We start from the raw sequence: 286972 nt of genomic DNA, 5'->3' as shown, positions 1-286972 counted from the left end.
TGGCCTACATTCCCCCCTCCTCTCCAAACCCCCGCCTCTGCTTCTCCGACACCAACACTCCCTGTCAGCACAGCGACGTTTAAGAGGCTGCATACCAAAAAAACAACAAAGGATGGAAACATTTGGAGCACATGGTCCTGATTTACTGGCATTTTCTTAAGGCGGGGGGGAGCGTGTGTGACAGGGATGCAGTTTATAAAAAAACAAAAAACACACACACACATGGCAATGAGACACTGTTTGCTCTGCAGGTTTGAAAGTGCTGCTATGCAATCATCACAGGAGGGAGGAATGGGTTAAGTCTACTGCAGAGAGAGAAGGGAGAGGAGTGTATGGCAGAGGGGGGGAGAAGGGGGTCAGCGCTGCATTCAGATGAAATTAAATGGAGGCTAAAGTGCTGACTCATTGCGTTCGGGCCCTTTATTACCTGCTCCGTCACCCAGGCTTTATGGGGTGGGCTGCCAGAGGAAGGCTTTGGGGCTGGGGGGGTGGGGTGGTAGCTACAGCGGCAGGCAGCCCTCATTTACAGGAACCCTTCTGGAGACAATAACACTGCAGTCAGTCAGTCAGTCAGTCAGCCAGCCAGCCAGCCCCACGGCTCACCTGAACTCTGCAGAAGTACACTTTAGGACAACCCTATCCAAAAATGCACACACACACACATATCCCTTCGCATTTTTGGCTAAACAGGAGGAAGCCTGCTTTTGCTGCTAATGAGACATCAAGGGGAGCTGGGGAATCTGGGCTCTGGGTCTGGTAGGCCGGTCTGTCGTGCCAGAGAAAGCGAGAGAGTAAAAATCCATTGTTTGCCTTTCTGTGCTTTTCTCTCTCTCGTGATGGAGTAGTACTGTGTGGTTTACACCACCAGGAATGCGAGAAATAATACGCTGAAGCTGCATTCATCTCGTAGGTCGAGCAAAAACGCTGGGTTCGAACAGAGAAGTTGGCTGCAGCCAAGCTCGCGTGCGTCATCGCTCACGGCATCCGATCACGTTCTCACACCGTTAGATGTGTCAGCTATCACGATGGCGTCATTTGCATAGCAGCTAGCAGGGGGATGGAGTTGTTAGCAGTGTTAAAACAGAGGTGGGGGTGTGTGTGTGTGCTGACAGAAGTTGCCTGTTGCCCCATGTTTCCATTCCCCAGAAAACGTTGTTGCATCCTTCCAAAAGACTTCAATTAGAATCTGATATTTGAGGGTCAAGACTGTCACGTACGAAAGCCAATGTGTGCACGCTTGCAGTCACAATGCATCATTGATGTTGATACTAGAGAAACAAACATAATTTGAGTGGTTAGACAATGTGCATGATGTATGGCTGCGGCAGGCCTGGAGCACTCACTGGCTGTGGAAAGCGCTTATTGCTGCTGATCAGACGAAATGGACTCCAGCACTGTGTCAGGCTCCAGTTTGTCTCAAATGGTCTGGGCAATCAGAGCATACAGCCAATAAATGGATGCATTCTCTCTGTCCTGGCTCTGCTTCTCCATCTCCCTCATTACTCTCATTACTCTGCAGCTTGTGGGTTATCTAATGCTCTCCCCATGGCTTACGGTTTGGCTGGGGATTAGACTCATTTTTCCAAGGGCATTTTATAAACAACCCTGTGTGCCTCCCGTTCCCGTGGGCTGAGCTGATGTAGCAGCAGAATTTACGACCTCGGAGGCCTTGTGGCCTCTCTCCCATTGCAATACATTATTCAAATTCATTCTCTCTCTCACACCGAGCGGAGGGCAATTATTTGAATATCCGCAGGAGTGCAGCCGGAGTGCCGCGGCTCATCTTCAACAGCAAAGACGGTGAAATTGCCTCACTCCGGCGGATCAAGGTTGTCGGCAATGAAACACTATAATTTATGACACAGTTTGATATTTCAGTGAAGTCATTGATTCCCTTGTGTCAGACCCTGGCAAGGACGGCTACAGAATTCACAGAATGTAATTCCAATTCTGCCTCAATGAGGAAAAAAATGTTTTTCTTACAGCATTAATTGGACACTTGGCTGGCTGCACATGCTGTAAAATGGATTTTCCCCTGAATCAACAGAAACAGCCCTCAGAAATTCAACATCGTGCTCCTGCCCTGCAAATTACTTTCAAGGCCTCTGTACGTAGTGTGGCAAACGAGAAGTTTGTGCTCCGAAAAAACAAAAATTTGTGCGGCGCCCGAGGAGGAAAAACGCGGCCCGATATCGTGCGTGCACAAAGTTATTGAAGCTGTCCCAGTTTGAGAGCAGCGAGCAGATGCAGTGTCCTCATTTCTTCCATAGCAAAGCTCCTCTCTGTCACACACCTACATCATGATGTAAGTGTTGTTCGCGCCACGACAACACATGCGTTCGTACCATTCACAGATTCCATTACAGCGCCTCACACAGACAGACTATAAGTCACACTGGATTACACACTTCCTCCCACCTGAGGACTTACAAATACTGTACACTGTAATTATGATTAACAAAAAAGGAAGGAGGTGCTGCCATCTTTTCCTTTTGAAAATTGGCCTCACCCTCCAAACCTCATTCCAGTTTCATCTCGCAGCTCCAGCCAAGTAGATGAATTCCTACTTATTCATAATCAACTGTCTGTTACAACACAGTCTGACTCTTTTTTATTTAAAATCTAGTTGCTGTTTTGCATATTTCTTTTTGTTGTTCCTGTGCGTGCTCAGGGTAAAAAATCCACCAAAAGACAAAACTTGAAGCTGCATGGCCACTTGGGGGGACAAATAAATGGCTTATTATCACCTTTTAAAGTTGTTTTAGCAAACAGTTGACCCATTTACACATCCAGCAGACATGGAGCAACATTACTAATTATTTAGATTTGTGCTCCTTTAGCTGTGAAAAGGTGAAAGTGGTGAATCCAAAACAAAACGCTGCAGGCTGTAAAAACCAAAACAAAGGGCTAAAAGATGCAGAAACACACTGCTGAGCTGAGGGGAACTGCACAGTCATCACCACATTACACATTACATAAATACTTTCATTTGTTGTTTTTATAAAAACAAATATTGATTAGTGCAGCTTTAAAAAAACAGCCATGCAGCTGGTGATAGCGGGTGATAAACAGGTTCTGAAAATAGACCAGAAAAAAGAAAGATTTGTGATATCAGTAAACATTTCACAACACTTGTAGTCTTTTATCTCGCCAGTGCAGGGCAATGGGGTCATGTGGCAGAAATCTTATGAAAGCATGTCACAGTGACACAGGGTCTAATTGCTCCTTTATTCTTTTCCCCCTTTTTCCACCACACCTGTCAGAAGTATCACTACACACCAGGTTCAAAGGTCAAGTTTAGCACAGGAAGTGATATACTGTCTCACTGTTGAGTCTTTTTTTCATTGTGTGTGTGTGTGTGAGTGTGTGTGTATCTTTGTATGTGCCGGAGACGGGGATAATATTTCCAGTAGCACATCTGCCTCAGAAAATCTCATGTGGCTGTATCCAGTTCCCGTCACTGATACCATGAAAGCAATCGCGGAGATAACAAAACCTCATTCAAACACTATAAACAGGACAAGGACAGGTAAGAGCCCGTTCTGTCTTTCCCACAAGTGCAGTTTTTATGCCCCTTTGGGTGTGCCTTTGGTGTTAACTGATGAAAACCACTATGATGCAACTGCGTCTTTATTCATGACAGCACACGGTGGGAGGGTTTAAGCTGCGAACGCCTGCGGCTTCGTAAATAAATCATCTAAACTCACTGAAGAGAAAAGCTCCAACAATAAAAGATTTCTCTTCCCCCGACGGGTGAGTCACCGTTCAAAGGAAGAAAAAAAAAGGAGGCCCAGATTCTCCGCCGTCGAGTGTTCAGGCATCAATTTCACTAGTGTGGAAAGCCAGCTGACAATAGAGCTAATTGATGAGGATTATCTAGCAGAAAAGGAGGAAGCCTTGTGACATGACTCATCGTGGCCATCTGTGCGAGTGTACTGTATTTTCACAACCATGCCTTCGAGAGCAGAATAACTTCCTCTTTGGCACAAAGCCCCAACAAACATCATCCTACCCTGACTGGCTCTGCTGCTGCTGCTGCTGCTTCTGGATAATACTTTCACTCGCACCTGTGCTTTAAACCGCCCTCACTGTCTGACTAGTTGTTGCTGAGGGAAGGCAAGCAAGCGCACCCACTGAGTGCAATATACTGAGGGAAATGTGAGTCATACCGAGCATCAAAACACTTCCCTCAAATTGCCGAGACCTGAAGTCAAACAATCTCTCCCTCACACACAGACGCACACACACACTCTCCGTGAAATTCCCAGTGAGTCGACTGGTTAATGACATTTCTTCATTACCAGATAATCCAGACACAAAGGCACAACAGAGCGTTCTCATAAACCTTTTTTTAATTATTAGAAAGTGTCTCGCTATTAAAACTTCACAAGTTTACAATCATCTCACAGTGCGGAGAACTTAGACATCTTAAATATCGGTGACATATCAGTGGAGAGGGCAAAGCTGAGCACTGCCTTCTGCTAGACGGTGCTAATGAAAGTCAGATTGACCACCGGGTGTGTGGTCAAGATACGTGGCCGAGCTTTAAACTCAATCACGCCTTTTGTCTCGGCGAGTTAATGCTCTTGTTCATACATGCTCGGATTTGCTTTCTTGCTTTTTCTTTCTTTTTTCCTTTCGTTCTCTCTCTCTTTCTCGGGGCTGTACATTCGATCTCTATCATGATGCATTACCACAAACTGGTAACGTCTGTGTCACTGTGGTTAGATCACTTGGCTTGTGAGAGTGATGCATCTCAGTTTCAGAAACATAAGATCATCAGGCCGTTAAGATTTGTGTGTGTGTGTGTCTGAACGCAGTCGCCCTGGCTCGGAGTGAGAAGACATGTAGTGACACAGCTGGCTTTCCTCACAGAGGGGAAATTACAGTGTTCAGTGGGTGATTTTCTGATCCAGTCAAAGCGAAAATACCCTTTAACTTCAAAGTTACCTTACAGGAAGATCAAATTGAAATACTGGAGGAGGACTTCATGTGTCTGAGCACTTATAAACAAAAATACACACACGCACTTGCATCTTATCTGTCTATGTGAATAAGGGAGAGTGATGAAATAAGAAGCAGAAAACTGCTCTGGCCTTCCCCTCCCTACCACCACACACACACACACGAATGCAAACACACACATCCCCTCCCCCAAGCCGGTTCCCTTCTGACTCATGGGGGATTACTTGTCTGATCACTTTGATCTGCTTGACGGTGCCAAAGCTATTTTCTCCACCCGGTGAACAGCGTGCAGGCTACATTAGCCCACAGGCAGGAGACACACACACACACACACACATTCAGGTTAGAATCTCATCTGCCCACTGACACCCAGACTGCACCTACTAAACCCACGCTGCACGGTTGTTCACAGCTAAACAGGAGGAGGAGGTTCAGAGCCAATTTCAGTTAGGATTGCCAAGAACAGTATCTGGTTATTCGAGGATGTTGCACAACATGTGATGAATAACAGTCACTTCTAACCACAAACAGTTTGCTCCTGATGCAACAGGATCTCTCACACACGATAGGCGTGCTGATATGAAAAGGAGGGTCGAAAAGCTGATGCAGAGACTCACAGTGGAAAGTATGGGTTGTGTTGCTGCTGCCAGGTGATTGTAGAGCAAGTGGCACAATGGAGGGGAGAATACCTGACGCTTTGGTGCGTTTCTGTTTGAAGAAGTGGATAAAAGAGAGCAGTAGATGGTGGCGTATGAACCCCTCTTGAAACATTTCTCTTACCCTTGCAGCCAAGGCACAAAAATCTGATGACACTTTTTTTATGACACATGAATCAACATGAGGCATGTGAATTATGCCAGCCCTGATGTGGCTGAGAAGCATCTCTGCTACGCCTCATCTGGTTCATGGTGTTCCTGTCGCTGTCTGCTTTGGTGCCAGGTAAACCGCCCCAGCTGGGAAAGAGAGGCGAGCTGCTCTGCGGTTACGTGACTCAGTTTCTGCAAGAAATAATTGTCTTTCGCTTTCCCTTTCTCCCATAATTTCTCTCTGCACATCCTCAGCACCACTGCCACCCGCCCACTAACACATCCATCCTCCCTCTCGGAGACTCGGAGGAGCCGGCGTTATCAGCGGGTGTCATTTCATGAGAGCCATCATCAAAGGCAGCTGCCTGGTTTCTATGGAAACAGCCCACTTCAGGGGAGGTAGATCGGAGGAGGCATGTGTTAGAATGCTGCGGGTTACTATGGAGACTGGAGCGACAGCTTACATAAGTATTCACTGTGTGCGTCCGTTGCACCACGGCACATTCCACCATATAATTAATGCTCAGAGTGTTTGCTCGCTGCTGTCGAAAATTACAACAATGTCGTTTCAAGTGGCAGGCGGGCTCGTCGGCCGCGCCGCCGCAGTCAAGGTCAGGCTAATTTCCCCGCCAATTAAACCCAGCTTGTGCATGGAACAGCTGTCAACTGCCATCTCCAAGGTGACACATCAAATTATTCTTTTTTTTCACCATACAAAAGCCGCTCACAAACACTTTACCACCGCTCCCAGATGTGGTTCATGTTCGCTTTTTAAGATTACCAAAACCCCCACAGAAGACACCCCTCGTCAGTTATTCGGAAATAAGATGAATTCCCTGAAATGTAATCGGGGAGTATGAACCATCAAAGGGCTCGGACAGGAAAGGAAATAGGATCCAAAGGTGGAAGCCAATGTGTTTTATTGGCCCTGAGCTATTCTGCCAATAACTAATGGATGCCCTCTGAAGAGAAACACTGCAGTCAAATTGCCTTGAGTGCCTGGACTCCAAATGGAAGTAGACAAATGATGTCCATCTTATCTGAACTGAGCATAATGCATTTTCTCTATCTCTGATTTATGCACCCATCACATCATATATTCCGCCATCTCCGCCTGAGCTGCAGCCTTTTAAGTCCTGATTGCAATTAGGTTCTGTGTATATGCTTCACTTTCATCTCTGACGCATGTAGCTAACCGATGTTCTGTTGCAGATGTCGTGACAGACCAACAAAACAGGGACTGCAACGTAAATAAAAATAGCACCTTGTCTTTGTTCGAGGAATTAAATTAAGCCTTAAGTGATTTCATGTGAACTGGTATTTACATTGCATGTTGGAAATGTAATGACATAGGTTCTGGGGAGCTTGTAGGACACGAAATTAAAGAGCATATATTTAGATTAGTTTCAGTTTCAGTCAGCTGTTATCATCCTGACATGCTGTACTCGGAAAATAATGATTCTGTGATAATTAAAGCTCTTAGCACTACATCTCACCCTTTACCCACTTCCTCTGACTCACACAGCCGTGGTCACATGAGAAGCCACGCTGCCAAACATAACCAATCATTTGCAAATACATGGAAACAGCAGCCATGTGACCTCCATGTGTAAAATGTGGAGGATTTTCATACCTTTCTCCCTGCTTATTCTCACGGTTTGGCCTTGAAGAAGCCGCACATGCTGCTTCTCCTGGAACTAGGGTACAGCACTGTCGTAACTGAAACCATGTGCTGCGTGCAGCGCACCATGTGGTGCCTTCTTCTCAACAGCTTCTGAGACTGTTGGTAGGGCGGGGGTGTGGGGGGTTGAGGGGGTTGAAACACACTGGCTGGGAAACCGCGACATAACAAATGTTGTACTAATAACACTGTCACAAAAGCCAGTGCCAGGCAGGGAATACTGGGTTAGTGTGAGGTAGCTGTTTGACACAAACCTCTATAAAAGGACTTCCTCTTTGTGCCCTCTGGTGCTTTAGCTGGAGGCTATGATAAGAGACCAGACTTACTGTTAGCTCAATGCTAACAACAAAATATATCATCCTTTTGAGAGTGACTGAAACGGACTGTTATTGTGCAGATTGTTATGAAGTCGGCGGTTGCAGATCATCAAGAGCTGGAGCTTGTTTGTGTTTCTTATTATGACTTCCAGCTGGCATTTTTCATCATAACCACATTCAGGATGTTTAGTGGATTCAGTTGAAACCAAAGATATTTTGGACACATGTCCACCTCCGCCCCAAACAATAATCTGGTCAAACACGTTTGATATTAAAAAGAGGATTACTCTTGTTTCTGTGGCATCAGCATAACGCAGTAAAGCATGCAGGCACCTCGGAGAAAAGCTTGAACCTGGGTGACTTGAATAACTATCGCATGCGACTATAATACCAGCGACAGATGGCAGGAGGGGAATGCCGTCTGACTATGGCAACCCGGAGTGTGACAGGGACATGCTCTACTAAGTGAGAAGAATGCGTTGTGACACTCCTCCCGGGCACCTTGTGAACAGCGTGACAGTGGCATGAAAGCGTCAACATGCCAGTTTTCACAGTGCACCCCTCTCTGCGCGGGGCCTGCCAAGACTACCGACACTTCCACACCACAGGAAAGACTCGTATTGATGCTGCTGGAAGTGTTGCTGCAACATTTTACCATCAGGGTGTGGATTTGTTTTGCCCAGTCTTGAAAAAAAAAAAAATGCCTCTGTGGGCCGGTGAACGGTAGATAAGCTCATTATTTGCCTGAGGTTGTTATTGTCATTGAAGGCTGTAAATGAAATGCTTTATTTTTTAATAATTCAATCAACTCCACCTTGGCTGAGTCAACTCTCTGCCCTCCACAAACTATGTCAGAGCAGCTGTTGCACCAGATCACATTCTGATGTTTCGCAAAGGCCGCGGCAATAATGTGACTAGCATACAATGGTATTTTTATGTTGTGCACCAACAAAACAAAGATGACTGTGTCGGGCTGGGCCAAAACCACCCCGCCAGCACGGTTCCATGAAGCGTGTTTGTGCACCGATCGTTTTCCAAGCTCAGCCCTCGGGAGTTCAAGGCTGCTTGTTTTGGCAGAAAGACAGTATTTTGGCAGACGCCGACAAACCAGCTCACCTGTAATCAAACCAGAAATGCCAACACCCTTCTTTCAAGTATCAGAGTATCAGGTCTCTGTCTGTTTGTTACATAAGCGTGTGGATAGTGCAAAACATCTCCAGCTTTACCCGGTAATCAGTCCAGCGCTGCCTATTTTAAGCAGGGAAACAAAATGACCATCAATGTCATTCACAAAATAATGAGACTAGTAATTTCCTTGTCTTGGCTTCCAGGGGAGTGGCTCATGAAATGGGCTGCATTCTCTCAACAAGAATTATTGCCATTCATTTTGATGCCCTGCAGGCGGTTTACACATCACAGAGGCCCATATTTCTTGGCAGCAAAAATATTGTAGCAACAACTGTATAAAAATACTATTCTGCAACCTTACTGATACCCTGTAACCACCTCCAGTCATAATCAGAATGTCAGACCGGTGCAGGGGGGGAGGGGGTGAATAATTAATGCTGCGTCTTTTGGGTTTGCTTATTTCACTAAGCAAAAAAGAAGTTTCTTGCCTTCGCTGCCTGCGGCCAAATACTTAGCTTGCCTGGCACTGCATTCAGCTTCTAAAGGGATGATGCATTGCTCAGAGAGCCTTTTTTTGCCAAACCATCACATAAGATTCGACACAGGAAAAACAAACTTGTGCAGGGATGAAACTCTAGATGAACTTCTATCACGCTGAAAACAGGGGGCGGCGGGAGAAAGGGGTGAAGACATCAAAGTGATTTTTCATGACGTTCGACAACGCTAATATCTGCAAGGCTGAATCACGTCATTAGCATGTGAGGTGACATATTCTTGTCAGAAGAACACACAGTTTAAGGAGGTGGAGGTGGCTGTGAGGCTGAAGGGTGTTGGCAGAGTCTTCCAATGCCGTGACACGTTTATCCAGGGCACTAGACATACAGACAGCAGATAGTGGCTCGGAGATGAGAAGAGCGGGGGTGCCCTGCTGTTTCCACGCTGCCAGGAAACTCTGGAGTCCTTGTCACAATGTCCTGCTGTCTATCTGCTTCCACTTTGGAAAACAAAACACTATTCTCTCACACACACACACCATCTCAGGGTGGCAAGATAAAGAGGGGGCATTATCCATGACCTCAACCTCCCAGATGATGGAAATATTACCATCCATTCCCCTGGTTACTGTTGCTATGACTGTTCAGCCATGGCACAAGATAACGGTGACTGAGTTATCGGTAATCGCTTCTCATTTTCTAACCACCGATTTTGTCGGCCGAGGTGACAACTGTTGCTGGCAGATTTCATCAGCTGTAGCTAACTTGCTAATTAAGTTGACATAAGCCCCGTGAGCTGGTTAAAAATGGTGCCTCTGGCTGACTTTTTAACATTTCTGGCACAGTCATTTAATACATGTATGCTATTGTGCCAAAAGACTGAAGCAAAAACCCATCCTTACCAGCTGATTATCTACATTGAAGACCAGGAAATAGCAGTGGTTAGTCCTAGAGATGCTAATGTTAGCTTAAACTTTGATAACATCCAGTATAAACTTTAACAAGGTGGAAAAATACTACACAGTGGATGTGGTGGATGAGGCAACCTGTAACCCCATAAACTACTGTTAATGATGTACTCACTGGCCTTGGAAGTAAGGCCCCGTTAATACTCTAGGCAGTGAGCTAGTTAGCTGGATATGCTAACATTTGCAGCCTATGACAGAGCAGACAAACACACACTTCTGTTTTTATTCTGTTCCTTGCACTTTTTATTCTACTTTTTGGTTTTGGAAAGGCATTAACCTCCAAACTCCAGCACACCTTTTTGCTAAGCTATGATGGGACAATTGCTTTTAGAAGGAGGCGGGTCAAACAATATGTTTTCCTGACTTTAGAGCTGACATACTGTACATCCAGAGGAGATAACTCTCGAAAATCACCTCAATCTCTGCAGCCAATGTTCCAGAGCAGCAGCAATCGCAGCTTTCCTTTCCTCATGTCAGATGCTAAAGTTAGCCTCTGTTGGCCTTATCTACAAACAGCACCACACCTGACTGTCTTTAGCTGGCCCTATCTCCCTGGCTACGTAATATACAACACCTGCTGCCTGTCACAGATACACTTTAGCTCATACTAAATCCAGCCAGGCTGTCCACATTAACGCAAACACACCACAGGGTTCAGCAGCATTACATGTAGTGGCAGGGAAATTGATGATAAATCTCTGTTTTCACGAGGAAGTATTTACTGCAGAGCAATAACACTGAGGATGCGTTATTGTATTTTCTCTATTGATCCTGCAGATTTATGCACCCACACTTGGATTTGTTGTCTGTTGCCTAAAACAAATAAAATATGTCTGGTGTAGTGAGTGAGATATCTACACAAAGTCCTCTTTAGTTCTCACTGGGTTTTGTATTAGCTCTTAAAATGAAAAATAAATGCACACACGTCATCGTTCTGTCACTGTCCATCACACAGGCAGAGCCGTGTGTTTATCAGTGTTTGCCTCACAGTCACTAGTCAACATGAAAAACACAGCCTCAGCATTAATTTGTCAGCTTGTCTGGATGGTGTCATTATCACAGCAGGCGGAAATCCCCTCCCAGATTGCCTGGGGGGAGGAGGGGGGTGCACTGCTTTACCTAAGGCCACCCAGTGACTTCCAAAAGCCATAAACTTGTTACAAAACACTCAACAGGTTCAGACTGTGCTGCATCCGCACATCAGTTAGATTGCTTAGGGGACGAGCTGCTGCTTGTGCTGACCAGGAACCATTTGAGCGAAGGTCAACAAGTTATTTCCAAATCGGTCACAGCCCAGTGACACAGAGTTTGTGTGTAGCTGCAGTCATATGACCTGGTGTAGTTCATGCTTTTAACCTACATGTTGAATCAACAGAATTAGCTATTTAAGTAACTGGTTTGAAGGATTTTTAAAAGCTGCAACTTAGCCCAGAGGAAAAAAAAAAAAATTATAATGGTGAAATGTTTTATGGCCTCTCTGATTTGCTGTCACGGAGATAAGAAAATACGGCTCAGCTGTATCCTCCAGAGCGTCACTAGTCCAGTAGCAACAGACAATTTATGACAGTCTAAGCTCTCGTACTCACTACTCTGGGAAAACACAACTGAGTTATTGGAAAACTTTGCTTCATTATGTAATTTCTCCTGTTACATGACCAGCTACGTTGGAGTCAGCTCTGTGTCACGTGACCGGTCATCTGCTGCGACTTGTTCAAAACAGAAAATGAGTCATGAGACCAAATATCTACGCCCAAAACACATCCTTAACTCTAACACTTAGTTTCACATCCTGATTGAACACTTGTGAAAATGATAAAGCTTTGTTTAGAGCCGCAAAAATAGAAAAGGGCCGAGTCAGCCTAAAGGCAAGTTCGCGAAATAGTCATGACATTTAATGTACAGGAAATGTCCCCTTTGTGTGACTACAGAAATATAACATTTATTTATGGGTATGTTATACGCACACATAACACTTGGTTAAGGTTAATAAAAGGTCATAGTCTAGTTTAATACAGAAAAAAGTTGCAGTGACGTCAGGCACAATGTGCTGATTGAAAACCAAAACCACGTTGTTTCACTAACCTTAAAGGTGCTATATGTACGTTTTTGCTATCGCTACGTAGCTAATGTTAGCATTAACAACTGTTCACTACAAGTGTAGAAGCAACATTGTGAGCTCAGCATCAAATTTCATTCCTTTACTCGCCAAGAGCTGTCCTCAGCGGTGGAAAGCAACGCCAATGCTAACTCTTAACTTATTTTCCTCTACTGAAGTTAGCATGCTAACCAGCTAGCCCCTAGCCTGTTCGTCTTGTAACACCAGTTTGCCCTCAGTCAAACATGAGAGGAGGAAGTAGCACTGCGTGGAGGCCATATTCTAGCCTCTTGTTTTGTAAACACAACAATGGCTGACGTGCTTGGTAAGTAAACAGCTGTTAGCGCTAACGTTAGCTATGTAGCAATAGCAAAAAACTCACATATAGCACCTTTAACCAACAGATACGACTCTGGATGCAAACCCCAGACTCTCGTGCGATGGTCATGCTGTTAATGAACGTAATGCTTCATTCAAAAAGCATGTTTCCGATTGAAAAACACAAGAAAAATGGCAAATTTATGTTCATGTACACAAAATCAATTATATTTGATGGCGTGAGAGCAGGTTGGACGGACAGGGTTGTGTTTATGTTGGATACTTCTCAGGTTACAGCCACTATCAATACCTGGACATTATTTAGCCAACAGAATAATTCACAGTGAACAACAGTAAATAATATAAAAACATATTTGAAAATAAATAATGTTGAGGCTTATAGTTGGGAAGTAAACTGAAAATATTTGTTTACCACAGAACTCCGTTCAACAAACTATTATTTTCTTATGAGTTCCAAAATAAAAGTTCACTTTAATGAACCGCTGCTTTTGCATTTTGAAAACATGAATTTGTAAAATTCCTCCGCACGGCACACACCTCATTATGTGTGTTTTTGACTCATCTCCAGCAAAGCATGCCTGCATTTCTGGAGGGCACTGTACGGTTCAAGACGAGGGTAGTGTGGGTAGCTTTGGTCTGTGTGTGGGTGGCTGGTTTTGTGTCTGAATGAAACAGCATGGGAGAAAAGGAAAGGGGGGGTGGGGGGGATGAATAACGTGTCAGGCTTTTTAGTTGAGAGACTTCTTGTGTTGATGAATAATTGAGCTGTAGTCAGGCGGAGAGCTGTTTCATGAGCCCCTCTGTCTCCAAGTTAAAATTAGACCCTTCTCTCTATGCAGACAGTCTCTTTGAACTGCTGCTGTCTCAGAGCATCACTCAGCTCTCTCTACAGCCCACTTGTGCCTTTCACTGCAATATGCCTCAGTAGATATGAGGAGAGACATTAACATGCTTGGCGGACAAGGGGAAAATCTGCGTTATACAAGCCAGGGAACAGCACTATCAATGCGATGCGGGAAAGTCTGGATTATACTGGGGCTTTGTTGTATCTGAATTCAGGGTTTTTCTACGTATTGACATGAAAGCAGAAACGTTTTTTTCTCACGTTGATTGGGGACGCTAATTTGATATTCAAACTCTTCCCCTCTGCGGCACTTATAATGAAGTTCTGTCTCTCCTCTGTCTACCTGTCATGCCGAGATCCCCCAGGCTTTGCTGTCTTCGCCTGGCCTCTGAGTACCAGCAGCCCATCTTAATCTGTCACTCCTGTCAGGAGCCGCAACGCCACCAAAAGAACCCCAGAAAGTAGGACACCGAGACGAGAACTCATCGCACACACATGCACACACACTCAGAAAAATTCTTTAGGAATTGTGGCAAAATGTGGCGACAGAGGCCTTAGAGTCCGTCAATGTAATATCTGCTGTTATCTATGGGCAGCCGGCGATAAATGGGGCATTCAGTGACTCTTCAAAGACCCCGTTTCTGCGGGGCAACTCAGGCTGCATTGTTACTGTTTTAATTAGAACTGCTTCTTGCCTGCTCCCTGAGATCCACCCAGCCTCAACATCAAAGAGCTGCTTTGAATAATGATGTACCCCTCCATGCCTCAGGTACAGCCTGAATCTCCCTCTCTCCCTCCACACCTCTTTGTACCTCTCTGCTTCCCAATTTACTGCTATTTCTCTGCGCGCTGACATAACACTATTTTGTTGTGTTCGGGGCAGGAAAGATGAGGGTGAGCTCTCTGTGTTTGTGCTCCATGTGGCTGCACTAGCCTGGTGGTCACAAGTTTCTTTTCATGTTGTCCTGCATGTACGCCCTGTAGTCTATTATCCCATTTTAACAACTGCTGACTCTACACGTTTAGAGTACACATAATCCTACGTTTTAATGCGAGAGCAAACAATATTGCAAAAGGGAAGTGTCATAAATTCATAGGTGCGGACAAGAATTAACAAACAAATAAATAATGTGTAAAATGTTTACATTTTCAGTAGTAAGGAGTCATAATAAATCACATTTGCCCCCAATTTGAAGTATGAGCTCCCACAACTCTCGATTGTCAAGATTTTGAGAAAACAATGCCAACTAAAGGTCTGCTTGCTAGCTTTATCCACGGCTTTCGTCCATGTGAAATGGCCTTCATCAGTGAGCAGGGTTTGCCCAGTTGTTGGAGACAGATAATTTGGCACTTTCGCTCTTTGTTTTTGATCTATATTTGACATGATTATTAGCGGCGACTGGAGCATGTCCGTCAATCCGCAAACTGATGAAGTCCATGTGACGTGGCTGAAAGCTCTGGAGCAACCACTGCTGCTTGATTTTGATCTGCCTCATCGTAGCATTACATCCAACCCATTTATGGGTGCATAATAAAGGACTTATTGGGATGTAACCAGACTCTTTTACTGCCTATTAACATATAAAACATATTATTTCTTACCTGCATACAATTTATTAGCAGCGCACACGGTCAAATTTAGCAAATCAGCACAGCTACCTTCATGACAGGAGGACAAAGCTATGTGATAAAAGTTAACAGGCCCTGTGAAAAGTTTCAGCCGCACTGAGAACTGAGTTGCGTTATCCTTCGGGAATTTATCAGCACATGCCGGACCGATGACGTTAACTCTTTCTCTGGAACATCACCTTGTACAATCCGACCTCTGTCTCATCCTGACTGCTGACTCACAGCTGCATTCCTCATACACTCCTTCTTCTGTAAACACACACAAGAATGAGGCAACACCAAAGACGTCTCATGAAATATAGAGGTTATGCAATCTCTTGAATCACGGTGTGCTCAGCTGATTATGCACCAGACCTGGCACCCATTACAGCAAATCACATTTTAATGAGTTCAAAGCAAAGTGCGAACCTAGGAAACAATCCGCAATTATGTAATGTCTAACCCACCCTTGCATTGCATTGTATTCAAAGCAGGTCATGGACTGTCCTCCAGTCAGACGGCAGCTCATTGTGAGAGCTAATTTAAAAATCTGATTTACATAAAACTGGAAGGGTTACTTTAAATGGCATAGCCCTACTTCAATAAATGTGACTTTTCTCAAAGTCATGCAATCCTTTGGCTGACGTGACTCCGCTTTGCCAGACACACACACTGAAGTAAAGATATATTTTAGGACATGTCAGATACAGCTGCCACTGTCATCCATAAAGGTCTGGCTCTTTGGCCACAGTCCCTGGTCAGCAGGAATAGTGGCTGAAGTAGTGTCAGGTAGAAATTTTTACCAAATTTCTTTCCTTTTCCCTCAGATGTTCAGTGAGCTAAGCTTGCTAGCTGACTATCTAGAGAGATATCTTACGAATGTAGTTGTTCTCTAAATATTTTGGAAAATACACTTGATTCTGCTCTTAAATCTATATATACATATAAAGCTGGGGTTAGCTTAGCTTAGCTTGGCCTAGCATAACAACTGAAAGCAAGGGGGAACGGCTAGCCTGGCCCCTGTCCAGACATGAAAAGATCCTCCAAAAAATTACTGCGCCCACCCAAACAATAAACATAACACACATTGAAATTGTCAAATTGTCATTTTACACTTCAATAAGTTAATTATTGAGTTGATTAATGAGCTCTAGAGTTGCTGGTAGCCTTTTTTTTAGCTATAGACAGAGCCAAGCTAGCTGTTTACCCTCGCTATTAGCTTTTGTGCTAAGCTAAGCTAACTGTCTCCTGATTGTAGCTTCATATTTAACATATAAACATGAGAGTGTGCTACAAGAAGCATATATTTAAACTGTGTGACCATTCCTTTAAGAAAAAGGAGGTCAGTTTTATACAGTGAATATTCAGGTAGTTGTGTCTTGTAAATGAAAACTGACTGCCGTGGTAATAAGGTCAACTACAAAACATCTTTTCCTGAATAAATCACATTAAGAAGCATTGAAGAAGTGGGTGAATATACATATTTTCCCCAGTGTTCATAATCCACCTTCCTTTGTTGCAGCAAGCTTAGCAGAGTAATCCTACTTTGATCACACTGCATTTGAATTTTTAATCTCAGGTAAAGGCGGTGTGCAACCTCACTTATTGGGATAATAACTGCAGAGGTACAGCCAAATTAACATTTGGCCCCCGCCGTCGCCATCGGCCCGTAAAGCATCCGGGTTCCTGTCGTTTGGATAACTTGCTACAAGGCCAAGATTAATTGCAGCGGTTGAGGTGATCTGGAGCGTTGCTTGGTTGTGTATATTGATGGGGTCTGCTTTGGCCCGTTTAGCCTGCTAGGCCTTAAGGGAGTAGAACATTCAGAGCAAGCCCAAGGCCAAAGCCTGATGCATCTATCATGAGGATTACATCTCTTACATCATCAAAGGTCGGCTGCATCAGGAGTCCACGGATCCCTGTGTGAACGAGCTGTTGCGGCGTTCAGGCCTGCTGCGATTTAAAGAGTTAACCGTAAAATGTCAAAGAACTTTGTTGCAATATAATCAGTTTTATGTCTCTCAGATTCTCAGATAATGATGGCACTCAGACAATACACCACACATCGTGGGGTTTTTGTGCAGCTCCAGCAAGCAGAGAGTCCATGTAGCGCAGCTTCCCACTGGGGAACAAAGACCAGATTCAGAGCGTGGTAAACTCCCGGATCTATTTTTGTGATATTAGATGAATACGTGCATGTTTGTGTTTGCGCGCTGCGATAAAGCTATTTGAGAATCATCGACCCAGAGGTCGCAGAGAGGATGAACCATGACGATGACATCACAGCCCAGAGCACAACAACAAACACGGTCTTATTTTGCGGGGGGAAACAAAGGATGTTTGTTTGCAGCCCCCCCTCCTTTTTTTTCTCTCTTTCAAGACTCATCCTGTGAGTTGAAAATGTGACGACACAGTACACTGACCTTTGTTTCTCTGGTAACAGACTCTCTCTGTGTTGGTCTGCAGAGGACTGGAGGGGGTGTAGGGAGGAGGGGTGAGACCGAGAGTGGCCCTTTGGTGTTGAGCGCTGATCACATGAGCGGCTAAAATAACAAACCAGCCTGATTCGGGGCCATTGTCCTCACGCAGTCACATGATCCAGATCTCCAGCGAATCAAACCAATGTTTACACACAATATAATAAGCGATATTGTCACCAAAGCTTTATCATGTGATTGGAAAAAAAAATCACAATGCATAATGTGCACACACACATTTATAGGTCCTGTTCTACTCAAACAGAAACCCTAACCCAGGCCTGCTGCGGAAATAATGTCAAGTGACTCTCTGGGATTTAGTCGGAGGTAGAAACCTGCATCGTGACTTTCATTTTCAATTCGGCATAACTGCCTCTTTAAAGTCCCTGATGTCGGTGGGGGAGAGGGAGAATAACACTAGTGAGTCAGCACAGTTATCCATCCCTCTAAGGTTATTGTCAAACTCCTTTAATGATAACACGACAATGAAGCCTTCATGAGTCTCCCGCCTTTTTTAACTGTTATGAGAGGAACAAGATGCAAATTGCAATGTTAGGCCAAGCATGAAAACGTGGGCGCAAAATGATTTATGGAGCAATCTGTGAGCATCCCTCTTAATTAATATGGTGTCATACTGTACATGGATGAGGCTTTTCTGATGAAGAACACAGCGAGAGGACGCGGGTGAATCCTGGACGATTTTCAGCGAGTGGCAACTGAATAAATCAAGTAGTTTTCAAGGTGTGAGCTGGGGGGGGGGGGGGTAATTAAGTAAATGACATGGCATCTTTCTCTCACACACCAAAGCTGAAGGGAGCTGTAATATCACCACCACGTGTAAGGTGAATGGAAATGGGAGCGTAACGTCTGCGCAAAGATCTATAGTAACATTTACAGCCGGCAGAGAGCAGTTAATGTTCGGTATGATGTTCAACATGAGCATTTCAGCACATGTAAGCAGCTGCTGCTAACAGATGCAGAGTGAGTTCGGATCGAGCAGAATGAGTTAAGATTCATGTATCAGCAGCATTACAAGACGGTTACAGTAACAACTCTGCCCGAGAAAAGCATTTCTGTGTTCGTCAGATATTTGTATCAGTCACTGGGAAATGCAAGGAGAGGACAAGGTGAGAGTTCTTAAATTTTGATTTTTATTGGCAGGAACAAGTTGAGGAACAAGCAGAGGAAGGACAGAGGTGGTGCTCCCGCTAAAAAAAAAGCAACAGGTCAAAGTACAAACACAGGTTTAGTTTAGAGTGAGAGAAAACACTGATAAGAGAAAAGTGACCCAATTACAGACCTGAAGAAATATATACTGTAATACTGTCATACTAATCCCAGTGTTTGCTGCACAGTGGAAAAGTCAACTTATCTTCTAACTAAAGGAACAAACCAGATCCGTGGAGGCCCCCCCACCCCACAAACCCCCAGGACCCAGAGGGACCTGCTGCCACTGTCCTGGTGCCAGGACACCCCCAGAGGTCCTGTGTCCATGAGGAAGACTGATCGGTGGTGTTCTGGCTTAGACATTTTGTATTTTTATATTGTTGTTTTGTGTATTTTGGTACTTTAATATTGTTATTTTCACATCTCTGAATGACTCAGCATACAGCATACCATAACAACAACCATATTATTTCAAATACTAGTATAAAATTGCAGTAATATTGATAGCAGTGGTTGTAAACTATTACAAGGCTGTATAAGATTCTACTGCTCCTCCACCTACAACTATAACATGATATAGATATACTATCTAAGACACAGAGTTTCAAGATGAAATAATCTCACCTAAAGGTCCATTTAGTAGCTGTTTGGAGCTTTCAATCATATCTGTCCTAAATGGATTCGCAAATTGACTCTGAGGTGAAATACTTTTTGTTTTAAATGTCAAGAATGAGTTTTGAAACTCAAGATAAAATGTAGCTTGGATCAACCAATGGGTAAAACGTACCCTCCCCAGCATGACAGGCCATCAGCAGCCCTTCACCGTCAAGCACAAAAGACAGCCAGAAATACCACCGAACATCAGAGACAGAGCGGCACGTCCAATCTTTGTGCTCATGTCTGTGCCCTGGTACTGTCAGCAATTCCACACCCCCTCAGGATTCCCACAGCGCCATGTGGCGATGAGGGTCACATTGCATTCTGGGAGGAACTCTCGGCTAAGATCCCCCTCTGGGCACCGGCCCCACCCCCCCACCACCAACCCCAACAATCTTGCCTGGTCTCCTCCAAAAATTCCTTGCCCCCCCTCAGGGCACCACACAACCCAAAATAACAGGACACATCAGCACTTTCATCTGCATCCCCGAGCAAGCTCAGACACTGCAGCAGCAGCTGTTAGACCACTCACAGGCACGGATAGAGTTCTGAAAAGTACTAAGGTGCTATAGTTGGCACACCCCCTTTCCCCTCCAGTGATACGAGCACAGACGGAGCCAGACTTGGATAAGAGTGCCAGGCTAGGTGTGGCTGACAGTTGTCCTTTAGCTGTCCTTCTGCTACACAGAAATATTAACCCGAATGAAAGGGACACTGGAATATGTACGCATTAGACTAAATTTATTCTCAATTCATTCATTTATTTGTTAATAAAGAGCCGAAATACAGATAAAAAAACAGAAAGTAGCTTTGATCAAGGTCAAAGTCTTGAGACAAACTGATGAGGTTGCTGTGTCACTTTGTGGCTCGACGGAGTACAAACACATGACTTATGTTGCAAGTAGTGACTTTGCAACAGAGCCACCGCGCCGTCTGATGTATCCGAGGTCATTCTTTCACAACTCTTGATGGAGGAGCAAAGACCTGCCAGTAATAACTCACAGCTGAGCTGGGTTTTTTTTGTTGTTGTTGCAGGGTTACAATCACCAAGCTGATATCGTGTTCAGTGAGGACACGGAAATTCACGCCCTGTGAAGGACACACTTCGATCGTAAAAAGAGTTGTGTTTAAAATAGGATGGGTGTTAATGGGTGGGAAGCCAGTGAGGGATCACGCCCGTGCCGTTGCACTGCTAACGACTCCTACTGGTTGGCTGGGGTGTTGCTCCTCCATTTTGTGTCGTGCCCTCCTGATGACACTCCTCGCCGGACAGGGAGAGGAATGCAATTTATATAGAGCATTTTAAATTCAAAAGAAGAAAAAAAAAGGTGTAACGATAAGGTTCTCCACGGGCTGTGTTTCTGTGTGTGCTCTCCCTGTTTCCCTGGCAACGGACATATTGACATGCTGCAGTGCTGCTGCTGCTGCTGGAAGTTGGCGGGCAGCCAGGAAGCACCCTGCCTGCACACAATCTCACATTCTGTCTTTTGCCAGCACTATCACTCCAGCTCCGCGCAATTCCCATCTCATTTTCTTGTTCTCCATCTTGGTGGGTTTCTGAGACCAGCTGAACGCCAATCTGAGGACTAATGACTTGGGTGGATTGTGTAGCGTAGTGCACTGTGTGTGTTTGTTTGTCAGGGAGGAAGGGAAGGGAAGGGAAGGGGGAATTGTTGGGCAGAGAAAGAGAGGGAGAGAGGGGGGAGAAGGAGTAAGAGCCAAAGAGAAAAACATGGAGGAGGGAGGGGCGATGCCTGTGCCATGCAGTGCTCGCATGTTAAGATGAATAGAGGGAAAGGCAAGCCTTGTGTTATGTTACAAGAACATAGTAGCGGCTGGGGGTGGTGGAGGGGGGAGAGGTGGAAGGGGGAGGTTGGGCTCTACATCAACAGATGGATAAACCCGGGAGAAGAATGCGTGCCAAGCGCCAAATGTATCAGCGGCTTGCTGGGGCATGAAAATGTCAGGTGTCAGCGGCGAGCCACGCGGTCGCTGCTATTTATACAATCCACCATGTGCTGGATGTACACATAAGGCCTTGTGAACGAGGATGACGGGGGTTAAGGCTAAGAGTATTGCCAGGCAGAAGAGAAAGAGAGCGGGATAGATGAGCGGGTGACTCACCGCTTTATCAGCCATGGATACAGACAGCCTGAGAGGAGCCTCCATGGCCCTATGTGTTCAGACAGGTTGGGCAGGGAAATGTCAACACCAGGGAGGGCTGTGCATGGCTAACAACCTCATGGATGGATAAGGGCTAGCATTATCTCATCTGCAGAGCAAAACACACACACACACACAGACACACTGCTGGTAAGGCTGTACTTAGACCTGTGCGCAAGTGTTGACTTATCGTGTTAGAGGCACAGCAACACATATCAGCTAGTACATGCCTTTTCAAGTGCCCGCTTTGTTTTTTTTGCCCTCGCACGGGGGCAAAAATGACGCATGCAGCTCGGGAAAGGAAATTTGCAAGAGCACCACGCTGACTGAAAGCAATTTAGTGGGTTCTTACTGTCCAATTAGTGACTGGCTGGTGAACAAGTAACCCCATCAAAACACATCAGTTGGCATTTTGTTACACAGCCTTTTCCAAAGCCCTCAGGGTCTGTGTCAACTGCGTCCTTGTCCAGACAAAGCCTCCTAAACCCAGGATTTCATTTCCACATTGTGCCCCGGTGTCCCCTTCATTGTTGACTTTTCCACTATGTGCAAGACCAGGGCATTTGTACCAGTCTGTTAGGCCCACGTCAAAAGAAAAAGTATCCCCCGTTGACGGCTAGGCCATTCTTGTTATTCATGTCATGCCTGGTGGTTTAGTAGGGCAGGGTGCAGAATTTTCCAGAAGCAGCTGTGTGCTAGTGAAGCTGACAGTGCGCCAGCCCAAAAGGGTTTCTATCTCTCTTCTTTCTCTCTCTCCAAAAAGCCTCCCGCCCCTCCCTTCCCTTCCATCGGCATGCTTGGCTTGGTGCCCGGACTTACTCAAACTCACACTCAACCAGAAATATCCGCTCTCCCTCCCTCTCCTCTCCTCTCCCTCTCCCTCCCCCCTGAACATATCCCTCTGGCTCAACAGAGAAGCTTCCATCACTCCGGATGACATTGGATCATTTTTCTCCCCCTGCACATTCCAGCCAAAGAGGAGGACGAGGGAGGGGAGCGGCTGCTGTTTCTGCTCTGTGATTATATCATTACAGAGCAGCAGACATGTATACAGTATATCAAGCACAACCTGTCATTAGCATACTTTATTTGATGATGGCTAAATACAAGTGTGCTTTTGTTGGATCCAAAGAACTGGATCGTCTTTGTGCCAGGACCGCAGAATTAAATTCGGGAATGTTTTCTCCAAGCTCTCCAAATTCGCGATCAACCTTGAGCTATAAAAACCCTTCTCTTATTTACTGTACCATCACCCCCCCCCGACACCTGTTGTGACATGCTCTGCCTGAGTTATCAGATACTCCGAAAGCCCTGCTAGCGGTCTAAATAAACCTGTCCGAACGACACAGTTGTGTAATACACTCGAAGTCACCGGCTCCAATAATAGCACACACCTGTCAAACACAGTCCCTGCTTGTTCTCTCCGCAGTGACCTGACCTCTTCTAGCTCCTTAACTCCCAACTCAAATGTTCCATGGCTGGGAGACAACGTAAACACTTCTCGAGAAAATTGTTTCCAAAAAAGCGCAGACAGAGAGAGAGAGGGAGGAAGAAGAGGTGGAGGTAAAAGCCAGAGAATAGAACATTTTTGACTGGCAAGGGAGAGTGAACAAAGGCGATAAAAGCTTTATTCTGCCTCTGTAGAGACTGTGCAGCGGCTGCCACTATAAAGCCTTGATTGACAACAACATTAGCACTCAGAGGAGAAATAGCTCCCACTCACAGTTATGTAACATACAAAGAAACTACAGCGAGTTTGTGGATGGGTATTAGTGTGCATGTGTATGTGTGTGTATGTATGTAATGAAGGGAGCATGTACACACAACGTATTCCCAGATAAAAACAAAAATGACAGAATATCTAAGTGTTGTTCTTATCTTGTGACAACTGTATGCCTTCAAGGAGATGAAAGACGATGTACAACACAATGAGGATCTCTGCAGATTCTCTCCTGGATTCAAACAGCACATAAAAGTTGTCTCAGACATTTTTTTTTTTTTTTTTGTGGTGCTTTGTTGTTTGGCAACGCGACGGTGAAAGTTTAATTATGCGGTTGCGGCGGAGGCAGCTGATTTTCGTTGCATGCAGACACTGGGCGCTGTGTCCCAGCTTGAACTGACGATAATTGTCCGTGGCTGAGGCCCCTACGGGCGGAGGAGCGGAGCGAAGAACAGACAGGGACAGGAGGAAATGAGCACCCCATAATACATCACCGCAGATTTGCTGACACACCCCAGAAACCGAGCCATTCATCAGCCCACCAGCCCGTCCCCTCATCAGGCCCTTCGCAGACCGGCACAGCAAGGACGGTTTGCATTCAGATGGTCAGCTAAAACATTTTTACTGCATCATATCACTGTGGCTGTTTTGTTTCCTTTTTATGTTTACTTGAATCTCTGCATCAGCCCATTCCTTTTAAATGATCTGCTTAACCTCTGTAGCGTGACTTCAGGCACATTCTGCATTTGCCTGCACAGGCTTTGTGTCGTTATTCAGCTTTAGAGGCTGTGCACAGATGGCCCTCGCGAGCCATCACATCCATTTGAATCCGGGCTCTCAGCTGACTAAACAAGCACCTCGGGGTAGAGGCAGGGGGAGGTGGGGGGTCAGAGGGACAGACAGTCACCTGCTACCCCCACACCTCCTCCCCATGCCTTTACACACAGATGCTACACACACCACAAAGCCCATTCACCAGCCATACAGAGGAAGACAGCATTTCTGAGCCACACACCAGCAGACAGTCAATCACCAGGATTGCATCAGGGTTTCTGAGAAGCTCTGGCTCGCTGTCTTACAGAATACACACTGCATGTTGATGAACTGTAGCTGGTTTGTGATTTGCCAAAGTGCTGAAAGTCTACAGCAGAGCAGCTGGCTGAGGATCCCTCCAGAGCAGAGCTGTGCTAGCTGCTCACATGTTTACTTTTAGCACGGCTCATATTGACAGCTACGTCTAACTTTAGCGCGGCGTGTCAGAGGTGGCAACAAGCATCTTACTACTGTGACGGGCACGCCCCTCCCAGAGACCCAAAATATACGTCTGTGAGGTAGAGTTGAGCCAGAGAGAAAGGGGAAGTCATGACTGTTATTTAACACAATTGAATCTTGATATATTTTTACATTACAAATTTCACTAACAGAGTACATTCAGAGCCCCTCATGGACTTCATTCTGCAGCCCTACTGTTGTTTACTGAATATTCTCGATGGCAGGGAGATAACACTCCCCTCTCTCACCTCCTATTTTTCCATTTAGCCTAGTAGCAGCACGCCATCTTATCAGCTGATCCCGAGCCAGAAGCTAGGAGTAGTTGCTCAGCAGAAAAAGGAGGGATTGTGCTGGGCTCGGCTATAATATGGAAAAAAAGCCCAAATGCTCTTGGATCAGTCCCATGCTTTGTCCTCATCTCTCACGTTGCCTCTTTCCCTCGTTCATTTTTCATCCCTTCTCCTTTCATCTTTTTGTCCTGCGCCCCCACTCCTTCCTCTGCATTCTCCTCACTCTCTTCCTCCATCTCTCTCTCTCTCTCTCTCTCTCTGCTCCACTTATAAGATTTGGCAGCACTCCAAGATCTGAGAAAAACATTGGAGGCATAGCCTCGTTTTGATGTCTGGAAAGAGAGGGAGGCTGAGAGTGAGAGAGAGAGAGAGTCCTCATTTCCATTTCACAGACTTGATTCACAGCAACACCACAGCAGAGAGGAGGAATACAGGAATATCGAGAGGTTGAGCGTAACCGCCAGTCAGAGAGAGAAGGAAGGATGGGGAGATAAGGCAGACACACATCCTCCATCACAAAGTATATAAAGAAATGCAGAGCCAAACATTAGGAACCGAGTGAAAAAGGGAAAAAAAAGTCACAAAATATCTTTTTAAAAAGCAGTAAATATATTCATTGTGTTTGTGTGACCTCTTAAAGACACTGTTTTTGTTTCTGTTCAGTGCTCTACATTGAAAACAGATAAACTGCGATGCAAAAAAGGTTCAACCTCACTGAACTCCGAAAACAGTTCATGGGCCCTCTGCAGTAATTGGGTCTCATACCAGTCTGAGAGAAAGCAAATTTGGCACTGAGCATTGTAATCATCCTAACTTTGCAGGCCTTCATGGTAAACAGGCCAGACCAGTCAGATGTAAACCCCCCTCCCCCTCGCTCTGGACCGAGCCAAGAATCAGAAGGGAAATTTTACACATCCTGCGGATTCGGCCGTGCTCCTCCTAATTGCCGGGTTGGAGCTCCAGCTTCTCCCCCGGCGCTGAGAAGAGAAACCGTCATTACTAGTCTCGCAGGAGCCCGAGCCCAACTCCAAAGGGAAACTTTGATTGATGAAAAGAAAAAGAGGCAGATCCGCAGCATGTCCTCGATACAACATTTGCTGTGACCTTGTTTTCCCTGACAGGTCTAAAATTAACCGAGCGGATCAGTTATACTGGGAGCGGAGAAATGTGGACCAGATTCTCCTTTTGGCGCGTCCCTGTCTCCGCTTGCTTTCAGGGGATTACAGCAGCACGAGCATGCCTTTTGATTTATTGTGCTAAACATAGATTCATTAGCGAAACAGCTGGCTACACCGAGAGCTTCACTTGTCTCCCACACAGGCCTTCCCTCCCTCCACCCACCCACTGGACCATATTCAACGATTTAATGTAAAATAAAAGCCTAAGGATTAGAATTCAGAGCGCTCTTCGATGTACTGTAGACGCTGTCAGCATTAGTGTTACGGTTAGCTGCTCTTCCTGGCAAAATTAACGTCTGTAAATGCGATTATCGTCTATATACAGGAGTATTTCTTCATACTATCAACATTAAGGCAGCGTAACTGAACTGGAAACATCAAACACGTGCTTACAGAGCAGGCAAAATGCACCTCAAGCTCCAAAGACAACAAATATGAACTCTGACCAACCAAGTTATAGCTCCACTATCACATCCACATCTTTGTGCAACGCTGCATACCAGCCGACGGTTATCCATTAAAAGGAGAGACAGGAAGGCTACAGACTCTTCTCCACCTATTTGTTATTGCCTTTCACTTAGCTTGATTAACAGGACTGTGTCAAGTAAATCAATCAAACACTCAATGGGGGATTTTATGACCATTGATTGGGTGGTGTGTTGCAGCAGCCTGATAAAGAACGTCTGGGCTGGAGCATCAAATACTTGGATTTAATCCTGCTCAGCTACATGACTGTAAGCTACGTGTTCTGTAGCTTTAGACAAAAAGCTAGAATCATAAACCAGCGGAAGAAGGAGCAGGAATCTAAATTAATCTTTGCCCGAGGTGCTATCAGTTTCACCTGGACTTCGCCTGGCTGAGCTGCAGACGACATGTCTTACAAGGTTTTCTGTAAAATAGTGTCAAGGTAACAGCACATCAAAGTCAGACAGTGTTTGCCTCATAAGCAGGAGCTTAAACATTAAAAATCCCTGAAGGTTCTTATAAGTAAACAAAATGAAACCCTGTGAGTCATTAACCACAAATGACTCTCGCATGAAAAACAAGGAGATGTTTCACCGAAGTAGTAGCATAAACAGAAAATGTATAATCAGAAAAAATTAAAGCTGAACTTTCCCTCATCGACTCTGCGTGACCTTGTCTTCACATGCAGCTTGTTTACAGAAACCTCTCCATATAATGTTCCCTCCTGCATATGAATGGACAGGCTGCACCCGGAGCATCTGCCGTGCACCGATTTCTCGCCGGTAACTATGCAACACCAGAGCGTTGTGTTATGACAGAGCCACTTCCAGGGACACATTATCACTGTATTAGATACGGCGCAGGCTATTTTAGTCAGCACTGAACAAACAGGTATTGGCTGTGCTGCGATAAATCTTCACGAGGAGAGAAAGAGAGGGAGAGAAAAGGGAGGAGGGAGAGAAATGTTCTTTTGTGTCTAAGTGCATCATACTTCACACCAGGTTACGAAAACCTGTCTCTGATACTCTCAGATGTGGCAATTTCAATTTGGCTCCCAGCACCTCGTCATAAGGAACAAGTAGGTCAAAGTGCCGACTAATAAAAAAACAACCTCTGAGAACAGAGTGTAAAATGGATTATGTAGTGGGTGTGTTGTAGATGTGTTACCCTTTATCAAACTGGGTTGCGTTTCTGGTTTTAAAGTCCAACTGATAAGATAACCGTCCAAAGAACGGAAAAGGACCATAAACAAACAGCTGCGCACAAAATGCGCACTCATGAAAAACAGGTTTCTGTAAAAGGCTATCGAGGCTCAAATCACACTGCAAAAAGCCGCTGTGTTTTTGCTGAGAGTTAATTTTGTCCATGACTCTCCCTCTTTAGTCGTCTCAATTAGGAGGGGGGACAATAATTATCCATGCCCCTGTGAGTTGGCTAAACAGTAGGGTGCAAAGGCTGTGTTTTCATTCAACATTATGAATCAATCAGTTAATCAGGACACCACAGAGCTTATTAAAGAGTGGGTAATCCCTGTTCAGGCTTTGAGGTGGCTGCAAAAATGCATGTAAAACACATCTGTGAGTGCAGCAAGTTCAATAAATCCCCAGTCGATGCACAGATTCAGTGACTCGACACACACATTTTTGGATGCTGGATTTCGGGAGCTGCACTCACAACTCGATAAAACACAAGCAGGAAGCGAGATAATGCCTCCAATAATTACGCAACTGCCTACTACACCAAGTCCCCCTCCTTCTTTACTAGATATTATCCTCCACTTGGTGCAGTGTCAGCCACATACAGGGGGAGTGAGAGCTCTTTGTCTGAAGAGGAGTAAAAACAAGTCTCAAGATTGCTTCTCCTCTCGCAGACAGTTTGTCACTTAACGACCCCACGAGCCCCCCGCTCTCTGCTCTGCTCGAGATGAGCCTGGCTGCCTACCGGCCATTACAGAGGCAGAATTGCTGTTTTTATGGCCGCGCCGCCATGAATCTGCAACAATTAAAATTTGCATCTGAAGAGATGCAGAGCGAGGTTGGTATTTAAAGCAGCAACAGCGTTACTGTTTACCCCGGAGGAGGGCACACGTTGCAATGCTGAGGCAGGGATCTGATCTCGAGCATGTGGAAGAATGTTGTAGTATCAGCGATGGTGTGTACACAAACTGAAAGTAAAGGGGTGTTGCTGCAACGCTAACGTACCTAATTCATGCCTGGAGATAGTTTGCAATGCTGATTTTTATTTGTCAACTGCTTAGTGAATCAAACGTGCGATTATTTAAAATAAAAAGCTTCAGAACACAATTTGCAGGAAAAACAAACAAACTAAAGAGTGTTAATTTCAGCAAAAGTCCTAATTTGTGGTTACACAACACGGTTACACGATGGTATCATGTTGACAATCATGCACTTTCTCACATTACTGACTCAACAGATTCCAGCTGACTGAACATGACTTGGCACCTATTTCCATACGCTGCAATCAGTTACAGTGATGCACAAACTGGAGCAAATTTGGAACAATGTGTTTGCTCCCCCTCTTCCCCAACCACCACCAACCATGCTTTGCTTTTTTTTCCACAAATCATGAAAAAGGCTTGTGCGCAGAAAAAAAAAAAAGAGGAGGTGGGGGTGCTGCCGTCCTGCAGCTTGAAAAACAGTAGCCTACTTTAATGTTGTTGTTGTTGTTGCAGCGTAAATCAAGTCTCCTGAGCCGTCACAACAAGCCTGCGTGTCAAGGAGGCGAGAGAGGGAGGGAGTACAGAGAGAGAAAGAGAGAGACCTATATCTCATCATCTGTCCACAGTCCTGTGTAACTTAATCACTCAAATGAAGCAAGCTCAGACAATAAGTTCATACAAGATCAGAAATTGTATTTGGCAATTTTTAAACAAGTGCATACAAGTACAGCTAAAAGCATTTCAGTTTTGCCAAGTGCTCGTAGAGTAGCATTAGTCACATTCTACGTTAAACAGGAACTGCCACCAGACCTAGAAGTACATCAAGAGTTTGTTAAACATCAACAAAGAGGAACGTAGTCCATTATAATGAGTACATACCTTTATCTTCAAAAATATAGAAACACAATGTATTCAAAAATCAAAAATTATACAACCATGTTTACGAAGTATACTCTTCCCTTGGGTCCAATATGTACAAGTCCGTTAGTTTGTTTGAATGGTATGTATGTGATATTTATATATTTATACTCATATTTTTTGCTTCCCCTCCCCAAAGAAGTGTTCAAACAAAATCAAGGGTCCCTCTCCTTTTTTACTTTGACGTCTCCTGCGAGGATGGTGGCGATTTCTCCTTGCATGAAAGCCCACGGTACGTTCGAGCCAACCAGGGGACATTTCTCTCCGCTCGGACAGTACACTTCACCCGTGGCGCCTTGCTGCTTTATGCTTTCCCTCGAGCACGGGAAGCAGAACTTGTGAGAGGGCACAGACGGGCACTGAACAAAGTGTGTGTCCTCCAAACGCTCGTGGCACAGCGTGCAACACAGGGGTATGCTGCCGGGTACAGAGGAGTCCGGAATGCTTTGGGGGTGCACTTGGTCCATGCCTGGCACGTGGGGGGTACCTGCGCCGGATGCATCTCTCTGCGCCAGCCTCCTCTGATTCATGGAGGACGGCGACAGGGGGCTGCTGCTGTTCCTCCGGGTGGTGGAGTGGACTTGGTTGGCGTCCTTGGGAGAGCTGTTCCCACCTGCATTGTCTGCCGCCATGATTAGCGCCGCCATGGGAGACTGGCCATTCTGGGCCGCCTCAGGTGGGGTGGTGCGGGAGTGGGGGGATATTGTGGAGGGGGGAGAGGCGAAGCTTGGCGGGGGAACCGGAGGCATTTTCAGTCCGTCAGCAGGCGGTGGTAACCACTGCTGTCCTTCTCCATTGAGCTTGGCAGCTGTCCCCTCTCCCTCTGGTTCAGGCGACGCTTTTCTCTTCATGCTCCGGGGGTGTTTTCCTCTGTCTGGAGGTGGGAAAGGGTTAAACAGAATAGTTGAGTTGCACAGCTCAGACTAGGATCAACAATTACACTAGAGGGGAGACATGCATTTTTGCTGCTCCCTGCTGCACCACAGGCTACAAAACAATAATAACAACCACAAAGAGCGAGCAAAAATTTCACTTTTACAACCTGAACTTTGCAGATGTGACACTATATTTATCATTTGTACATTATTAACTCATTCCTGAGCTTGAGTTGGCCGATGAGGATAATTAAAAAATGAAAACATGCACAAAGTACACATGAATTTAAACGCTACTGGACGCTTACCTGACTTGGAAACCGTGGCGCTGGCCTCATAGCTCATAACCCTTTGTTGCATGGCCGCATGGTCCTTCTTGAACCTGTTGTCGAAATTGTGCAGAGCCATCAGGTCCCTCACCGTTTTGCCCTTGCCCATCCAGTCCGGTTCTGCCCTGTTTTTGTGGCTCTCGGAGATCTCCGGCGTGAGACTGTCCGGTCTGTGCTTCTCCTTCACCTCTCTGTCGTGCTCGGTGCTGGAGACCGAGGCGGGTCTCTTGCCCAGGTCGGCGGGACTACCGCCCGCCAGTGTGGAGGTAAGCCCCAGCTGGCCCGGTCTGCCGTTGACGGCGTGCACCGGGGGCATGTTCCCGTTAACCAAAGGCACTAGATTCGGTGGGACCGTGCTATTCCTGCGCGGGTTGGGGCTCTGGCGGTTCAGCTCCGGCGGCTCGTCAGGCTTAGGAAATCCATTGGGGACGGGAATGCCGTTCGCCTGCCTGCCAGACTGGTACTCAGGACCCAGCCTGGGCGGGCGGTCGGAGGAGAGCGGGTAGCGGTCCAGCGGCTGCGGCGGCCGGGAGCCGGGGTCTCCCGCTGCCGCCGCGTGGTTGATCGCCTGGATCTCCTTCCCGGAGAGCTGCGACTTCCCCGGCCCGGGAGACCTGCCCTCCTGAAACCCGTGAGCCCTCTTGAGCTGCCGGGCCGTCTCGATGACAAACTCAATGCGGTCTGCTCCTTCGTAGTTGACACATCCCCTGCAGACGGGCTCGGTAAAATCCCAGATCATGGCCCACGGCATGCGGGGCAAGTCGCACAAATAACACGACTGCCTCCTGGAAGAGGCAGCGACCGCCGCGGACGACATAGCGCTAGCGTCGTCGACGACCCCCCAGAAAAGAAAACCCAAAATGTGGTGTCTTCCTTCCTTCCTTGCCTCCCCCCCTCTCTGGTTAATATTATTCTTTTTTTGTTGTTGTTATTGTTGTTATTGCTGCTTTTCCTCTCCGGGCTCCGGTTAAAATTAAAAAAAAAAATAAAAAATAAAGCGCGTAAAGAGCAAGTTCCGTGCGTCGGAGGAAGAAAAAGGATACAAAGTCGTCCTCTCCCGACTTTTTTTAGAGCAACAATGTTGAAGTTTTACGGGGAGAAGTTCATGTCGGTGTGTACTTTACTACGGCTCTCCTCTATCTATCTCTACTGAGTCTCTACTACTGGCTCAATGTGGAGCAGTGACGTCACCACGGAGCTCTAAACGCCTGCTTCCACTTCAGTTTCTATTGACTTGATTTCTTCGACAGACACCCCCCCCTCCTCCTCCTCCTCCTCTGTCCACCGTCACCCTCCCCTCCTTCCCCTCCCCTCCCCTCCCTCCACCACCAGTTTACTGCAGCCTCTGTCACTCACTTCTTTTTTATTTTTATTTTAATTTAATCACTTGAACCTTTGCCAAAAAAAAAAAAAAAAAAAAAATGCACCCAGATCAGCCCTCAGCTTTCACCGCCGCCTTCCGACCGACAGAAGGGGAATAACCCACAACGTGCTCGCACCATTATTATTATTATTATTATTACTATTGTTATCATATAACATATGACTACCAGGTGCGTCGACACAAGAGCAACCAGCTCCACTGCTGCTGCTTTGTCCTAAATTCAGAGCGTTATCCGGTTCAGGCTGCAGCTTGTTTTTCTCAATGCACAGCGCCTCGACGCCATGAGCTGCTACTACTACTGCTGCTGCTGTGCAATGAATGAGGTGGGTAGAAATAACAACCAGGCTGCTGTACTAATAATAATAATGCCAATTTGTGGGAGTATATTCTTTAAAAAAAAGTGCAGCATGATTAGGTAACATGTGAAGGGGGTGTTTTAAGGTTTTCTGCTGCTAAGCCAGCATGAAATCAACATTTTTTTTTCAAAGCACCGGTTAGATAATGTTTTCCCCTGCAGTGTGTTAATGTAAAAAAGAAAGAAGAAGAAAAAGGGCGCCTCCATTAGCCAGTAACCAGGAAGCTCTGTCATGAGGTGGGGATTTCCAGCCAGTGTGTTGTAAACTTGAATGGATTTCGGGAGGGAGGGGTGTGGGGTGGTGGTGGTGGTGGGGGGGTTACAGCATGAATATAGCTCTGCCCACATTTTATTCTAGTGCACAGTGAACAGTCAAGTCATCCAAATCTGCCACCACTAAATGAAATTACACTGGAATGAATCAGCCATTCGGACTCCTTTTCTTTTTAAAAAAAAAAAGTACAATCAAACAGCACCCACAAAAAAGAGAGAGGTATTAGTGTGAGAGGCGTAGTAAGATTAATGACTGCACTATCATGTTTTGTGTCTTACACGATGGGAAAAAAAAGTTACTAGAAACAGGTCATATAGCAAAACCCCAGCCAAAATCCCCTGAAGTAAAAGTGTAGGGTTTGAGGAGGAGGAGTGTCCCAGTAGTTCAGATTCCTCCCTCTCATCTGGTCTCATTCCAACCCATTGCAGCTTTAGCCTGAGGCTTTTTCTTTTCTTTTCTTTTTTTTTAAAGAGGGGGGGGTTGTGAGGTGAGGCAATGCGTCTGAAAAACCTGCAGACACACAAAGCAGGATATGTTTGTGCAAGTCCATGTGACGTTTGGAAAGAGGAAGCAAGATGTTTAGTCACGTACCCTCATCCGCCTCACCCATCTAAAAGGGACATCAGGCCGCTTGGCTCCCCGCCCCGCGGGCTGTGATCACGCACTGTGGCATGAGGGTTTTTTTTTTTTTTCTTAAAGCAAAATAAAGCAGTTACGTTACTCATCTAATTGTAGTGCAGCTGACTTTTGATTGTTGTTGTTGTTGTTGTGGAGAGCTGCCCGCATGTGAAGGAGCACGCCTAACAATGCAACACAATACTATTCCCTGTAGAATATTTACAGACTTCACAAGGTTTCGCTGCAGCTCGGTGTTGCACCTGACTGTAAACTACTGTATTAACACACTGCTTCCCATCTCCAGCCTCCATCCTTCGGATTGGGAGGGCGAACAACACTAGGAAAGGCTTTATGACACAGTTAGGAAATGACTGTTGCAAGGGGGCTAAATAAACAAATTCTTTCCTTGAGCTCGGTGGGAAACAGTCGCCCCTGTAATGCTTTGATCCTCTGGTTTCCACTCAAGTCGATTATTTGTGCAAGCGAAATAGCTGCACGCTATTATGCAAGACGGAGGCATGCTGAGATTCAATTAAATCCTAAATGACCTGATTCTATAAAAGGAAGATCCACTGATTTAGAAAAATAAAATAAAGTCAAAATAAAAGCAGCAGCAGTGGCTTCGAAGCAGAGGTCTGAGAGGAAGCCAGACATGAACAGATGGCTCCTGATTGGCAATATGAAGCATGTATACAGTAAAATCACCACAGTGTGACCCCCCGGCTCACGGCCATCTCATTTGAGTCTAGCCACTAACCCAGATGGAGTAGCTGTATAATGCTGATCTGAACTTTTCTTTCTTTTCTTTTCTTTTCTCTTTTTTTTCCGAGCGGTATGTAAATTGAGACATGAAGTAGCTAAAAAAAGAGTGAGAGGTAGGTGACGGCCAGGGGAATACCCAGCATGTGACAGCATCACAGGCCCTGATGAGATGACGTTATTTTTGTTCTGCTGCTTTTCTGTGCCTCTTAAATTTTTATACCAGCCATCTTTTATTCATGCTTTAGCAAACCATTACGAATTCTCTCTGAAGTTTTTTTTTGCCTAAACGGAAAATAAAATTTAAAAAAAAAGAAAGAAAGAAAAGAAAAAAAAAACATGGTGCTGGCTGGATGTTTTCTGAGACTCTTCTCCACCAACATTTTATGTTATATAACCAGCTTTTCTAGAGCAAGTGCTGAGGCGAGTGACCGAGCTAAACTGTAACATGTTGCACCGACATAAAAGGAGGTTACAACAGGACAGTGTGAGGACGTATAAGTGAAGTTAAGCATCTGCTGTAGTGACCTAGTTTGGAGATTAACAGCTGAACAAAGTGACAGAGTGAATGTGAGGACTAATGTGTATGCTTTACACAGTTCCTGTATATGTAACAGGGGGGAGCAGTAACCATGGAGATTATCACGGTACCCCGACGACCATATATATCCTGTTTACGGTGCTATTTGTAGCCACAGATTTGCACTGGAAGGATTAGAGCACAGATAAAATTTGGGGAGCTCTGACAGATCATGTCAAATCTTCCATCTGTCATATTAGCTACTTTCTCTGATTATTGATTTTCTGAATGGATTAATTCTGTATTCTTGAGAAATTATGTGCAAAAAAAGAAAAGAAAAAAGGACAAAATTAGCACCGTGAAGGAGTCAACTTTGATGTAGGTATAAAATGGTGGAATTCAAATAAAATGGAGGGTCGTCGACGACGACGGCGAAAGGGAAAAATGTGCTGGGCGGCTGGAATCTGGGGGCTGGAGGCTGCAGAGGTGATGTCATTGGGCCAGAGCAAGAGGCGAGTGAAAAACAAGTCTCTCTCTTTATTCTGATCCTCTTTGCAGTCCCAGCGGGGGGGTGGGACGGGGAAGGGGAAGAGGGGAGGAGGGGGGGGGGTTGGTTGGCAGTCGGCCAAGGCAAGGGCTGCTGGGAAATGGCAAAGGATGCCAAGCAGGCCCCACCGCCAACATTAGAAGCTCACATCTTTGTTCTCAGAAACCTGGTGTGCTGCCAAAGGCCTCATTTCGGCTCCATGGCATGATTACACTGGATGTAGGCCAACTACTGAGAGCTTGCTCGCTCTCCCTCCCTCCCTCCCTCTCGCTCTCCCTTTATGTTCCCTCCCTTGGCTCTCTCACTCTCTCTCTTTTTCCACTGCCTTCAAAAGCTTTCTGCCAAACATGCAGCAGTTGCCATGGCTGCAGAGAATGGAACATAAAAAAGTGAGTAATGAGTCAGGGCTTGGACCCAGATGTGCCACATGTGTATCCATTTAGAAAAAAAACAAGATGGTAACATATCCCCCTTAATCTGACGGGGTTGTCATGGGTTGGGGTTGGAGGTTGGAGCAGACAACTTAAGAAAATAGCAGAGGGCAGAGAAGGGAAAGTGTAAGAGAGAGAAATAAAAAAATCCCAGGAGAAAAAAAAAATGTAAATGAATGCAAGTGTTTTCACATCCATTTTTAAACAGAAGGTAGTTTCAGTGGCTTGCAGTGCACATTCCGTTTTGGTAACCAGGAACAGAAAGGCCTGAACTTTGCCTGTGTAATGTCAGTGAGCTTGCACGCATGGTGAGCCGTTGACATCACTTCCTGTCCACTGGAAACCCCCGTGTGTTTATATATGTATGGGCTATATATACACATGTATACAGTCACAATCAGACACTGATGTAAACAACCTTTCCTTGGCCTTTTTGTTGTAGTAAGATCAGCCCATACGTTAGTTTGAGCAAGAATTCGACTTTGAGCGTTTGTTTATTTGATGTTAGGTGGTCCAATTCATAGGCTGCTATTAGAATGAGTAACATTACCTGCTTGTATAAACGCCTTTCTTATTTATTGCCCATAAAAGGCCGTTTCACGCCTGACTCATAGTTGTTATGTTTAGTGTGCTGAACTGAACCGTGCAGTCATTCCAGCTTTGTGACCGACTCAGATAAAATTTCCTAAATGTCACTCTGCTGCATTCTCACACACTCACATACACATGTGTAAAATTCCCAGGACTATGTTGTCGCCGACGTCTGCGGCCGCTCCTACAGCTGCACTGCACGAGTTTCTGTACAGCTGGTTCCTTCTCACAACCTTGAGTGATCCTCGCACAAACTCCCGAGGGAGTTGACACATCTTAAGGCTCTTTGTAGTGCATTACAGTATGAATATGTATGTGCAGCAACTGTGGATTTCTATTTCATTTTTTCCCAGAATCTCTGCTCGACAAAGGTTATATTTTCTCTAGCTGAACCAAAAAGCGAATGGGGAGAATTTCATGTGTTGTGTCATTAAACCCTCTCCCTCTGAGCCAAAATAAAACCCTCCCCAAAGTGAGGGTTATTTATCACCAGAGCTCTGGTTTATTTTTGAGCTGCCTCGCTAGAAAATGGACTCTGACGTCGTCCTCTGCGTTTGCACAGCACTCAGGGCTCAGTTCGCAGGTGCAGGAGGATGCCATGCACTCAAGGGCGGGCATCATTTTCACATTCCTGCTGTCCTTTTCTGTCGCTAGCTGGAGCACACAAGTTATTTGTATTTACTCCTCTGCATATATTAATTCCTTCAGCCAAACAGTTGCATAAAACCCTGCTAAATAATACATACAAATATGTGTGAACATGCATATTTATTACTCCTTTATTTAGCGAGATATTGCAGGGTTGCAACTGGAGGAAGATCAAAGCTTCTCCCTTTCTAGTAACATCTGCCTTGAAAAGCTGTGATGTATGGAATACAAACTAACATGGCTGTGAGAGGAAGGAGAACCAAGAATAGCAAACAGTGGCCTAATTGGAAAACCTAATTTTGGGAGAAACTGTTCATAGATAGCATGTGGCTTACTCAGATGAGGAAAATATGGAGGATCACGGGTAAAAGCAGCTATGATGCATCAGTTACAGATGTTGTGGTTACATTTTGGAAAGTGACATTTCTGCAGTTTTCCCACAATTAAGCAACAAAACAGTTTACTTGGAAACGGCCCCCGTTTTTGGTAGCGGCCATAAATCAGCCGAGGTTCCCGTCACAGATTCCACACATGCTTCGCTGCCCTCTCTTTGATTGTCTGGTTTATGGAGGATGTTTTGTCGTACACTGCGAGCGTCTGTGCCAGAAGATATCCTTCCTCCTCCTTTCCATAAAAGTGCAAGTTGTCACGATGGTGTGGCATTCATTATCCGCCTGTGGTTTTTGCAGGCCTGGCCCCCGGGAGCAGCTGGGGAGCACTGGTTGTCACACTCAGCCTCCCCGCCGCGGTGAAAGATGGGAAGGCAGGAGATGAGTGCTGTCTCTCTCCCCCCTCTCACCCCCCAATCTGTGTGATGATAAAGTCCCCTTAACCACAGCGTCTGCGCATCTGGGCCTCAACTCCCTCATCCACTTCAAAGCCTCCTGTCAGAAAACAGCTCGACGCGAAGAGCAGAAATAGAAAATAGGGCTGGACTCACAAGGACAACTCGGTGTATGTGAATCTGAGCACAGTCTGGAGAAGTTAAAGGACAATGTGGGTCTTATTTTCATAGCTCTGGCCCTTAAAAATCTATTTTTATAAAAGGGATTGCTTAACGCTGGAAAATGGTGACATTAAATTACAACAGTCAGATTATCTGTATGACTGTTTGAATGTGAAATCAAAAGTGGGTGAGATGATTTGTTTGGCAAGTACATTAGGTCAAAGTTGAACCAAGAAGTTGGTTGAGATGTTCCCAAGCAACAGTTTGAGCAATGGTGTTTTTAGTTTGTTTTTTGTTTTGTTGAACTTTTTAAATCTCAGCAGTACAATCTTGTTTGCTCCTTTAGAGTATAATGTTTTGGGATTGTGTTATTGGTACAAATAAATAAACAAAACTAAATGAATTTTCTCTCCAAATATGTTCGGCTCTGTCCATTTGACCCATTACATTCCTTGTTGCCCTATTAGGAAACTAGGCTATTGTTGTCTTTGCTGACGCAAAATGGAGAGTGAGCTGTGCTGAGCGTACAATCATGACAACAAACCCTCTGAGAAGTAGTGGATAAATCGTGGTAAAGTTAGTAAAACTGTAAAAAAAAAGAAACAACCTGCTTCACAGGAACATTAATGCCGAGACACGACGAATGAAGAGAACAACATTAAATCTGCAACTTACTTTATCAAGAGTAGGCTGTGTTTGGAAAGTGACAGCTCTTGTGAGCAAGATGTTATAATTAGCTACTGATAAGAACGATGGCCGCAGCTACAGAAAGAAAACCCAAGCTGATATAAACTGAAGTTATCCTTCAGTATCCAAGCTCTTATTTATTTATTTTCTTTTACAGAAATGAAAGTGATGACAGCCTTTATTTAGGAACTGAAGATCATGTTACCTCACACTGGTTTTGCAACAAAGCGAATGATAGATGTTGTCATATATGCAGTCATTATGCCTAACAGGCACATCGTGGATAGTTTAGTCACAGTCACCACAACAAGCCCTGCTGAAGTGGTACAGTAATACTGTGGGAAGTACATGGGATGAATAGGACGGCCTTGACGCAACAGTAGAGTCCCAAAGGGATACAAAAGGACAGAGCGGAGGGAGCGCTGTGGGAAAGTTCAGCGCCCTTGAAGGAGCCTGATAAGCCCGAGGTGATATCAACCGGCGTTTGTATTGTGCAAATTTGTAACGACTACGACCGCGGCGCTGATTAAAAAAAAAAAAAAAAAAACATGTGTTTGCAGAAAACCTGTCTGACCAAAGGCCACGTCGTGCTGGGTGTGGTGAATGTTATCTGTGTGATTTCAGTTTGTGATGTTAATGTGACACACAGGTCTGGGCAGAGGCAGTTCTCAAGTTGTTTTAACATATGAAAGGTTGTGATTACTTCTCCCCTCCCTCCCTCTGATAGGTGATGGAACCCACATTGTTCAGCAGACACACAGATGTGTAACTTAACCTCCCTCTTTGCTCATTTGAATGATCTTTGTCTCAACAAAAAGGGATAAAGTTCACCTACACCGTGTTGCCACACAATGGGAGGGAGGAGCCAGACAGTCTTGAAACGGAAATGGTTTCACTGTGACTGACAACTCAGGCTACACCCAGGGTTGCCCTGAGCACACAACAACCATACCCTATTTCCACACTTTTCTTTTCACAAGTACAATTATCTACTTTGCTCATCAAGAAACATCTTTGCAGAGAGCTTGTGTCTGACCTTCTTCCTGCCCTGCATTCTCTGTTTCACTCCTCACATTATGAAATAGCTCTGATCAAAAATGCCGTTGCCTAACAACAAGAGGAACAAAGTTCACCTCCCATGTAACTGCAAGAAAGAAAGGGAAAAAAAAAACTCCAGCTCTCACATGATCCTTGCCAAGTTAACCATTTACAGCAAGGAGGAGGAAGAGAAGAGGAGAGGCTTACTCTGGGTAAACAAGGTGCTGTGTTTACTGTTTAAAGTTGTTAACCCGGCTATTCACCACCTCACCTCTCCCCGCTCATTGACACACAACGTGCAGGAACACGAAACTCGTCAGGCTACGAGTCATCCTACACCGACAACAAAGCTCCTGCCACAAAACAATGCATGCGGGCAGTCGGAGCAGTGCTCCCATTATGAAACTGCTCTGTCACAAGACGAGCGCCTCGCAGGAATGCTGTTGTGACACATGCGAGCTGTTGACACAAGGGTTAAACATTGAACCACACACACACACACGCAATCACACACACACACTTCAGCTGCCAAAAGGGCGGGAGCTTTAACCGCTCCAGCACCGGTTGATTGCCAGTTTGTATTTATCTTTCCACTTTGGCTGCGGCTGCGTCCTCCGCCGCCTCCCAACAGTCGTCGGGTTTATCAAAGAAGAAGTCCTCTCCCTCCCTCTCTCTCACTCTTTAACTGCAGCCAGGTGCAGTACAGTGTAATGATTCACACCGCAGACACAATACTCCGCAGCAGATTGCCTCGCGTGTTTGGAGCTTTTGCAGAGGTCACTGGGTGCTTGTGTGTGTGTTGGATGTCATGTGGTGCTGATCTCTGGCTCGGTGCTGGTGCAGAGGGTTCAGCAGGAGTTCAGCACAGATTCATTATTCATGCATTTCTGTGCTTCAAATGATGGCACCGGGGAGCCTCTTCTCTCTGAAAGGGTCCAAGTGCTTTGGAGTTTTCCTCCACTATTTTCACTCTAGTACATTTTCTTCTTTTCCAATTGTGGAGTAACATGATTTAAGAGGAGGTTTATTTTTTTATTTATGTGCTGAGTGCTCAGTATTTGTTTCTTGGATTTAGACGTTGCCATGTGTGGTAAGAACAGGAAACATCTCTGTGTAATTCTTTACAGAAGGGTGTCTTCAGTTTAATGTGAGTTGGCAACGCTTTGAAAAATCCCTGCTTAACAATTCTAGGAAAGCCAAGCCACCTGGAAATCTCATGACTTCCTGAATCTAATTCCAGGCCCGGGCTATCAGACTGTCTGACTAGCAGCTTTCATTGAGGGGTGTAAACACTGAATGTCAGGCATGTTTGCCAGAGCCAGTGTTGAATCAGGCATTAGTACTCATGTAATGCCTGCAATGAACTCAAATGCCCCGGCAAAGCCCTGATTATATTTTCTCCCTGTCTAACAGATTTATAGTGCTCTGTGAACTCAGAGAAAACTGGCACTGGCTGGGCTCACGAACAGGCCTCTGCATGCTTTACATAGTCTATTCCTGTTGTTTTCAGACGCAGTCTACACTACGCTGCAACCATATAATAACAGACGCGAGCCAAGGCTGGCAGTTTTGATAACCTGCAATTGTAATCTGAAATGCGCACACACACGGGGAGCAAACAAGGCAACAGAAAAGCAGAGCAAAGGTATGACACCACAGAGGGAGAATCCAGAACAAAATCCCCTCTCATGTCACGGCGTGCTGTGTCGGCGGACCGTGACCTCATCCAAAGTTTACACGCCGCCGCCTCATGCTGCTTTGTTATCTTCAGAACTTGCAAACCAGCACATTCCAGCCCTCAGCGGTAACTGAAAAAAAAAAATGTGTCAGCGTGCAGATCCTGCTGCGCTGCGAGAAACAGCCATAAGCAAATAAATGAATACTTCGCCAAGGGAGCAGCAGCAGCAGCACACTTCAGAAAGTAAAGAAAAACACACACACACACTCAGAAAAGAAGGAAGATATACACACACTTTCATAAACAGGGGAGTAGAGATGTATATAGGTCAGTTGTGGACGCTGATTGGCGCTTTGTGTGTCTGCTTACTCAGCAGCCTGCACCAAGCTTAGCTCGCTTTCAGTCTTTTTTTAAAACAGACCACAGGGTAGTAAATAGCTACGAGGAGGATCACAGCCTTCACAGCTGATTGGCTTGATGCTCGCCTGACATAAACAGGAAGCCGGCCGTGCAAGTCAGAGAGGGGAGAGCGAACAAAGACGGAAGGACCAGAGACAAGCAGAATGTGGTGGCAAGACAAAGAGAGAATGTGTAAAAGCCTGAGGGATTTAGATTTGAGAGAGAGGGAGGGAAAAAAAAGGTCTCTCTGTTTGTAGCGTGCCATGTGACTCACTGAGGCATTCAGCTTGTGATTCAGTCCTCTGCATTGTCAGCAGGCAGCGTGTGCAATGATAATGGTGATGTGATGTGTAAACTATGGTGTGTTCTCTGGGGCAGGAGACCACAAAATTATGCCACTCATAAACTATAATCATACCATCCTGCGTCTGCAGCAGTTTCACATCTTTATACGACGACATACGACTTTTTATTTTCGTATTTCCATGTGAAATAGTGTGAATGAGATTCGGTGACTGAGCTGTGAGGTTTTAGAAACCAGGCTCCTGCATTTATTTACACCTTTCAGCTGAATCAGTCTGTTTAAAGCGTAATAAGACATGAGACTTCAGTTAAAGTGATTTAAATTAATTCCTGTTTTTATTTTTACATCGGGTTGTGCAACTTACGTAAGCGAAACGTACGGTGACTAAAATGATTTCACTTCCTGCAATTCACCATTTTGGGTAAATACTATACAAGTTCCCTTTTTATATCTGCTTCTGTATTTGTGTTTTTTTTTGATAATGTCAAGAAGATATGCATATTTAGAACACTCTGAATCAGCTGTTAGTTTATAGCCACAAAGCCAGGAGTTCAGAGTAAAAGTTGATGACGATAGCCTTTGTTAAATTTTCTTATCTCTGATGATAGCTAAGCATTGTGAGGCCTCTGCTAGCTCTGCGTGCAAGGCGCTGGGTTGTTGCATGCTTCTCAGGAGGCCATGACGGGGCAAAAGCACAGGGTGGAACTAATGAGTGACATATCAGCCCTGCTACCCGTAGAGCTTTTAGTAAAAACATCCCTCCTCCCTCCCTCCTCTGTCAACCTACTGTCCCCATATCTGCCTTTGAAGGTCAGATGAGAAACAAGAGAGCGTGCACCGCCACCGCCACCTCCGACTGACTAGTTCAGACAGGCCCTGGGAGGAAGGGGGCAGCGGTGTTGGTGTTGGTGGTGGTGATGTGTGGGGCGTGGCCCACTGAGCATGCCCAGTGAAGAGGAATGCTGTGTGATGGCAAAACAGTGGGCTCTCCCATCTGCTGATGCAGTGTGCACTTCTCGCCCCGGGCCCTTTTCCATCCAGTCTAGTGAGCAGCCAGATCAATTTACTGTGGAATGAACACAAAGTCAGCGGCTGACGCACACACACATTCACACATTCTTTATGTACAACGGCAACGCACTGCAGCAGGCGGCCACACAGGCACGCATAGGAATTTACTCATGCATGCTAAAAAATAGTAAGACAGAGGTTGAATCAAAGGGCTGATATATTATTCAGGGAAACTCCCTCTTAGTAAAACTGAAGTTTACAAATCCTCATCTTCTAACCTCGCTGCACGCAACACTTAAACACAGAGGAGCTGATGTTCTGGCTACTCTCCTCCATCCAAATTCCTGCAACATAGTGCTGACTCATCAGATCTGCACAGGCTGAGGTGCCGTAATATATCCTGATGGCTGCTGATAGCATTTTTATTTAATCGCCCCTGTTTCGCTTTAAAAAAAAAAAAAGCCAAAACAAGACGCATCAATTTCTGGGTTAGTGATATCATCCGTTTCCAGACAGAGTGAGACCACGTGTGTGTGTGTGTTTTTCCCCGTCCTGTGAATAATTGAGGAGCCCTTCCTTGTGTAGTTGAGCAGGCGCTGACTAGGCACCCAGGGTGGCACACTTAACTACTGTGACAAAATGGTGTAAGCGTGAAAAGTGACATTTAAGGCATATTGACGGTGAGGCATGTTGTCAGGCTACTTAATCGCCTGTGCGCCACGAAGCTGCCGAACACACTTGCACCGCCGGCATCGAGTTAAAACTTCCAAAATGTGCTGGAGTGAGAGCTCAGAAAATGTTAATTTCCTTGGCTGAATGCAAATCAAGGTGTGACTCGGTTCTATCTGCTCGCTCTTACATTATATGAATAATTGAAACATATTGTTAAGGGATGGAGGGGGGGGGTCTAATGTGTTCTTTTATTTGCAGAGTCACGCCTGTGCTTTCTGATATGCTAATGAGTCTACCCTTGAGTAATTGAGCTGTGCTTTAGAAAATCAGCCCGGGCCTAATGGCGCATTGTCTGGAGGATGATCAAAAAGCAGCCGAGATGAGGATGAGATGTTCTCCAACGATCCCACAGATGACACTGATAATGAGGCACTCGACTGAGTTTTCAGCCGTGACGGACACCGCGGCCGCCTCAGTCACGAACCCGCCGAGAAAGCCAATCGAATTTTGTCTCCAGATTCGTCTCTCGACCCCTCAATCAGATGCAGATTTTATTATATTCAGAGAGTGAGGTGTCCTTGTCGCAAGCTTTGCCCTTCATCTCCCTCTCCCTCTTTGACCCTCAACCCCAAACCATTATAGCCCACTCCAGACTGAGCGCTGCAGCCTCTTTGCCACCCCACCCCACCCCACCCCTTCCTCATCTCTGCCTCTTGCTCGAGGGTGTCTAAATCAGGAACATTGGGACATGGCTTGCCACCTACTCATGTGTCTCTCTGTGACGCCCCATGACCTCGATTCACCCTCTCACATTTGAATACTGTACACACTAATCTTCCTGTAATACTTTATAGCATCCCCGTGTTCAAACACAACTCGCGACCACATGTACACACAAATAATGCCAACAAAAGACAGACAGCTGCAGTTCAAAGCTTAGCAACAGCTGTGTCCCATTGTCTAACCGGGAGCTGACTGACATTTGAAGCCGGCGATGGCTGCCTTTAAACGCTTCTATTCTTTCTCTTGCCTTCCCTCTTATTTGCTCCCTCCATCCGTCCCTCTTTGTCCTCCACCGCCAAACACTTCTCATTCCTGTGATGTTTTGGGTATCGCTGAGGTCTGCCTGGATACCGCAGTGTCTCGGATTCTCACACAGTAACCGGAGTAGCGCAGAATATGCTCCTTATTTGCCTCCCACAGAAGGCAGGCACTCAATCCAACCTCTTCACTGTCAAAAAGGCAGCAGAGATATACTTGGCAAGCTGTGTTTTGCACCCCCCCTACCCTTCCCTCGCCCTCCCTTACCCCACCACGTCTCCCTTCCCAGTGTGTGTATGTATGTATCTTTCAAGCCCTTCATTTCCCAGAAAGGAGCCCAGGATTTATGAGTGCATGAGCCGCCGCGAGCGACATCTCCAGAGAAGGATGAGTGTTTCCTGCAAACAGTTGGGAGGGGAGGGAAAGGAGGCGCTGCTGTGTGTGTGTGTGTGTGTGTGTGTGTGGGTGGACAGCTTCCATAGAAACACTATCCAGTAACACTTGAAGAGCGTCATCAAGGGAAGGTGTGTGTGTATGTGCATGGAGGGGGCGTCGTTCTGAGAAAAAGCCCATGAGGCTTGCAGACCTGTGATTGACAGTTACCCCTGCTGATTACTGCCCCTCAGGGACAGACTTTCGACGACAGCTGCTGCTTCAAACTCACCCTGAACTGTTGCTAACTTCGGCTTCACTAAATTTATATCCAAACCTGAGTTGTCAGCTTAAGCACAGCGTCCAAATCCCTCTTTTCTGTCTTTGTTTTCAGGAACGTTTGCTGAAATCTGACGCAAGCGGAGGACCACGCGTTGCCCAACAATCCTGCTGAGCTGACATGTATTTGCAAAGTAACCGAGCCCTTCGTTATCATCCCCATCATCACTCTTTCTCTCTTTAGCAGCCGCCATCGGGTGCGGACGTGAGGAGTAACAGTGACTTCATGGTGAGTTGTGTAAGAGCATGGGGTGAGGCTTGAAAACCAAGCCATGTGAGACAAGCAAAAGTGCTGATGCGCCGAAAAGAGAGCCAGTGTTTCTGGAGGCATGCAGATACAAAAAAACTCCCCGGCAAGAAGTCAGATGTCAGAGAGGACAGACAGGGTCTGGACTCATCAGGGGCTGGGTGGACAGTGCGTGGTAAAGGGCCAGATATTGGGGAGGGGGTAGGTTTAGGGGGGGGATCTATTCCAGTGGAGAGAGAAAGGTCACAGTGTAAGCTGATAAAGGCAAGAGGCAGAGCTTGGGGCTGCTTCCAGGCCAGCTAGTCAGCTGACGCCTGCAGCTGTGTTTGGAACATCAATATGAGCCTTGTTCAAGCCTCCCCCCACCCCCCCACCACCGCCACCACCACCCATCCACCCCTCCTTCCCTCGAAAAATCTCTCTCTCCCTCCCTTTCCTGCTCGCTCGGCATCCCCTCTCACCCCTCCTCCTCCTCCTCCTCTCCCCTCACACTGTTTCCTTTTTTTTTTCCAGCTCTGATTTATGAAAGTAGGGCATGTGCCCATAACTGCTGCATCAAGGCACATGGCTGAGCCTCCAGAGGCACTAAGGCTCTGTTTACATCAGCCCAGACAACTGCACCGCATTGCACAATCGCCACAGGCAAGCTCTGTTATATAAAGCACGGGGCCACGTTGGCTCCACTGTTTTTGTTTTTCTGGTTCGCCCTGTCTCCACCTGTAATTCCTGAACTGCACAGATCTGGAAGGACACAATGTCTTCTGATCTTTGACATGTCACTTAACGCACCCTTTGGCTGAGGACTGAATGTGTCAGTCACGCACCGAGCATCAAGTTTCACATTTCCCAGGCTGATGCGGTGGAAAAATTCATCAGGCATATTTGAAGCGAGCGGCTAGGGAACAGTTCCAGGAACTTCAATAGCTGTTTTGTTTGGTGGGGTTTGTTGTTTTCAGCTATTTCACTCCACTCTTGTGCAGGATTTTCTGGGGGCTTTGTGGCGGAGGTTTATTGTTGGGAAGTACTGGAGCATGAGAATATTATAACAAAGAGAGCGACAAATGCTGTGATTTCGGTGGCGAGTGCGAGACTGAGAGCATGCATGTTTGTTTGGGGGATGACAATTAGTCCCAAATGAAGCACAGAGGCACTTCACCATCAGTTTCCATGACAACCAATCAGACTGCTCAGCCGGTGGAGGACGGAAAAATGTGTTTTTAATGAGCACGAACAAAATAATTTCCAGCCAGGAGCCTGAGACAACACTGATATGACAGTAAAAGTGCACAATCATGTTGTGAGCCACGAGGAGGGAGTGGATTTAAGGTTGGGTCAGAGATGATTCATGAGAGTATCTGGGTGAACGAGCAGGTCAGAGGGGTAGACGGATAGTAAGAGCATACCGTCATCATTTCGTTTTAATCATCTGACTCACACAGATGGGGTTTCGTGGGTGTAACCTGTCATGGCAGCTGAAAAACACGACCAGCTGCTGTTATCGCAAACCATTAACCGTTCATATAACTTAACAGATTACAGGCCGCGTTTCTGCACAAGCATGAAACTGAGCTGGGGAGTGAGTTCAGCGTAACCTTCCCCGTCTGTAGGTATGCTAAACCAGTGCTGACTCAACAACAGGCCGGTCGCTGCAGCCCCAACGCCTGAGCCTCCCCGGACTACAAGGACACACGATCATTTACAGCCGAGGGCTTCGGAGCTGGACTGTTTCCGATACTTCTGCCTGCCTCTGAGTCATTACAGGCTTTGTGCCCTCTGTGCAGTCATGTTAGAGGCAGGGTCAGGCCTCACATGTGCTCCACTCATTACTCCAATTTTGTGTTCATGGAAGGAATTCGCAGAGATGCCCTGCTGTTGTTTAGCGATGGGGGCACAGCGCTTACGATGCTGGCACGACTTAATTCGTCTGCATGCTTTTTCCAAAGACTAGAGATGCTTTGCGATGCACCCGAGTATTAATATTCTCTGGCAGGGAGGCACAGAGAGAGAAATGAAAAACATCTTATTTTTCAATCCAGAGCTCTAACCTAAATAAACACTCCCTCCCACCCCCCATCTTTACCCTCAGAGATGTTTTCCCCCCTTCATGCTCCCAGTCTTTGTTGCTCACTGTTGTCTTTGTAGAAGTCCTCGTATCCTCCCTTGCGCCTCCTCCTCCTCCTCCTCCTTAACAATGCCCACGCTCCTCTCCTCCTCTCTCATAACTCAGCTGTTACTTGGCAACGTGGTCCCAGCTGGACCCCAGCATCAGCCGCGTTGCCACGGCAACAGAACGCACACACGCAGACACAGTAAACATGTTGGTTTCTTTTTTTTTTTTTTTAAAGCCAGCAATACAGTATATGCACAATAAAACCCACATGTGTATTCAGCTCTGACTCGGTGCTAAGACATCCATCAAAGGAGGAACGCCCCGATTAATCAGCGAGGGAGCGATTGCCAATATAATCTCATGCACCTGCGGCATCTTTACTTCTGTGTTCAAAAAATAGATTCGGATTTGTACACCACAATGTGATGGATTGATGATTCTGCACAGTAATTCCTCATTGGAGAATATCCATCTGGCTGCATTAATCCACATCTTAATATTTTCTGTTTTCACCTCCTTTATTAGTCACATCCTGCCTCCTCGCCACCACCACCATTTAATGCCAAGATCATCCACTCACAGTGCTTGAGTGCACGGTTCTGGGAAACAAACCACTTCTCCGCGCTCCGGGTAACAGTGCATCTGTCGTCATAGCAACCCGATCCATCATCTGCAGGGGGATCAATTGATTCATTATTGAGTGAGGCGCAGCCCCCCTTCTCTGCTTCCAGTTCACGTCTACTTACTCTGCCTTCAAGCATCCATTATTGAAGTCTAAGCCTGCCCACTCACTGGGCTGAAGAATAGAGAGCTGTCAGGTCTCCCTCGTAGAAATATAATTCAGATTCTACATTTTCTCTGAGAAACGGCACGTTTGTTGACCGGTGCGAAAGGCTGTGGCGTGCAGGCAGGTAGAAAATGCAATTTGTACAAGGTGTTCTCTTCATTCTCTCACACATCTTAACACAGTTAAAATCAGATGGGATCACCCTACAACTACAAATAGCTGGCCTAAAATCACCCAGAGGCCATTCCCACATGTAGTAGGAATTGCAAAAGAGGTGGAGGAATGAGTATTACAGGGCATGAGGGTCTTTGTTGTACCAGACAAGATGAATTAGCATCAGCTGGAGCTTTAAAAAAAGGGAGGGATAAATGTAACGCGACACACATAGCCTGCTCAAAACATTGTTTTCTGGAGCAGGGCATTTATAGCTGCGGGGGAAGACACGGTTTGATGATACCCCCCCCCCCCCTCCTTTTTCCAGTCTGTCCTCCATCGTGTGGCTGCACACCTAAGTAGAGCCTGGAGGCAGTGGGATGGGTGGGGAGCTCCAGTTTCTAGGAAGGAAAGCTGAGGGAAGGAAAAAACGGAAGACAAATGTATATTATTGGAAAATGTGTGCTAAATGGATGATGTCAGCTGCGGCACTTTTGACATTTTAATGTCATCTCTCAGGGAATTACATCATTAGCCCTCTTTCCTGGCCTGGCTCAATGCTGGGAAACCTCCTAATGGATGTCAACAACCCGTCCCACTGGAAGAATGGAGCGAGGAGGGGGAGTGATGGAGGGTGTGGATGGTAGTGATGGTGGTGGTGGTGGAGGGTGTGCTTTCACTGAGCTATATGAGAGAGAGAGAGAGAGAGAGGCCTCACACTGAGCGTCATCTGGACTAAAAGCCTACAGTGCATTTGTCGCTACAAGATTAACTCAATCTGTGTTGCCGTCCTTATCAGACAAAGTGCAATCATCTGTGAGCTCTCCGCTCTCCACCAGTCCCTCGCAGCAGACCTTAAATGACCTGACGTGTAACGACCTCGCAGCGGAGTTGTTTGTTAATTATTTCATGCATTTATAATTACAGGAGCACATTGAGTTGGCAGCGGGCGACTCTCCACAACGATTATGCTTCTTTCAATTTGAAAAGCTGTCAGCGTCTCCGCTGCAAACGCCCAGAGATCAGATGCTGTATCCAATAATTGATTCATTAATCATCTACAAGTCCATTAAATTCAAATTAAGTCCAGGAATGTAAGCATTCTGGGTGAAACTAAATGGTAAAAAACGTATGTGTCTGATTGACTCCCCTACCCTGTGAAATAATATATGGAGAGAAACACCTCAAACTAGATAAGAATATCAAAAAAGCCTTTTATATGCTAATGAAAGTAGTACTGTGGTTTGAAAACAAACATAACAAGTTGCTCATATTTTAGGCAGCAATATCAAATCATCACAGGAGCTGCAAATAGACTCCAAACAAACATGGAGGAAGATCAAGGCTTTAGTGTAAAATAGGTCAGATGGAGGATATTTGATGTAGCTGAGTTGAATCTCTAAGCAAACTAGGGATCTGGTACTGTGAGCTCATGAAGCTGAAATAAATCGACGATATGTGGGGGAGAGAATCAGAGCTAAAAATGTGGAAAATGAAACAGGGGAAAATTGTGAGAACAGTCCAGTCAATTACGTGTAAGGTGATGAGAAAGGGAGAGTAGAATAACGCCTGGTTTCTTGCTCTCATCTTACATTGATAGTGAATTGAGCTGCACGGAGGATCAGCTCAGCCTTGGAAGAGGATTTTCTGACAGGGCTGAAGAATAGGACAGAGTGGCGTGGCTCGGCAGCTTAGGTTCACCGAACAATTGCAAGGCCGACCGGTACTTCAAAATGGATTTGGGGCAGAAGAAAATCATATTTCCAGACGGACAGAGACGTGCCTCTAGTCTCAGCATCATCCTCTTGAGGACTTTCATTTAAGAGTCAAACCCTGACTCGCCGCTATTATCTCACTGACTATGAGTCTGTAATCTCTGTCCCCGGTTCATTGAGAAAAGCAGATTTGATGTGACAAATCCAGGGCCCCAGATGACAAATAAGTCAGGAATTTGCTGTGATAAGTACCACTCACTTTGACTGGTGTGACTCGAAATGGGGGGAGGATATCGGTTTCACTCTATTTTCTGCATTCAGCTCTCCCTCATGTCTAACCGTGAATTAACATCAAAGCATGACCCAGAAAGACCCACAACTGGCCAGACTCGTGATCAGATATTTTTTTCCCCACTCTGTCTATAACAGCTTTTAACTTTCATGCAGAACTGGTTGCAGCAAAAGGAACGCCTCACTTTTCATGCTTCCTACAAAAGCAACCAGTGCTTTCTCATCTCTCATGTGAAGTTAGGAAGTTACAGTACCGTCTCTTAAGCATTCACACACACACACAAACATCCATACGCAGACTGATGGTTACATAAACAACAAGAAATGTAAAATAGTTCTGCGTGCACAGCCTGTCATAAAAATAGTGTGCATGAATGAATAACATTAAACGAGTGGGGCAGATAAGCTACCCCCTTATGTGCTCGCCTCAGATTCAAATTTAGCTTTGCGTAGGGAATTGATGAGACACACAGCTCAAAGCCAAAGTCTTCAAAGACCATGGTTACACAAGATGCAAGGCGTCAAACCCACTTTGTAGTTCTCGGGTGAACGAGTGGGTTGTAGCTGCCGAGCTGCACAGGGTGATACAGCAACAGAGTTTTCCGAGCCCAAGAAAAGACGATAAAATACAAAAGTTACACCAAGGTTACATTGTGTGTAAAGGAGAGCAGAAGTGATTTTTTTTTTTTTTAGATGATTGTAGTTGTGGGAGTTGGGGCTGCTCTATCATGTTTCAAGGTTGAGGTCCCCTTTATCGTTGCCATAAAACATAGCAGGTGTTGGAGAAAGAAAAGAGCTGGAACACCAAGGGAGAGGGAGAAGAGAGCAACACTGAGACATAAGGAAAGAGATAAAGAGATGATGGCATAATAGTGTAAGTGAGCGGTTTCATCACGTTCAAACTGAGGCATGCTGGGGGAGGGGAGCCTTAAAGAGATAGTTTGCCATTTCGGGAAATTTGATTATTTGCTTTCTTGCCAATAGTTTGACAAGAAGATTGTACAACTTTCATGTCTGTATTAAAAATATCAAGCTACAGCCTGCTGCTTATCATCTTAGCCTGGCATAAAGATCAGAAACAGCTAGCCTGGATCAGTCCAAAGCTAGCAACGTCTGCCTACAGGCGCCAAGGGTTAGAGTTTTGGATTTAAATTCAGAGTGAGGCAAAGGGAATCACAACAGGCAAAAAAAGTCCAGCACACATCCCCCATTAACACTGAAAATTTTCATGCTACATTTTTTGTAAACAAACCAGACATAACGTTAATTAGTGATCTTAACTGCAAGTTCAGACTAAACACAAAGAAAACTGTAGAAAGTCAATGGAACGACACAAGTAGATGCAAGTTGGCCTGGGGCCCCACAAACTGACGTGTCCTCAGATGTTGAAAACGTTTCAGCAAAAATATTATGCATTGTGAATCAGCTTCATAAACACACAAAGACTAACGGTACAAAGAGAGATTGGAGGAGAAAACAGTAAGAAAGAGTTAAGTCAGGAGCTGAGCTGCACGCAAACAAACTGCCATAAACATAGTTGGTGTGTGTGAGTGTGTGTGTGTTGCTAGCTAGCTTACATAGCCGGGGTTCATGAGTGTCCCTCTGCGTTGCTTTTCGGTGTCAATACTCTTTACTGGCACATCCTGTTAGATATTCACAAGACACAACAAGTAAGCAAATAATTAAAATAACAGTTAACCCACGCCCTTTGAATGACACTATGTATGTCAGTTGTTACAACTAACTCACTTGAATTATGAGTTAACCAAAAATAAAGAGGCCCCAACAGTCCCCAAACTGCCCATAATATAATATACACTAACACATAGAGTACTTATCTGTTATTTACCTGTTAGACACAAAGACACAAAAACCGTGGGCTCTGAGTGTGTGACCTCGGGTCCAAAGCCAGCTCCCTTAACAACAAATTTCAGAAAATAAGGATTTTCAGTACATAACGGCAGAAAAACACGACGAACTTTAAGCTAGCATAACGGCTACAGGAAAATATTAGCCGCAGGTGTATACGAGTGAATATAGTGCAATTAAACCCTCACCAAACACTTACTGAATCAAGAAGAGTTAATGTGAGACAAAACATCATCATTACAGAGCATTCATATGAAGAAACGATTTTGTAAAACATTTTTCGCGGAGACGCACTACTTACTTCCGGCTTAACCAGCGACGGATTTGATCTGCGCATGTGTGAACGCGCCTACGTCGCTACGGTGACTACATCAACGCATAATCAGACGTGCGCGCATGAACGTACCTTGGTCAAAATACATAGGTTGAAATAAAGGTAAATTGACATTAACGTGTCTAATTTGGTGGAATTCAGTAACATAAACAGATTAACATGTTACACTTTTAGTAAATGTGCTGGTAGGCGGATTTTGTTATCTCGGAGGAGCTAGGCCACCCTTTGTTTCCAGTCTTTATGCTAAGCTAACCTAGAGCCACATGCAGCTTCACATTTGTTGTACAGACATGAAAGTGGTATTGATCTTCTCATCTAATCATCTACAAAAAATTACTTATTGTTCATCCCAAAATGTCAAAATTATTTGTTTAAAAATAACATTTCAGCCCAGATTGTCAGCCTGAGAACTGGTTTCTGGTTTGCTTTGCTCATCCTAAGAAACCCTGTGAATCCCCACCGGCTCCAGGATTGTTGTTGTGAAATAGCATTTGCCATTATTATTTATAGTGCGTTTTTAATGGCAATCTGCAACAGGAAACTACTTGTCTTAAAAAACTCAGAGAGCAGAGCAGAAGTAGAGGATTGCTTCATTCTTGCGGAGGCTTCACATTCCCCAAAGCACCACAGCAGCAGGGTTGTTGTAGTGCAGTACAGTTCCTCCTCTGCTCCCCCGCACACCCCCTTCCAGCCCCCAGTTTCCTGTGCAGCAGCATGGCCGCTCAACCCTTCCCTTCCCTTCCTTGCTCTGAGCTCGGTCAAGCTCCAGCTCCCTCTACCCGGCCGCTCCAAATACATTATTTACACTCCTCTCCCCTCCCCTCAGCTCAGCTCAAAAGAATCAGGGCAGAGGGAAATAACACCACTGTCTAACACCCCACCTCACCCCTCCCCCTCCACCCTCCCCTTCTCCTGAACTGACACACACAAGCTGAACCCCCCCCTTCCATCTCCACCACCACCACCACCCCACCTGCTCGCTCTTTTCTCACTCTGTGGGATGGAAATACAGTGCAGGGCTGGGCTGCGACAATGGGAAACTCTGTGAGGCCCCGGCCCTCCCATTAATCCCCTCTGACATGCCTCCCGAGGGCAGGGATTTGCTACAAGTCAATGCAGGAGACCTACAGTATGCAAAACAAGCCTGTCTGACTCTCTCATGATTTTCAAAGCCACTGCACAGCCTGTGAGACAGGAAGGCAGATCAGAGAGAGAGAGGGGAAAATAACTGTGCACACAGTCTGCTTAGTTAACCCTTTCCTCCCCCTCCTCTTCTAGTTTCACTTCTAGCCCAGATTGCACAGATAATGCTGATGACAGATGACAGGATGAGAGATGATGCTGAGTGATATATTTTTTTCTGTCTCTCAGCTCTGCTGGTATTATTCCCCCCCACCTCAAGACAGGCTTGTTACCAGACCAAAATATGAAAACCACCCAACGTAAACAGGAATTTACAGGTCATGTGATGCACTTACTTCTCTCAGGCCGAGAGGTATTGAATTTCAGCCTAATCAGAGATCTAGTGATGAGGAGATAGGTGGAGGCTGGAGGTTAGGTTGGTGGTGGTGGGTTGGGAGGGGGTGGCAGGATTGCATTGGAGAGAAGCAGTCAGGGTGGGTGGGTGGATGGGTGTCTGTCGACATCCTGCAGCTCACACACACGGGGAATGTAAACAACAGGGCTGCGTAGCTTAGCAACAGGCTAGGCTACACATGGGGGAGGGAAGGAACCTGCATGGAGGAAGGGCAGCAATACAAGTTCAGGAGAGCAACAGAGAAATGGAAAAACAGATGACAGTAAGGCATTGCCCCACAGAGGAAGAGAAATCCGCTAGGATGTGTAGCCTGCTTTAAATTCACGTGATTGGCTCCACTGCTGCCTCCCCTTCTGCTTCAACACCCCCCTCCACCCCACCCCCTCTTTTTTTTCCACCCATCCTCAGACCCTTTGAGATGGAAAAATGGGTCATCTGTGTGGAAGTTAATACTCTGAGCACGTACAGTGCTGCTTTATTTTTAGGACGTGCCTTGGAAATTTTTCTCCTTCTTTCCCTCACTGGTGAATGACACGGAGAAGGCGCTGGGTAATTAATATACCGTGTTGCTGCTGTGCACACAAGTGGCAGTGCAGAGGAGAGCAGCAGTCTTTATTATAGCTGCCTGGCACAGCCCTGGACGTGTCTCATATTTCTCCCCGGCCTGCCCTCGCCATGACAACGTACAGTAGGCTGCAGACTCTAGCACCACAGCCATGACATCAGCAGCAGGGCACAGACAGTGTGACTCTGAGCATCATCAGGCGGTGGGAAAACATGTTCCAAAACACACACAGAGGCGCGGGAGGACTCGTGGTACCTGACAGTCGGCGATCAGGAGGCTGCGGGCAGCAAATGCCTCCCTGCGAGGTTACTGCTCAGAGGTAACACTCAGAGGACCTCAAATGTAGACCGGTGCAGCCGAGAGTCTGCCGCTTTGCAGAGCTACGTGAAGCTTCCATAGCAACCACATACAACAGAGTTATTTCTGGCTGCCTTAAACTCCCAAACACAGCTGCTCCTACATAACCAGACATCTCCACCGGTCAGATATCCAATCTGTGTATGTATGGCACTCGTTGTACAGAGCAGCAATCAAGCTTTGACATTCAAACGCACAGAGTGGAATAACACAGCAAAGGTAATTACTGCTGTGGATCATTTGTTGACAGGATTTCCAGTAATGAGTTGTGAGGCTCAGCTGATTATAAAATACAATACACAATTTGACATATGATCAGAATCCATGCAAACAAATTACAGTCAGACTGCTTTGGTTTTTGCCTCTCCTCTGCCTTAATCCTGGGGTTTTAATGCTGCCTTCAATCACAGGTTATTTCCTGCACCTGTAATGAATGAACAGGGTTCATCTGTCTTCATGAGCACGTTAGAAAAAAAGGATTACAAACTGTTAAAAAAAATCACCCCTCCCAAGCACATGGTCTCTGTGCTGCAGGCACAGCCATTGTTATTGCTGTCAACTGGAACTGTTGTGCTCTCTCCATTCAGTTGTCCTTCAGTGGGAGACGATACAAGTCTGCAGATACTGCCTGGAGCAACAGTGCCCCCTACTGCACAAGAGGAGGGAGTTTCTTTATTTCCCCCCTTTTTTTCCCCCTCGCCTGCTTCATCAGATATGAAGAGCTGACTCATAATCCATTCATACAGACTCAAATAGAGCAGGAATGCAATTAAAAGAATGACGTTAAGTCAAGAGAAATGGGACAAACACTTAATTCAGTGCTTTAATGTGACACTGAGCACTGAGGACACAGAGCAGGCTGGATGAGAACAAAATATTTGCTGTGTCATGCTGAAATCATGGCCTCATGTCAAAGACTGTTACACTTGATTTACTTTATGATGGCGTGCTCTCAGGGCAGGCAGAGCTGATCTGGTATCCTCCAGTGACCCCTCAGCTCTCTCCAGTTTGCAGGGGACAGAGTACACGTCCAGCAGCTGAGTGTTTATTTACAGGAGAGGCAGACCAGTGGTATGCTCTGTGGAGGGGGTCTGAACCTGTTCCTACCCCCAGTGCCAGCAGCAGACCACAGCTCCGGCCTGACCTCCAACACAGTCGGTTATTTTTCTCCCCTGCCTCCCCCAAAGGACAGATTAACAACGAGCCACTTCTTCTGCACACACACTCCAGGCCAGACAACTCTGCAGACCTCTTGACAGGCTTCTCCTTTTCCACCAAATGGCAAAATAGCAGGAGTGCTGAAGAAAAGACTGCAGGGTGAGCGCATGAGTTCATGGAAAATGGAACACTGTCTACCATTTAGTCTTCACTCGACATTTCTGGGCCGCCGTTCAATTTTCATTTTTCATTCCAAATGCAGAAAAACTATTTTCCCCTGCTCTCGTTTCCTGGCAACCTCAAGGCCCGGGCTGCTCTGGCCAGAGCCCTTAGAAAAACAGCTGCAGACAGGGATAAAAATAATTACAGCTCTATTTGTCTTCCAAGAGACACACTTTCAACCAGAACCTACTCCCTTCCCTTACAAGCTGCTCCACTTTCGCTTCTCCTGCAAAACACAATAAAGCCATTCACAATAAAGACATCGTGGCTCCATGCATTCATACGCATGTTTCAGCAGCTGGAGTCTCGGCCTTGCTCTGTCACTCTGTATTTCATTAACCAGTGTCAAAGACTCATTAACATGTTGAAGGTCAAGATTCAAGGTTTTTCCCTCCCTAACTTAATTAATGTAAAGATCCTAGCAATAAATTCTTATGACAATGGCTGACATTACCTTCCTCCGTGTTCTTTAACATCTTTTATCTGTGGTATTCTTTTCATTAAAAAACCCTGAGTAATATTTAGCCTTGAATTACGCACATAACACTTTCCATTCAGCAAAATAACTCCAGCTCTCTGAGCAGATAAAAACTGCCCACACTCCATATTTCAAAACTGTAAATGCTTGTGTTTTTTTTTCCTGTGCATTGCTACTGCCATCTACTGGAAACTCAGAGCCTCAAAGTGTGTTTTTATATTTTATTGTAGGATTTTAAAACACACACACACACACACTCACAAAAGTCCAGATAAGAAAGACTGGAATATAAAAATAACATTGAAAGAATAATCTCAGAAAACATCATAATATTCGACAAACAAGTGTTCTGTTCAGCGCAGACACTCTTTCACATGTATATCAACTGCGCAGTAATATGTAACAAATGGTCTACATACTTTTAATTTTTGATTTTTTACATGAATTTCAGCAACCCCCCCAAAAAAGACATAATTACTTCTGAGGGAAATAAACAGAAGGCTAGAAAACATGAGATCTGGTGGGAAGAAGGTACGAAAGATGGAATGTGTTTAACATTTCCCAGAAATCTTGGCAAAGTGCTATGATAACAGGAGGAGGAGGGGGGGTGTTATTGTCTGATATCCAAAGATCAAACTCTCACACACACCTGCAGTCACACGTACCAAACAGTGCACAAATATCAGTGTCTGAAATCCCTTCATGGAGCAGTAGGAGCGTTCATGCACATTCATTCGACGTCATCTTCTGTTAGAGACTGAGAGCTGATGATTCGCTGGAAAACACAAGAAAAAAAAATCTTTCAGAGGTTTGTGCCCAAAAAAAGGTGAATTACAGAACAGCAAAACATTTGCATTTGCTTCTTAAATGCCAGGCAGTTGTTATTAATGGTTGTATTTTTGTTTTAGAGGTGAAATAACCAAGAGCTACGGACACATGGCTCTCAGCTTTGGATGATTCTAAGCTTGATCTTGCACCCTTTCTTGTCCCAGAGGCCACAAATGGCAACTGGGGGGTTTATTAAGGATGCTCCATCACACTGAAACTTTAAAGCAGGATATATCCTCCTCACCTGGCTGATGCTGGGCAGTTTGGTGAGCAGCATTTGGAAGACTGGAGGCGGCAGCGTCTGCTGTAGCACCTGTAGCAGCTGCTGGGGCTGACCGCATACTGCAATCGCGTTGGTCAGGTGGTCCACACCTTTCTCAAATTCACCTGGGTTAGGAAAGAATTTTGAAAACAATCTTTAAATGAGAAAGGGAACGGAAGTTGTGGGAAGAACTGCAGGTCGGTTGCATGTTTCTAACCTTGTGACAGGAGCTCCTCTCCCAGCTGGATTTCTTCCAGAAAGAATTTCTGAACAGCTTCCGCGTCCTTCAAGTCAGGCAGCTTCAAAGTCAACAAAAAATCAGAAATGCACATTTAGGCCTCAGTATGAAACAAATATGACCTGAAATTAACTGTTTGATGTTTATCTTACCTTTGCAAGTCCAGACTTTACACTGGAAGACTTTTGCTTTCTTCTACCTGTGTGAAAAAAGTGGTTTTTGACTGAGCTGATATGTTTAGTTTGCATTTTGTTCCAAGTTAAGTTGTTAGCTAAAGCATGTTTTATCCACGAGTTACTTATCCTGCGACACAGGTGAGGAAAATTAAGTTGAAGTACATATTAATTCTCGCTGTGCTTAGATAGTTTGAAAAAGGAGAGATTACTCCGTAAAGTTTTAAGATAAAAAGTCCCGGTTAGCCACATGGAGGAAGCTAACACGCTCCCGCTGCTGTGACCGGACTCCTGAGCTAACACTTCCCCCATGCTCCCTCCAGGTCCGGCACTTACGTTCGCGTAACTTTTCCTTGAAGCGAGGGTCGCTCCGTCGCTTTCTGTCGAAATAAATACAGTATGCGATGACGAGGGCCCCGCACACCCCGGCGATGATCGCGCTCGTCCTGCCGCTCATCATATCTGGAAACTATTCATGCGGGCACGGCACGCAGCGGGGCAGGCTAGCCGGCTAGCAGCTAGCTCGCTGCTAAGGAAGTGCGTAGGTCGTGACGCAAGACGTAAAGTCGACGTTAGAAGACTCATATCCGCATGTAGAAGGAATAATATTTTCACGGGGAAATATCACAAAACACAGAGTTTTAAATCATTATTGATTGCTTTTTTATCACTTTTTCTTCTTGGTATTTATTTTATTTTATGTCATGTCATCATTATATTATTTTATTGTTGTTCATTTTATTCTTGCATGATCTTTTTTGTGTGTTGTTTTCGCTCCCGTATGTTTTATTTGTATAAACTACTTCATTTTCCTGCTGTAAAAAGTACAAATATTCCCTCTAAAATGGAGTACTAGTATAATATACTTGGAAAATTAAAATAAAGTAGTAGTAGTAAAAGTTACTTTCTCCGACTGATGGCAGCAGACACACAGAGTACTTCACAAACTATGGCATTTATTTCAAACAGAGGCTTCTGCTTTGCTTACATTTTTACAATAAATTACACAATGACCATCATCAGATGAGCCTAATAAATACTATTGAGCATTTTTCAATAAGCTCCATTACTTTCTCTTTATCTATGATCCACACCATTTTCCATATACAGGTTCATACAGCTTTAGCTTCAGGCCATGTACAGGTCGGAAAACAGTCCATCCAAAAAAAAAACCCCCATCATTCTCCTCTTACAAGCAACAAGCTATAGAAAAACAAAAACAGAATACAAACTAAAGCGAAACAGGAAACTAAAAAAAGAGGAAGAAAGAAAAAAGAGACTACTGAAACTGATGAAAGAGGGCAGAACAGAACATAAAGTGAAATAAATCTGTTCCTACAGGAGAACAAGAATGAGGACAAAGGGGGAGGGGAGAACAAACATGCTGTAACCCTCAGTATTTACACTCAAAACTACAGTTAAAACCGTAAAACTGTCTGTACAGAAAAGTACATGTTATTAACAGTGCAAGATATTAAATAGCTTGACTTAAAACACTTCTCAATATACAAATGTATAACAAAAGCATACAATTACATACAAGTGCCAAACAAAACGCAACTTCAGGTTATCATACAGTGGGGGTCTATACAAAGGAAACACTGGAGATGTCTTCAGAAATGTATACACATACGTCACTTTATGATATAAATGCACATTTACAATATCTTTACCTTTAATCTGGTCATAGTACAGGAAACGGAACCAAACATTTTTTGGTAGGGGATGAGCATGAGAGGAAGCTGGCGCGTCGTTACTGATGAGTAAAAATTAGATGCTTTATTTGATGGAGCAAAAAGGAAAAAAACAAATGTACTTAGTTGAATAACTTTATGTTAGGTGAAACACTGCAAATGTGGAATTTCAGCTTCATTCGTGTGCACTGAGAACATGCTGTTAATACCTCCTTCAAGCTGCAAGATCCAGTTGCAAATGAGCACCATCGAATCTTCGGTGAAGATGATGGGACTAAGGGCGGAGGAAGGGGGTGTTATGTGTTATGTGATGAAAAACATAATAACGTGAAGTTGACAAACTGAAGTAATGGGACTGTCATTGCACATTTTTTTCACTGCCATACTCAATTAGTTTGTACCCAAATGGATGAGTATTCAGTAGTCGATTACAGGTGATCCAGTTTCTAAATATCGCTGATAAAAACCATCATTATCGGTCAGACTCAGCCCTTCGATGCCTCCTCACTCACACAGCATTCTTCAGTCTTTCGTAAGGGACACATTTTTCCAGTCGACCCTCTGATTTGAGAAGAGGATCAGGAACAAAAAAACAAAAAAGCACTGTCCTTTCTCAAAGTGCCCCATGGAAAAGAACAAAAAAAGGCACTACAGTATCATTCCATATTCACCCACTGAGGCTTGTCAGTGGAGCTATGATGGTCTGAAACCCTCTCTCTATATCGCCACCTTTATATTATATTATATATATATATAATATAAAGGTGGCGTATATATATATATATATATATATATATATATATATATATATATATATATGACTCAATGGAAACACGTACAGGACCGAGTGGCCTGTGCATGAGGAGAGCAACGTCAACCGCTCGAGGTTTAAACCACACAAAGGCCTTTTTATTTTTAAATAATGAGGGTGGACAGAGAAACGTGGCAAAGTTACATTTCATATGCCCTTTAATGCCAATGTGGCAGTGTTCCTCTGAATTCCCCATAATAACAACAACATGGCTGCACCACACTGAGCTATGAGGACAGAGCACAGAGGGGTCTTCACTGGAAATCATCCCTTACCAATACGACTTTATCAAATGGAAACAATTATTGCTTGCAAAAACAATTCTTATAAATGTTCAATTAAGGAGAGCGCAAAAGACAATTTTGTTTTTTGTTGTTTTGGTTTTTTTTTTTGACAAATTTCTTCCCCCTACACAATCTTCATAAAAGTGCACTTAAGTGCCATTAGCTTGCCAAGGAAACAGTTGTCAATAGAAAATAGTGCTTGTTTCTTGTTATTTTTTGTCTCTGGTCTGGTTTTTGTGCCCCAGTAGTTACAGTATGTAGGTTGAGTTGTCCGTCCTGTTGGAAGGAAACGGGGGCGGTGACCCCAGGGTGCTGGTTAAGTGCTTAGTGCGGTGGCTCCTTGCTGGTTTTGTCCTGTCACCTGCACTCCACTGATACCCCAGAGTTCTGAGAGGAGGAGGAGGAGGAGGACACCGGAGGGTCGGCCAGGGTCAGCATGACCGCCGCGGTCAGCGAGCTGGAGGACGGCGAGGAGGAGGAGGAGGAGGAAGAGGAAGCAGCCACTGTGCCTGGGGAACAGAAACACAGGTTTGGTTATGGTCCGTTTTAAAGGATGTGGATGGAAACAACATACAGTAGACTCCTAGAATGTATGAGAACAGACTTGATGCATGTATTTCTAAATTCAGTGTGACTTCCACTTCCTGAGGAGATCATTAAATCCAATGTCCACCACAAATAAACAGCCACAAAACTCTCAGAAGCTGTTCAGAACTCACCTGAGAATTATCACATTAAGTTTTCTTCAGTATCACGGTGATGCAGTGACAGCTGTCTGTACACTCAGGGCTACACTGCAAACAGGAGCTGCTAACAGCTAATTCAACTTAACTTTAACTGTGCCAATCTCCCAAAATGTAAAAAAATATGGGGCTAAAGTTGTAGCCTACAATGAACAGAGTTACTTTTGCAGGACTGGAGTTAATTAGTTGGGAGATGGAAACTTTCTGTTTACATCCCCCAAAGCATTATGGGAACTATAGCATCATTATCCTCCAAACAGAAACAATAGCTGTTTCAAACCATTAATAATAATAATAATAATAAGCCACAACAAAAACATCATGTATTTTTTTCCAATTATTAAGGCTTAAAATGTCCAATAAACATGGTTCTTATCGCCCTCCTAATACCACATACACCTACAGTCCCCATTCTCACTTCACAAATGAGCTATACAAGCTAATTTAACTGAAGCAGCATACATTTATGTATAAGTTTGGTTTCAATAAGTCATTTGATGCTATAAAAAGCAAGAGAAACGTCAAACTTAGCAAGGACTTAACACACAAGCGTCAGAATAGCGAGTACAACCCAGGCCTGAGACAAAGAGCTGACTCACTTTCCCGTTCCTTCTTCTTCATGCGTTTTCGTCGTCTGTCGATAGAGGCCACCTCAGACTTGAGGGAGAGGTAGTGGTTCCTGATGTCCTGCAGCTTCTCTTGAAGAAACGAAATCCTCTCCAAACTGCTCATCTTCTCCAGGTCAGCTAGGGTGGAACACAAATAAAGCTTTGTTTTGAGGAGAATGGTACGCTGAAGGGAGCAAGTTCACCCAAATGACAACACAATTAGAGTAATAGATTACTTGGCCGTGCAACACTTACACATCTGGAAGCTCCACTTGTACACACGTGGCGATCTTCCGTGGTTGTCTCGGTGCTGGCCGTGGTCGGCGTCACCCTGCTTGTGGTACTTATGGCTCGAGGGTGGAGATCGTCCGTGACACTTGGGCGAAGTGGCAGCCTTCACATCTGATGCGTTGTTCTTAGAGGCAGTTGATTTGGCAGTGCCCTCAACAACAGACTGGTCCTCACTGTCACTGCTGTTGGCTGGAGGAGAGAGTAAAAAACATAGATGAGGGGCGAAAAGAAATGGACAATGATCAGGCAAAATCTCATTTCCTTTCCCACGTGAAATCTGTAATATGATATCAGGAAATCAGTAAATGTGAAACAGAAATGCTGATAAAAGTACTGCTGGTGTTGGAGATGAGGAGGCTAGCAGGGTGCCAGCAAGTCTATCTACAGCTCTCCTTACCTGTTTTCCTATTCTTTTTGGGAGGCACACCTAGGCTCTTGCGGTTTGGCTTGTGTTTCTTTGAGGCTCCACCTGTCTGCGACTCTTTCTGCCGCTTCTGACTCACAGATGCTACAAAGGAAAAAGAAAAAGTGGTGAGGGAACAGGCAGAATGTGAAATGAGTTGTCAGCGTGCATTTCTTTAGTATTCCACCCAGAAGACAAATAATGAATTCTGTCACTGAGAAAAATACACGATACAGTACATATGCTCTTATTTGTACCTTTGGACTTCTGTTCGCTCTCCTGTTGGCTGCTGCTGCTCAGCTCTAGGCTGCAGCTGCTGCTGCTGTTGCAGGAGAGGCTGACGTCAAACACCTTTGAGGGGGAACCTGCCCCTTCGTCCTGAGGGAGGTCTTGCAGCTCCCCGCCCAGACTCTCCACCTCCACCGTGCTGCTGTCCGTCTCGCTGCGCCCGCCTGCCACCTCCTCCTGGATGGGTCCTGGGGGGAGAGCGTCAGAAACCGGCTCTGAAGGCAAGGCCGCGGGTACGGACGGTGGTGGGGAGGAAGGCTGCGCTTGACCGGAGTCCTCCACGGCGCTGCCTCCTCCCGACGGGGACTCGGGCGTTGTTGGTGGTGTGTTGAGTACAGAGTTGCTCCCGCTGCTCGGAAACTCCTGTAGTTTGTCGTTCTCCATCGGCTCCTCTGAGGCCTCGTCCTCAGGTCCGGCGTCCTGTTCGGCACTCGGCTCCTCCAGGCATGAGGGGACAGGCGGGGGAGGAGAATTTGCGGCCTCCGTGTCCGAGTCGGAGAACAACTCTTTGAGAGTTTTCTTCGGCCACTGGGCCTGGATGCTAGACCACACATCCTTTTGTCCTTTAGAGCGGACGGCAGGCCTCTCCTCTGCATTCCCAGATGTTTTGGCCCTCTTTTCAGGAATCTCCCAGAATCCACCTTGTCTGCCAGCTTTGTTCTTCTCCTTTATCCCGTTGTACTTCTTAGAAGGGGAACCTTTGGTTTTAGGGCGGCTTCGCTGACTTTCCTCGGCCTGGGACTCGGTCAGCGCTGCACCCTCGTCATCCGAACTGCTGTTAGACGACGCCCCCCTCTCCTCCCCGGGACCGGCCGCTCTCTCCTCCAGCTTCCTGGGAGAGCCTCCAGGTAACCAGTCAGCACTCCTGGTGTTCCTCGTCTTAGCTTTGGACTGGCCTTTCGGGGGCCTCTCTGCCGCAGCGCCGTCAGATTTCCTCTTCCTGGTGCTCGCCTCTCCCTCCAGCTCAGGCTGACTCTTGCGCTTCCCAGCGTCTGCACTCTCTGCACCGACTGAATCCTGGTTCTTCCCTGAGACTGGAGGAGAAGGTTTGGATGCCTCAGGTGGAGTCCCGCCCTCCCAACGCTCTGATGTTTGCGGCGTCTCTGGCGGGGCCTTTCTGAGGCTGCCTCTGCAACCCGGGCGATCCTCCTCGTTCTGCTCTCCCTCCTCATCCTCGTGCTCACTCTCGTCTGTAGACATCTCAGAGGCTGAGGCAAAGAAGACAGAGCTTCTGTTAGTTTCAGCAGAATATAAACAGACATAAACAATAAACCACTTCAGAGTCAAACAGTCCTAATCTGCTGTAAGCGTGCATTAAGGCTACAGGCTAACGAGTGTTGCTACCTTGCAGGCCATTGAGGATAGAGGTAATTTCTATAGACTTGACTGGAGACTGCTGAGTCCCTTTGTCCTCACCCTCGTCCATCTTGGAAAAGACATCCTGACTCAGGCCACATTTGGAGCGTGGAACGCGGTTAGTGTTGGGCGAAGGGCCGAGGACTTCTCTGTCGTTGAGCCTCTCCAGTCGGTCTCGCTCCCTCTCGGCTTTGTTCTGCCAGAATTGAACACAGTCAGTGATTCACGCCATGACACCGAAACCAGGTTGAAAAGATGCAACTCCTCAAACTTGGTACCTTTATTTTTTTGCGGTGCTTTATTTTTGGTACGTTCTTATTGGCGGGGCGGACAATCTTGTCTGCTTTGATCCATTCATCATATCTAAAGAGAAATAAAAGAAATCAAGTACAAAAACAAGAGACAATTTCATCATTCAGGTCTTTAAAATGAGCTTCAAATCTCTCACACCACCCACCACACAGACACCTCTACTGTCTGACCCCAACATGTTGCTGTGACACAATAAGCCTCAACAGCAAAGGAAGAGATCCCATGGTGTTATGTGGAAAAAGACAAACCCTTACGATGAAGAAAGAAACAATATTAACACCGACCACCACACAAATCATATTCAACAGAGTTCCGACAGTACCAAGGGTGCTACTTGTGTCGTATGAGGAAAAAATGAAAAGTTTCACAACATCACACACGACAGACACAATGCAGAGAACATCCCACTGTCTTTAATAGAGTGCTAGAGGACCACACAACGACATTGAGACAATGAAATGCTGATTGCACTAGTTAACCTCTGTGTCATGGTTCCCTAACACTCTACTTAACACTGCATTAACCCTGACCCACTGGGGAGGGGGGAGAGGGTTGAGAGGTAGAGGTGAGTGTAGCAGCACTTTGGTTGGCCTTTTCAGAGAATTCAAGAGAAGGGAAGCTTCACATTGAAAAAATATCACACTGGTTAAAAATTGGTCAAAGTTTCAGCCTGTCTGTGGATTTAGTTGAGAGACAGACAGCTGGGGGACAGACAGACAGGGGATTCAGTTAAAACTGAGTGAGGGAAGCTGAGGAGTGTCCACATCAACCCAGAACTCAATTCTGTTTCTGCCACTAGATGGCCCAGTGTTCTCCATAATCAGAGTACTGACCATGGGACTGGATTAGATGAAGCAGAATTGTGAGGAAGGGATGTGTTACTGCTGCGGGGATACCCACGTAGAGGTGATCCCGTGAGCTGAATTTAAAGTTAAGAGATGTCTTTTTTTTCTTTTTTTACTTTTTTAGGGTGAATATAGACGTTAGGTGATTTCTCCCCAGGTCCTGTCTTACCTGACGTTCCAGCCACAGTAGTGCACCAGGTAGAGCACCTCTCCCCCCTCCACGTCTGCCTCTTTCACAGTGGCCTCGTACGTCTTCAGATTGCGGCCTCGCCCATACCTCACCTGCACCTTCATCCCCGGGGGGTAACACTCAAACTCCTCCCCCTCCTCCCCCTCCTGACTGCTGTCATCCCTGCAAGAAAAACAGTTCAGCACTTCCTGGCCCTAGGCTGCCCCATATTGAACACCACAGAGCCCCGCCCACAGCCAGCCCACCCAACTCACACTGCCTGCTGCTTGAAAGCCTGTTTTCTAGTTAAATTGCTCCACCCTTGCCTGCCATGTCCCGTTACAACACTAGGCCCTTATCTATACAGAAACATAAACTTTCCATTTTTGTCCTAGTCCAGTGTAACCTACAGCAAACTGCAGGATAAACACCTGAATCATTTACAGTAAGCCAGTCAAAGAATAGTACATGGAGTGTTTCAGCAAATAAAACATCATTCTTTCATGGCAAAAATCAATCATCTTGCATGGGGAAACATCACTACGGTTAGGCTGTCTATCCCTATATCCACACAACAACATACTTGGGATTCTCACTCACACACACACACTGTAAGAAACAAAGCAGCCACAAGGAGGAGCTAGTGGGAAACAGTCAGGAGATGTCGAAGCTGGAGGGTGCAGGAGTGCCAGTTAAGTGGTTTAGGCGCAGGGGGGGCCACGAAGGAGGAGGAGGGGGAGGGGGAGGGGGTGAGGGTGGGAGGGGGCAGGTTATAGCACGGCAAAGCACAACTTGGCAGGTGAGGCGGCGGCGGCAACTTAAAGCGAGAGTACAGAGAGGAAGCACGGCTGCGAGATCCAATTTGGTCCGCCGCCACGAAGAACAGCAAACGACCACAGGGCTCCATCACAACCCCTCTCAGACCTCGCACTGCTCAGAGCGCGTGCTTTTTTTTCCTGCTGACAGCTCATTTTCAACGTGGGCGACACGGTGAAGAAGACGTGCAGCGGCGACTGTGACCACCCTACAACTCAGGGGACGTACTAGATTGTAAATGGCATCTGCACGTGATCAGATTCACAGATTATTTCCACTCCTCAGTGATAATATAAGGTCATGACACACAAATAAGCACAGGTAGGTTATGACACACACACAGAGCTGCAATAATTAGTCAATTTGCAGTTTTTTCAACCAAACATTTGTTGGTTCCAGGTTCTCAAATGTGCCAAAATGTTGTTTTTCTTGGTCTTACATCACAGTAAATTAAATATTTCAGGGGTATGGACTGTTGGTTGGACAAAACAAGACGTCTAGTGAAGTCACCTCAGGCTCTTGAAGCTTAAACATTTTTTTTTAACCTTTTTCTGGTGTTTTACAGACAAAACGATAAATCTATTAATCAATAATGAAAGGAATCTTTAGTTGCAGCCCTTAAGAAATGATCCTAGATCATCACTAATATTAAGACTTCTACATTCTACAAAACCAGAGCGATGAAACTTTCATTATTAGGCGCTGAAAATGGCCGGAGTGTCAGTCTTTTCATCAGAGCTGGAGCTGAATATGCTTCATCAGGAGAAAAAGGTAAAAAGGTAAATAGCACTCAGGCAGTAACATAATTACTGCAGAACAAGAGTTTCTCTCTATATAATTAATTACCACCATTAATATAAATCAAAACATAATTTTCTTCATTTAAGCTCACTGTAAACCAGCTGAGCACACACAGTGTCAGCTGAATGAAAAATGCAATCCAGATTACAGGCTATAAAACATCACACAGGTTTGATACTATCAGGAAAAGCTCAGATCAGATCACACCGGCTGGCGGGGGGTTTGTCCGCAACGTGAGTCTGTAAACCACCACTCGCACGACCAGGACCACTGATCTCGACGAAGCCAAAGGATCAGAAACTCCACATATGATCATACTGTAGCCACCGGTAATAGAAACTACACAGAGAGGGGATACGAAGAGCAACAGCGTGTGATCAGGACATCCTTCAAGTTGGTGAACTTGAACAGGATCCAAGAAAACTGCAGTAAACGCTGTAAGTTTCTAGTTGGTCCCCAGCAGCCCAGCCAAACAACCTTAACACAAATGTCAAACTGGAGGGTGAACAGACACAGGTCTAAACTAGACAGAGAGCACTGACCTAGATGCTCCGAACAGGAAGCAGCAGCAGGGGAAAAGACATCAAACTGAGACCAAACAAGTCCACTACCCAGAACAAACATTTATCAGCACTGAAAAGTCCCCCCCCCCCCCTCGACTTTCTAAAAGGTTACTGCCTCTGAAGCGCTATCTTGCATCTAGTGTGCTAATGCATCAGTGACAACACTCACACACATGGAACATTTAATAAAGCTGAACATCAAAAAAGCCAAAAAAAGAATGAGAGGAAAGAAGACAGGAAGAGACAGAGACAAGAGATAAAGAGTTTAGGAAAAGAGGGGGGGGTCAAGAAGAGCACAGCCATGTTGTGTGCACTGAGGAGAGAGTTGAGCCTGGCCACGGTCAAACAACCCCAGCCAGAGAGACAGAGAGACAGAGAGACAGATAGATAGAGAGAGAGAGCACAGCATGACATGCCAGGTGAAAGGTAGCAGTCAGGCTTTGGTGCTCTAAGATGTCTCTGCCAGCTGATGCCGACTAAAGCCACAAGAAATAACAACAGCATGGAGGGCAGTGGGTAAGAGCTTAGTTAGAACAGAGAGAGAGGGCAGAGCTTTCCTCTCTCTGGTTAGCAGCTAGAGGTGGATTGTGGGTATGCTGCGTATTAGTATCATTAAGGTTGGAAGGGTCACTGCTTCTCATCTGCTAATGGTTTTTACTGCCACCAAGGAAAGTGAATGCCTCAGGTGTTTTTTTTTTTGTGTGTGGAAAAACTTTTTAGAGTCTTAAACAGTGAAGGTCAGACTGAACATCAACACACTCTGACTCCATGCAGGGCTCCTGCTGCACGGGGGCGCTGCATGGAGCTCGTGTTTGTGCCATGAGGATCTTTTTTTTATTTTATTTTTATTTTTAAAGCGCCCTGGTGGAGGGACCATCCCCAGTCAGACCACCTACCCAGAGTTGTCCTTGCTCTCCTGCTCCTCGTCGTGCTCCTGTTTCACGATCTCGGCTCCGAGATGAGCAGTCGACGAGCCCTCGTCTGCGTCTCCCTTGCGGGCGGCCTCTTCTTCGTCATCGTCGTCGTTTGCGCCGTCCTTTCCCTCCGTTTTTGGCGGTTCGGACTCTGTTTTGGTCCGGGTCGAATCGGGTTTCTCCTCCTGAGGGAGAGGGATGCTTTTAATACCAACACATCCATCCATGACCTGCGGTAATTACTGTAAAGTAGATGCTTGGATAAATGGCTTTTTAATCGAACAGTATTTAGGAGACTGCACCTTGCTGACTACAGACTGTGCACTGGAAGGTTCTTCATCCACCTGGGCTTTCTGCTCCTCCGAGCTGGAGGATGTGGGAGCTGCACCTCCCGCTTCCCCCTCAGACTTCACCTCCCCCTTGGGACCCTGCTTCAAAGGGAGGTCCATCCTGAAGGTGATGGCGGTGGAAGTGCAGTATTCCTCAAATCCGTACAGGTACCTGCATGATAACACAGTCAGCATCAACGTGGGCAGAAGATCCTCGTGTAATTTTACTGCTCTTCACAGGAAAAAATATATAAATGAGTAAAACACAGGGTACAAACTGTATGTCAGTCTTGGTGAAAAACTACAGAAACAAAAGCTGCATCTGCCCAACTGAGTTAAAAGCTTTGAGGAGCTCTGGAGGCAGCGCTTGTACGTACTTGCGGTAAGCACATTTGACATTGTAGCCAGCGGCTGAGTTAAGCACAGGGATTCCCAGATCCTGATAGACTTGCTTCCAAACGGAGCCGCTTTCAATCTGCTCAAACGTGGACACAGAAGAAGACATTTTTTTTCCCCCACAGTCAGTTGACATCAGACGAGACAAGTGTGACTGAAGTCAAACGACACTAAAGAGGAAATCGCCTCTCGAAATCGAGGCGGCACTCACGTTGTCAAAGCCTCCCAGTTTGTGCACCAGCCTGTAGAGCTTGAACAGGTTCAGGTTCCTGTAGCCCAGAACAGGCCGCTTGTTGATGGGCGTTCCTGAGGAGAAAACACATGGTAAAACTAAACAGCAGTGAGGCTGCGCTGCATATTTGGTTTAATGGAAAACTTTTTATAAAGCTGTCTGGGACTGATTTTACTCAGACTCTTCACTTAAGGGAACAAAACTGTGAAATAACTACTCAGAAAAGAAGAAAATATCACTGAGTAAAAGTCTGCAGGTGTTATAAGCCAAATGTATTAAAAGTATTGAAAGTAAAAGTACTCTTAATGCAGATTAGATTGTTGCACTTCTGCATTAATTTGTAAGTAGCATTTTACTGGTGTAGTTAACAGAGGTGGGTTAATGTCAACTATTTCATATACTTTTGAGTTGTTTATATCAACAGTTTAAAACTAGTAGATTGTATTTTATAATCTGATCATAAACTCTAAAAACTGAACAGTTATCAAATAAATGTAGTGGAGAGAAAACTACAATATTTCCCTCCATGTATGAAGCAACATAAAAAGAAAACAAGGAGTCTGTATTTTCCATCATTGTTCTTCAGCACATTTTAATGACCAATGTAAGTGGAAAAGCAGCTTATAAAGCTTGTAGAGAGACTACAACTAAACCATCTTAGACTAAAAAATCCAGAAAATTAAATATTTAGGGTGCACACTTAGGACTGTGAGAGGGAGACAACATAAAAGGCAGAAAATAAAGAAACTGTTACTTGTTTTATTATAGTGTTTTTTAACTCTCAATTGACCTAATCTAACATAGCGTGAAGAATCTGTCACGGCTTGCATTTAATTTTAAAGCTACACCTAAAACTGCAGAATTTAAAAGACATGTTTTAGAGAAATGAAATGTTTCTGTAAACACTAGACTTTGGGACTCACCCCTGTCCTCCATGAACTTGTAGAGCTGCTGCAGAAAGTTCTCCCTCTCCTCTGGGAACGGCTCCACTTCCTCCTGCAGACAGGAAACAACAGTTTTGAGGGTTTTTCACTCTGAGGTTGTAACTAACGAGAGTTTGTGCAGGATTCATGTCGCTACCTCCTCCTCTTCGCCGCTGGCATCTTCCTCCTGCTCCTCCTCGTCATCCTCGTCGTCCTCCTCGCTGCTGGAACTCTCCTCTTTCACCTCCGTCTTCCAGGTGCCGGGCACGACCAGCTGCTGCTGGAACTCAAAGGCTGCGTCCAGCGCTGCCGAACACGCACAGAAACACACGTTATAATGTGTTAACCACACCCAGTGAGCGCTGCCTATCATTCCCTGCTGCTGTTATTTTTCTAACTGAGCTTGTAAAACTTGAGGTGGATTTTTTTTTTTTTCAGGGAGAGAACATTTTCCAGGCTAAATAAACAGAGATAAGACACGAGCAGGTGTTTGAATCAGCTCTTCGCATCTTGCACATGAAGTGTTAACGACGTGATGTTTTCAAGTGAAATAAACATCATAACTCCACAAAACAAGGCTAATACTCTGAATTTAAGGCTTTCCTTGTTTTATTTAAACCCCATAACATCTGCCACTCGGTATGCATGTATATGTGCATGTGTGATCCCAGTAGTGAACCAGTCAAACAGTGGATTATACTGAATGAAACCAGAGCATCCTCAGGCAAAATGCCTAAACTGACAACCAGTGCTGGTCTACTTTGCTAAAAAAAATACTAATACAAATGTTATTGCTACCTTATCCCTGGTAATAATAGATGTGTATACAAAAATAGGGCAGTATAAAAAGACATTTTGACATAAACATGAAGAGAAGGCATAGAGGAAAAGCAGCATGAAAATCTGTCAGGAGTATTTTCACTGATGCAGAGCAGCAGAGGCATTCAGCCACAATGTCACAGGTGGGTTTAAGTAGCATCTAACCACCTTGGCAGATGCTTGTTTTACGCTTTTGTAATGCGGAAAATATCACAGTTGTGAGTCAACCACCTGTGAATACCAAGAACGGGATAATACAAAGCTGTTTCCTAAGTGTAATTATGAGAGAGTAAGAGCTCTGCAGCAGAAAAACGGGGGCACTATATAAAAAGCCTGGTGAGGACTTCAAATAAAAATAGACTCGACAGTGACAGGAGCTCTCCACCGCTGCATTCCCCGGAACAAAAACAAAACTTCTCTTTCTTCAGTCTGCCTCACCGCAAAACCCACTCTGTGAGCATTTTCTGCCAAGTGTGTCAACACACACAGGCCAGCCCACAGATGTCAGGGATTGGGTATGTGCTATGCACCAGTTCTGTTAAGATTTCACCCCTTAAAGCTTTACTTTAAACTCACCTGGTTTGAGCCCTGCGTCGGCTTTTGGAGGACAGTCGCTGTTCATCTCGCGGACGTCCTTTCGCAGCACCATGTAACTGCAAAACACAGCAGCTCTGATTAAAATGTCCACAGAAATGATTCAGTGTTTACAGTACTGAATGTTACTACACCAAGGTTCAGCTCTGTGGTATGACTGAGTTAAAGTGAGAAGAATTTTGTTTTCCTGAAACAAAAGTGGCACTGTAAAAATAAAATGTGAAGCAGCGAAGAGTTAACGCCCTAAATTTTTGTTAATTGAAACGCTGGCAGAGAGGAAAGAGCCCTTCAAGTTTCCAACCTTACAACCAATAACGGCCTCAAAACGTGAGCCGACATGAACGGTCATGACTGCAGCCTATTTTCTTAGAACGTCTCTGCAGCAGCTGGGCAGAGTGTCGGTGATTTGGCAGATAAATGGATCGGTGGAGCTTGTAAGCTGAAAGCAGTCAGAGGCTCGGCTGCTGTGCCAGAGAGACGAGTTACTGTGGAATCTGTAGGCAGCTGAGCCGATCCACTGACTAGAATTGCCAGAGTGAATTTTAACAAATAAAAAAAAAAAATAGAGTTTACTGCAGCTAAACGAGCTCACAGAAAACAGACAGCTGGTTTAATGCCATTTCCTACAGATAATCATCCTAAAAATTGTGCTGGGTGTCTTGTTAGAGCTCCAATGGTTGCAAAGAGTAACTGAAAAAGATCAACAAGACTGAGTGTACAGCAACGCAAGCAGCTCTGGAGCTAAATGCTAATAAATGCATGTTAACATTAGCCAATTGGCATTAAAACAGCTAGAGCTCATTAACCAAAGTATGGGACACACCTGACCTGACCTAGTGATAGTGCTAAATGGAAAAACCAGAGTTTTATGTAACTGTAATTAGAATTCATCCTCTTGTGACTTTGAATCTATGTAGAATATATACAAGATAATTCACTCTGAGCCACCAAGAGATCACCAAGAGATTCATCCTCTGGGGACCATGAGTGTCTCGACAGAGTTTCATGGGAGTTCATGCTGCTGCGATATTTCAGTCTGGACCAAAGTGACAGACGAATCCAGCTTTTCCCCTGAAGCCATGCCCCTAGTACCGCTTACTGTTTTATTACTTATTATTATTTTCCGTCATTCGGCTAATGAATGAATCAAAAGAATCATTCTGGTTTGAAGCCTGGTTTTGTTGAACTGATGCAGACTTTCTGTTTCCAGTTCAGTGACTGGGCTGTCTTTTTCTGTGCATGTCAACAGCACAGACATGTTTGCGAGCCAGCCAAAAAAAAAAAAAAAAAGAAAAAAAAAAGAGAAAAAAATAGAAGCAGCTTCTGTTTCCATTGTTACTATGGAAACCAGATCTGACTAAATAAGAACAACCGCTTCCTGACAACTCCCCTTCTCCCCTCTGGATGTGACCTTGCTTTCCCCTTTATTTAAAAAAAAAAAAAAAAAAAAAAAAAAAAAAAAAAAGTTTTCCAGAGCCATTGTTTTTGAAGAGGCACGCTGCTGAACAGTTATCACTAACAATACCAAACTCTCCAGAGGAAAGTGAACACACTGACCCCCTGGCCCCGGCGCTGCACAGGGAGAGGTCACATGGCTTATGGATGTGACCCCCCCTTCAAAAAACAAATCACACGGGGCAGCAGCAAGTTAGAATAACTCGGTAATAATAGGCAAGAAGGGGCTGACATAAATGATAAAAAGTATAATAAACAGTGACGAGTGGAGTGTGTGTGTTGGAAAAGAATTTGAAAACAGTGTGTGCATAAAAAGGGCTAGAGGAAATAGACTGTGTGAGTATAGAGAGTCTGAAGCTGGTGTTGATGCATGCTGTCATTTATCAATCAGAAAATGGGGTAAAAGCTTTGTTCAGTCTTAAATACGTTAACATATCTCTGCAGTGGCCACTCGCAAAAACTGTGATAACACAAAGAGACGTGCCTGATGAATCAGTAATAATATGCCTTTTTCCATCTTTGTTACTCCATCCACATAAAAGCAAACAGACTGGATGAAAACAAACTTGAAAATCTCATTAACAGTGATATAGATTTTCCGACATCTTGCATTATTATTCCTCTTCTCACACCCACCCTCGGATGCTCGGCGCTGATTTCGATGAGTGAAAATCAAATTGCTACAAAACAGAGAGGAGGACTGCTTACTGAGCGATTTAATTTGCAACAAAAACCATGACAGAGGCGCTGCGCTCAGAGAGGAAATACTTATGACTTCCACATCTTTGATTTATCATCCCTTATCTTATCCCTCTCATCAACTCTACCCTTCACCTGACTATTAACTAAAATACAAGCGATAAGACTTCCCTGCTACGAATATCTCCTCAGCTGCAGATTAATGGTCATGCTGATGAGTTACGCGCAGTATCTATATAAAGCTACGCAGACTCAAGGCTGTTTTATCATCAGTGGAATTCGAACAGACAGTGCAAGGTAACCTAGTCGTTTGGCGCGGCGGGGCAAGCACCAGATTAATTTGAGTGTGGTTCTCCAGCATCTTTCTACCCACATGCAGAGAGGCTGCAGCAACAAATGACCAGCTGAATGCTAACTCCTGACAGGACTTATTCCTCTCTTTGCCACAGACAAAACAATCTGGCTGTGTGGTTCCACGCCGTGGGCAGGCTGCAGGGAAGCTACACTACCTTCGCTCACCAGTAACTCACAGCCTTAGGATACATAAAACAACAAAACCAAGCACTGCCAGGGAAGAAAACAGGACCTGAACTCTTGGTGGGAGAAGGAAAATCTGAGCTTATATTCTTCTAAAGCTACAAACAATGAATCATGGGTATTTTTATTCATTTATTAAACATGCACAACTAATTATCAGGTTAATTATGTTGGTCAAAATAGTGATGATATGGAGATTTGTCAATTATTTGACACTGTATTTGCAAATATGTACCTTTAATGTATTTTTTTGTGCATGTGCACTGGTTCTAAATGATTAGTTGATTAATAGACGTAAGGGAAATTTATCAGGAACAACTGAGATAGTTCATCAAGTGAGAATGGTTTGTAAATATGTGATATGTGAACTGAATCTCCCTTACTTTTTTTTGGAAAATCACAAATCAGTAAAAAAATTGAAGGCCTAACTTTGTGCTATGCTAACATCTTAATTTACGTGTTAATCGATGGAGAAAATGTCAAATAATCTTCCAGATAATCCTCAGTGCAGCTCTGCTTCACACATAGGACAAGTGTGGTTTTTAGCACATCAGTAGTGACTCACAATTTTCCATCCTTGAAGGAGCGGACGAAGATGTTGTCCTTCTTCATAGTCACGTCTTCGTGGCAGTCCGGGGAGATGACCTTGTTGCACAGAAACAAGAGACAGTTAAGAGGTCGAATGAGGTGGCACTGTGTGAGAGAAGGGGTGGGGTGGTGGAGGGTGTCAGAGTATGAGTCAATGACTAAAGTAGTTTCAGCAAAAGGCCACGCTGATGGATTAGAAAATATGCTGTGTGAGGTAGTCAAACAGACGGGAGAGATGAACGTGTGAGGGGGTCGTGCCCACTCGCACCATGTGCCTCTGCTGTTTGGAGATCTGATTTCCACCAGGACGTCACCTGCCCACTCCCACTCTCGGTGTATATACAGCGCACACATGCTTGCAGGGTGGATGCTTTTACTTGACCGTTATGACTCACGTTTGCTCTGTGATATCATTTCCCTTTTTGACGCATGTGCTGTGCTGCAAATAAAAGCACCACACTTGCACATACAGACCTGTTTCTTTTTTTTCTTTTATTTATCCAGGCTGTTTCAGAGCGCACTGTTTGTTACAGACATCTACCAGTGCACTACTCCACCCCTTTGCCATACGGTAACAGTGTAAACAATGACAGGCTGCTGTGTAGTGTACTTCTCCAGGCTGGCACAAGGAGGCAGCATGGAGCTCAGTCAACAGCCAGCCAAGAACAACAAACCCTGGAGGTGGGGCCCTGCTGACTACACTGTTAAAGGGACAGCTTTCCCCACCCTGTCCCATTCGCCCAGTTATACTTGTAACACTTACATAAACAAACATGCCTGTCACCATTTCATTGTGCACAAACGGTGGCTGAGAGTTAAGGTTGGGTGGAGAGAAATGGATTGGAAAAGAATGAAAACATCAAATCAAATGTTTGTGCTGGGTTGTTGCACACGTCAGGGAAAACAAGTCATATCTTTTCTTTCCTCCAAAATAAGAGTCAAGCTCTCAAACTACAGAAGTGAGGCAGTGACAGAAAGTTTGTCTTATTTATAGAACTCAGCTACTGAACTGCAACAACATGCATTTTATTTCATGGTGGGTAAAACGCAATACCATAATCCTGCGGAGCGCTTAGGTTATATAAGCGGGTGCTGAGATGAAATGGCACAATGCTGTGAGTGCACCAGAAGACCAGCAGCAGTGGTCTGTTTCTTCACAATGATGGAGCAGGGAGCAGTGAGGGAAGGGGAGACTATGAGCTCACCAGAGCAGGGTACCACGTGGTCTTCTTTTTGTCCCCCGTGGCGACCCCCTCCACACAGACCACTTTGCCGAACAGATCCTCATTCTGCCGTTGATCGCTCTCCTCCTCTTCGCTGGAGGATGAAGACAGCTCCTCTTCTTGACTGCGGGAGAAAAGGCGACTGTTTACTCACCGGACGGCACTTTCAGGGAGGTACAGTGAGCATGCAGATGTCATAAATACACACTTCATCACATCTATACACAGTTTGGTGCAATAAGTGAGGATTTGCTGCTTTTCTTTGTCTTATGTGATTTTAAACTTTTTATTTTAAAAGTTCTGGTCTGTATCAGACAAAACAAGCAATGCAATGACATCTTTACAAACCAGTGGTGGGCATTTTTTTTACTATTGATCACTTAATCCAGACTATAATCATTAGTTGCAGCCTAGTAAAAATATTCACAACTCTGCTATTTCAGAATAATCCATGAAATTGCCTCAATTCATAGTATCTGTATGCAGAAAGCTGTGCCAGTCTCTGGTTGCAATTGCAAAACATAATCAGATTTAATGCGGAGAGTGTTGACATTTGACTGAGAAAACTGCTGTCAACATGTCTCCATTTTCCACAGGAGTGGAGTATAAAAGAAAGACAAACATTCGGGTTGCTCATGGAACTGCAAAGATATTGGCATTTCATATTAAATCCAGACTATATATAAACAGGTTAGGAAAATAAAATCTCTCAATACAGAAAGGCAGAGGATTTCTGCTAACCAATCATCTTTTCATTTAACTGCTGCTCAGCTAGGAAACATCAGAAAGTCTCTGACTAACAATCCACAGCACAACAAAACCCATCCGCAGACTTTCCGGTCTTATCATTACGTGGCCCACCAAAACACGCGGCCTGCTCCACTGACGAGCTCGCTCGTTAGGATCAGCGTACTGACGAGCCGGCTCGTCCTCTGCTGTCTGACAGTCATCCTGATGCTCAGGCAGAGCCCCTGACTGTGGCCGGCAGACAGGCAGCCAGTGATCATGCAAGAGGCACCAGCAGGCAAACAGATCCTCCGTTCCTTTTTTATGCCTCACTAGGCCTGTTCTGAGAACAGCTCTATGTGCATATACACACACACACGCGCTGTCTGGCACGACTCAAGAGCAGTAAATCAGCCAGGCTGCTACTACTACTACAACAACGACGACGACGAAGCTGTGAATCAAAGTCTACTACAACTCATTTAGGAGTTTGGCCCACATATAATGACTATTGTAGCAGATAATGTTTAAATTACTGTCTTAAAAGTGAGGGTAACTGTTAAAGGAATAGTCTGACAGTTTGAGTAATATGCTTATTCCCTTTCTTGCTGCAAGTTCAGATGAAAAGATGGATGTCTGTATGCTAAATATGAAGCTACAGCCAGCAGCTAGTTAGCTTAGCTTAGCACAAAGACTGGAAACAAGAGGAAACAGCTAGCCTGACTCAAGATCCACCCACCAGCACCTCTAACATGTATTAACTGACATGTTATATGGTATCTGTTTAGTATGTGCAAAAAGTGAGGTTTTACAGGGGTTCTTGATCAGGAGTACTGACTTCTTGGTGTCTCTGCTGGTTGCTTGGCAACCTCATGGCTAAACAAACACAATATAATACGTTACCTTCTGGCAGAAGCATGCTACCTTTCCCCCCTTTTCTTTTCTAGTCTTCGTGGTACAAACATGAGCATTAACCTTCTCTAACTCTGCAAAATTAGCATGGTCCCCAAAATGAACTATTCCTTTAAACAGAAGAGAAAAAACGAGGTGTGTAGCTGTTTTAATCTTAATCTGTGCTGCATTGTCAGCCCTTGTTATTCAACAGTTAAGACTATTAGTGCACAGGAAGACAACTGGTCCAAGGTGGTAATGTGCAGCGGGGACCGCTCCAAGTCAATATTGCATCAATGTTTAGAGTAATATTGACTTTTCCCTCAGTGCCATTAGCAAGGGGTGTCAGAAAATGAGATTATGTAGCAGTGTCCTCTTTATAACAGAGTGGAGCCACAATTATATCCAGCATCCCCAAAAAAATCCTTCAGCAGTTCCTATTCCCTGATGAAAACTCTGCAGTCTAGCAGGAGTAGGCACATCAGAGCATAAAACACCCACTGGAACAAACATTTGAGTCAAAGGACGGGGGGTAAAAGAGAGAAAACATTTTAGCAGGACCATGCCGCACTCACACATTACTCTCCTGCATCCACACACACGTACACACACACACAAACAGGAGCCCGGCATGATTAAGGAACTGGAGGAGGCGAGTGGGCTGTCCTCTCCCGGGCCTCAGGGGCTGTTTATGAGGGGATGGAGATGAGAGTAAATCTTTCAGTCCAACTGCTGTCAGCACACTTAGAAGTAGGGGAGCCTGTTACTGATGGCTGTGGATCAGCAGGGAAAATCCCTCCCCACCAGCACCACAGACCTCTGATATATTAACGTTTGAGATCAGGATGCGCGGAGGGTGGAGGACGATACTCACATTGGGTTCGATCGTCGGCCGCGGTTGCCCTTCTTGCCGATGACGGGCGTGCCAAAGTGCTCGGGGTTGGTGAGAGGGAGTCTGTCAAGTGTCTGCAGAGGAGACAAACAACAGCAAAGAGCCACAGCGCCACCTTGTCAGACACTAAAATGGAAGACAAACGATCCATCCTGTGTACCTTAAAGAAATTCTCTTCATGGGATTTCACTGGTAACAAATAGAAGGATTCACCAAGCACTTTGCTGTCATATCGGTTTACATTTCCTGGAAATATCTCACATCTAAATGCCAATATGGGCCCATTCATAAGTGGTGTTTTAATCTGAGCACTGTGAGTAGAGATGTGAGACTGTTAGCGACTAAATAGAAAATATAAAATGAGCAGTTTCCCTAGAAAGCTGCGAAAAACTGCAGGACAGAACAATACTTGCCTCGCTCTCTGCAAAGTGACGCGCTCCTTTCAGGCAGAGAGAGGAACGCCTCAGGGTCTTCTCATCGCCATCGTCAAACACTGCAGAGAGATGAGAGGCAAACTATGAGGCTGCTGTATGTAGGCCAGGAGTCCACCAACACACACTTACACACGCGGTTATAAAATGTCTGCTTGCTCTATGATATGTTAAAAAACAAATTATGCTCGTCTTTTAAGGCTCAGATAGATCCTCCAGCCGGCAGTGACAGAGTCGCTTTCAGCTCACGGCTTCGTTAGAGCATCAAGGACCCTCTGCGAGACAGAGTGGTGAAATAAAAGAGACGTAGGCAAGTGTCGGATGCATTAACTGATATTAAATCTCCATAGACTGTTACAGTAAGCACCCACATAAAATCAAACTAAGCATAATAATAATACTATACATCATATTAAAGAACTTTCACTTTCAACAGCTACATCTCTCCCAGATGTGTAAATCCTCATTTTCCATTATTCATTGCTCAAATTGGCAACAAAAGCAAGGGGAAAACACTTGAGGTAACTTCAGCAGTGACTTATGATTTTGGTTTTTTTTTGTTTTTTGTTTTTTTGATGTTGTTGTTGTTTTCCCACTGATGAATGAAAAGATGAGTGTTTTCAAGACAGGGGAAACTCCCATGGGCGCTCTTAAGCGTTGAACAGCTGCTGAGACACTCTGCAGATCTGAGCAGCAGCCTCTGCACTGTATGCTTTGGATTACCCAACACTGTAACTTGTGTGCGCTTGACAGACTTGCAGTTACAAACTGCCATGAAACTAGAGCAACAGTTTTAACACTCAATTTCATTTCTCATGGAAAGAAAAATTCCCAAACTCTGGTGGTTCCAGCTTTTCAAATATAAGAATTTGCTGGGTTTTTTTCCTTACGTAACAGCAAACTGAATATTTGTGAAGGTTCTTTGGACTAAACAGTTAATTTGAGGATGTCACCTTGGGTTGTGAGCCTTCTTATAGTTAAAAATATATATTTTAGGGAACAAACATTCTCTCTTTTAGAACAATTCCTGGCAGATGTAGACAGGAAGCATAATGTTGCCATGGAGTCACTTATTGTGTGTAGTTTGTTGTGGGCTCCAAATTGAACTCCATTATTTTAATTTTAACCTACATTTATTTACATTTCGGCTATTTATCACCATTAAAAGTATGCCGAATTAACAGTTAGCAGTTCATGGTTACAATGTGACCATGGATGAAGAAAAATTAAAAGTGTGATGATTCGTGGGCAAGTTGCAGTAATGAGGAGTTTTATTCTGGGATTCCTGAGCAAATTTATTTCCATTTATTCATGATGGACATCAGAGATAATGATATCCTAAGGAAGAGTGAGTCACATTGAATCTAAGAATATGTGCATCATGTCTGCGTGTTGACGTATGACTTCAACAATGACGCAAATTGTGATTCAGTCTTAAACCTTCTGGGATAGAAACCATCATTTGTTCTTTTTATTAAACAGTTTTATGAGTCTGTCTTGTCTATTATCTCATGAGTTGCTTTGGACTGGACAATATATTGGAGTGTATTTAAATAGCAACATAATGTATATACATCATATATGTTTGAGAGAGGAGGAAAAGCAGGCGGTTTTGTTATTGACTTACCAACAGTATATATACTAGCATCAGTCAGCTTGTTGATTGTGGCCTCTTGATAAACTCCATCCTGATTCTTCACCTCCACTACAGCACCCACCTGTTGGACAGATTCACTGCTGTTATTTGACACGCCACTGTGTTAATTATTATTAGTTTCTAATGATGTTTTTTTTGTCAAGTAATGAGGCGACCATATTTCTGCAACTAGAGCCCTAACTGACTGAGATTAAATTGCAAAGTGAATGCTTCACTGGTGGATGCTCGTGTTTTTTCTATATTAGATAAATACAAATTAAAAAAAAAAAAAAAAAAACGTTTAGACAAAAGGATCAATGACGAATAACAATATAATTAAAAGGTAATTAATGTCAATGTGTGGGTTTCGGCGATGTTGTGTCTGGCTGTGGCACAACATCAATCTCCTCCATCTTTCCTGCCTTACCTTTAGCGGTCCTTTGATGTTTTCATCATGAACCTCAGCTGTGGACAGATCTGGTTTAAAGGTCACCTGGGGAAGCAGGGGTGGGTGGTGGTGGTGGGGGGGCAACAGAGGAAGAGAATCAGTAACAAGAATAAACAAACAATTCCCCAAAGCCCTGACCGGGGCCACATCAATCTCCCACTTCAGAGGGGACGCACATCCCTGCTAGACTTTGTAACGGCCACACACTGATTACAATGGAGTGTTCCTGCTGTACAGGTGTGTTGTAGGTTACAGGTGTGAGCTAACATGCTAGTAAAGTGTCACCAGGCGGCAGTACGTGTGTATATTAAATACTACGGCTCATTTCTGGCAGCACTAAGCGAGTGACCACGGATTGGCAACTGTGCCGTGACTGCTGGCGCCAACTGTGGCGGATTTCTGTTGACCACCCACCCCACCCCACCCCCCTCCTCCCCCGTCTCCCTCTACATCTGCAGCCTCCACTAAGTGAGCCATGGTAGATCATAATCTGATCACGCTGTGGTAATCTTGTATCTGCATGGCGACCTGGCAACACTGAGTGACAGAAAAGACCACAAAGAAGGCAGGAAGGCAGGCAGACACACACACAAACACTTGCAGCCATTTACTGTCACAGATTTTCCAAGGAGTTTGTGTGAAAAGTGTCAAAGCAGCCAGGAGCAAAGAAAGCTGTTTAGTATTACAAATGCCCCTCCCTACTTTATATATCAAAATCCTCATGTGCTTCTTTTTCGGTTTCCTGGGGGAAATTAAAGTAATTTTTGAGAGCATGAGCTAGTAAAATAGTAACATAATTATAATGGAGAACCAGCTTCACTTTTATTGACTGTGATTTAGTTTAGAATCAGCCGCCATCAGGTGCAGAAAAAGAGACATTAAGCACCCCATCTCAGAAGACAAGCCTGCAGGTAATGAATTCAGACAACGCTCGCTCTCTCTCTCGAGTCAGTTTCAAATATAACAACAAGCAGAAACAGCAATCAAAGTGAAGGCAGGATCAAGACAATGAATGAAAGAAATACGTATTGTAAGATGCTGCTGAATTGTCAGGTCATAAAATAAGAGGGGAAGGGAAGAGAGGGGAATTTAAAATAAAAAAAAAAAAGCTTCCCGAGGCTGCATTTCGTCAGTTGTGGAGATAATGACATTCCTGCCTGGTGGAATAAAGGAATCCCTTTCCTCACAGGAGGCTTCGCTCTCCGCAGACGGGGAGGTGGAGGTGGAGGGGGGTGACTCTAGCCGTCCAGAGACCCAGCTAGAAAGCGTCAATAACACATAACCTCTGACAACCTCCCCACTGTGAGCTGGGTTCTTGCAGAGGTCTGTGACTGTACAACCACTTTGACTTAACAGCAAATATTGGAATAAGATATGAAGCCATTTTTCAGATAAAAAAAAAAAAAAACAGCTAGTTAGTTCAGCAAATGTATGTGATGTGTTTATCAGGAGCTCACATTTAGGCGTACAAATTTGTTACTGAGCTGCAGGATGATTCACTACTAAATGCAAGACCGTTATGTTTCTGTTTACTTGATATAGCGAACCAAAGTGAACTTTGATCGTGATTTATTCGAGCAAATTTGACTGCGGAGGTTTATTCTGTGTCTTTTGGCCATGAGCAGCCAAAAGGACTTGATCCCTGGCTAACAACAAGCAGCGGCTGTATTTGTGACAGCTCTGACAAAAATAAACTCCACTTATTTTCCTCCAGACCCACTCTGTCTCCTCTTTGCTCTTCACATAGTAAAACCTCCTCCTGCTCTGATTTTACATGTTGTCTCGCTGAAGATTCAAAACAAAAAAATAGGAGTATTTGTTTTGTACTGATCTAACTGAATTCTAAAATTCACATCATGCAAAATGAGAATGAACATGTGGGAAGCATTTCAGATTCAACACCACAGATGTTAAAACTCGTGGATAAAGGTGCAGCTGTTTACTGCCTTTTTGAAAACACAACATTACCACAACAACAAATCTGAAGTCACCTGGTGAGGCAGCAGAGGCACCACCAATGAAAAGGAATTTTTAGTCTTATTTAGATAGATTTCACTGTAAAATTAAAAAGAAAAACTACTAAAACACCTTGAGCTTGTCATGCAGCACTCATTTTTTGACACATTGCTTCCTGACTGATCATATGTCCCACACCTTTCACAGTAAGTGATACCGGCATGGTGCTAATTGACTTTTTACAGGTCCTCTAGTACAGATCATCATCATAAATAACAATGTCACACAGATCTTTTCACTGAGTCTTTAAATCGCTCAAAAGACGCCAGCACCATATGCCGCAACCGTCGACTTTGTTAAACAAGCAGACAGAGATTAATGAAGCAAAGAACTAAAGAGGAATTCATTACAGTGAAATATTCAGATCCACAACAACCACTGAATAATTGCCATGTTTCAACGTTTGTGTAACAGAGCTCACATCCACATTTACAGCTTCTCAAAAACAAACCCCACACTCAGGCAATTAGTATGGTAATTAATTTATGAGCTGAGACTGTCCTATTAGCTTCTTTTTAGCCCATAATATTGAAACTAAGAACATCACATGGTCTGCTCTGTCATGTTGTTTGTCCGTGAGACAAAAAAGACGACACCATCATTTGATGATTTCAGCCGGTGTGTGTTAGAATGGCAGAACATTGCTACTCTTTTGTTTCTACAGGGGGGAACTATAGTGCACTGACACAGTGAAAAAGCCAGCATCCAATCTTTGTTCCTCCCACACACTCTAGCAGAATGAGAGACAAGCGATCTGTCTCTATTGTATTATCCAGATGCTCCAGCCCCACTGGGAAATGAGATACTGTACTACGTGCATCATGCGATGCGTTCATCAGCAAGGCTTAAAAACCAACGGGGAAAGGTGGAAGTGGTGGGTGAGGTGGGGGGACGCCTGAGGATGAGATGGGTACCTGGTGGGCTAGGCCAGACCCTGCATCTGTCACAGCTGGGCCCCCCCACCACCACCTCCTGATTGGTGTTTCGGCTGTATGAGCAGTACTAACAACTTAAACCAGGTGGTAGTGCTCCAGCTTGTGAGCAGCCCAGCTGGATTTTCGGCAACATCAGGGACGAGAGAGTAATTTGAAGGCACAGTCTCGGAATAAAGTCCAATATCAACACCTTTTATTCATCCCAACAATCCCCGGTCTCTACAGGAATGCTTTGGACAATGACTTTTAAATGTGGCCATCTCCTATCTCAACCACTCCGGATGTATAATAAAGCTGAGCTGTGTGATCAAACAGAGACAAGAGCCCCCAGCCCTGCTGCGCTCCACTTCACACATAACACAGACAGACAATACATTTTTAATTTTGGATCATGAGCACTTTGAAATGTGACTTACCTTGGCCTTGACTAGCCTCTTGGCAGTCTTAATCTTGGCCTCACAGAAAGCCCCTCGGTATTTGGCACTCACATCCGTCCCTACTGTCAAGTAGGGGGGCTCCTCCAGAGTCTGAGGAAAAAAAAAAAAAACACAACAGAGTGAGTGAGTTCAAAGCATTTTTTATATATATGGCTTACTGACACAGGTGTATTCTCACAGCTACGGCAGGAGGACACACACGTACAAGCTTCACATAGTCTAGGCCAGCTACGCAAAACCCACCCGGCTCTGTGATTCATCTGTGGAAAACACATACCATCTGCTCTGGGTATTGGAAAACAAACCTCTGAGGGAGCAAACAAAAAGGCCACTTCACTACTGCTTTGATGACTACAAAGAAGCAGCTATCTGAAACACATAGCACCATCTTGTGTCATCATTGGATGTTTATCAAACCTTCCTCTTCCCCCAACCCCCCCCCCCCCCCCCCAACAGATTTGCAGAGGGTAGGGTACACCAGGAAAACAGACTTTGTGTGTGTGGATGAGGGCAGACAGTGTTTGTGGTTCATGTAGTGCGGAGATGAATTTACTGAGGGTTTTTCACAAAGGCTCAAGAAAAGAAAAAAAGAAAAAAAAGGCCTAACCTAAGAGTGGTATATTTAGACATCTTTCTAGAATAAGGCCCAAAGTGGGCCACACTTCCTGCTGACAGGACACATCAAGACCAGTCGCAATAGGTCATGTGTGCACTTGGCCAATATGTCTGACTGCAGGTTTTAACTTAAGTGTTACTTGGGGGAAAAGACCAGCTCCTTCTCTAATGTGCTAAACTATAAATGCACCTTCTTTTTTTAGCAAAGCACTGAACACATTGTCTTATTTTCTGAACGAATTAAGCTTTCGTACAACAAGTTTGTTACTCGTTAGCCTCGGTAAGATATGTCCTCTTCTTAAAAAAATAAATAAACCAGACATAAATCTTTGGGGCCATGTCTACGTTCAGAACAGCTGTTCATTGTTCCCACAACCAGGGCAAAGAGTGTACAGGTTGCCATTCCAACTAAAAACTACACCAGCGTTTAGCAGCACTCAAACCAGTGAGGAGGAACTAATCACTGACACCAGCTGCTGTAGGCCTCCGTGGCACATACTTATGCCGTGAGCAAACCACTTAAAGGACTGAAAAGCCCACATCTGTGAATATGAAACCTTTGACACGTTATAAGTGTTAGCAGGTTAACATTTTTGTTTGCCCAAAGCAATCTGCTCCTGTAGCTGGTTTTTCCCAACTTTAGAAATCCTCATCCAAGTCAGATCCTTTATTTATTGTAACCCGGGGGGGTGCACCAGCTGTCAAAAATGACCTACTGCCTCCGTGTAAACACTTGAATCTGTTCCTTGCATGTTGCACGTGAGCAAACCCTTGAGTGGCAGGGAAAAATAAAAATAAAACAATAAACTGGATTTTATAGAGGAGTTCCACGATGATGGAGTGCATCGGTAGAAGTGAACAATCTAGCTTAGGGGGAGGGAAAAAAGAAAGAAACAGCCTCTATTTGCGCAGCATTTTGCAGGTGCAACACATCTTGAATACTGCATTTGAACTTGAAGACACAGGCTGTTCACACTAACACCTCTCTCTCTCCGTAAATGTAACATTAAGGACATTAAATTCACAGCACATGCACAAGCAAAAAGTGTTGCCCTTACCGATAAATGGGAGTGACAGTTGAAACAGGAATATGATTAAAAAGATGCGGTCCAATTATCCAAATGAACATAAGGGTTTCATATCCCTCATTAATCTTATCTGACAGACAAAGCATGTAGCTGTATTCTGGGCCACACACTCAAACCACAAAAACCAGGAAGATAATCTGATAATACTGAGTTAGGAGACACCAGCAGAGGTGAAGATTATCTGGATACTCAGGCAGACTCCTACTACTACATTAACTGTCTGCCAAACTATGATGCAGGACAACCAGAGTTTGGCTGGCATGCAACAAGGATCTTCTGATTGATCAAAAAGAAGTAGTAGATACAGTACTGTGTACTAAAAATAAGAATGGTTGCTTGCCAACTGTAAGCCCGTCCAGCCCTGTGAAAAAAAGAACTGTTAGGATGCTCTGTTTACTTTAAAGTAGTGTTTCACATTGTTGTTTTTATCTTGTACTGTGAAAAGTCTTACTGATGGGGAGTTCTGTGCACCATGGTTAAAAATAGTTAGGATCGCAGCAGAGTAAAATCAAACACTCACCAGTGGAAACCTGATTCAAACTGGCTGCAAATGCAAATACAAAAAAAAACAAAAAAAACAAAAAAAAACAATAAATACAGAAACATGTTTGTTAACAGGTCGACAAATTGCACCTTCAGTGTCGAGGCCGTGAACTTGTCACAGTCGAACCAAGATGCCGGGATGCCTCATCTCCAGTGTCCCTGGGATTCTGACAGATGGGATTCAGGGGCAGAGTCCAGCGCACTCCAGCCTCCCTACCTCTCAGATAAACACCTCATTAGTCTTTAGTGCGGTCTGGCCTCGGCACTGGGCTGCCCTCGCCAGCACCAGGTTTACATGACGCAGCAGCCATTTCCACTGGCTAACCAGCTCTCCTGTCAGTCATGGCTGCAACAAAGACGCTGGACTGCCACCGCTCCAGCTCCCTCTTTCATACTAATACTCATCTTTTCCTTTTTGCTTCCCCTTGCTCTAAAGCCTGTTCAATTTCTTCTACTTAAAAAAAAAGAAGAGTCATACTAGTGAGTCAGAGAGGGCAGCTTGGGTTATCTTCACAGCTGTGGCTGCCAAACCTCTCCAACTTAACAAGGCAGGGGTGATAACACACTACTGAGGCTGGATTTACATTTGTCATGCTCACATGCCAACACAATTAGAGGCTGGTTTGTTGTCTCCACTGATATCGCCCCGCCTTTCTGCATTCAGCTAAAACTATGAAAGAAAATTCCATTCCTTGGATTGGATTGCCATTTAGCCTACAGCTGTCTGGAGAGGGAAAAAAAAAAAACACACTGTCTAATTTTTTTATTTTCAATGCTCCTGCCAGCCCTGAACAATATTTCCCCTGCTCGCAAAATCAACTAATCAAGATGACTAAGCTCAGAGAGGCGGGATTCCTGCGCCTTCGGGGGCGTGCAACATCCCCTCGCCAAACTCGAAATAACAGAGACCCGCTCTAACCTGAGACTCAGTCAGGAAAAGAGCAGAGAAGTATTTATCAGAGGCCTCGAGCGCTCGCCACTTCAGCTACGGCACGCACAAGTCGACAAAATGGTAATAGCAGTAGTGTGATCGGGACCAGCTTTCTGGCTATTCACCTAGTGTCAGTGATGCAGAAAATGCTCTCCAGGCACACGTGCTTGATTAAACACATACAAATGTGACTTGGCGTGAGGTGACAAAATGCACCTGCGGCTGGCATGGGAGGAAACAAACCTGAACTGTTAGAAAATCTGTAGCTTGACTTGGCTGAAACGCATCACATCTGAGAGGGAGGGGGGAAAGGTACATGTAGTAATTAAAGGCCAATCACATTAGATAACAGCAAAATTTATTCATGCTATAAAAGCTCTTTTCCCCCCACAACAAAGGAACCAGCTAAAATAAATGCCAGCGCTGACGGCACACCGGGTTTGTTGGCCATAAAGTACCTCTGTCTTGGCCGGTGAATCACACAGACAATTTAAACAGTACTAGCACCTCACTGATTACTAGCGATCCGAAGCCTGCTCAGTATTTAAGCCTTTCTAGTCAGAGGAACAAAACAGGCAACGCTGCTACATTCAGTCAGGGGCTTTGAAATCATTCCAGCTTTACCAAAACAAAATATACTGGAGTGACACTGGCAGCAGCAGAATGAGATCTGTTTCTGTTCAATAAAGACTCTCAGGTCATGAAAAATTTAACAGCCAACTCCACAGAGCGCTAGTTGAAAATAAGCCACTGCTTATAGTGCAGTTCTTGGACAGCCTGAGTGACTATAGCATTTTTATTCCACAGCTCAGTTTGAAAAAAAAAATTCCTGGCAGCTATCAAAAGGTTAAAGCTGCAGGAAAAAAGAAAAAACACTGATGGTAGAGTTGTGGCATGCTATGTGTAAACTGTGGATTGTAACTCAGTCTTATTTTACATCAGTCATCAGGGGAGGGAGGGCCTCGAGGAATCCCGGGTCATTTGCTCAACAGACCACAGGCCGTTTCTGGCCCTGGCTGTTCCACCGAGGCACGCAGATTAAGACACACTTGCTCTAGTCTCTGCAAATATTTCTTCTGCCTCTCACTCACCAGTGTGACTGTCACATTCAATAATGTGTTTCCTGTGCGACTGACTCCCGCAGATTCACAAGTCACAAGTTCACCCTCGCTGAACTCTCGCCTACAAATTTGCATGGTCATCCAATCACAAAGATGTTGTCGTGATGAATCTTGTGTTTGTGGAGGAGTCGCTTATTTCAAGACTGTTTACAGCCTGTGATTTGTTATTTCCAGATTAGGTTCATCAGACATTAAATCAGGTGTATGGTAGGTGTAGCTGTGCAGGGGAATTACATGGTTTCATCAAACAATGTGCTAATAAAATTATGACGGGGTGAGTTGTCCCGCCCTGACAGGAGCAACAAAATGAAAATAAGGGTTAGGGAGATGTCAATCAAACATGTCTTGTACACCTGAGAGGAGGTCTAATTAGGTACCATAAGTGAAAACACCTGTGTGGGTGATTTAAGATTTTATGATACATCATTTTTTAATAAACTAGAGCATAGTAAACTAGTTACACCAGCTAAAACATGTACTTAAAATGCTGCTTATATTCTAATGCATCGGTAATAACAAATCAATAATATATGAAGATACAACACTGACAGGCCTGCCTCTACACAATGAGTTCTTTAAGTACATCTTTTTGATAGTACTTGCAAAGTAAAAGTCCTGTATTCAAAATATGTAACTGCATTTTTCCCTGTTGTACTGACTACTTCTTCCACCTCTGCTAATAAGTAATAATTAGCATAACTCAGAGCTGATGCAGATATGATGTAAAAGCAGATTAACAGCACAACACACAATTGAAATTACAGGAAAAGCTCGCTACTATCTTCACCTTGCTGTGTCTTATTTTCACACCAGCTATTCACTTCACACTCTCCACATTCTTAATTTTAAAGAAAATCAGGGTGCATTGTTTTACTGTTGCCACTGCCAACACTTTAATCCAGGCCAGTCAAGTGTACTAGATTTCCATGTTACAGATCTATTATTTTCACAGTGAGAATTACAATGTATTGATGTCTGCACAAGCCTACAAAGTGTTTCAGACACCAGGCAGCATTACTGAAATATTACAAACAATAGTTTTTGACCCATTATATTGTGCTATAATGAATAGGCTTGTAGGCTGAACAAAGGAACATGCAAGAGGCATGCAGGAAAGAATTAAGCTCCCTCCCAGCCTAGCTCACACGTACAATAATCCTGCTGTGAATCACCTCTTTGTCCAAACCAGAGTCACCACAATTCCGGTGACTGGTGCTTCAGCAGGAGTTGCCTTGGCAATGCCATGGCAGCTTTAAACTAGAGGGGGGAAAAAAAAAGCAAACTTAATAGCTTTTGTTTACGCACTTATTGACCAAAATTTGAAGCAGTTCAACAAATCCGCTGCTCCTGCACTGCAGCGCAGAGCTTTTAAGACTGTAATTTGAATTTTGGATGATGATGACAACTTTTAGACAAGTTCTTATTGATTACAGATGCTTCTGGTTTTAAAGAAACTAGCATCCTACCATGTACCAAACACATGGCCTCAATCATGCAGATAACTATGATGCAAATACACCTTTTGAATGTGGCCTCAGGGTTTTTTTTTTTTTTTTACATTTAAACATCATTGTTTTATATTTGAGGGCTTCAACACCCAACAACAACAATACACCTACAATTAAAAACAGCACGTTTGGAGAGGCGGCCGCTTAAATGAGCACTACGGCAATTTAGTATTGCACTTCCTTCAAAGTCAGGGGAGCTAACAACACACATATTATAAATTCAACGGTTGAAATCGAAGCAGCAGAAGCCAAGAAAGTTTGGATTTTAGTCTTTAGCATGGGTCAAATGGAACTCCTAACAATTCCCATAATGCAACTCTTTCATTAGACCTCCAGTGCTTCCTAATTCGTACAGATCTTGCAGGTGCAGTTTCTAACTCATGCTTTATGTTTTAAATTTCAAGTCTCAAGCCCAAGCAGAAGATGTTATACAACTGTTTTTACAGGCTGAGTAGCACACCTCCTGATAAGTAAACTAAATTTCATGTGTAAAATCTGTGAAGTGCCCCTTTAATTTAACTACAAATCTACAGAATGACATATATGGTAAATTAACATTCTGGTGGTTGTTGTGTAAGGTTATGTTTGGGGCATTTATTAGAAGTGCCATTGTCTTAGCACACAACATCATGCATGCAGACTACACCATTATGTTACTAATGAATGGATGGAGTGGATGGACATCATGAGACTGTGCTTGAATAAGAAATTGTGGAATATTTAGTATGGGGGGCTTGGGCTGCTTGTCTTGAGGCTTGAGAGGTTTTGATTAAATCTTGTCTAGGTTACCAAGGTCATGGACACAGTGCAACAGCTGAGCGCATCAGATTACTTCTGCTCAAGTAAGGATTTTTATTCCAGCAATGGGCATTTACATGATATTTTCAGATTAAGTTATTAGATGGATTAGCCTGAAGAATTCAAACAATGATCCGACACATTAGTCTACTTTTATGATGTCTTAAGTGTTTTATCCAGCACACCGTGTTAAAATAGTGTGAAGAAAGGCTGTGGACTTCAAGAAAAAGAGACATGAATGAATATCATAAAAAGCTGTCCTAGTTACAGAACAATTTACAGCAGAGACATCGAGTGGATGAGTCTGTACAGAGCAGTAAAATAAGTGAGAACTCCTCAAGCATCAATAGAGCCAGACGACTCAGAGCTGTATGAAAACAACAAATGCCACAACATTTAAAAAAAATAAATGTCAATGTGTATGCTTCACTCCTGTCAGCAGTGATATGGATAAGCAAATGTGAGTATTATAATCATCTAATATAAGGTTACTGCCATCCAGCTGGAGAGAATAATAACTGCAAAATGGTCATGGGGCACTAACTGCAACTGTTTAATGAATTTTCATATATTAAGCTTTACTCAAGTAGACACTTGTAGGAAATTAAGCAGCAAAGCTAGCCTCAGGTGTGAATTAGGAGGTATCTGCTAACCCCATGTGTTTCTATATCTTCTGTGCCTAGATGCTCTGTTCATTGAAATGCATTTCCAGTCACAGCATTCAGAATTCCATTGCCTTCCTGCTTGTGAAACAAACACTTCATTATATAACCACAAATCATCCTGCACTTCAAGTCAGCATTACTAGGAGGACAAATATGAATGCAGGCCAACAGAAAAGTAAAGCTTTGTGTCACTTTTCCTCATCTTACATGTTGTAATGCAGCAAAATAAACAAATCAAATTTTGAGGTGCAGTTTTGCACCATTTAATTAGATACATTGGTAGACTGCTATTAGTGAGCCGTGGTATAGTTTGATTAACCACAGTAAGCATAACTAGCGACACACTACAAATCACTACCAGAGCAGTTTTTAATTTGTCCAACACTAACTCTCACATCACAAAGTGCTTCTACTTGCTTTATTCATTTCCTCATGATCCTGTTAACCTGTATGAGACAGATGCCAAATACAAATCAGACTAAAAATACACGCTCTCATCTCTGTTTCTGTATGTCACACCAATTAAGTAAAAAGTGAAAACGACTTTGCATAGTTATGACTCTACATGTGGCGTACATGACAAGTTAAGACACAACAGCCTGCAGGCACGACAAGTCACAACTGTGATCCACTGAAACTATAAGAGAAGATTAAAAAGCGTGCATCACAGCCTTTTTCCCCAAACAATGACAGCTGTGACTTTTTCAAATTGAATAAGGCTGAGGGAAACAATGCCCGAGCTTTTGAATATTTTGTGAATTTCACAGCTTATTCACTCTATTATTCAAATATTATCATGCACCACACCTTTAACATGGATTAAGATTAGACACAATGTATGAAAGCAGTTTTTTAAAGATGAAATTCACATGTAAGCTCCCATCTCAGCGTATAATTCAATACCATAGCATAACAAAGAAATTACAGCTCCCAAATTGTGTTTGCAAATACAGCTGAAGTGGAAGTGGAAACTCAATATCATGCTTATCAAATGCATTTATTACTTTGGCCTATGTCCAGAGACACTTGCCTCCCTGTGTTTGAACAATCCCAAAATTGACTTTTAGCACAAGTTCACACACTAGCATTATTCATGAGAACAAAAGCAAATAAAATATTGATATTAAATTTAACATTTAATGTTTGATTTGCCGAGTAAAGGCATGCTTACACAGGAGTTAAAAGAAAATGAGCTAAGACTGGGAGTATGAGTTTCCCCGTGGCAGTAAACGAATGCAAGGAAAAAATATAAAGATAAATGAACTTACCTTCATCTCTCAATGAGTCCTCTAGGTGACCAGTGTAACGAATCTGAGGCTGAAAACAGAGGTTGAGGAAGCTGTTAGGCATCACAGATTAAGTGCCAACTTCAGTCTGCCACAACAAGACACGGTTATATTATGATGACATCACTTCTTCTGCTGCTTCACTGCTGGATGCCATTAAAAAAAAAGAGCTGGGCGGTAGATGCACACTTTACATCGCATGGAAAAAAGAACAACACATCGTCCGCACATCCTGAATGGAAGCTGTAGCTGATTTAAAGAAAAGTTTAAAAGACAATTTGCTTAAATAATCCTAACGAATGCATGCGAGTTCTCCCGAGCCACATTCCCAACAATATCCGTGTTGCAAAGTAAACCGTAGGCAGGCTGATCACTCTCATTCGCAGAGCCCTTAAAGCCGTTTATGTAATGCCCAGTGTACAGTCAGTCAGTCAGTCAGTCAGCAGTCAGACTTGGCTTGTGGCTACACGAAGGGCGAGCAAACACAAAGTAACTAGTCGCTGGGGCTCGAGAGAGACGACTTCCCCTTTTTTTCCTGCACACAAATGCACGGATAAATGTGGCAGGGCAGGATGCAGCGATGAGATACTGTAAACGCCGCACGGCACGGTTCGCTCGGTTCTCTGCGAAAGAGTACGGCAGCGTGGTGTGTGCCTTGCTGTCTGCACTGCACTGACTATACCAGCGCTACAGCAGAGGATGACGCCATTTCTGTAGCTGACAGTCGGCTAAAAGGGGAGAAGGAGAGAGCTCCACTTCAGCGCACACAAACACTTGGAAATTGCGGGAACGGTGGTCGCAATTCACCTGCCCCTGTCAGAGCCATTTCTCTCTCGGAGACGAATCTTTTGTGTGCGTGTGTGTTAACAGGAAAACTGCCCTGTTCATTTTCGTTTTCGCTTCTCTCTCCCCCTTGTCTCGCTGCTGCTTGCTCGCTTGCTGCTGCCTCTCTCTGCGGAGAGTACACTCGACAGCAAAAATAGAGCGATAATAACACTGCTTATGGGGCAGACAACACAGCAACCAAACCAGACCTTTAGAGAAATGACATATTAAAAGCTGTGTCGTGGTAGCAGCGTTAAGTTGAGAGCCAGTCGTGCAGCAGCAGCAGCCCCCCTCTCCCGTCATTGAAAGTCACTTTCTTTCTTCACAAAATGTTCTCTTTATCGACTGGTCTGGCATTTCGCTGACTGTTCACTGAGTAACGTTGAGTGGTGGGTTGCTTCTGACAAAGAAACAAGTCGACGGAGCGGTTCGTAACAAGGTCAAGCTCGAGGAAGACTTGCAACGCGGCGACACCGCGTTAATACCCAACAACATTTCTTTTGTATTATTGTTATAAGAGAAGCCAAGGTCGCAGCCCTCATTTGCGGTGCTCTTGGTCGCGGAGGATACAATGTCATCCGCCCCAGACAATTTGCTAGACCAGCCGCTGCAAGTGAGTGACTGACCACCGCCACAATCACCAACAATAATGCACACAAACAGCACCGAGCCTCGACCTCGTCTTTCCCCCGGTCCTAAAACCTGGTACCGCGGCTAAACTATCAAAACCATCGAGCCAATTTAAACCTCCTCAGTAATGATTCATGCCCAGTCAGTTTATCAGCGGTGATGTTGCCTGTTACGGAGCTGTGGGGAAAAAAAAATAATACTGGTCACGCACGCACAACACTGAGAATAACACAAGTCCTATCTCCAGCAGAGGGGAAAAATAGTCCACCTCGCATCTGGTTATAATGCCACAACTGATCAAACAGGGTGAGTTCCTTGACACAAGGTAGCCCATCTGCTCCAACCCTACACCGGACAAGTCAATCGTGAGAAGCTAACGATACTGGTGGCACAAAAGAACAGCCTGACAATGCAATTTACCTGCGAAAACTACCACCGTTTAGTCGCCGCTCGACAAATCACATCCCGCAGCGATGCCAGGCTTACACAGGTCGCAATCGGTTTTCGTGTAATATCACTTTTGACGGCTATTAGGGAACACCATGACAGGCGCTGCTCGACGACAACCTCTCGGAGGATTCCTCCGCTCAACAACACAACACCCCGGTGCTCGTCCAGCAGGGCTTCAAACTATTCAGCCCCGGAGTAGCATAACCTTTCACTGTGCTCATCAAGCTTAATTTGGTTGGCTACCGCATAACTTTGTTATCGAGCTGACCCAAGTTTTCTCTGTATTCTCGATCGTCAGCTTTTTGATGCCCGGTCGCCTAATTCATTCATTCCCTTAAATCCCCCTAAACACATCACAGCATTAGTTAACAAGTTAGCTAACGTCAAGGTTGGCTTGGTAGCAGCAGGGAAGCAAGCTAGTAAAAAATGTTCAAAATAGCGATGGCTTTGCCGAACAAAAGCAGGCTTACCTATGCTGTCAAGTTGAGAAACACTTCTGTTTTTCGACGAAAGTGTATTAGTAATCCATAGGAACATTTATGTGAGAAATCTGACAGGTTTTAACGTCGTCCGTTGGCTCCCGGTTGATGTTGGATGCGGATGGGTAAAAGTCGTTTTCGCAGAGCGCTGCTGTTTGTCTTGTTGAGTAGCTCCTCTAGCCTAGCTCTTTCTGTGATCCTCTCTCCGCCTCCTGAGAATGATTGACGGCCATGTTGGCCCCGCCTCGTCCAAAGATACGCTCGCCCATTCGATGACACGGTGGACAGACCCGCCTTAAGCAGCACACGATTGGCTGATCTGTAAGAAAAATATCCATGGTGAAGTGTACGAAGTAATCTACTGGGTGGTTGTCACAATACACAGAGAAAAAATGCTGAAAAACTACAACCCCTAGCTTTGGAACACAAGGATGTGTTCGATATGAGTTACGGGCTGGCCCGGCAACACGGAGGGGCGTATTTCCCCGATTCCAGAACAGGTCGGGAGATTTCACCGGGCGATGTAGAAATATAACTGCAACACATATTGTCCGAGGCACCCATGTTACATTCCCCACCTACTCTGCGCCTGCTCTGTAACGAAGCCGAAGCATATATATGTACCTCATCAAAACTAGCTTGTGTTGAAAAGTATCTATACAGCAGCAGTAACGGTCGTAGCCTAGCATAGCATCCGGTGAGTTGGCCAGTGACACGAGGACCTAAAAATGATATGAAAGAGTGTATGTGACAGTTAGATCGCGTCTTGGTCGGCTAAGCGTTGAGGTGGAAGTTTTTATTTTGAAAAAGAAAGAAAGAAATGCTCATCGGTGGCGTACCGGCGCATTTATGTTAGCCTGCTAACGCTAGCTAACTAGCAGTCTGGCTAACGAGGAGTACAGGACCGGCTAGTCAGCAGACCGACACACCGCAGCAAAGGTGGGTGGAGTTAAGGACCCTGGAGGAAATTGGCTGGATGTCACAGAAGCATTTTAATTTAAAATCTTTGTTATGCATGTGTAATTACACTATTTACTATATAATAACTATAACTTAATTTGTTGTTCCTTAAGTTCTTACTTTTAAAGGATGCACATGGTCAACATGATGGCAAAACATGCTGCAAAAACTTTGTGTTTCTTTTCATAAATTAAATTAATAAATTGATAAAATGTGTATATATTTGTTTTCCACTTTTAAACAACTAAAGTTAAGTGTGGTGGAAATATAATGTACACTGAATAATCAGTGTATTAAGTTAATTGTAGGGTTGTGTTGGATTCACATGTACTTATTAAACTAGTAACACCATATCTACATGCGAGGGAATCAGCTTTTCAAAAGCAATGATGACTCAGTAAATAATAATACCCAACAAGGGATCAGGTCCTCTCTAATATAGTGCCGCGCTGTGTCTGTATTGTAACTTGGCGGAAATTGAATGCAGCACTGTGTTATTTTATAGAGAATGTCATGGCAGCCTGATAATTTAATGATGAGAAGTAGCGGTGTGTGAGTATTTGATCACAAGCACAGCTGCAGCAAATGTTTATCTATGTGAACTGAATTAATTACTTAATATTGTCTTTTTAATGAAGGCAGTATCACACTTTTAGTTTGATGGGCTTATAGATCTGATGTGACTGGATATAAACTGCCTTCCTGTGTAGAGACACAGGCAGCCACTGCTGCATTACTCATCACCATTTTCATGTGATTCATTAGTAATGTGATTGTTTTACGTTATCCAGTTGTATGACTAGTGTGTCACCATGGGCAAGGGGATTGCATGGCTCTATACACCCAGTTCATTACACCACATAAGTATTTCATCAGATTTGTCAAAACCTTTTTTTTCCTTATTTTCTTGTTTGGTTTGGATGAGTTAGCGCATTTTTATTTAACTTTAATTACTAACAGCACATGAGTTTACATCTCTCATTCATTTCCTGTGTCTCAGTAATGTGCTTATTTAAAGGAAAAGTGCAGCAAGTGGGTTAAAGTATCACTTGCAAATGATACCCACACAGTACTGGTGCGCTCTGCAGCTAATATAACTGTGTAGCAGCATTTTGCAAGTATAGATCTGTCACTGGCCTTCGAGTCTGACATTGTTCTTGTCATGTTCACACACTCTCTTCTGTAATTTCTTGTTACAATTCTGTCTACTTAGCACTGCTTCCCTAAACTGTCGTTTAAGGGTCAGCTTTAAGTTTGATGTTGTGAAATACCCCAACATGAACACGCCACAGGCACCACTAATTACACCTATACACTTTTTTACTGCTTCTGTTTTCTCTCATGTGATGGTGTACTTCTGCCAAGCCTTTTTACATCCAAAGCACAACAACATTACCATTATATCAACAGGTTAGAGGGATGAATAACTGCTACACCTGTTCAGAAAATCACCTGTCATCTCTTACCTTATCTTGATTTTTACTTATGAATGACTTGATGGCTCATATTTTTGGAAAGTAACCGTTTTGTGTTATGAGAATATACACAAACACAGCTTGAAGATTTAAAAGTGTAAATTGATTTTTTTTTACCCTTACACCTGTATTGCTCTTTGTTGCCAGTTTGTGCTTTAATAGTTTTTCAGATTTCTTTCCCACAAGCTAGACTAAATGCAAAACAGAACAAACGTGGCCTCATGCAGTGTTTGTGTGTGTGTGTAATATTCATCTAGCTCTGAAATGAAAATTCACATCTAAGTGTTAAAAGATTGACACTAAAAACTAGGAAAATTATTGTTTTCCATTTTGAAGCACTAGACAGGTGAAACTGAAATACCATTAATTTCTTTCATGTTTCATGAACCAGTTTGTAGGCACACAAAAAAAAGCCTTACCTGCCCGAGGCGCTGTCAAGGAATCATGGATCCAAAGAACTGTGTTTTGTAGTTTTATTGCAGGTAAAAACACAGTGCTGCAGAAGCGTCCAAGGCGTGTAACATGTTTCACAAGCATAAAAACAGCATCCAAACAGGAGCAGTCAGCTAAAGTAAAGCTTCCCCTCTCACCCTCTCTCCAGTCACAAAAAACCCCAACAGGTGAAGGTGATATGCTCGTTAATACACCCACACCAGGTGACCCAGATTACCACGTGACCAAAAAAAGGAGCGTTCAACAACAACATTTTAAAAACAAAATAAAAAGGGCTTTTTAACTCCCAGATCTTTTTATTTTGACCCTGTTGTTAAAGGTTTATGAGGCTGCAAACAACCTTACATTGCAGTACATTAAAGGGTGTTCATTTATCTTAAAAAACAAGGAAGTCTTTTGTTTTCCTTACTTTTTCTGTTCTCTGTCCTTCGATAGATTTGTGTAAATTTGAGGCAATGGATGGTGACGCAGAAGCAGCCTCCGAGCGAATTCTGCTGGAGCCGTACAAGTACTTGTTGCAGCTGCCAGGTGAGTCTTTTCCACTGTCAGTGTGTGACTGCAGGGGTTGGTGGAGGAGGTGGAGACACACAGCCAAGTAGCTGAAAGGTCATTAAACAGCTATGTAGGCTGCTGATGAGTCCTAGAGCTCACTTCCTGTTAGTCACACCAGATCATGGTGTTGACATAAAGCCTAAAATGATGAAAGGCTGTAGTGCACACACACCTGATGTAATCACAGAAAACATGAACTTACACTTAAATGGCATTAAATTCATCCACTGTAACACATTTAGCTCAGTTTTTAACTAAACTACATTTTGTCTTATGTCGTGAATTTGAAGTACAGTCATGACAACTGACTAATGTTGCATTTAGATCTCAAATCTGTATTCTGGCTGCAGCATATGGTATTACCATGTTAAAGACATTATGTTGTCAAGTCCTAAACTGTATAGTTTTCATTTTAACATCTCACTATATAAATTGTAGGTGATAATTTGAACATCATTACATCCAAATGGCAATAAAATGAAGCCGTTTAACATCCTATTGTTGCTGACTAATTTCTCCACTGCCGACTCGTCTGCTGCTGTTAAGGAGACATTTGTTATTTGTTTTCCTTCAGCTCTGATTGGTCATTTTTTGTCAGTGGAGAAGTGACTGACCTAATGCCACAGCTTTATTTGGGTAAATAGGATGAGTCCTTGGAGTCTCTCTGTTGGTTAGGATGTTTCTGTTGCAGTGTCACTGTGTCATTCAGACTTATTAAATAAGATTATTTGTATGTCTTGCAACAGATTTTTTTTCATTCTTCAGTGTTAATTCTCACTTTAGATCTGCTTTCAATAAGTGGAATTAAAACTTTCTAACTGTGTGAGGCTAATATTTGGTCTGCTTTCGATGTAAGACACTAACATCAGCAAACATGAAAGGGGCTTATGATTTGCAGCAATAGTCCTTGTGGAGGATGCAATTGAAGGTTATCCTTTCCCCTTTCCTGTGCATACTACAGTCTATATGTCAGTGACTGTTAAAATGATTGAACTCACACTTTCTGGTCTTTCTTCAGGGAAGCAGGTGAGGACAAAACTCGCCCAGGCGTTCAACCACTGGCTCAATGTTCCAGAGGACAAACTGCAGGTGAGAAATCGGCCATTTTGAGCCTCTTAACATTCAGAGTCGCCTGATGTTTATTGTTGCAGACGGGGTCCAGGAAGGTGAAATGATGCTGCGCTCATCCCGAACAGGCAATTTATTTTTGTAATGCAACTGGTCTTGTCAGCTGAGATGTTCCTAACTGAATGTAAATGTAAAGCTTGGGTGTACACGGCGTTGAGCATCCATGATTCATCACAGGAGGTTGTTAATGTTAATGCAGCTGAGGATCAAGTGGAATAAGATGAAAAAGGTGGAGCAACGCTTTCAAAAACAGTTTCCTTTTTTATATTTACTTGATCTGTAGGTTGCTGATTTCATGACTTTTGAGGTTGGATGTGTTTTGTTTGCCCGTGTAGATGCAGTGCTGGGTGACACAGTAATTTGTTGTGGGTTTGTCGCCGCTGGCAAACCTACCAACATTACACGTAGTCGACAGATTAACTGTTTTTAAGAGATGATTGTGAGGTTTGACCGCTTAAAGGCAGAGTCCATTAGCCTGTTTCCACACCACTGAATCGACGCCCACATCACATCATCATTTTGTGGAGAGATTCAAAAAAGGTCTCTGGTGGATGAAAGAAGTTGTGAGCCCATCAGAGGGTTTGTGGATTAGGGCTTAAGTTGACGCGACTTAACGATACCGAGCTGTGTCAGATCAGGGCATCTTGTGTTTACCATCACAACAGCACAAGGAGCTCCCAATAAACTTAAATAAAGGATAACGATCAATTTGCATTAAAAATCTGCCTCAAAATTAATTAAAAATGTCAAAATGCCGAGTCAAAAAGTCGCTGTTTGTGCCGTGAATGTATCTTGCAAATTCCAACACTGATGAAGCCCTCCCCGCTGTGGGTATACTCCTAACACTTACACTACTTGCTCTCTATTGTTCATTTTGAAAAGGCTCTTTCTGACAAGGTAGCTGTTACATCTACTGTTTCATTTCAAGGTACTCAGCGCTTTCAAGTTGCTCAGTGGTAGCACATTAATAATTACTTTATTTAATAATATCATTAAGAGCACCACTCAAAATTATGCTGAGAGAAAGTAAAACAAAAGGAAAATAAAACGGTGCCAATTATTGGCTACAATACAAACAGAATTAAGCTCAGAATAAGATTTCATTAATCTAAGAAAATGGATCTGCCTATTTTAATGTAAAACAGGATGTTAGTTGTTTCCACACTCCACTTCCAAAGTTGCATGGTGGTTTTTATGTGGACTGTAGCTTTGCTTTGCAACGCAACAAAAAAAGTGCAGAGAATGTGTTAAAGATGAAAGAAAAATCAGTTTATGTTAATCAGAGTTTATCAGTTTCCATTTCCTGTTTAGGTTTTCACATTCTGGTCTTGGAGTAACGTGCTAGTCATGTGACATCCAACCCCACCCATCCTATTACTACTACCACTCAAACAACTGGCTGAACTAGATTGACTTCTGAATATTCACCCATCCCAAGTCAGATTTTTCTGTCATCTGCCGTCCTCCCTTCTCAACTTAATATTCCTCTACATCATCTGAAAAGGATGGAAAAAAATATTTTAATAGACTGGCATGAATCCCATCAGTGTTCTGTCAAACTAAGCTTCTTATGAGAAAGTATGGAAGCTCATATCCACCAATGTTTTTTTTTTTTTAAAAAGGGGGGATCCTGTAAGTCAAAATAACGAGTTAGTCTCTGAGTTTATTTTGAGATACTAAGTCATTATTTTGGGAAAGTTGAGAAAGCTAGACTTTCCTGTGAGTTGAGGTGTCATTAAATAATAATAACTAAATATTTTAAATTACTACATGTGAGCTGCTTTTGAGCTAATTGCTGAAAAACTGGTTTGATTTTTTGTTTTGGTGGGATGTGGGGATGTCTATCTTTAAATACAGCCTGTTTTACTTGATGCATTTTGAATGAAAATGGGTGGGTGATGGTAGGTAGTTATTTTGCTATACAATATATTCCAGATGGGACAGTATATAGTAGCAATGAGCAAGTATTTGGAACCATTTAGGTATTTTTTTGTTGTGTATTTAAGCTGTACTGCACCCACATTAATCTCCAGTGAGGGGCCACTGCTTTTTCAGCTTCTTGTGTTCCTGATCACCTCTGTGTGCTAAGGATTAGCATGAATCACATCACAGACAGCTTCCCAGGCAAACACACACCTCCACTCATCCATTACCGTGTTGTAACATATTCCTGGATGATGCTGCCTGAATATATTGCAACAGACATATTGAGGCACATATACAGATACCAGGCTGGACTGGCATTCCTGCTTTTCCTCAGTCATATTAATTTCAAATTAGCCTTTTAGGATTTATTGGTTTTATTGAGCCACTGTCCCCTCAGGGAAATCAGGCCAGTGACCTTATTATACTGATAGCATTAGCATTGTAGTGGCCAAACACTGGTCCCTCATCCAGTGGTAAAGATACAGAGACTTAATCTGTGTTTTCTGATTTCCATGTTGCAGCATGCTAAGTGCTGAGCCTGTCAGGTCTCATTAGGTTTGCAGTTCAACAGGTCTCCCTTTGTCCTGAATGTTTTATAAACCCTCCCCAAAGAGAGGAATTCTAGTCCTGCAAGCGGAGCTCGGAGGTCGCACTGTTATCTCCCTTCGGTCATTCCTTTCAGTGTGCAATAAAAGCCCCACCGCCCACGCTGTGATGACTTGTTTCAGGCTTCAGTAATAAAAAAATAAATAAGTGCATGAGTGTGAAAGAGTAATAAAGTTGTCAGTCTCCTTCTGAGGAATTATTGAATATTATAGATCAATCCTGTCACGTCAGCCCCTCCTCCTGCTACAACATCCATCCCACACTTTATTATTACAGTGGCTCGTACGTCTTCGAATGAGTGAATTCAGTTTGCAAAATTAAAAAGGAGCGACTCGACATTCGAAGTGGCGTTTTGTATTATTTTCACATTACATGCGGCTCTGCGTCTTGACTGAAGTGCTGACATTTTCAATTCAGGAGCTGATGTGCTCCTTGAGGCTACGACGACATGTTACCTCAGAGCTTTGAGTTTGACTGATCAGGTTTTGATGGAGATTTGCTGCCGACATTCATATGCAGATTGTGTCCAAATCTACTTCTGTTCTCCTGATAATTCCACTTTTAGTCTGAATTTCCTTGTTATTGTACAGCAGGTAGTTGAGGTTTAATCTACCTCACATATCAAAGAACTACACCCCCCTCCCCCCTTTCTGTGTAGCAGCTCTGTAAACTCCTGCTGAACCCATCATGCAGACTGAGAGCACTCCTCTCATCACCATTAGCACACTGCTGCCAAGAAGTCGCCGCCATGGAAACAACTGTGCCTTCAGATAGATGGAGGCAGTGACAGTGGCACACTGTCTCATTCACTCGGCAGTGCATTTTTCATCAAACCCCATATGTGCTCCTGTGCTGTGTGTAGTACAGCACAGGTTGCCGAGGGTTGGGAAATTCCCCCCTCTACGCATCAATTGCCGTGCAACCTTTAGCTGACTGGCTTCCTCTTGTTCTCTGTGACAATGCAGAAAGGTTAGCTTTTATATACTGTCTTCTGTCTTTGACTTTGACAACATGTGCCATTCATGGGAACGTCTGCCACCTCGGGTTCAGAGCGTTTTAATGACTATAACATAGCTGCCTCTGTGAGAAAAAATTAAGGATCCGTGTGGCAGGTGTGTAGCAACTGATAACTGCAACGACTTTATAATAAAGTTTGTAACAGCGTAGAACTTGTAATGTGGAGGGTTATCATCAGATGGAGCAGATAAGTTGTGACAACAGCAGATTGTACTGCAGTAAAGGCTAGATCAGGCTAGACAGTACATTTGTTATACATTTATATTACAGGGTTTTTCCCAGGAAATAGTTTAGCTGTAGTAGTTTGCCTGACAGATCCTGACACATCTCATCTTGTGATCAGTTTCATTTAGTCGATGACGGCCTAAACAACACTTTAAATAGAAGCTCCGCTGCTCTTTTTCTTAAATCTTTTAATTAGTAGAGGTGTTTTTTTATGATGAAACTACAAAACACTGCAGGATATTGTCAATTAGTTAATTAATTAGTTAGTTAAAGCCACAGTTTTCCACACAGTGTCAGAAGCAATACAAGACAATTGATAAGGACAAACAGCAGGGATACGGCATCAACAAACAGCTTGATTTAAAGAAAATATATGAAACATAAATCTCAGATCAAGATTAAACTGTGGCTTCTTAAGCACGCCACAGAAATCAGCAGGACATCTGCCATGTTTTGTTAGATTTTCTCACTACAGCTGCTGTTCTTCATGAATGAGACAGCAATTTTTGAATGACACAATCCAGTAGGCGTGGTGTCTAATCACGTGGGACCATCTTAAACCCTTGGCCAGACGTCAGCAGTCCTGCTGTCTGACTCGGCCGTACTCGTGGTGGTTTGCGCCTACTGTAGTTCCTCTAATTGAGAGGTTTATGCGTGCACATAACAGACTTGTCTGTCTCAGAGTTATTTCCCTTCAGCATATTGGACTCAGTGCACTCATTTGTTGTGAGGGAGTCTCTGCATTCTTAATGGATCACTGATTGTAGCTTCGGCAAACAGAGCGAGTTTCTGCGTCAATAACCTCTGGTGATAATCAATGAAGTCTTGCGGAGCAGTGAAGGCACTTAAACAGCAGCATTATACAGCGACAGGCAGACTAATTGGATTCCTTGGAGAAGCCAGGCACTCCAAAGTCCAAAACCTGAAAATTGTGGTGTGCTTGTGTTTGGGCTTGATAGCTGCTGTTGTTGATGTGAATATCAAATCTTGTCTTGATTGTGCCCTTGTTCCCTCATCCTGGCAGGGGATTGTAATTCACAAAAAACACGGTCTGTTTGTAATGAAACCTTTGAATCCTCCAGTGTGTTTTTGTCTACAATATTCCACTTCCTCATTCATGTTTGCATTCATTGTAGCTTTACCAGCAACCCCCCGCCTCCCTGCGTCTTGTGAGTGGCTCACTGAGGTTGCAGGGTGAGCGAGTGTCGGGACCCTGCCGAGGGAAAGGTTGTGTTTGGCGGATAAACTGCTCAACTGGCCCCAGCTTTGGCCATCTGCCTGACCCACTGAGCCTCTCTTTGTGCTCCACAGCCCCATACAAACAGCTTTCATTACCAGGCCACACCACTTGTCTTTTAAATCAGCAGAGCACTCCAGCAGGCTGCACTGCCAGCTCAGGACAGCAGACACCTGATGGCAACCTTGGCTGCTTTGTGTCGATTGTGGACCTGAAACAAAGCCATTTTTGGCTTAGTATGGCTGTGTGCTCCACTGATAAATGACTACAGCAATGATCTGACGTTAGTTCAGCAAGAAAAGAGTCTGTGTGTGTCCGTAAAATACCCTTGACTCATCACAGCAGTGTTGATACAGGGTCATACAGTATTAAAACTGTTGGAGTTTGTCAATATAGCTCTAAGTTTAAGTCCTCCAGCGCTCGTCTCTCTCTCATTAGAGGGGGTGAAGGTGCACTAAGCCCTGCAGTGTCACCTCTAATTGCTTAACCATGTCACATTTGCTCTAAACTCACTGAGCCACAGTCGCTCTCTCGCGGGCAGACCAGATAAAAATGTCAAAATCTGAATCTGATTTTGACGGGACTGGCATATGTCTTTGCCTGAACTCTTCAATCTCTCCCACTGGCTGCCTGGCTTGTTTCAACGACAACTGTTTTGTCTGCTGATGAAGACTCACTAGTGGAGCAGGGCAGAAGAGTGTAGACATGGCTCCCTCTGCTGTATACAAGTTGTAATGCATAATTTACCCAGGGCTCTGGAGAACCTGTTACTATCTCTGTAGGTCAAGAGCAGAGAAAGTAAGTTTCTTTGCTTTAAAAGCTCTGATATTTTTTATTCATTGATTTCTTTGTGTGATGTTCAGGTGATCATCGAGGTGACTGAGATGCTGCACAACGCCAGCTTGCTCATAGACGACATCGAGGACAGCTCCAAGCTGCGGCGAGGCTTCCCCGTGGCCCACAGCATCTACGGCATTCCCTCCGTTATCAACTCCGCCAACTACGTCTACTTCCTGGGTCTGGAAAAGGTGCTGACCCTGGAGCATCCCGAGGCTGTCCAAGTGTTCACCCGGCAGCTGCTGGAGCTGCACCGTGGCCAGGGCCTGGACATCCACTGGAGGGACACCTACACGTGTCCCACCGAGCAGGAGTACCGCAACATGGTGCTGCAGAAAACTGGAGGGCTCTTTGGCTTGGCCGTGGGCCTGATGCAGCTCTTCTCAGACTGGAAACAGGACCTGAAGCCACTTCTGGACACGCTGGGCCTCTTCTTTCAGATCCGCGATGACTACGCCAACCTGAGCTCCCGCGAGTACAGCGAGAACAAAAGCTTCTGCGAGGACCTGACGGAGGGGAAGTTCTCCTTCCCCACCATTCATGCTATATGGTCGCGTCCGGAGAGCACCCAGGTGCAGAACATCCTCCGGCAGCGCACGGAGAACATGGACATCAAACGATACTGTGTGGACTACCTGGAGAAGGTAGGCTCATTCGCCTACACCCGTCAGACTCTGCGGGACCTGGAGGTAGAAGCCTACCGTCTGATCGGGGAGTTTGGGGGAAACCCTGAGCTGGAGAGTTTGGTCAAACACCTCAGCAAAATGCATCATGAAGCTGAGGCAGAGCCCAGTACTGAGCCACACTCCAGCCAAAACCACTGACCTCATCCACTGTTCACTGCTGCATTACCCTCATACTAACTTCCCTGCACACTCCACTAACACAGACGCTTTGCTAATTACAGTGATTCACATTCCTGAAAAGCACAACACACACACCGCTACGTTACATTCACAATCAGTGAGTCACAATCAGTCATTAAACTTGAACACTTCAGCAGTGGTGATGCAGCAGAGCAGCCCCAAATGTTGCCTTTATCTGTAGTGTGCTACGCGGCATCCTTCAAGTGTTGCTTAACAAAGTACACATCACCACTTTGTATCTGTGCAGTCAGTGGAGGAGATGAATTAAAATAGAAAAGAACTTCCTACGGTTTTAGGTTTGCTTTTCTGAAAATGCAGAATAATAAGACGGCAAGCTTAAAAGCCTTCCTTTTGATGTGATACGGTGCATATAAATGTATTTTTTTAAGTGTTTTGCCAGCAAACTGAAAACTGTTTATCTAGGGCCGAGCAAATGCTGGATGTTACTTCCAAAGTCCCTGTTTAAAATAAGATGCGGAGTGTATGATGGGTGATTCGGGGGATCCTCAATCATTAAGCCGCCTCAGTGCCAATCCCTCAGAAAGACCTCCGCAACTCACTCGTCTGCTCATTATGTAACACACTGGCATTATATGCAAAGTAGCACTCGTGCTGTTTATGCTCGGCTGTACATGAGTGCTGTGTTGATGCTTTGGTGTATTACAGACTGTGTGTTTCTGTCTGGTTCAGCTCTTCACATCTCTAATGTTTTTATTTGGCTTGATTCACTTATGATATTTGAAGGTTGACACTGTGCTGCCGTTATGAACTCATTTGCATTTACTGAATAAAAACCCCTTTAAGGATAACCTGCGGGCTTGTCTGTACCTCTAAAACAAAATCCCACATCTGTGTGTGGCATCGGGGCTGGTTTGGTTGTCATTCGAGATCAACTGCGGCTGACTTGATGGTCGACGTGAACTGCTGCCGACTCCTGGGAAATTACTGCAGTCAAGTCGGACACAAAGGCGTTTGCCTTTTACCAGCTGTTCTCGCAATTTATCAAATATATCGATCTAATTGTGGAAAACCTGCACAGGTGTTCTGTGCTTTTTTTAAAATTTAAAAATATGACTGTTCCACTTTTTTTTAAACCTGTATACACACTGTTTACTCAAAGATATGTTGATCTCAACATTTCAGGCCAGAAAAGTATGAAGAAAGATGAAAGTATGAAACATCCAGGGCGATGTGTTCAGGTGTTGAATAAAAATCTACTACACGTCAGTGCAGCTGGAGAAAAGCAACTGCAGAAAACTGCAGGTGCCTTACTCCTGCAAGGCTTTAAGGTCATGTGACATGGTGATGTTGTGACAAAATTTCTAACCGGCATAAAGTCGAACACAGCTATTGTTTTTGTTTAAGGTGAAAGAGGAAGAGAGGGACTCTCCAGAGATGAGCAGCACCATCTACTGAGCAGATGTGTGTAACTGAAGCTGAAGATGTTACAAACATAAAGTTGTCTGTACGTGCGTCTCTCTGCATTTTATTGTAGTTACAAGCTTCCTCCTACACTGGGGCATCCTCCCAAACATTTACCACGCACCTCACACTCACTACAAAACACTGAGCCATCTTTATCCAGAGAATATCTAATCGTAAGCCTTCACCTGTTGCACCAGATTAATGGCAGCTGACGCAAGTTATCACAGAACTGCCTGCCGCGTGTTTTGTTTTCAGCAGCCTTGACTGAATTACTCACACAGGGTGGTTGCTATGGATGTGGCTGGTGTTTTTTGTCGCCTGTTTGGTCTGAAATACAGGGCGCACCAGTCGTCTAAAATCCTGTATCATCTGCTGCCTCTGTTAATACCATTGTGAGTTTTTCCTCAGCTGCGGAAAAGAAGCCCCGGCCCCGTGGACAGAGGCTATCTGTCCCAGACAGCTCTGTTGACTCACTGAAGCTCTTGCTCTTGACAGCTGCAATTCAATTAATTGTGCGTCTTTTGGATTGGATTGTGGCTCCTCTGAAAATACATCTATTCATCAAAATGTCAAATTCTTGAAAATCTAGGGGACCAGTTCCTTTACTGTTTTTTTTTTTCATCTAAGCAGCCACAAGTGCGGGAAAATAGGATGCAAATGCATTTCTGATTTGATAAACAGCGGAGACGTATGAAGTGGCTTTGGCAGAGCTGACTTAAGTCCATCACAATAATCAAAGCCTCTCACGGTTCTCATTTCTTCTTCTCCCACTCTCTAGGTCGACTAGATTGATTTTCTCCACCCACAGTGTCTGAGTTCTGTTTGAGAGCAAAACAGAATAGCTTTTGTGTGAAGAGCGACATGGCTCACTCACTGTCTCCCTCATCCTCTGCAAGCTTTGGATTATTTATCACTGGGCTGTGCTTTACACATTTGTGTTGCTTGGTAGCACTCCAGTGGATATTTCATAAATATTCTTGTGGCAGTAACAGAATTGTGAAAACCTCATTGCTGCGATTAGACGTAGACACAGCTGTGTTTGGACACCTTCACTGATTTCAGTCTTTTTCATGATTCTGCTTCTGCTCTTTCTTTTGTGAACTACTTTTTAAAAAAGTTTTTAGAGGCTGATGGGGTTTTTTTCTGCTGCACAGATATTTGACAGATGTACAGTTTGCACCTCAGAGCTGCTAGAACAAATGCAGTCCTTCACTGTGGGGCTGCTGAGCTGCTCCACTGGAGCAACTGGCAGGACATTTTATTCCCTCTACAAGAGCCTCAGAAGAAAACCACCAACAAATCTCCTCAGTGTGACTTAAACTGGTCTACATATCGAACCATGTTTCATGAGAGACGCTTTAAAGGTCAGAAACATTCATCTGTGCTCAGCTACTTTTAAGGATAAGACTCGAACAACAGTGTGTGGGTCAAAAATGGGTCAAAAATATATAATTTAATTCCTAAAAAAGGTGAAGTAATGTCTAAAACAGCTGAGTGACCAGTGACAGCAGGATCAATCCACTGATGTGTTTAAAAATCTAAATATATCAACAGAATTACCCTTTAATATCATTTGATGCACAGGCTTTCTTCACTTTACAACATTGATGGCAGAGTGGTTATCATATTCATGTCACTGTTCCCAGAACAACACATGTTCTCATGCATAATTCTGCCAGCACAGAGTTATTTGTGAAAACCACACTGCGCCCTCATGTCCCATCGGGGATAAAGAGGAAAAACAAAGCACTCACTTGTTTCCACCTGCAATCATCGTAGCTTACACAAAACTGTCTTCTGTGAGTTTAAACTGACTGTTTACACTGATTAAAGGGACACTTTTATATGATCAGTTTATCTATCATGAGGGGTAGAGCACAGCTTGTGGATAACAGGGGAGCTGAGAACTGAGCTGCATTGTGGGAAATGTAGTGTTTCTAGAGCTTGACCCATAAGTCTCATCTTCTGCTGCATCAATTCTTTTTTTTTCCTGTCTCTTGCAAGTCTTGCAAGAGCAATAATAAATTGCTGGAGTGCCCCTTTCATGCTGAACTGAGGGCAGCTAGATTCACTTCGCTGACATCATGACATTTCCTCCCTATGTAGTGTTGCATCAGGTTACATCAAATGATTGAGTGGTTTCCAAGAATCTCATCATCAGACCGATGAGCTAATTCATGATCCTCTTAAGACAGAATAATTGTCAGTAATGGTTCAGTAATGACTGAGCTAATTATCTCCCGCAAACACTATCATAGTAAATCTGCCATGTTGCTGCAGCAGGGGTCAAGTGGGCTTATGAAACTCCATGATTCACTCAGTATTTGCATCACTTTGTCAAAGACGTGTGTAATTATGTGCGCTGTCTAATAGCCAACCTTCCACCGAATGTATCATCTAACCGATCCGCAGTGTCACACATTTCACAGCTGTGTTCTGCAAATGTTTGCAAAAAGTGACAGCTATAACCTTAGCAACCTGAGACAGCGTAGCTGCATGGAAATGAGAAAGAGAGAGCGAGCGAGCTGTGGGTGCGATTTCAAATTGGGAATGAAAATGTTGCCCCATTAGGGCATAGTTGTGTGTCTAATAATATCTCCTCATTGCTGTGAATCAGAATCAGACAGAAATACTGGTTTTGGATGCCGGGTGTCATGAATAAATGATTTCCTCCTCGATTTAGTGCACACAGAGGACGAGGAGGAGGAGGAGGGGTGCTGGAGAAGAGGAGGCTGATTGACAGCAATGTGTAATGCTCTGCGAGGAAAGTCTAAGAATCTGGAGTTGTTTGAATGAGTATGCAGATGCACACCACTCAGCAGACTGTAAGCTCCTCTTTCTAAGATCTGGGACAGCTGTGCCTGATCTGAATCATGCCATCTTTACTTTGACACCACAGGTAAGTTTTAATTTTATCTGTAATGTACTGTGTTTGCACAGTGAGCTAAAATAAGACATACAGGTATAAAATGCACCCTCAGTACTGGCACATGATCTATCTATCTATCTATCTATCTATCTCTCTCTCTATATATATATATATATGATCATCAAACATGTATATCTACATATCTTTGTGAAAATATTATATATATATAATATATAAATTGTCACCATGCGTTTCAACAGAGAGTACAGACTAGTTACCATGCAAGACAACCAGCTAAACCAGCTCATGGATAAATAATTGGAAAAGCTAAATTACAGATAAACATTTGAAATGGTTAGCTAATGCTAAAAGTCATGGATAAATATCTAAAGATCATCAGTTGAAATAGCTAAATTATAGATAAACGTGAAATGGTTAAGCTAATGCCGTAAGTAACAGTTTAAATGGATGAAGTCATGGATATATAATCAACTTAATTATAGGTAAACATTTGAAACTGTTAAGCTAATGTTAAAATAAATTAACTGTTGAAATAGCTAAAAGTGACCGATATATAGTTAGCTATATTGGATATTAACATTTGGAGTGGTTAAGCTAGTGCTAAAAATAATACGGTTGAAAGAGCTAAAAGTGATGGATACAGTTCCCTAAATTATAGAAAAATATTTGAAATTGTTATGATAATGCTAAAAGGAATTAACTGTTGAAATAGCTAAAAGTCACAGATATAGCTGAAATAGCTAAACTATAAACATTTGAAATTGTTCGCTAATGCTAAAAGTCATGGAGAAATAGTTGAAATAGCATGGAAAAGTCATATGGTTGGCTAAATTATACATATTTGAAATGGTTAAGCTCATGCTAAAAGAAATTAATAAACAGTTGAAATAGCTAAATTAGAGATAATCATTTGAAATTGTTAGGCGAACGCTAAAAGAAATGAATTGACAGTTGAAATAGCTAAACTATAAACATTCGAAATGGTTAACTGATGCTAAAAGTCATGGATAAATAGTTAAAATAGCTAAATTAGAAATAAACATTTGAGAAATAAACACCTAGAATCGTTAGCTAAAAGTAACAGATTAGAAGCTGAACAGTTTGTTAAAAGTATATAATACTTGCTAAAAGAAACAGATGAATGGTTGAAAAATCTGGCTTTCCACTACTTCAAGTGAAAGGAGTACAAATGCAAACTTAATGACAATTCACTGGTATGAAAATAAAATACTGTTTTACTAAATTGTCACAGTACTTTCTCACTATCACACAGCGAAAGTGTTAAAATAAAATCCAGTTTATAATGAATTCATAAGAACATATTGGAACTTGGTGAGAAGTGTTGATGAAGAGGCACTTAAACTCATCTGATTGGGCTGTGGGGTACATCAGACACAAAAGACTCTAAACACTCAAGTAAAATGAAGTGTCTGGCAGAGCCAGACACCACGAAAATAAGACTCAAATTTGTAACATCAACACGGTGTTGTATTCAATCTGCAGCGCAAGAAGAAGATGAGTTTTGGGGAGAGGTGAGACTCGAGATGAAAAGGATTTTATAAATACAATTAACTCGAGCGCCCAACTTCCCTCTATTTTCTCAGAGCACTGCTTGTCACGGGCTAAACGGATGATTGCACTTTCATGGCAAAATATTAATAGAGTGAAAATAAGTCAGTGGTTCAGGGAATTGTACTCTTGTCGTTGGTTAGAAAAGATTACACACACACTTAAGGGCAGAGACGATTCAAAACGTGTGGGGTCCTATTGATATCAAACATATGAATGAATCAGATATTCTGGGTCAATAAGATGAGCAGAAATATTTTTATTTTGCCCGTTTTTCCCCAGTTCTGCTTCTTTAGTCTTTAAGCATCTAGCTCTGAGAGGGACTTCATGTTCACAAATATTGATCTCTCAGAGAACAAAAGAATTTTTGAGTAGTGTTCCCCCTTGACAGAACATTATTTCACACCATCTAACTCTTACTTATGCCAATACACAAGCCTTTTTTCCCTTTAAATATGAAGCAGCTATCAGCAAAAGAGCTCTCTCTACATTATCTGAACAATCTGAATCATCTTATTTTAAAGAACATATTGGCAGGAGATAAAACATTAAGAAAAGAGCGTGAACAACTGCAATTTGTTTCCCGCTGTGACGACAGAGGTAGATTCAGTTGATTTGATTGCCTAGTTTAAATGAGTATGAGAGAACACGGCTTGAATAAAAGGAGGCAGATTTGAGGCATATCTCTGGAAATATATAAAAACAAGACAATAATTTAAACATTTTAAATCAGTGAGTGACAATATCCCTACAGCATTAATCAAAGTTTAGACAAATCCAATAACTTCATCTTCTTAAGAGGCACTAGAGCAGAAATGAGAAGTGAGCGTTTTATTTAATTTTTTTTCCATCTGCGTGTTATTTCCACGCTTCACAATGAAGGGCTTCGAGCCAAATCAGCGAGAAAGGCTGATGGGGTGTAAAATAAATAAATAAATAAATAAATAAAGCGCTGTCCTTATCTACGTAGGAGAGTGGAACAGTTGCGGATGTGACTTTGTTATCATGCAGCTCACTGAAAGAGAGAGCAGGGTGAACAGATAAGACGGAGAGGAGGAAGAGGAGGAATGTGTGGGTCCGATGTCAGGTTAATTGCAGGAATAGATTTCCTGGCAGGTAAGACAGGCCTAAACAAAATAAACGACTTGTATTATCCTCCATTAGTAAAATATTCAGCATCATCTTTCATTATTTACAAAAATACACAGCGAGGCAATCTAATTCCACTGACTTAGCATCAATAACATGGCTGTTCTTCAATAAACAAATCACTGCAGCAGCTAAAAGCATGCGCTCAGAGGACTCGTAAAAAGAAAATCCTAACCACATTTGCTGCACGTCAACGTTTTAGAAGTCTCTGCGTGTGCGAGCTCATGCCTGGATGTGTTCAGTCCTATTGATTAACATGAAGCCACTGATCAATCTGGGGGCTGAAAGCAGGTTCTCACCGCTCTGCCTCAGGAAAACAATCACTTATAGATCAAAGTGATTTCATGTGATAAGCTGAAATAAATGGGACTTCTGCAGCAGCATGAGCAAAGTCTGTTCGCTGACTGTGTGTCTGGTGACGGCGGAGCAGCGTGTGCGGCTCCAAAAATCAACAACAAAGCCATTCATCTCTCTTTAAGTGTTCTTTATTACCTGTGAGGAGGGTTTCGTAAAACCAGTGTTAAACTATACTGAGTCTGTTCCACAGTCCACTCCGACTGCTTCGTCAAGTTCCAAAAAATTTGTGTTGCAAATACACCGATTTAAATCCGTGTTAAACCTACGTAACAAGTTTGACGCCCCGACAAATACAGTAAGGCCACAGCACTATTTGCACAATGACAGTTACAGTACAAATTGTGTGTGTGTGTGTGTGTGTGTGTGTGTGTGTGTTTGTGAGAAAACTCGTCATAAATCTACAAATAGTGAAGGAGGATGAAAAGCTTGAGACAATAATTTACAAAATATAGCAATGTAAAGCAGTCGTCTTTTTTAAAATACCATCAAATATCCCTTTTAAACCAAAAGGTTTAAGTCTGTCGAATATCAGAGTACCAGTAATTTATAAGATTACAAAGTACTCAAGTCTTACAGCAAAGATTCTGTACACGGTGACCATCACATGCTGGTGTTGCACATGGTTCTTGTCATTACTAAGACATCTTTAAACCCACAACTGATTTCATGATACAAATACTGACAGTGTGCTACGGCTAAATGTGTTTGTAATGTTTTCTGAAGCTGCAAATGTTTTCTTATGTTGAGTGTTTTGTTAATATTAAGAACCTGCAATGGAACCTCAAGGTTTTAAGATTATTTTCCAACAAAAAAAAAAGTGTTTATATCATTTATAATATGAATAAAACTCTTAACGGCTCAGTTTGGGGTTTGGAGGAAACCACAGAAGCTGAGCTGACGACCAGCGGTGAGTGTGTTTTACCCACAGTGCCACGTGGTGAGTTGTGGTGTGATCCAGATTTAGCGGCCCCAGGGGCAACCGCAGGGGTCTCCACAGGCCCTCTTCCTGTCCCAGAGGATGTGCAGCTCCTCGGCCGTGTGCTGGGGGGACGACAGCATGTCCAGGTAGCACTCTTTCTCACAGAGCCAGCCGGGGTCCTGGGGGTTAGGATAGCGACTGTGTTAGCATGCACATCTGGTTATTAGCCAGGTCTTACTCTGAACTATATGTTGCCAAGAGTAAATGTGGTGATCCTGTCAAACTGTGACGGTGTTTCCACAGCCTCCACCTGAAAATTTCAGATTTCAGGAGGTCTTATTTGTCACATGTTGCACACACAATGCAAGCAGTGAAAAGGGTGGTAAGGCTGTGCTAAAAGGCGAGTGTACTATACAATTTTGCACAAAGTATAAAAAGCACAATGGTTATCAGTCCACACAATGAAACAGTGAATTACTAACAAGAGGAAAATTATAGTAATCTCAATTTTCAGTCTTAGTCGTGACGCGTTTTCCATAGAAATTCACATGTGCAGCAACAAGACTTGGGAGTGAGGGAGTGAGGACTGGTAAAGTGAGTGCAAATGATCGACTACTGTCCTATTAAACTGGATTTAATTATCTTTTATAAATATATCTGAATGTTGATGCATGCTGCATCATTGGAGCTGGCGTCACCTGATATTTCTGTGGCCCAACAGCTGCCATCCATATCCCCATGCTCACATCTTCTCCCTGTGAACGAGACATCCAGGACAGATTGCTCACATTATGTTCACGATTATCTGCCCGTTATTGTTTCCCAACAGTTGCTCTGCGGCGCAGTACTCCACCTGGTAGGCCTTCAGCTTCTCTGCATTACTGGCGAGCCACTGGACCAGGTCACGAGAGACCACGTAGCCCGAGCCACAGGCGAACGCCGGGTAGGCCGGACTAGCGTACTCCAGCTCCTGCCACTTCCCGATGCGATCCACTGCCCAGCTCTGCCTGAAACTAGGTCAGGACAGCGGATATATTATCATCACATCCTGTCTCCCTTTCACCTGACACTTCATCATTTTGACTATCCTTGTTTCTTTCCTCTAAACTTCAGCTGCACTGAAGTTAAGCTGTGAACACAAGTGGACTAAAATCACAAGCAAAATATACACAGTCAACAGGATCGGACACCAAAAAGGACTTACTTCCCCCACCAGAAATTGCTGCGCTTGAGACCTTTGTGGTCAATCTTCATTAATACCGAGTCCACGTCGATGTAACAATCATCATCCGTCTTCAGCAGCAGATTAAAGTCAGCGTTTCCCACAGACCTGCCAGAGAGGGAATTTGCAACCTTAATTAAAGCCAACCTCTGATTTTTTTGCAATATCCCAGTGTGGATTTACTTTCAAATATCACTGAGAGTGAAGGGCAAAGGGTCTTTCGACTGAATAAAACACTTGCCAAGTCAAAGCTTGAGACCACTCTGTATATTTTGCTACCTGATGACTCACAACTGTACTTTTTCCATGACTGAGTGATTGCAATCGTGACTCTAACAACCAGACATTTTGAGGCAACGACACACTTTCATTTCAGGTTGCTGATTTCCTCAGAGGGCCCAGGCAATTTGGAGACAGGGAATCGAGTCATTAGCACTTGGCATACCATTTATAGAACTGAAGCAGTTTGGAAGGCACATTCCTGTAGGTGTCTACCACGTCTACGAACACCATGTCGCCGTGCCTCAGGCTCTCCTGCTGCAAGGCGGCGTCCTCCTGCCTCAGCCTGGAGGCATGGTGCTCCATCCTGGCTGGGCGGCCCCGCAGAAGCTCCTCCAGACCGTCTCCATCTGACACACAGGTGGTGGGGGGTAATGACAAAGAAATGCAGAGAAACTGGATAAACTGGGGGGAAATGGTGGAAGTCTTTTGGTCCAAAATAAGATTTTAAAAAGTCACATTAACTTTTTATGCACCCAAAGTATGAATAAATTAAGGCACTTGAGGGATAATAACTTGGCAAAACAATATGATATTATTATAAGATTTTACAGGATGGATCATTAGTTCTGTTTTCAGAGATACTGAATGGTGAATTTAATTTTCTTTTTACCAAAATGGCCACAAATCCACTCTCAGATAAACTCAAAACGCAAACACATGCAGGAGGTAAAATCAATAATGTGACACAACAGGGTAGAGAGGGTAAAAAAATAAAAACATGTTATTTCCCATTTGACACGTATGCAAGAGCCCTGAGGCGAAAAAAGAGCTAATCTCATAAACTGCCAGAGAATTTTTACATAGGGACTCCTTTTACAGCAGTTGGCTCACAGAGCGATTTTGATCAAACTGTTTTCATAAAAAGCTCAGAATTAATTCTGTTGCTGGACCGACCGTAGATAGTAAATGTGAACCCTCCAGCCAAACCGGGGAATCCAAGAGCACTTCTATGAGGCAATATGCCCTCTGCAATCTGCAATTTCAAGAAAACAGCAAAAAAAAGTTTCATTTTTTATCTCTTGAACTTACTCCACTTCAGAACTGGAGAGAAATATTTCGTTATACATTTATTTTTTGACGCCATACGTACAGAGGAGATCTTGAGGACACCTCCTCCGTCATTGAGCTGCACAGACGAGGAGTTGACCGTCGTCAATCCAGAAGAGTCCAGACTCTCCCAAACCAGCGTCCCCTCAAAACCCTGGAGGGGAAAACAGACGTTTTATTTGCTGCACATGTAGCACAGTGTTGTTCCGTCTGTAGCTAATACAGAGGATGCTAACATCATGTCCTTGGTATTGTTTTAGCGACCTTGGAAGTAATTAATTTTCTGGTTTTAACAGAACAGCTTACTACGAAAAATCCAAATACTTTAAACACGTTAGAGACTTTCTTGTCGTCGGAGGTGTGGGTGTTGGTCGAGGGGACCTGAGTACACATGGAGAAACTGACCTTTGGCAAGATGAACTGCTCCACTGGTTTGTACCACACCCCGTTCACCATGGTCCCTGTACTGATGGCACTGAAGCGAGCAGTAACCACAGCCTCCTGCAAAAAGTTGTTACACATAAAGAATGTCTTTTTGACCTCTGTGCAAATTTACCTTCATCTACACTGAATACTTCAGTTATCTCAGTGGCAGGAATCCAACAGGAGTTTCAGTCTGTGTCTATAAGCGAGGCAGTAAACAGCAGCAGCAGCTGCCCTCAGGCTGTGTATCTACCAGGCTCCACAGAGAAACAGCATACGCTCAGAGGTCGATGTCCTGTTACCTCCTGGTCCAGCTGGAGAAGCTTCACCGTTACGTTGGTCTGAAGCTCGGGCCTGGTCCCGCTGGGAAACACCCCCAGCCTGGTGATCACCACCGGGTGGAGGACTTTGAAATCCAAGGCAATGGCCGACACGTCGGAGGGGGCGAGAACCGAGGGGTCAGACACCGTCACGATCTCAATCTCGGCGTCCTGCCCTCTCCCTGGGACAGAGGGAGGGAGAGGCAGTTAGCGCACAAGCACAGGTAAAATTTATTACGATGCCAACATGCTGACCGCCTGTTTTCAGTGATGAAGACCGGATGACTCGGGGAGAGGGAGAGCGTTCAGAGAAGAAGGCACACTCTGGTAAAGCTACACCATCAGCACTTTGAGGAGCTGGTTCTCGGGACTGCTGTCTTCAAAGCAAGCCTCTGCTCGTGAGTGTGGTTTCTTAATTACAAAAGAGCAGTTTATTACCCAGGAGATCAATGAAAAGATCAAGGCCATTAAAAGGGAAGCAGGCTTTTTACTTTATATGCGTTGTACACAAGTTCTGCTGCCCGCTCCAAAATAAAAGACAATTAGGGGCAAGGAATCACACACAAAGAGGGAGAAGGCGTTTATCAAACCAAATGTTTCTCACACTGACAGTGGAACTGAGCTGCAGGATTTTACCAGTGCAGGAGGATATATTTAATATTCCTATGCTGACTAAATATAAATGCTTAGTTTGTGCAAAGTTGTCAAAACAAACATCAGTGCTTCTCTTGGCGCTGGGCAGCACACGATTTCTAGTTTATTCAGAGGAAAAATGAATAAAACTTGGCATAAACCATAAATTATTAACAGCAAAGTCACTGTTATTTAATATTTGTTGCTGATTTTGTTAGTATTAAGCGACAACTAATCCTCTATTGTATTCCATATGTTTCCACTTCTTTTATCAGTGTATTTTCTCGATTAATTGGGTCAATAAATGTCAGAAATACTGAAAAATGATAATCACATCTTCCCCAAATCCAAGATGACGTCTTCAGATAGCCTGCTAAACCAAAATATATTCAATTTACTACCACAGAAGACCCCAGGGAGACTTAGATGATTAATTTTTTATCAGCTCTAGTCACAACGTGTCAACAAACCGATCAATCAAACTGTAAAAAAAAAAAAGTCTATATCAGCTTTCAAGTCTCAACGTCTTTTAATATTTGAATACAACTGAGAATTTGACTCGATCTCATCACTACAAGGCACCAGCAACTTATGTTAAAGTCTGAGATGCTAATAAGCATTTACCTTACTGTAGTCCCTGAGAAAAATCCCTGTGATGAGAGCAGAACAAACATATTTCAGCAACAATTAATTGTTGACGTGCTTTGACCTGAATCCTGAGTCAGGTACCCAACTGTGCTTAAAAGCGGCCATTGTCTCTTTTCTCTTCCAATCATCATCGCCGAGCACCTCGCACCAAATCCGCTCCCCACCCCTGCCTCCGATTCTGAAGCAAATCACGTCAACACTTACAACCATTAACGCGGCGGAGAGCAGAGAATGGGGCTGGAAAAATAAAACATCGCTGTGACCCCAAAGGCCGCCGCCTATTCTGATGAGCAGTAATTATGTTTTCATGAAGGCAGCAAAACACTGAAGCGACCGGGGGAAAAAGAAGTGAAAACGGCTGAATTGGACCGCCTCTCTGAAGGTGAGAAACATAACAATTTACTGCAGAGAGTTCAATCTGACAGTGAGTCTGTTCAATTATTTCATATACTGTGTGTCAGTGCGTCTATAGCTTTACTTTTCAAGCATTCGTACATGGCTCTAGTCACGGCTGCAGCAGCTGCGTTGGCTGTGAGACTTTTCTGCTTTGGCCTTGGGTACGGAGAGGAAAAAGAAAAAGGTGTCCTCGAGCTGTGGGTGAACATGAATAAAAGGTGTTTTACTTCTTTTCTGAAGATGCATTCTTTTAATTCTTTCATCTCCTGCTATTCTGCCTCAGCTACTCTAGTAACAGTTGCAAGCAACAGATTGCACACCGTTATTGCAGCTGTCCACAGAAGTCCTACTCGGTTGTTGTTGTTGTTTTTTTAATACCTGGCTCGGTGAAGTTCAGGATGGAGCAGGAGTACGGATCCTCTCTGTCCTCCTCTGGAATGGGACACCCATGTTTTCCCACGATAAACTTCACCCCCACTCTGAAAAAGACAAAAAAAGGGAAGCAAAAAAAAAGCCACAAAAACTATTCAACCATTCATCTTTTTTGTGCAACATTAGGGCAACAAGATTTCTAAAGCTTGTCCATCTATCTACCCTCCGTTGCCGTGGTTACCGAGGGTTGCTTAAAGGCCGTCACACCTTTATCTGTGCTTAGATCGCTGAAAGGAAAAAAGGACAAAAAAAAAACAACAAAAAACAGGAGGAATGAATGAAAAAGAGAGAAGAACAGCACTGGCCACGAGGCAGGTAAAGATGAAAAAAAAAGGAGATTGTTATTTGCCGTCGTCTGCTGCAGGGCTTTATTTCCACTATACGATGAAGAAGAAGGGAGGAAAAGCAAGTTGGAGATGCAACCCTACTCTCACAGACCTGTGCTGGAAGTGGGGGTGGTCTCGGAGGTAGCCCAGCCAGGTCTCCCTTATCGCTTGTCGCAGTTCATAATGGTGTCTCGCTGACAGCACTCCCACCAAAACTTCATAGAAAGGTAATGCTTCATCTGCATTAAAGAAATAACAGGAATCAGCTGAAATATTCTAATAAAATATGCTGCAGCTGTAAAACAGTGCTAAGGTGTAACATATAAGATATGACCTACAGTTGGTAGCAATGATAAAAAGATAAATAATAAAAGAAAATCACACTTGCTTTGATTTATGCCTCGCATTCCTGCTCCTGACAGCAGTTTCCTCTGATATTTAGTTTGCACTGACTTGCTGTGATGCATCCCATCATAGAAATTAATGTCTTCATGCATCAGAGGATGGTTAAACTATATTATTCAGATAAAAAACAGCGGGTTCACCCTCCAGTACAGAACTGATAATAAGTGTTAATCCGTTTAAAGGCAGCATAGCGCACAGTAGTTGCACTGTAACAAGGCACAGCTCGCTTCTCTGTCTCCAGACTATCCCAGCAACGCCCAACACAACTGAACAGTGACATTCACGTTATTTTTTCCCACTCAAACACACACACACATATGTGAAGGCTCACTCTTTAGCGCGAACGAGTACGCATTAACTACCTGTTCCCGCACAAACTAACAACCACAACAGACACACCGGGGCGGTAAAAGCAAAGTTAGCCGCCCGCTCGGATGTGGAAAAGTTGGCTTCACTTGGAGGTGAAATCCCGCCGGTTGAAGCTCAATAAAAATAGAATAAAAAAAAAAAAGAAAGTACCCGAGTGTGTGTTGTTGTCCAGCGGGGTGGAGGAGGGTCGTTGTGCCAACCACAAGTGCACCAGGACGGCAACGGCACAGGGCAGCAGAGTGAGCGCTAGCCTCCGCATGGACGGAGCCCTTCCTTCATTCAGCCCGGGAGCAGCCTTCAGCTTTCAGCGGCGCGGAGCCTTCCCTTCCTGAGCCGCACTGAGCCGCCGCACGGTCTGAGCCGCTCCGTGTGTGCGCTTCATTTCAGCTCCGCAGCTCTCCGCCGGGCTCTCACCACTGCCTCATGTCTGCCTCCGCTGCTCGGAGAGCTGGGCCAATGAGAGACGAGCAGCCCCTGTCGCTGTGCACTCTGGGAGATGGAGTTCAGCACCCGCTAGCCAAACAAAAACACCGTGAGCCTGAAAAATATGTATTATTGTATTGTAATATGGTAGGCATACAAAAATATACACATTATTATTATTATTACTGTTATTATTGTTATAATAATTATCATTATAACCGCCCTACTAGTATTACTTAGAATATAATAATAATATAATACAACTAAACTCAAATTTTTCCACTAAACTAAGTATATATATATGTTTGTATAATTAAATCATTACCACTGAATGGTATTAATCTATTCCAAATCTCATTTTACAGCCACACTGGGGTGGTACAAGCTGTGTATAGTCTATAAAAAAGATAAATGTGTGCACCACAGTGGGTGTACACCATACACTTGAACATTTAACATGTCTCCATTAAAAATAAAGCAGCCCCGTGCAGTTTCAATTTCCTCTCAAACCACAAACAGAGTGGTGCAGTGAGCAGAATAAATAGTTTATGGCGTATTCTTAGAAGTAAATTGAAACAGTAAAACACTGATAAAAGCTACAAAAAGTACTGCTGAGGTGGACCCATGTTTATCACATAAAGCACTGTCAGGGTTTTTTTGGTTTGTTTTGCATCAAACCACACAGCAAATTTCTAATGATATGAGAAAAACCTTGGAAGCAGAGAGGAAAATTAACATATGAATCATTTTATCCCCTCCAAAACCCAGGTGACATGTTACAGCTTTAAGATTAGGACATATTAAACCCGTTACTCTGTGCTGCACATAAATCATTTAAATAGAATCTATTGTGCATGGAGAGCGATGCTTGAGGAGGATTTCTTCTGACTCTGAAAACACCCAGTGTTTCTCCAGGAGAGGAGGAGAAGCCCACACCACTGAGAACGCCTGCTGCCATGCTTGTAAACATTTCATTTGTATTGATTTTAATGGAGTTCCAGTGTTGCATAAATGTCATTTTGGAAACCTCACCACCCCTTCTAGGGAAAAATAATAATGTAATGGAAAACACTGGCATGCAACACCCTGTATGCCAATGTCATGAGTGGAAATCATTGAGAAACTGCTGCATGACAGCCAGCTGAGACCTTGGATAAATAATCTTATCAGAAATTATTACTTTTCTCGTGTATTTTCCGTACACTTTGGGGGCTCACTGTTCAATTTGGAAAATTGCTCCAGCACAGATTCTTGGTATTAGATAACCTACTGCCCTAGGGATAATTACTTTCCTGTGCATTATATAATTCTTTTTAGAGTCGTATTCATAGATATACTCATTACAATGATTTAGTTCTCTCTTTGCCATTATTCATTTGAAAGGGCTATTCATAGCATGTGCAGGGTTTCTTGAAACGCAATATAACATCCTGCTCTACTGCAGATAGCCAGCCCTCATCTATTCTAGTTTGCTATTTGTGTACTCAACTCTTATTTAACTTTTTGAAAACAATTTATGCTATTTCAACCCATGTGTATCCAATTCTTTGCAGGTTTTTTTGTTCCGCAATGTTAAAAACACTCAGCACTCACTGCACTTGTCTCTAGATCTATACAGATTTCTTTTTATCTACTCAAGTCCCAGCTGGGAACCATGTGCATACCAAATAATATTGAGATCTACTTCTTGAATTTCTAATTTTAGCTTATGGTACACAGAACTCATGTCTTGCTTTATAATTTTTTCCCCAACAGGAGTTTTAAAAAATCTTATCTGAACTGAGGGTTTAAGGAAAGATGTTGTTGCCTGTTGTACTGACTGTAAAACCCCCTGGAGTAAATCTGTGGTTGATACTGTAAATAAAACTGACATACCGCCCTGTACAGATACATTTTCACACATTCATTTTTCTATAACCATAATCAATCATGAGTAGACGACCAAAAATTAATTTTTAAGTTAGGAAATTATACAAAATGTAATCCATTGAGTTAAATTCTCAAAAGACTCATCTTATCTGGTTCATCACGGCTATCGGGGTGTGGATTGATCAGATTTTATTGATAGTGATCACAAGACCCATCAACATCGCTAAATCCTGATTGGTGCACAGAAGTTTGTGACATTATTTTCAACTTAAGCCTCGCCCACTTCACACAGGTGAATCCGCCAACCAGTTCATTGAAAAGCATGTGAATTTTACGGCCAAAAACAAGTTGAAAATACTCAGAAACCTCTCGTGAAAAACAAACCTAGTAAATATAATACTATGCTCATGTTGGGCCCAAAAGCTGTGTTTCCATAACGTATTTTCATGTGAATTTTCTTTTGACCTATCCCCTGAGAAACCATTGACCGAAATGGCAAAATTTGAAGAAAAAAAAAATCCACCAATTACGCAAAACAAAAATCTTAACGCTCGCTTGAGGTGGTTTAGACTATCGAAAAATAATTTAAGCGCTTAATTGGAGAGGAAAACACCTTTTCCGAATAAGTTTTGAGGTAGCAAACATTTTACTCACATGGTCTATTTCCGCAGACGAAGAAGAAGTAGTAGAAGAAGAAGTCGTACAAGTAGTATAAGAATAAATCGTAGAAGAAGAAGTAGAAGAGATCGGCGTAGAAGAAGAAGTTGTTTCCTGCATCCAAGAAAATCCTGAGGCCATCTCTCCTCTGATTGTATTCTCTTAATTCTCCTCCCGTAGACGACCAAGGCGACTGGTTTTCCTCTTCTTCTTCGAGGTTTGGCAATTAACTTGCTTTGTTTCTGGTTCGCGCCCTCTAACGCCGCCTGCCGACGTCACTACGCAGGTGAGTTTACTCGACATTTCAAAAGTTCGCCTCAAATTTTGCTTGTTAAATATACGGAAACACAACTAATCATTCATAGTAAGGAGCTGATTGAGAAGATTGATTTTCACTGCCCTTGATTTGAAATAAATGTAGATAAACAATCAACACTCTCTAGAGAGAGAATTCTCTCTATTCTCTTTAATTGCATCCTTCTTCTTTGGGATTGGTTGAGAGAAATCAATAAGGGATAACTGAGTCGCCTAATCAGTGTCATTCATCAAGTGTCCGGACTATTTTGTACAATCCGTTAAGGTACTGCCTTACTTATGATAGATATGATCTGATATGATCTGATATGTCTGAAAAGTGTCTAATAAATAAGTAACCACTATCAACCAAACTTGGTAGGAAGCAGTAATTTCAGTATACTCCCGGTGAAGCTGTAAATGCCATGCATGGTTGGACACATGAAATAGCAACAACAGATAATTTGAATGTTGATGTCAGTGGCTGATACCCTGAATTATTATTAGGGACGTTATTCATGCGACCTGCAGAGTCTGCGGATGTGTTGCAGCGTAGAAGGCAAACTGGCTGAGGCTGAATTGAATCATAATCTCATAATCCTTTAAAAAAGAAAAGAATGAAAGAAAACCACGACACATGAACACTGCATCCAGATGGCTTGTGGTTCATCTCAGCCACAGGAGGTCTCCACTACACACTAGAATATCATATTCCTCAGTGAGACCCACAACGATTTGCAGAGGCTTTTTATGTTATCAGTGTGATCACACAGACTGTATCTAAAAAAAAAAAAAACCTTCAGTAAGAGGAGACATGAAGCAGAAATACTGAAGACACAGCACATCTGGGTTGCCCTTTTCCTTTAATTCATTTGATCCATCGAAGGATTTACAAAGCCTGCTATTTAAATGCTATTTTTCCCCCTCCCCAAAACGATTAATACCATTCATGTATACAGCTGCACATTGTCAACATATCCGGACTCCAGTGAGATTATTATGTGCAGAGTAGCACCCAGAAAGTCAATGACGAGGCAATATTTCATTTCATAATAGTTCTCTCTGTTATAGATAGAAATAAATCCATGCAATATTCATCTCTAGCCGTTATATTTCTTGTTTCAGATTTGGCACCATCCTTAAAGGTGAGGTCAGTGAAAGCCCTGAGGTCACGCTCAGGTTTTCAGATAGGAAATAATAATAATACTAATAATAACAATAGTTTTATCCTGAAAACAATTTGAGTCCAATAGTTTGCGTTTTGTGACAGTCCAGTATCAGAGTCTGATTCCTAATGCGATGGCTATTCAAGTACCAAGAGGAAATTTTCTTTAATTTTACAGAAATGATGATGCAAAAAGCCTGAACCACCGAAGGGATCATATTATGTAAACCGACCCTTATCATTATTTTTAAAAAATACTCAGATAGTATCAATAATTGCATGATTTATAAATGTTTTTTTTCTCCTAAGTATCATACAAGCTTAGTAGCACTACACGTCATGTAGCTGCTATGCAACAAATATTCAATAATACTACTGATAATAACAATATTAATAACGATCATAACAATTCATCGTAAAAATTAGCAAATGCTATTCAACTACCATGTAAAGGAAATGTTTTTTCGACAGTGTGCTTTTTCTTCCAAAACAAACAAAACAGAAAAAGAAAAAGGCTGTGGGAGCGCCGTGTGAAGACCACACTGCTCGCACAGAAATTGGCACTGTAACATACTGTACACTCTAGAAGACTGACAGTCCCTCGGAAACAGGGGGGAGGCTGTCATAAAAAGGAGCAGAGAAACATGCAGGCCTCTGGTTTGGCATTAATGTCAAAGGCCGTGCCATTCACTCTAGGACAGGCAAAAAAGAATCAAGGCTCAGGAAACATGCCCAGCAGACAAATGAGACCGTTAAGGAAATAAGAGGAGAAGATATCCTGTGACTTGTAAAAATATTCTGGTCAGGGGCCACAGGATTAACTGATAGTGTCTCAGATTTGAAGTGGATGAAGTATATGAGGAGTAAATCAAACAGAGCAGTAAAGGTAGAATGCATTAGAGTGGGGCTGGGAAGGAGGCAGCAGATTCATAAATATTTTTTGACTTAAGGGTTGTTTGCACAGTGATAACCCTGAAGAACTCATCTCGCCGTTGAAACATTAGCTCTGCACCTTTCAATAAACAGAGAGACTATTTATTTATCTGCAGCAGAACTGATGTGCAGCCGCCTGCTTATTATTATTACGGCTGCAGTTTGCACAAACTGAAATAATTTACTGTGCGAGATAAGGTTTCTGTGTCTGTGCTCTAATCTGAATCTGACTGTACTGCAGCACTAAAACGAGCGGGTTAATTGTCAGTGACTCTGGAGGCAAATCGAAAGAGAAACCACTAGTGAGGGAAGTGCCGAATTTCAGTGGTACTTTCAGTAAGTGTTGCTACAAATAGTCAAACCTGTGCACTGACAAAAAAACCTGTGTTCGAGATAATACAAAGATGAATGTTTTTCTAATTCAGATAAAGGGAAAGGGAATAATTGTCTTCAAAAAAAAGTCACTGGGCAAATTTCTGTTTCCTGAGGCATGTTAAGATCTAGCACAATAAAAGAAAAGAAGAAAAAAAACATCTCTCATCTCATTAAGCACTGAGCAAGGCTGTTCTCTAATAACAAAGCAATAACAAACCTATTTAACAAGACATGATACGCTCACTGGGTTGCCAGTTTGGTAGCTGACTCCCCCAAAACCTTCAGCCACCAGGACAGAGCTGACCAACAACAGAGTGTCCACCTGGCAAAACTCAACTCAACGCCTATGGCCAGTAGCTTCAGGTGTGGTGAAGACAGTAGAAGCCAGGCAACGCCATGCCTGCACCTGTACAGCTCTACCGGCAGGTCATCAGAGGATGGTGCAGAAGAACTTCTTCTCCCGGAAAGGGTTCTCGGAGGCGGGGACGGGCACGATGAGGGGGTCCTCGCGTATGTGGGCGTCGCAGTACGCCATCAGGTCTGCGGCCGCTTTGGATACCTGAAACATCAAGACAAATTGAAGAGGATGTGACTGCCTGTGTGAGGAAGCTGGAGACAACGGCAGACACGACCTTGATGGAAGCAGCCAGAAACATTTGGCAAGGTGAATAAAGCATGGCGTACTGCAGAAGAGTTGTGTGATGTGTTTTAATTTTGATAGAAGCTCGTGATGTTTTGCAGCTCGCTGTGTGTTTATTCTGGCAGAAAATATTTTTGGAGCTAAACTCAATTCAGATGAGACCAGTCCAAAAAATCTGAATGAATGTTGCATGGATCCTTTTTCTTTCAAATTGCATATTGTCTGCGTTTCAGATTTGTCAGCGCCTGTGGCGACCGCACTGATGCCTGTAACCTCAGCCTGGGGGCAAGAGGAGAAGACATCTCATCAGGATGACTGCGACAGTGTTAAGGCGGGACCTTGACCGGCTGAGGGGGAAGGAGGACGGGACTGACAACACGCCTCCTGCCTCAAGGCGAGAAGTTGCATATTGCAGTTTTCAAAGTCAAACAGTGACGATAAATTCTACAGTACAGTCGAGACTGTACGTGAACACACAGGTTTCCACTCGGGAGCTGAGTGGGAGGTAACGGGAGGGCAGGCTGCAAATGGAGAGCAGAGGAGCAGCTGCATCAGAGGGACGGCGAGGGCTCAGGGATCTATGTGGAGGACAGAGCCATCTGATCTCCTGCCTGCCACTTCACCTCACCCACTGCTGCTCTCACCAGAGAATACAATGCACAAAATCCATCACGCTGCCCATCACTTTTAGTCTTAAACATGGGGGATTATTACAGTATTATCATCACAGCATAAAATTATCCTGCCTAAAAGGGTTGTGGATCGATATCAGGTGCTGAGATTTCTGGATTTTAAACATCAAGATTAGATTATTGATGTCAACAAATCCTATTAAAAGACAAAAACACACCCATGAAAAGACAGTACAACCATTTTGAACCATGTGCCTGGGGCTGCAACCTTTTTTCCCACCCTTAAACTAGCAAAAGTGGATGTGGACACGCCCTAAATGCACCTGCTCCCCCTGAAGATGTCAAATTATTAAAATGGCTCACAAATATATACTTTCTCTTTTTTAAAAAAGGCTTACACGTTCCCTAAAACAGGTGGGCACTGGAGTTTTTAACAAATATTACTCAAACAGGAGTAAATAATGCATTTGTTGGGGACTATTTTCAGTTGTGCGCCACAGAGGAATATCAGGCTTTAGCTGCGAGGAGTTTTATCTTTTAACTCTGTTAGCCAACTTTCCATGTCAAAATATTCCACTTTTGACTGAATATTTTGTATTCCTTTAAGTTTATTCACTCTTTCTTTATCTTAGCTGTCCAGCCAGGGTTTGGGAACCCCCAAGACAAATATGTGATGTTACGAGATGATTGCAGGAATACAAAATAATAAAATGTACATATATTTCTTTTACAAAAATGATGTCCAATCTTTACTTTATTCTTGTGAGATACTGGGTTCTTTCATCTCCTCAGGGCATCTAAAAATCCTTCAAATGAATCAGTCTTAGAGGGAAAAATGACTCAGTGGTTGCAATGTTCAGACCTCACGTCCATACTGAGGCCATAACCCGAGATGAGGGGTCAGTGCTTCATTTTAAGGGATCACAGAGCAAAACATTTGGAAACCACTGGGCTACCTCATGCTGTATCAGAAAGTCCAAACCAAGATTTTTAGAGTCTACAGTCGTGCTAGAAGCTCTGTGAAGCTGCACAAGGGTGTTTTGAGCTAAATGCTAATGTCAGCATGCTAACATGCTCACAGTGACAATGCTAACATGCTTATGTGCAGCAGGTATAATGTTTAGCATCTTAGTTTAGCAAATTGGCGTGCTAACATTTGTCAATTTGCACTGTTGAACAACCCAATCCAAACACAGTATCCCCTTTAAACTAGAAATCCATAAGTTTCTCTCCAGTTTCACAGTTAAATACTCATCGTCCACCATTTATCTTCTTTTAGAAACAACCAAAACAGAATGCAAAAAGCCAGAGGACATTGTGTAGTTATAAGCGGACATCCAGCAGTGCAACATTAAGTTCCCAAACCAAAATAAAGCAAAATGACAGAGCAGTATTATCACACATGGTTACCTCTCTGCATGATTCTGTTGGCTCTCTGCTCTAACTACTGTAGTCACCTTCCTCCAGCTAATGCGTCTTTATTATTTATGTCAGCTACACACCACCTGTGCTGTGGTTCTCTTTGTGTCTTTGTGTGTGTGTATTTTTTTCTTGGCAATTCATCTGTTGCAGATAAAAGCTGAGAAGTCACTGATTACTTAATACACCCTACAATGATAATAGAGGTGCCTTTTTGGGGGGGGGGGGGGGCTAAATTTGACAAGACCTGCTTTTAAGAAAAACCACTTATGTTTCTTGGCATTGTAACAACTCTCAGCAGTGCTGGAAAATGTGTTTTTGCATTTCTTGAAATAAATGAGAGACAAAATCAATACAGCCATGAAATGTCAAATCATCAGTGGATATGTTTACATGCGTATTATGTGACTAACTCAGGGTTAAACTAAGCACCAATTCGGATCTAGCTTGATAAAAACTACTTAAAAGATACAACACACCTTTAATGGCTGTTTATTTATCTAATCTTGAATCAACAACACTTTCTCTTGCAACGCAACTAAACAATGCATTCTCACAATCAACGTAAATGCAGTAATTATATCATCATGTTACTGCAGCCAGGGTTTCTGCAGAAAACAGGAGCCCCGCAGGACAAAAAGTGGTATTGCACGGTGTGTGTCATTAGGCCCAGACTGACTGTAATTACACTGCAGCCCCATGACGGAAGGAGAGTCCTTCTAATTAGCACAGATCACATTCCTTTGGCTGATTGAGCAATTAATGAGAACGTGGTGATCCCTCAATCAGCAGCACCAGCTCTTGTCACAGATACACACTCTCCCTCATCAGATCCCCTTAATTAAATTTAAGGGATCGCCAGACGTGGCCAACTATCTGTTTTCGCCTCTTTCTCTGCACTTTTCTCTGCTTTCATTTGCAGCCACGTTCTACTTCAGTAACTCCCTTTTTCTGAGGCTGTTAATGAAGAATTACTTGGATCTTCACATCTGATGTGTCAAGTAGTTGGGAAGCACAAACAGCTGCCTGCCTATCAATCATCTGACAACTGCTGAGGACATAATACAGATGTGAAATCATGCCGCAACTAAAACTGCTTCTATTTTTTTTCTTCTTTTTTTTTGAATTACACACTTTTCTGGTGCTAAAAGGTTCACACATGAGAGAAGAAATGCACCACTCTGAAGCCAAATGAGCCTGCAGAAGTCAATTATTCAGAACGCTTAAATTTTGGTCAGTACCACCGTGGGGCTGAGCGAAAGCCTCTCAGATAAAGATCAACCGTGACATTTAAGATTCATTCACATTCAAGTCTGATGCGTCTTTTCCCATAAAAGGCTAAGGTGACAATAAAACTGACAAGTCAAATCTATTCAGACACCATGTGATCTAAACACTTCTCAGCTCATTTTAGATAACAACATCATTTTACACCATTTACCTTTCACCTTCAGCAGAACCATAAATGAGCTTGTTTACCTTGTATGCCATTTCAGGTGTGACAGCAGGTTGTTATGCACACTCTCGTTTTATATTCTAGCACCTGACAGTTTATAACTTAAAGTGCAATTCAACCACAGCCCAGCAATCCTTATTGCTTAGTGAGGCCATACTCAGACATTCTTGGATATTTTTTCTTCTGTCAGTCATGATTGCTATTGCCGCTACATTTATTCTCTCTATTCCAAACAAGCAGGAAATGGAAAACACTTCATTTCTGGCTCACAAAACTATTTTTTCAGTTGTGTTGTTGTCCTTTTCACACCATTGTGTGAACAATCCACTTGAGAATTGGCTGTGGGCCTGGATCTAGTGTGTAAATGTGAAACAACTGACCACAAAACCGCTGAACGTGGTGTCCAAACAGTAGTGGGTGGTGGTGATGGACAAAAAAAGAACAAACAAAAACAAAAAAAGGCGTAGAATATGCCCTATGAGTAGTGCTATTTCTTAAGATTAATCTGGACGCTGCAGTGAGTCACTATCGGAAAGTGACGAGACTGGTGGGCTGCGCCACAGCTAGCTGGTTAGCATGCTAACTTCAGTAGAAGAAAAGAAGTGATAGAACTAGAAGCAAAACATTGCTGCTGCTTTCCACCACTGGAGACAGTTCTTAGTGAGTAAACGAATAAAGTTTGATGCTAAACTTGCAATGTTTCCTCTCATCTGTAAACTGCTGTCAATGCTAATGTTAGCTATGTAGCGATAGCAAAACTTACAAGCTCCTTTGATGTTTTTATGCTACCTGAAGCCAGAAAACCTCCCATTTTTTCTGACTTGGATGCATTTGCACGACATCAAGAAAGTTACCCACATTGCTAACCTTATGTATCAGTGGTAATATTTGATTTCAGCCATATTTGATTGCAGCCATTTTGTCCCCACTTTGTTGACACTTTTGTGGTTCTTTTCACCACCTCTGACTCTGAGATACATCTAACGTGAACAATTTTTTTCCATTGAGTTGTTATGATATAACATGAAGATGCCATTAGCCATTTTCTTTAAATCACTGTAGTTTGCATGTTGAGAGGAGACTCAAGTACTTGTGTTGAGAATAATCAGTAAGAATCAGTTGCATCTTTTCCATTGTCTTGAAACAGCTGAAGTTACACGCTACACGTCTATAAGGTTGAATCTTTTCTACTGAATTCAAATTAGCAGTAACATAACAATGTGCCAGACTTTAACGATTAAAATTTGCTCAACTTACTTTATTTTCTGAAGAAAACTATGAAAAGTTGGTTGTATTATTGTATGTTTCGTCACATATTTATGCATCTACTTAAAGTAAATAGGGTATTTTGTAAAAATTATTTTAAAAAAGATGAGATGGAGTCGGCAACTCGCTGTGAGTGCAATCATGGAATCAGAAATAGTTGGAACGTTGAGTAAGTTATCCATTTTGGACCTGCTGGGGTCCCATAGCTTACAATTTTGAGGGGTATCAGTGCAAAATGTTTGTACAAAGTGGGGGTGTGGCTGAGTCAGGGAGGTTTTGTTTGTACTTTTTGATTGACAGGATAATTGATGTCAAAAAGTCAACTTGTAGGGTTAAATCGAGTGGTCAGCTAGATACAACGCTTTCCAAACCCCTGATTTTCAAGTTGTGCGGATAATCACTTTGTTTGTCAAGAAGACGAGGTTTTCTTGTAAGCAGCCTTTGTTGTACTTAGTAGGGATGATGGTGTATGGCAGGCTTCCAGGCCTAGCTATAATGCTGAGCGAACAGCCTCGGGGCTGTGGGGCAATCATTCCCCAAGCACATGAGGAGCATACTGAATGAGATGATGACACGGTCTTTTAAGTTGCACAAGAAGTCGTTGATGAAAACTGTTGAGAAGAGCCATCCCTTCACACATAAACATATTAATGGAACTGGGGTGAACACACAACTCAATAGAAACAATGACTTCTATGAATGAGTCTATCTGTTGAAAGGAGGTAATATGGAAATCTCAGTATCACAGTATTATGATAAGTATGGCAACTGACCTCAACCATAAAGAGTATACAGGGCTCAAAAGTCAATATTCAACCAGGTGTTGTTTGATGAGGACACATACTCTTCACAATAAAAGTCAGGAAGTTTAAGAGAGATCGCTGGCACATTCAAACGTCTAGATTTGCTTTGCTGAGTCTAGGAATTTGAACCAGCAACTTTAAGCGCGCAAGCCTTCTGCACGCTTGCAGAAATCAAACACCGGCGATGTAAGATGAGGAGAAATCCTGCAGGAGAAAGTGCTAACCAAGGACACGATCTGATGACCCGAATTGGTAGAAAACGAATGTCAGAAGTGGTCGGCAGTCACCGTACCTTGTCAGCTTTCGGAATTAATTATGGTAACCTATTACAGTTGATTACGAATGTTTATACATGTGAAAAAACGTTTGTGGCTAGTGGCTTCAGAGGGAGCTACATGCAATCTGATAAATGGCCTCAAGTGATGAGTAAGAACATCAATTTTGACGCCATTTTTAAGTGTCCATCGAGATGGACATCATAAAGGAGCAATGTTAAATCAGTGGAGTACTGTTCTAAAGAACCACCATTAATATTTAGCTGGTGCCAGTTGGGTGGTTAGCTTAGCTTAGCTTTAAGACTGGCAACACAACCATTATAGCTGAGTTCAGTCCAGAGTAACTCACAAATGCAGATGTTCACAAAACAACACAACCAAAGTTTCCAGAGGAACAAAAACTGGTAATTAAAACAAATAAAAACACTAAATAATGCAGTTGCTTAATAAAAATCAGTTTTTTGCTAATTGGCGATTGGGGCGTTAAGTTAGCTTGTATCGTTGAGAACTTAAAATCCAGACCTGATGACTAGAATCATCCAGGTAAAAGTGACTAAAAATGACCAAATGACTAGATCAGAAAAATGTGGTTTAAAACTGGATAAAAAACTATGTTTTACAAAAGCATATCTGGCAGGAAACCACAACACCAACACATGTGCAACCGATCTGTTTCCCTGTGTTTCCAGTTTTTATGCTAAGCTAAGCTAAATTAAGCTAAGTGGCTAGTGGGCGTAGCTACATATTTACTGACCAGACATGATCTTTTCATCTGACTCTCAGCCTGTATACCAAAATCAAACTATTCCTTTTCATTTTGAGCTTTTAAAATGACAAGACAGCAGAACGTCAAGTTTGTCACAAAGGAGGTAAAATCAACAAAACCCGTGAAATGACCAAAAACTAACAATGCGTCAGTCTGTCTCTCAGAAGTTCTCAAACCCTCAAACTCCAACTGAAGACACAAATCTTTAAAAATAAATCACAAATATATACTTTCTTTTTCCCGCCAAAAAACAAACTCTCATTAACTTCCTAAAACAGCTGGGCACTGTCGTGTTAGGGGACTAACTTGAGCTGCGGATTAATACACATTTAGTGCACTAGTGAGTGTTTATGCTTTGTTCAGATAGAAAATAAATAAAAAATCAAGTGTTTACCCTGTAGATTTCGCAGTTATATAAATGCAGACCCATGTTATCACCAATAAAATAAGCTGTTAAACAGATTACAGTTGTTAAAGCAGTGAAAAAGCGGCTAAATCAATCATCTGAGGAGGTTTGTACCCGCATCAAGTGGAGGTACAATGAACATACACTTCATTTTATATATATTTATTACTCACAACACATACAGATATTTAAAAAATAAAAGCCCCAACGTACCTTTATCCTATCCATGCAGGCCTCCATCTTCAGCTGCTCCACAGCTTTCCTGGCTTGGGAGATGCTGGCCGTGCTGTTGTTGGCGATACCGTCCTTCATGATGCTCCTATGAGTGACAAGAGGCACAATATGGGGGAGAGGTGGGGGGGTACATATAAGAGTCAATGAACATCACATTAAATCCAGAAAAGCAGCAGCAGCAGCAGCAGCCCCCCTGGCGATGTTTCTGCCCCCCCTCCAACCCCTCATCTTTTCTTGGAGCAGCCATTCTCTGCCACAACCTTTTTTTTTTTTTTTTATAATTCAAAGAACCCATTTTGTCTGAGGGGAATGTGTTTTTACAGCAGCCAAGCTCCATTTTATCTAAAGAAAAGGAGCTGGACAGTAGTTTGTCATTTTCCAGTCGGCGTTCGTGCTTGATTAGTTTTCTTTTCCCTGATGAACTTGTGCTGTACAGTGACACTAAAACACCCTCAAGTGCTCTGCTCAGAGACACTTCAGTGGACATTTTGGGTCCAGTTCTGGGATCTTCTCCGGGGTGGAATCACACCTACAACTTCTCCTCTCCCCTGCACCTACAGCAGCCTGGACTCATCACCTTTTTCTCAACTTTCTCCTCAACGTGCATCAATGCAGCTGCAGAGTATTTAACCTGACAGATCTGTCTATGCATTGACTACATCTTACTTTCATTTTTAGGGCCCCTTGACCCCCACCACTTTGCTCCTGAGATGCCCCAACCAGAGCACACACAGAGAGATGACACCCTGACCACAGCTGTGTTTTATAATAATGAAAATATGAGGTGGGGTGCAGCTGAATTCACACTCACTGTGGATTTTTTATTTATTTTTTTGCATCGATTTGTTTATTTATTTCATTTCCATCGCATCAGCTCGAAGTTAAATGTATTTAAATGGATATTATGCAGCAGATGTTTGGTAAAGGAGGGGACGCATCCTCCCAATCCCACCCTTCATGCCTCTAAAGCCAATTTATATCTATTTAATCATCACACCCTCGTATGGGGAAGCTATCATCAGGCCTTTCCCATTCAGGTTTACCCCCCCACCCCCCTCTCTCCTCGATTCATCCATCCTGAAGCTCACACCGCTGCTATCTGGGGGGCTTTAACCGGGGTCTTTGCCGCTTTATCCAAATGTACCGACGCTAATTGTTGATGCAAACACTCTTATTTCTAAGGGGATTAAATAGTGGACATACATATATATATACATCAACACACACCGTGCGAGCTGCGGCCCTGGTTAGAGCCGAAAACAGCAAACCACACATCATGAAAAAAAAAACAGATTTTGCATGAAGGAATAATATTTTTTTTAAATTCTCCTGATGCTTCGCTGCATTGCTCGGCTATGAGCTGATTAATGTAGGGCTACAGCCGCCGACCTACCTGAAATGTGCCAACGGATTTCCAATTTGGAGAATTCCGGGTTGACTCCACCCAACACACACACACACACACTCTCTCTCTCTCTCTCTCTCACACACACACACACGCACGCACACACAGAGGGGGGAAAAAAGCAAGAGGATCTGTCAAATATCAAGTGATAAGAGGAAATCCCAGCCTCCGTTTCGGTCTTGCACTGAACCCCGAAGAGGTAAAATCCTGGCGTTTGGATTTCGCCTCGGCGCTTTCGCTCAGTGTGAGTCGTGCGTGTATATTCCCCGTGTAGGAAGATGAGATCCAGAGCGGTGAGGTCTTGGTGAGAGCTTGGACTTGGAGAGATGTTACGCATGCAAGCAAAGGGGGGGAAACCTCTGTATGACGATCAGGATACAGGCTGTGGGGCAGGGAGCACTCGATCAGCGGACCAGGAGCTGCAGCCAGCGAGCGACAAAGCCAGGGGTGCGTTTTTACGACTGTGCAAGCTGGCCCCTAAACGCACCGACACTTGCCTATTAGTCAAATTAGTATCTGCTGTTTTTCTAATTTGCTTTATTTCTGCAGAAGGCACCAGAGATCTGCAGGCTTCCCCGTTTCATTTTTACATCAGCTTTGACATCACCGGGTCCCCCCCCCATCTCCACATCCTCCCTACCTCCCCACCCCACAGTAACCGATGGGCCTCATCTATAACACCCCCCTTTTTTTTTGGATCGGGGGGAGTTGCACCCAAATTCAACCTATAATCTATATTTTTCTACTTCAGCAGCATCACCATTTTGCTCCAGACGTCCCTGAACGCACCTCTCCTCTCCACACACAAGACACAGAAGACCAGATGTAGTAATATTTCTTCAAATATTTATATATATTTATATATTTATAATATACTCATCACTTGGTTTGTCCATACATACACACACGTACATATATACAAACAAAAAGGAAACACAAACACTGACGTTTGGGAGCTTCAGTCCATGATGCCAAACTGTCAAAACCAGCCCCAAACAGGTCAAATGAACGACAACATTTTAAGCAAACTAAGACAATGATCTTAAATTATGCATAGCTTAAGTTATGAACTGAAAAATATTTCCTCCTGTGTCAGAGAGCATGAAAAAAATGTCCATTTTCCTCTCTGATTTTTGCCATTTTCTCAAAAAGAAAAAGAAGAATTCGTACAATCTCACATGTGGATGTTAAGAGAGAAAAAACAAAGGTTGTGGTTTTCATAGACAAACACTTTTATAAATTTCGAGGGAAGGGAAGAAATGTATGTACACATGCAAGCATCAAACACAGTAAACAAACGCAGTAACGTCATGGCTTGTACAGGCTGAGGAGGAGGAGGAGGGGAATAAATCAAATCAAGGTAACGACACAAAAGGAATGATATAATAATAAGAAGTAATATTCCCTTTCTCGTAAACCAATGTGAAATGTAAGACATCGTTTTAATGACAGAAGGCTCGCTGCAGTCACCACAAAGGCTCGTTTCACAGCTGTGTTAGAACAAACTCCTGGTTTCGTCCCACGTGATTTAAAAAAAAAGAAAAGACCTATTGCATGTTTATGTCTGATATTGCTTCTTTCTGGGTTTGATTTATTAGTGGAATTAAATCAAAGCTCAGTTCAGGTTAAGACCACAGATCATTGGCTCCTCTTGGATGAAATGGTAGTTGGTTTAAAGAAGGAAAAAAAAGTGCTTTAACTACCATTTTTTGACGTGCGGTACGTCGAGTGGGAATGTGAAGAGTAGCGGGGCGGGTTGAGGAGAGAGAAACGATTGGTTGATCAGTGTAGTGTTTAAGATTCGGCTCTTTGCCACACCCTCCCCACCTGCTACAACCTTTAATCTAATGCTGCACAGGTACAAAGCAGAGGATGAGGATGAGGATGAGGAGGAGGGGATTCCTCTCTGCTGCTTCTTCAGCGTTAGGCAGCTAATGCTGTTTGTTAATTGCTTTCTCAGGATCTCAGCGAGGCTCTGTGAAGTAGTGAAAGGGTTTTTTTTTAGTGCATTTGAACAGCAGATGATGAAAAACACGAGGGAAGGTGAAGATGAGCCTCGTGGTGTTTTGAAATAAATAAATGAGTATCAACATTTCTGTTAGGAGACAGGAATCATGACAGCGAATGTCACACAGTCAAGGTCAGCATCATCCTAGCATGCAGGAGTAGGACAGAGCAGCCAACACAAGGTACAATTCATCCCGACATCTCCTCCCTTCCACCTCCATCCCTCCACTGAGCTCAGATACAAAGTGATGCAGGGCCGTGACACTAGTGTTCAGACTTGAGTGGAGCAGACAGCCCAGCAGAGCGGCGTCTCACTCCCACAGAGCGGGACGTCTCCTGGTGACAGACGCGTGAGGAGGGGAGAGAAGGAGGGGAGGAGGCTCCCTCCATCTTCCCAGCTCCTGCTGCAGCGTCAGTGGTACACGCTCCAGCGGCAATCTGTCGCTGCAGGAGATCTGAGCGCCGCCACCGCCGCCGCTGAGGCGAGAGACGGCGAGGGTGAGGGTGAGGGGGGGGTCCTCTTCACACTTTGGGGTCTGGCTTTGGCCAGACGATAGCAGCTCACCAGGAAACGGCAAAAAATTAATATCACGCGAAGGAACAAAAAGTCAACAGCAGGAAACAAAACGATGAAAGATTTAAACCAAACACACTCTCAGAAATGCGTTATGTGTAAAGTGTCTGTTGCAGCCTCAGCCAAATATTCATTGACCCCCCCCCCAACATTCCACTTCAGTATGTTTATAAATATATATTTATATACATATATTACTATGTTTATAATCATTTCTCGATGCTGGGAGTGGCTGCAGTAGAGTCTGCTCAGCTGGAGGCGGCTTTAGTTAAAGGTCACGGAGGGTTCAGGGAAGTTGAGGCCATGCTGACAAGTGCCCCACCCCCCGCCGAGGAGGAGGAGGATGAGGAGGAAGAAGGGGGGGGGGGGGGGCTCCTCTTGCTGAGAAGTGGACAGTAGTAAACGTCAGACAGTCACAGTCTCAGCCTGCGGCGTAGCTGCTCAGGAAGGAGTAGAACATGGGCAGCTTCATGCGCTGCTGGTCCCGCCGACACCACGCCATCACTGTGCCCTCGCTGTTGGCCGTGTAGAGGTGGTGGCCGTCGCACGAGTACGTCAGGCTGAGGCGGGAGAGGACGCAAGGATTATTAAACCATCACAACAGTGGGAATTAGCATGGTTGTAGCTAGGACTGGGCAAAAACAGATATTTGAAGAGTGTCCTGATCATGACTGAAGCTCATCAGTTAAACTTTGAGGATATAATTTACCATGCGAACACGTTTTATCTGCCTTAATTAAAGATTAAAAATGTACTTGTGTTGTAGAAATGTAAAAAAAACAAAAACCTGCAATGAAAAGTATTTCCTGCCTGGGAGTTTGTAGCTAAATCTTTAACTAAGAAGTAGAAAACTGCGTTTGTTATGTCCACGCTTTCATGCGGGGCAAAAGTTGATGAGTTGATTTTTGTTTTGGCGTCTCTGTGATCTCGTTTTAACGCCCAGCCCTGGTCGTAGCACTGAAATGATACCTGATGATGGGTTTGCTCGACTTGGGGAAGGTGATCTCTCTCACTGGTTTCAAATCCCAGGTGCTCCACAACCTGAAAATGTTCCAGACAAAAAAAACCATCAGTGTGTTGAGGAGAAAAGAAGCATAAATAAAATGAGACTCCACCCACCTGACGACGCCGTTCTCCAGCCCGCCGGCGATGACGTTGACAGACACGCCCTCCGGCTGGTTGGAGAAGGCCACAGAGCAGATGATCTCTCTGCAGTGGACGTGACCGATCAGGTCGCCGTTCACCGTCCACAGGCGCAGGTCGCTGCCTCCGCCCACTGGGACGTGAAAAGAGAAAACACGACCTCAGCGATCTGGAGGTGTGATGCCGTAAAAACACAAGAGGTTACAGAACGAGACGTTTCTCTCACCTGAGTCGCAAACTGTCGCGATGTCACCCGTGGTCTCGCTGGCGGAGACGGCGGTCACCGGGCTCTTGTGGCCCGTGAGGCTTTGCACGTAACAGAGCCTGAAGAAACAGAGAGGAAGCTCAAAGACGAGGCTTCACAAAAAAAACACATTCTGTTTTCACAATCTCTCACTGACCTGTTGAGGTCCCAGAGGATACAGGTGCCATCTTTGCTGACACTGATGAGGATGCTGTAAGGTTTACAGACAAACAGACTGGTGACTTCACCCGTGTGTCCGTACAGGTGAACCTGAGATTCCACCTCCATCTCCGACGGCTACAGAAAGACATGACATACATATTAGAGACCATGCATGGAGGACTTGGTTTCACAATTTCCTTAAAAAAAAAAACAAACCCTCCATTAATCAATTCCCAACAGCACAAATCAATTGCCGTTGAAACACCCTTCAGGAACAGAGAAACAACAGGAAATGTAGCTGCCTGTCAGTGGGGACCGATGAAAGTCTGAAAGCCTCTCTGATGACTGAACTCCCAGACCCCTAATCCCACTTGTAGGCTCGGTGGAAATGTGTTTCAAGGGCAGCTGTGATGTGACTAATGAAGCCGAGCGTTTGAGCACGGTGAAGCTGCCTAAAGAGGTGGGGAGGGTGGAGGAGAGAAGGGGGTGAGGAGGAGGGGAGGGGGGGGGGGGGGGTAATGGGAGGTGGGTGGGTTGGATCGGGCGTCGAAGCGGAGGCGGAAAGGTTAGAGGGGGACGTCGCCATGGAAACCCACCGTGGTGCTGGTGAAGCGGTTGCTGTAGGCGGTGATGACTCCACACTTGCTGCCCGTAAATAGCTGGCAGCCATCGGGCACCCAGGCGCAGCTGGTCACCTGGCGGAGGAGAGGGAGACGCACGATTGGACGGTGGGAAGGGAAGGAGAAAAACCCTGAGAGCTCATTGGCTGGATTTTTCTGACGAGCTGTCTTACCTGGTGAAGTTGCGAACACTGAATGAAGTTGATGGGCGGTTCGCTCTGCTTGCTCTTCAGCCTCAGGATGTTGTCCGCGTAGCCCCAGCTCAAGATGGCCGACCACTGGATGTCGGTGCTGTGCATGCTCCGAACACCTACAGAGAGGAGAGAGAGCACAGAATTAACGGGAGTCGGCAGAACATCCTCTCTGACTTGCGGCTGAGTTGTGGGCTTCCTACCCTGCTCCTTGCTATAAATCATCATGAGGCAGAACTTGCGGGACAGCCCGCAGATGGCTCGCGTCGGCAGAGCCAGCAGGGAGCCGAACCTCTCCCCATGAGGCTGGCTAAAGCACACCACTGGGTCCGGAGCAGAGGGCGAGCCCACGTACTCGCCCCACTTCAGACCTTTGATCCAGGGCAGCGGGCTCTGTGGGGGGAAGGAAGAGGCAAATTGCCAGGTGAGAAGCACTTCATTTCATGGACGATGCATTAAGTCATCCTCGGCGCACAGCGGGTGGCCAGAGCCGCTGGAGGAGATTTACCGGGCACACTATTTCCTTGGCCTGTTCCCTGGTTTCTCTGAAGGCCAGCTGAACCAGGAGTCCCATGGCTGCTGGCAGCTCCCCCTCCATCGTGAGTTTTGGTCCGGCCCTGCTGATATGAGAGGCGTTGAAGAGCTGCCTAGGCGTCTGCCCGTACGTCTTGATCATCGTCTCCAGGGCCCGTCGCTGCACCGGGTCTTCTACAGCCGAGACGTCCATGCCAAAATATGTCTGCGAAGAATGATATAAAACTAATATAAGCAACAACAACTCTAATATTCTCCCAATAATTCTGGTGATCAGCAGCTTCTTACAGCCGGGTGGAAGACGTTGATGGCATGGACGGCTGCTTTGCCTTTCTGCTTGAGCCCGAACACCAGGTCGATCCACTGGCACAGCGTCTGGGAGACCTGGTCGGACTCCAGCGCCTGTCGGTGGATCAGGATGAAGAGACGCGGGTCGTTGCGAGCCCAGGGCGGCAAATTCACATGATTCACCCTCTCGCCGTTCTGTCGAACCCCGAAATCAAAACCTGCAGAGGCATAAAAAGTGATAAATAAATGCATGGAGGAATTAAAGATAGGTATAAAGGTTAAAGGAAGTGGTGAGAATAATTACCCTCTCTGTTGACCAGAAATTCTGGGAGGTAGAAAAACTCTGGGATGAGCTCTTTCACATCAGTCATGGACTCGTAGGAGGACAGTCGCCACGTGGTGTTCATGGAGTGAAACGTCCGGTCCGGGATATCAAAGCTCTGGTCTGATTAAGGGCCAAAGACAATCTAATTACAGATTCAACTCACTGATTGAAAAGATCCCCTTTCATGACCTTGGACACCACGCTGGCTGAATAAATTTACGATCACACAAAAAGATGCCTCGGAGGATCAGAGGGGAGAGAGACGCATGAATGACAAAAAATAATTAACACGAACGGAAGAAAGAGAGAAGAGAACGAGGAAGGAGGGTGAGGAGTTGATCAGAGAAAAGTATAAAGATGAAGTAACCTTTCATGGCTAATTCATGTGACACAACACAGCTACGGTGACATGCTGCTCAGCTCCAGCGTCTCAGGACTAAAAGCCTAAAGATGGAGCCGTCAGTGCAGCGCAGACAGGTGCTGCTAAAAGCTTTTTCAGAGCTGTATGATAATTATCTGCTGCTAAAGAGCCGCGGCCTGTCAGTCAATTAACATTTACAAACTATAGATAAAGTATAAAATAATGCAGCTGGAGACTTCTTCCTGCCTTAACAGTTTCCCCTCCTTGACTTTTAGAAAGCGTCTGACGTTGTGACTCACCCTGGTACGCGAGGAACATCTTGGTGAACGGGGGCATCCGGACCAGGAAGTGCAGCACGGTGCCGCTGTTGGAGTAGTGTGAGCCGTAGTGGTAAGGCTGGACGGGAGGCATGGGGTCGTCCTCGCGGATGCCCTTCTTGTACTCCTCCTCCAGGTACTGCACGACAAAACACAGGCATCAGTTGTGTTTTCTTATCGAACACGGGTGCTAAAAAAAGTGAAGCAGGGCCGGACTTACCCTGTAATTATCCACGTAACGATCCTCTTTTTCTTTCGACTGGACTGCGATGGGTTTGCTCAAATTCCTGCACGGCAACAGAAGGGAAGCAAAGTAGTAATAAACCACGATTTCTCATAACCTCAAATGCCTCTCCTACCACAGTAACCATCCAGCACCAACCTGTAGATGTTCGGGTCCTGCAGGTCGAGCGTCTCGCTGGTGTAATCTCGCAGGATGAAGGGGAACACGGGGTACTGCATGAGGTCGTTGAAGGAGCGGCCCGCGTGCTTGTTGAGGTGCGTGAGGTACTCGAAGTTAGAGATCTGACCCGAGCCCCAGAGCTGCGTGAGCGCCGTGATGTTTCCGTGCTCCAGCAGGTTGGGCAGGTCAGAGGTCAGGATGTTGTGGTAGACGTCGTCACGGAACTAAAGCGGGAACACGAGGAGAAACGTGAGATTATTTCCAACACGGAAGGAAATATGGAAAAAGACTTGTGTCTCTTAGTATGCTGCACCACTGGAAAAAAGTTTTAGTTTCATTCATCTAAAAGCTAAAACTTTTCCACCACACCAAGCAAAACCATACTTATACAAGACTAATGGTGCGTTCCAGTTGTACTTCCTGGTAGGAAATTTCAACTGGAATGCCCCTGAGGCCGGATTTCCAACTTGGAAAGTCAGAGCCACCTCGCCAACCCCAAGATAAGAATTCAAGATGGCAGCTATTAGAGTCTGCAGCCAGCATGCTGATGCTAATCACCCTCTTAGTTTAGCATTTGAACAGTTCAACCAAATGGACAAGTGAAAGTTTTAGAGGAAGATCAATAAAATGAGAAAAACAAAAACAATATCAGTCTAAACCTGAAGTAAACCTACAAAGAAAAAGAAAATACCTTCCTCCCTGTTTATCCAGGAAAGGTTTTTTAAGTCCACCAACAGTCTGAGGACGACCGAGTTTGACTTTTCTGCTTTGGAAACACCTGCAGGCAACTCTTTCTTTGCTTAAAAGTCAGTTGTCCCACCATATTCTAACATTCTTTAAATATTTCATTGAAAGTAGTGTAAAATAATAATAGTTTTTTCTTCCAGAGTATGATGGTACAGTATCTTATTATCCTGATTGATTCCTGGCAGAGAATACCACAGAGCTCGACGGGCATCAGGGACAGAATACCAAAAAGGCAATTCAACAATTAACTCTCACAGTAAAATAGCTTCTTTTAATTTCTATTCATACATCTTTTTCTTTGAGCATCAGCGGGCTCTTTCATCTTGTCATTTTTTATCACAGTCCATCCTGTGTGGCTACATTTTAATATTCAGATGAAACATGGATTGAATTTTTCTCTTGTGATCTTGTTGGGTAGTCTAGTTATGGATGATAAGCCCAGTCAGTCCTTTGCAATAATAAAAATGGAACAGCTTAAGTAAATAAGCCGGAGGATCTACTGTATGCCAGTCACAAGTAATATCAGCATTCATTTCTTGAGCACTGACAGCGTGGATTCCTTCATTTTTATTCCGTGTGACTTGTGTTTTTTCCACCTCACCTTGGTGTTGTCAAAGGCTAACAGCAGGGTCCTGCCATTTGTGAGGAATATCTCCACGGCGTTGTCTCGCAGCTGCCACCAGCGCTTGTGCACCTCCTTGATCTCCTCGTACGTCCAGGAGAAAGAGGGCGCCTCGGTCTCTCCGTGAAGGCTCTGTCCGAACACATAAACACATCCGGTGGTTGAGACACCAGGCAGACTCAATACGTAAAGTGGAGGGGAATAAGCCCGGACAGCTTAAGTCTGGCTTTACCTGGTGGTCATGAGCATCGGCGGCGTTGTCCTCCACAAAGTACATCCCAGACTTTCCTATGAGACAGCGCATGGGGAGTGAGATTTGGTGTACTAAGAACAAGACAAACAAAAGCTTCCCCCACTGAATAACTAACACACACTTGTGTGTGAGGGAAGAGCACATTTTCTAGTGCCCCAGAGAGAGCACATTAGTCTTTGTGCCTTGTGACTGCCTGAGTATATTATGCATGGAGCAGCTGTGAGCAACGGTCAGTGACTTACCCAGAAGTAGCTCCCCTGCTGTCTCTCTGGAGGGGGCGACGCTGATGCACCGTCTGGTGAACCTAAAAACAAAAAGACATTTCTCATATAAGAAATGCACCCTCTGAATAAAGCACAGACATCTCTGAGTCTATTAGACATTTATGCACTTTCCTCAGATCATCCCCGGCTTCGTGAGACAAATCTGATGTTTTCTAAAGGCTTACAAACAGTGCAGAGAGACAGAGAGGAGGGACATTATACCTGATGGGCTCGCTGGTGGCTTTGTCTTTGACAGTGGAGGAGAAGGAGGAGTGAGTCTTATCTTCAAACAGGAAGGACAGCGCTGGCTTCACGGTGTCTAAACAAAACACAGAGGTCAGATAAAGGACGACAAGCACACTAGTACAGTCAGAATTTTGGCACTAAAAAGTGTATCCACCTTCAGGCTTGCGTCTGTCCTTGAGCAGGTATTTGTTGGGGATGGTGAGGTAGCATCTCTGTAGCCGCCGTCGCTCCCGGTTCGGCCCTTCGGTGGGGTCCAGCTGCCAGGACGTTGGGTAGGATGTCTGGTCGTACCAAACAGCGCTGAAACAAATTACTGAAACGTTAGAATGTCATTTTCCCTGCTGCTTTTTTTTTTTTAATGAGAAAAACAATCATCATTACAGTAACGATTTAATTACTGCACTTTCCCATGTGAGAAATAAATTCCCATGCCCACCGGTCATGCGTGAGCTGCTGCACCAGCTCCTGCCAGTGGCGGCTGGCGCTGAGGTCAGTCTTATAGAGTCCCCTGATGTGCTGGATGACTTTCTTTCTCTCCATGCCTTGCCGCAGAGACACATTCTGAGTTATATCAGCTGCAATCTTGGAAATGTCCTTGGACTTTCCATCAAGCCTCTGGATAAGACTGCAAGAGAAATAAGAAAAGAATGGAGTGAATACAAGAGGGGAACAAAGACACGATTCTTTACGCTGTTTTCTTGAGCTGAACATCAATTTCACATTAGGAAAAAAAAAAAAAGCAGAGACGCACTTCCTCTGAGTGTTGACCATTTTCTTTTCCCATGCCACTTTGCTTGTTCTCTCCTCTGCTTCGTATTTGAATTTCTCCTGTGCGAACAAAAACACAAGTAAACAGGTTCTTAGCATTTAAAGCTGACAGGGTTGTACTTAGCATTTTTTGGATCCACCTGCACAAAAATTGGTATTTCAAATGTCCTATCAAAAAAGGCTTAGAAGCTGTTTTCCTTCCCTTTTAGCAAACGACAGCCTTTGTAGGGACTTACCTCTTTTATGGCCCTGAGCAAGTCTTGTTTGTGCGGAGCGTTGGGGGGGATGCAGCGATGGCCGCAGAGCTTGAGCGAGGTCATGAATACACCCACAGCGTTCTGCTCGTCTTTGGTGAGGCTGTCCTTGTGATCGTGGAGCATCTCGTACAGGTACAGCGACAACTTTGGTCCGTGCTGAGCGAAAAAGAGAGAGAGTAGGAGAGTTAAAGGGAAGGACGGAGGATTAAAATTTTCATTTGTGGCTGTGATGGACAAGAAGCGAGCCTTCTACGGCTCGCTGACCTTCAGTAAAGCCTGAGAGGAGGATGCAGAGTGAGAGAATGACAATGCAAGGCAGCAGATGAAGAGCTTAAAAAACTGTCAAGAGTTATTTTAGAACCAAAGCTTGACAACTCCTGAAAAACTGTCTCCTGTCTGTAGGAAGGTGGAATGGATTTTATCAACACATATCCTTCACACTCACCTCCAGACCCGGGCTGAGACTCTCCTTCAGGATATCCAAGTGCCTGGGATCAAACACAAACTCCAGCGCCTCTTTCCTGTCAGACAGGGGAAGCGCAGGGCTGAGCGTGTGCACCAGGAGGCGGCCGATTTGAACCCGAAAAGTGTCCCGACACGACCACAGGATCCTCCGCCACTGCTGATGTGGGGCCCCTCCCCGACCCGTGCTGCCCTGTGAGATCACAAGCGTCAACGTACGGCATCACGATGTGACAACTCAGCTCTTTACAGCTAAAAAAAAAAAAAAAAAAAAAAAAAAAGAGTCCTTTGTCCTACCAGGCTGATTTTGATCCCGTCCATCATGAGTTTGAGGATGTCCTTCTGAAAGCTCTTCTTGCTGGCAGGTGGCAGGGTGAAGGGCGTAGGGGAGTGTGGGACAGAGGCGGAGCCGCCCTCGTCCTGCGGCTGATCACCTGGATCTGGCGTGAAAAGCTGCTGGTCTGGGGAGTCTGGGATATTCAGCAGGTCAAATAAGTCCTGACTCACATCTGAAAACGAACAGAGCCAGGATTAGACCGCAAGGAGAAAATGGAGATTAGAATAGATAAGTGGGGGGAGAACAAGTTTTTTTTGTTACCGTAGTAAATGAGTCTGTTGACAGCGAGAACCACGAGCCTCTGTAGCCGCTGGACGAACTCCGTCTCGCTGGCACGGATGGGGTTTTCCTGGCTCATCCTCCTCTGCATCATCTGGTTGAGCTCATCGCTGGCTACAGAGCGCATCCGCATCAGGAGAGAGTCAGTCTGGGCCAGAGAGAACCGGCGACGGCCTACAAAGCACAATATTGGTATGAGCTCAGCTGTGAGGACACTTCACGATGGGTACACCATTTGCGAGTAAAAGCGCACATGTTTTTTTTTTCCCCTTTCAAGTTAAGAGTAAGGTTGTGCAGATGTTTCATGTATCATTGAACACGGAGAAGATTATACAGATTCACTGATCAAAATGCCATCTGTGCTGAAATGCTTAACGCTGATTTAGTTAAGCATTCAAACATGCACACACAAAGGCACCAGTAGCACACACGAGCGTACTGGGCAAATTAACCCCCAAAGGTTAAAGGGGGAGGAGGGCAGAGAAAGGGTGAGTTCACAAAAAAGTGGGAGACATGCCCCATGGCAGGGAGGATGTTCTCCGCCGTGGACCGCGGTCCCAGCTACCTGCGTCACAGTGGAGCATGTAGGATGGAGCTCCTGAGGGGGAGGGGAGGGGGGAGTCCTGGGACAGGAAGCTGAAGGGAGGGGACAGGGGGATCTGGCCATAGGAGCAGTAGTGCTGCCTGGGGATGCGGGGGATAATGGAGTCTTTCATGGCAATGGAACCTTCAGATCGTGGATGAGGAGAGGATCAATAAAACAGACAGGTGAGAGTGGAGCAGTGAAAACAGGCCGTGGTCACTGACTTCTACTGTTTGGAAACACTCACCTGCGATGCTCTTGCGCTTCTGATAGATGGCGTGGTGCGGAGAGCTCGGCGCATTGACGGAGCTGCTCAGCTTCTGAGGCTCCTGATTGGCTGTTGTCTTTATGAATTCAATGGCTGACTGAAGGACGCGGAACTGCAAAGCCACTGCCATCTCTGGGGAAAAATAGAGACAATGAAGTTAGAAGTTAGCCAAGCTTTATGGACTCAGTACTCTTTGTTCTTTCTTGTAATCTCCTGTTTGTCGAATCAGTTTGATGGGCATCATGGATCGGCAATTTACTGAGAGGTTCAAGAGTTTCTAACGTTGACAGCTGTTGTAACATTTCTTATCTTTCCAGTTTTCTAATGCAACAACCAACACTGCTTAATATATGATGTTTTCATCTGCCAATATTAAATTCTTTTTTGCTCCTGGGGAACATTTTATCAAATAAAACTTGTCCACAAACAGAGCCTTATATAGCAATCTGGTGTCATAGATGGAGCTGTAACAAATGCACGGTTCTGTACTTTGGTTTTCTTGTTTTGTTTTGGTGGGGTTAAACCAAAATGTTCCCACACTGCTGACTTGAACATGCACAGGAGGGGTCTGCAATCTCAGGGTTATTATTCCTTTTGAGCCTAACTTTTACTCACTCGATGGAGATTGGACCAAAACAGTGATGTGAAACAAGCAGCTGGTAGACTTTAAATAGAATAATATTTTAGTGATTTAGTGTTTATTGTGGTGGCAGCAGGTTGGGGTTTAGGGATGGGGTATTGCAGCTCTGTTATCCTGTATTGCGATATGATATTGTATTGCAGTTTCGGTCTCAGTTTCAGAATCAAAGCACAAATCTTACGCGCAGTCATCAAGTTGAAGTAAACAAACTGTGGTGCTCGCTTTATGCTCAATGGAGGCAAAAACACAGCTGAGTATGATTACTAAAGCTACAACTAAAAATAAAGGGTGCCATGTAGTCATGATGCTTTTGTAACGTTTGTGTGATCACAGGATGATTATATCAGATCAAAAAAATTGTAAAGACATAAACACTAATGAGAAAGAAGATGGGAGAGATTATTTTTCAGAGAGCAAATTTAGGGACAAATGAGAGAAAACCATTTAGTGGGACGAAGGAGATGTGAGATAGTTCTCAAATTATGTTTTTTCTCAAATTAGATTCCACTCTGCAGTTGTAGATAATGAAGTGACAGCCCAGTTTCTCCCTGACAGCTTGATATCATCCAGAACTGCAGAGCACAGAAGATGACAACACTGATGTATTTTGCATGTGTATTGAATTTCCAGAAATCCAGTCCTCACCCTGTGTACGACGCATCTTGCTGGTCTGCATGAAACCCAACAAGGTAATGAGGTCTTCGATGATGCGGAAGTACTGGGACCCCGAAGAGCTGCAGGAGTGTATAGTCACAGCCACTAACAGCTGCTGGATGTCACACACCAGGAGCTTGTAGTCATTCAGGGGAATACTGCAGAGGGAGGACGGGGGAAAAACAAGAAAATGTGAAGCAGGAGAAGTGAGTCTACCACTCGTATATGCCAGATCAATGAACAGTGAGAGGATTAATCATTTAATTCATGGCTGAAAGGTTCAAGACAAAACCCGTGAAATCATGGAGGTGTTTGAATGAATCATCCTCTGTTCTGGCAGCCTTACCCGTTCTCCATGCCATTGAGGGTGGAGAGGGTGTTAAAGAGCACGTAGAGCAGCCCGTGGTCTAGCAGGATGTCTGCCAGCTTGGGGCAGGCGTTGAGGAGCTGCAGCAGCATACACAGGATGTTGTGCACCAACGAGTTCTCATACAGGGAGTTTTCAATAAGACCTAACACTGGGATAATGCAGCGTTTTCTGAAAGGTGAGATATTTTCCATTTCCTCCAGGTCCAGACTGGAAAGACAGACAAAAAAGAAAAATAAGGGTAGAACGTGTCTGCAGATGTGTCTGCATCAAACACATTTAATCATATCGTTGACAAATATATCGTTCCAGGACTCACTCTTCCTCTAGGCCCACCGGCCGTCCGAACAGCATCTCCAGGAAGCATTCGAGGAGCCCCTGGCTGCCCTGGTGGATGTATAGCTGGTTTGCGAGCAGCGAGAAGCCGTGGTTCTTGAGGAATTTCTCCTTCTGCTCCTTGATGGCTCGGCTGAAATAGGCATCCAGCAGCTGGGAGAGAGGGGCGAGAATAATAGGAGGTTTTAACACACAGCAAAGGAGAGGTAGCTTAGATTTCCTAACTCGCTAATTAGCATCTTGTTTATTTAATCTATACAATGAAAAAAACAAAGTGTAACAACGACTGTGGACTCTTTTTTCTGGCTGTTTAACCTTTACAAGTTTATGGTTGTTTGACTTGATGCACTGGGGTACACACTTTCTTCTTAACAGTCTATAAAACTATGACATTAATCTTGTGCGACAGTTTCACTCGCTCTGAGCGGTTTGAGAGAAAAGTGTTTGCTAAAAGCATAAAATGTAAAACAAACGTGTAAATATGACTTTTTGGGAACGCCACAGTGACAGCAGTTAAAGCAGTAAAAGCTCGACTCCTGGCACCAAATCAGAGAGGACACTGAGCCAACCTTCATGACTCCTTGCTGGATGAGCGGTGACGAGTGGTTGACCAGGACAATGAGGGCCTCTGGCTGGATGAGTTTGTCCATCACCTCCTCGAGCATGAGATCAGGCAACAGCAGCAAGACGCCCCTCAGGAGGTCATAGAGTCCGCAGCAGATCAGCACCAGGCAGTCCTCGGTACTGGACCTAAGGAACACACAGATTAGACTCCAGTGCCTGAATACCTAGCCAAAATATTTTAATATAATCTTAAGGTATGCAGAAAATGAAATTGTGTCCAAGATTGATTGATATTTCTGTCACTAACTTGTGTATAAAATCAGACACTGGCCACAAATTTGGATTAAAGCCATTATTTTGAGCCTTGAAAGTTTTCGGGACTGCTTTAAATTCACCAGCGAATCCAAGCAGACCTCTTACTGTCAGACAGCTCACTTTGTGTCTAATAAAAAACACAAAGGTGACTTTTGCGAAAACAGAATTACGAGGAGCAAATCTCCTTTTTAATCTGCAGTCAGCTTTAGCTGGCATCTGGCAGGAAGACACACAAACTGAAACTAAAGTGCAAATCATTTTCAAAGTTAAGAAGGCTGAAGATCATGCAAATCCCCAAACAAGAATTCTTCCTCTATCAGAGAAATTCTATAGTTATGCAAAACAACCAAACCCCCAGGATACTCAGATAAGCAAGCCGTGGTGTTAAAGGCAGGGTACCTGTCATTGGACTCGGTCTTGCTGTGGGCCCTCTCGTAGCCAGGAGAGTAAGTGTAGCTCTCCCAGTCTTCAGGCATGGAGCCTCGGTCGGCCACGCTGGGCCAGCGTCCGATTGCCAACGAGCCATTCGGAGCTGGGAAGGCCAGACCGAGACTGGCCAGGTTGCTGTGGCTCCTCTGGAAGGACTGGATGCCTTTCAGACTGTCAGGCCGACGTGGCGCCTCGTCACTGGCCCAGTCAAACCTGTCCTCAGACTCCGCCACTCCCACGCTTCCCTCCGCCAGGCTGTCCACCTCCGCCGCCTCGTCCCGCTCCTCCTCCACGCTGATGGAAGGGGTGCGTAAGGCTCCTCCCTCGCCTACGTCCTTGGAGTCGCAGATCGTCTTGGCCGATTCACAGCTGCTCAGGAGCTGCTCGTCACCGCCGCCGCCACCGCCACCGCCACCGCCCTTCTTGAGTGTTTCTGTGCTGCCCCGAGCCTGCTGAGTGGCGAGGGAAACCCCGTCACCTTCGCCGGCCTCGTTTGAGCTACCGTGTCCGTGTCGAGGTGTCAGCAACGGGGAAGAGTAAGGAGACGGCGCCAGACTAGGGGGGCGTAATGACTGATCATCACCTCCATGTTCAGGAGAAGGAGCGTGGAGATGTCCTGGGAAACAAAACAAAATGATTCATCCTTTTGTAACTGATGGCTGCAAGGGGCCGATTTATATTCAGGTGCATTATAAAACAGAGGAAAACAAGTGTCTCAAGTAAACAGGGTCAGTAAATCAGGAAGGAAATGTCAACTGTTTTTCTATTTTTAAATTTCATCTCATTGCTTTGTTATTGCAGCCAAATCTTTTTCATTTATGCAGCCATTTCCTAAAGTTATAAAGTGCTTTGCAAGAAATAAAAAGAATTAAATAAAAAAAAGGCGAGGTTATGATGACAAAAGAGGCTTATAACTGTAAAACTGAGTAGAACAATAAAAGCTCAGATAAAAGAGGAAGAAAGGCGTAGTTAGAAAGATATATAGGACGAATAAAAAAGAAGGATTCTGCAAGAAATACTGTTAAGAGCAGCAGTTAGATTAAATCTTTTTTAAAGTAAAAAGTGGAGGAAGATGGGAGGGAGTTTCACAAACACATATAATGACCTTATGTTCACGCAGCAGCTTTTTCCCCATAAGTAATGGTGTTTACATTAGGCGCTTAAAATAAAACTCTGGTGACTGTAATTCATCACAGAGAGAAAATAAGGCTGATACAGCACTTAACATGTTACAGAAATTTTCCTTGTTAGAGGCACATGCACTCATAAAAGCAGTGCTGATCTTTCCATTTATAATGTCATCCTAAGCAACAAACTGAAACGTTTGTATTTAATTATCTCCACTGTGTTGGATGCGGGGAGTGCTTTTAAGTCAGTGTGATGTAGCTGCAGCAGCTGTACCTTCGTGGGGAGCGTCGGCGAAGACGGTCGGGGAGAGCGACACCACGGAGCTGCTGGCGGACTTTCCTCCACTGTTGGAGTGTCTCAGGTACATAATGGACTGCACCTTCTCCTGGTACAGCTTCCCATCTGACAAACAGACACATCAAAAGGGACCCAGTGCATTAAATTAATGGCGCTTTGATACACGGGGAGCTGCTTTCCATTCACTGCACCCGCTTCCTCACCTATGTGCAGCGAGAAGTAGAAGCTGGATGGAGTGTGGCACACGTAGGTGTTGGTGGGCGGGTGAACCGCCAACAGGAAGTTGTAGATCAGTTTGAGGAGGTCCATGTCTGGAGGTGACCCGAGCACCTCCTGGATGATTTTGACGAACGACAAACAGACTTCCTGGGGGATGGCAGTCAGATGCTCGTCCCGATGCTCCTTAAGACAAACACAGTGCTGTTGATAACGGTCTCTGAAAACAGGGGGCGTCGTGAGAGTGGCTTTTTTTGACAGCAACCTACCTGTAACACCTGGCAGGCGAGCAGGAAGCGATGCACTACTTCAGCCTTGAGGAGCTGACGGATGTTGAAGACCTGATGAGGGTGGTGCACCCTGATGAGGATCTCCAAGGCGGCGAGCAGCGTTTCCCAAACTCCACACTGATGGAAATGACACAGACAGACACGGTTCTTCATCTTCTAGTGATGAGGTTGAACATACTTTCACAACTTCTAGGAATCATTATTTTTGCAGTGCACACACTCCAGTTTAACCATTTATTATTTACCTAACTAGACTGCATAGTTAGCAGTCCATTAGTGTTTCCTCCCCAAACTTCTGACTTTGTCAGGACATAAAATCTGAGTGGAAATTATTAATTCTGGGTATTTTCTGATTTTATCTTTGGCCTGCACCTGAGAGTAGCCCCTGAGTATTAATTTATTATAAGCTCATCATTAGATGATGATGTTTTGAACTTTCTGTCCTTCATTGGAAATTAGCAGACCTTGGGAGAGATCAAAAAACCGATGATGAAAAATTTTGTGCATTACTGTCATGTCTCGTTGGAAAATGACAAATCTTTGGCAAACAATATTTGCTATTTTATGTATTTGTTGTCTTAATTTTAGTTCACAGTAAGTGTTATTCACCTCAGCCTTGGCCCAGATCTTCCAGTCCAACAGGATGTCTGAGAGAAGCCTGATATCCTGCACCACGGCGATGGACTCGGTGTCCAAACGAAACTGCCCGTCGTCCCCCAGGACGAGGATGGGTCCGCTGCAGCACCCATCCAGCAGAGTCTACAGAGACAAAACACGACCTCCGCATCAGAAATACAGTACAGCTGCTTGTCCTGTGTTTCTAATAACTTTGTGAGTGCTGTTCACTCTAATCAGACACATTCCTCAACATATTGATAATCACTATCTCTCCAGAAACAACCTTACAGTGCAGAACCCCAGACAGGAAGAGAATCAATAAATTCTCCATGAAATTTTTTGGCGTGCTTATCACTCTGTCAAAACCAATGCCATTTACTCCCAGAGCAGGCCTGTTTGTATTGATCAAAGTCTATCATTTGTGACCAGCTTCACTGCAGTGGTCATAAATCTTGCAGCCCTTTGGGTCTCTGGTAGTCTGAGGTAAGACAGAAGGTCGGAGTCTTAGGCACAGTTAGTTGCATTAGTTATCGTCTGACAAGCGAGTTATAGGTAGAAAAGGTTAATTTTACTGACGTTTAAATAGCAAAAATTAGTACAAGTGAAAAAAACTGTAAAGCAGAATGTTCCTTTTCATATAGGAACAATTATGAGTGTTTGTTATCACTAATCGGTGCAGTTCTGTGCTATACAATTCAGCCTACAGTGACAAAGGCAATCAGAGGTACTGTGTGACTCTGCAGGAGCTCAGTGTTTCATCAAGTCAGACAGAATCCATTTCAGCACACAGCCATCACACAGCTCAATTACAGACACAGCCAGAGGGTCAAGTAACAGCGGGGTCACCCACACCGGCTCAGGGAGGCACCGGAGTGTCGGGCCGGATCAGATTCACGGTGAAAAACAAGCACTGGCGAATGCATTTTTTTAAACTTATTTATTTATTTTTAACACCGCACAGATCAGCTAGAGGTTTTGCGGGAATAGAGAGACGGCATGCGGAGTTCAAGGTGTGACTCACTTTCAGCATGTGATATCCCACGATGCATTTGGACTTTATGAGGACCTGGTGGATCATAGAGTAACCATGGTAACAGTCCATTTCGTGGATGCGGTGTTGGTTAAACTTGGACAGAGACAGCAGCACCCGCAGGGCCAGAGCCTGGGTCTTCTCACAGTCACTCAGCTCCACCGTCTGGATGCCGCAGAGCCCGAGATGAGGGATGAGAGGGGAAAAAAAAAAACAGAGAACAAAAAAAAAAAAAAAACAAACCCTGAGCCAAACGTGTGACCATTAACAATGCCAGTCTGCAGATGCATTTATGTGTTGCCTCTTTCAGCACAGATCGAAAATGACATAATCATTCAGGTTACATTTTCAGAACAGGACGAGGAGTCTAGCTTTTAACAAAATTCACACACAAACAAGAGACAATTCATTCAAAAATACTTAAATAATACAGCATTTCCATTTTGTTTTGCACTTAAAAATAACTATCTATGCTATATATATCTATATGAGCTGTGCACAGACCAAACTTGCCCTATTAAAGTTTCTTTTCTATGACATCTGACAAGTAAATGTGTGTTATTATGTTCTGCTCTTTATGTCAGCTCAAAGAATTTGCAAAGGAGTAACAGAGGAGCAGTTTTTAATCACAGTATAATAACTAGGAAACCTGGCCTCTCACTCCACAGCTTCATTAAAATACGGATCATCCCACCTGCGCCAAGAGGAAAACAAAATTCCCCGTTCCTCCGATCTTGTGCAGGACGCTCTGCAGGCCTTGGGTCTCAGTAGGGAGCAGAGCCTTGAGAGCGCTGGGCTCCAGGGAGATGCTCTGCACCTCTTTGGAGCTGAAGGGCCGCTGGGTGACCACCGTCTTGGCCTGACCCTTCAGTCTGATCACGGGCTCGTAGATAGTGTAGGCTCTGGGGCTGCTGGGAGCATACACTACCGCCAAGCTCTCCTGTGCAGAAATACAATTAATTTTCATCTTGTAACTTCAAATCATTTCTAATATTAGGTATATAATAAATCTTTTTGTTCAAATAAGTAGCCCGACTCGCCTCTAGCATGGATTAATACCTGGGCTAGACTTGGTTTGAGTAAAAGAGAAGTTATAAAGATGTAAAGGGGAAATCATTCTCCTTTTTTTTGTCTCACTCCCTTCTTTTCTTTTTTTATCAGCAGAGCTATTAGCAACAAAGCTATTAGCATTTAATGGGAGAAAAACTATTTTCAGTCTCACTGAAATAGCTGCAGCTTAACTGTAATAGCTTTTTCCATTGGGAAAAAATTACTTCCGACTGTGCAGTATCATTAATGACAACTAATTGGAACAGCCCATTACTCATTCACCGTGAAATGAAACAATAAATGAGACATAGGAGGGATTTGCTATGCTTACAGAGCACTTGAATCACAAACTACAATTACAGGGTTTAACAGCGGCATCAATCTGCATTTTAAATGATGAAACAACTTTGACGATAAAATGATTTCTTTGTCTGTGTTTGGGTTTTGTAAGTGCATGTTTTTGTGACATACAACCAAAGCTGTTGTGTCCACATCCTTGCTCTTCATCAGGATCTCTCGCACATGCTCACACTTCAGCCCTTCCTGAGTGACAAACTTGGAGAATGTCCCACTGGGCTTGCCGTACTTGCAGGGCATGATGGAGGTGAGGTCAGGCCCGCTGGTGTACAGGTAGAAGGCCTCCTCAGATCCGATTCTAGACCCTGAAATACAAACATATAGTTAGGATAACAAACATTAAAAATGAGGAAAATATAAATACGTTTTATATTATTTTTTCTCCATTGTCCAGACACTTGGGGAGTTCTCTTTCTTGAGGAATATCTTGGCATTTTGGACATTTCTTTTATTAGGAAGCCAGAAAAAAGAGCTGAGACATTTGAAATGGACCCTGAATCAACCCTCATGAGTAAATTATTCATATTACTCCATCAATAATTCATTAAAGTAATAACATATGATGTGATGCAAAGTGAGACCCTTGAGGCACCAGGGTGCACCTTGATGTTTAATTTCTTGTTTTTCATGAATCTCGAAGTCCTTCTTCTTCCAAAGAAGAAAAACTTGCTACCTACGATGAATTCCAACGACAGCGAAGAAGGCTAAAGCATGTGTGAAGACATCAGTTGGATTCACAGGTTGGGATCGCACTGATGCAAGCCATTCACAGACAATTACAGGCAACAAGAGAAGCATTCAGTAAGCCTCCTGAGAGAATGCGGAGAATCTGCGGCATGCCACGGCCTTTTACAGACACTGGACTGGATGCACCACAAACAGGAGTTAACAAGGAGTCCTACCGTTGAAGAGAAGCACAGTGCCCATGCTCCAGTGTCCACCCTGCTTCAACAGCTCCTCACAGGACGGCGTACAGTGGCCCAACATGCAGAAGGTTTTGTTGCTGTCAGATGATAAGCTTGACTTTCTGGGTAGGGTGTAGTCCAGAGAAACTTCACATTGCCTGAAGAAGAGGAGCAGTTTTAAAGCTGAAGTTATTGTTGACGCTAATTTAAAAAGTTTCTTGCTGTTGCTACTACACATGCTTCTCACCTGATGCCACACACCCAAACAACCACACGGCCGTGGATATTCTTCTTGCCCTCTGGCTGCTGGGTGTAAGTGAGGCCGAGGTGCTGCCACTGGCCCGGCCTGAGCAGCCCCTCACCTGAGTCTGCCTGAGCCAGGAGCCCTGCTTTTATCTCATCGTTTGGGTCTATACATATTCTGAGGGAACAGCACATTACAATATTTCAGGGTTGGTAAACTATGAATTCTTCTTCTCACACATCTTTGAGGCTGTGGTCGACAATGGAGCTCACCTGAATGTGAGAGAGCCTGTGGAGAAGTCTGCCCACACTTGAAGCATCAGTGCCTTGGAGCCCATGGACAGAATATGAATGAGGCTTTCTTCTACTAATCGTGTGCCCGCCTGAGAGGAGGCATGGTGAGACTCAGCTGCAGGAGGGTTACTCTCTTCTGGAAAACAATGAGAGGAGAATCTCAAAACCGGTTTGTCTTTGTGGACATCAGGTACAAAAGGGGAAGGATCTGTTTCTCACCTTTGTCTTTGTCCCCGTCCTTCTCCTCCTGCTCTGCCACCCTCAGCCACATAGAGGCGCTGAAGCCACTAGCCATGTGGGGCCAGCAGTTCTGCCCCACTAGGGGCAGGTGGAGAGGAGCGATGTGCCACGGAGAGGAACGGAGGTGGCTCAGTCGGTAGTCGGCGTCCCCCTCTCTTCGCCCAGGGGACAGTTTGCCCTTCCAGAGCAAACCAACACTTTTCCCCCCGGCAGCACCGTTCTGTCTGGAGCCGGGGGATACGCCTCCTGGCGTTGACCCCCCAAGGATTATCGGAAAGGTCAGGAAGTGAAGAGGCTCCATATTCACGTTGGCTTCAACAACCTGTAGGATGCCCTTCAGTAAAATCTCCTGGCAGATAAGAGAGTAAATTGGCAGTGAGAAGAACAGTTTATCATTTTAGATTTGATAAAGAAACACTTTGCATATCTGTGCTGACTCTACGTATCTGTAACTTTCTCATTAAGTTTTCTTTTGTTTTTTGATCTGTAAATTAAGTAAAATTAAGAAAAATCATCTCCATATGTTACTGAGCAGTTTAATTGCTGTAACTGTGTGAGCATTAAACCTGATGTGTCTCATTTTCACAGACAGAAAACACAGGTTAAATATAAACTGCTCTTTTCCCTTCTGGAAACCTATTTCTTGGAGGCAGGTTATTGATGATGTCTGCTGCTGGATTCCAATTAAAAACAGACCTGTGCTAATAAGTTGAAGTATCGCATCTGTTCCGCACACGTTGGTGTTAATTATATATAGAAAGAAGTGGACCCAGGGGAGCATTATGTGTTGATGAGTTTTAAAGAAGGAGTGAGAGGCGGGCGTGACAGGAAGGATGTCTAACAACTAAGTTCTTGTCCCTGCTGAGCAGTGTCAACACCCTGAACGTAAGCTAACAGTGCGTTTGTTGAGTGACTGATAGGGTTTTGCTATTTACAGTAGGTGGGGTCTTCTCCAGGAAGAGGCGAATCAATAGAGCCAGTTCCTCCGCTGTGATTCGCTGGCTCACCATGGCAACCAGCAGCTCCACTAGCACAGTCTGGCAATCTGAATGTGGGACCGATGAAGAGCGTGTTACGTAAACAGTTTTCATTCACTTGGGCATGCACCAGAACAACACACAGACAAAAACACAAAACATCATGCCTGCTTTGCTGTCAGCAGAAAATATCTCAGGTGAAGAAAAACAAGAAGTCTGAGGATTGTGCACAAATTATTTCAAGAATTATTATCCATGAGAAACCAGTCAAAATGTCAGAAGCAGGAATAAAAGCTCACTGCAAACAGGGTGTAACCGTTTTTTCCCTTTGATTTTGACAATATCTTACAATGCCAAGTGAGATAAACATGAATTTTGAAGGTTGGAACCCTCAGGACCCAGTCGAAATGTCAGCACCAGGAGAAAAAAAACATCTAAGGAACACAGCAAATGGAGTGTTCCCAGTGTTTTTCTCCTTAGATGTCACACATGAACAATATCCTACCGAGTCAGATAAGACAAAAATAAACCAGGAGAAAAAACAAACCTGTGAAGGAGGGGTCTGTTTGGCTGAGGATGTTGTGAAAGCCAGACAGAATGGTTCTGACTCCTCCCTGCGAGGACCAGAACAAGGGGTTAGTCATATTCCTCACAGCAGAACTGAGGAAGAAGTGTAAGACATATATAAACTGGCGAGGCAGTTAAGAGGAAGAAGCGGTCAGTCTGACCTGGTCATAAAGCAAGGCAGCGTTGCGGCAGTTGGCGTGTACTGCATCCAGCAAACTGTGAAACACATGACTCAGAACCTCCAGGTCTGGGGAGCCGGTGGCGAGGAGCTGCAGCTCCATCGTGCAGATCTCCGGGAATAGCAGCACGCCACGCCCGGGCCCGTCCGCCACCGCCGCAAACTCCCGCATCACAGCTGACTCCACCTTCACTCCTGGGAGAACAATCACAGACACGGGGACACAGCAACACGGAGAGATGCTAAATGTCACTGTTGACTGGCACGCCACACATGCTAACACAGAAACACACGCTGCCAGGCTGCGTTGCTTAAGCAGCTTCATGATCCACAGGCATTCCCTGCTTCAGCTACAACCTCCCATCCTGGAGGCAGCACATAAAAATGAATTAGCCTCAGTCCTCAGCCTCAGAGCAGCATGGGAGTCCCCCCCTCATGATTTACAGGAGAGCAGCCCAGCAGGTTCTCATGCGGCTTCTGGGACCTCGTTTTATTAATGAAGCTCGCTCTCTCCCCCTGTGCACAGCTACACAGCTTGCCTCCATCTAATCTCACACACCCGAACACATACCACTTACAGTAAATACAAACTAAAAGGCATATACCAGCTGTCATCCCTGTCTCCCTTAATACCATTTTGTGGAAAATTTAGATGCCTGTGTTTGGTCTGAGGTTGAATTTAATTACAGCAAACCACCAGTTTACATTTTATGTAATTTTCGCTGTGTTTTTTGGAAAAGAAATGTAATCTTTCACCCAGAAATCATTTCAATTAACCTCATTTCATAGGGCATTGGCGAAGTGTAAACACAGTTAAGAAGACTAGGACATGCAGACTTTAGAAAAACACGGATATGATGTGAGTTATGTCATGCACAGGATTTTTCCACGAAGTTGAAGTCTCCATTTGATGGAGGAGACTTTGAGTCACAAGATACAGCTCATGAGGCCACAGGAGGAGTGTAGTTGCCTGCAGTTGTAAAACGTAAAACAATGACTCTATTCTGAGGGGGATGAAAAAGTAAAAAAGAATAGAATCAGGCCACGTTCTTAACCTGCAAGACTAGAGTGGGGAGGCAGAGCTGACACAAGAGGCTGTTGTGAGGGGAAGGGAGAAAGAAAAAAAAAAAAAAAGCGCGCAGGATTGTTTTTGCCATGTCATCTGTACGCAATAAAAACTAGGCACTTGTCATTGCGAAATGTGCTCCACAGCCCGCCAAAAGGAGGAAGTGGTTAATTACAAGACACTAACAAGGCCCTACCTGCACTTGTTGCTGAAAACTTTGATCCTATTTAATACAAAATCTTCCATTGGACGCGATAATGCAAAAAGTGTACTGAATTATCAGTTAAGCAGTGGGAGAAACAAGGTTTCCCAAGGCTAAAATCAGGTTTAGAGGTCGAGACCAACACATGACCTCTCAGTCCATTAAGATTCGTCTGTTGATATTTATCGCCAACAAAAACAAATAATCGGAGGAGACTAGACGGACTATGCGAAGTAAAAGTGATTTACAGCGTTCTTAAAATAACCCCCCGGGAAGCAAAAAGGGTGAAAAATGAATTTGCAGTGGATAGTTATGAGTCTTAACTCGTGTTAAACCTGTCTAAGGCACTGTTATCAGGAACAGTGAGGTGTGTGCAGAAGCTGTGGATTCTTAAGGTGGAGTAAATAGGAGTAGTAGTGCATATCTGTGTGTGTGTGTGTTTGTCTGGCAATTAAGTGTGGACCTACCCTCTTCCTGCTTGGCCATGTCCTCAGGGTTGCTTTCGCTGTCAGCGTCGTAGCCCTCCTCCTCCCCTGGGGGCTTGACGCCGCAGCTCTGCGCCTCGTCCACCTCCTCAGACAGATCGCCTGCCGGGGCCGCCCCCTCAGCCAACACCTGGAGCTTCTGACAGAAAGAGAGTGAGAGAGAAAGAGTGAGACAGAGAGAGAGAGAAGAGGAAGAGGAGGAGGAGAGGCGAGAGGGAAAAAGTCATGTATTTCGGTCCAGCACAGTCCAAATACAACCAAGATCATCGCCTGGTCAACTGTCAAACGGTTGGTAAGATAAGAATCATTTCACAAGAGCTTACTCAATCCTGTTTTTTAAAATAAAAATAAAACTCCTTCACTAAGAACGTAGTGCTAAAACATACTAAGCATGACAAGCAGCGGTCTTACCACTAATACAGCGAATAAATTGCCAACAAAATGTTTTCAAGTGATGTGGAAAAGAAGAAAAAAAAAGTAGATTTTGGTCATAAGACGAACATCAGCTGACTTGTGCAGCACTCACACAGCCCCAGTTCCTTGACGTGAACAGTCAGTCATCATATGTGCACGTAGGCAAACACACACACACACACACACACACACACACACACACTCTCAAGTAAACAAACTCTAAATCCCTTTACTGGTTCAAAGAAGAAGCCTACTGTAATACACACCTCTCTTCCTTTCAACATAACACGAGGCAGCTGTGATATTCAATTGCAGATGAAGTGAGTATTTTAAAGAATCGTCCTTTCGCTGGACAAACTATGTGGCGGAGGACTAATCTCGGAGCTTCGTAGCACATACTTACAATGGTTAAGTGAACATCACACTCTGCTGGGCTCACCGAGAAAGAACTAAGCTCTTAGGAAATAGGTAAATCTATTATATAAAAAGCTAAATCCTCCTGTGTTGGAACAGGCTTAAGTCAGACAGGCATTTTAAGACTTGCGGAAAACACATCTAAAAGGCTGTGAGACGGGAGGCACCCATAACCAGGCGGCGAGTCATTTTTAGTAAGGGCAGCCAGACATGAAAAAAAACAACATCTTTTTGCATTGTAATTTTTTTCTTCTGTATTCGTGTCACTTCCCGGAAACAAATAAAAGCAGTTGCATGTCTGGTCCTCACCATATATGGCCTTGAAAATCTTTCATTAACGTAGCCTACAGCGATGGTGTCATGGTTGAGGAGGTGGGAGTTGCTGTGACTGAAGGGTTTAATTTCTCATCTGTCTTGTCATTGCTGAGTGACAAATTGTTGACACGCGTGAATGTTAAAACTGATTTATCTTTTATATATTTCTATAGGACAAGTTAAACGTTAAAAAACAAAGTTATCCCAATGTTCTCTCTGGAAAATGAGGCCATGCTTGCATCCACTACGTGCTCTAAACAAGGCCTGTCATTATATTCATCTGCTGTTTTGTTGGACATCGGGGAGATAACAGCTGCTTAGCAACATGGCCTGAGTGGCCGCCTGAAGCCTGACGATGCTTGGCTGGAAAATGGTTTTCCTTTCATTGTATGTTTGCCTCCTAAATAAACACCACCGCTTTTTATATTCTGCCACTGTGTTCGGCTGCCTCTCAGCCAAAGAGGCAGCAGGTAACTAAACACAGTCTGCCTCATTCTACCAGAAAAAAAAAACAAATGTATAATTCATTATTCATCTGAAGGGTTAACCCCTGTGCTGGTCAGTCGTCCTGACCATAATTGTCTCGACAGCAGCTTATTGGGCACAATTGAAGACAAGTTAATATCACCGGGAAACACACAACAAGATACAGTTTGTTTCTGGTCACATAAGCTTGTTTAAAAACTGTGCTATCTCTCTCGACTGCCTGACAGCTTGTTGAAATTACTGATGGGAATTTGTTTAAAAATAAAAAAGAGCACAAGAGACAGAGTGAGCAAGGAAAAAACTAAAACTAAACAGAAACTTACTTATGTGGGAGAAAAGGGAGTGTGAAAATTTGCATGGAAGGTGCAAATATTTATAGTTGTAATTAGAAATTTGCTTCATTTATCATGTCTACTCCTGTGCAACTCAGCAGAACAGATAATGATTAGTAGGGAAACACTTTGCCAAGAGCTTTATTCTGTGATGGACACCGATGGCAGCTAGCTGCAGAGGAATCAAGTGTCCAGATGTCTGACTGCCTATAACCTGAACTTGCCTCTTGATACATGAGTAGATCAAATAACTTGAGAAAATAAAAGGTGCATGTAACACTCACAGGTTCTCCCAAGGCAGGACTCACCCTGTCTGGCTTCTCCTCAGGGGGATCGGGGCAGGATGACACCTCAGCCAAGGCCACTCTCAGGAGAGAGTCAAACAGAGGCACAGCGAGGTCAGAGTTCACCACCCCTGAGCGAGAGAGCTGGTCTCTCACCTCGAACAGGGTTTCTTCCACTGACTGGAGCTGGAGATAAAGAGGTAACATAACAGTTTAACTGAGTGTTTATTTTTGCAGTAGATGTGGTTGGGGATTAGCTGATCAGTGCGATATAAACTGACATACCTGATAAGAAAGTTCAGGCTCTATCCTCTGCAGTGCTGAGTTAGCACTGTGTAGACAAATAGCCAGCAGGGCCTCAAGCAGGCGGATACTTTGAAGTTGCCACTCTTCCTCCAGCTTCTTTGCAGGATCTTTGGTCTTTCCCTCGGCTGTGCCAGTGCCGTGGGCGTCAGCTGGATCGTGAGTTGTCTCCTCCTGTCCCAGTGAAGCGGCTGGCGCCGTGGACTCAGGGCTGCCTTTGCCCTTACCATCCCTCTTCTTCTTTGCTTTCCCATCCTTGGTCTTACAGGAGAGTTTCTGAATGACCATGGCCATGAGGCGCAAGCAGACGTCCAGTCCTCCCAGCCTGAAGAACTGCCTCTGAAACAAGGGGCTGGCCAGGTAGATCCACCGACACACCGACCAGACGTCTGCAGCGCGTCGCACCTGCTCTTTGGAGGGCAGAGCCACGCTATCCGGGGACAGGTAAGGCAGCCGCCCGCCGAGAGGTTCGCTAGCTGTACTGTCATAACCTGACGTGTCCTCAGAGTCATTGGCTGAGTCCCGGTCAGAATCGGCTTCTTTGCTGACGCAGAGGAAGGCCACACACAGGAAGAGGTTGATGACATGGAGGTGGGTCTCTGCTCGACTTCGCCCCGGTCCACGTCCCTGCCCGCTCCGGCTCTTGTGACGTGGATACGCCTCCTTTAGGCCTTCGTAGAACTTGCTGAGGCTCTGCGGGCCCTCTCCAACCCCTCGGGACCCCAGTTCCTCAGCCAGGCCCAACACGGCCTCTCTTTCTTCAGCATCTGCGCTCTCCAGCTCCTGAAGCACCCCGTACACCTGCTGGTGTCCAATGCCAATGATCAGAGTCTCAAACACCTTCAGTGCCAGAGAGCGCGTCTGGTCCAGGTAGACGAGCTCCGTCACCTGATTGAGCCCGTTACAACTGACGAAAAGATCTCTTATCACCCTGGAACAGAAAATATTAGAAGCTAAGAAAATAAAACAGAACAGGAACACTAAAAAACTACACCCTCAGAATAAATATAAGCAATTATGAGCCATTCATTACCTCAAAAATTAGCCACAGGAATAGAAGAATACAGCTATGAATGTGCCTCTTTTTGGCCAAGAAAAGGATAGACAAAAGAGGTAGATGTCAACTCCACACATCTAAACTCTCCTAGATCTCTCAGCAATTAAAATAAATGGCAGCACTCCAGTCTAATCTAACAAACTCTACAACTTGTCAGTCAGAGGAGAAGCCACTGCCAACACACAGTCCCCTTATTTATTTCACAGATGTAATTCCCTCCAGGGCACAGCACCTGTAAATAAATTAGTCAACTTCTATTAACACGATAAATTAACCATGAAGGACACTGCACGCTAACACTGTGCAAGTCCTGACTTTCTATATTTCATTTGCTTTGTTTTCCAATGCGACTGTGTTTATTTTACTGAGCCCCATCAAAAGACCAATTTCTGTCCCATTGTGTCAAAGTTATCTGAATATGAATCATACTAGTAGCTAACAAAACAAAGCTGCTATTTTACCCTTTTAAATTTGTTTACTACTGGTACACACACACACACACACACTACTGAGGTTGTGATAAATAATAAATGACGCTGTTACAAAGCAGGGTAAATTATTTTAAAAGAATAATGCGCCTGAGTGAAGGTTAAATCAACATTTGGTTTAAAACAAAATGCTGACATTATAAATGACGAAAATACAAAACACTTTAATCCAAACATGGGAATGTCTGATCAGTGTGATGGGGACCTGAAACAAATGTTCATTTGAGGCTTTGAGCTCTGTGCATGACATAGATAAATTTAATAGATTATTAATGTGCTGATTATTTCCCTATAATTCAAACCCTTTCTCCAGCCTTCCTCCAAATTAATGTAGAGTTGATTTATTTTTGCTTTTTCAGAACATTTCCTCTTTTCATTAGTGGTGTGCAAGTCCATCAGGGTGACTGTCCATTAGCCTGCACATTTAATGCTCTCATCTGAAAAATATTGGGAGTTCTGTTATGCAGAAAGCTGCAGGAGCGGTGCAAGATGATGAAGAGGCAGTCAGATGATGTACAGCTTTGAAAAGGTTACTTGTCCTTTCAGTTATCTTGCAACAACAATTTTTCCACTTGGCGTGCTTTTAAATAAATGTGCACACTGTATAAAGAGGTTAGTTGACCCATTAAGGTGAAGGTTAAAGAATAAATAATATTACATAATATATAACCAAACAGCGGTTGATTGGTTGTTGTTTGCCTCGTCCCAAACTACACAATGACCATCACATTTTTCAGCTTCAGCAAGTGTTGCTCTTGCTCTGTGAATATACCATGAATGCAAGTCAGAATTTACCTTGTCCTCTCAATAATTTAATACACAACATGGGAAACAGGTGTTCCTTCAGACCAGTTCAGAGTGTGCGTTTGTCCAGGGTAATTCCACTAACTAGTAGAAGCTTTAAACTTGACCGCGTCCAACTTAGGAGAGCACACAACTGATGGACGATCAATTTTTGCTCATTCACAGCTTTGCCAATTGATCTCTTCAACCAAAACAGTACATTTGATTTTGGATCAGCAAATTTTGAGGCTATGTTTTGAAAAAGGGAAAAAATAACTAATATGTAAATAGCCCAGCAGATGGAGCTATATAGTCTACCCTAATGAGATTGATCACATGCAAGAATGCACAATTTTGTCATGAGTCCAGTAAGCATCAACCTAAAGTTGATTATTGTGATCCTGCCATGCAGTAAACATTGCAAACTGGCTGGCATTGTCCCAGGACAAACAAAAAAATTAGTCCATATTTGTACACATCTCAGCTATCACTGTTTAGGTATTCGAATGCGTATCCCTGGTACAACCAATTTTCCATCGTCTCCAAAAGTGAGATTTAACAGAACATAACACTGGCATAATAATGCCTTTCACATAAAAATAGGGGCCTAAAATTGTTTCTGAAAGTGTCTTTTGAAAAGGCTCAGATGGAAAAACATCACAGCTGTAAAGACTTTGAATTCAAGTCAAACCTGCAGAGAGGAGAAAAGGCATTCTCTGAATTTTAATAAGGAAACCTATCAGCCCACTGCTGACAGCACGCCCACGAGCATCCATCCATCCATTTTCTACACCCACTGATCCTGTTTAGGGTCGCAAGGGGGATGCAACCTATCCCAGCATGCACTGGGCAGGAGCCGGGATACAACCTAAGCAGGCCACCAGGGTTAATACACGGACAGACAAACACATTCACACATTCAGGCAACTCAGTATTCACTTAACCTGCATGTCTCTGGACTGTCTACAAGCAGGGAAGTCTGTATTCAACTGATCATAACCACACCTAAAGGAAAACCTAATCAATGCAGTATCATACCAATTGTTTTAATTAATTGTTTTGTTAAATGTACCCAGAAAAACATCGCAAGCACCGGCTACTGTACTCGTAACAGTGTTACATAAACAGCCAATAATCCACCTCTCGCTCCGTCCACAAAGCAGGGATACATTATTGATTAGCATCAATTAGCAATGACCTGGAGAGAAAGATCTAATGACAAACAATGTCCAAGTGGATAAGGTTTCTTACTTTGAGCGGGGCTGATTGTATTTGCTTTATGCGACGGCACAAAAGCAGCAGAATCCATTTCTTGAGTGAGAAATTTGCTAAAACATTTTTCAAAACAACCATTTGGAACGAGGGATTAGTCTAAACATGGATTATTGATGCTTCTGCATATTTACTGAACCAAAGGGCTTTGATAATTTTTTGGACAGTTTGCAGCTACGCATCTTTCTGCCTAAAAATATAAAACCAAAACAAACATTTGGCACAACCCTAAAAAGCAGCCGAACGCTACAGGGAAAACCCAGACTAAAACAACCACTGAACAGATGATCAAGAAAAAGAAAAACATATCATAAACGGATACTAAACTGTGAACCACTCACCTTGATTTGAGGAGGGCAGGTAACGTTTGCAGGTATATGAGTAGTACCTCCACTGGCAGGCACTGCGTGTGATAGCTGCAAACCTGAGTACAGACAGTGGAAACCCCCAGCTGTTGGGCATGGTGGGCCAGCTCTACCCCTCTCTGCAGCACAGGGTTGAAGATGTGTGTATAGAGCTGCCACTGCACTATAGCATTGCCCCGCAGGGTCAGGTGGCACACATGGCCGGCTATCTGCTGGCTCAGCTGCCAGTCCTCACCAAACACTAGCTCCTGGTAGGCCTCCAGAGCATCCCACTTCCACAGCATGTCCTCTGCCCCTCCTCCGCTCGGCAGAATACCCTGGGAGCGGTAACACAGACTGGTAGAAATGGATGAAGGTTCCCCATGCTGTAGTGTCTCCTCCAGCCCTGGTAGCTGGCTGCTGTCCAGAGTGCAGATGTTACAGGAGGCCAGTTTGGCTTTCTCCGAGGGCTGCCCCCCACCGAGCTGGTCTAGGATCAGTCTACCAAGGACGCTGAGAACGTGAGACTGGTAACTACGCAGACCAGGAGCTTGGAAGGCATGCAGCAGGGGTCCTACAACTGAGCGGGGGTCCATACAACAGCAGATTCCAACAGCCTGCACCCCAGCCAGTACCTGCAGGACAGCCGGTCCGCTGGGGGACAGGCGCTGCAAGAGCCGCAGGCACTGGTGAGCACAGGCAGCCAGACAGCAGCAGCGCTCAGGGTAACGCACGGCATCACCCTCCATCCCATCCTTGCCGTCTCCATCCTCTTCAAAGGGGTTGCGTCTGGCAGCCTGCTTGAAAGCAGAGACGGGCAAACCGGACAGGTCTCTGTGGTGATGCAGGAAGTGTGAATATTCACAGCGACGATGACGCCGTCGGGCGCACACGGACTGATGCAGCTGCTCAGACTTTGCCTTCTTGACGGCACTGATGATCTTGAAGACCCCTGCGATGAGACCCCGTAGCCTCTCTGAAGCCTCGCCTCCTACTTCGGAATCCCTCGCCCTGCCGAGCCCCTCCAGCCGCAGCACCGTGGCCTCAAACAGCTCCAGGCCGCGGTGCTGAACAAATTCATGGATGAGTTCCAGCGCCTGGCTAAAGAAAAAGGGGTTGGGTGTGGAAGCCTGCAGGCAACCCAGCAGCACTTGCAGTACTCCCTCGAGAAGCTCTGGCAGCAGTAGCGCCCTGTGGCGATAGCGGGAGAATGAAAAGTCATCCTGGACCTCCTGCAGGGTTTTCTTGGGCCGAGGAGCGAACGGGTCAGTCTGTCTGTCCAAACAGCTCCGGATTTTAAGGGTGGCTCGCAGCAGGTCTGTCAGGCTGCGTCTCAGGCTGTCTGGAAGGGTTTCACTCTGACTCACATCTACTGACATCAGGTGCAAGATGGTGCGTAGAAGCATCCTCTGGACCAGGGCGATGGGCTCTTCGGTCCAGCCTCCAGCAAGCTCCTCTGCCCCTGTTCCACCCCCACCTCCTCCCCCTGGACCACAGCAATCTCCAAACTCAGTTAGGATCTCAGTGAGGGTCGGTACAACACTGACCGCCAGGCCAGGGTTGTGGTTGATGCTCATGTCAAACTTGCACACCTTCTCCAGTAGGGAAAGCAACACATGGCAGAGATCAAAGGGCGAGTTTTCCATGCGGTTGAATATTGATATTGCAGCCGGGTCTGTCAGGGTTTCAGTGTCTGCAGTCTGAGACCCAGGGGCTCGGGGGTGTGGGTATGGGGCGCTCATGATGTCTGTGGTGGTGCTGGCGGTGGATGTTGACTGTGAGGCCTCTGAGCGATGATGCTGGCAGCTTACCCTGATGGTGGAACCATGTGATCTTCGACTCCTTGCACCACCTGGGCCTTGGACAGCTTTGTCTTCAGAGTTTGCTTCTGAATCTGAGGTAGAAACCTGGGACTTGCGAGCATCCTTTACGGAGTATCTCTGCGCTGTTCTGCGTGACCTCCGCGACTTCCAGGTGCCACTGCCGACACGGGACCTCTTCCCAGAGTTCTGGTCATCTGTCGCAGCCTTCTGTCCAGCTCTGAGAGGAATGGCCTTCACCTCCCGGCTAAGGAATACCTCCAGTAGGGACGGCAGGGTGAAATCTGTCCACACACAGAAAAATCTGTCAGACTTAATGTTCCAATTTTTTAAGCACTAGCCTGAAAAATGCTAACACACTGTATTTCAAAAATGCTAATTTTCAGAATTTAAGATGAGGGACATAAAGCTCAGCAGCATGTCAGCAGCCACGACCTGTTTGTTTAACATCTTCAGTGAGTAGGAATTAATTAAAGTAAAAATGTCTAGGGTCCATGTTAGAGAGGATCAGCAGTCCTGTACTAAATACCAGTGTCATCCTGAGGTCACAGACCTCTCCAACCACATGTCTTCTCTCCTTGTGTGACTGCTTAGAGTCATAACACTAAGATTTATCGCACTAGAGACACTGGCTCAAATGATTAAAACTGGTTCATCCATTTTATAAATTATTACAGTGCTAAGCAAGTAAAATGTGTACACATTCCACTGCCATTACATGAACTCACCGAACCTACTGCTGAGACACTGTCAATAACTAAAGGTAATAATCAGTAACAAATTATGTAAGCGATAGAGATAAAAAGATAAAACAAATATATAAATAAATAAAGCTACAGAACATTTCTAGCCCATGAAATGCAGCCTGCAGATCAGTTCGTCTGTACAAACGATATTACTGTTTGCATGTCACAGAGAACTGTGCTGCATAGCTAATTTAACACTCATAGTATGTAAACTGAAATCATTGGTTACACATGCCATTACAGTAGGGCAGTGTGAGGTATGCAAGCAAGCAAGAAACAGATTTAAGTGTTTGTGGGTACTGACCTGGGGCTTTTTCCTCCTGCACAGGGATCTTCCAGACCAGCGGCAGTAGCGACAGCAGCAGAGTGAGCAGCTCCTCCCGACAGGTCAGCTCCTGAGAGGGCAAAAAACAAAAAAAAGTTACCCTGAAAGCCTCCTCTCTCCCTTTGCTCACACTCTGATATCACATCCAGACACTCCCACTGAGCATGTGTGCCTTTAGTTAGCTGGTTAGTTAGTTAGTCTGTGTCAATGAGAGCAATGTGGCATCTACATGACAACCTTACTCCCAAGACTTCCAAGGGGGATCTCATGTCTATCCAGGGCATTCCTCACAGCAGAGAGAACCAACTCCTTCATGTGTTAATTAAAAACAATCAACCTACTCCTTCATGTGTGGATTAAAAAATGATCAGCTTGCTGGCTATGCAAGACCATCAAAACACACAGTATCTGTGTATTGACAGAGGATTAGATCATTAAATTTAGTTTAATTGCTTCCACTCCATGATCATTTAGAAGCATTATGATCAGCCACTTCTTGTTTTTCCAATTATTCAAATATAGGCAGCAGTCCTAAGGTTGTGCAGCTCATTTAATCACTGAATGGTCATCTCTGATACAGTGAAGAGAAGGAGAAAAGAACGAATATGAGAATATACTGGAAATGCTGACACTGACTTACGACTTACTAATTAAATAACTCACTAATCAAGCAGTCTTTTCACTAGATCCTTTCTCTGGTTATTTTCATGAATATTTTCAGTTTAATTATAGTTTTTGGATACTCTAACCACGTCCGACTATAAATTACACAGCTTTTTTGTGAGGAGTAGCTGAGTATCTAGCTTTTGAATTATTCAGCTGATGATGTACTCAGAAATGACAGTAGCCTGACATTTAACACTTGGCCAGTCAAAAAAAAAATCACTAAAGAAATCACTGTCATTTCCAAAGAAATGCAGTTGATTTATAATTCGAAACCACATTTTGCAAAGCACCAGTTCGTCTGCACCACCAGTATTAATGTGAAGTGTCTGGCCATGACAGTCACGACTGGCTTGACTCCATCTAGGCCACAGCTGACACACACACACACACACACACACACACACACACACACACACACACACAGCTGGAGCTTGTGATAACACATTTCCACTTTTTTTGCATTAAATCTCTGTACTGAAAGCTCCTATATGAAGAGAGGAATCTGTGTGAAATTAAAAGATAAGAACAATATGAGGCCACAGGGACAATGACACATAAGGTCATGTTCACCATATTATAGTTTTTCTGCTACATCTGACATGAAAACGACTGAGTTCAGGATCACATCTTTCTCTATGGAACCTTTTAAGAACAGATTGGTAATTACATTATATCAAAAGTCAACTATGGCTGATGGATTTGTCCAAATGCCGCTCTGACATTATCAGTCCACTTTAATTGCCTTGACACACCGCAGCACCATGAATTTTGTGAATATTCAGCTTGCTTATTCACTGATGTTGAAGCTTATTTCACATGATTAGCATCAAAACACTTAGCATCTCATAAAACCATTACACAGCCTTATGTAACTTGACTCCTGACTCAGCAACAGGAACATATCTGACGCAGGGAGGAGATGACAAAAGACGCAGAACCCTGATAGTCAGACGTCATATTGTTTTTTACTTTTGTCCTGGTTTCACGCTGACTTTTTCTGCACAGCCCTTGACTCATCATGTGAATGCCCCACAATTCACTCTGGATAAGCACATCTCTTCACTTGTTGCTTGACCCAGAAAGACTCACAGATCAGATCAATACATCCTGGGCTCTGCTTATGAGGAAACACTGGACTCCAGACTCCAATAGAGTGGAAACCTCTGCCCTTTGTGGCACAATACTGTCCTGTAAAATCCATTTTGAAAGAGAGTAGCACTGACGTACACAGATCAGCTACAACATTAAAACCAGCCTGACTAATATTCTGTAGGTCCCCCTTGTGCTGCCAAAACAGCTCTGACTTTTCGGGGATGTGGCAGAGAACATCTGCAGTGGATCCTCTGGGTCCTGTGGGTTGCGGGGTGGGGCCTCCATGGGTCTGGCTTGCCCTGCACATCCCAGGTGTGAAAGATGTCTAACGTCCAGATGAATCCAAGGTTTGTAACAGGATGATCAATGTTATTCACTTGACCTGTCAGTGGTTTTATTGTTGTGGCTGATCAGAGTATTTTTTTGTACTGGATGATGAAAAATACACTAAAATATATGTTAACTCTAAACTTGTTTATCAGCACCAACATCTTGTGTGCAGCAGCAGCAGCAGCAGCAGCAAAACCCTCTGCAATCAGTTAAATAATCAAACAACATGTGGGCACTGCAGAGCTCATTTCCTCCTCCTTCATGACGGAGCCACCCTGCAAGCTGTAGTAACACCAGCCACAGATGTAGAAAGGGAGCCAGTGTCCATTAAACATACATATACAACATTGGCCATGTGGTGGTAATAATTACAGTTTCTCATGTCTGAGTTCAGGTGGAAATAACTGATAATAATAATTAAACAGTATGCTCTACTGAGAGCAATCGTGTTTGTGCATGAAATTATACAGCATCTTATCAGGGGATAACCTATTTTTCTCTAATGAGTTTTATTGCACTGTGGTCATTATAAATACCCCTTTAATCTTACCAGCTGATGTCTGTCTGATGTTTACATAATCTTTGTTGCTTTTATCATCTGCGTTCATTATACTGTATCTCTATTACAAACTCTGTCTGCAATGTTCCTTTTGATGAGCAGAGATTAGTCGCAGCAGAGGTTACTCGGGCTTATGTGCAGAAATTTGAATTTGTCACGCTGATATTGAAGAGCTGCTTTTAAAAAAAAGTTTAATTCGTTAATTAAAAATTGTGAGGCATAATTTGAAGCTAAAAGCAGCGACCTACAGCTCAGTGTGAATATTACTGTGCTCGATTAGAATTTTACATCTGCCGGATTTCAGTTCTCTGTGAAAGCGACACTTTGGGTTACCTCTTCCTTGTGCAACAGTATTACAATAGGGATGTTTTTGCAACCAATAGCTGTGGCTTCCCAGACTGTAGTTTAAGATACATGTTTGTGACACTTGCTGCTGAGAAGCCTTCTGTCTCCCATGCTGGTACCACAATTTAAATGCGTGTGACTTGGCTTGAACAGGCGCCCTTAGCTTCTCCTTACCTGGTCGATGATTGAGTCCAGGGTGCTGAGCAACAGGAAGCCCCGTCCCCTGACCAGGTACTCCCCCAGTGCCACCATGTGACTCTCCTCCTCGTCTTCCTCCCGCGCCTCCGCCCTCTGGGCCACCGCGCTGCATAGTTGATGTACATCAGTCAGGAACTCCCTCGCCAGTGTGTTACTGGCCCCACTCATGTCTGAGCTACGAACAGACATAAAAGACATAAAATGTCTTACACCTGTGACACACATCTGTACACATACTCAACAGTTTGTAGGATTTTCATAGACTTTAATGGCCAAACTGCCCCATGTGAAAAATATCAGGTAGGACAACACTTTTTGTTTCTAGTGTGTCTCATTCCTGGGTAGTGAAATGCATCCTGAACAGATTTACAAAAGGTAGAAAACTGAGATTATTCAAGTAAAACTAGCAAGTTTAAATAAATAAAACATAATAAGCACACTTTTGCTGTCATACTTGAAAGCATATTCAGAATTTGGAAGTAGCAGACACAGACATACCACATCTTGTCTGTCAGGTTTAGCGCTCAAAGTCATTTTGTCAAAGTATTGAGATGATTGTCATTGTCTAACATCAATTACTGCCGTAAAAGCAAACAGACAATCATGCTTACGTTTGTTTGAGATTTTATCTGTAGTAGGTGACAGTGGTTTAATCGTTCTGTTTGGGACCATCCAATGGAAATTCCTGCGTGTTGACCGCAACCCAAGTACAGTGAAGTGAAAGGAAAGCCAAAGCTGACAGTATCTTGACAGTCAGGTTTATCCAACAAGGCCCTTATCAATAAACACGTACTGATCTGGTCATGTATGTTAGAGTCAAACCTTAAAATCTAGACCCATGCAGGGTGAACATTACGTAAGAAAACTGACTTATCCTACGAAGAGAGCCTCTGTTCACATGTGCCACAACCACATGCTCCCCGAAAACTCATTGACAATAAGCCAAAGACGCACAAACACACACGTCTCTCCATTCACAGATTTAAGACACATGCACACACACCCTTTACAGGACAATCCCGATTACCCAGCTCAACGTAAATCTGTCAACACGAATTCAAGACGTGCCCTAAGGACTGAGCCATAACTAATTCCATCAGACGGTAAACAAATAAGTTAGTGTACACATTTACACGTTTAGATTTCCATGGCTTAGTAACTAACTCTGAATAGAATGATAATGTAAGAAGATGAGTATTGAGATAACAAAATCTACACTAAGAATCTCATTTCAAAAGAACTAAAACAATTTCTGCCTCTCTCCCCCATAACTTATGATCTTCATCATATTATCTTACCTAATGTTACTGGGCCAAACGGCTTCCTTCCAGTCATCTTGTCTTTGCCCTGAGTCTGACTGCAGCTCTGCTGGCTGTATCTGCATACCTCCTCACACGACTGCTGACTGAATTTTCTGTTCTGCAGCACAAATTCCATTAAATTGGAATTTCAAATGGAAGCTTTCCAGATTCGCAGCAGATCAGCGTATCACATGAAAGCATGTGATGTCACATGGCAAAGGGACTGGCCTTGGGAATACTGACGAGCCCCTGGTGCCCTGTACAAGACCTTCGTAATCGACCATCACTCACAGTAACTGCCTTTGTATTCTCCACTACAACAACTGGTTTGGGAATTTTTCCTTTAAATGAACAAAAGGTCTACTAGCAACAACTCGTGTGGCAAAGAATTGCAAGCGCACAGGGATTTATTTGAACTGTATTCTCAGATTTCCAAAAAAAAACAACAAAAAAACCAAACCTAAATCTGTCAATGCTAATTTCAGAAATTATGCACAAAAACCATGTGATTTTTGCATCAGATGTTTACTCTTTTCTTTTATTCTTTGCAATTCTATTCTTGGTTGTAATTGAGACCACAAGGTTTCCTAAAAATAATTGGCTAAACACGTTATGCTAAATGGTTTCCACTCTTTTGAGGAGATTGTTTTCCAGGGCATTTCACAGAGTCGTGGAAGGGGGGGGGGGGTGTCTTCTATGGCTGAAGAATTAAATGAAATATTATCAAAACTACAACCTGGCCAAGTGTTTTTCAGTGAAACTGAAATTCAAACATTCCCACTAAAAACATGACTCATGTTGTGGGAAAGTCAACTTCTAAATCCAACTGTAAATGTTGCCGTTGTAAAGACCTTCTTACTAATATCCAGATATTAAAAGCATTCGAGCCATATCGACCCACTCCAAGTTATTCTAAAACAACTATGTTGTACACTAAAGTATTTAGTGACACTTTGTGACCTCAATTAAAACTCAAGCTCACCATGATAATTCAGCTTTAGTCTGGGTGAAACATGTCTGTCTGCTGAATGGAGTTTATTTGGGTCACATGTTGCTGTCAAACAGGCCAGACGCACATCTAAAATGCTTTGACATGCTATCAGGGAGCCCGACTACAACCCAGCTCAAACTGGCACTGGATCACAATTGTTTTTATTTCTCAAATATATACAGTATTCTGCACAGGTGTATTGTAATGAGGGTGATTACAGGAGCAATACTACTACAAAAATACTGAGCAGAGAGCAAATTCAACTGTCTAAACTGAACCGGCAGCTATGATCAAACTGTCCATACTGGATATTCATCTGTTATTTAAGTAACACACACACAGAAAAGCAACAGAACCTATCAATTGCTGGACCAAGGCTACAACTGAATTCATCTCTGTATATTACCCATGATCCCCTGCTTCTGAAGCAGGAAGTGCTGTCACTGTAACAAACACACCAAGCTCTGTTTATAATTTGTGCTATTTTCAAAGTTTTCTTTCTGGGTATCAGAGATGAATGCTGTTTTTTAATTACTTTTAAGTTTTTTTTTTTAACTGATCTACAGTTCGGCATTACTCTTGAACTTGCTTGACCTGAATTCAACAGTTAAAGCTGCTGACTATCACTTGGTTAGCGGGAAATTGTATCTGCTCACCAAATTTACAGAGCAAGAAGGTATTCAGGAAGCAGACTGGGGATGAAAGAGGCTCCATTCTCCTTACTACAGGTCAGTGAACCATCAAAATGATTTTGAGGATGTTATTTTAAGGTGAAATAGTTCTATAATGTTGCTATAAAGGCTACAGTATAATGTACAGTATTATTTAAACATATCATCAAATTAGATACCTTACAATAGAGTTAATTTACAGCTGGGGCTGCATTGCCACCAAATTCAGCCACTAAAAAAATACACCACAGATTTGCAGAACACATTTTTTGTTAAATATTAACAGTATTAACTAATTTCTCCACAAGCTTTGTGCCATCATCCTCCCAGTTGTGTTATCATAACCACGAGACAGTGATTAGAGACTTGGTAAACACAGATAATGATTTCCATGAAAACGTCCCGCTGCAAAAAAACAGGCATCTCTTTCCAGCAGAACTCGGATTTTGTGTTTCCCCTCTGGCCAATTATTGTGATGTTCTTCACTCCAACTGAGTTATTTATTCAGTGGAGGCTTTACTCAGCTCACTACCTCTCGGTGTGGGGGGGTGGCGGGCAGCTTTCATTGGAGATTAATGGACACTTTAGCAATGGATAACATTCAAATATTGTCTGGATTAGTGTGGTTCCTGTAAGAGTGCAACACACAGCAACTTTAAGTGGGATTCCTCTGTGTCCAGTGCACTGTTAATAGAGTGTTAAAAGCTATAATAGTGTCATGGAGGCAAACATGGTTTATCCACATGATTACCTCCATCGATATACTTTGTCTTCTCCTACTGCAAACAATGACAGATTAAAAGAGTGTTTTTATTCACTGTGGAGTGTTTACTCCTTTAGTGTGGTTTGTCCAATCAATTTAAATCTGTCACTCAGGACTCCAGTGAGTTGTGATGGACATTTGTAAATGACAACTGAATACATCATGATTATGGATGACTGAAATTGAGTTTGATTAGGATGCCTTTTGGGTGCCTTCCTGTGGGGTTTTTCTGGGGACGTCCAACTGGGAGGAGACCCAGAAGAACCTGCTGGAGGGATTAAATATCCCATCTGGCCTGGGAAAACCTTTGGATCCCCCAGGGACGTCTGGAATACCCTGCTTAACCTGCTGCCACCACGACCCGACCCGGATAAGAGGAAAAAAATGCATGCAACTGATAATTAGGAATAAGTCTGAAAATCTACAGTCTAAAAATAACTGGAATTACCGCTTCTGTCAGAAATGTGTCTTTGTAGGACTTTTTGTGAGATCACAATGACTTTTGACCACCAAATTCTAATCAGTTTATCCTTGAGTGAACGTTTGTGCCCAAGTTGAAGCCATTTCTTCAAAGCGTTCCTGAGATATCGCATTCACGAGAATGGGATGGACGTATAAAAATCGTATGGGTAGCTGAACAATAGGGGAGTTTTTAAAAAAAGATTTCTGGTGTAGTTTCATTTCTACATTTGTTAGCTAAGTGCCCAATTATTGCAGATAAAACCTTCAAATATTTAAAAAAACTGAACATCTAATAGTTGATCTCACCGAGCGAAACATGAAACCGCCTTAAGCATGTCTTTAAACAAGGACATTATTTCAAGCATTTTAACCAAAACCCCATTCAAACTAATCACTTTTCAGCTGAGGGAACACATGGCTCAAGAATGCTAATGCACTCACTTAATTCTAGGTAGTGTGTGTGAGTGTGACTTATTTACACTGAGCAGAATACAAACAAGAGGTACTTGAGATGCCTAATGTCCCACAATTTTCCTCATCAATATGTAAATCTATGCAGCAAGGTGCACTAAAAGCTAATGCACCATGGTTACATAATGTCTGCAACCTCTACTATGGTGGTGGTGGGACATAAAACTGATGAAAATAAATCTGTCACGTCTGCAGTTACTTTTCTTTGGTTAAGACAAGAAAAAAGCATCTGCAGGTGTGTTTGCAGTCACTGCACCCAGCCCATGTCACAACTGGCATTAGTCTCATACATCCATTCAAGCTTTTGTTGCCAGCGTTTATCCTGATAAAGGCTTAAAAATGGACCAATATTATTATTACATTATTTGCCTGCTATGCCTCTAATCGTGCTCAGTTTTCTCACTGAGGTGTTGATTTAACACCTTGTACTTTTCGAGGCTGCAGCTCATGATGCTGCTGTATTTATCCACCCTAAGTGAGACAAAAACCTCCATTAAAGTATATTAAAAGAGGTTAAAATAAAAATAAGACCTACCAGAATTTCAGTGCATCTTTGGTGCTATGGTTGGGGTGATGCTGCACATAGTGGAAGAGACATAGGAAATTCTCCAGACTCTGGAGGCTGACCTGATGAGGAGACAGAGAGAGAGAGAGACAGATAAGACATGAGAATACAGTGAGTGAATATGCACTACACAAAAACATTAGCCTTTCCTCTGATAACCCATTATGACATCACTCTCAATGATTTTACGTTTTATAATTGTTATACAAAAAAGTGATGTAACAGCCACTAATGTTGTTGCGTGGAACTATTGCTCCAATATTGATTTATCAGGTCAGATGTAGTTTGGATATTTTTCCATAAAAAGCACTGTAACCAAAATCCCCCCCGAGAGTCACAAGTCATATTTAAGAGATTATATATCTTATCTCCAAACAAACTCAAAATAAAGCCTTTGTTAGTCTTAAAATTTTAAATCACAATCAGCAGAAAAAGAATAGTACTGGAGAACCTCTGAATCTGGGGAAATAAAGACGATATAAAGATGAAATCAGCTCCTGCGGTCAGAGCCTGACCACAGAGCGGGAATCTCACCACTGGAGTTGGCGAGGCAACTGGGACTTTCTTAAACAGCAAGACGTGCCACCTGACATGCTTTTAAACTATGCAACGGGTTCCAGGGTAGTGTGTTAATACCTTCCTGGCAGCCGTGTGAGCTTCTAAGCCAGCGTCCCGCCGTCCTTTACACCAACACAGGAGCTTGCTTTACGCCTTCACTAATCTGACACCAGTGACTGGATTCATTCAGCCAACACTGATCCCTGACTGATGTGGCTGCACTGAGCGTCTGGGTCAGGAAGCCAGAGAAGAACAGACACCACACAGTGCCAATCACCTTACACACAGTCTGAAAAGTTCTCTGAAATGAGAGGGCTATATCGTCTTTTTAATTATAAAACAGTGCCTACAGCAGTGTCATGTGTGGGCTCACTTTATATCTGCAAATATAAAAATCTTTGAAATGAGGCCAATTTAAGCCCTGCTTCCCAAAAGTACTTTAAGGCTAAGATGATCTTAGCCCATTGACTGATAACAGAAGAAGGTCATCTTTGCCTTTGGGTGAGTTCTGGGAACAACTGTAAGACTTTCCTGAAACTGTCTGAATTGAATCAATCACGACTATTCAATAATCAAATGAAGCAGACAAATCAAATTGTTGTGCTACTAAAAGTGATAAAAATTACATCTGACATATAAATGTGTGCTCAATTATCATGGAAATCATCAAAAAATGTAGTAGTTTCCATCTTGTGACTTGTGCACTTTAAAACAATCTGCACTTAAAGGTACCCTATTGGGTTTTTGACCACTAGCACTGGTTTTGGGCTGGACCTCAACAGCAGGGTTAGCCCTATAAACAGCAAGTGATAGAGCTCGACCATTGGTTGTTGGACTTTTCCTACTGGCCGTTTTGTGCAAACAGGTATTATGTCATCGGGGAGCACGGCTCGTTTTAGTTTGCCCTCTTCGCTCCAGTGCCAGGTGTTTTTGTTTGAAGTACTCACCTTGCCTTGATTAACCCTAACCCTAGTTCTGCCTGCCCTCCGAGAACTGAATGCCCGTTGCAGGGACACACACAGCACACTGACAGAAAACGTTTGCAGAAGAAACACTCCACACACCCATACACAGTCCAGCCGTCTACTACGTTTTTACTAGTCTTTCTACAACTCACATGAACAAGCACGCGGGCAGAGTGATGTTTTGTCCTGTTCTACTGATCGACAATTGGAGGCAGTAGCGCCCAAACAAGCGTAGCAAAGGCTGTGAAGAAGAAGACTGCTAGCAAGGTTGTATACAACGTAAAATTTCAAAACATCAGCTTTAAATGTTTTATGACACATTAAACAAAGCCCTCAAAGACACAAACAAAGTAATGGAAAAATAACCTTTGTCTTTGTCTTAAATTCCTCTTGCTTTGAAGAATATATGCATGAACTAACATTGGCACCCAACATGGTTGGGTTGCCTTCAACTAGTATAAGCTAAACCAAAGATTATAATGTCTTTTCCTTTCTTTTTTCTTTTTAAATGCAAGTGTGGTTGTATCCCAGTATTATTTTTCACCCTTGGATTGCCCACAAAAAGCAAACCGGTAGTATCATTTCATAGAAATTTGGGTACAGTGATATCTTTGTACAACCAAGTTATGTCACAGTGACACCAAAGCAAATCATTTAGCTGTGAGGACAGAGATTTTTACATAGACTCAACTGTGGAATCTACTGGCATGGCATATAAAAGAGCAGAAAATGGCAAAAACTGAAAATCAGTTATGTAAAATAGCTCTTTAAAAGGGTAAATATGGCATCATTTACAGTTATAGTGTGTTTACTATTTTCTGCGTCTAGTTTACATGCTGTAGAACAGCAAAGACCGCTATGCATGTCCGTGAAACTGATTTTCTCATTCTCCATGTCTAAAACACAAGAGTGAAACTTTCAAAATCGGTTATTCAGGTGCCCGAAGTTTCCGTCACACTTCGGCTTTTGCTGCAAACCGTCACAGTGAGGACAAGGACCGGGGCTACTGAATCTTCTGGCAAAACCTAGCGCGCTGTGACTCAACTTCCTTCCTGTGTCACAACTGTCAAAGCAAGCTTTGTTTTTGTGATGCTTGTTACTACTATGAATGGCATTTAAAGAGATATAATAAGAGTTGACCACACTCACCGGGGGGAGGGAGACCAAGAAGAGGGAGAGAGGGTGACACTTCGACAGCTGAGGCAACAACCCACCCAAGCAGAGAAAAGGGGAGGGGGTGGATGGTTGTGTGGGTAGGGTGGGAGTCACTGCACTCCGGGGGGCTGCACAACATCACACACAGGAGATGGGGAGGGGGAAAGAAAAGAAAAAGAAAAGCGTGGCTCATGAGAGAGACAGGAGAAGAGGACAGGGGTAAAACATGAAAGCTGACAATAACATAAGGGTGAAAGAAATAAATGCAGCAACAGTTGACAGCAAAGATAAACAAGGGGTTAGCGGAGGAGGAGGGGGCAGGGTGACTGGCAGGAAATCAAAACCTCAAGGTTGCCAAAACTGTTATTAGTTTAATAAATAAGCCCTGGAGCTGTACAGGAGCTGTGCACTCACTCTATTAAAATTAATCTACCAAAATGAGCATCTAAAATAACTTGGGTTTGTCCTTGTGTTATCAGTGTACCTGTTGTGGCCGTATTCCTCATATGGGAAAGGGAAACCAAGTGGTTCACGATAACACTAATTTCCCAGCAACGGAGTTGTTTTTTTCTCCAAGGCTCTAATCCAATATTACAATGCGTTCGGCACAAACCAGCCGGGGTGATTTGATAATGGAGAGACTGCCAATACTGATTAATACAGCTAAGGGAGGGAAATCAACAGTTGACAAAGCTCAGAGAACAGATTTCTGTAAACAAAAAGAAAGGTTTGACCTCTCTCCTCTGCTGCGATGAACTTCTTTATTTGCTCATTTGTCATGTAGACGTGCACAGCGGATCTGGTTGAGACATACAGCTTCGGATTTCACCTACTGCTGCTTTTATGTTTTTTTTTTGTTTTTTTACAATTGAATCAATGGGGAATTAAATCACGGCATGAATACACATCCAAGTTTGATGATAAGAGAGACACAAACAGCATAGTTTTTTAATAACGGGTCAAAACAACACTAATATTTAATGAATACTTTCTGTTTTTATTTCGTCCCTGGTCTAGGAAGGTCAGAGGTCAGGTTAAGCTACAGAACAAACAAAGATACACATTTGCTCACACTTGTTTTGTTTGTTTTCCTACCTCTCTATGTTTAATCTTTTTCTTTTTTCAACGTGTGGATTTACAGGAATACAGGCTCAAATACTAAAAGCTAGAGTTTCCGTAATTGCAGGGACTCAGAGACTGTGACCTGTGTCTTTATCCAACATGGTGATCATGGGAGGCCTAGTCATGGGAGTCTGATGGCTGAGTCACCCATGCCAGTACAGACTTTCCTCTCAAGCTCTCTTCGGATAATTGGGTAGACTACAACTTGGCAGAGGCAGTGAAAGCGATGTGATCCTGTCCTCGTGAGACAGGACGTGGGGCGTTGGTTATGCAATGTTTTTTTCCGGTTTGAGATCCCTACTGATCTAATTTGACATTTGGGTGATGAGCATCATGAGGAGCCCCTAATGTTCCACATTTCCTCACGAGCTACGAGTCAGGGAGGAGAAGAAGCGGCTTCACACAACACCACAAAATGACCATTTTTTTTCCATTAACACACACTCCAAAATGTCAAGAGGCTACCATCAAAAAGCATGTTTGTGTTTCTGTCAGTGTCAAGAGTCACACCGTCACAAGCAGTGACCTTTATCCAAGCATACTGTGCAGGAAATGAAAATGTGTTGCTCTCTGCTTCATTGTTTTCATTACAGGGGAGATAGCGTGCAATCTGGTGTTGGCCAATATTACAATCCAAAAACTCTGCTCTGGCCTGTCTCTTCCCTGGTGGCCTCAGAGATTTTTTGAGGGAGAGATCTGACTTAATAACATGCCACTGGGTGGGAAAAAGCTGAGGCAGAGCAATGGTTGGGAGCCTGACTCAGTTCAGAACTAGAGAGATGAATTATTCATCCATTCAGCCAATCGTTTGGAACAAGCCCCGGAGACCAGAGCCAGTGGGAGTAAGCGTCGAGAGTAAGAGCAGAACAATAAATGCAGATGTGAAACATGTCCTGTGGTCAACCGGCAAAGACTCAAAAGAAAGCCACTTCACTGAAGACACGCTGGTAAACAAAAGTCAGAGCGTAGTAGAAATCCTGAGAGTCACATTGGTTAAAATTAAAAATGATCAACATCCTTTGGTTAAAGTCGTGTGATGATCACAAGACATCATGATCAGAGCCTGACTGCTCGCTTTTTATGTTTGACCCATAGCAGTTGAACTTTACTCAAAGCGCAAAAAAGCGTTGGGGTATTAATGAAAAAATTACTGTGAGATATATAAAATGATTCATCACACTACTGTGATGCCAGATATGTTTTAAATGAGAAGCCCTACTGTATATTTTCACAGGACTGAAACTATATTCTATATTTGTCAGTGAAAAATATGATTTGGTTTAAGTTATAAAAGAGTCTTTACATAAACCTCCAGCTTCACTTGAAGTGAGATATTACTCACTGTGGAAACATGACAGCTGAGAAATATCCAGCCAACACGCTCTGGTTCGTTGGTTTCTCAGTTTAAGATTAGTTTAGAAATTACTTCTCAGAAAAAGTCCCACAATTCTTAAGTACTGATTCCCAACTACTAAAACAGGTAATGCACTGTACTGTATGTCTATCGTACAATAAATAACAAATTAACTGGGGTTAGAGTGATACATTTTATGCAGATGGAGCCATTTTAATAAATGCTGGATGCGGGTTAGTCCTTGTTACACACCCTCTTTACAAAAAGGAGATAATATCATGAATAATTTTTACATTTTGCTAGACTAAACTACAAGAGAGACCAATTAAAATACCAATTATTTTTTCCAACTTTGCTGTGCTCTTACTGTGCTCCGATGTAGACTATGATCTATACACATGATCATTAATTGCTTTAGATAGCTGCAGCAGTTGTACATATTACAGCTGACCTGAATGCCAGACAAACTACACAGGATATTGTCTCTGATAATGCATTCATGGAAAAAAAAAATGCGCACAGTGCAGCTTCTACCAAAATATTACAGAGATAAAGGAGGGTGCATCTCACACTGTTCACTCCAGACAAGTCAAATTATAAACCAGCACTGCCATCTTTACTTTCTCCTTAGTATTCACTGCGTTTTGCCTTATGCTTTGCTCGACAAGTTTAATCTTCTGTAGACAAGGATTCAGGGCTTTACCACAGAAGAAATGTAAAGCACAGAACTGAGCTTAGAAAGCTAATGACAAGTAATGTGGGTAGAAGATGTGACCAGGGTTTGTCCTATTTCAGACAATCACTGTATTTAAATGTCTGTTGTTGGAAATTAAATGACAACGTAACATTACCGCCCGACGCGATTATAAACTGTCAAAGACATGACTGATGTTGTCAGAGCAGCTACAGAATGATACTTACAAGATGAGTCAGATCATCCTGGAGGAAGACGTCTTGTCATCCGTTTTTATGTTAAATCCAACCAGAGTTACCATTAGTCCAAGACTACAACTGCCTGAATTTTAACATGATATAAAGTGAAGCAGAAAAGATCATGCAGCTGGCACCCTGAAGCACCAAAAGACAGAAAGCAGTGAAGTCCTCCAAACACCTCACTTTGGTGTTTTGAAACATCCTGTTAGCTCATAATGAAACCAAACATTGTACAAGCAACAAAATCTCGTCTCTTGCTTGGCTCCTGGCCAGGTAACCATTCAACTAAATTGACTCCACTCATCAAGATACAAAGAGACTGGGCAGCATGGAAAGTGTCCCCACAGATACTGTGCCCAAGGCGAATTTCCTTTGTTGCAGAGCACACTAATGCAGCAGTTTTGGCTCCACATAAAGGAAGTAATTCTCAAGAATGGAAAGAAAAGATTAATTCAAATAATCCTATTATACTGAAGTTACAATACCAAAATAAGTTATTTGGATTATAGTGGATTTCATGTAGTAGAGGCTGTTCTAAAGGGCATTTATGTATAATGAATACAGAGCAAGTAGGAGGATGGGTGCAGGAAGTGTGAAACCTTCTGACCCAGAAATAATAGAGACAGCAACAAAAATTAACCTCTTAACAGCAGTTCTGCTTTCTCATAAAAGTATCTAATGAGAAGGGTAGAAACAATAGGAAACAGAAAAGAGGAAGATTTAAGGTCAAAATCAGATCACTGCAGATAAGTGACTGAGACACCAGTGTGAGATTAATCCTGACAGATGAGAAGTGAGAGAGATGAGAGACAAGAATGCACAGAACAAAAAAATGCAGGAGGCAGAGAGAAAGAGAGAGGCTGCAGCACCAGTGTTTTCACACTTTTTTTCTCTGGTTTCTTATTGATTACTGCAGGGGAAGGTGTCTTTTTGCCCCACACAATTCACTGAAAAGTGTGATCACAGAACTGAAGACAGAGCAGCAGGGCAGAGTCTTGTGTCTGATGGGCCTAAAACAGGAGCCTTTCAGTCATTAGACAGCTTTGTCGTGTTTTCCTGTTTGTATTCTGACTAGAAGATGCCACTTTCAGTGAGGTGGTATAAATGTACAGTATATGCTTGCACACTGACAGCACTGACAGAATGAGCTGGAGACATATATCATGTGCAAGCAGTGCAACAGTATCCACAAGAGCGCTACAGCCTGTCACCGTGTGTCCCCATCAGATTCTGTCAGGAGGGAAAGCTACCGTATCAGCAAAACTGGAGAGCACAGATGTGCTCACTTAACCATCCTCCCTCATCTCATAACACACACAAACACACACAACACGAAAGGCGACAAGTTAAAGGAGGAGCGGCCGTCCCGAGGGAGTCGTCACAACAACAACAACAACAAAAAAGTGACATAAAAAGTTACCATTAATAGAAAAGGTAGCGCCTGCTTGCTGCAGTCCAAGCGTTATCGCCATGGCAACTGAGAACAAACCAGCACTGTTTTCTACAGCTGATAACCTAATGCACACCAACATGATTAACAAAGCAGCGGAGCATAAAACCCCACCATAGATGTGATGACTGTTGAGGAAGGAAGCCATTATTTCCAAGAAAGGAAAAAAAACCCTACAGGCTTTCTCAGCACTCATTAGCTTTAAAAATGATAGCAGGTCTGTCTTTAAGGGACAACTCGCACGTGATAAATCAAAAATAATGGACTGCCATAATGATTAAATCAGCTCATTCTAGTGTGTGTGCAGGGTAGATCACTCTTCGGCCTGCAGTCTGATCCTAATCCAAGTCTCGTGATCTGGCTGCTGTTAGTTCTCTGACAGCAGGATAGGGAGGGTGGGTGGGGGCTGCAGTGGCCTGGTAGAGATTTGACAACCAACGCCACTCGCTCCTGTGATATGCCGCAAACAAGAACTAGAGTGCTCTTGCACAACACCAATAATCTGTGGTTTACACCTGCCTCCACCCCTGTCCTGTGACTCACTGCTATTACTGCTCGTGCTGTGTGCATCAGTTAAATTTCCAGCTCTCAAAAATGGCATCTGGGGACCTCCAAGAGCCAGTTATTTTTACTGCTCGGTTCTACCACATTGACAGAATGACGTGTGCTGAATGACTCTCTACCCTGTGGTTACCCTGTCTGTACGAGGGGGTAAGTTATGTCTAAAGACAGGAAGTTCTTCTTCTTCTTTCTCCTGTGTGTCTCTGCACAGATGCTTCATTTAGAATTGGAATATTTGAATTAGTTTAACTAATAAGAACACGCTTTATAAAGTCTAACTTTATACTTCTCTACACCTGCAGAGCTAGCTCTAACTCCGTGTGGAACAGCTATGGCAAAAACAGGAAAGTAATTTAGGCAGCTTGAGTGACAAGAAGCAGACGACAAGAATGTATCTGAACAATGTTTGCTATTGTTGGATGATTTGACCTTTGGACGAATATTTTATTTAATTTGCAAATAAATCACCAACACAAGCACCTGACAACTGTTTAGATGCAGTGAGGACTAAATATTTGGATTTAACTGTGATAAATTAAAATTTCAAACAGGCAGTTAGTGTATTAAATTTGTATCAAATACAATTTCCTATTTTTTTGTAAATTTAATACTGTGTATGATCGGTTTTGCAGCTGTAACATGACAAAAATAAGTTTTCCTACATCAGAATAAAAATAAAACTGTGTTGTAGACTTTCCAAGTAAAATTTGAGGAACCTTCAGGCTTTTTTATCCATGACAACTGCCTTGAAGTCCTGGAAATTAAAAGTAAACACCACCACTACTCAGAGAGAGACTCCTGGGCTGAGCCTGCCCCCACATCCCCCTGAGGGTCTGCCAGCAGCACCTACCTGCAGATCTGCTCCTTGCAGTCTACAGTCCATGTACTTTTCCCACGCATATGACAGATCAGTCTGCTGTAGACTGGCCATGTCGTCCACTCCTCCAGGTATAGCACCAGTCAGGGTGTTGGGGAAGTCAGGAATGACAGAATTCTCCTGCTGGGTTCCTTCCTAATCCTCCAGGTGACTGAAAGTGCCCCGGACAGCACCGAACGAAGCCCCAAAGGTTCTCCTGGGTCTTTCATAGCAGAGTCATGATCCACTGCGCCGCTTTGCCACTTTTAAATTGGGCTCTCTGCAGAAAAAGTGTCAACTGTTAGCAGGACTAGCTGGCATAGCTACTTTCGCTTTTGCCCGCGCGCAGAGATAACTGACAGTTGAACGTGACGCATATGAAACTGACTTGAACCTAAACTTCGGCCAGACGACCGTCACACATTGTAGCATAACCAAAACAAAACGGTCTCAAGCAACACACTCAGCTAGCTAGCTAAGTATCTGACAGAGGCTGCGTCAACCCCTCAAAAAGGTTGACGCAACTCATTTCCGGTACGGGATTTTGTTTTCAAAATAAAAGAACCTACCGTACTAGAGTGAAGACAATAATCTCACTAAAAAAACAATACCACATTTTAATTTCATGGTCATTGTATTTTAACAATAAAGGCATACAATGCTAAGAAGTACGTTACAGTACAGTATTTTGTGTGCCACATACTTAACACATTTGTCTTCTCTGCTGTGTGATTGATAGTCTTAGGATAGTATAAATTTTTTTCATTTCTTATATTGAATTAACTTAATCAAAGAAATAATTACCAGAAGTAAAATGTTAATTTTATTATCACCCTTGTTACCACCAAGCCTTTAATTTGGGAATAAAAGCATTATCGTCTTTAATAGCACCGTTTATTTGACAAATTTACCGTGATGAGTTTAACACTAAACACTGACCACTAACTATGTCATAGTTTCTTTAAATTTATATTTTACTTACATTTGAAGAATGAATTAACTACTCGGAAAATTGTCATTCATGTTTTATTTTGAAGGTTCTGCTCGACAGCTGTGTTTAATGTTTTAGCTAGCTTGACCAAAAGAGCTATGAGCAAGAAGACTCGATAATTTTGACCAAAATATTTGCATACATGCCAGATTAACCTCAGAGCCGCAATATATCACGATCCCCACAACATATTTCAATTAACAAAATACATATGGTGTTATTTCTGGCTCGTTTGCTAACAGTAATAACGTTAGCTTTGATGCTGGTTGTAGCATCGCATCGTACTGTCTATGGCAGCTGTCAAAACTGTGTGGCAGAGAGAAATGAAAATAACCAAAATAAGCAGACGGTCCGGCTACAGGCACATCCTCCTTAAATTCGTAACATCAAGTTAAAAGTAGGAAGAATTAATTTTCATACATACCTTCGTACGTTTCTCATAAATTAAAGCCAGCTAATGCTAGCCTTCGTCCAGCAGACTACTCTGTGTAATTTAGCCCTCAGCGATGACTGCAAGACAACCACATTACCGCCCCTTTCCTTGCCTGCCAACCGCTTTCAGTGCCAACGGCTGAATTTCGGCAGGAATTTTAATTCTTTTCTTTTCTTTTTAAACGTAATAGAGAACAAAATATATCATAACTGCAAATAAATGTTAAGCGATTACAAGTAGCAATAACTAATGGGTGTAACTATAAATCTCGTGTAAGTAAAATTGAATTTTTGCTGCTCTGGCGATTCTAACATGGCGGAATACGCAGAAAAAATGATAACGAAACGTAATCACTTCTCGCATTTGTAAATATATTTCGCCCAAAATGCTAATTTATCTGTTTTTTGGTGATGGCCAGGGCAAAAAAAAAAAAAAAAACATTCCCTGCAGACAAATATGAGGGTCAGGACACCACCATGTGTAATAAGCGCTCACAGCCGGTGACATGCCCACAGACTCCCGTTTTGTTTCCCATTGGATAACACACAACTGATTCCCCAATCAATCAAACCTTTTGGTTAAGGGAATGGTGGTGCGTTTGCTGAATCACTGTAAATTCTAGCGTCAGACCCAGGCAAAGCTAAAACAAGTAAACTGGGCCATTACTAGCCCAGTTTAACTGTTGCTTGTTTATATTAGACAAGTTTTAATAACCTTTCAGATCTTTCTGAATTTGTAAATTCAATTAGTTTATTCTTGTTTTGTGCATGTGTAGCTTACTTTCTTCTGAAAGTCACGGAAGATGTTTTAACCTCTCATTCATAAACCATCACACAGGGATAAAGGGTCACTCACAAATAAAGCTATAAGTAAGTCCTGAAATAGCAAGTGTATTCTCTGTCATTAAGTCTAAATTGAGGGGAGAAGGGATTTCACAAGTGTGTTAGTAAAAACAATTCACAGTTGCATATGAATTACAGGTGACATTAGTCAATTAATCATCTTAAGTTGGTTATTTGCAACTATTTTAATACCAGGTTAATTGTTATAATTAATAATGTTAGAAATAATTTCACTTGGCATTAAATATTTACTGTTTTTGAGGAGACAAAACAAGCAGTTGAATAACATTGATTTGGGAAAGTTATAAGCAGCTTACTTCACTTTTTACTACATTTTTATGTGTAGGTAATCAACATATTAATCAATAACTGAATGAATATTTAGTTGCAACCCTAATATGAATATTGTGGTTTAAACAAGGTTGCGCCTCTCATGGTTCATATATATCGGAGTTTACAAAGAGCCCCTTAACGCACCATGACGTTGGCAAGTGTCTCCCTCTGCGCGGCAGGGTACCGTGACTGTGTGGGTGGCAGCATTTTGATTCCAGCAGAGCAGAAACATCAACAATAAACCAAATATCTATTTTTGTGGTTGAGTCAGTTATTCAGGTAAACATCTATTCAATGAAATAGAAACAAATAGACAGTGGGAGGAGTTGCTGCATTAATACTGCAAATATACTTTTCATTTTAAGAATATTAGGGACCATAAATGTGACCTGACAAGTATAAAACTGGCTTTCACCGGTTATTTGTTCGGCCATAATACAAAAGCTGTTCTTTTTCAAATTCGGCAGCATCACACCACCCAAACTGTATTTATAATTCACCCCACCGAACACAAGATGTCGCTGTTATCGTACTAAAGCCACACACGCAGCAGACCAACATGTTAGAAAAATGTTTATTCTTTTGTTGCCCAGCATGTAAACTCATCCCACCAGCTTGTACAGACACTTTTAGTCCTATTCCACATTAAGACCTCCACGAGAGAAACCTATGGGATACTCCAAACATGCCACAGTGTAACACAACTGACATGAGATAATTAATTTCACATTAAATTATGTATCCCTTGAGTTTTATTATCAGTTTATGTGCACTCAGGAAATAAGTCAACATTATAAGTGTTTATATTTACAATTCTTAAAGGAAAATGTGTTTTTTTTAATATATAAAGGCAATGGGAGATGTAAAAAAAAATGTAGATAAGCATAACACTGAGCAATAAAAGGCACAGTAAGTTCACCTCTGGTTTTCAGTGGCATTTTCAGCAGCTATAGTTTAGTAATGCTGAGTGGCTCCTAATTTGCCGTCAAAACATCCAAACAGTGTCATCTCTCAGCCGCCTCGTTTCAGTACCCACTGTCTCGCTCCACGCAGCCCACGCCCACTGCGTTGTCGGGACACTTGCAGGAGCGGCCGGTCGGCGTCGCTAAACAGAGGTGAGTGCAGCCCCCGTTGTTCACGGCGCAGTAGTTTTGTCCTGGCAGGAAGGAAAAAAATACACAAGCTCTTATCAATGCAGGACATCCTAGGGCATTTGTTTAAATCATACGCCGCCGTGGCGAGGAGCAGCAGGAAAAAGACTCTTCTCTGTTTGCTAACACAATTAAAGATGCACGCAGTAAACTCCAGATGTTGGAGGCCCCTCTCCCACGGCTCCACATTCCCTAGCTTTATCAAGAAGGGAGGATAAGGCCTGGTGCTGCACAACAACATCACTCATCCCTCCACTAAATGATGGGTACTAGCTGCATTCCTCCTCCTGTTGCGTTCAGGTCGAGGAGTGAACCTGCGATTTCTCTGGTTGCGTCAGAGAGGGCAGAAAGGTCACGAAACTGGGCTGCTACAGCCCCTGAAGAGCGGAGGGAATGGATAATAAGCCTCACTCAAAGGGTCAAGCTATTTCTAACAATGGCTCTTTAGTGGGGCTGCACAGATATAAGATGATAAAGTGTCAAAACTTTAAAAGCACACAGGGTGTTGGAGGTGAATACACGCTGCTGCTGCTGCACCCTCCTATCTGGCTTGATACCTGAAGGACACTGGGAGTAGGCTGTGGTGATCCCATACAACTTGGTCCGTTTCTGAGGCTGGAACTCGTCCGACTCCCTGCCAGCATGGCGATCTACTGCGACCACAGCGTCCCTGTTGTTGTAAACACAGTCGGCACAAGAGTTTAGAAACTATCCCAGCTTGAGAAATGTTAGCATAGCATCCTGCCTCCACTGTGTTTTGTATAAACTCTGTCAAGAATGAGTAAGGGTTAGGAGGAGTGTTAGTGGTTTCTCTCCGTAACTGACAAAGTTTGCTGTAAACTTTTTGGGAGTGTGTGCCTCCCCCACTACTACTACCACCACCACCACCTCTCAACCTTCTCCAGCCCTGGTGAGATCACAGGGAGGCCCTAGGTCACTCACAGACGCTGAGGCTGAGAAATTGCAAGCAGCTGCCACTTTTTAAGATGCCTCTTCACCCCACGTACACACACACACATACAAATAGATACCCCAACCCCCGCCTTTTTTTTTGTAGTGGCTAACATACAGCATCATGGGAAGAAAGCCCCACAGTTCCAGGGTGGGAGTGTCCAAGTCTGGGAGAACATCAAGGGCTCCTGCTTAAAATGTGGGGGGCTTTTTGACCTTTGACCCACCCTCTCCTTCCTCTACCTTGACAGATCTGGGTTCTTACGTTACACACAGACCATGGATAAAGGCTGCATTAAATCTTTAATCCTACAACACCTGAGTCTCATTTATAAAAAAAATTAAATATGGTACTTTAATAATTCAATAAGTCAAACCTCCGCCAGTCAGTGTAGTAGATGTTCTTCCCAAAAGACGTGATTCCAAAAGGATACTGAATCCCCTCCATAACCTTTCTGCGGTCGCCCCGGGCGGGATGCATGCACTCCATTTTGTGTGTGCCTACAGGCAAGAGATTACACAAGATGATTACAAGGCAGACATCATTTTTGCGAGTGAGTCACCTGAGCTGTCTGAAACCCACAGTACCTGCGTCTGCCCAACAAAGCAGAGAGCTCTGAGAGTCGTAAGCCAAGCCGTTCGGCAGGCCGAGGTCATCGTTAACCAGCACCCTTCTGTTGGATCCATCCATGTAAGAGGTCTCGATCTTGGGAGCGTCGCGGTTCCAGTCGGACCAGTATAGGTTACTGTTATAAGAACAGGTGTAGACGGAGCCAGAAATGTAAATATAATCATAAATGTTAATCTTCTGCTAATAAATTTGACGCTTTATCAGTAGCTTCTCAACCATAGTACATTTACAAGGCTTAAAGGAGCAATCCAACACTTTTTTTTGCTTTCTTGCCATGAGTTAATTAAAAAAAAATCAGTGCTAGTAGTTAGCTTTGAATAGCATAAAGACTGGAATTGGGCAGAGGCTAGCCTGGCTGTGACCAAAGGTAACAAAAGCCATAGAGTGCCTCTAAAGCTCACTAATGAACATGTTATGTCTTATTTATTTAAAACAAAATTTGTATGTTTTGGGAAGTATATTTATTTGCTTCATGCTAAGCTAATCTGACACCAAACAAATAATATATCATGTAAATTAGTGAACTTTAGAGGTGCCTTTAACTGGATTTTGGACAGATGAGCTGGGTTAGCTGTATTTCCATTAAACTAATCTAAGATAAACTATCTCTTAGCTGTAGCTTCATATTTAACTTAACAGGAATGCATTTACATCTCAAAGTTGTGCAAGTGTAAAAATTTTACACACCCATTGGGAGGATCGGTGATAATAGCACGTGGGTTGACGAGATCAGAGTCGATAATGACACGACGCTGGGACCCGTCCAGAGAGGCAACCTCGATGCGATCCTTCACAGAGTCTGTCCAGAACATGGTTCGCCCCAAATGGTCGATGGCGATGCCCTCTGGGCTGTCCAGATCTATGGAGAGGTTACGTGTTGCTCCTCAGTCTCTTTCTCTTATGTAAATTGTAGAAGAAAGAGTAAACGGTTACACTACCTGATCTAATGACTGCGACGGGCTCTCCTCCCTGGATGCTGGCCTTGCTGATTGAGGGAGAGGTGATTTCTGTCCAGTAGACCATTTTCTCCACACAGTCATAGGCCACTCCGATGATTACCTTCTCCTGTGGAAAGGTCAACAACCAAATCTTTGAAGTCCACTTTTGTTCAAACAAGACCGGAGCAGATGTGTTTTTTGACATTAACGTCTAGACATAAATCCAAACAAACAGAGCCACATACTCAGCGTGCGCAACTCAGCCAGACTTTTCAAGGCCAGCTGGTTTGGAAATCAGCGTAACAAGAAATGCAGATTGTAACTCCAAAGATGTCGGACTGATGTTAGTAATTAGTGTGAATGTCTCCATGTGCCTCCAATAAAGTGCAGGCGCTGCATGCATGAAGCAGATGGAGATCACAGCAGAGCTAGAATGCAAGAATTAGTATCAGCAAGGGAGCAGACTGTGGAGTAAGAAGCTGAGCCGATGTTGTATACATGAAGGAGAAATCCAAACATACAGCAGCTTTTTGGGGTCGTCATCCCTGAATCATCACAAATACCAAAGAATCCTGACTTAACTTTGTGTCTGAGATGGACTCACAGCTGAACTGTGCTCTGAGATGCTAAGATCTTATGAGGAACAGACATAAATCCTGTAAAAGTATTGCCTTTATGACATGTCATAACACATATTTTAACCAAAGATCTTTCCATAAACAGAAGTGCCTATTAAAACCTCTCAGAAAAATGTTGGCGTTAAGAGGAAATAGCGATTGCAGACATGTTAAACAAACACTCCGCAAGCGGTTCAAACCACAAAAAATTAGAACCAAAATAAAAGGTATATTAAGACAAACTTACAGGGAGATGGAGGACAGGCTTGGCGTCATCCTTTTTCATATCATAACCCTCCAGCGGGACGTGTTCAATCCTGCCGCTCTGGGCAAACAAGAGGTGTGTTCCTGGAGGCAGTGGGTGGACATCGGGGCGTGGGGTGGGTCCAACAGGTGGCTGCACACCGCCGTGGTCAAAACCTGGACAAGCACAGAAAAATCAGGAAACACCACCACTACCACCTCAAAATGCATCTGATTTATGTAGTGATCTTGTGTGTGATTTACTCACACATTGGTCTGCTGCCGGGTCCAGAGCGAGTCCCAGGGATCTCCTGTCCGTTTCGGTCCACGCACCAGCAGTGTCCCGTGCTGCCGTGGCACTGCATCGGCTCATAGGCGCCGTTCTCGTCACATGTAGGTATGTACTGTCCGACGGGAGGCCGGGGGCCCCGTGGACCAAACTCCGTCGCAGCCAGGAGGCTGTCTCTGTGGATCTCGCATTGTGTTCTCGTCCTCTCTGAGGAGGAAAATGAAACACTCCAAGCTGATCACAATAGCCTGACCCTCAATGGCACAAACCACTTCATAAGCTCATTTTTATTTCCTTTCTTCGTCTGCTTTAAATTCAGCCACACAAAAACTCCCACAACCCTTATAAGGTATGACAAATTCCTTTTCTATCCAGAAGAAAATGAAAAACAGGTTCCAGCTGGCACCAGTATACTGTGGCGAGAAGCTCATTTCCAAGAGGAACAAACAATGCAGTGAACAATGCTGTGAATACATTTTTCTATTACAGAGTCTGCAACTGCATCAAAGACGACTATTACCAAACTGTCTGAGCTCCCTCCGCAGACACCCAAAATAAACTTGGAGCAGCACAGGCCGAATGTTACTCGACTGAATATAAAGCAGTGATGCACTGTTTAAAGTAAGATGTTGAGTTTGCTTGTCAGAAAGTGAAGGCATTCCACAAGACTTACCTGGAGAGCAGTAGAAGCCGTCGCCATAATAACCTGACCTGCACTGGCAGGTAAATGATCCCTGGGTGTTATAGCACACGGCGTCCTGATGGCACCTGCCTGGCTGGCACTCGTCTATGTCTTCAGGTGGGATAAAAAACAGGGGAGAAGAGGAGAATCAGTCGTGAGATATAACACTTTCTGCTTGTCCAGTCTGTTGAGCCCTTTTATGGTCAGAGGTCCGCAGTATTGTCTGTGCAGGACATGAAGCAAAGGCGTGGAGAGAATGGAAACTATGAATGAGTGCGACTGAGGACCAGCCAAGCAAACTACAGACCGACTCAGGATCTCCACATAAGAAAATACCCATCTGCTTCTCGTGTTTCACCGCTCAACCACTGCAGATGTATTATGCAACCCCCCACCCCCAAGTCCTGGACAGACGGTTTAACGATTACAGCCTTAAATTCCATGTGATGGATTTGAAATTCTCCATTTATCCTGTTGATTAGATACACTTCCAACCTTTTTCATAGCATGTCATGTGACTCAAAGCCATTGGTGTCAGCAGATTTGTGTTTTTTCTTGAACTTAATCATCGTCACATGATAATGATAAGGCCATAGCAAGGAGGGTCTGATTTGAAAACTCATGCTTGTCAGCTTCTCTTTTTTTTGCCTTCCTCTACAGTGACTCTCTGACAACATAAAAGGTTTTGGCTGCCTCTCAAATCTCAGATTTCACATTCTCTTTGCAAACACCAACAAGAAAAATAAAGCCTGGGGTGTGCCAACGGAATAATTTAATAAACCTTACTACATTTGCATTTAAATTATTCATTAATAAGCTCAAAGATCATGACGTCAACTAAATAGTAATTTAAATAAGTATGAGCAGTGTGCCACCTGAAAATTACATCTAACGATAAATGGACAACTCTGTCTGTCTGTCCGTATTTCGATTCTCTCAAAAACTGCTCATCCAATCAACTTCAAACTTTGCAGGTGTGTTGCTGAGGACAATTTACAACGTGCACATACCAGAGTTTTAAGAAAGGTGGAACTCAAATGCAACTGCACTTTCTATGCCATCTGATGCTCTCAAGAAAGTCGCAACTTTGTTGTATATTCAGTAACTTCGAATGAGGCCCAAATTCAGTGGCCTACAAACTGAAAGTAGTTTATCCCCATGATCATTCTTCACCACAAGCATATATTTAGTGTCTCTGTGCAGTACCTTGGCAGATTCTACCATCTCCTATGAATCCTGGAAGGCAGGAGCAGATGTAGGACGAGCCGCCGGTATAACTGCACTGAGCACGCTCGGGAATATCACAAGTATGTGTGCCTTCTTCACAGGCGTCAACAGGTCGGTCAACAGCTGAGGAGAAAAAAGAGTGAGAAAATTGAAATGAAGTTGACCTTGTAACTTTTTTGTGACTTTTTAATGATTATGAATCATCCTGATGTTGTGTGAAGGGTGTATTGTTTGACCTAAAACCTAATTACACTTTCTACTAGATAATCTGTGAAATGATAACATCACTGCTCCACAGTTGGTTCAAAGTTGTATGTGTGTGCTTATGATTAGTAAGGACCCATGTGGTTTGTCTTGCTCACCCTGGTCCTCTTAATATCTTAATGCATTTTATTACAGCTTATGTCTGAACCTGCACATCCCAAACACCAGGTAAGATCTGAAATGTGTAATTGTACTCGGCAGCACACAAACACCACTTACCGATGCAGGTCTGCCCGTCACTGTCAAAATGATATCCATCTTCGCATTCACAGCGGAAGGTCCCGGGCTGGTTGTTGCAGATAGCGTGGAAGCCGCAGATCTGAGGATCCTCTCTGCACTCGTCGATGTCTGATAAAGAGAGCAGACAATTATCATATGCTAATAACTGTCACATTAGGCCCCGAGTTTGAGACTGGAGCTCTGAAGTCTGGATTTGTCAAATCAGTGACCTTCATTATCAGATGTCGGGAGATCAGAGGAGGGGAGATATCTTAATTACAAATGTTTCAAGATAGCATCTGTCTGAAACACTTCCTTCCTTTTTCTACGTATGCCTCGGCGCTTCCTGTCTGGCCCTCGAATGCAAAAGACCCTTGGTTGTATAGCGTGCATAGGCTGGGATTGAGGGCCATGCTGGATGTGTTAGACTGGCCTGGGAGTATGGGACGCTTTGTTTACCACGTGGGACTCCCTCCCTCTGCTAATTGACAAGATTGCACAGTTCCCCAGGAAGGGGAAGCAGATAATGCATTAGTGGAAAGAGGCTACTACACCCTCTTTATTGCCATGAACAAGAAGTCTTACCATAGCATGTGCGGCCATCGCCATTGAAGCCAGCAGCACACTGGCAGGTGAACTGGTTTCCTTGTCCAGGTCTGCAAACAGCGTTGGTGTCGCAGCCGTGTCTTCCAGTGAAACACGGGTTTTCTTCAGGTTGCCCCCCTGAGAGTTGAAGATGTAAAGCAGTGTTGTGTGATTTCATGAGAAAGACTGTTTTTACAATTCAAAAAAACTCTTTGTCAGGATGTTATATGTTGCACTCCAGGAAGGAAGTGAGCCCAGACCAAAACAGGAAGACAAGAATAATCTCCATGACCTCACCGTTGATATCCCCGATCTTGTTGCTCATGGCGAACCGGATGAGTTCATTATTAGCGTCGTACATGACAAAGACCTGGTCCACGCTGAGCATCTGGGTAGGTTTCATGTCTCGTGAGGACAGGTCATGCTGGCAGCTCTGGAAGGTGATGGTCTGACGCCACTGGTACGTCCTGGTTTCGGTGGAGCCATCGGGCAAGCTCACTACGTAGTCCCGAGTGGAGGAGGAGGTGATCACTGGAAGGTACGATAGATGAGAAAGAAAAAGATGATGATTATAGAAGCTGAAAAGGCTTGGAAATTGAAATGCAGAGGTTCAACCAAGTGCAAAGTATCTTACAGTTGTTGCTGTACTGGTAGATCTCAGAGTAAGGGTCGATCTGTACGGTGGCTCCACGAGGCACCTCAGGGACCCGACCCTCCAGGGTGGTGCTCACCACCAGGTGGTCATGCTCGTCAATGCCTTTGAACTCCTGCCTGATGGTCAGCTTCTCGTTCCCTGGCATAAAGGTCACCTCAGCCTGCCGTGTGAACTCCCCCCCTTCAGAGGACAGAGAAGAGGTTAACTTTCAGACCCTGCCCCTGGATGAACTTTGGCTCGCCGCCTTCTGTCCGAGCTGAGGTAATGTGAGGGGAATTCAGCTGGACACAGTGAGAAAAACTGCAGCTGTATGGAAAAATGTGCCTGTAGCAGCACTGATATTTGTTGACAGAGATTCCTCCTTCACTCCTGTCGTTCTCTAACCCAGTGAAACACAGGAAAATTACACAAAAAGTCCATCATATTATTAAATATTGTTAGTACACTCACCAATAATACTGAAGCCATTCTTGAATCCAGGCTGCTCCAGAGCAAAGGCCCACCCAATCACCCCACCAAGGGCCGACAGGGGCTGCAGCGAGGGCCCAATAGTGTACGGGATGTCACTGATTGCAACATAGGATCGCCCATCATTTACCACAACGTACGAGTGAAGATCATTGCTGGAGAACTCCACTGGAGAAGGAGAGTTGCCCACATGCACTTTTCCATGCACTTTGCCGTTCATCCTCTGAGGCTTTCCTGAAAAAATACACCAAAACCATCAACATTAGTGACAGAGGAGAACAACCAAACCTCATGGCAGTACCCAGAGACTTGCCCTACTTCCTGGAATTCAATTCAGAAGTTGTGTGAGTAAGTAAAACTGTGAGACAGATGCTAAAACACTTCCCAAACATATCCACAGCTGCCAGCTATTAACAAAAATTAACACAGGAAATTGTCTCTGGATAATGAAGTGTTTAAAATGTTCAGCTGTTTGCACAGTTATTTTTTGAGAGTGAACCTGTAAAGTTATCTTTGGCGAGGTCATATCTACGTTCCCAGAGTCCTATGTTCTGTTAAAACACATCAACCTTCTATTGTTAAGTTAAAATATTATCCAGTTTTTTTGTTTTTTTTAATCAGAGCAAGGCTTCAAAACACAACGCGGAACAGTGATAATGATATTGGTAAAAAAACAAAACAAACAAACAAAAAAAGCTAGCAAACAAGGCTACACTGTGGCATTTCTTTAGCATTTTGCTATGTTAGCTAGGCATGCTAGGCCCTTTTTTAACCTTTAAATCAGCATGTGATGCCAACCACTCTGCAGCCTAATATCTAACCATATGTCTTAGTCTTTTATGTTTACTGTAATAATAAAAGTGCAAAATTCATTAAACTGTGTTATGCTTGTGTGCCATAGATATGCATTACAAATAAAAACCAATTCCTCTCCATTTTCTTGAAGCACTGATAATGATAAAACTGCAGTTTTAATGTCTAAAATGAAAAGTTAAAGTCGAGGCTTACCCTCTGCCACACACTGTATCCCATTCCCATAGAAGCCAGGCCTGCAGTGGCAGCAGTATCCACTGGAGTAGTCTTTGCAGTCAGCAAACTGGGAGCATTTATTCCTGTTGTTTGCACAGGTCCCGAGGTTGTATGAGAACACTGGAAACATGGGAGCAGATTGATTGAAGAACTATAATCTTTCAGCACTGATATGATGAAGTGTATTAAAATATAAAGAACAAAGAACACTCACCATCTACATTTATATCCGTGTCGTCCACCACCACCACCTCTGGGTTGCTAGGCTGATGTGGCTGGTACTGAACTGGGTGGACTTGGATCTGCCCCCCTTCTGGCTCATAAGGAGGGTACTCTACCTTCTGTCCGTCAGTATACACAGGCCCCCTCGCATTGGTGCCGTCATCATAGCCATGCGGGGCCCCATGTGGTGTGGCCTCAGTGGGCAGGTCAGTGACCTCACCTGGAGCCACGTTGGTAAAATAGGGAGAGGTCCCAATCTCATAGACCCACACACCCCGCAGGCCGGAGTTGGTCTCCCTGTAAGAGTCACGTTTGTGGGTTGAAAACACCTTTAAAGCCACCATAGTTGAAATATTACCCAGCCTGTGTTCCTGTGCTGAAAGATGCTTACTCTGCCAAAGCCCTGAGGGATGCCTCATCATCAGTGGTGGTGCGGTAGTACGGTCCCTGACTGGAAAACAGGAAACCTTGCACGTAACCCTTACTGAAGCCAGCGTGTATGACCACATTACTGTCTCCTGCAGGCGTGGAGGTAAACTGTATCCCACCCCTTGCATACAGGAGAATAGCATACGAGGCGGTCTCCAGGGACGCAATCACCAGCTGGAAGGTGTTCCTCTGTGTGACAACATATAAGAGAGGATGTAAATAACCAGTTTCTCCACAGATCACTTGACTAACCACGTTGTCCTCACCTTCTTGTTGACACCATCCCCTCTGCTTTGAGATTCCTTGGTGGCGACATCGACCCAGGTGATCACCACAGCATGGGTGGGATCGACTTCGTCGTCCTCGGGGAAGGCTCTGTTGATGTGCTCGGCCGCCCGGCGCAGAACTTCAGGACTGGAGTCTTGACGGAAGAACACTCTCCCCACGCCGTCACTCGTGTCCAGGTCTCCTTGCAGGGCTGCAATCATGCCAAACTTTGGGGGCATTTTGCCAAGATATGTCGACTCACTTGTTGGCTCTGTTGTGGCAACAAAACCATTGGTGTTGATCTGAAATTGAAAAGCTCAAGTTGGTAATGGGGATAACAAGACATAGATGATTGTAACACTGTATGAACTTTCTTTATGACACAACTAGAACCGTTTCACAGCAGAGGCAAACCCAGTCCAGTCTGACCCACTTTGATCTTTATTTCAAACTCATTAGAGTAATGATCCGAGTCAGCTGTCATGTCCCACAAAAGCCCTAATGAACAAACAAGATGCCATTTAACACAGATTTTACACACTTAACATTTAATGTGAACACATGCAGGGAAGAAAAGCTGGGCTCATGTCAAAAACACACGCACACTCCGTACATGGGGCTCCTTCACTTCCTGACCAGGGGAAAACAAGAGTACTATTCCTGGCCCGGGCCACACTGTTTCCTGTCCTTGCCCCTGACGAGCAGCCCCAGATTGCACACTAATCTTCATTACAGAAACTTCCTGCCAAAATGGACAGAGCTGGGAAAATGATCAGTGATTCCGATCCCACTGACATAGCGTACAGAGATCTTTAAGGTTGGCAGATTCCTCCCAACATACCAGAGCTCGGTGGAATATGAATCACGCTCCAGAGGAGACGATAAAACCCTCTAATGATCAGAGGGAAGTTTTTTCTCTGTGCCCAAGTCTGGTGTGAAAAGCATTACTGGTCCCCTAAGGGCACAGACAGTCTTGTGAGTGAAAACAGAAATCTTTAGGCCATCTTGACAGCAGGAGAGAAATATGTTTGTGGTGGCTAATGTTGGGATATTGGCGGTAGAGTCAGCAATGGGAAAACCTCCCCTAGACTGATTATTACAACAAGGAGCTCAGAGCTCAGGCTCATGTGTAAACCACAACTTCTTGCTTCTGGGGTGAGAATGATGCAGAATTAAGTTGTCTTTTCATGGTGTTAACAACTAATACGATCAGTCACACTGTAAGAAATTAAAGCTCTAATTCCCTGCAAGACAGAAATAACCATTTCTGCTTCAAGTTTTTACATGCAAGACCTCTCCAAATGTTGATCTCCTGCCTTAGAAGGGAAATACCTTTCATATATAATTACCCTCTGATAGCATGTTATCCACATGCAGCACAATCAAAGCAGAGATGCAGCACTTTTCTTTGAAAAGCAGAATCACAGGGAATAAAGGGCTGTTTGTCTGTCCAACACAATGGTGCAGCTTTCAGCTAAATGTTCCTGATGCCTTTTTCCGAGTCATGTAAAAACTGCACATGGTAACTGCAAACAACAAATAAAAAACATGAAGTCTGTGCAGTTTGTGCAATTTAGATACTGAGTTTTTTGAGATATTCCAGGATATCTTTGGTTCGAATGAGCATCTCTGAGTGACCGCACTGTTATGTGACATAGACTCACTGCTAGATGTTTTAGAGAGAGTTGCAAAATAAGATTCCTCCAGTACTTTGGTCTTTGTGTCAACAGTGAAACGATAACCTCAGGGGAAGCGGTAAGAATGTGTAGACGCATACATTAAACGCAGATAGAGCAGCCTCTGTGATAACTAAATCAATATTTTCCAATAATCCAGAGCGACAGAAAAAGAAAAGTCATACCCTCCCCCAGATATATTTTGCAACTTCCAGGCATTGTCTAAAGTTGTAACTACTGACCCTTTTCACGTATAACTGCCCATGGTTTTTAGGGAATGCGCAATTGCGCAAGATCGATGGACTATCCACCCTGTCCGGTAAATCCCACGCGTTTGTGTAAAAAACACCATGATAGTCAGTGTGCCAAGTTACGGGTTAACTTACAAAGATGCTGTCGAAAGTGCCATCATAAAACAACACTGGCTTCTGCAGTTCAAGTCGGTGCGTCTGGTCATTCCCCGGTTCCAGCAACTGGTCTCTTGCGCTTGGACCGAAAGCGAAAAGCTCTCCCCGCGTTACGGTGTGCACCGAGGCCACAAATCCGAGAATGCTCGCACAGACGAGCCAACCTCGCTCCTGCCAGCCCATTGTTCGTGTTTCAGAGTCAGTCGAGCGGTCCTGTGGTTTGTCCGAGCCGGGTTAGAGGAGAGTGACGCACAGGCTCCACTGAGGAAAGTTCAGTCAGAGTTTGAGAGACGCGGGGCGGGGTTGAAACCACCAACACTAGAGAGAGAAATGAGAGGTAGCCTATACTTTTCTCCTCATGTTGCCCCTCAAACAAATTCCTCAAGTGATGGAATGGAATGCTGCAAAGGTCAGTCTGGCACATTTAACCAGACATCTGCAGTGATGGCGTTATGTTTCATATCATATCCTTTTATTTAAATTCTTCAACCTCATTGTCCCAGTGTTGCCAATACAGTAGAAAGCAGCCATCTCTATTTGGATGATAGGGTCCTATAATACAGGGGCCACTGTGTGGGAGGTCTAAGGGTCCTCAGAGGGACAACACTGGAGCTGTATTGGCCGGTTTGGACTCCGGCCAAGGGGCCATCAGAGCACAGACATCACAGCATGGACCAGTTACCGGCAACAGAGCCCCAACGGCCGGTTTGATTGAAACATTATGTAAAGGACAATATCACAGAGCACTGTACCATACACTAATCATCTGAGGCATGCCGCTGTGGCTATCAGACTCCACTCCAGCTGGGATAATGAGGGGCATGCTGGTATTACAGTTCAACTTGGAGCTGTTTTTGCCCTGCTAACAGATGGTCAATCACCCGTCCAACATCTTGGGTCAGTTATCTCAACAACTGCTGGCCACGTTGCCGTGACATTTTAATATAGGCATTCACAGTCCCCCTTACACATAATGATTTTCGGTGACCTTTGGCCTTTTGTGTAATGCTAACATCAGCCCTAAAACGTCTCTTTGACCAACACTTGGAAGAAAGTAAATAACCTCCAGATTAAGGCCAAGATTTCTGCTACATTACTTGATCCCCAGACGATGATGATTCACAGTGTTTTTGGTGACCTCCTGACCTTTTCCCACGTCCACCTCGAGGCCAAGATTTCACTCCACTGGAGATTTCAAAACTGAAAGTACAGATCATGCATCACGGATCCTACATCCACATGACAGTCATCTTTGTGAGGAGTAAATGGATCTTCATGTGTAAAACTGGAAACACATTTACAGTTTTTTTTTTTTCTTTTTTTCCAATATCAGATGTTTCCACGTTCTCTGACCTCTAAAAGCTTCAAGGGAAATTCTGGTTGAGATGCTCACAGCTTGTATCAAAACTGAGGGTGTAGCTGTTGATAAAGGCTCCTAAGTGGACACTAGTTTGTTTTTAAAGGGGTCATAAAGCAAATAGTTTGGGAACCACTGCGCCCTCTCCACTGTGGACAGTTACCCTCTTGCACCACCCTCAGGCCAAAACTACTTTTTTGTACATGTCATGTAACGGCTAGAATACTGTGAAATTTACACAGGACATTTATTCTTCCAAAGGGGATAAATCCTTGTGATTACAGTGACTCTATGATCTTTTCTTTAGCATCTCCCTCAGGGCAAACTCCCCATTTTTTGCCTTCTCCACTGGTAGGACTCCAGCATGCACCAGAGCTTTATCTTGCTGCTACATGTTCTGATAAAACACATAACATAAACCTCCATGGTACATTTTTTCTATCTGCTGCTAACTGCTAATGACCTCAAAGGGATTCATGTCAGGACAGAAGAAAAGCCACAGATAAGATGTATGATTTTTAAGACTATTTTTCATCGTACATTTTAGTTTGAAATAGTAAATAACACTGATAACATTATGTCTATACTAAGGCTGAAGGATAGAAGCTTCAGATAAGCACCTTTTCAGATCCTGTTTCTCTTGTAGGCTGAACTCAGGAGCCATTTTAAGACATTTATAATGCTACAGTATTTTATTTTTAAAAGGAGAATAGCTTAAAAGATTATTTTCTGGATACTATGGACTGATTTTAAATGTTTAAATTAGTATCAGAGTATTTTGGAAAGAGGCCCCGTCATAACTTTGCATTAACTCCCCTCCAAGCCTCTCCATCCATATACTATACATATATGTACAGTTGACAGGCGCCATCTTGTGGTCACTTTGTAAAGTGTGCATTTGGGGCTCCTGAATGCACTCCATAGAATTTAAAAGGTTTTTGGAGATTGATATAGGTTGTTATACATACAGTACGTGCATTTATATCATCATAGATGTACAGAGAGGTGACAAATTAAAGGAAAAAGCAACATAAAGTGTCTTAAGAAAGCTTCACTGGTGGTAGCCTTTACCTGGTCATCAGCTGTGACTTGCTGGTGTCCGTCTGAGTCTATTTTCTGCGACGGTGTTGCCTGGGGAACCAGTGGCCTGTGATCTGGTGTCTGTGGCAGGAAACTGCAGTTTGAAAATCGGACTGAAGTGCTGTTTTGTCACCACGCTGTTATTGTTCTTCTTTTATTCACTGACCAAAAAAAAAGTAGACGTGGGAGGTTTAAAGGGCCAGGCTGAGGGAGACATATCTTGTGTCTCATTCATTCTTTCATTCACTGGCTAAATCTCAGTTTAAAGCTGCCTAACTTTGTACAAGGTGTTCAGTTAGTTTGCTTCCTTTTTGGTCAAGCCTTCAGCTTCATTACAGCGTGCCTGTAGTTGAAATAAATATGTGAAACAAGAGCAGCTGAGGTCTCACAGCCAAGAGGGAAGTACAGCAGCTGACAGCTTCCTGTTTGGTGCGGTGCCTGGGCGGCAGTGTGTGAGGAAGGATTAATGTATCATGGTGGTCAGAGGTGAGCTGGACAGTGACCTCCATCCTCGGCCTCCCTCGTGTTCACATGACCCACATGAAACAAACAAACAAACAAAAAAATCAGGACAAACTTTACCGAGGTTTGTGTGCCGATTAGATAAGTTTCTTGGATCGTAAACTAGATTCTGCTACCAGACCTGAAGTCCTCTGTGCTGGAAATCAAGGGGAACTCCAGCGATTTTACACTTGAAGATCAGTTTACTTGTCACAAGAAGAACAACTGAGTTTATGAAAACAACCGTGTAACTTCTTCTGTGAGCCCTGCAGGCCCAGAGTCAGAGAAAACAACCCTGAAATATCGTCAGAATCGATTCAGCATGGGGCGGTGACTGAAATCTGAAAGATGTGGGTGTTTCCCAGGTCTAATGAAAGCCTGAGTTGCGTTGTGAAAACTGCAGGATCCAGTGATTTAGGAGTTTTGATTTGTCGTCCTGCTGCATCAGTTTCATGTAAAATCTGTCTCTTGCTAAAGGGGTACTGCATCTGTGCTCCAGACCCTCAAGGGGCCTCAGTGTTCCCGGATTCACTTTGTGGTTAATTGATTAAATGATCTACAGTAAATAAACTGAAATAGTGAAAGGTTTAAGCCGACTCCCACGTCTCTAACGCCCTGTCTTTAGAGGAGTTACTGCATCAAAAGCTGAATGTAACACATAAAAAAACTTTTTTTACATGTAAAGTATGATTACAGATATTTATCAGCTCATTACTGTAATTAAAAAGTGTGACGCTTCACTTTCTCTGAGCATGTGTTCTTTTTAAAAAGATATTTTCCAGAGTTTTTGCCTTTATTTGATTATATGTTCACTTTATTTTGTGGTATAAGCTAGAAAAGGCTAATTTCTGTTTAGCTCTCGTTTTAATTTAATATTTCAGTTCATATCCTGCTCATATGGTGCATCTGCTTACATTCATTTTCAGCATATAAGTAGGGGAACATGGGGTGGAGGGGCTGATTAGGAGCCCAGCTCCACCTCAAGTGCAAAATAAAATGAGTGGATTGCTCCTTTAAACTTCCCACTGGTGAGTGATGATGATGAATTTTTATGTGATTTTTTAAAAATAAAATGAGAGTAAATACGTGTAACAGCTCTGAGCTGCTCTCCTGGGATCAGCGCTGTGGTGGGAAGCCCCATCACAGGGTTAAAGGTACCGTAGCGTGCGTCAGCTGATGCGTAGCGTCACGTAATGGGTGCTGATGGAGGAGGGGGTGGAGGTGGAGGCTGGTCCTGTCTCTCTCTGAGCTCCAGCAGCAGCAGCAGCAGCCCTCGGCAGCTTCCTGCCCCGCTGCTGTCCCCCTGAAACGGCTCGTCTTCATCACTGATCATGCGCCTCGCTCTCCGGCTGTCTGTGGCTCTGCAGCAGGAAGTCAGCGTCGTTTTCCTCCCCCTGCACTTCTTCTCTTCCCCTTCGTCCTGACAGCCCCGTCTCACAGCCCGCACTCTCTCCGGCGGCTCTCGCTTCTCTGGAGCGGAGCGGCTGGCTCTGTGAGGCCGGAGACCCGGCGGCGAACACCGGCAGAGACGGTCATGGAGGCCGTGGTGGAGGAGAAGGAGCCGTCGCCGATGGACGAGCCCCTACCTCTGCCCACCCTGAGCCCGGCCGTGCCTCCTTACGTCACCCTGGGCCTGACGGTGGTCTACACCGTCTTCTACTCCCTCCTCTTCATCTTCATCTACGTCCAGCTCTGGCTGGTCCTGCGGTACCGACACAAGCGCTTCAGCTACCAGACCGTGTTCCTGTTCCTGTGCCTGCTGTGGTCGGCCCTGCGCACCGTGCTCTTCTCCTTCTACTTCAAGAACTTTGTCACGGCCAACACTCTGGGGCCCTTTCCCTTCTGGCTGCTCTACTGCTTCCCTGTCTGCCTCCAGTTCTTCACACTCAGCCTCATGAACCTGTACTTTGCACAGGTGAGTTAGCAGCAGGTTTGTGTCATGAGCGTGACACCTGTTTATTTGTAATGTGAGGACCGTATTCTGATTGTTGAGTCTGCAGAGCTTCATGCTTTGAGCTTATTTGTACCTCACCTTCATGTTTGACCTTCACCTGTACATATAAACATCATTTTTTATATTTAAAGTCCAAAATAGAGCATATTTATGTTAGAAAACATGTCTGGAGGAGATCTTTAAACACTGGACAGAATATAAAATGGTTTCCAGTCATAAAGTGAAACTGACAAACCACAGATTTGTACTGTATATTCAAATGAAAGTCCCACATGTAGAGCCATGAAACCAGCACTGAGCATGCAGTTATACCGCAAAACAACATGGCTGCAACTTCAATATTGATTTATCTCGATAATTATGTTATAAAATGTCAGCAAAAAGGGGAAAATGTTCATCACAACTTCCCATAACTTAAGTTGATGACTTCAGAGTGATTCATTGTGTAGTAATACAAAACAAAAAAGCAGAATCTTTGTTTACATCAGTTGACACATGAAATAGTCATTTCAGCTTAAAATATACACATTTTTCCAACACATGCACGTACTGTGATCTGGAAAATGTGTAAAAATTACAAATAAAATTGTAACATTGAACTCCACAACAATAAATTGTGTTCCATATAAGAATATGTATGAAATAAACTTTCATTTTGTTACTTTTCAGCTACAGTTAATTATATTTAATAGAATTGCACTGAAAGTTAATAGATGATAGCACTAATTTAACCTGTCACACTGATTACGTTTGATTTAACACTCAAACTGTCACTGATATTAACATCATCTTATAGCAATGACTCTCTGTTACCTGTTGCTATCAGTTTAATAGACTCCGATTCAGTGTGATGCAGTGAATCATTCCCTCATCTGCTTACATAATCCAAAAATCAAATAATAGCTTCTGTGGCGTCTCTACCTAAAGTTTATTTTTAGTCTAATCCTCTTGTGCTGATTTGAGTCACAGATGACAGTGAGGCACAAAGTGTTACATGTGGCTCGGTTAAAATCTCTTTTTCTCCTCGGAGAGGTTCCTGTTTCAAAAGAATATCTGGTTTTTCTTTCCGCAGAGCAAAGAATGCAGAAGTGAAAATGGAGCTACCAGAAAATAGCAATGACGAATTTGCATGACGAAGGTTTTGCTTTTTTTTTTTTCCCTTACAGGTGGTTTTCAAGGCAAAGTCGAAATACGCACCAGAGCTTTTACGATACAGGTGAGAGCAGGCACCTTTTGGGATTTAATTACACGATCTATCTTTGGCTGAATAAAATAACCAATATGTCTCCCTGTCTTTGTTTGCTGGCCCTCAGGCTGCCTATGTACCTGCTCTTCCTGTTCATCAGCCTGGTGTTTTTAGTCGTGAACTTGGTGTGTGCCCTGCTGGTGAGGATGTCCTCCGCTGAGGCCCACACCATAGTGCTGGTGAGGGTCACCATCAACGACACGCTCTTCGTCCTGTGCGCTGTCTCGCTCTCCCTGTGTCTTTACAAGATCGCTAAGATGTCGCTGGCCAACATTTACCTGGAATCCAAGGTGAGACAGAAGCATTAAGACACATAGGAATGGTAGTGCTTGATTGGCTTTTGTAGCTGGAATCAGAAGGTATGATGACCTGCATATAGCACCCCATAATTTATGCTTTGTACATAGTGATTGTTCCCTAGCAACACAGTGTCTTCCCTGTGCATGACTGGTTGCACAAGGTGCCTTACATCAGCCACAACTCACGTTTCTCCCATTTCTCCCAGCCACAGCACTGCCGAGTCGCTCCTGAGTCCGACTTCCACACTCACCAGATTAACTTCTTAACGTCTAATAATCACCATTCCAAACAAAACAGTCACTTTTCATACTTACTGGTGAAAGATAAGCGGCTAGTAGCTGGTTCTAAGAATGGATCTCAGCGGATCAAGTTTCCAACGCTTTCCGAAAAGCTTTTCCAGCATGTGTAAAGATTACTGCATGACCGGGAAGAATTATAGTGACTGCAAACAGCAGAAAACAAGCTGTGTAACATCTTAAACTGTGAAAGATTGTCTGACACTGACCAAACTGTCATGTACACTCTCTAAACATCCATCCTTTAGCTCTACGTTCAGCTCATCCTGCATGTTTGCTCATATCCTTGATTTCACACTGACCTCAAACTCAAGACTGACGTCTCTAAAGAAATCTTTTGATGTGATTTCACAGGTGTTTTAATGTCTCCTTTTCCCCTTAAAGATGGATGTGAGGTTAATATACTGTGTGTTTTTCTGAACAGGGGACGTCGGTGTGCCAGGTGACGGTTATCGGCGCCATCGTCATCCTCCTGTACTCGTCCAGGGCCTGCTACAACCTGGTCGTCCTGGGACTCTCCAACAAGAGCATTAACTCCTTTGACTACGACTGGTACAACGTTTCAGACCAGGTGAGACACTTAAAGGAGCAGTTCATCTAAGTAGTAGACTGCTGAAATACTGTGCCGTACAGTAATGTGTTATGTTTCTCTTCTTTCAGGCAGATTTACAGTCGACTCTGGGCGACGCCGGCTACATCGTCTTCGGAGTGATCTTGTTCGTGTGGGAGCTGCTCCCCACTTCCCTCGTGGTTTTCTTCTTCAGAGTCCGGCAGCCTAACATAGACAGGGTGAGCCGGCGATTAAAGCCTGAGCCAGCGGTTCCCAAACCCTGGGGGGTTGGAGAGGGAGCGGGGGTCACTTAATCCTCCCTCAGGGGTCAGGAGATGAATGTGACATGTGATGAGAGCTTTTAAAGGGTTTGTTATATCTTGTGTTTATTGTCGTGTTTGTGTCTTCGTCCTGCAGAGCGTCTCTGGGCTTCCTGGTCACGTCTTCTCCTCCAGGGCTTACTTCTTCGACAACCCACGCCGTTACGACAGCGACGACGACCTAGCGTGGAGCGTCATGCCTCAGAACATCCAAGCCAGGTAGGAAAAAAAAAACTCTGAAAAGATAGAGAGGTCAAAGGTCAAATGTCATATTTAATGGATGTTTTCTCTCCTCGATTGTCCAGCCTGGCTGCTGACAGCTACGAGTGGGGGAGCCAGAGCAGCGGCATCGGTGCCTACATCGGAGGAGACGACAGTTACCACCTGCCTCCTCCTCCAGAGGAGCTCAACCATTACTGACAGGAGCTCACGCTGACTCCTGCTCCTTTCGTTTTTTATTTGTATATTTTTGCACAGTCTCTCTTACTGATCGAGGCACATGTGGCTTGAAAGTCGCCCTCAACTTCACACATTGTTTTTTCTATTTTGTCTAGAGAAGAACTAACAGACTGTGCCATTATATGAAGGTCCACTGACGGGACGTTAATTTTGCACACTCCTTGTACAAAGATCTAATTTTGACTGCTCTTAAACGTTTTTTCATTGTATAGTTTATATTGAATACTGCATAATATATTTCCTGACCTTTGTAATATGTACTGTATTACTATTTTAATGTCTATGAACATGTTCTTTTTCGTACAGATTGTTTATATAGAGGAGATATTCATTTAATTCATATTAAAAATGTTTAAATGCTGTGAAAAACGCACTTTATTTTTAATTTATTCACACAAATACTTTAATGATGCACTGACAGTAGGTTGTTAATGTTTCAGAAAACTAGAGGGTTTCTAGAGGGTTAATCGACAGATTTAAAATGATTATTTTAATGTGATTCACTGACTTCCACCCATTTTAATTTATTTTCTCTATTCTTTATTTTTCACACTACACTATATTTTTTTTACTTGCATATGAAACAAATAAATCTTTAAATCACAGGTAAATTTACATAAACTATTTTATGTAATATGATAATAAACATACAACCCTGACAGTAATTTATCTTATATCATACAGGCAGATGAACATACAGGACGAAAGGAAGATGTAGAAGAACAAAAAGACCAGCAGGCCAAGATGTATTTCTCACTTCTCCCCATTTTATTGATGAGCTGTTTTCAGAGATGTTTGCATTTTTAAAAGCACTGAATACATAATGTGCCATGGAATTTTTAAATTTTTTTTTTTTACAGCAGTTAATACTTCAAAGTTTAGCAAGTAACTGGATGTTCATTTACAAAACAGGAGCATTCTCACTGTGTATCTGTGAGGCTTAAATTCAGCGATTGTCCTGGAACAGGTCTGCGATGATAGATTAAATCAGATTTAATTAGAGCGCTTACTGAGAAAATCAACTATTTCTACAAGAATTCACCAGTTGATGGTATCATTTACATTTGAATCAATCTATGAAATGGTTTTAATCATTACTGAAATGGTGTTTAGGAATAATGATCACTGCAGATAATACTGGTCCAGAAAAATAAGCTAAATACGAAGAATCTAATTTTCGTTATATGGATTTTTTTTTGTCTATAAATCCACAATAGGTGCAGGACACAGTAGGTTTCCAGCAGAGGGCGCCATGGAGCTGTGTATAATGCAAACAGGGGGCAGGTGAGGCCATGGTGCAGTGTGTCCTTCACACACAGGTCAGACACATCCATGTTTATTCTTATTGGTAAGTAATTGAAATAGTTGGTTTGTCAGTGTGAGAGGGAGTTTGCGTCTACTGCGCTGCGAATGAACTCAAACTAAGACCAACGAAGTTCTGTCAGAAAAAGGGTGTTTTTAATTCATATCATTCCTCGTATTGTTGCAAACTGAAGCACATTTTGCCATACAGTAGCTTATAACAGCTGATTCCATGTGAAAACCATAACACATTAAGCATATGCAGAACACTGTACCTTTAAGGAATTAACTGCAAAAAAAAAAAATCTATATGCAAAAGATGTAGATTCTCTCTGAGCTTAATTCCTGTTTGAAGTGATGTTCTGAAAATGTCAGCTATAATGTAAGCATTCTCCTCTGAAGGAAAAAAAAACAAACAAACAAAAAAAAAACACAATCCCTTTCAGTACAATGTCATGACATTCAAGGTCCGCTGAGTTGCCCCGGTTTGCTGAAAATTATCAGAAATCACTGTGTATTTGTTTTGTCTCCACGAGCATGGATCTTCCACCCACTTGAGCAAAAGTCTGCTGTGTTACCTTGTAAAACACACACTCTCTCACACACACACGCACACACTTGCTCTCTATAGGCCACTTTCTTAGGACAGAGCACTTAATGGCTGTTTGTGGGAGACGCAGGGGTTCCCACTAGCTGGGATCCGATGGTTTGTCGAGTTCAACCTTTACTCCTTTCTCTCCTGCACCTACACACAAAGGAAACGCAACAAGAGTGAGAGATAATGTAAACGAGCTAAAGCAACAGAGACGGGATTGTTTAGTTTGTCAAATCCTACCTGTTAAGTACTTTTCTTTAGCTCTGGCTCGCTCATCTGCGTCAAAATACCACACCGTGATGGCATACCTGCGGAGACCGAAAGAAAGCGGAGCAGTGAGTTGGTGCCAAAACAGAGTAGATTATCGTCCGAGCAGACGGAGACGCTCGGATGCTGACCTGGTGGCGAAGGCGGGCTGGACCTCGTGAGGGTTCCGTCTGTCCGACCAGAAGAGGAGCAGACGGTCGAATTTGGGCTCTATGTCGGCAAACTGGGCCTTTCCTTCTGGGAAGATTCGAAGAAGGCCACCGTGTTCCTGGAAGAGCAGAACAAGGAGAAACAACCCCGGTTATGTACACAAATCAGGACAAAGCAATAGCAGGAAGGTAAAGAGAGACTGGAGGAAGCAAACACAGAGTGAAGCCTCTGCAGTGATCACGTTTCTGGATTTGATTCCTATTGTGGTCGGCTACATTAAAACACTCAGGAAAAGGGGATAAAGCACCCTGAACATGTGTGTATTCCTCCTATAAAAAGACACTAAAATATAACCAACATGTGAGGCTTGTTAAATTATCAACATAGGACGACATTGTTAAAGGAAAAGGGTTGTCCAGCTCCAAGGGCTAGGAGGAAAGCTCAGGATAGGAAGCAGCAGTGGGGGACGGCTTTCCTGTGGAGGGATAGGAAGAATAACCCACAGGAAAACTGCTCTGGCTGGATAAAGGACCTGGAGAGTGAAAAAGCAGATTGCTGTAAGCGTGCCGCTTTAACTCTCACACAGCTGATATGATAGGGCCCCTCTCTTCACACGCAAACTAGCAGAGCAGAAAGGTTCACACCCTTTGTCGGAGAAGTAATGCTATTCCCATTTATACTACTTTTGAATGAGGGGGAATGCCGGTGGTGTGACAAAACTAAATAAAGCACAATAGGGTCAAAGAAGACAGGAGATATGTTTTTTTTCTGGTGTTAACAATTGTTTAACTGCACGCATAACCAAGTAGATGGCGGACATTCAGTCAGCAAACATGAAAACTATGTGGTATAGATTATAGATTAAAGTTAACACGTGCTGAGTGTCGCCTGCAGGACGTGACCTTCTGACCTACATCAAGCAGAGCTGGACTGATGCAGAGAACCCAAAGATCTGATGCACTTAAAAACAGGACAAAAACATGGACTCTGACTGACCCTTGACATTTGAATGTTTTTCAAGCTTAGGGGAAAAGAGCACAATGGTTATAGGTTTCAATAAAGTAAAAATGCCTTAGAATAGAATAATTCTTTTGTCATTTACAGTCACAGAGGTTTTATTTCAGGGGAATATGACTCACTGGATGCATATTAATATAAAACTTGCAATATATCCCATTTAACCAAAATCTGATCCATCGATTTCCAGTGATATGCTAATGAGTTTCTTTTTAACCCTTTAAAGTTACAGCAATTAAGATTTTTATGAAATCAACAGGTATTCAATGTATTTATATCTATTAATTTACTTTTTTCTAATCACAGCTCGATTAAATTACTTCTAATGTAAACCAAATCTTTCCTACTGCTGCTCGTTAAAAAGCATTAAACAAGGTGGTTTTTACTGTGAAGAGCCGCAGTAAATGCACCGTGCTTGTCACAGCAGACAGCACTGATTGTGATCATTTCTTTCTTTTTTTTAAAATAACGGATCAGTTTTAAACTTTGCAGGAAGTAATGGAACATGAACTTGAAGATCAGATTGCATTTGGTGATTATTACCATCTGGCTTTTAAAGTAAACGTGTTTGTTTGGCTGCACTGTAAACAGATACACCAGCTGCTCTTCTGTTTGTCTTCCTGACAAAGTACCTGCTGAAGTACTGAACTGCTGTTACCATGGTAACCACAAGATATTAAGAACTATAACTGGAATTTCTGGAGGACACGACTCTTAAGGTTTCAGCTGCATTTCTGAAACTGGATTTTTGTTTTTCCTCTCAAAATTGTGATGTTGGGATATATGAATAAATGAGTATTTATGTAAATTAACTTTTGTACAAGTCATCTGTAAAAGTAGTACAAAGTGCTACTGCTCACACATACAACAGTGGATGGGAAATGGTTATGAAAAGACAAGATCAAGATCATGAATGAGCTTTCTTCTGGTGGGTGGTGGAAAACAGTGGATGGAACAAAAAGTTTTTCCCATGTCTGACACCCTGTCCAACTTAAACAAATAAAAATCTTGCCAAACCTGACACCCCCATGCCCGCTGAAAGCACTCACCAGTATGAATATTTATCATTCACAACAAAGTTTGTTGTGAATCAGGCTTCATACCGGTGTCACAGAGATTTTCTTTAGTGTTTAACTGACCAGTTATGACAGAAATGGCAGGAATGATGATGCTTACTAATCCTGACTGTTAATGCATGAAATAAATAGTGGCATGTACGTGTCTGTGTGTGTGTCTACAGTATGTGTCAGTTGTGATAGGCTGGTGACCTCTCCTTGCCTCTCGTCCCCTTGCATGTTGGGATACGCTCCAACCATCTGCAACCCTGAACAAGATAAGCAGTTTTGAAAATGGATGGACACATCCCGGTGCAGTAAAACGGTTACTGCACTGCACTTCTGCCTCTTAACATACAGTATGTAATCCACTTTTTTTTCAGTGCTCCGCAGGCGGTGCTTTGAAAAATAGCAGCCACCTCCTTATCATGGTCCATATTTACAAAATGTCAATACTGAATATAATTCCTTTAATTTGGGGGTGCACTTTAAACCCTAAACCATACTTGGCACAGAATCTGTGCTTGTAACAGAAAGCATAGCTTTTCCAGTGGCTGATTCATGTCCTTCCACTTTGATTTTTGCTTGCCTGTATATTTTTCCTCCCACCAGTGTGGTTTATTTCTTTTATTTTTGTCACATGGGTGCACAGGGAACATTCAAAAGTTGTGACTGGTCATGCATAACTGAAGTACATGATGTACCAAGCTGGGATTTTCAGGAGTATCTCAGACCTAAAGACTTTATACAATCATATACAGTGAATCACTATATGTACCAACTGTGTAATCTGAGCTCAAACATTAAACATTAATTTTTGATTTACAGTATATATACAGCTAACTTGACACCCACATGTTGTACTTTCATAATGAATATAGCAGTGAAGCAGCAGAAAGAGACATGACGTTGAAAACTGGGGGTAAATGACTGGAGCAACTGAACCTGAACATTCCCAAGCCATGTCATTCCCTCATGGAACCCCGGTATCCTAGCAACCGCATTCTATAACAGACAGCTCCTGACACGCCTAATAAAACAGCCAATCAGAGACCAGATTGTAATTGTTCACATGTCAAACAGTGTTCCGGAACATGGCTCATTAGAATACTTGAGGCCTGTGCGTGAACATCACAATAGAAATCATGCCACAGATTAAATGAGTGACATCAAGGCAGCCGCCTGATGTATACTATCAACAAGCAAAAACTATGATTGTGTTGATTGTGCCAGGCCATACACAGGGTAGGTGATATAATGTAAAACACTGCTGCAAAAGTGGGTCACAGATTATGGTGAATCCCATTTATGAGCATCTGCTGGCTATAGAAAGGTGTGGTAACAACAGTTTGATATGCATGTTTTCATAACAACATGAGACACCTAATATTCTCCAAACAAGGCCAAGTTTTTTGCTCCCAATTTGCAGGTACACAGGTCAAAAAAAGAAACCTGCTGTACATACTGGTTATGTAATATGCCAAGGGAAATGGTCCTGAAAACCATGGCAACTGCAACCAGAAAGAGCAGCAGCAGCCACAAGTTGAAGCTAGTAATAATGGACATTTGACTTCACAGTCAAAGTACTGCTAAATTAGGTGTTTATGTTATAACAGAGACAGGTCCCCAATACCTGTACATTCAGTTTTCCTTTGCTTGCTTGACGGCAGCCAAAACTGTCCAAGAAGACGTGCATGTCCTGCATTCTACCACAGACTAGCATCCAGAGGCAGACAGAGACAGAGTTTCCTGTAATTACGTAATTTTCATATACAGGTCTGGAGGTCAAGTATGTGAGGAAGTCTGGACCGTCCTGACTGTCTACTTATGTGTCTTGCCATGTCACCAGCTCCTCAGAGCAGCATGAAAGCCACCCCTCCACCTGAGGGTTGCTTTCTGTTATGAAGAGTGTCGCTGTTACTTCCTGGTGCGCAGCATCCTGTTTATCTGTCTCCATTAGAGGTGAGTTCCTTAACCACTTGTCCCATGACATTAACTGATAAACACTTAAAGCACATTACAGTGTGGCCATGATTTTGTCTATGCGTGCATGTTGTGACACAATGTGGAGCCTGGTAGGTGTGATTTGTGGAAAAACAAAATGACGGCAGTTGATTTGTGTTATCAAATTTATGATTTGATAACATATGGGCGTAGGAACTGAACTTACAGGTTGTTGTGGCTACTATGGCCAGTGAGGGAGGAGCACCCAGTGCTTTAGCAGCAGAGTTTTGGTATGGCTGCTCTGTTGGCTGCACATACTGTATATTGTGTATGTGGACACAGAGCAACATGAACATCCAAAATAAACAGTGAAAGTTGTCAGGATATGGACAATCTAATTTAATGAGATGCTTGGGTTTAATGCAGTTTTGTTTTGATTTTGGGTGGAGATACATAGACATACTTAGTATTTTACTGGTTAAACAAAGTAGAACCATCTCGGATGGCTTTATATTCCATCTATTTGCATGCATGAACTGCATAAAAAATCAAGTTAAGTATACAAATTTCCCCCCCATGTCTGGCCTTAATTTAAATGTTTATGTCAGACCAAAATTATATGAAACACTTATTTAATCCATATAGTAATTGTTCATCACAGGTGTGAGTATTAAACTACCACAGTAACATCTCAGTCTCCTTCTCCTGCCTGCCTGGAAATCCACTTTCTTGCAGGAGGAACAATGGGTGTGTGTTAGGTGGCATGGGGGCGCTCCTCTCCCTGACCGGGTGTGGCTGGATTAGCGGGATCTCTGCGTTTTAATGGGATTATAGATGACGGGAGTGGCCGAACAGCACGTGCTGACACGTAACCTCTACTACTGACTCTGCACGGGTATGGAGTGTGGAGTAAAGCAGGATGACATTCCTGTCGCTGGGGACAAGAACTAGGCTGACCCGTCATATATTAGTGACAGGAAGTCAGACCTTTTCGCAAATCATTTTCTGATGTTTATCACATACCTTGGCATTCCAATCTTTATTAAGGTAATATATGCATGTGACACAACGTCCATCGCCATTGGGATTATCCACATGGCGCACGTATCCTGTCCCATCTCCAGGGTAACACGCCACCATTGCCTAAAAAGAGAGAAAAGCACGATTAGTAAAATACAGATACAAGTTGACGAAAGCACAAGCGTGTGCATACAATGTCAATGTGTCATTGAACGACAGAGGTACTGTACTGTATAAACATAAAGAAGAAACAGTCAAGGTTGCGTTAGAATTGTGTGTGTCAATACAAATGCGAGTGCTGGGGTGGATTCAGTCAGTCAGAAATGGGCAGTGGAAGCAGCCCAGCTTGCCTTTGTTGGCCTGTGATGTGGTTACAGCAGACTTGGCACAGCCACGTCGTATTGTCCTTTCCTCACCTGCACCAAGGCTGACACAAGCACTGGCTGCTTACAACCCAGCAGCCTCATTATAAACTTTAAACTAGCGAGAAAATAAACCGGAGATATCGCGCTGCACGTCAACTTCCCCTTGCCTTTTCCTGCTCTATTAAGACTTGCATGATCTGCTTGGGTGTTGGCAGTGAACCCCTATGAGCTCTTGTAAACGTCTTGGTGTAAACAGCGAGCGAACGCACTCATACAACACAGAAAGTCCCTCAGGAATAAGACGCACACAAGTGGTGACTTGCATACTGCCTGGAGGACTGGGACAGAAATACTTGTCCTTTCTTCAGAAATGAGACTTCCATGGAAAAGATATTAATTTTCAAGAAGGGAAAAAAAAAAATCTGTCTCCATTGTCTTAAAACGCTGAGTTCTTACACTGCCTGCTTGCATCTAGTAAAAGAGATATTCCACCATAAGCACTGGAAATTACAACAAATGCTCATGTGACACCATGAAACTGTGTTTTCAGACTTGAAAGCTGAGGAGAGTGGTGAACGTGCACAAACACAGAGGGCAGATTGAGCCCTCATGCACCGTGTCTAAGCAGTGATATGACAAACAAAAGGCGAGTTCCTCCACATTCTTTCATGCACTTGGATCAACATAAACCATAGCGACATTATTATAAGCACTCGCCGCAGACTAAACTCCTTAGATTGGTCTTGTGCCAAGAGAAATAATTTCACTTTCATATGTTCGAAAGTTTCATTTCATTGTACTATACAGTAACTGTATCGCAAAATCTTTACGTGCAAAAGCATTCTAGGTTGGCACTACTCCGTGAAGAATAAAAAAAATAATCTACATCACACGTGCGTCTGAATCTTATATTCCTGTGCATCTGACCGTATTTGCTTGCGTCAGTCCACATTGTGCTCACATCTTTTGAGTGATGCAGGCTTCCACTGGAATGCACAGTATCAGGGCCTTCAAAGCTGAAAAACAACAAAACGCCAGCATAAAGATGAGGGGGTGTGTGTGTGTGTGTGTGTGTGTGTGTGAGGGGGGTGCTCCTGCTGCATGAACTGACAGAATACTTTGTCGATTTCTTTTGAAAATGAAAAAGGGTGGGTCTCAGAAGAAGAAGCGGGTGCTGGGAATCAAGGCGAGTGAGCAAATTGACAAAGGACTTCCTGTCAGTAAGGTGCAATACAGTAAGCTTTTGTGTGAGAGTGTGTGTGTGTGTGTGTGTAAAAAGAGAGGGAGAGGGGCACAGATACAGAAAGCAGAGGGGTGGGGCTGGAGGAGAAGAGAGGAGTGAACGGCTGTAAACTTTGACTCCTGGCCTCGCTCCAGAGGGAGCAGTATTTTAATGGTTGTGCTACGTGCAGAGCGTGAGGTTGGCTGATCCTCGGCTATGTCACCCCTCCCACCCCTCCGCTGCTCGGCTCATGCTGCAAAGAGGAGATGGGTAAACAGTTGCTTCTAGGAAAAGTGTGTTTGTGTGGGATACAGATGTGTGATGGTGGGGTGTGTGTGCATGTATGCAGGGTGGGAGCTCATTGAAGGTGTGATAGCCTTGGCATTCAGCAAAAAAACAGACACAGCAGTTTTGCCTTTCACTTCCTTCAACTGGAGAGCTGCAGAAACTCTATAGGGTTTCATCCACTGCAGGAAAGGTCAGTTATGTGCCTGTGAGTGAGCCTGAATATAAATATGCCATTTAAACCACGATAACTCCTCAAAATCTTCACAGAAATTATTTAAATTAGATCAGCAGAATGCAGATTTCTGGAGAAGTAAGTGGCACAAAAATCCTAAATAAAGTAGAAATTAACATATCACACTGGCAGCGCACACAAAAGAGAGTGTTCACCAATTATCCTCCAAAAAACACGAGGCTGGAATGCAGATCAGCTAGTGTTTGCAAATGCCAACCTTGTATGAAGTGCTGTTTAATTCCTGTTTGCCTTTCATGTGATCTGGTCATGAGGATGCAGCAAGCTGAAACACAACAGAAGAGACGCGACTTCAGATCAAATTCTCAGTCAGAGAAACACAGACGGCTTGAAGCTAAAGCCTCTGATGAGGAACGCAGCATGCAGCAGCGACACAGACGACAACACAGCAGGGCAGTCTGTACAGGCAAAATTCACCACAGTTAAAACGTTTTCTTGTCTGAATGAGCTACCGGTATCATAAACTCTTATTTCTCCATGCTTTCACAGCTCCTCCACACTGCACTTTCTTCCCTGCCCACTTCACCTCTGGCCTTTATCCCTATGTGAGCTTCCTCTCCTCTCAGCCACTTATTCTTCCTCGTTCCTCGGTGGCCCTCATTAGGAGGCTGACCTCGCTCACTGCGTCGTTTGTTTACATTCCACAGGCACGGCGTCGGAGGCTGACTGGCATTTACAGACAAAGTGTGTGTGAGAGAGAGTAGAGGTCGTTGAAGTAGCATGCAGATGCCTAATGAAACAAACTTTATGCTGCAGATACACATAAACTGAGCAAGAAAATAATAAACATTACAAACGCCGAAATCTGCATCCGCTAGCAAACTACTGCATCAATAATCCAGTGCAATATTTCATTTAAGTAAACTTGTTTCTGTCCCAGTTTTAAAAATGTTCCTCAACTTTAATCTTCAGTTTTTTACCTCAAGGTTTCACTGTGCAAGTGAAACAGTAAAAGAACTGTTTCATGTAGGTGTTGTATCTATAAAAGGAAAGATACTGGCAGGCAAAAATATGTCTTCACTTAAACTCAAGTTTTTGCTGTTTTCATTTGTTTCTACATGTCACAGTTCACTGCAGGTGCTGGTGTTAATTTCAGACAATTACTTTAATATTTATTTTTGTCACGAGACAACATTACTCAGAGGTTACAATGACATTCATTAGAACGATCCAAGGTCACCGTAATATTCTTCAACAGAATCAGTTATTGTTCCCCATCCAGTGAGTGGGAGAGACTAATCTGCTCCACACCAGTAGCTGCGTGCCACTGTTTATTTATTCCCCTCCGTTCTCAATTTGTCTCAGACATCTGCAAATCAAAGCTCAAATAAATCAAGTTTGAACTGGACAGCCTAACACACTGATTTACTGTAAACTAAAACACACGACTTTGTGTTTAGGTGTTTATATTGAAGTAAAAACAAATGTAAACTAAAAGCTTCAAATTAAGTTACTATAAAAAGTCATTTCCATCTGGGGCAATTTAGGGTTCAGCATCTTGCCCGGGAAACTCCGCTCGAGGACTGGAGGAGCCAGGGGTTGATCCACTGACCTTTCTGATTAATGGGCGACCCACTTCACCTCCTGAGCACCAGCCGCCCCCCTGGTAAGTGCAAACAGGTGACTATATTCAGCTGCTGGCAGTGAACAACACCCTTCATTGGCTACTTTCAATTTAAATCAGATATGCAAAGGGTTTGCAATTCCATGACAAAAACACTGCACAGTGACTCCAGTCTTTAATATGGAGTAATGATGCTTTTAACACAAGTAGTGTTTCTGACGGCAGCTAAGGGTTGTTGGCGAATTTCCATCCCCTGCCCAAAATGCAAAACTCTACCACATGTTTACGGTTTCATGCAAAACAGAAATGTGCATGAATGATTCTCAGCGTCTCTGCTGTTTGTGGTGACACCTGAAGTTTTGTCACAGCCACCAAAGAATTATTAATAATAAAAATTTATTACAAAGTCAAATGAATTTATAAAGCTGTGCCAAGCAGTGTACAAGTGAACACACAGCCCTGTTGTGGCTCATGTGGGTGAACAGGAATCTGACCAGACTGAAAAGAGCAAAGCTTCAAAACCGGTTTTTAATGACCTTTTCAAGATTTATTTGGATTAATATTCAAGGGGGAGGTGAGATGAAATGTGAGAGATTTTTCTTTGTGACTGACTCATTAAATAACAGTGCCGGGTAACGCATTTAAGATTTAAGTTCTGCATTTAGGTTTTGGTTTCTACTCGTTTCATTTACATTATTTACAAGACATTTTGTCTGGTACCTCACTATCATTAATGTTTGAATCATTTGTGATTGATTACATTATCTTGATTCTGCAGAAAATGTTCTGTTCAAATACACCGAAAGAGCTGAATAAATGAATAATGAGATGTGCCAACTATATGAATTTTAAGTAAGAGAATTCACTCATTTCTGAAATTTCCACAGCAAAAAAAAATATTTGAAAAGTAGATATTTTAAACCTGACTGCTTCCATAATGTGGTGGCTGATAAGCACAAAGAAATCTCCCTGTGCTGTGTTCCTGGCAGTCTGCCACCTCCATCAGCCAAACAATAAATGGTAAATGGACTGAGTTTATATACAGCTTTTAACCTGAGAGTGCTGCAAAGTGTCTCATAATAACCCCCCCTCCTGCTCATTGTGAGCAGCTCTGGCTTCAGCATCTTCCTCAAGGACACAGTGAAACGCAGACGGGAGGAGTTTAAGGATCAAACCACTCTCTCCACCATCTGAGCCGCTGACACCCACAGACTCCAGCCACGCCATGCAGATACTACCTATTGTTAACCAGTGATTCAAGCTAGAAGTCCACTGTTCCCATGCCAAAATCCTAGTTTTATGTGCGACTAAAACCTCAGTTTCAGATGCCATAAGAAATAAATAATAATAATAGTACCCTGTGGAGTTGTCTTATCAACAAATAAAAGTTATGTTTTCGTGTTTTCTGTATTTCTTAACCAAACCCGACTGTGTGAATCACTGAAGATCTAACAAATGAATACATTTCCTTCTTAATGAAGCTTGAGTAAATAAAATGTAATAACATGGCTGGCATGTTATCACTGACAACAGATCAGTGGAGCAGCTTTAAATTGTTCCTCGCCACCAACTTTTTTATTTGGAATCATTAAAATTTGAGGGGGATAAATAATATGAATATTTCCTGTGAAGACATGCGATAAAAAAAATGTTTTAAAAAAAATCACAGAGAATTTGTGATATATTGTGACATATTTTTACATTTTTATTTTAATATTGTTTTTTTTTATTTTTTTTAAGTTATTTATTCACTATAGAAGCAACAAAATTTTGTTTAGTTGTGCACAATAAAGACATGTTGAGTTTGAGTTGTAACTGTAACTGTTTAAATGATCAATTATTACAACTTTTTTTGTTTCATAAATGACTTCAGTGAATACCTAGCTATCAAATTTGTTTACAAATTTACTCTCTGCACTAAACATCTGACAGGACATGTCCTCAGATTGTTAATCACTGCTGGAGTTGCGTCGAACAGCTCCACCCTGAGCTGTTCCCTCTGCTCATCACCGGTTCACGCACTGATCACGCGAGCCGTGAACTCGGGGTGGAGCGAGGAGGAAAAGCTGCAAGGGGTCCACTCACTTCACAGAAGAGATGCTTATCCAAACACGAGTACAAACAGTTGGGATGGAGACCTCGTAGCACAGGGGAGTGTGGGAACCAAGACAGTTTGGGCCCCTGCCCAGGACAGCTCTCTGTTTTATCTGTCAGACAGTGGTGCTGCCTCCAGAGGAAATCCCTGTTTAAAGTAACGACCTAGTTTACTCTTTTCTGCTTTACCGTAGGCTGTGAACAATAGAGGGACGTATACACAGCAGCGGCGCTACCATGCACCCTCTAAATGTTGCAGCAGAAACGCAAGAACAGTTTCTGGTATCATTACGCAAATACTCTGAGGGGGGTTGTGTAAAACCGGCGGCCTTGTCGATTTCGGCACACTCTGCTAGTGTCTCCTATCGACAAATAAATGATAAAGGCACAGGCTGAGCTGCTTAGAGCTTCACCTGGAACAAACTCAATCCTGAGATCCACTGACATAAAGGGGCCTGCTGTTTTCTGCTGACAAGCATCATAAAATCACACAATAACCCGTCAGAACCAGAGAGCATCAGTTCATCTCTAAAACTGTTCTGCAATCAGTTACAGCCATAGACAACACAAGCTAGAGAGCAGATATCTACAGCGCTACGTCTGTTCTGTGCAGTAACTTCTTAGCCGGACTGGATGGCTCCGCCGGCGCCTGTGTGAGAGCCAAGTGAGCTCATTCTGTAATTGGATCAGTTACTGATACTTTCTTGTTGCCAGTGTTAGAAGACTGAGCACGACGAGAAATATTTGATGTTAAAAAAATGAATGAAGATTTAAAAAAGGCCTGAGTTTTTAAACACGTACAATAAATCAGACGTCACGCTCCACCCGACATAAATCGTCCCTGTTCGTCAACTCTACAGCTGCCAACAGTCAAAAACAGAAGACCTCTTTCTCGGGGCTTCGCAGCCAGGTGCTGCCAAGACAGTCAAAGCATAGTAAGCAGGGATAAACATGCACGAAAACTTTCAAATTCTATTAAATGTTTCACGTACCTAATATCTTACAACCATGCAGCATGTCACATCAAACTACCAGCCTTCATTTGTTAAAGTATTCATGGTATTTCGGGCATTGTTAGATGAGAGGTCTGACTAACCCCAGATCTATTACATACACCATCATGTTTACCGCATGATGGTGAAACAATAAGCAGGAAGAAGGTGGTATGCAAGGTGCTGCCTCTGGCGCGCTGGTACCGCGGGGAGGAAGGAACGAGCAGCTTGCGTTATACCCTATAGCATAATGCATAGCTGGCTCCGACGCTGAAAAGGACCACTACCACATGACTTCCTCTTGCCTACGTGCTCTATAGAAGCTTTAAGATTTAGGTCAACGGTCAACTTCCTTATGAGAGCACATATGTCTGCGGTCGCTCTGTGACATTACGAAGGACACAACAAATAACTCAACATCCAACAATGTAAAAACTCGCTGCTCGTGGAGATTTTGTCCACATTTATCCTGTTTAGATTAAACTGCCTCTGAGGAGCTGTCAGCAGTTTTTTACTGGCTTGGCCTGAGTTGAATGACATTATACTTGTACACATTCATTTGCTTAATAAAATGTCAGAAAGTCCTTAAAGTCCTTAAAGCACAAGGTCACATCTTTAAATGTCTTGTTTTATCCAACCGACAGTACATAACCCAAACAAACTGAATTTACTAATCACATAAATCCTCAAAACTGAAACGCTAGAAACAGGTTTATGTGGCATTTTATGTATAATATAGATGCAGATTAAGTTTCTGTTGACTGACAAGTACATAAATCAACTTAATGAACTGGCTCTAGGTGTGTTTCTTTTGCTGAAACAAAATAAAAACAGAGCTAATTTTCATGGAGCTGTGTGCCTCTCACTAACGACACGTTAAGAATCTCCAGAAACTGTTTTCTATATCTAATATCTATATTCATTTTCACCTCCGAGGGGATATGGCAATGCTGCAGACGATTTATCCTTCCGTGAATGCCCTTCTGTTTCTCACACTGGAGAGTCGTGCTTGAGACAGTCGCTGTCTTTTTACACTGTGTACACTGCATTATATTGTTAGGAATCCATGTCTAACAATCCAGAGTTATCATGTTTCATGTACAACAACATATCTGTATAAATGCTATCTTTGTACACTAGCAATAAGAACCTTTGTAATGCAGCCCTGGCTTAGAGAGCCATTGTGTTAACATGCTGGACATACCAGTATTCAGAGGGGAGCAGTGAGTCAGTGACAGGACAATCATGTCGCTGCTAAACACGTCTTTATACGTGCCCTGATAATTCTATAATGGCATCAGAGCACATTCAGCATGCCGGAGCTGCAGAGAAACAAACATGTCCTGCTGCCTGCAACTTCCCACAATGTTATCAAGTGAAAGGGGGAAATGGAAACAATGACATTAAATAACTATTTGGGCAAAATCTTTTCCCTCTGTCTTCCCCAGTGCAAACTGTGCTTACATTGTGTTGTATCCCTTTGAGCCAGTGATACTGGCGGCCTTCCATATGTGCAAGTCATGCTGATTTTCCCTGGTCACAGTCCAAGCGTGTGTTTGCCAAGGCAACTAGGGCAGTAGGTGAGGAAGTCAAGTTCTCGGCAGCGTTTGACTCAGTGGCCAGCTGCGTGGATCTACAGCACAAACTGGAATAATGTGCATTCATTTCTAGTAAGAACCAGCTAGAGGGAGGAGGGGGGCACAACTGGACAGGAGGAGGAGCAGCCGAAAATAACAGCGTACAGCGATCAGAGCTCTGTGCCAGCACAGAAAACCAAGTACCTGCAGTAAGCAACGGCCACAGGCGTCAGTCCAGTGTGTGTTCTTTCACCGCTAGATCCTTTAAATGTCAAGGACTGCGATAGCAGAACATGATAAGGTACAGCGACAAATATAAAACTGTGACTATCTTCAGTGGGGTTGACTTAGTGTTCAGTTCAGAGTATCATTTTTTCATGTGCTAATCCTAATCCTGTTGGTGTTTGACTCCACTCTCTCTATCCTCACCAAGGTTAGAGCCATGGTTATCTTCAAAACCTGCATGTCCCATAATGTTTTAACATCTTTACAGGATAAATGACACAAGAGTGATGAAGACAATAAAACCAAATGTGAAAACAGAAAGAAGTGCACGGATCAGCAATAAAAGCACAATAAATTCCTCTAAAAACTAAAGACCTAAAGAGCTGCTTCTAATATTTAATCTATCCTTTTGTTTATATCCAATTTATATCCAAAATCCATAAAATTGATTTAACAGGAAAGAAGGAGGCTGTTAAATTAGTTTCAGCTAGATGTACCTAATAAACAGGTTTGCATTGCAAAAAGAGCAACAGGAGAGGGAAACTTCTATTCACTGAAACAGTGACCGTCAACTTCTGAGTATTTCCCCCGGGAGAGGAGGAAGAAGGGGGAGGCTCAGAGCAGCTCATCCCCCTCCTGGGTCAGTCTCATGTCACAAGGTCACAGTGACCAGATCTGGTTAGAAGAGGAGCTGTGGGTCACACGCAATCTGACAGCCGAGCCAGAGCAAGGTTGGCGTTGCTTTTAGCTGACGTGGGCTGCTTTTTTTTCCTCCTTTCTTTTCGAAATCAGGCACAGCAGTGTTAGAACTTTCCAAAGTACACTTGTTGCTCATTGTCTGAGAGCAACCAACCTGAAAACAAGACTAATTCAAAAACATGTTCTTAGAAAACGCACCTCAGTGACACAGAAGCTCCCCACAATTTCCTCACTGCCACACATGCCAACCTTGAAACATTCAGGTCTCCCTCACAACAAAGGAACACTCTGTCTAACCAATTTTGTGTCTGTTTGAGTTACTGAACTGAATTTATGCTGCAAGGCCAGCTCTCTGCGGCGAGGTCAGAAGTCTCAGTCGCAGCTACAGAACACAGTCCCTGTGGATGATTCAGCAGCACAGTTGGACTTCACACCATCTAACTTGGGCACATTAAACCCACACTCCTTCACACACATCCTGTTATTGTACTATAATAAGGGATGAACGCATTAATGAGTCGTGTAATATGCACAATTTTGTTTCTGTACTTGCATTTAGCAGCAGCATGTGTGTCTATTAGACCTGCATGTTACAGAGAACAGTCTTATCTGTGAATGCTGCAATTATACTCTCAGTTTTAAGCATATTAGGGACACCTAGAGCTGCTACAAATAATGCAGTATGATTCAACAGCCCTGTAGAGCTTGAAACAATAAGTTGATTCATGAATTTGTCAGTGAACAATAGGAATATGCAACTATTTGATAGCCAAGTAATAATTCAGCTCCTTTTTTATGCAAAAGTGTCGTTGCAGTTGTGGGGGATTTACTGCTCTTTCTGTCTTTTGTGGTCTTTGGATTTTGTGCTGCAGACAAAACAATGTGAAGACGCCAGCTTGTGACAGACCATTTTTCAGTATTTTCTTACATTTTATGGGGCCAGGAAATTAACTAAGAAAATAATGGGCAGTTGCAGCCCAACAGAACTGCAATAAATTGCACCTTCATGAATGTTTTGATGTTCAGATTGTGTTGAAAATGTTTCAGAGACGTGCTAATTCAATTTTATTGTCATTTTGGAGGCTGTACATTGTGTTGCTGGCTAACTGCACTGCGCTATACTGAGGTGTTTATAATAAACTGTCCACCCATTTTTTCTCTAAATCAAGGTTAGATTAAATCAAACCACAGCCTCCAAACTGATCGTACAACTGAATTAACACCGTTATAAACAGTTTGCATGATGGGAGGATTTACTGTAGGGCTGTTGTGTGAGACTGCACACCCTGAAAATGAAATGAGTACTGCAGACTTAAATACAGAAAATATGCATTTAGTAATATTGCGATGTCAACTGTGGAGAAAAGAGATATCAGTTTAAATTTTGTACACACATTAAAACACTTAAACACAAAGCCTTTATACATCAGTTCATGTTTGAGGTAGTGCGCTGGCCTAGTACCTCCTGGACTTTGCTGTTTGTGATGGGTTTGTTGTGCAGATATATTCAGATTAAAATCATGTGTTCAGTCCTGGTGTATACAGACATTAACGCTGTATGTTGAGGAAATAATCCACCTTTCTAACTCAGGGCATTAGTCAGGCTTTAACCTGGAGTTAGAAAGGACTTACTCTACCTCTTACACTTAAAGCCAGGTCTAATTAGCAAACACTGAAAGTAGTGATGCCTTAATTAGAGAATAGATAAGTCTGAGAGCTCCAGGTCTCTCAGATACCTGCAAAATCTTTTTATTTACTGGTTCTCTGGCGCCTGCGTATTGATTACACTACTCTGCTGGGTTGTGTGTTTCCACCTGCAACAATACTTACTTTTGTCCTTCCATTTATTGTGTAGTTTCCCAGTTTGCCGTTACAATGTCTGATCAGGTCGTCCATGCGACTCATTAGAAAGCGGATCTTCTCGCAGCCGGCTTCCCTCCCCTCTATCCACGTGATTTTGTCCCCTCGGATGTCTTTACTTGTTTCGCTTTTTTGACTGACCAGCTGTCCGTCTGTGAACTTGCCCGTCTTGTGCAGCGCCTTGACGTTCTCCAAAATGCCCAGTCCAATCTCTGCCCCTAAAAAGTTGTCCACCACGCAGACGCCGTGCTTGTTCATACACGGGACGATGTACTCCATGGCAAGTTTCTGAGGGGATGAGCTGGTTTGTCCGTTAGGTGTGGCGGTGTTGTTTGAACCGTCCTCTCCCGGTCTGTCACCGACCCCACCGGGTGCCTCCGTGTTCGTGGTTGCGGCACGGTCCGCCGGCTCGGGGCTTTTCTTTTCTCGGGATTTCTCCGGTGCCTTGTTGTCCCCCGACGCCGGAGCCTGCTCGGGCTTCTGTTTGGGAAGCTGCGCCGCTCTGTCCGCCTCCTTACAAATGAGCTTGTGCTTCTTCCAGTGCTGTTTCTGGTGCTCCTTGCTGCAGTAGAAGGAGCTCCGGCACCTACCGCACCTGAGGAGGTTCTCCATTTTCCCACAAAGTTCACAGTACTGCCGGTCTCGGTCCAAGTCGCTCTGCTCCTTCTCCATGTTTGCGGCTACACCGGGTGCACTGCGCCTTTAATTCCAATCCTTCACACGCGCCCTGCTAACCGACAACTTTGGAAACGATCCACTGCCTCTGCCACGCTACACCGTGCGAAACGGAAAAGTGAGAGTCAAAACCTCGCCATTTCAGCGCAACCAGCCCCTTTTCACATCTTGTATCAGTGAAATAATACGACGGCGTGTGCCCCGGGCCGAACATTTCGGGCTGAGTCGAGGTCTTCGGGAGGCATTTCTGTTGGCTAGCGGTTAGTCCGAGAATCATGCATGGCGCCGCTCGGTGTGTGCTCAGCCTCTCTGTGGTCCAGCCCACTATGACGTCAGACCACAAGCACCGCCCTTCCCGCGCTGCATTCGCAGACTGTAGGACAGATGGCGTTCGCCCGAAACACGTGGAAGTAGTTGATCAGTGCCATGTCAAGGAGCATGCCGGGATAATGCGCGCCTCTGGTCGATCAATAAGATAGTAATAAATGTCATCTTGACTTGACCCGGCTTTTACAGATTCCGATTCATTGCTTTAAATTAAACTACCCAACAATATAAAATATATCGAGCTGGTCATACCAACCAAATTCCTCATTGCATCCGTAATGATCCAATAATATAAAATAATATTGATCATATATATATAATATCACGACTGATTTAATGAGGCAAGATATCACAAACCATTTTACCTTTGCCACATATTTCAGGTTATGTGTAGAGCTAGAGCCATATCTGAAATATTTTACCAAGATAAATGATGATTTTTTTTTTTAATTTACACAAACTGTAGGATGTGGAAATTCTGTCAGCTGCTCAACGACAAATAATGCAGCCTACAGTTTTGTCTTAGAGTATAGTAGTAGTAGCGCAAAGGAGCACCTGGATTTATAAAATAATACAACTGCGTGTGAGGCATTGTGTTGTGTTGTTATCGTTCTTGAAAACCCAGCAGGTCGAACGCTAGAATGTAGGAGCTTGAAGGGAGCACATGAAGGCATCATCAGTCAACGTCAACGTCAGAGTGTTTGCCCTCATTCCTGGATCGCATATGTGAAATTCCTTTCACACAACAAAAGAATATTTTGCATAAACATTTTACTGTTGTTTCAACAGACTGATTTGTTGTTTAGTGGCAGGTTTATGAGGCTCATGATTGCGGTTGAGAGGGACTTAAATCGACTATCGGAATGCATATCATAACACATATTAATTGGGTTTTTATGAAGCATTAACTTATGCTCAGATGAAAATGTCATTCTATACATTGCTGGGGCCTGTCGCTTATCGCACCCGTAAGCGAAACGGCTCTCTGAATGTCAGGGAGTGTGCTGAGCAGAGGCAAAGCGCAAGCTCAAGTTGGCACCAGTCGTATGGCACGTACACAGTCTGCAGGAGTCCCTGGAGGAGGGGTTACTGAGAGAGAAGCGAGTAATCTGATCAAGAAAGGCTGGATGAAACATACTTTAATAGCAAGAAATGACACAGGCCAATCTAGGATGGAGGTCTGGAGATGACTAGTTGCTCAATCGGGGTAAAAAACAAAACAAACAAACAAATTGGAAACAGAAAGTGTTTTGGCTGCAGGGGTGAGCCTGTGTTACTCCCTACTTAATAAGTTAAACTCCAAAATATGCTTATGATTATCAGATACAGCATCCTGCAACCACGCATGACACTGGATGCCTCACGAAAAAAAAAAAATGAATCAATGACATGCACAAAAGTATAATTATTATTTTCAAGACGAGTTCTGCATCTTAAATTATAAAAGAAACTATTATCATCGTTTGAACTGTTTGTATTTGTTTAGATTTAAATTATTTTAAAATAAAAATTTACATGTACGACCTTAACGAGTTAGTAAATGGTGTAGTAAACACAAGTGCCACGTTCTGCTGTGCTACTACACCTCCCAAGATGCACTGCGCCTCATTTCCTGCTACGCGTGTAAACAGCGCAGAAGCCCCGCGATGAATGAGGTCCACATGAGTGCCTGTTATAAAAAACACGTTTCCTCTGGCATAGTGGGACGGTTAGACTTTTGTCGGTTTGTTTATTTTTGCCCAGAGATGATAATTTCTCCAAGAAAGCGGAGCTGTTTTGTTTTATAATCCGGATAATCTCCGAAATACTCTGTCGTGTTTTTTCTGGTTTGCGGCACGAACGTTAGTGGCTAAAACAGTTAGAAATATAATTATATCGAGCTTAAAATAGTTAGATTTATTACTAAGAGGATAAACTGCAACACTGACGGCATGAATAAACGAGAAGGTAGGTTCAGCTTTTGTGATAAACATTTCTCATGCAATGAATATTGTTGGTTGGTTAGCTAGTTAGCTAACAACAAAACCGGTAAAACTAACATGCAGTTGTTGTCTTGTAAGTGTAGACAGAGAAAAAAGCTAGAAAATATATTTATCTGAGTAGCTGGAACCAGTGAATTTGTGGCCTTTTCTTTGTTTAAAACCGACAGAAACTATCAAAAGATTACTAAAATTGTTGCAGCTCGCTTTTTATGTCAACTGGCTAATTGTTTCAGCTTTAATTCATATGTTAAAGAGGTTTTCATTAGTGATGTGTTGCTCTTCCATTAAAGGATAATCCTGGTATTTTTTAACCTGGGCGTCATTTTCCCTTGTTTTGGGATGTAAATGAGTAATAGGGACAAAAATCCTGGCAACCAAAAACAGCTGCTGTAATGTAATCCAATGGGTAATTATCCATGTCAAAATACATCCAGTAACACTGCTTGTTTTTGCCACTGACAGGCTCGGATTGTTATTATAAGTGTTTGACAACATTATTATGTTGTCATGTATATTATTATTTAACCACACACGTCACTATCAGACTCCACTGACAAAATCAGTAATTTTACTCAGCAGAACACAGGAGGCAGATTTTTAAAAATCTTTAGAAACTTTAGTAACTTTAGAAAAATGACATCAACTGGGGCAATTAATTATAGTGCAAACTGACTCGTCAGCTTACTGTTTCTGGCTCGTGTCAGGTGAAGGATGTCCACGGAAAAATGCTGAGGCAGCCCAAGACCGCAATGCGAGTGCCAACCCATCCTCACCTATCGTTGCTGTGTTCAAAGGTAACTGCATCCTCAGCATCTTGATGACATTTATCGCCCACGTGGCTGCTGTATGTCATCAGTGTTTTGAATATCTCTGCATTCAAACTAAACTTTCACTCTGTGTGTTTTTTTTAAGTTTTCCAGCAGGAGCTTGACACCAAACACGACAAATATGAACGTCTTGTTAAGATCTCTAGAGATGTAACCATTGAGAGCAAGAGGGCCATTTTTCTTTTGCATAGAGTGACCAGGTGTGTACTGTTTTACTTTATTCAGATACAATGAGAGAATGCTTCTCAATTTAATAATTTACATGTTATTACAGGAGATTTTAGATTTAATTTTGTGTTTTTTTCTAGAAAGGGAGGTTAAAGAATTGAATTAAAATGAACTGAATGATGAAAGCAAAAGTCAGTTTAGTTTTGTTCCCAGTTTCTGGAGACAATTGTTTGTGTTACTATAAGTTGAAAGTTGAAAAGCACTGGAGTAACTTCTGTTTTAGAGAGGACTTTAACTTTTAGGTGTTGCATTTCCAACTTTAATTCTGTGGGGTGTGCTCTGGATTTGTAGTGTACCAGATGCAGAGGATGTTCTGAATGAAGCAGATGGTAAACTGGATGGAGTCAGGCAGAAAATCGGTCAAATTGCTGAGGAGCTCAGGGGAGAGGACATCTATCAGTTTCACAGAGCCTTCACTCCAGGTGAGTTTTCATACAGCTGTTATACTGCTTTTAATAAAGCAAATGACCACTAGATAAACTTGTGTGGTAGTTTTGTTACCATATAATATTGTAGCATGTTGTGGTCTTGCATTATGATACTTTTTGTACCAGAAAGCTTGTAATTAGACTGACAACAGTAATCACATGCTCATTTTTGACTGATGACTAGAGGAATGTAAAGACAAGTTTAACTTTCCAAATCAGTAACAAATAAAATATTAAAGGATTGCAGGTGTTAAGCGAAATACAAGTGACAAACACTGTGGTAAAGAAGCAGACAGATCAACCATTTTTACTAAAGCTGCACGTTTCTCTGCTCACAGCTGAGAGGCATCACTCAGACGAGTTCAGCATACTAACATTTCCAGGCTTACAAAGTGATGAAAGAGCTGTGACCTATTTTTCCACTCTCACCTGTCATGTTTGGTATTATTGAGCTGTTTATTCTAAGAGATATTTCCAGCACATGGAGCAAGTAAATGGGACACGGGCTGTCGTAATGATCCTTATTTATTATATTAAAGTCCTGAGATACAAGGTTAAAGTCTTGGTTGACTGAGTGTAGTCATTTGTTGCACCTGATATTACTGAAACGCACAGGCTTGTCATTATTCTTGATTTAGCTCACGTCTTTTAAAGGATAAGTTCACAGTTTGTTCTTAAAAAATAGTACAGACGTGCTGTTAATGTTTCCTCGTGTCCATAGTGGTTGGGAAATCTCTTCGTTGCACAAGTCCAGTGTACTGTACTGTGATCAGGGACAGACTCTTCAGTTCTTGTTCTTGGGAAAAAAAAAAAATAAAGTTCAACAAAAACTAATATGAAGCTTCAGTGGTTTGACTTGGGAATTATCCAAAGTCTTTTTATTGCAAAATCCCCTCCTTTGTTTCCTGGCTGAGCTACAGTGGAGGGATAGTGGACAATGAGCAATGATAGTGTACAAGGTGTCCAGGGGAATATTATAGCCTCTAAATTGTTAGGATTAACTATTTAAAACTACCACTCGGGTAAAATAATTCATGTTTTTACAGACGTGTGACAGATGTATAATTCTGCTTATTCCTTAAAAAACAACAATGAATCTCTGAATTGACAAATAAGGACACAAGTTAAAAAGTTAATTGCACAGGAGCTTTCAGCAGGAATTCTCTCAGCTGTGCTGCTATCGCCTCAATCTCCATTTTTGGGCTTCAGATATATTGTGAAGTCAGTGTTAGTGTGAGAGCGTGACCTTGATGCAGGCCTGGATATGATAGACACACCCTCTGATAAAGTTGTTTTCCCTCCAGCATCAATATCAGTTTTTGTTGCCGTAGCCAAAATGTCTGCAGAGTTTGGAGAAAAACATGACTGGGAGCGAGGGTTAGCTGTTATCTAGCAGCTGGGGAAGTCATTTTTAGATTGTGGTCACTCAGGAATCACTGATGCATCCTCCGCGACGTGACCAGTGGCAGTTCCCACCAATTAGACCTTTCATTTTTTTCCATTTTTATCGTCTTTATTAGATTGAGACTGGGCTCGCTGCACGGGCTCTTCAGATTATCTTGGCTGGACGAGAAGTCTCCAGGCATGTGTAATGGGTCTGCTTTTTTTTCATAGAAGGACCATTAAAGATATTGTGGGCTAAATCTGAACGTAATTGCCGCTGATAACAGGGCAGTGCGGCGCTTTGATAAGCTGTTTAGCCCGACCCAGCTAGTAGCTATGAGACAGTGCAAACACAAAGTGTGCTGGCGGTGCTATTCGCAGGGTTCACCTGCAACTCACTGAACCGTTCTGTGGTCAAACATTAAGCTACATTTGTTTAAGACATTATATTAAGTGTTCTCAGTACACAAATGTGCCGTTATCATTTTGCAAAACCTCCAAAAAAACTTTTCCAACCTCTGTGCCAGTAACACCTTTGTATTTTCCATCTGGTTTCCTGGAGTCATTGTTGAGACATTATCTACAGTAACTTTTTATTATCATTATTATTCTCTGTCTCAGTGGCCAAAGGTAACTGTGGCTTCAGAGTAAATAACATGGACAGCTCCTGGCAGAAAACTCAGGAACTGAACTCCATCTGCTCGCCTCAAAGCCTATGTAACCTTTTCATGTCATATCCTGTCCGCCTCAGATTGTGTTGTATTCTCTGGAAGCCGGTGTCACAGCTGTGGAGCCACTGGCAGTGTTTAGATGTTTGTGACAGTTTTGTTTTGATTAAAAAAAAAAAAAGGTTATGAAAACCTTTCTAAATAAAGGCAGGGGTGCCTGGGCATGAAATAGACGACTTCTACTATTCACTATGCAACTATAAAACGTTAACGAAGTTAAAGATCTGAAAAACAAGTTTAAATGAGTCAAAACTGAGCTCATGTTGCCAGAGGAACCAGACTTTGATTCAAATATTGCGATATCCTAATTGGTGCGCAGAAGTACGTGCAGTCTCTAATGGGCGCAATCATCTTATTCCTTTGGCATCATGATGACCAGCATCACATGAGGCACTGGGATAAATAAACACAAAATAATGTTTGCTTATTAGGCCTTTCAAGTAACACAAACAAAGTTACAGGCAGATAATAACTGCCCCTTCAGTGATGTAAATGACCAGTAGAGCGACCCAGTAAACAAACTTTTTAAACTCTCACTGCCTCTTAACAGAATCGAATACTGCATACAGCACATTTTTCTGCTTACCAGTGGTGCATAACCTGGGAAAACTATCCAAACTTCCAGGTGCAGTGCTGGTAGCTTGACAAACAGGCTTCTTTCTCTGAGCTAAAAATAGCACCGAGATGCTTCGACCGTAAAACAAGGTCAGCTCACAAACAGTCGGTAAGAATGTAAACACATATCTGGGCAGCGTTGAATTTCAAGGACAGCGATCTTTCTTGTGAAATAACTGCAACTGAATGAGAAAGTAGTTCTTCAAGGCCATCAAGGAAAACATGCTGTAAAAACCCCAAAAGGTTAAAGGTTAAGTAAATAATAGGGGTAGTAGGGGTAACGGTTGATAACGTGAGGTTTTGTGGTTAGATGGACTCTGTTGCACACTGTGGTTAGCTACAGGGAGATAGGACTCCCTTTGAAGTTCAATTGCCGCTCCAAAAGTAAACTTCAGACACAAAGTCTTCCGTCCTGTGATTATTTGATTGTTGTTGACACAGGGCCAGAAAACAAATGAGGGGTCATCTCAACCCACCACAAAAAATGGCCGCTGTTGTTCAATCAAAAGGCCGCGGCAGGAAACAGGTTTTATGTGAATCATTATCTACATCTGTGATCTATACTGTGCAGATACCATGTAGTGTTTATACACACACTGTGTGCTGTGCTCATTTGATACACAGTTGACCTTCTTTTTTAGTAAGCAGGAATTTTTTAGCACCCACCATCCACCATCTTGTTTAGATTTGACAGCTCGTGTCTTGTGGTGATCCATTTTAATGTAATTTCTCGCATTAGGGATCCAGGAGTATGTGGAGGCCGTCTCCTTCCTGCACTACATCCGTCATCGCAGCCTCATCAGCCTGGAGGAGATCAACGCCAGACTGGTGTTCATGAGAACGGAGAAGGCAGATCCTAAGGTAAATTTAAAGGAGACTTTATCGTTAAGCTGCGCACGCTGTTTGTTTTTAGTTCAGTTAAGTTGTTTTGTGTCCCGGAGGCTGGCTGATATCACCCATATCTCATATCTCTAAATATGAAGCTTCATTCTGCAGGTGCTTAGCTTAGCTTAGCTTTGTAGTTTCATATTTAATGCACAGACATGAGAGTGGTGTTGATCTTTTCCTCTAACTCTCGGCAAGAAACCAGTTAAGCATATTCTCCACTAAACTGTCTTAAATTTCTGTAAGAAAATGTTCATTTTACTTCACTGTAAGGCAGTGGTGATGGCACTCAGGCAAAATTGGGTGGTGTTATGTGCTGCACTTATAAGCATTATGTGTCATTATGTCATTTTACCCACTTTGCCTGTTACTTTCGAAGGTGATGGGTGCCTGTTGATGCAGACAAAATTGCTTGAACCTCCAATATTTTGTAGTAAAAGCATCATTATTGTGGCTCAAGGCTTTTTCTTAGAAGTGCAGTGTGAAAGCCCAAATCGAGTTCATAATCTACATCTTTTTATGTGATTCTTTCTCATTGTGTTTTATCTCAGGGTGCAGCTGAAGCCCTGCCGCTGGGAACTCAGGTCCTGACCTTCCAGGTGACGCCCTCGGACTACCTGCTGGGTGTGGCCGACCTGACCGGAGAGCTGATGCGCATGTGCATCAGCAGCGTGGGCAACGGCGACATTGACACGCCCTTCCAGCTGAGCCAGTTCCTGCGGCAGATCCACGACGGCTTCTCCTACATCGGGAACACGGGGCCCTACGAGGTGTCCAAGAAGCTGCACACGCTGCGGCAGAGCCTCGGCAAAGTGGAGGACGCCTGCTACACACTGCGCGTCCGTGGCTCGGAGATCCCCAAACACATGCTGGCCGACGTGTTCTCCAGCAGGACCACACTCATGGACCCTGAGGAAGGAGTGGTGTAACCCTCCACAGCTTCAACAACACTATTTACGTTCCCTGTGGTGTTATTGTCTTTAGTTTTCCTCCAGTTTGTATGTATTTTTAATGGGATTTGACAGATGCTTGATATGTTTTGTGTCTTGCCTGTTCATTTAGAATTTATTGTTATATTAAAATCAGTGTTACAATAGACAAAGGATTTTTTTTTCTTCCTCTGATAACGATCTGATGACTTCAGTTGTTTTGCTTGAAATAAAAGTTCTGTGCCAAATATGCCGTGATCTCCCAGTTTTTAAGCTGCTTTGATAATGTGTGTGTGTTTATTTTTATTTTTCTCTCTCTGCCCTCCTCTCTCTATCACACGCAGATAATCTAAGGTAGAGCCATTGGCTGCCTGCACTCACTGCATACTGTGTGGAGGTGGAACATGTGACCTTTGTACATTGTACGTGCCTTTTTTCTCTGCCAGGCCCACTGGCACACAAACACAACCCTTTGCCTCTTCATTCTACCCTGTTTAAACAATCCTCACCACGCTGCAATGACGTAAATTCAGAATAAGGCTTGGAGAGCGCAGAGGAATATTCCTGGCAGAGAAATGATATCCTCCTCACCTGATGGTGTCAATTATTACCACGTAGCGAGAAACAGTCTTCCTGTGTTCATGGACGGCCAAAGCTTAATGTCTGGAGTCAGTAACAGAGGCTCTTATTCATGTTTGGATAAACAAGAATTTATTGTCAGATTAAACCAAAGTTACTTTATGAGCCTGATTATTAAAACCACAACAACAACTGCCTCTGTAGATTTTCCAGTTAAAATCCTCAACAGCAGCTGCAGCACTTCCTGGGCTGCAAGAGCTCATCTCTGCTAACGTCACTGATCCTCATGATAAAGTAAATAATAATCTGCCTGTGACTGATCCTCCTTTGTATATAAATGCTGGATATTCTGTATGTTGTTGGCTCACAGTATTGTGGTTTTCCACAAGCAGGATTTTGCATTATTCCAGTTTATAAACTGGAGGTTTTCTAGGTTAATTAATTCTGCCACCTGGTGGTGAATATTAGTACTGCATTGGACAACCTGACATCAATGGGAGGGAATGAACTGCTCAAAAGACTAAACAACTCTACAAGTATGACTGAATTTAATGTTATGCAAGTCGCTGTTATTTTTCTGGCTTTTTGTAGGTGAATATTATTTTATTTGGTCAGATTTTAGGAATCTCAGAGGCAGAAAGAAAACTGGCTTTGTTGTTTTTTTTCCTTCTTCTGTTTAATGTTAAAAGAAATGATCTATGAACACACTTTAAATGTTATTTACGCATATTTTTTAGATGTTGAATGAAATTAAAGTCATTTTTAAGGAAATAGAAATATAACTCACAGGACTCTGTGGAAGAAGAGAGCTGCCAGTGTCTTTAATATAGACTGCACTACAGCAAATAAGAATTTCTCATGAGATAAATATCTGATTAAATCACAGCTGAGTTTTAACACAAAGAGCTGCAACACAAACATGTGGCAGTCACAATATTACTATATACAAAACAAGATGGGATAGATATTTGCATCATGTGGTTTCTTCTGAAGCTACAATATGCAGATACTATCAGGAATAATGCAAAGATTCTGACCTGTACAAACTTTAACGACACCACTACAATGAATAAAACTGACTTGTGTGTGGAACAAAACCTGTGTCTCTAAATCTATGTGAAGTCTGACATCTTCTGGTGAAAGCAGAGTACACTCTCTGTATCATACAGCTGTGTGGATGAATTAAACAACAGATGAGTAGGGTCATGACTTAAAATGATGCCCTTTTACTCTGTACTATAAGCTCATTTCAATCTATATAAGTGTATATAATAGCTGTCAATATGTCAGTGTTAGAAAGCTCCACATGCACGTCAAGCAGCCCCATAGAGAGACCCTGAGAAAATCACTGGATAATGTTTTTATTTCACAATCCCATGCCTGTGTTTCTCACACTGTCCACGGTTTTTCTGTCTGAATACAAGCATGTCATCACAAATCTATTTTAAAATTATAAAAGTAAATGTGAAAAGATGAGACTAATGACAAATGTCATTTGGACACTTGTTATGTGCGCCACAGAATGAGAGTTGCACAGATAGGATGAGGTATATGTTAACTAGAGAGAACAAAAAGTGAAGTAAAAGTAATTTAAATTGACACAAGTTGTGAGACATCTCCTCTAAGCCAGTGGTGTTAATTATAAATCATGGGGAAACACGCTGCAGCTCTGAGTCGTTGTCCAGTGACAGGCAGTTAGCTGATTTGTTTGCCAAAGAACATTAAGAGCCTCTAATCTTTAATACCGGGCAGGTGATCTGACTCTGCAGAACATGCAAGGCTGTGGATTTCATTCCCTCTGCCACACAGCTCTTTCACCCTCCACAGTGAGGCCTGAGTTAAGTATAGGGGGCTTCACTCTCTCCTGTTGTGTCGGCTGAACTGAGCTTTTCATCGCTGAGTCTTGTCCATCAGTCTGCAGCCCTGCCAAGCGGAATGAATGGAGCATTTTGGGAGGAGGATGAAAAGACTCCGCTCTATGTGGGGTCTCTTCTCATCATTCCCTCACTGCATAGACAAAGGGACACTTTTGTATTGACACCAGGGTGTGTTGGAGTGCATGCATCTTTTGCACACAATCATTTGACCTACATATTTAAAATGTGTTTAAAATTTATGTTGAATAACGTCATTTTAATTGATGTTTTTTGAGTGTAATGTTAATTTAATTGACATATGAACTCCCCAGAAATTATCTTTACACCTTTAAAAAGTTTTACTGCTGCAACAATAATAATACACAGGCTGTCATGTGCATTTGAGCCTTAAATCTTGTTAAAATGTGAGTTACTGGCAGTCAGAGGGCATAATTTCCACTTTCTTCTCCACTAACAGCACTGTAATCGTAATGGTCCTAAAAATAAAAGGTGCAAACAACATCAGTGTTTAATCCGGTGATGTGTGTGCCTCAGCCTTCACAGTCTGCTGCCTGCTGCGGTTGTGAGGCGGTCTGAAGGAGTCCGGGTCTGGAGTCAAATTCCTGAACACGTAGGAGCTCCTCACGTTGCGCCAACACGACGCACGACGACGCACGGGCGCAGCGAATAACGGATTACTGATCGACTGATCGATGAGGCACAGATTCATCTCGGCTCTAACTCCAGCCACAACAACCAACCTGAGATGTTTTTCTGTTTTTTTCCACTCTTTTTTTTCCCCTCACAAGAAAAACTGACATGAAGACAAATCTGTTCTCTCCAGATCGTCTGTCCAAGCGCAACTGAACCCACTTGTTTTGTCAAGAATCTGCTGCGCACGGATCGATACTTTTGTTTCACCAGGAAATGTTTGTTATGGACTAAGAAGCGCGCGTAAAAGCCGGGTTCACACGTTATTCCAAAGCGGCGGAGAAAAAAAATGACAAGTCTGGATTCACTTTTTTCCACAACGGAAATGAGATCAGTCCTGTCGCCTGGCTCCGCTTCTTCTGAAAACATGGTCGATGTAACTCCATGTAGCGCCGGGATCTGACACTCTTTGACTTCTGGCTACTAACAGTATTTTTGGATTTTGATGGAAAGATGTTTGCTGGACTTATGGGGCTGGAATGTCACAACAACTCTCTGCTTCACCACCGAGAAGTTATGGAAGGTAAAGAGTGATGTTTTTCAAACTATCCACAGCAGTTTTCCTCACATGAACCAAACAATGATCTGAGGATCTAATGCAGAAGAGACGATGATGGTTTTGAATTTCCATCAGGAGCTGCACTTTACTTTAAAATATCCAAACTCGGTAATTAGGTAAGAAAATAAAGGCTTAGCCACCGATGAGGAGAATAAACAGAAGAAAAATATGTTGAATAGCGACAGTAGAGAGCACAGACTGTGTTTAAACACTGTATCCAACAGTACTGCTCCGTCTAATCCACAACAAGCCCTGTTAGTCAACCTGCTGTTGTGCACTGTGACGCTTAATGTCACTGAATAATAGAGTGGGGGTCTGTGGAGGTTCCCTGCCGTCCAGGTCACAGAGGTCAAAGCCCCCCCACCAGTCAGTCTCATGGAGGAGTGGAGATAGGTGATGAGTTGCAAGTGACTAAATAGTTGTGAAATACTTGAACTTTTATGCTGATACGTTCTTCTCTTGCACAACTAATTTACATTTATGCTACACACAGTAGTTCTCTGTGATCTAGTTCTGGTGGTGGGTCTATCCTGTTCTCTGTAAGACACAGGGGGATGAACTTATTATAGTGTTGCTGCCTTGAGGTGATTTTATTCTGTTTCTTTATGGCTTAAAATTTTAGTTTGATATCATATTATGATCAGAAAACATGGTAAATCAGTTTAGATTATCAGCTCTCCTTATGTATATTTGTGTGGACTAGATACTTTCATTTTACTCAGAAATAAGTCATGTTTTCACTTCTCTTCTGGCATTTGGGACATTTTCAGTGAGCAAAAGTAAGATGTTTTTTTTGCAGGGCAGTGGTGGAAATGCCATTTCTAATGATTTGTATCTGTTAGCTGAATACTGTAACAGATACAGATGTAGATATAGTCTTTATTGTCCTGCAGGAAGTTTGTTTTCACAGCCTGTACAGTTGCAACATGAACATACGGTAACCACAGCACAACATATGGATGACATTTAAGCACATATACACATGCAGGCATGGCACATGTATACATACATCGCATACATAGACAATACTACAGCAGGAGGGACAAAACTTCAGCCAAAGTGAGCTCTCCTCCATTTTAAATTCCTGTATCGTTCATGTCTGAGAGGCTGGGTGTTGGAGGCAACGTGTGTGATCCTGGATCAGTTTGTTTTTGTTGGAGATGGTCAGCGCGGTGTGTAGAAACAGAGGGGGAGCAGTGGATTAGCATTTAGCTGCAGCACAGAAGATATATAATAGTCTTTAGTCTGGGTTTGTGTGGTGTATTCTTGTTCTCTCACCACTGAACCTCCTCTACATGATCTCCACCATATTCAGCTGGTTTATGATCCTCATGTGACCAAACAGGAAACGTGGAGCTGTTTTCAGTCTCAGAACAGATGTCATACATTATAATTAAGTTTCCTCTCTGTTTTCAGACGGATGGAGGGATAGATAGATAGTTTCACTTCTAGGTCATCATTTGTCATGTTTATGGTCAAAAGGAAAAAGAAACACATTGTTCAAGACTCGTCATCACTGACTTTCACTTCCCTATTTCTGCCGTTGTGGTCGGTCACAAGTGGTGAGGTGCTCCTCAGGAGGCTGCTGACATGTGGATGTAAGTGTGTGTGTCTCAGGGTTGAGGCTGAGGTTGTTCCTCAAACGTTTGTGTATTTATGAGATCCTCTGCATTCCTCCGCTCTCTGGCTGAAACACTTTCAGCGACCAATGGGATGCAGTGTTGAACCTAAGGGCTCTTGAGGGGGGCCCCTGTTTAATCTCCAAAGGTAAATAATCTCTCGCCGCCTCTTCTGACTGAGACGCTTCATTTTCTCAGACTTTGGGCAGAGCTTCTTTAGCATCAGCATCGGCGGGAAAGCTGCTATTGTTTCAGCGGGGGATCATTTGGTCCTCAGCGCTGAACCACTTTAGTTCTCCTTTGGTTTATTTCCCGGAATTCCTGGGAAACTATTTCTGCACAAAGCCCAACAGGAAGCAGCAAATGACATACCTCTGATTGGCACACACACACACACACATACAATGGGCCCTGAGGCATTTCCTTCCCCTTTACTGGGAAGAGCCGTTTGTGTAATCGAAGCACAGTGAGGATACAGTGACTCTCTCTATCAGTAAGCACTTCTCCTTTCAGCTCCTGGGCTCTGTGACTCTCTGAAGTGGAAGCCTCTATATTATAATCTCTATGGCACCAGGTGGTGGACGGTGTGCGGCTGTGTTCGGTACCTACAGAGAGTGTTGGGTTTCTTAAATTGGTTATGGAACAGTGGCCACGTCTGCAAAGAACCGCTAATGGAGCTGTATGTAACCTGAGCTTTATAGAGTGGTGGTGGTCCCGGTGGACAGCAGGCTTTTATTGGGGACTACATACAATGGGAACACCCCTGATGCAACTCTCTGAATCCTCAGTCTAACATCCCATCTCTCCCTTAAGTGCTGTCTTTTTGTGCCTCTTTCTCTCCGGTCACATGGGATGGTTTAGGGGTGACATCACTGGAGGTCATGGGGGTTGAGCAGTGGGCTGTGGTTGCTTTGTAGTGGTCGTGGTTTGTTTGCTGTCCTGTCTTGACTCACAGCTCCAGACATAGAAGGTAAAACACTGTGTGGAAATCACACAAGTATTATTACGTGTTACATAGCAGTGCAATATCTTTGCATGTAGATATGTGCTGTTGGATATTTATTAATGAAAAAATTGTTGTGTTGTTAGGAGGGGGTTTTACAATGACAGTAATATGACTACCCCCGCTGTTTTCAGCACAAAAGTGTCAGTGTGTCTCTGTGTGTCTTTAGTGTGTGTGTGTGAGTAGGAAGAGAAAATTGAGAGCCAGAAGCGAATGAGGGAGCAGCACAGCTGTACACAAAGAGGCTGTTGATTCCCCCACATTTCTGCGCCAGGCTCCTTTTACTGAATCCTACACATTATATGTATTAATCATGTGGCGCCGCAGCAGGTGTCCAGCTCCGAACACAAACTGGTCTTTATCGTCCTGCTCCACTTTTCAGATCTGATACCGTTTATGCCGGGCGATTTATCGGGTTGGCCATGTCTCTCTCCAGGGTGGTGGTTCTCAAACTTTTTCTGTTATGCCCGTCTTTGGAGGAAAGAAAAAACATTCCCTCCATCTTCATGTAAAACAATGCATGCATTAACAATACTGAGGAATTACATGGCTTCAACACAGCTGTGTGAGTTCCTGGTGCTCTCCTGTCTTCCCTGTAGCTACACACAGGTGCTACACCTGATCACCAATCAATGAGATGCACCTGTGTCAGCACCAGGAAGGGGGGGGGGGCTTCTAGCTGGGTTAATGCTTAGGTTTTTCTTAGGATAAGATGGTGTGAGAATCCTTGATTCACAGCCAGGTGCCCCTCATTGATCACTGATCAGGTACAGCACCTGGACAGAGCAGAAGGAACAGAATAATAACCAGTGGTGTCCTGCACACTGTGTGTGTTATGTTGATAGAGGCCCACACCATGGCTTTCTCTGGAGGAGTTCTCCATTTATTAGCAGACAGAAACAGGAATAACAAAGGTCTCCGGTCAACTGTGATGATATTAGTTTGCCCCTCTTCCACGGAGCACGACAACAATAAGGGCTGTGGGAAACTGCAGCACAATACATTGAAACACAGAAAACAAACCTGACAGAAAGAGGTATAACAAAAGTCTCTGGTCAGTTGTGATCATATAAGTTTTCCCCTACACAAAGTAAATTGCAAAAACATGAGCTAAATATTACATTGTATTACATTAACAATAGATCAAATGACTGTTTACATATGTGAAAGGAGTCACAAGGAGAACCACAGTATCACCTGACTCTGCAGTTCCCCTCAGGCCTATGAAGCATTTTAGCATCTTTCAGCTCATTGTCTACGTTTTAAGGTGGCACCTCCTCACACTAAGACATGTTGTTGAGCATTTGTCAGCTCAAAAAAAATCATAAACTTGAAACATGTTGTAGCATTCCCACAACATTTGAACTTGCTATTGTGCTGTCTGAATAAATCTTGCCAAGTTGGATCTTGATAGCCTTGTTAGCATCACTGCAGCTTTGTTTAATTAGATTGACCCTAGATTGGCCTGCCCCACAGTCTGAGAACTAGTCCACAGTAATATGGCTTTGTTCAAATATTCAAATTCAGATGTAATCTCCTGGAAATATTGTTCATTTAGTCCAGTCCTCCACTGAGAGGCGTGCCTTAACTCAAAATGACTGTGTGGCTTTGGTATTTCCCAACAGCTGGAGCAGAACCCTGGGAAATGTCACACAGCTGCCCAAGTTGTTTTTCATTCAGTTAGCGATGCTATGTTAGCTTTAAGAACAGACGGGTGGGACTGGGTGAAAGGCATTTTGGTTTGGTTGATCTCACACTGATATGGTCTGTAACATTCTTGTGTAATTGGCACATTTAGCACCACATGCCCCTGATGTAGTTCATGATTGCACAGCTAATCGTGCCAGTTCTATGAGCTCACTCTTTATCTTCCTCATGACCGTGTTCTCCAGCTTAATGGTTAATCTCTGCGTTGACAGGTGGCAGAGCATCAGGGACAGCTGGCAGCTCCGGCCGTAAGAGGCTCCATCGAAGACCGGGGTACATGAGAGGGGAGCAGTCCAGACTACAGAGCACTACTAATGGACAGGAGGAGGAGGAGGAAGAGGAGGAGGAAGGGAGGACCACTTGCATGAGGAATGGAAAATCTGGACGTCACACTGACAACACTGAGACAAACAGCACTCAGAGGATGAGTCTCACACCTGCTGTCAACGTGTCCTTAATAAATCAGGAACAGCCTGATAAACTCACATGTAGCTCCTGGAAGAGTAAGAGTGCTACCTGCTCTGTTACCCCTCCTCTTCCTTATGTGGACTGCAGTGCCGCTAATAGCACACCCAGCCATCAGGGTCCGTCCTCACTGCCACACAGTGAACTCAGGTTAAGCTCGAGCCCGGCACTACAGTCCTCAGCGCAGGACTCCTTTAACTCCAGCTTCAGTTTCATCCAACAGTCGCTCAACTCCAGCCAGGTCCCAACCACTGCTACACCAGCCCGGGAACCAGAACCACTTAATCAGTCAGCAAAAGCACCTAGTTCACCTCAAACAAAACCAGCAACTCATGTCTCAAAGCATTCAACTCCTGTCCAATCACAGCCTCCCTCTGCTCCAGGCAGCCAGGCGGAGAGAGAGGAGCTGTCATTAGGTGCGAGGTTTTGGCGGGAATGTCTGTGGGGTGGCAGGGAGGTAACGCCCGACCTGCCCGATTGCGACTCCCGATCTCTGGACATAGATATCACCTCCTCGCTGTCTGTGGACTCGGACACAGCCTCCGCCTCCTCTGTCACCTCCGGCTATGAGAGTGCCACGCCACCCTCTGACCAAGGCTGGGACAACCTGATGAAGAAGTATGAAGGCGTGCTGCAAGACTGCCTCCAAAACAACCGCACACACACCAAGGTGAGGATGAAATACAGGGCTGTAGTTACAAAAAAACACCAGGGCAAACACAGTTAATTGCTTGTTAACTGTTAGCATAAATACTGCAAACAAGGGACACATTAGCTAGCTAGCCTGGCTCTGTCCAAATGACAAAATCCTCCAACCGGCCAACTAACCAACTCTAAATTTCACAAATTAACATGTTACATGTTGTTTATTTACTCTACCAGTATGGAATGATCCCCTCACCCCTTCCTTTCCGAGTGTGTCGGTATTTAGATAGTGTATTGTATTGGTGTTAATCTGTAAAACTATAGGCAATAGCTGGCCTGCACTCCCGCCTTTCTTAATTTTCCGTATACAGGCGGTGGCGTCGGCGTTAAACGCGAAAGGCGCTCGGTTTGTCCGGTCTGGAATACTGTAGAAATATGGCGGACTCCGAGGAGGACGAGTTATCTAAAAATGGCGGACGAGGAAGACGTTTATCTAAAAATGGCGGACGAGGAAGACGGGTGGCCTATTTTAGCGAATGAAAACACAATAATTATTTGTTTAATAAAACCATACGTCTGTTTATTCAATTTATGACAATAGACCCCTGTAAATGTTACACTGTGATATTTTAATCTGTACAAGACAGACTATTCGTAGTCACCTACTATTTACAGTCTTTGTGCCAAGCTAAGCTACCACCTTCTGCCTATAGCCTTACATTTAGCTTGAAGACGTGTGCGGTGTCAGTCTTCTCATCTAACTCTTGAGGTAAGACTAATAGCTAATAGCTAAAACTACAAGAAAAAAAAGAAGCACTGGAGAAAGGTTAGAAAAATAAATATAATTGGTGACGATTTATAATCCATCCCATGATGAAAACACTATGATTTGGAGTAAAGATGAGTCAAGAAATGGGTTCATATTTATATAAAACCTACAGCATAATAAAGTCGTGTAATAAAATAGATATGTGGGTCAAACATAGCTAGTCTTTACTAGCGTATGTGGGCTGTCCTCACCATTTTTATCTAGACATAATTACAGTATTCTTTATTGGTACCTGATTTGCAAACTGAAATTCCCCTGTAAATCATGTTCTGTATTACCATATAATTTTATGAAGTAGAAATGTTATTTTGTTATTTATATACTAAACTAAACAAGTGAAAAGCCTTAAAGTGTCTGTGACAGACTGCTGATGAGGTTTTAAACTTCATACCCAGTCCTCAACTTGCTGACCTGGTATCGCTTTGAAATGACGGTCATTGCACCCACACATTTTTTTTTCTCTCTTCTGTTTAAAGAGTATCGCCCTCTGGACTGTTGGGTAATCTGCTCTGTCTTCTGTCTATTGTGTCTCCCCCTGTCAGATTGAGTCCATGATGTTGAAGCTGCAGAGACTCCAGCAGAAGGCCATTTTGGATGATGACTATGACGCAGGTGAACTAAGACTTTCAGCTGAGCCTTTGGTTTAATAAGTAGGTCATTTCAGATTTGGATGATGAGACACTGTATCTGTGAATGGATTGAAGAGCTCTTTCCTCGAACTACAGTGACTTGAATTTCTGCCATGTTTTCCCTGCTGTTCTGTTGACATTATTTTAAACAAAATTTATTTTTTGAATAATTTATTTGATTTTCAATCAAGACAATTTGGACAGAAGTCAATATAAAGTGAAAATTAACTGTTTGAGTAGTGAAAAAACAGAAGTATCTTAACATGTGGTCACTTTCATTTGTATTGAAGATTCACTGGCATGTTCAGTCAGGGTTTGACATTTGTTTTTAAGATGACAGGAAGAGATGGGAGGCCGTCCAGCTGCCTTTATTGAATTAATTGCTAACTGAATTACTTTTGGATCATACTGAGATGTGTGATGAAGCACGTGAGGGCAGGAGGCCGCACATTAATTAGCGCTAAAGAAATAAGTTGTTGTTTACAGACTCTGACACACATACCGCACTGAACATACTGCAGACATTTTGATTTCATTATGTATTTTTGGCTTATGTGTGCGTGGTGTCTATTACTAGAAGATTATAGAAATAATATAATTATATTCTTGGTATGAGGGTTAGTTGAGTCACTATGTCTGTGTTAAGATAAAGGTTTGAACAGAGTCTAATCTTGTGTCTTTCGCCCTGTGTCTGTACTTAAAAGTGCTAAACTAATCAAATAAGTCGGCCAAGTAAAACCTAACACTAAAACCAACAAAAGCTGCAAAAGCTGAAACAAATTCCACTTTATTCATAAGGAAAACCTTGCGGCTTCTCAAGCTAATTCATGTTTCATCCTCCACGCTTAGCTTTTGATGTTTTAACTTTGAAGACTGGATGGGAACGAACCAGCATCTCCTCAAACCAAACCCAAATTTAATCTGGATTCTTTTTTTTTTTCTTCATCTCTGTCCAGGAGAAATTGCATCCATTTAAGATCCTGCTTGACCTGATTTTTTTTTTCTAGCTAGGCCTGAGGAAAGTTTATTTTCAAATGATGACTGTGGTCTGACCCATTTCTTGGCCCTTGTGACAGAAATAAATACCAACATCTGCTGTCTGTTGGTCATCTTGGTCCTGTAGACCTTGAACTATTTAGATGCAGTAATTATGTGGGTCAGTGTGTCTTGTTAAGTTTTCTGTCTGCCTTTTGATACTGTACATCACAGACCCCTCCTCTGACATTTTAAACTCTACCGGGGAGGTTTCCCACCCGTTACCCTCATTTTCTGTCTTTCTGTCAGCAGGATGCCTGAAAAGCTTAAGAACAAACAACTTTCCATGAAATGTTATAAACGGGAAATAAAGTTGATTAGATTTTCTAATTTCTGGATGTTTTGCCCTTAGATTTTTTATCACTTTCAGCTTTAACCATGAGGCCAACATGTGTGTTTGCAGGGTCAAGAAATTAAAGTTTCTTCATAGAATGAGAATGATGTCTTGTCAGTTTGCTCCCTTTAAGTGCCTTCTAGTACTTCCAGGGATACTTTGGTAATGAGTGCAGGCTCCATAGATGTTATGACTGATGTGGTAATGTGCTTCCTGTACAGTCACAACAGAGCAGTACCTGTATGCAGAGAAGTTTCTGTATCAACTTTCAGACTTGAACTTTGCTTCTAGTATCTCAACTTATCTGTGCATGATGCTGCATGTTAATCAGAGTGTGTGTGTGTGTTTTCAGCCGAGCGTTTTGGGAAAAAGTTGGAGGAGCTGTGCAGGGAGCGGGGAGCTCTGCAGCTGGGTTTACCCTCCAGACAGCCCAGCGTGGCTCGGTTCCTGGAGCGGCTCAGACAGGTGGTGCACAGCGCCCTCCAGAGGGCAGAATGCAGCCAGCGCAGGTCAGTCACCCAACAGCATGACAGCATTGATTCCATGATGCATTAGTGGTGAATACACAACTCTCACTGGTCACACCCAGAAGAAAAGGATCACTTTAGTTATTAGTTTCTTTGTAAATCCAGTTTAATAAAACAAAATACAATGAACAGATAAATTGTGATGTATTAACACAGATTGTTGATTGATTAATCAACTAATTGTTGCAGCTAAACATAGTCAAACATACATTCATACATTAGTAATTATAATTAGTTATTCTTGACATTATTTTGAAATGGGAACTTTTATTTCTGGTTCTTTAGGTATATTTTGATGTCAGCACTTTGTTTTTCTTTAACTTAGGTTTTAGGTTTTAAGTTTTGGTTGCAAGGCTTTTACTTGTAACTAAATGTTTCTACATTGTGATATTGCTGCTTTTACTTAAATAAAAGATCTGACTCTTTCTTCTGCCACAGATATTTACACTGATGCTAATCTCAGTAAAGTGAAAGGTAACATGAAAAGTGGTTGAATTGATGGTTTAAAAAAAAATGATGACAGACTATAATTGGTGCTGGTTTTCTGTACTTGTTTAATGCAATAACCTTATATCGTTGTTGAATCACAGTCTGAAACCATTGCATGATGATTAATAGTAGCACAGTTCTGCTGGCTTTGCAGTACTGAAGTCAACAGATTGTTTAGCTCTTAGTGAAATTTGTATTTTAGCAGCTTAATTGAGTTTAAAAGACTTGTGATAATCGTCCTGCTCCTTCCTCCGCTGTAATGTTGTGAGACAGAGCACTCTGTGACTGAGGGATGTCAAAAATAGCTCCTGTAACAGGAAAGGGAATCAGGTGGGGTCCCTACAGAGGGTATCCTGAACAAATGTAACCCACAACAGAAATACTGTGTGACTGTGTTTTCTGTATGTACCTGTATCTGAGAGTCTCAGATTTTGAAATGTGAATGAAAGGTCTGGAAAATATAGTTTAGAAAAGCCATGATTAAAAATGTTAAAACACTAATGACTGTGTGTTTTTGTGGCTGGTTGGCAGGGAGGGTGCAGAGCCTGAAGCAGGGGAGCGGTCCGACTCATCTCATCAAAGAGATCGTCTGATCCGAGAGAAACAGGTGGTAGAGGTAAATTCGGCTCGCGTTACGTTATGAAAGCTTAAAATGGTGATCTCTGGCACTTTGTGTCACATGTGTGACTCAAGCCTGTTTGATGTACCCTGCCTTTCTGTCTCACACATGAAAAATGAATGACATTTCTAAAATAGCTGTCAGAGTTGTCATTAATTTTAAATTTAAAATGTCTTAAGAGTGAAGACACATTTTTAATCCATATAATATAAAACTTATATTGCTACATAATAATGCTGAAGTTAATGACAGAATTACTGAAGTTTGGTGCTGTTTCAGGTTATATACTTGTATATACTGTAGTGCTAAACATACTGAGGTGAGTAAAACCGGCATCATAAATGAAAGTGTTGAAATCTGTGCAGGAGGAGATAACCGAGCTGGAGCAGAGGCTGGCGGAGCTGAGGGACCGCAGTCGATGCCTGGAGCAGCAGATCCAGCAGGAGGAACAGCAGGTGGAGGCTGAGGAGCTGGAGGGCTCCGTGCTGAGGAGCTGCACCGTGGCCCAGCTGCGTGACATGAGCCGAACCCTGCAGGACCTCGTCACCTCCGAAAACCGCATGCAGATCTCTGTCTCTCTGCCTTCCTCCATGCTCAGGTCAGCATCACATAGTTACAGAATAATTTAACAGATTCTTATGTTGTCTGGCTGTTATAGGTCAAATATTCGAGTCCAGTAGAGGGTTTCTGCTCTGCATAGTCCGGTGTAGTTGAGAAAATGTGTAAATGTTATGTGGAAAATGGAAATGTCAAATTGCACTCTGAGCTGTTCTGTGAAGAAACATATTCACACTTTATACATTTGCATTTTACACCTTTTTGTATGACAGTTTTTCCTATTGGTTACTGAAGGAAACTTTGACTGGTTGAGCCTGAGCACCATAACTGTGGAAATAATTTGCTGACGGGGCCTTGACACGGGTTCTGCTTACCGGTCGAGAACTTTTTTGTAAGCTGAACACATGCAGTGCTCTGGTCCATATATTCAACATTAAAAAAAGTTTAAGTCCCATATTTTCTCAAATTCATTCACCCCCTATCAAGCAGTGAACAAGTGTGATACTTCCTGCAGTACCACTACTCACCTAGTGGGGCTGCTAGAGAGCTGCGAGCAAGTAGTGACGCCACAACAGTTATCAGTCCATGACTGTTTTCCCCTGCATCATGTCATGCATTTTCATATCATTAAATTAGCTGGTTTGGTTGAGGATGTGTTCTGTTTCTCTAAATCTTTGCCTCCCAGCTTCATTCACTCTTTAACAAACCAAGTAGTGTTCTGAATAAATCCTAACAGCAGGACCATCTTGTTTTGTGCCAGAAAGTATAACTGAGTCATGTTTCTACCAAATTAACATCTCAAATAACTGCAGAGAAGACACTTAATGTTAGATACTGATATACAGTATTTTGACATCAGAAAATAGTTAAAATTACACACACTTTTGGATTTTTGGGAGGGTGCACATGCAATTTTTGATGACATCTGGTTCTTGATCCAGTGGAAATTGACTGTATGTCTTCTTAGACAAGAGCACATCCCAAATTAATATAATGTCATGCACTAATTTGTAAGACTTGATGAGAAACAATTTGTTTATTTTCAGAGTCAAAGAGGATGTATCAAGCAGCCATAGCTATTTTTTCTTCATCCCTCATATCCCCTGTGCCCTCAATCCTCTTCCCTCACACCTGCTTGAACCTGCTTTGAATTTTAATGGTTTTTCTCAGATGCAAATGATTACTTTGCATCATATCCTCTGAAGTTAATAGCGTGAGAGGGAGCACTGTGGAAAGCCTCTCTGTCTTGCCACTCGTTAGAGAGACATGTAAATTGTACTTATCGCCTCCTCGGTGGCGTGACCCACCATCACTGGCATAATTTGATATCTGACACATTCTCACCCCAACTGGAACGCATTTATTCTCGCTGCTGATTGAAATTGCGACCTCAGATTGGATATTCAGCTGCACATCTCCGGGTGGCGTGCTTTGGGTCATCACGGTGATTGTGTTGCAGTTCCCTTTCCAAATAACGCGGGACTTTTCTCGCTCGCATCAAGGTGTATTTTCTTACAGTTACTGGATTGAAGAAATCCACACTATCCCGAGCAACTGCATCCCCCCAAAAAAAGGATGTTGTAACACTGATGTTCAGAGACATTTTACTCTGACTCAGCCTGAGCATCAGCTTGAATAACATATAAAGGGCAAACTGATTTTTATGATATGAGATGATTTGGACTCTCTCAAGGTGACTGTGTTGTGTATAATGGATTTTCTGCTCTTTTTCTCCCCTCTAGTAATTGATTTATATCATTGTCAACAAATAATGTGCCCTTAATGGTTTGTCCTGTTTGCATGTTTACATACAACATTACTAACACAACATTTACCCTTGATATCTGAAGTATTCATCTAGATGCTTAGATCTAATGAGCCAGTCAATGAGAACAGATTTGTTATTCTCTTTCTTTGTTATCATGGAAGCTGCTTTATTGTAAGAATAATAAAAGCTGTCAGTCACAGGTCAACCTGAAATGACAGATTTATACTGTGGCTCACATCTTTATTATTAGCTCGACTGCCTTCAGTGAGTTTTAATAATTCCAAAATAATTTTAGGAAACTATTGTGCAGGATTATTATCCTGTAGACATAGTAGGCATCTAAACTAGAGGAGGTACTGGAGAATACCTGTGGCCTTTCATCTCATTGTTTAGCTGTCCAACCCACACCTCTGAGCTGTGAGATATGAGGAGTCACAGGTGGATTTTGAGCTTTATTTACCCAAAAAATGAGAACAATCAAGTTACAAAAAGACAAACAATTAACCCTAATCAAATGAACAGAACTACACTCAGGCTGTGTTACAAAGCAACTTAACAAAACAACTAATGTTACAAATAGAGAATGAGACCAATTACAGACAATAGGGAAAACATAAAACACTAATGACAAAAGAAACCAAATAGGACAGTTAATCTATAAGATGAAATAAACATTGTACTGACCTTTGTAAAGTCAAAAGTACCCAAATAACAAACCTAACCGATACAAGTACACAAAATATCTAAACTAAATAACCCTGGTCAGTTGGTATAGCCTGATTGGCACTTCTTGTATTTAGGTGGCCATTTTTTAAACCCAAAACAGAGAGAGAACAACTTAAGATGAATTAACTGAACTTAAAGTTGACTAAATATAAGTGTTATGAGTAGAAATAATGTACCGCCAATCAACACTAAATAAACCAAAAGCAGTGTTTCCCCTACCATTGTCCTGGTGACCTGCAGACATTTCTTTATAAAAGTTATAATTGCTTTTCTTGATAGTAGGCAAACCAGTCTGTGTTTAGCAAGCCAGACATAGATGCAAAATAACCCCAGATGAAAGAAATTACATTTTAATTTTCCTTTTTTCAGGCTCCAGGAGCAGGAGCAGGCGATGAATCTGTCCATCAAAGAAGCCACAGCTAAAGTAAGCCACTGTTCCTCTGACCTGATTTAATCCATAGCAGCTCAGCCTCCCCTCAGCATGCCAACAATGATTGAATGTGTATGAATATCTAATGAGTAGTAAGTCAAAATAGACAGTTTGTGTTGTGTGCCAGCTTCGATGTGTTAAATATGCATATGAAATGTTAATGTCTACATTCATGAGCTTGTTTCTATTTGACAAGGCAGTGAACTCTCTGCAGTTTGTAGGTTACAGCAGGAGACGTCATTTTGAATAAATCCTCCTAAAAAATCTTCTGTAAAACTGTACAACGCTGTAGAAAATTCAGCTACTTGATTTTCTGTGCATTTCTAATGAGAAATAAGCAACTGAAGTAAAGTTGTGAATTCAGTGGGTTTTCTGTGCATGTCAGTGGTGTATTTCTGTGTGTGAATGGCTTTGCATGCTTCAGTTTTGTATGTGTTGTGTCTCTGGAGTTCACTCTCTGCTTCTCAGGGGTTTGCTTTTTCCCTCTCACTGATCTCTATACATAGATCTCTGCAGATGGAAAAAGGCAGAAGCAGCAGAAATCTATAAGAAGTGGTGGTTTTAAGGGCGGGGACAACAGGGGACAGGGGGCTCTGTAAAGACCTTGATACCGTCACTATGTCCTTTGAAAGTCATCATCAGATGGCCGGTTGGTGCTACCACTGTATCTCAGAGGAATATATATATATATATATAGGCTTTCCACAAAGTGACACTTTTACCACAATCACAAGTTTGTCCATTGTTCAGCTGAAATGAAAGGTTTTGTTCCTGAATGCGATATCCACCGTGTGGAAAATGGCACACCTGCTGTGACAAAATGATTGCTGCCATGAAAGTAACTTTCACTTTCTCTATTGACTTTTTCAAAATTGACAAATAGCCAGGTGTTTTGAAATTAAATCACTGGTGTCAGAATTTCTACAGTTTGAAAGGCACTCCAGAGCAGCTTCCAGTTCATGTCGCGTGTGAAATAAAATTATGCAGGCCTGTTTGAAAGAACTGTTTTCTATATTTCTGTGGGAAGAAAACTCCCTGGAGATGTTCTGCCTCAGAAATACCAACCTATTTGACAGCCTTTTCAAAGTGTTGCACAAAACTGTGTCAGATTCAAGAAGAAAATGCGTCAGAAAATCCGGCTCAATATCCCTTTGAGCAGTGAAAATAGTTCCTCAAAAGAAGGAAGCGCATCGTGGGGATTGTATCTGGCTGTAGCTCAAAGTGAATACATTGGAAAGAACAGAGGTTTAAAGGGCAGAGTGAGGGCAGATGGGGGCCAGACAGGCTGTATCTGAAGCCATCAACTCTTCTGTGAGCACTGTGGATCTGAGGTGCTGCATCCCCATCAGGCCTGTGACATTCAGGGCCTTTTTCCTCTCTGACATTCTAATGGCATCTTTTATGGAGATTTCACATTTCCCTGTCTGTCCACGTGAAAGGAGACACACTCTCTTTCTTTTTAAAGGTTATAGACAAGGTAACACATCGGCGTTGATGCTCTGCTGTGTATTCAAAGCGGGGCGAGTGTAGAAGGGCAGAAATGAATCTGTACGGTCTTGTAAGAATGAGCGTCAAGAAGAAAATGAAAGCGGAATTGGAAATGAGCTATGGATCCTGTGGGATCCATGTGTCTGCAAAGGTTTTGTTAGTTACCACCCTCCCCCCCTCTCCTCTGCCTCCTCCTCTCCCCAGGTGGTCATGAGTCAAAGGCTGGGCAGCAGCCTGAGGAGGAAAGTCAGTGAGACTGAAACGCAGCTTTTGGCTCTGCATGAAGCCAAACTGGCAGCCATCTCAGGTATGTGTCCACTCACCCACACCCCAGTGCACCCATGCCTACATTTCATGTCTTTTATTTACCTCATTTACTCGAATAGCCTGCCATTAGCCCTGCTTAATTATGCCATTAATGATCGAAGCGCACATTAATAGGCAGTGTAAGCCTAATGTCCTCCTGTGCTGCGCCGGTCCAGGTAACGATTTCAGCAGCGCCAAGGAGCTGAAGGCTGAGATGAAGGCGGTGTACCTGGAGCGCGACCGGCTAGAGGCGCTGGCCAAGAGGCTGCACAGCCTCAGCTCGGGGAGCAGCCAGGAGCTGGCCAGGATGAAGGAGCAGCGGCAGCAGCTGAGGCAGGAGCTGGAGCAGAGGGAGGCCCAGCACGGTGAGTCACTGAGACCAGTGCCCATGAATTGTTTTGCAGTAGTAGCAAACTAAAGGCAACAAATCATCCTCATTAGTGTAATAAAGAGCATTAATAAGGACAACAAATAATTAAAAAATGTAAAATAAATACACCGTAATCTGAGAGAACAGTGCTGTATTTTTTCACCTGCCCACTGAGACAAGAAAACATTTGTTATATTTGTTTTGAAAGCTGCCTCTCTTTCTCTGAGTACACCTTTTAAATAGCAATTCAAATTTGAATCATGAGAGCTCTTTGAAAGACAAGTCCTCTCTTGATGTTGCTCCACGCTGGGAGGACATCAACGGACTATGACTTTTCTCCCAAATGAAGGAGAAGTGATCTGCTGTCAGTGGGGACTTGGCATCAAATGAATTACCAGCAGGATTGGCAGCTGTTAAGAGGAGGAAGAGGAGGAGGAGGAGGAGGAGGAGGTGGAGGTGGAGGAGGGGTGGTGGTGTGCAGGGGAAATGAGCTCTAGATTGTGTGAAGTAGCCAATTACCTCCAAGCCACTCAGTGCAGACATGATGTATAAGCGCTCACACACACAGACACACACATACACACACACTCGCTCTCTTCAGCTAGAGGAGATCTGAACGCTGCTTAAAGAAGGGGTTTGCTTTTTAGGGGTTGAGGTGCGCTGGCAGAGAGATAAATGGATTTTGACGGCACCACCTGCAGTGCCACTCTCTCTAGTCCATCATTCACTGGGAGATTTCTAAAAAAGGTCACTTCACTCTCTGAGGCACTGAGCACAGAGAGGGAAAAGGGAATGGTGAAGTGACAGGAGCCAGAGCAGGCTGTGAGGGACTGGAGCTCTGGATCGGGTCTCCTGCTGCAACCCCAAGGGGCACAATCAGCCATTTAACATACGCTGTTATCTAGATATGTTAACACCTGGCTGCAGCGTTACCTTTGGTGTTGAGCCATTGTCTTGTCATGAATGCACCCTCTGCCATCACTAGGGGGCACCCTTTCATTGTTACAATGAGGGTGAGTTGCATCGAGTCTTTATGGGGTACATGGTAATGCATGGACTTGGTATTTTTGTTCATGTGATTTCCATAATTTGATATTATTGCAGCAGAAATCAATTCTTTTCACTTGCAAAACCAGTTATGTTTCTTTTCATTCCACCTGTGTGCATGAATCTCAACTCACCTGCCTGATTTTTGTTGCTGAAGTACAGTCCTGAGCACCGTGACTTGCTAAACAACCAGGAAAAGCATTAATCTCTTCCCTGACAACCACCAAAGACATGTTCAAGTTCACATCCGAAGAATATAATGCAGCTCTCCAGGACATAGAGGCTGGGAAACTAGTGACATGCAAATGCTCCAGCTAAACAAAGGACTGGGAATCAGGTGGGTAACACGTCACAAATGTGGGGAAGAGACGGCACGTTAATGATTGGTTGTGTGGCGTGCTCAAATGCTCAAGTGGGCGCACACAATATGGCAGCAGGCGCAATTTCACAATGTGTTGCTGACACCAAGCAAGGGGCTCATTAAACTGTCATCCTTTTTGGTAATAAGGGGCTGGCACACGCTAGCTGGAAACTGATAGCCCACAAACAGCACATTACCATTTCTTTGGCTAGAGGGGATTAGAAATTACTGTCTACTTCAAAGTCGAGATGGCCATCCTTTTGGTTTCTGAGGCGTTCCTAGCACATGCTTATGACACTGGTGTCATCTTATAACAATGGAATGAGCTCCAAAGCAACACATTGTTCACCTACTCTATCTACATACATTCAGCTGAACTACACAGCTTCAGCTTGTTGAGTGTCCCCACCCAGTGTACTTTGTGGTGTGGGGGATTTTTGGCCTGGGAGCCATTACGTCCCTAATTGCCATTGGCACGAATCTTGATGAATACCAAACCCATTATAGCCAGAGGTCTGATTCCCTGCTGAGAGTATAATTTCGTCTCCCAAGAGAGATCTGGAGTAATACTAAATTTACAAATAAATAATTGAAGAGCTGAATGAGATGAGTAAATGACCCCCAGGAGTGAGGACATTCGAATGTGGAGGCAGCCTCAGCGTGAGTTCCTCTTGATTCTTCCAAGTATCCCTTTAATGCTATTGTTAGTATGCAGGCGGTATATTCTGTAGCAGTCAGGTAATTTGGCAGTCTGTGATGAACGCAGTAAGTTGTCAGCTCCTCATGGCTCCACTTTAACACATTTAATTAGTGTTTTTTTGTGTTTTGCTTCATCTCCACCGTCCATCCTTTCTTCACTCTGCTCCCACTCTGGCGTCACCTCTGTGCAGGTTCATGGCCGAGCCAAACTCAACTGTGCATACCTGTCCAACAACTGAAGTGCACATCAAAATACCGTCACTCTGTGCCATTAAACAAATGAAATTTCCTCTTAATGGAGTGCCAATAGTAAAGGCGAGGACATATATGATTTATTCATGACTCTGCCTCTTTCAGGGTGCTTCTGTTGAGGACATGATGGAACGTATGACAGCTCTTCTTCTAAAGAGTGTCTGAATGATTGAGAGCAGTGTAGTGGTTAAGTGGACCCAGGAGAATGTTTCCTGGTTTTGGTCTCTGAAGTTTTGGCAGTATTCTTTTTTTTTCCTCCTGTGATTCAGTAGAGGATGTCGTTCCATTGTGAATTTGTCAGGAGTATCATAGCGTCCATACTCCTAAGAATTGCCGCAAAAACAAAGAGAAGTTGATTGAGCTACTGCTAAAATAGCTCCCACCACTGCATCAATCAGTTTCTTTTTTTTAAATCCATACTGCTGGTTTTCATAGTGTTGGTTATATGACTTCAACGTCCACTGCAAACAAAGTAAAGCTCAAAAATTAGTTTACATCTGTTTGTTTTTAGCCATGCTAGGGATAGCTTACGGCTAAATACCTGCAAAACTAATGACATTTCCATCATTTGTGCTAATTAGCAAGCATTAGCATGCTAACACGGCAAACTAAGATGGTGTTGTAGGGTTTCTATGGCTGCACAGTTTTGGGAGAATTCCTCTTTTATGGGCCTCTTACAAAATGTTATTTTGCAGCCCGCAGCAAAATAAGTTTTGAGTCTCGTCTAAACAAACTCTGTTTACTGAGTTTGACTTGAGTTATAATGACAGTGAGCATGTCTAACATTTCAGTCGGAGCAATTCAGCACCCAGAACTGAAATATATACATCCACCCAAGCACAGATTTTGTACACACAGCCAATTTTTTGTCAAATGATTCCTTTTGTTGTGCGTTCGTGCGTAGCCCCGCAATATGTTACGCCGTGCCAGCTGCAGTCTGTTTACTGCTATGCTTTGTGATCCCACAGCCTTAAAGCATCATGGGTTATTGAGTGTCTGTCTGAGATATCAGCCTGTCCCTCTTCCTCCATTAGCCATGCTGCCGGGCTGCTGTTCGGTTCAGATACATTCATACAATGCGAGTGTCTGCATATGCTGACAGTGTGTTTGTGTTACCTGCAGTGCTGTTGCACTCAAACAGCCCGAGCCGAGCTTAAACACATTAATCACAGTCAGTGCCTTCAACTCAATTACAAAGACACACAATTTCTCTTCTGCCTTATTATGCGTGGGCTTTTATAACACGCATACCGGTGGTGCTGCGTTAGCACGGAGCTGCCTCTAATTTGTTTGACAACACGAAGGCCTCACAGATGTTGGGCGCTTTTATTGTTACAAGGCAGCAAAGAAATTACTGCATTATTCACTTTCAATTAGAGAGCTGTGTAAATGCTTATAATGCAGCAGCAAATCCAAACACCTTGCTGTCGTTAACTTCTGCAAGCTCATTAAAACCCATAACTTCATCATCGCGAATTGTGCATCAGTGTGAGATATGCTTGCTCCATTTGCTTTGTTTGCCTACATCACTGATTATAATCATTAGATTCATCATTTTTGATCGACTTTACATCCATTTAGCAGCAGCAATTATTTCTTCATTAGGCTAATGAACGGGCATTTTGACCTTTAGGAAGCAGATGGCCTCTCTGCAACATCCAGTATCACATTCTCATCATCTTTCAATAGTGTCTCAGTTCTGCTTGCATTATGAATGAGTGGCCTCTTCGATTTTGGCCGGGGTCCTTGGCAACAATCAGCGATGTTTAGCGCCTGCTGAGATCACTGGTGTGAGGGGAGACTGAGCTCATGAATTTTCCGATGCGGGCTCTCTGTGAACGCCTTTTGTGAGGTTCCCTCAACACCAAATATACTGCAGCACGTATCGGGGACTAACAGAGTGGCTCTCTTCTTTTATGGGTTTTTTAGTGCCAATTTTATTCGCATGGCCTGCCAATGACAGCAGCCTCCTGCAGACTTACAGGAAGTAGTAATATCACCCAGTGCTCTGGTTCCACTCGGCGCAGGAGGAGGCTCTGCCGCTTGATGTCTTGTCCCATTATATAAAGAAAAGATTATTTTCATCTGTCACGCCCGAAAAGCCCCACTAGTTTTGCCACCGGTTGGCATGGCGACAGGATGGCACACTGACTCTCCTCGGCTTATAACAGTATCAGCACAGGGGAGAAATATGAAGTTAACAGTTGATACACTCATGTCTGTATCACCCATCTTCATCCGCCTTTTATATTGACTCTTCCTATCCCTCACAATATATTATTTCTAAATCTGGCTCCCGCTCTTGTTCGAGCTGTAGCCTACTTTGTCATCTCACATCTGTACATGCTCTGTGCCATCCAAAGTCAGGCTTAATGCCCCCATGTATTATTCAGTGGCTATCTCCTTGCACGCTGCTTAACGTGGCCTCCATGAATGAAAGTTGACAAGGGAGACTCTGTCAGGTAGGATAGGATCTCACATAGCAATTAGAGGGGTGGTAATTGAGCTGTCTGGTCCACGTACCCTAGATCTGCTCACCAGATATGTGAGAGCTACTCTGGCGGCCTCCCTCTTCCCTCCGATTGAGCAGATTTGGCCACTTTGAATGAGGATGACTCTTAGGCGACATCTCTCTTTTTGTGACACACACATACAACCCCCATAAATAGCCTGACTATCCCCATCTCATTATCTCATTTCTTCACCAAAGTATGGACGGGAATATGTGCGTGTAAGTCTGTGTGTGTATGCATGTGTGTCACAGCCACTTTCTCTCAGACATTTTCCTTTACTTCCTACTGTGCCAGCCCCCGGCCTGTCTCATCCTGGAGCTGATGCTGTCTAATAACCACCATCAAGACAATGATACAAATTATATTTCAAACCTCAGTGTGATTCAGAACAAGCAATTAGACGACTTTCTCTCTGTGTGAGCTCTAGTCAATGTGAGCAAGCTAAATGGCATTACACTGGAGTAGTTTCAAACCATTTTTGGCTCGTCTCCTTAAAATGAAGAAATTTCTGTGCGTGACCATTCCTCTTCAGATTTTTAAGCTAACAGGCTGCTGGCTATGGCTCTGTACTTGTATTTCCCATAATGTCGAACAGTTCCTTTAACAGATTTTTTAATTTGAAAAGTCTTAGTCAATTTTATTTCTAGATACTCACATACTCTTTATATTGTTATATTTACAAAGAGAAACCCAACAATTCCCACCATGAGCAAGCACTAGGTGACAGTGGCGAGGAAAAACTTCTTTTTTAGAGGCAGAAATCTCGAGCAGAGATGGACTCAGGGTGGGCGGCTGTCCTCCTTAACCGACTGGGTTGAGAAAGAAAGAAAGGGAGAGAAAGGGGGAGGAGGAGAGAGAGGGAGGGAGCAGGGGAAGGAGAACATAGCATAATGCAGCTTCCACGTAGAGATGTAAAGTAGTAGGAGTAATGACAGTTATAACAGTAATAATAATTGTAGAAATAAGACTATAAGTAAGACTAATATTTCTTTAAATAGATTCAAAAAGCTTGAAGGGATAAAAGTATAGTATATAGGGACATATATAGTATATAAAGTATTTAGCAAGACGATAACATTTCATGACCTTTCCAATCTGTCTTGCAACCTCTTTGTGGGAAGCACTGAATGTGACTGGTTGTTGATTTGTACAGATGTTGGGATGGGCAGATTTATCAGGCCGGCTTTGTGTGTGTGTGTGTTTCAGTGGGGGAGGAGGAGGAGGAGTAGTTGTATTGAACGTTATGGCTTGTGTGCACATATATATTTTCAGTGCAATTTGATATAAGTGCATCCTATTGTGTTCAAAGATCTGCTGCTGCGGGGGGCAGATTCTCATGTTTCATACATGAGCTCATTAGCGGCGCTCAAGATTGCCCTCCTCTCCATCCTGACTAACGTTCAGCCAGCCTGCGTCTGCCTCCTCAGGCACCGCTCACTGCTGGCAGAAGGGTGCAGGAAGCAACATAAGCTATCCATCCAACTTTATGCCCCACAGAAAATCTGGCACGCTCTAAGGACCTATGCCGCGATGAAATCTCCTTTTTATCCTCAGGCCGTCTCCAGTTTTATCCCTTCTCAGAGCAGTGGGAATGATCTTTCCTCAATTGTGTGTTTATCTTAAGAGAGGGGGGCCAGCTGGGCTTTTCTACTGAACTGTACTGTTGCAGTTTCTTGCCACACAATGCTGTCGCCAACTGTGATGACTACCTTTCCTAATAGAGCCCATGTACAAGATAGCTAATGACAAGTCCGTTTTAATGGTATTAGAGCTGTGATTTGTTGCTAGGATACTCCATCACGGCTAATAAAAGTAATAAATGAAGTGCAAGTAACAGGCTGTTGTTCTCTTTGTGCCTCTCTCTCCATACAGAAAGCAGACTGAAAGAGAACACAACCAAGTATGTCGAGCTGTTGGAGGACAGACTGCACAGGTAAGATATGAAGACTCAATATTCCACAGGAGTAAAACCAACAAGAAGACATAAACAGAGCAGCAGCCTCCAAGGAATTTCCTCTCACCTCTGTTGTCCTCTAACCAGAGCGCTGCCTCCCCAATACATCACCTCACCCACCACGTCATGCACTCACACCTTTTTTCTTATGCCTTTGTCTCCCAGAGCCCCTTTCTCACATTTCACTCTGTCTCTCACCTGTGCAATTCATCTTCCTCTTCCCACCTTCTCACATATTTTCTATACCTTTTATTTTTTTTATACCTCTACATCAGCAACGTTTCCACCTTCCCCTCCTCCTCCTCCTCCTCCTGCTCTTCTTCTCTGTAAACCATTTTAGACAAAACAATATCTCCTCTTGTCAGTTTCATTATTTTTATCTGCGTCTCAGAAGCTCCTAAATCACTGAGGACAGGTCTCTTGTGTTGCGGGTGGTCGCCCAGCCTGCCTCAGAGTTACACAACAGGATTGTGGCGTGCTGAGTGGCTGATTTTTTTTTTAGAGCAGAGGGTGTGGAACCCAGTCAACTGTCGATACCATACGCCTGTGTATGCTTCCTTATGGAGATTAGAGCTGCTCAGCTCGTCTCCCCCAGCAGAAAGACAGACAGACAACACAGAGCAGCTGCGATGCAATCGGCTCTTACTCTGCCGCATTTGTGTTTTACAGATGGATGAATAGAGCTGGTAATGTTTTTGTGTGCACCATATGAGCTGTGTTCTCCACTCAGTCTCCTCGTTTTTTTTAAAGGAAGGTCAGGCTTCCAGGGCTTACTGTGAGCCAGGAAAAGCATATATTGTCAGAGACACTGTGTGCCTGCTTGACCCTTGTCTGTTGTTTGTGGTGTGTGTGTGAGAGAGGGTAGCATCCGTGGAGACGCAGGGTCACCTCTTTGGACGGGAGCCAGGAGTCAGTCACATACTGCAGGGCTGTTTGTTGTTGAGGGATGCACAGGCTGGGGGCCTGTGTGGTCAAGGAGCAACATGGCTGCGATCGCAGTGCCCAGCAGGGAAGCACGCCTTGGGACCTTTTCTGTCAATAGGGCAGATGGCTGCTTTGGTGTTTTGTTTGTTTGATATTTTCAGAGAGTACCTGTCTGTGCTCTGTATCTAATGTGACAAAAAAAGAACCTGGCAACACTAGTTGACTTGCTAGTTGAGCAGCATTTGTCAGGGCACTTCATATATATGTACAGTAGAGGAAGGCAAGACTAGACACATACAGTAGTGAGCCTTTAAAGGATTCTCCACCTCAAACACAGAAACTTTAAAATAGAAGTTTACATACATAAACAGCAACAACAGCTCTCTCTTATTAAAACTGAATTCCAGATATACCTTAAAGAACAGTTAAAATCATAGACTTTTATGGATCAAGAGCCAAAAACACTCAAGTCCTACGGTTCCCAAAATTCACAAGAACAGAATTTGTGGTTAGACCCTCCCGGTCTGGTAAATGCCTGTGGCTTTCAACCCTCACACCTCCAGTTTACAACAAAGACTTCCTGTTGGGAAATTAATGTCTCCAAACCCAAGCCGAGATAACTCGGATGACGCCATCGGGTAGACTGAAATATCTCAACCGCCATTTAATGGAGTGGCACAGAATTTAGTACAAACACACATGGTTCCCTAGAGGATGAATGCTACCTACTGGTTCTGCATAAGATGAATATAATCAGTGAAATGCAGGGAAAAATAACTATAAAAATATACAGATTCTTTACTTCCTAAATCGTCATTCGTCGTCCTGATGTACTTCATGCTTTTAAGATTATAGATCCAGAAAACCTCTTCCTGTTTCCTACAATAGTTAATATCAACCCCCTTTAGACCGTATGGCCACCAGGTGCTTTTCGTCTCTCCTTTTGATGGAGCTCTTATGTTCTGTGATGCCATCTTGTAGTTTCACCAATAGATGCCTCTTATATGGATCACATGCATCTAACCACGTTATTGTTGAAAGAAGAATCAAATTAAAGGACACCTTCTTCTGTATCGGGCACTCTAAAGTAATTTTCCTGCCCATCACATTCTGTATTAATTGATTGGCTCTTCAGCCTTGGATCAGCTTCTGTAACCAGAGTCGGTCCAGATCAAATCACAAGTACGGGCGCAGACCAGTAGCTACCACCAGCTCCAATTTGGCACAGTGACACACATTTGGCTCGACTGAATGGGCAGTTGTCGCCACAAGCACATACACACATTTACACACACACACACACATCATCCACTGTAAGTTTTATCAGTCAGCTCTAATGTACATTACCGCTGATGGAGTGCTGTGGTGACGGGAGGTGAGGAGAGGAGGGAGGGAGGGAGAAGGGGGAGAAGCAGATTAGTACTGGTGAGATGTCTGGTCTCCGTGGAGACGGATGGTGTTGAAAAAACCAATTATCTCTTCCTTGCTAAAGACTAGAACAGGATGTTAGAGCAGTGCAGATGCTGTAAGTGTGTCACCAGAACAAAAAACATTTTATTCAGATTAGCAGCCCCACACACAGTTGTTTAATACATTATGTAGATGTTTCATTAGGAAATGCCTCTCGTATTTTCCCTATATTTATGCAGTCTTCTGTTGAGATTTGTATGTCATTTATCATATTTAATGAACACAATGCAACTGGTGTAGAAGTCATTAAAATACTCAGACAAGACTTGTTCTCTTAGATAAAATGGAAGACATGCTGAGAGCATTTACTCAGGGGAACTGAGTGAAAAAAACTCTATTATCACATGTAATGTACAGAAATGTAAAGAAATACAAAGTGCTTGAAGCTGCGGGACACTGGCTGCTGTAAAACCCCCTTAGACGCCAAGCCACCCACCCTACAAACTGTTCACTTCATTCACCATGCATCACACCTCATCCAGTAGTCACCACCTTGTATTTCACCATATTATTAGCACCTCTCGTCAGCTGGTGTTATTTGAGATGTTGATGCATGATTAAGGTGAAACATCCCCATCTCCTTTTTCCTTTCTCATGTGTTTACGGCTTCTGTGTGTCCTCAACATGAGAGGCATTGACACGAGTCTACAGATAAAAGTTGCTTTCATTTAATTTTACTCAGGATGCTAATTTCTCGGGGAAATGCTGCTTGCTGTATCCAAAATACATTCATAGGCTTATCTTTAGGCAGGCAAAACTTCCAGCTGTGCCTGAAGATAGGAGCTGTTTTTCACAGTCTGTCTGATATTGGTATTCAGGTGTGAAAGCTGAAGATGCAGCTGTGCATATGATTGGATGCTGGGTTGGCCAGACTCTGGAGAGGTCTAACTGAACCTTCTGGTACCAGCAGGACCAGACCGCCGGTTCTTATACTTATATTTAGAATCCCTCCTCTGTAGTCGTCCGTGTCCGTACGCCTTGAGGAGAAAGAGCAGTCCTGTCAGTCAGCAGTCCCACAGGGAGGGTGGGAGCTGAGAGACTGTAGAAGGAGTGTGCCTGCTTGTCTCCCCCTCTTAGTACTGAGCTATCAGCGGAGCAGCACGCCCACACCCTGCCACTGTCAGATGGCAGGCCGAGCGGCTGCCACCAATTAACCCCCGGGGCGAAGAGTTCATACCGACGGGCACCGGGACACCACCATCACAGGGATGCTTAGACGCTGACATGTTGTCTCGAGTTTTCAGTACACAGATCCTCAACGCTGATGCCAGTTATTTGTAATGAATTGTGGTTGTCAGTGAAGAGGAGCTGTTTGGTGATAGATGAAGCAGGCTTTGACATTTTTAGAGGAATTTATGATTGTACAACACTGAATCCCCACAGAGAGTGATTTATGGGCATGTGTGTGTCTAAGTTAACACATATGTGCCCACCCTTATCTGTGCATGTGTGTTTGTGTGTGTGTCTCTCCACTTCAGAAGAGACAAATAACAATGGCATGGCTCACTGGGCGCGTCCCCGCTATGGCAGAATTCAGAAGCAGCGGCGTTGAGTAGAGAATTATGGAGGGCAGGGGGGGCTGGGCCAAGCAATTTTTCTATTGTCTGTGTGCCAAATGAAGGTTAGAGAACGGCTGAGAGACGTGCGTTGGCAGGGTACAGAGGTTGGCAGCCTTTTCAGGCAGGAGATGGGCTGGAAAACAAGTGGCATTCAATTTTCGGGCGGCCTCATCTCTGAGAGAGACGGAGGAACAGAGGGAGAGATTAAATAATATTGTGGTGCATTTTGCCTTTGAGTTTGTTTACATATGATGGAGAATGAGCAATTTCTCAAATCTAACTGTGCAGCAGGGAGGCGCACTCTAGGTGAAATTACTGAATATATTATAGAGGCTTATATTTAAGTACATTTGTGCTCAGAGTATGAAATTGTTGTGTTTTTATCTCTCTGAATCCCTCAATGTGAGAATTAGTGTTTGTGACAGTGAATCTCCTCCTGGGTTGGAAATCGGCACACATGCAGAGATGGAGGACAGTTCTTCCTTTAAGATGTTTGATGCATCTCATACGTAGAAAACCCACATCCTCGTCCCAGCATCCTGTCAGTTTTTGTTTGTCTCCTGCACAAGATGGATTCCTGGAAACTGGGTTGATATTGATGAGTAAAGTAGAAATGGATTTTTTCCCTCTCCTCTTTTAAATATTCATGGTCTTTAGTGTGGAATGTTTGCATTTTCTGTGTCTCTTAAACAGCATTAAAGGCAAAATTTCTAACAAGATCAGTGGATTTGGGTCCTAAAATGTCACCTGGGACCACGATTATTTGGGAATGGTTTGTTATCCAAAGGTCACTGGAAGAGGAAGTGGAATAAATGTGAATATTTTAAAGGTCAGAGGTCTTAAATGTGAAAAATAAATGTCTGTAGAGGAGAATTTCATTGAAAGGAAATGGAAAAGCTTTTTCTAAATGGCAAAAAGTCCTGCTTGCAGTTCAACATCAGCACAGTCATACCCATGGTGGACCATATATCAGAAAGTGTCTCTTTTCACACAGTGGCCAGCTTAACCTAAGTAATGGGACAATGAACAGAGAGCTCTACTGGTCACTGATTTTCTAAATAATACATTCAGTCAGATGAAGCTGCCTCTAATTGTTCTCTTCTGTTTTTTAGCTTGCATCTGAGATGTCACAAGGGTCTGGGCGAGAGAGTGTAAAAAAAGAATGAGTGATTGTAATTCAATGACTAGATAAACAAAAAACAATCTTCTTGTCCTCCCCCTGAACTCCTGCTCCATGACCCCGGCAGAGATGAACACATCCAGGCTCTCTTTTCTCTCTCCGCAGTAGCTCTTTGAAGAAAAGGGCAGCCTGCAAGGAGCACATTCACTCTCATTACATTTTGTCAATGGAATTACAATCTTTGAATGATTCATTTCTCCCCTTCACTCCTTTGTCAAGGCTTTTATTATAGAGATGTCATTAAAGATGTCCTTTACTGTGCCTGTGCAACTGCTGTGCTCTGTTATCAAGCAGACAGTCACAGTCATGACATGCATACTCAGAGTATTTTTAGCTTTTTTCATACTGTAGTGTGTCCTGTTTTCCTGATATTAGTGTGATCATGATGCTTTCTCTGCTTATTTAAATTCTTTTCCTACATGCTATACATTTAGCGTCTTATAATACTATGGATGTACATTCAACACAACACATTTAAGCTATTTTTCAGTTTTTACATGTGAATAATTACTGATATACTTTAAACAAAAATGTTTATAGATTTTTAAAATGAGTTGTTTTTTTGGAAATAATAACATTCATTCCTTAGAGTTGTTTTAAGCTACAGTTGGGTTGTGATTAGCTTAGCTTAGCTTAAAGACTGGAATTAAGTAGAGGCTGCTAGCTTGGCTTGGTCTAGCAATACACCTACCAACACCTCCAAAGCTCACTAATAAGCATGAATATCCTTTTTCTGTACTGATTAAACAACTGAGCTTAGACAGAAGCAGGATAGTTGTTTCCCTCTGCCTCCAGTCTCTATGCTAAGCTAAGCTAATCACCTCTTGGCTCTAGTGCTATGCTAAATATCGTATCGTATAACACAATTGCCTCTTTTTCCCCAGTAGTTGTGGCTGTCCGGGCTTGGAGCGGATCTGGGAAGCTGACCTGGAAGCGTGTCACCTGTTCTTGCGAGGCCTCCAGTTGCGGACTCCCAGCTGCAGTGGAGCAGACATCGAGGACCTTCCGACTGCAGCGGTTTATCCTCCGGCCCAGCCGTGCACCAAAGAAGAAGAAGACTGTGCCATGTTGACTGCTTTAGGAGGACGCTGGTGTCCTGAGGCCAACTTACAGAACTCAGAGTTCACTAAGGTAACACAGCATCTTGTTAACAACACACAATGTATTATTCATTTAAATGAGCATGCATGCTTTGCAGAGTGCATGACATATTGATGATATGTGCAGAGATTTAGTCTCTTGAGTATAAAAGATTGAGGCTTTCCATAGTTAATAGAAACTTCACATCAGACCGCTGAAAGGTCAAATGAGAACAATGTATTTTCACAATCACTCGCTTTTTCTTTTTTCACTGTGGTGTGAAAAGTGGCCTCAAATAAAATCTGCCTGCTCAGTCAGTCTTACCACTTTACTGGAGAGGACATTTTCAGTGCGCACATTCAGCTGTTGTTGGAAATATAAAAGTCTGTCGACTACAGTGAGATGAGCAGCGGCCTATTAGCACATTTGCTCGAAGGTATTTCTAAACGAGGAAAATGTGGGCGTGAGGGAGGCAACCATTTGGAAACATTTTGGCTTCCTTCAAGAGTTTCATTTCACAGAGTACAGATTTAAGAGTCTGCTTCTGCATGATTACATGCGTTCAGAGTGAATGCATGTGTGTGTATGGATGAATGTGTGGTATCTCTGTGTCGGTCTATCCCACAGCGAGTTGAGGTCCACCGCCTCAGGGCCGAGTCCGACTCACTCTCTCCTCTCCTCACACTTTCCTCCGCCCACGTAGTCTGACACTCTTGTCTGAGATAGGAACAAAGCCAACGGAGCCAGCATTAATGAAAAATAGTACACTTGCCAGACGTGTTTTTGTGAGACTGTGTTTTGTTAGTTTGGCTCACACAGATTGTGATTTAACACAGTATTTGCTGTTTTACTGTAGTAGTTCAGAATTTACTTATTTCATTATGCACCTACTGGGCTGTGGCCATTAACAATTGTTTGTGCTGCTCGCGGAGTTTCCAATTGCATGTGCTCTATTTCTAGAGGCTGTGGATTTTCATTGCCATGTTTAATTCTCCCACTCTGTTGCAACCATTTTTAACTCCTCTCACAGTCTTGCTCTGCGCATCCATTAATTTACACTTTGCATCGATGTCTTCTGTCCCCGCCCCGCCTGACCGCATTCTCCGAACTGCATGGATCCATTTCTCCTTTGTTTCTCTCTGCTTTTCTTTCTCCTCCTAAAGCCCGGCCCCTCCTAACATTTCTCCAAGAACTAAAAAGGTGAGACAGCCAACCCTCTCTTTTTTTTCTCTATTTTCTGTGTCCTCCAAGCTAGAAACATAGAGTTCAGTGTAGCAAAATGTTCTCTGAATTCACCCTGAGTTTATCATCATAGGTTTTAGATTTCTCCCGGAAATCCTTGAATATTTCAGAGCATTGGTACAAACATGCTTAATTTTGAAAATTCTCTGGAAATGATGAATAATGCTCTGAATTTGTTCACACAAAAAGAATCTCTGATGTTCATGGACAGGGAAGCAAAAACACATCTGTGCTGCAAATGCTTCTTGGAACATCTAACGTTTAAAGTTTCTGCTTTACTTTTCTGAATATTCAAGGACCCAAAAATAAAAAATCCTTAAATGCGGCTGCTAGTTTAGTGGATGTGAGTGTTTTTATCTCAAGGAAATAGACAATAGAAGTAGAGTATTATATCAGCTGGATGCCTGGAAACCCTTTGTAAGCTGTAGCTAGAAAACTGCATGTGACTGATTATATGTTAGGTAAGAAGGATGTAATTGGAGCGAGCAAACACAATCCAGTTTGTGTGATTTCTTCAAAATCACAGCGTTGAGCGCGAGGAATCAGAGATGGTCAGCTGCACATGCGTTTAATAGTGGCCGGCGCGTTGAAGGCTGTTGACATGTTACACAATTTTTAATTAGGAAATAATAATTAAAATTTGCTGATTGTAATTTGTTGTCACTCTCTTCTTATGTACTTAACCTAAAGCCGCAAATAATATGTAAGCCTCCAATAGGTGCAGTAATTAACTTCTTCCTTAGTGAAGAATGTACAATTACATACTTTGAGTCCTAACAAAGAAACCTGCAGTGCAGATGAGCCAGTTAATCTATTTTCTCCTTGTCAGTTTTGGTGATGAATAATTACAACCTCTTTTCATTATGATGATGCTGCACACATACAGTACACAGCCAACATAATTGCATTTTCAATTATTCATGAGCGGGTTTATGACTGTGTGGCCTCAACAAACGTTTCCCCCTTTTGTTGCAGAAATTGGAGGAGTTTTTGTTCTGCATGGAGGATAATCACCCAGAGGTTGGTAACTCTAACACTGTCAGTGTATGGCTGAATGTTACAAGTGTAATTAAAGTGTCACTTGCATTGACATTGGGTTTACTGGGACACAGAGGAATCCATCAGTTGACCTTAACTTAAACGTGACCCCTGTCGCCTTTTTTGACTGACTGATCAATACTGATCTACATGAGAAGCCTGGGTGGGTGTCGCAGACTGTCTGAGTTAGCACAATGGCCCTTATTTATACAGAGGAGGAGGGTTTTGCTGAGCATGTATTCTCCTTTCAGCACCTTCCTGCTTTAAATTCATACATTTATACTCATTCACACCTGGTAGCCAAACAGTACACAGCCGCCTTTAGTTGTTAAGGAGGCGTCAGTGGAATTTCTGTGCATCTGTCCCTGATGATCTAAGAAACTGTATGTTTTGGTGCTTAAAACCTGAGTCAGAGCCAACAAAAGAGAGAAAATTCACTTTATCAAAACCATTTCTATAGAGCTGTCAGATGACAGCTCTATAGTTGCAGCTTATCACTGATTAAATTCTTGATTTTAAATTCAAAACTTCTTGCAAAAGCTGTAAATTAAAGGTCAGTGAATTCATTGTTCGATAAATCCTTTACACAAATCGTGATTGTAGCTTAGCAATTCTTAATAAAAATACATTTCTGAGAGATAAAACTACACAGTTATGATTGAAAAGTGTGTGTGTGCAATGCAACAATGGAAAGATTGACAGGCGTACTCGTATATCCAGAGTGTGCAACTTTGAATCACGTTGAATGATGGGAAAACTAGCTGACATAAAATGGTTCAATCACAGTAAACGATGATGCATCACTGAGTCAAATGATATGATGGCTGTTAAATGGTATTGGTATCTTTATCTTGATGGTGTTGTGATAGCCTCGCGGAGGAGTTGGATTCTCTGCCTTGCCAAGCGTCTGACCTCCTTCTCCTTTTCCATAATGACTTTAAGTAAATGATTTCCACTTAGCTGCTGCCAAGCTGCTGCCCTGCTACCACAATGGAGATTGATTGGTGTGTGTGCCTGTGTGCGAGTGTGTGTTTTAGCGCTACTCTATTTTCTTCTAATCTCTACTAATTGTTCTTTTATCCTCTCAAGGTCCTTGCATTCTCCTCTTCACACTGACCCGCAGTATCAAACAACAGTGGAGACACTGTTAAATTGAAACGTTGAAGGCTTTTGATTAGATTTGTTCAGCAGGTAGTTTTGACAATAATGTCATTAAATTTACACCAGCCCTGTTAGAGCTGCATCACAGTTCCTTATTGCACACTGATTGTGTATAGTAGCTACTTATGTTTTTGCAGGAAGTTTCCAGTAAGTGCTTTGTTGTTCTGAGGTAATGAGGTACAGTACCTGCGCTGTCAAACTTCACAAAGAAAAAGCTCAGTGTTTTCACAGAAAGTGTGGACAATTGTTGAAGTTTGGACAGAAGTGTACACCAACAAAACTGAAGCTGCATCCAACTTCCACTTAACGCTTGAATAGTGACAAAATTAAGTCTAAAAATGGTTGATTTTTGAGTGTAACTGTTGATAGACGCTATTGTTCCACAGTGAAATGCAAAATGTGAATGGCGGTGAGGTAGTTCCAGAAGTTTTATTGTCAGTGACATTTCAAAATTGCACTAGGGTGCACGCATTGTCAAGTCAAATCAGTTTTATTTATATAGCACCGAATCATATCTCAGGGCACAGGTCTAGACAGTACTCTCTTTGATAGCATTTACAGAGAGAGACCCAACAATAGCTGCTGTGAACAAGCACTTGGAGACAGTGGAGAGGAAGAACTTCCTTGTAAGAGGCAGAAACCTTGATGACAACCAGAGATCAGAGAGACGTAGCACAATGCAAATTCCACATAGAGACCTAATGCACTAATAATAATGAGATTGTCATTTCCTGTTAGTATAAGAACAGTTTGGTTAGTTTCTTGTATACTAAACACTAAAGCAGTATACTAAAGACTGAAAGAGTAGATACTGTGTATGGTTAGTATGTCGTATGGATCTGTGACACAGCTATAGACTTGCAAACATTTCATTTCATCTGACTCATGACATCTGATTTTTATCCCTAAGTGTGGATCCACTAACTTCCTAACAGGGCGTAAGTGACAACAGACACGGGTTAATCATAAACTAGTTAATTTCCTCTTGAGTTTAAAATGAATTCAGCCACTTTATTGTTTGTAAAAGCAATTATGACCTAATGCTAGTACAATATTGTTGCTTTGTATCGCCCGCCCGGTGCAAAGTGTCGGGCCTAACAGCACCCATGGGAGCGCACACAATTACCTGCTGCCTCTCACTCATTATTGCTTAAACAACCATACCAGTGCATGCATGAGTCTGAATATTGAATTTCTAAATAATTTGTTCAACTTCATGCCTCTGCAGTCTGCTTTGTTTACCTTTGGTCTAAGAACATCGGTGCTAATGTGCGTCGGGAATCAATACGCCAACACATGTATGCCTGGGATTCTATTATGCAAATTGACATGTTGGTGAAATCTCATTTCTCTCATTTTCTTGTTTGTCAAAAGCAGAGGTAGCAGAGAAAGTAATTTGTATTGTTTTGATCACCACCAGGAGCCAAATAACAGCTTTCCAATAGCTGTATCAGCTTATTAAAAGGTTTGTGTGCAAAGTTGCTAACAAACTGTCAGGGGTGTTTTTTTTATCGGTGTCATTCTGCACAGAGAGCTTTTTGTTTTCTGTCCCGTGTCTCGTATTGACTTTACAAAAGCTGACTGGAGGCTGTAATGTACAGAATCAATCAGCTACACAAACACAGGGCTCTTATCTGCAAAAGACGCTCCTAACCTTGACAAACAAACAGCTTGGCGAATCTATAAATCGACCGTCTTTTTCTTCTCGGTGTGGGAAGACAGGGATCCCTGCACCACATCAGATGACACCTGAGGACAGGGCAGTGTTAGCGATCGCTTGTTTGTTAAAGTGCCTCACACACACCAAAACAGCAACCCTGTGGGCTGTTCTGCCTTTAAGATTTACTGAATTCCTTAATTGCATCAGGGATGACTTGTACATATCGCCGTGCCTCAGGCCTGTTGTTGTTGTACATTTCTTTTTGGGGTGTTACATCATCCGTAGGAAGGAGTGCTATTCCAGGACAGGGACCAGAGACACGACTTCCCAGTGATTGTTCTGACACCTCTGAGCTGCAGGGAGTTGATATTTCCTACCTGCAGCTACGAGTGAGATTAGACTTTTCTATGTGTTGTTTGACGAGAGCGCCAGGTCTGCGTGCACGCGAGTGTGTGTCTATCTGCTCCTAGTGTGGACTGTGTGTGTGTTTGTGCTCTCTATGCTTGATAAGTGTGAAGAAACTGGGACACAATGTCTGCAAAGGGGCCTGTTCTAATTATGGCCAGCTCTGCTCTCTGAATGCTCTGCCCTACTGCACTCTGCCCCCCCACCAACCTGACATCACCACCCATCCTCCAATGCACACTCAGGTGATCTGCAGGCGCCAAAATGTCGCACACACAGCCCCCTTATGACCTTGGTGCTTTACCAAGCAAAAAATCTGGCAGCCTCATGCTTTGCCCGTCCAGTTTTTCTCCACTTCAGACCTGTACCTGGTTAAAACAAGTAAAGTAAAGTAAAGTAAAAGATTTAGTTTGAATGAGTCTAGCAGTTTGAAAAGCTTCATGTTGAGCTCTGACTCATGGTTATAAAAGCACAGTTGTGATCGTCATTAAAACCAGAATAAAGGGAGAACAAAACAACTCAAGTCAAGAGGTGTTGAAGATTTGTTCATGCTTGTATAACAGCAATTATTTCAACTGAAGTAGGCCTCCACACAGTGACTGTAATCATTAATATATTTAATTATATATATTAAATCAAAATACCATAACATATACTCACTATTCTTGGATGTGAAAGTGGCTTAACAGGTCGTCAGTCTGCAGTAGGAGAGTCTGTATGATGATATATATAATTTAATTTAATTTTATAATGACGAGATGATGATACAGGTGTTAACTCTGTAACACAAGACAAGACAAAGGTTGTAACACAATTTTTCACACTTGTTTTAGATCCTCTCACTGAGACAGAGATAAGTAAACACTGATGCTGTAATGCAGCTACAGTCATTATGCACTGAATTAGAAGCAGAAATACACTGTAGATTATTATGAGTGTTGTTTATTAAAGGGGGACTCCACCATGAAGTTGAGTTTACTCATCGTAATATCTTCTGTGGCTCTGGAGGAAAAAATAACCCTGATGATACTGAGCCTGGAAACTAGAGAACACAAAGAGAAAGTTTATAAAATGGAGATGTGGGATTGGAGAGGCTAATGTAAGGCTATTTAGTTGCATTGTGGGAAATGTAGGATACAATTTAACTAACTAACTAAAAGTTAGTCATTAATGATTTTTATGCTTCAAAAACATGTCTGTTCTTTCTGATTATAGTTATGCTGAGGATGTTTGTGGTAGCACTTGATTGAAACTTGGTTTCACTGTACAATTGAGACAAGGATGCCTGATGTTATAAAAAAAGCTACTGATTGTTAGTTTTAGTTTTAGATTTTCTTTCATTTTAGGCAACAACATTTTCTCTTTCCCAAAAAATATTCAGTCCTTCAGACTCCAAACTCCATGACTCCAAACTTTTCAGTATCCTTGTTATACTAAAAACTGTTTTTATTCATTTTCAAATACCAGATCCATATATTTGAACCATTGCAGCTTCATTTGTTGGCCCTCTCTTCCTCTCTGAACCCCTCATTTCATCCCTTGTTTCCCTTTCTTGCCAGGACGGGTGCAGCGAGGCTGCAGACCTGACGGAGCGCTGCGAGCTGATCAGTGACAGACTAATGACCTTGGAAGATGAATTGCAGACAGCGATACTAAACCGGGATCAGGCCCTCACCCATATCCTTTCATTGCTCCGTGGAATACATGTATCATATAAACTGAACGCTATCTGTGTGTGTGTTTCTGTCTACGTCCATCCATCTCAAGGACCTAGTTTCCTCAAGGCCTCCCAACTCTCAAAAGTAAACATCCAAACTACCTTTAGGCTGACTGATGTTAGCTGACGGTGACTTTACCTTTCAAGGAAAAAAAAGAAAAAGAAAAACACCTGTCTTATCTGACATTATGGGTCCATTCAGGGAGGGAATTGAAGATAAACCGGGATCAGAGGATTTTTCTTGACAGGCTGGATGTGCCAGCTGGAAAATGAAATGGTTAAAGTCCAAGCGAGGTTATTAGAGGGCCGTTGATGTGGGCTGCCAGTCACCACGGGGCTGAGATTAAAGTCGACCGACAGGAGCAGCACTGCAGCAGATAGAGGAATGTCACTGTAATGGCTCAGCTCCCATCATATCTTAATGTCCATCCACCTCCTGACCCCACCCTCCCTCTCCTCACCCCTCCCATCCTCTCCTCGGTCTGCCCACTTCCACTTGCTGGTGCTGGCTTGGAGGAAATTACAATATCCATGATAATGACTCAAATGAAACTGTTGAAGCTGATTACAGGTCACAATACATCATTTTCCGCGCTAATTAGAAAGCTGATTGGAAATAGATTAGTGTGTTTTTCTCGCTCCACTTTTCCCCTCCACACTGTGGGCTTATTAAGACAGATAGAAAAGGTGATATTTCAACTCGGGTACGAGGAAAATTTACCACCTAACCTGCTGGTTTTTTATCTATCTTATCTGTTTATTTATTTATTTTCCGTCGTGCCTCATTTCTCGTTTGAACATGGACTGCCAGAAATACTTTCCCAGAGAAGAGGTTTATTTCGTTTTTTAGGATCTCTGAAAAGCAGCAAATTCCCCAGTACGTCCTTCACTCTCTGTTGAAGTGTGGCCGGACTGTTTTCACATCTGATTAGAGATTCATGTCCCCTGCTGAGCTGACAGGGGGTCAGTGCAGGCTCCTCCGCTGTTTGCATGATATCAATGCAGCCTGGCAGATGGAGATAGACACAGATTGGCCCGCTCCTCTCCACCTCTCCGTTTCCATGTCCTTACATGTCATTCATCTCGTCTTTTTGAAGTTGAGGCACTCTTGCCACGCAGAAGCACCCTGGACACTTGAAGACACTGAAGATAACAATATTGTTATTGTGTTGCAGAAATTGAAAAGAAGCTGAACTTAGGATGATGCTGCTGTTGCCATAGTGACGAGGGGGAGATCAAACCTCCAGTCTCTTAAGGGTCTCAATTGAGTCCCTGCTCTCAATACGAGGAGGTGGATGGACAACCGCAGAGACGAGAAACAAAAAAAGACGGATAGGCAAAACGGTGTGGTTAGTTTACAGATTTTCAAACTTATTCTGAACCTCGTCGTCCCATTTTGGATCGTGTTGCCTTAAAACTCTCGTCGAACCCTCTGCAGTATTCATGACAAGCTCTTTAACGGCTGGTTAATTATGAATGAGGACAATCTGTGTCCATTCAGACAGTAAAACGAGCCATCAGGCCCCATCTGCCATCAAAGCCGTCCCTTTGATTTGCCACTTAAGCCGGACACTCACACGATTAATTTGAGTTTCTAAGCAGGTTAAACAACCACCCCCATCCCTCCCGATGACAGCCTCTATCCCGTTTCATTGATGGTTTATGAATTATTTAGCTGGGCAGTCTGTTTGCTTGGGTCCCCCACACACTGCCACCCAGCCTCACAGATGAGATGAGCTCATGAATAGTGAATTGGACGGGGTTAAATTGGGTATGACTTGATGATCTGTCCCAGTAATCCATTTGGTGGCCAAACTGGAGATTGATGACTTCATCGGGTCATGGCTGCGCTCTTCTATTACCATTAACCATTGAAGGCCACAAGTGACACGTTTGCCCTGATTTTTGTCTGCTGGCATGCTTTTTATTTACATGTTAATGTTTGGATTCTTCCTTAACTCGCTCTCGCACAGTCCTTAGAAAAAGAAGTTCAGGAAGTAAAAGCCACTTTGCAAACCATGCTCACACAGCTCAAAGAGGAGGAAGAGGAGGAAGAGGATGTGAATGAATTACCAGATGATGACCTCATGAAAAATGAGATTGAGGAAGATGAGGAGGAAGAGGAAGAAGAAGAGGACCAGTACTTCAGTGACAGCTGGGACATCTGAAATGGATGCCTGTAGTGTTTTATGACCACTCTCACACAGACTGGCTCTCTGAGAGCCTGACCTCGGCTTTGCAGTGGAAGTGACCCCGTATCCATTTTCCATAAAGCCTCGCTCAAAGCGCTTTACAACCAGCCTCTGTGGTACTGCTGAAAGTTTCCACCACAAAGTCTGAGTAACATTTTATCGACAAATGAAAAAAAATATGAAGGATTTTGATAGAAATGTAGAATATGAGACACTTTAATGCAGTTTTTAGACGCTCCTCAGATCTTGCCAGCGTAAATTTAAACCAGGTAAAAAGTTCCTTAGGCCACCGAGCTGACAGTGATTATTTCAAGGTGTTTTTGGATACAGGTTTTCATATCATGTCTTACTAGTACCAAGCAATCAGATGAAATTTCAGGTTCTTTTTTCAGTTTTTACTGTCAGGACATTCCCAATTTTAGGTTATTATTTAGTAAATTGAGAGTAAAAGTAAAGTTAATGAACTATATTACATCCTAAAACATAGGGTGAGAGTAGTACACCAAGAGAAAAGACAATACAGCCAGTGAACTGAGTATCTGTCCAGTGTTTGCTAATATTAGCTAACATTAGCCACCGTTAGCCTCTGGTCATATCAGCAAATCTCACCAAAACCCCTGAGTTCACTGAAATAAGCAAAGGTTCATATGAATTTTAATTTTATTTTGAAAGATTAGGAATCCGTTAAATCCTCTTCCAAAAGTTTCATACTTTAAATTCAAATGGCGAGAACAAAAACCAAACCGAAGCTGAAAAATTACTGATCGCTTGATCTGTTCAAATTTTGGCCGAGGGACCATGCGGACAATCGAAAACATCCTCTACTGGTAACAATCTTGCACATAAACTAAAACATATGCTTAATTTTTAGGGTCAGCTAGCCTCTTTTGCGTGTTTTGTGTACAATTATGTGTAATTTTGACCATTAAATAACTCATTTGTGGTGCTACAGAATGTGAGCTAACTTGAACACTTTATTATTTTTTTGAGTGGAAATATGCAATATTTAGATTTTTTTCCTTCCCTCTCTTAAAGCAGTGTATGCTCGGAGTGATTCTCAGTACTTTAAAATATATTGTGTCTTATGCATGTAGGAAAAACTGAAGGATAAAATATCAGTGGGCACATAAAGTAAGTATTTGCAACTGCTGTTTGTTTGTTTGTTTCTAAAATAAGTTTATCTGCCACTGATTATGTTTTTATTTTATGCCAGCTCAGAACATACTTGTTCATTCCACTGGGTGTCACTTGACTTTTTTCCAGAAACGTTTTTGTACTTTCACCCATAAATCAGTGTTTTTTTAATTTACCGTGCAGCTTGAACTCGCTGTATCTTATATTTATTCCTTACAGCATCACACTAATTACAGCATGTAGCATTCAGCCTAATGTTGTGTCCTGCTGTTTTTTTCTTGTATTGAGTTACAGCCCCTCTGGTGATTTTCCCTCATGTAAAATGTGCGGGCATGCTGCCAGGCAAGTGAGGGCAGTGGTGACATGTAGGAGATATCAATACGGTAATAAAGGTCCTCTAGTGAGGTCTTTAGGGGATACATGGGCTTCTATTGTTATCTCACCTCGGCAGCGGCAGTGTGGCTAATTGGGAGGCAGCTTCACAGAGGACATGTCGGGGGGAAATGGGACGTCGCTGCTTTGTCTCCATCTGATTCTGCCCCTGTGTTTTTGGAGCGTGGGGCTATTGAGGGATCCTCAGAGGCGTGTCGGCAGCCTCGCGCTCTGGGGTGTAAACACAGCTGAGTGCTCGGGGTTTTTCCGCAGCAGCACAATGGGCCTTTTCTCACATTACTGCCAGGTTGCAAACCACTTGCCAGGGCAGAAGTCTCCACATCCATCAGCTTCAGGCAGCGTACAGACAGTACAGCCTGGCACACACACACCTTTCTGCCAAACACCCCCACCTCATAATTGAATCTGTGCTTGCACCATACCGCGCCCCGCGTGGCAGCTCTGCTCACAAAATGGCCATGGAGGAAAAACCCAGATGGTTTTCAGCAGGCGGATATAGCAGGGTGAGATGTTTCCTTATGTAAAATGAAGCACCATGCAGTGTAAGGTCCTTTGTCTCAGCATTTTGGTTGCTAGGATATTGCTCCGTGTTATTATTATACTGTAGATTATATTACTCTAATCTGTTTTCAATCCGGTCACATCTGCCCCTCTTAGTTTCTATTGCTACTCCTGTCAAGCTTTATGTTCTTGCAGTTTACAGAGGCAGATTTATCACTTGAAATTTGTTGTTATTTTCCAAACAATGTGTCATTGATTTCAGACAGTGGCAGACGAAAGCAGCTTCTCATTTCTCCCAAGCAATTGTTGATTTGTTGGCTGAAATTACTGCTGTCGCTAGCAGATTTTAGCAGCTGCAGCTCGCTAACTAGCTAATTAAGTCAATGTTAGCCTCATGACTTGATCATCTCATTGTCTCTTGTTCACTTTTTTATATTTACAGCTGATTTAAAAGGAGAACTCCTTAAACTGAGAGTTAAACGTGCACCAGAAGGACATATATGTGATATTGTGCTAAAAGACTGAGGCTAATGCTGCATGTGACGAGCAAAAAGTCATAGTAGTCATAGTCAAAGAAGAGGTGCTAGTCAAGAACAGACCCTTCTTTTTAATATAACCTTTAATCCTATAAAATAATGTAGAATTAAATACTCCTGGCCTTGGATTTAATGCTAACTTTAGCACTATAGGTACTAGTTAGCCAGACATGCTAATGTTTGCAGTTTACAGACAAACACACGAATATACTAAGATAGAGTTTGCCTGTAAGGTCTTGTACAAATTGATTCATTTTAAGAATTTTCATGTTTCACTTCAGAGTCCGTCTGATTCTGCCTCCAACGCAGTGAGGAAAATAAACAATAGCAGAAAGACAGCTGGAGGAAGAAACATGAATGTAGCATTTGAAAATGACATGCAAATTGCATGTGATGTTGTTCCACCCCTCGTTTGAATGTTTCACTGGATTTATGAAAAAGATCTCTCGACTGGATGTGAATGAATGAATGATTTTAGGAGTGCGTCTGTACTGAGGGGGATTTGGGTCTGGGATCTGGATTTATTTATTGGATTCCCTGCTGAGTTGTTATGTTGTCTGACAGGTACATGTACAAACTCTCTGAACCGTGGGAGAATCATAGATCGTGTTGCAGCTTTTCCTCTCGCATCGCTTCAACTAAAGTCACAAACACCACTAATGAATGCAAATTGAGCTGCTTCTTTTTTTTTTCCTTGTAGTCATGCCTTTCACATCCTCAGAGATTTCTGTATCCTCCTCTGAAACAGACACCTTTGTTATGTGTGAGCGACTGCATGTCAATTCTGGTCATTGAGTCAGTGAAGTAAACTCCCCTGAGAGGTGTTTTTGTGCATGGAGCAAAAGTGGACACTGAACTAACCGCTGTCTGCAACTGGCCTTTCATTCGACTCTTTCCAGCGGTTTTAAGAGCTCATTCATATTCACTCTGCTCTTTACTCAACTGTTGAATAAATTCAACTGAGCAATTAAAGAGGGAGGAAATTCCAGTGGAATTAATAAGCATTTTAAATCATTTAATTGCCAACTCAAAATCTGCATCTGTGCCTGTCAACCCAGTAAAAAGGAAGTATGGCACAAATAGAAAACAGAGCAGACTGAGCAGAGACAACAGGA

The 286972-nt window shown here is 43.4% G+C and overlaps 12 protein-coding genes, 1 long non-coding RNA gene and 1 other non-coding gene across 31 annotated transcripts; 4 read left to right on the top strand and 10 right to left on the bottom strand.

The window, feature by feature from the left end:
• Positions 1–29485: 29485 nt before the first annotated feature.
• On the bottom strand, positions 29486–32072 carry irf2bp2a (interferon regulatory factor 2 binding protein 2a). The gene is made up of 2 exons (XM_018680285.2): positions 30915–32072; positions 29486–30605 (listed from the first exon to the last, which is right to left on the bottom strand). Exons 1-2 carry the CDS (start codon positions 31750–31752, stop codon positions 29887–29889), a joined length of 1557 nt encoding a protein of 518 aa, XP_018535801.1. The 5' UTR covers positions 31753–32072; the 3' UTR covers positions 29486–29886.
• An 8312-nt stretch (positions 32073–40384) lies between these two features.
• On the bottom strand, positions 40385–53050 carry LOC108885804 (uncharacterized). 3 transcript variants are annotated; one of them, XR_007814838.1, is made up of 4 exons: positions 53023–53050; positions 52702–52768; positions 52430–52495; positions 40385–41541 (listed from the first exon to the last, which is right to left on the bottom strand). It is a non-coding gene; the product is annotated as an uncharacterized LOC108885804 (long non-coding RNA). The 3 variants fall into 3 exon arrangements; XR_007814839.1 differs by lacking the exon at positions 40385–41541 and adding an exon at positions 42183–43180; XR_007814840.1 differs by lacking the exon at positions 40385–41541 and adding an exon at positions 47996–49530.
• A 4529-nt stretch (positions 53051–57579) lies between these two features.
• Positions 57580–59420, bottom strand: tomm20a (translocase of outer mitochondrial membrane 20). The gene is made up of 5 exons (XM_018680282.2): positions 59210–59420; positions 58853–58899; positions 58680–58761; positions 58445–58587; positions 57580–58147 (listed from the first exon to the last, which is right to left on the bottom strand). The coding sequence occupies exons 1-5, from the start codon at positions 59331–59333 to the stop codon at positions 58103–58105; spliced, it is 441 nt and encodes a 146-aa protein (XP_018535798.1). The 5' UTR covers positions 59334–59420; the 3' UTR covers positions 57580–58102.
• LOC127143441 (small nucleolar RNA SNORA14) lies at positions 58270–58404 on the bottom strand. Its single transcript, XR_007814851.1, has one exon. It is a non-coding gene; the product is annotated as a small nucleolar RNA SNORA14 (small nucleolar RNA).
• A 389-nt stretch (positions 59421–59809) lies between the features above and the next one.
• arid4b (AT-rich interaction domain 4B) lies at positions 59810–97056 on the bottom strand. 3 transcript variants are annotated; one of them, XM_018680277.2, is made up of 24 exons: positions 96909–97056; positions 94516–94564; positions 85958–86068; positions 82570–82635; positions 82134–82224; positions 80489–80568; positions 80058–80149; positions 77549–77690; positions 76321–76400; positions 73047–73123; positions 71809–71957; positions 71652–71724; positions 70708–70802; positions 70478–70575; positions 70074–70272; positions 69754–69956; positions 66678–66860; positions 65630–65714; positions 65340–65547; positions 63965–65203; positions 63702–63812; positions 63269–63493; positions 63005–63151; positions 59810–62171 (listed from the first exon to the last, which is right to left on the bottom strand). In XM_018680277.2, exons 2-24 carry the CDS (start codon positions 94519–94521, stop codon positions 62020–62022), a joined length of 3912 nt encoding a protein of 1303 aa, XP_018535793.1. In that variant the 5' UTR covers positions 94522–94564; positions 96909–97056; the 3' UTR covers positions 59810–62019. The 3 variants fall into 3 exon arrangements, with proteins under 3 accessions (XP_018535793.1, XP_018535795.1, XP_018535796.1); XM_018680279.2 differs by having other exon boundaries at positions 65412–65547; XM_018680280.2 differs by lacking the exon at positions 66678–66860.
• Positions 97057–97232: 176 nt separating this feature from the next.
• Positions 97233–109008, top strand: ggps1 (geranylgeranyl diphosphate synthase 1). The gene is made up of 4 exons (XM_018680281.2): positions 97233–97856; positions 100241–100333; positions 101376–101446; positions 107360–109008. The coding sequence occupies exons 2-4, from the start codon at positions 100261–100263 to the stop codon at positions 108155–108157; spliced, it is 942 nt and encodes a 313-aa protein (XP_018535797.1). The 5' UTR covers positions 97233–97856; positions 100241–100260; the 3' UTR covers positions 108158–109008.
• Positions 109009–115701: 6693 nt separating this feature from the next.
• b3galnt2 (beta-1,3-N-acetylgalactosaminyltransferase 2) lies at positions 115702–126148 on the bottom strand. Its single transcript, XM_018680276.2, has 13 exons — positions 125958–126148; positions 123162–123549; positions 122350–122476; positions 121858–121958; positions 119785–119984; positions 119465–119560; positions 119103–119213; positions 118907–118985; positions 118176–118359; positions 117713–117838; positions 117362–117521; positions 117207–117263; positions 115702–116687 (listed from the first exon to the last, which is right to left on the bottom strand). Exons 2-13 carry the CDS (start codon positions 123268–123270, stop codon positions 116550–116552), a joined length of 1488 nt encoding a protein of 495 aa, XP_018535792.1. The 5' UTR covers positions 123271–123549; positions 125958–126148; the 3' UTR covers positions 115702–116549.
• Positions 126149–127100: 952 nt separating this feature from the next.
• Positions 127101–138649, bottom strand: LOC108885797 (guanine nucleotide-binding protein G(I)/G(S)/G(O) subunit gamma-4). The gene is made up of 3 exons (XM_018680275.2): positions 138018–138649; positions 136604–136709; positions 127101–129286 (listed from the first exon to the last, which is right to left on the bottom strand). Exons 2-3 carry the CDS (start codon positions 136700–136702, stop codon positions 129158–129160), a joined length of 228 nt encoding a protein of 75 aa, XP_018535791.1. The 5' UTR covers positions 136703–136709; positions 138018–138649; the 3' UTR covers positions 127101–129157.
• A 206-nt stretch (positions 138650–138855) lies between these two features.
• Positions 138856–192046, bottom strand: lyst (lysosomal trafficking regulator). 10 transcript variants are annotated; one of them, XM_051076683.1, is made up of 56 exons: positions 191898–192045; positions 190477–190762; positions 184201–184334; positions 181499–181590; positions 176281–176479; positions 173094–173184; positions 170221–172327; positions 166262–167210; positions 165977–166162; positions 163714–163870; positions 161962–162173; positions 161781–161847; positions 161192–161301; positions 160236–160605; positions 159996–160152; positions 159727–159900; positions 159477–159637; positions 158689–158879; positions 157862–158107; positions 157159–157332; positions 156129–156278; positions 155499–155636; positions 155217–155415; positions 154990–155118; positions 153559–154204; positions 152850–153030; positions 152264–152433; positions 151924–152154; positions 151569–151735; positions 150263–150415; positions 149998–150159; positions 149415–149606; positions 149114–149325; positions 148800–149009; positions 148334–148510; positions 148081–148157; positions 147766–147954; positions 147484–147629; positions 147306–147402; positions 147063–147124; positions 146800–146855; positions 146547–146699; positions 145178–145422; positions 145016–145082; positions 144778–144934; positions 144097–144237; positions 143793–144010; positions 143479–143709; positions 143174–143363; positions 142953–143089; positions 142756–142854; positions 142155–142294; positions 141980–142077; positions 141730–141886; positions 141580–141651; positions 138856–141170 (listed from the first exon to the last, which is right to left on the bottom strand). In XM_051076683.1, the coding sequence occupies exons 5-56, from the start codon at positions 176470–176472 to the stop codon at positions 141032–141034; spliced, it is 11532 nt and encodes a 3843-aa protein (XP_050932640.1). In that variant the 5' UTR covers positions 176473–176479; positions 181499–181590; positions 184201–184334; positions 190477–190762; positions 191898–192045; the 3' UTR covers positions 138856–141031. The 10 variants fall into 10 exon arrangements, with proteins under 10 accessions (XP_050932640.1, XP_018535785.1, XP_018535782.1 ...); XM_018680269.2 differs by lacking the exon at positions 184201–184334 and having other exon boundaries at positions 155217–155412; positions 191898–192046; XM_018680266.2 differs by lacking the exon at positions 184201–184334.
• A 1595-nt stretch (positions 192047–193641) lies between these two features.
• Positions 193642–206335, bottom strand: nid1a (nidogen 1a). The gene is made up of 20 exons (XM_018680263.2): positions 206011–206335; positions 203948–204250; positions 203644–203870; positions 203245–203549; positions 203010–203150; positions 201984–202235; positions 201513–201713; positions 201176–201409; positions 200879–201016; positions 200294–200422; positions 199790–199933; positions 198575–198694; positions 197881–198108; positions 197617–197789; positions 196753–196879; positions 196502–196673; positions 195772–195929; positions 195561–195684; positions 194790–194902; positions 193642–194237 (listed from the first exon to the last, which is right to left on the bottom strand). Exons 1-20 carry the CDS (start codon positions 206212–206214, stop codon positions 194107–194109), a joined length of 3624 nt encoding a protein of 1207 aa, XP_018535779.1. The 5' UTR covers positions 206215–206335; the 3' UTR covers positions 193642–194106.
• Positions 206336–210151: 3816 nt separating this feature from the next.
• gpr137ba (G protein-coupled receptor 137Ba) lies at positions 210152–214463 on the top strand. The gene is made up of 7 exons (XM_018680265.2): positions 210152–210884; positions 212090–212139; positions 212237–212459; positions 213190–213336; positions 213426–213554; positions 213733–213854; positions 213941–214463. The coding sequence occupies exons 1-7, from the start codon at positions 210504–210506 to the stop codon at positions 214053–214055; spliced, it is 1167 nt and encodes a 388-aa protein (XP_018535781.1). The 5' UTR covers positions 210152–210503; the 3' UTR covers positions 214056–214463.
• A 1067-nt stretch (positions 214464–215530) lies between these two features.
• Positions 215531–233575, bottom strand: egln1a (egl-9 family hypoxia-inducible factor 1a). Its single transcript, XM_018680261.2, has 5 exons — positions 232551–233575; positions 221448–221567; positions 216390–216526; positions 216232–216299; positions 215531–216141 (listed from the first exon to the last, which is right to left on the bottom strand). The coding sequence occupies exons 1-5, from the start codon at positions 233250–233252 to the stop codon at positions 216086–216088; spliced, it is 1083 nt and encodes a 360-aa protein (XP_018535777.1). The 5' UTR covers positions 233253–233575; the 3' UTR covers positions 215531–216085.
• Positions 233576–235202: 1627 nt separating this feature from the next.
• Positions 235203–241837, top strand: tsnax (translin-associated factor X). Its single transcript, XM_018680262.2, has 6 exons — positions 235203–235529; positions 236269–236358; positions 236477–236591; positions 236911–237041; positions 240513–240634; positions 241210–241837. The coding sequence occupies exons 1-6, from the start codon at positions 235514–235516 to the stop codon at positions 241585–241587; spliced, it is 852 nt and encodes a 283-aa protein (XP_018535778.1). The 5' UTR covers positions 235203–235513; the 3' UTR covers positions 241588–241837.
• A 1934-nt stretch (positions 241838–243771) lies between these two features.
• On the top strand, positions 243772–284682 carry disc1 (DISC1 scaffold protein). 5 transcript variants are annotated; one of them, XM_051076520.1, is made up of 14 exons: positions 243780–245256; positions 249834–250756; positions 252103–252172; positions 253911–254067; positions 255106–255190; positions 255559–255791; positions 258615–258669; positions 260368–260470; positions 260646–260834; positions 267584–267644; positions 273683–273929; positions 276096–276140; positions 280944–281062; positions 283074–284682. In XM_051076520.1, the coding sequence occupies exons 1-14, from the start codon at positions 245187–245189 to the stop codon at positions 283267–283269; spliced, it is 2553 nt and encodes an 850-aa protein (XP_050932477.1). In that variant the 5' UTR covers positions 243780–245186; the 3' UTR covers positions 283270–284682. The 5 variants fall into 5 exon arrangements, with proteins under 5 accessions (XP_050932479.1, XP_050932477.1, XP_050932478.1 ...); XM_051076521.1 differs by having other exon boundaries at positions 243781–245256; positions 273686–273929; XM_051076523.1 differs by lacking the exon at positions 243780–245256 and adding an exon at positions 246858–247059.
• The last annotated feature ends 2290 nt before the right edge of the window (positions 284683–286972 follow it).

Source organism: Lates calcarifer, linkage group LG16_LG22 (assembly GCF_001640805.2).
Source record: "Lates calcarifer isolate ASB-BC8 linkage group LG16_LG22, TLL_Latcal_v3, whole genome shotgun sequence".
Classification (NCBI taxonomy): Eukaryota; Metazoa; Chordata; class Actinopteri; family Centropomidae; genus Lates; species Lates calcarifer.
Note: the sequence above shows the minus strand (reverse complement) of the source record. Positions and strands in the feature narration are given on the sequence as shown.

Bases quoted from the DNA above. Each gene is read 5' to 3' on its own strand.
- egln1a (XM_018680261.2), bottom strand. From the start codon at position 233,252: ATGGAGAAGGAGCAGAGCGACTTGGACCGAGACCGGCAGTACTGTGAA. The intron at 216,300-216,389 runs GTCAGCATCCGA...CGGTCTCCGCAG, and splicing joins CAGCCCGCCTTCGCCACCAG to GTATGCCATCACGGTGTGGT. The intron at 216,142-216,231 runs GTAGGATTTGAC...CTTTGTGTGTAG, and splicing joins TAAAGAAAAGTACTTAACAG to GTGCAGGAGAGAAAGGAGTA.
- irf2bp2a (XM_018680285.2), bottom strand. From the start codon at position 31,752: ATGTCGTCCGCGGCGGTCGCTGCCTCTTCCAGGAGGCAGTCGTGTTAT. The intron at 30,606-30,914 runs GTAAGCGTCCAG...TCCCACCTCCAG, and splicing joins CGCCACGGTTTCCAAGTCAG to ACAGAGGAAAACACCCCCGG.
- b3galnt2 (XM_018680276.2), bottom strand. From the start codon at position 123,270: ATGCGGAGGCTAGCGCTCACTCTGCTGCCCTGTGCCGTTGCCGTCCTG. The intron at 118,360-118,906 runs GTCGGTCCAGCA...CCTGTGTGTCAG, and splicing joins GTTCACATTTACTATCTACG to ATGGAGACGGTCTGGAGGAG. The intron at 117,522-117,712 runs GTAAGTCCTTTT...GTCCTGACCTAG, and splicing joins AGCAATTTCTGGTGGGGGAA to TTTCAGGCAGAGCTGGGCAG.
- disc1 (XM_051076520.1), top strand. From the start codon at position 245,187: ATGTTTGCTGGACTTATGGGGCTGGAATGTCACAACAACTCTCTGCTT. The intron at 252,173-253,910 runs GTGAACTAAGAC...GTGTGTTTTCAG, and splicing joins GGATGATGACTATGACGCAG to CCGAGCGTTTTGGGAAAAAG. The intron at 260,471-260,645 runs GTATGTGTCCAC...GCGCCGGTCCAG, and splicing joins CAAACTGGCAGCCATCTCAG to GTAACGATTTCAGCAGCGCC.
- ggps1 (XM_018680281.2), top strand. From the start codon at position 100,261: ATGGATGGTGACGCAGAAGCAGCCTCCGAGCGAATTCTGCTGGAGCCG. The intron at 100,334-101,375 runs GTGAGTCTTTTC...GTCTTTCTTCAG, and splicing joins GTACTTGTTGCAGCTGCCAG to GGAAGCAGGTGAGGACAAAA. The intron at 101,447-107,359 runs GTGAGAAATCGG...TGTGATGTTCAG, and splicing joins TTCCAGAGGACAAACTGCAG to GTGATCATCGAGGTGACTGA.
- tomm20a (XM_018680282.2), bottom strand. From the start codon at position 59,333: ATGATGAGCGGCAGGACGAGCGCGATCATCGCCGGGGTGTGCGGGGCC. The intron at 58,588-58,679 runs GTTAGAAACATG...TTCCTAACCCAG, and splicing joins AGAGGAGCTCCTGTCACAAG to GTGAATTTGAGAAAGGTGTG. The intron at 58,148-58,444 runs GTGAGGAGGATA...TGTGTTTTCCAG, and splicing joins AACTGCCCAGCATCAGCCAG to CGAATCATCAGCTCTCAGTC.
- tsnax (XM_018680262.2), top strand. The intron at 236,359-236,476 runs GTAACTGCATCC...GTTTTTTTTAAG, and splicing joins TATCGTTGCTGTGTTCAAAG to TTTTCCAGCAGGAGCTTGAC. The intron at 237,042-240,512 runs GTGAGTTTTCAT...TTCTCGCATTAG, and splicing joins TCACAGAGCCTTCACTCCAG to GGATCCAGGAGTATGTGGAG.
- gpr137ba (XM_018680265.2), top strand. From the start codon at position 210,504: ATGGAGGCCGTGGTGGAGGAGAAGGAGCCGTCGCCGATGGACGAGCCC. The intron at 210,885-212,089 runs GTGAGTTAGCAG...TTTCCCTTACAG, and splicing joins TGAACCTGTACTTTGCACAG to GTGGTTTTCAAGGCAAAGTC. The intron at 213,555-213,732 runs GTGAGCCGGCGA...TTCGTCCTGCAG, and splicing joins GGCAGCCTAACATAGACAGG to AGCGTCTCTGGGCTTCCTGG.
- arid4b (XM_018680277.2), bottom strand. The intron at 73,124-76,320 runs GTGAGTCACTAC...TGTGTTTTGCAG, and splicing joins TCCTTCAAGGATGGAAAATT to TTACATGGTGCTGCGAAAGG. The intron at 71,958-73,046 runs GTGAGTTTAAAG...CGTGTTCGGCAG, and splicing joins CGACGCAGGGCTCAAACCAG to CGCTGGACGCAGCCTTTGAG.
- LOC108885797 (XM_018680275.2), bottom strand. From the start codon at position 136,702: ATGAAGGACGGTATCGCCAACAACAGCACGGCCAGCATCTCCCAAGCC. The intron at 129,287-136,603 runs GTACGTTGGGGC...TTGATGTTTCAG, and splicing joins CCTGCATGGATAGGATAAAG to GTATCCAAAGCGGCCGCAGA.
- lyst (XM_018680266.2), bottom strand. From the start codon at position 190,557: ATGGCCAGTCTACAGCAGACTGATCTGTCATATGCGTGGGAAAAGTAC. The intron at 166,163-166,261 runs GTATGTCAGTTT...CTTTATCTCCAG, and splicing joins AGCCTGAACTTTCTTATCAG to CTCCAGTCAGTGGAAGAAAC. The intron at 150,416-151,568 runs GTGAGGACTGGA...ATTTTTCCCCAG, and splicing joins CAAGATGCGTCGTACACAGG to AGATGGCAGTGGCTTTGCAG.
- nid1a (XM_018680263.2), bottom strand. From the start codon at position 206,214: ATGGGCTGGCAGGAGCGAGGTTGGCTCGTCTGTGCGAGCATTCTCGGA. The intron at 201,714-201,983 runs GTGAGTGTACTA...TGTCCTCTGAAG, and splicing joins GAATGGCTTCAGTATTATTG to GGGGGGAGTTCACACGGCAG. The intron at 198,109-198,574 runs GTAAGTCTTGTG...TTTCCTCCTCAG, and splicing joins CGGCTTCTACTGCTCTCCAG to AGAGGACGAGAACACAATGC.